General features: G+C 43.9%; 2 protein-coding genes across 3 annotated transcripts; one reads left to right on the top strand and one right to left on the bottom strand.

The window, feature by feature from the left end:
* Positions 1-4738: 4738 nt before the first annotated feature.
* On the top strand, positions 4739-53883 carry LOC143808510 (uncharacterized). 2 transcript variants are annotated; one of them, XM_077291259.1, is made up of 4 exons: positions 4739-4994; positions 41156-41220; positions 41325-41354; positions 50474-53883. In XM_077291259.1, the coding sequence occupies exons 2-4, from the start codon at positions 41218-41220 to the stop codon at positions 51230-51232; spliced, it is 792 nt and encodes a 263-aa protein (XP_077147374.1). In that variant the 5' UTR covers positions 4739-4994; positions 41156-41217; the 3' UTR covers positions 51233-53883. The 2 variants fall into 2 exon arrangements, with proteins under 2 accessions (XP_077147374.1, XP_077147373.1); XM_077291258.1 differs by lacking the exon at positions 4739-4994 and adding an exon at positions 5007-5151.
* A 38297-nt stretch (positions 53884-92180) lies between these two features.
* On the bottom strand, positions 92181-213545 carry LOC143808512 (saxiphilin-like). Its single transcript, XM_077291262.1, has 20 exons — positions 213361-213545; positions 196164-196327; positions 187513-187618; positions 186377-186592; positions 172353-172559; positions 171817-172032; positions 160412-160603; positions 148587-148722; positions 145894-145949; positions 141897-142060; positions 139063-139210; positions 138808-138959; positions 138596-138692; positions 130763-130804; positions 127645-127809; positions 116241-116391; positions 110767-110831; positions 96053-96237; positions 92766-92967; positions 92181-92322 (listed from the first exon to the last, which is right to left on the bottom strand). The coding sequence occupies exons 1-20, from the start codon at positions 213395-213397 to the stop codon at positions 92291-92293; spliced, it is 2733 nt and encodes a 910-aa protein (XP_077147377.1). The 5' UTR covers positions 213398-213545; the 3' UTR covers positions 92181-92290.
* Positions 213546-227003: the final 13458 nt, after the last annotated feature.

Genomic DNA, 227003 nt, shown 5'->3' with positions numbered 1-227003 from the left:
GTGGATATAACTGCACATTTAACTGATCTTAATCTGAAATTACAAGGTAAAAACAAACTCATCAATAATCTGTATGATGATATCAAGTGCTTCCTTGCAAAACTAAGCTTATGGAGGTCGCAGTTGTCAAATGAAAATTTAGTTCATTTTCCTACGTGCAAAGAGTTAAAAAACACAGCTAATACTGAGTCTGTACTTATCTTTGCGAAGTATGACAGTCATCTGAAGCTATTGTCAAAGGAATTCCAGGAAAGATTTTGTGATTTCTCATCTTTTGAACATCAGTTTGCATTATTCTCAGCACCATTCACCTTTGATGTTGCAAAGGCAGAAGAAAGCCTGCAGATGGAACTTTTAGGGCTCATTTCCACATGCGAGGCACACGTCCGTATCTCGCATGTGGAAACCAAGCTCTGACACCGGCACTCCAGAGCGGAGCGTGCGGCCGCATAGGAACACATGGAGCTGCACAGCTCCGCTCCAAAGTGCCGGCTCCACAGCTTGGTTTCCACATGCGAGATACGGACGTGTGCCTCGCATGTGGAAATGAGCCCTTAGAAATACAATCTGATTCTACACTCAGAGCAAAGTATCTTGAAGTGGGAATACCTGGTTTCTTTTCATACCTTCCTGAAAAGTTTAACAACTTTAAAAAGTTTGCCACAAAGATTATGGCAATGTTTGGTTCAACCTATGTTTGCGAACAGTTATTTTCTTTTATGAAACTAACAAAATCTTCTCAGAGAACAAGGCTGACTGATCACCACTTATCATCTTTGATCAAAGTAGGCACTGCGTTGTCATTTCAGCCTGATATACCAACAATTATTAGCACAAAGAGGTGTCAAGCCTCAGGACAAAACACTAATGATTGAAAAAAATGATAGCAAATAAATGTTTAGTTTTTAATTGCTGTATTTTTGTTAAATATATTAGTTGCTGTTGCGCACTGCAAATATATGTTGCTGTTACATATTACTACTTCATATCTTGTTTTCATGACTGCTGTTAAAATACTTGTGTGAAATTAGCTGCTGTGTGCGGCCCTCGCAACAACCTCTTGTTACTCATGTGGCCCTCGTGGTACCCTGAGTTTGACATGCCTGTCTTAGACCCTTGAGAAATTTTCCCAAGAAAATGTTTAACTGGATACAAAAATGTAAAGGAATTGTTCCATAAAAGACAACCCATTTACTATAATGATCCATTATTCATTGCTCCCAAGCACCCCCAGGAAACAGCTTATTTTATAAGAGGAAATAAAGAATGAGCAGTAATGTACACTTGGACTATTAGACTACTCCAGTCTGTCAATACAAGAAGCAATACTTGTTTCTCTGCTCTAGCTTACAGGTGCTGGGCAGGGGATTGTGCATTTATATTATCCATTTTTCTCATTAATAATTGTACTGATGGAGCTTCCCACACATTAAATGCTACAATGTGAATATATTGCAATATGCAGTAAACCTAAAAAATCATCTAGTACTTTCTATATTCCCCGTTGAGTCTAAAAGGACATCTGCAATGCAATCAATAAGCTAATTTAAAATTCTCATTTAGTTTATTACACATATTAAAAAAACAAACAACAGCCTTATTCAAAATTACAGTTATTATGAGAAGTTAAGCAAGTCTAAAGTTAAAGATGACACATTTCCTTTGTATGTAGGCTATATATATATATATATATATATATATATATATATATATATATATATATTCATCTTTTACATTTTAAAAATTACAAAAAGGAAAATGGGTAAATGCAAAAGTTTGGGCACCCTGCATGGTTAGTATCTAGTAGCACCAACTTTTGAAAGTATCACAGTTTGTAAACTCTTTTAGTAGCTGGCCGAGAGTCTTTCAATTCTTTTTTAAGGGATTTTCATACATTCTTCCTTGGAAAATTCTTCCAGTTATGTGAGATTCCTGGGGTGTCTTGCATGCACTGCTCTTTTGAGGTCTAACCACGGATTTCAATGATGTTCAGATCAGGGGACTGTGAGGGCCATTGTAAAACCTTCAGCTTGTGCCTTTTGAGAAAGTCTATTGTGTATTTTGATGTGTGTTTAGGATCAGTATCCATTTGTAGAAGCCATACTCTTTTCAAGTTCAGCTTTTTTACAGATGTTGCTATGTTTGCATCAAGAAATTGTTGGAATTTCATTGAATCCACTCTTACCTCTACCTGTGAAATGTTCCCTGTGCTATTGGCAGCAACACAACCCCCAAAGCATGATTGATCCACCCCCATGCTTAATGGTTGGCAAGATGCTCTTTTCCTAAAATTCTGCGCCATTTTTTCTCCACACATATTTTAACCTCATTGGTCCACAGGACCTGTTTCCAAATGCATCAGGCTTGTTTAGATATTCTTACTTATGACACTGAATTTTATGGTGAGGACGCTGGAGAGTTTTTCTTCTGATGACACTTCATTAGAAGAGACATATGAAGGCCATATTTGAGCAGGTGTCTCTGAACAGTAGAACAATGTACTACAACTCCAGAGTCTGCTAATTATTTCCAAAGGTCTTTTGCAGTCAAGCGGGGTTTCTGATTTACCTCTCTAGCAATACTGCTAGCAAGCTCTCACTAAAATTTAGCTTGGTCTTCCAGACCTTATCTTGACCTCCATTGTTCCAGTTAACTGTAATTTCTTAATTACATTTGAACTTTGGAAAATGAAACTTGAAAACGCTTTGCTATCTTCTTATAGTCTTCTCCTGCTTTGTGGGCCTCCGCCATTTTCACGTTCAGAGTGCTAGGCAGCTGCTTAGAAGAACCTATGGCTTCTGTTTTTTAGAGGACGCTGGGTTTTTACAAAGCTGGGAAATTTGCATCTGCTGGCCTTTCCTAATTATGATTGTGTACAAGCCATAACTTTAACAGGCTAATTAAGGTCTGAAACCTTGGTCAAAGATATAAAATATCTTAAATATAAGATATCTGAGCACATAAATCTCCAAGGGTGCCCAAACTTTTTTGCATCGGCCCATTTTCCTTTTTGTAGTTTTCTAAATGTAAAAAATGAAAATATATTTGTAAAGTCTGGAGGGAGATTCTCCTGCAAATTAGTGTCTAGCCCACAGCCTGGTACTGCTCATTTACATATTTGAAATGTTATTATTATTATTTCTCTGGAATAAGACGTCAGATTTCAGTTATCAAGGGATAATTTTATTCAACTTCCTATGACCTGCATACCTACAGTGGGGAAAATAATTACTTGATACACTGACAATTTTGCAAGTTTTCCCACCTACAAAGAGGAGAGGTCTGCAATTTTTACCGTAGGTACACTTCAACTGTGAGAGACAGAATCTTAAAAATAAAAACCAGGAAATCACATTGTATGTTTTTTAAATAATTAAATTGCATTTTATTGCATGAGATAAGTATTAGATCATCTACCAACCAGAAAGAATTCTGGCTCTCACAGACCTATTAGATTTTCTGTAAGAAGCCCTCCTACTCTGCACTCATTACTCATTATAAACTGCACTTGTTTGAATTTGTTACCTGTATAAAAGACACCTGTCCACACACTCAATCAATAATGCTCCAACCTCTCCACCACGGCCAAGCCCAAAGAGCTGTCTCAGGACACCAGGGACAAAATTGTAGATCTATTTCAATAAATCATACTAAACCACCTAAATAATTTAGACTTCAGTTTAAACCCTCAAAATACATCAGAGCAGACACCTCAAATCAGACCACTTAATCAACACTCCTAACCTCAAAATAAATACAGATTTCAATTTAGAGAAAACAAACTTCCCATACCACAGCTTAACTCTAAGGCCACGTTCACATGATCACTATTCTGTCAGTATTTTACCTCAGTACGTGTAAGCCAAAACTAGGAATGGAACAATCTGAGGAAAAGTATAATAGAAACACGTCACCACTTCTGTATTTATCACCCACTCCTGGTTTTGGCTTACAAATACTGAGGTAAAATACTGACCAAATACTGATCATGTGAACGTGGCCTTAGGGTACATGCACACAATGTTTTTTTTCCCCCGTGGGTCTGCTTTAAAAAAAAAAGTGCTAATAATATACTCAAAAGAATGAACATATGCATTTCAATGTAAAAAAACACAAGCGGTTTAGTGTTTTTTACATCTTTTAGATATCCAAAGATGCCAAGCAGTTAAAAGAAATCACCTCACCATTGTTCAGTTTTCAGCTTGGAAAATGCTTTTTTCTTTGGGAAGACTCAGAAAACATTCAGCAGATACGCAGGCGTCTAGTTGAGTGTTTTTTCTCTTTCAGTGTTTTCTGCTCTAAAATCCGCTTTCAATTAATTTACTGTTAATGAAGATTAAAAAAAAATTCATCCAGAAAACATATGTATAAAAGATGCACCAAAAGCACTGTAAAAATTATTTTAAAAGACTCCGGCAGCCACAAAGGTAAAACCAAAAAAAAGTCCTCTGGAAACAGCCCAAAAAAAGCGAAAAAAGTTCTTCAGCAAAAAAAAAATGCCTGAAGCGTCTTTTTGAAAAACTCATCAGGCTCGTTTGCCTGAGCACATATATATATATATATATATATATATATATATATATATATATATATGTATATATATATATACTAATTCCTTCCTCCCGACTCCTTTTTACAGGCACGATCACTAAGTCCTTACTAAGTTTTTATAAAGGTTAAGGCAAAGTCCAGATTCCAGACCCATCGGCACTCCTGTCATTTTATGATGCTCATTTTCACTGTAAACAAAGGCATGGCTTATTAGAAAAAAAAAAATCTTTCTTAGTAACTCTCTGCTGTAGATAATATCTGAGGAACCCTTTTCTTTCACATTCCCCTCAAAAAACAGGACACATATAAAATTGTAGTGGTGCACCTATGGCTGCAGCTATGTGACGGGTCCATCCGCTGAAGGATTCTGCAGGAGAAAGTGACCTGGAGGGATCAGTATGGTTGGATTGCTGACTCCAGCCCAGCGTATGGAAGAGATCACTGTACGTAATAAGTGCAAATTGCCTCTTCTGAGAAAAAGAGGACTAAGGTCATTTATATGAGGCCATAATGTACCTCACATACACAGCAGGTGGAGTTTCATTTCTTGATATCTTTTCCTTTCTCTTGCACTGTATTTCGGCTCACACTTAGACCGTGGTAAGTACCGGCACATATCTTTATGCTCTTTAAGATACTTTTATTTTAATTCACAATTTGATGTAATTTCTGCAGATTTACTGCAAGTTAGCACACATCGAAATCAAGACTATGTACTTTGCTTGTGTGAATCGTTTATCAATATGTATTCCTATAGGCTATTCATTATAAGAATAATATACTGTAAATCTCATTTCAAACTGTAATCTGTACTTTTATTGGCTGAGATTTGTGCTTTTAGGGCTCGCTCACACTAGCGTATAATACGGAGGAATGCAATACGAGAAAATATCGCATTGGACTCTAACCAATGTTATTCAATGGGTCAGTGCCCATCTGCAAGCCTTTCTTCAGCTCTAATCGGACTGAGGAAAATATCGCAGCATGCTGTGATTGGAAGCGTATATCGGACGGAACTCGTCAGTGAGTGTGCCGTCTGGTTTTTACTTGCACATCTCAAAGGAACCATGAAATGTCATCAGCCAAGTGCAGTAAATTCACAGCCCAAACTGTCAGAATAGGATAGATAGAATAGATATATAGAATAGATAGAATACCTATATGTCCAGTAGATATATAATGTCACAAGCCCTCTACATGTGATAAACTAGCACCCTTTAGTGCCTTTCATGTGGAGTTTTGCTACACCTTTTTAGGCTTGTTAATCCTAATAAATAAATAGTTTAAATAAACTATTTTGATAATCAGCAAAGCTAAAACAGACAGATGTGGACTGATATTATCAGGCTGGGAAGGTCCATGGTGATTGACCTCTTCCCAACCTAAAAGGTGCCATATCTCATGAGATGCGCCAATTCCGCCACTTTGCCTGGCTCTTCCCAATTGCTCTGGTGGAGTGGCAATGGAAATGGAAACCTGAAAGATATAAAAAGAGAGAAATAAAGACAAGACGCAATAACTATGGATTTTGCCAACCTGATAATATCAGCTCTCAGCTGTCTGCTTTACCTTTGCTGGTTATCAAAAAATAGGGGAGACCCCATGTTATTTTTTTAATTATTTGCCTATTAGATTAACCCCTTTCTGACCTCGGACGGGATAGTACGTCCGAGGTCAGAAGCCCCGCTTTGATGTGGGCTCTGGCGGTGAGCCCGCATCAAAGCCGGGACATGTCAGCTGTTTTGAACAGCTGACATGTGCCCGTAATAGGCGCGGGCAGAATCGTGATCTGCCCGTGCCTATTAACTAGTTAAATGCCGCTGTCAAACGCAGACAGCGGCATTTAACTACCGCATCCGGCCAGGCGGCCGGAGATGATGGCATCACCGACCCCGTCACATGATCGGAGGTCGGCGATGCTTCAGTATTGTAACCATAGAGGTCCTTGAGACCTCTATGGTTACTGATCCCCGGCAGCTGTGAGCGCCACCCTGTGGTCGGCGCTCACAGCACACCTCATTTTCTGCTACATAGCAGCGAACAGCAGATCGCTGCTATGCAGCAGAGGCGATTGTGCTGTGCCTGCTTCTAGCCTCCCATGGAGGCCATTGAAGCATGGCAAAAGTAAAAAAAAAAAGTTTAAAAAAATGTGAAAAAAATAAAAAAAACATAAAAGTTTAAATCAGCCCCCTTTCGCCCCAATCAAAATAAATCAATAAAAAAAAATCAAACCTACACATATTTGGTATCGCCGCGTTCAGAATCGCACGATCTATCAATAAAAAAAATCATTAACCTGATCGCTAAACGGCGTAGCGAGAAAAAAATTAAAAACGCCAGAATTAAGTTTTTTTGGTTGCCGCGACATTGCATTAAAATGCAATAACGGACGATCAAAAGAACGTATCTGCACCAAAATGCTATCATTAAAAACGTCAGCTCGGCACGCAAAAAATAAGCCCTCAACTGACCCCAGATCATGAAAAATGGAGACGCTACGAGTAGGGTTGAGCGAAACGGGTCGATCATTTTCAAAAGTCGCCGACTTTTGGCTAAGTCGGCGTCTCATGAAACCCGATCCGACCCCTGTGCTTGTCGGCCATGCGGTACGCGACTTTCGCGCCAAAGTCGCGTTTCAATGACGCGAAAAGCGCCATTTCTCAGCCAATGAAGGTGAACGCAGAGTGTGGGCAGCGTGATGACATAGATCCTGGTCCCCACCATCTTAGAGAAGGGCATTGCAGTGATTGGCTTGCTGTCTGCGGCGTCACAGGGGCTATAAAGGGGCGTTCCCGCCGACCGCCATCTTACTGCTGCTGATCTGAGCTTAGGGACAGGTTGCTGCCGCTTCGTCAGAAGCAGGGAGAGCGTTAGGCAGGGTCCACTAACCACCAAACCGCTTGTGCTGCAGCGATTTCCACTGTCCAACACCACCTTCGGTGTGCAGGGACTGTGGAAGCTATTTTTTTTTTTTTTCCCCTCAGCGCTGTAGCTCATTGGGCTGCCCTAGAAGGCTCCGTGATAGCTGTATTGCTGTGTGTACGCCACTGTGGAAACCAACTGCTTTTTTCAAAGCACATATCCTCTTGTTCCTTCCTTTCTGCACAGCTATCTTTTTTGTTTGTCCACACTTTTTATTTAATTTGTGCATCAGTCCACTCCTATTGCTGCCTGCCATACCTGGCTTAGATTACTGCAGGGAGATAGTAATTGTAGGACAGTCCCTGTTTTTTTTTTGTTTTTTTTGTGGGAGATTAAGATTGGCATTTCTGCTACAGTGCCATCCCTGTGTGTGCCATCTCTCACTGAGTGGGCCATAGAAAGCCTATTTATTTTTTCCGTGATTTGTGTTCTAAATTCTACCTCAACACAAAAACACTACATCAATCAGTGGGAGAAAAATATTGGCCTCAGTCAGGGCTTGTGTGTCACTGCTGTGTGTGCTATCTCTCATTCAGTGGGCTATAGCAAGCCTATTTATTTTATTTTTTTTTTTAATATTATTTGGTTTCTAAAGTCTCCCTGAAAAAAAAAAAAAAACCTAAAAAAACAGTGGGAGAGTAATATTGCCCTTTCAGCTTGTGTGCCAGTCTTGACTCCTGGGTGTGCCACCTCTCTCTCTCATTCAGTGGGCCATAGAAAGGCTATTTTTTTTTTTGGTTTTTTTAATATTATTTGGTTTCTAAAGTCTCCCTGAAAAAAAAAAAAAAAAACATAAAAAAACAGTGGGAGAGTAATATTGCCCTTTCAGCTTGTGTGCCAGTCTTGACTCCTGGGTGTGCCACCTCTCTCCCTCTCATTCAGTGGGCCATAGAAAGCCTATTTATTTTTTTTTTAAAATATTATTGGGTTTCTAAAGTCTCCCTTAAAAAACAAAAAATACATAAAAAAACAGTGGGAGAGTAATATTGCCCTTTCAGCTTGTGTGCCAGTCTTGACTCCTGGGTGTGCCACCTCTCTCCCTCTCATTCAGTGGGCCATAGAAAGCCTATTTTTTTTTTTTTTTAAATATTATTGGGTTTCTAAAGTCTCCCTTAAAAAACAAAAAATACATAAAAAAACAGTGGGAGAGTAATATTGCCCTTTCAGCTTGTGTGCCAGTCTTGACTCCTGGGTGTGCCACCTCTCTCTCATTCAGTGGGCCATAGAAAGCATTTTTTTTTTTCCTTGATTTGTGTTCTAAATTCTACCTCAACACAAAAACACTACATCAATCAGTGGTAGAAAAATATTGGCCTCAGTCAGGGCTTGTGTGCCACTGCTGTGTGTGCTATCTCTCATTCAGTGGGCTATAGAAAGCCTATTTATTTATTTATTTTTTTTCTTATTATTTGGTTTCTAAAGTCTCCCTGAAAAAAAAAAAAAATACATAAAAAAACAGTGGGAGAGTAATATTGCCCTTTCAGCTTGTGTGCCAGTCTTGACTCCTGGGTGTGCCACCTCTCTCCCTCTCATTCAGTGGGCCATAGAAAGCCTATTTATTTATTTTTTTAAATATTATTGGGTTTCTAAAGTCTCCCTTAAAAAACAAAAAATACATAAAAAAACAGTGGGAGAGTAATATTGCCCTTTCAGCTTGTGTGCCAGTCTTGACTCCTGGGTGTGCCACCTCTCTCTCATTCAGTGGGCCATAGAAAGCATTTTTTTTTTTCCTTGATTTGTGTTCTAAATTCTACCTCAACACAAAAACACTACATCAATCAGTGGTAGAAAAATATTGGCCTCAGTCAGGGCTTGTGTGCCACTGCTGTGTGTGCTATCTCTCATTCAGTGGGCTATAGAAAGCCTATTTATTTATTTATTTTTTTTCTTATTATTTGGTTTCTAAAGTCTCCCTGAAAAAAAAAAAAAATACATAAAAAAACAGTGGGAGAGTAATATTGCCCTTTCAGCTTGTGTGCCAGTCTTGACTCCTGGGTGTGCCACCTCTCTCTCTCTAATTGTGGGCCATAGAAAGCCTTTTTTTTTTTTTTTTTTTTTAATATTATTTGGTTTCTAAAGTCTCCCTGAGAAAAAAAAATAAATAAATTAGGTGGGAGATTAATATTGACATTAGTGCTTGAGTGACAGTCCTGCGTGTGTGTCATCTCTGTGATTTTGTGCCACAGAAAACAGAGTGTGTAACATTGTGCCTGATTTTCCTTGTGGTCTCACCAACCTGTTAAGGGATATTGAAATCATACTGAAGTTATAGCTCACCGTGTAAGTTGTTTGACAGCAACAAATAAAGTTACTTTGGTTAAGATTTTAAAACAATGAGGAAGTCTGGTGCAAGAGGTCGTCGTGGGCGTTCATTGTCAGCTGGTAATGATGGTAGTGGTAGTGGAGCATCAGGTGGTCGTGGGGATAAAAATATTCCACCTAAGTCTGGAGCTGTGGAGCCAGTTTCGTCGTCAGGCTACACAAGGCCTCGAACGCTCTCTTTTCTGGGAGTAGGAAAACCGCTTTTAAAGGCGGAGCAGCAACAGCAAGTTTTGGCTTACATTGCAGACTCAGCCTCTAGCTCTTTTGCCTCCTCTTCCGAAACTGGTAAATGTAAAAGCAGCGTGTCGCTTGTGGATGTTCACGGTCAGGGACAAGTCGCTTCCTTGTCCTCCTCAGCAAAAACTACAACAAGAGAGAAGGATGCAGCAGGCGACACAACGGGTCACTCCATGGAGCTCTTTACACATACCGTCCCTGGCTTAGAAAGTGAAACATTTAACAGGCCATGCCCATTACAAGTATATTCTGACATGGAGTGCACTGATGCACAGCCACAGCCAGAGTACTATGCTGCTCCTTTGACTCAGACCACCACATTGCCCTCTCAGGGTACAGATCCACAATCAGACCCTGATGAGACTATGTTGCCCCGCCACGAACGCTATACCACCGACCGACACAGTGACACAGACGAAGTTGCACACGAGCTCGAAGAGGAGGTAATAGATGACCCAGTTATTGACCCCGATTGGCAGCCATTGGGGGAACAGGGTGCAGGCGGCAGTAGTTCAGAAGCGGAGGTGGAGGAGGGGCCGCAGCAGGCATCAACATCGCAACAGGTTCCATCTGCCGGGCCCGTATCTGGCCCAAAACGCGTGTCAAAGCCAAAACCTGTTGGAGCACAGCGTTGCCATCCGGTTAAAGCTCAGTCTGCAATCCCTGAAAAGGGATCCGAGTCTAGGAAGAGTGCAGTCTGGCATTTTTTTAAACAACATCCAACAGATCAGCGCAAAGTCATTTGTCAAAAATGTTCAACTAGCTTAAGCAGAGGTCAGAATCTGAAAAGTCTAAATACTAGTTGCATGCATAGACACTTAACCACCATGCATTTTCAAGCCTGGACTAACTACCAAACGTCCCTCAAGGTTGTAGCACCCTCGGCCAATGAAGCTAGTCAGCAACGCAACATCCCTTCCGTCACTGTAAGGCCACCATTTTCTGCACCACCGGCAGTATCTGTGCAGGTTTCTTTGCCAGCCAAAAGCAGTCAGGGTCAGGGAACCACCAGTTTTGTAGGAGGAAATATTGCATCTAGGGCACCGGCGGAAACAATACCGTCTCCAACCGTCTCTCAGTCTGCCATGTACACCGGCACACCCGAAAGTTCCACGATCTCCAGCTCTCCAGTCCAGCTCACCCTACATGAGACTCTGGTTAGAAAAAGGAAGTACTTATCCTCGCATCCGCGTACACAGGGTTTTAACGCCCACATAGCTAGACTAATCTCGTTAGAGATGATGCCCTACCGGTTAGTTGAAAGCGAAGCTTTCAAAGCCCTGATGGAGTACGCTGAACCACGATACGAGCTACCCAGTCGACACTTTTTTTCCAGAAAAGCCATCCCAGCCCTGCACCAGCATGTTAAACAGCGCATCGTCCATGCACTCAGGCAATCTGTGAGTACAAAGGTGCACCTGACTACAGATGCATGGACCAGTAGGCATGGCCAGGGACGTTATGTGTCCATCACGGCACACTGGGTGAATGTGGTGGATGCAGGGTCCACAGGCGACATCAATTTAGGGACAGTTGTGCCTAGCCCACGGTCTAGGAAACAGTTGGCTGTAGGCGTTCGCACCCCCTCCTCCTCCTCCTCCTCGTCCTCCTGCAGAAGCTACAGCTCTTCCACAGAACGCAGTCTGCCAACCACTCCATCGGCAGATGACACTGTTGCACACCAGTTGTCCCATTATGGGCCAGCTACTGCCAAGCGTCAGCAGGCTGTATTGGCTATGAAGTGCTTGGGCGACAACAGACACACCGCGGAAGTTCTGTCCGAGTTCTTGCAACAAGAAACGCAGTCGTGGCTGGGCACAGTAGATCTTGAGGCAGGCAAAGTAGTGAGTGATAACGGAAGGAATTTCATGGCTGCCATCTCCCTTTCCCAACTGAAACACATTCCTTGCCTGGCTCACACCTTAAACCTGGTGGTGCAGTGCTTATTGAAAACTTATCCTGGGTTCTCCGACCTGCTCCTCAAAGTGCGTGCACTTTGCTCACATATCCGACGTTCGCCTGTACACGCCAGCCGTATGCAGACCTATCAGCGGTCTTTGAACCTTCCCCAGCATCGCCTAATCATAGACGTTGCAACAAGGTGGAACTCAACACTGCACATGCTTCAGAGACTGTGCGAACAGAGGCGTGCTGTTATTTATTTGTGGGAGGATACACGGGCAGGCAGTAGGATGGCAGACATGGAGTTGTCAGGTGTGCAGTGGTCTAAGATACAAGACATGTGTCAAGTCCTTCAGTGTTTTGAGGAATGCACACGGCTGGTTAGTGCAGACAACGCCGTAATAAGCATGAGCATCCCCCTAATGCGTCTGCTGATGCAAAGTTTGACGCACATAAAGGAGCAGGCGTCTGCACCAGAGGAAGAGGAAAGCCTTGATGACAGTCAGCCATTGTCTGGTCAGGGCAGTGTACAGGACGAGGTAGCGGGCGAAGAGGAGGTGGAGGACGAGGAGGATGATGGGGATGAGTATATTTTTAATGCCGAACCTTTCCCGGGGGCACAGGAAATTGGTTGCGTGTCACGGCCGGGTTCTGGTTTTTTGAGGGACACAAGTGACGTAGATTTGCCTGCAACTGCCCCTCAACCAATCACAACCGGAGATTTGACAACTGGAACTTTGGCCCACATGGCGGATTATGCCTTACGTATCCTAAAAAGGGACACACGCATTACGAAAATGATGAACGATGACGATTACTGGTTGGCCTGCCTCCTTGATCCACGCTATAAAGGCAAATTGCAAAATATTATGCCACATGAGAACTTGGAACTAATATTAGCAACCAAACAATCAACTCTTGTTGACCGTTTGCTTCAGGCATTCCCAGCACACAGCGCACGTGATCGTTCTCACACGAGCTCCAGGGGGCAGCAGACTAGGAGTGTTAGGGGTGCACACATCAGAAGTGGCGTTGGACAGAGGGGTTTTCTGACCAGGTTGTGGAGTGATTTTGCTATGACCGCAGACAGGACAGGTACTGCTGCATCAATTGAAAGTGACAGGAGACAACATTTGTCCAGTATGGTTACTAACTATTTTTCATCCCTTATCGATGTTCTCCCTCAACCGTCATTCCCATTTGATTACTGGGCCTCCAAATTAGACACCTGGCCAGAATTGGCAGAATATGCATTGCAGGAGCTTGCTTGCCCGGCAGCAAGTGTCCTATCAGAAAGAGTATTCAGTGCTGCAGGTTCAATATTAACCGAAAAAAGGACTCGTCTGGCTACCCAAAATGTTGACGATCTAACATTCATTAAAATGAACCACAACTGGATTTCGAAATCTTTTGCCCCACCTTGCCCGGCCGACACCTAGCTTTCCTATGAAAGGCTCTTGCCTGTGAATTACTTTTCTAATGTCTAATTTGCTGCAGCTGATTGTACAGCATACGACATGTTTACACCTCCCTAAATGGCCAAACTCCCCACACGGGGCCGTGGTATCGCGACTTGGCGCAAGCACCCGTGAGACTGCTGTTTGTCTGAAGAGGTGGGTGTGCTCGCTTTTGGTTGACGGCATTGCTACTGGGTCCCTCATAGTACAATGTAGTGTCTCTGGCGGTGGTGGTGCGCACCCAACGTCAGACACACCGTTGTAACATGAGGGGCCCTGGGGCGGTCCCGCCGGCCTCTAGAGAGTTCCCCCCTACCCCAGCTCAAAATGTGCTCTACCACATGCAAAATTATGTCGCACAGCTCCACCAATCTTTAGTCTATTCGCTGACATCATTCAATGTCTGGCACTGACAATACACATTTGTAGACATCTATGATGCAACTTAAAGTAGTCTGTGTCTGTGTCCTATATTGGCACCATTAAATAGTTACTGCCAAATTACTATGTCAGAAACTCAGCAGATGAGCCCACCCCTGTACCTAAGTATGCCACCTTTTTTTTTGTTTTGGTTGTTTTGCGAGACATTAACATCTATTTATATTTTGGGAGTACTGGGACAGACACTCCTTGCACTACTCCTCCACTCACCACCAAGCTGCCCGTGTATCCATGTAACCGCTGTAAAACTGCCATGAGCCTATTGTTTGTTATTTTAGGCCTTTGAAGCCTGTCTGCGGTCCCTCCTTCCACTAGTCCTCCACTGACCAGACCACTGCTGCCCGTGTACCCCTGGAACCAATTATAAAGTGCCTACAGCCAGCCCATTTTCTTATGTTAGGCCTTTGAAGCCTGTCTGCGGTCCCTACTTTAAATACTCCTCCACTCACCACCAAGCTGCCTGCCCGTCTATCCATGTAACCGCTGTAAAACTGCAATGAGCCTATTGTTTGTTATTTTAGGCCTTTGATAGCCTGTCTGCGGCCCCTACTTGCAATACTCCTCCACTGACCACAATGCTGCCTGGAGTGCCTGCCTGTGTATCCATGTAACCGATGTAAAACTGCCATGACTGCCTACTGTTTGTTATTTTAGGCCTTTGATAGCCTGTCTGCGGCCCCTACTTGCAATACTCCTCCACTGACCACAATGCTGCCTGGATTGCCTGCCTGTGTATCCATGTAACCGATGTAAAACTGCCATGACTGCCTACTGTTTGTTATTTTAGGCCTTTGATAGCCTGTCTGCGGCCCCTACTTGCAATACTCCTCCACTGACCACAATGCTGCCTGGAGTGCCTGCCTGTGTATCCATGTAACCGATGTAAAACTGCCATGAGTGCCTACTGTTTGGTATTTTAGGCCTTTGATAGCCTGTCTGCAGCCCCTACTTGCAATACTCCTCCACTGACCACACCAATGCTGCCCGTGTACCCCTGGAACCTATTTAAAAGTTCATAGAGCCTAGTTATATATTTTATTTACTATTAATAAGGCCATGATGGACTACGCTGTACCACGCTACAAGCTAACCAGTCGACACTTCTTTTGCGAGAAAAGCCATCCCAACCCTCCACCAGCATGTAGAAGACCGCATTGTCCATGCACTCTGGCAATCTGTGAGTACAAAGGTGCACCTGACAACAGACGCATGGACCTGTAGGCATGGCCACGGAAGATTACGTGTCCATTACGGTGCAATGGGTTAATGTGTTGGATGCATGGTCCACAGGGGACAGCCTACTAAGTCTGTCTGCAGTCCCTAATTCAAATTGTCCTCCACTGTCTAAATCGGAGCTTCCACCTTCTGGCTTTCGGCCTATAGTATCAGAAATTAAACTGCATTTGGCCTTCAACTTTGGTTAGGGCCTACTAACAGCTTCTGCCCCTCCCTGGTGTTGCCCTCAACTAAATAAAGCTGAGCTTCAACCTTCTGCTCCAAATTACCATTTTAAAAAATGCAATAGGCTTTTCCGGCCTACTAAAGGTGTCTGTCTGTGTGCCCCTGCCTGGTGTTGTCCTCAACTAAATAAAGCTGAGCTTCAACCTTCTGCTCCAAATTACCATTTTAAAAAATGCAATAGGCTTTTCCGGCCTACTAAAGGTGTCTGTCTGTGTGCCCCTGCCTGGTGTTGCCCTCAACTAAATAAAGCTGAGCTTCAACCTTCTGCTCCAAATTACCATTTTAAAAAATGCAATAGGCTTTTCCGGCCTACTAAAGGTGTCTGTCTGTGTGCCCCTGCCTGGTGTTGCCCTCAACTAAATAAAGCTGAGCTTCAACCTTCTGCTCCAAATTACCATTTTAAAAAATGCAATAGGCTTTTCCGGCCTACTAAAGGTGTCTGTCTGTGTGCCCCTGCCTGGTGTTGTCCTCAACTGAATAAAGCTGAGCTTCAACCTTCCGGCTCTCATTAAGTGGTTTTTAAAAAACAAAATGGTGGTTAGGGCCTACTAACGGCTTCTGCCCCTCCCTGGTGTTGCCCTCAACTAAATAAAGCTGAGCTTCAACCTTCTGCTCCAAATTACCATTTTAAAAAATGCAATAGGCTTTTCCGGCCTACTAAAGGTGTCTGTCTGTGTGCCCCTGCCTGGTGTTGTCCTCAACTAAATAAAGCTGAGCTTCAACCTTCTGCTCCAAATTACCATTTTAAAAAATGCAATAGGCTTTTCCGGCCTACTAAAGGTGTCTGTCTGTGTGCCCCTGCCTGGTGTTGTCCTCAACTGAATAAAGCTGAGCTTCAACCTTCCGGCTCTCATTAAGTGGTTTTTAAAAAACAAAATGGTGGTTAGGGCCTACTAACGGCTTCTGCCCCTCCCTGGTGTTGCCCTCAACTAAATAAAGCTGAGCTTCAACCTTCTGCTCCAAATTACCATTTTAAAAAATGCAATAGGCTTTTCCGGCCTACTAAAGGTGTCTGTCTGTGTGCCCCTGCCTGGTGTTGTCCTCAACTAAATAAAGCTGAGCTTCAACCTTCTGCTCCAAATTACCATTTTAAAAAATGCAATAGGCTTTTCCGGCCTACTAAAGGTGTCTGTCTGTGTGCCCCTGCCTGGTGTTGTCCTCAACTGAATAAAGCTGAGCTTCAACCTTCCGGCTCTCATTAAGTGGTTTTTAAAAAACAAAATGGTGGTTAGGGCCTACTAACGGCTTCTGCCCCTCCCTGGTGTTGCCCTCAACTAAATAAAGCTGAGCTTCAACCTTCTGCTCCAAATTACCATTTTAAAAAATGCAATAGGCTTTTCCGGCCTACTAAAGGTGTCTGTCTGTGTGCCCCTGCCTGGTGTTGTCCTCAACTAAATAAAGCTGAGCTTCAACCTTCTGCTCCAAATTACCATTTTAAAAAATGCAATAGGCTTTTCCGGCCTACTAAAGGTGTCTGTCTGTGTGCCCCTGCCTGGTGTTGCCCTCAACTAAATAAAGCTGAGCTTCAACCTTCTGCTCCAAATTACCATTTTAAAAAATGCAATAGGCTTTTCCGGCCTACTAAAGGTGTCTGTCTGTGTGCCCCTGCCTGGTGTTGTCCTCAACTGAATAAAGCTGAGCTTCAAACTTCCGGCTCTCATTAAGTGGTTTTTAAAAAACAAAATGGTGGTTAGGGCCTACTAACGGCTTCTGCCCCTCCCTGGTGTTGCCCTCAACTAAATAAAGCTGAGCTTCAACCTTCTGCTCCAAATTACCATTTTAAAAAATGCAATAGGCTTTTCCGGCCTACTAAAGGTGTCTGTCTGTGTGCCCCTGCCTGGTGTTGTCCTCAACTGAATAAAGCTGAGCTTCAACCTTCCGGCTCTCATTAAGTGGTTTTTAAAAAACAAAATGGTGGTTAGGGCCTACTAACGGCTTCTGCCCCTCCCTGGTGTTGCCCTCAACTAAATAAAGCTGAGCTTCAACCTTCTGCTCCAAATTACCATTTTAAAAAATGCAATAGGCTTTTCCGGCCTACTAAAGGTGTCTGTCTGTGTGCCCCTGCCTGGTGTTGTCCTCAACTAAATAAAGCTGAGCTTCAACCTTCTGCTCCAAATTACCATTTTAAAAAATGCAATAGGCTTTTCCGGCCTACTAAAGGTGTCTGTCTGTGTGCCCCTGCCTGGTGTTGTCCTCAACTGAATAAAGCTGAGCTTCAACCTTCCGGCTCTCATTAAGTGGTTTTTAAAAAACAAAATGGTGGTTAGGGCCTACTAACGGCTTCTGCCCCTCCCTGGTGTTGCCCTCAACTAAATAAAGCTGAGCTTCAACCTTCTGCTCCAAATTACCATTTTAAAAAATGCAATAGGCTTTTCCGGCCTACTAAAGGTGTCTGTCTGTGTGCCCCTGCCTGGTGTTGTCCTCAACTAAATAAAGCTGAGCTTCAACCTTCTGCTCCAAATTACCATTTTAAAAAATGCAATAGGCTTTTCCGGCCTACTAAAGGTGTCTGTCTGTGTGCCCCTCCCTGGTGTTGCCCTCAACTAAATAAAGCTGAGCTGCAACCTTCTGCTCCAAATTACCATTTTAAAAAATGCAATAGGCTTTTCCGGCCTACTAAAGGTGTCTGTCTGTGTGCCCCTGCCTGGTGTTGTCCTCAACTAAATAAAGCTGAGCTTCAACCTTCTGCTCCAAATTACCATTTTAAAAATTGCAATAGGCTTTTCCGGCCTACTAAAGGTGTCTGTCTGTGTGCCCCTGCCTGGTGTTGTCCTCAACTAAATAAAGCTGAGCTTCAACCTTCTGCTCCAAATTACCATTTTAAAAAATGCAATAGGCTTTTCCGGCCTACTAAAGGTTTCTGCCCCTCCCTGGTGTTGTCCTCAACTGAACAAAGCTGAGCTTCCACATTCTGGCTTTCGCCCTATACTATCAGATATTAAACTGCATTTGGCCTACTAGTGTGGTTAGGCCCTTGAAACAGTGTCTGCTGCTCTTGGGTTTGCTACTCCACTGAACAAAGCAATGCCGCCTGTTTAGTCCTGTTACCAATTTTGAACTGCATTTAGCCTACTTTATTCTTTGGCCCTATATCTGTTTCCTCCTCATCCTGCCCATTGCCCAGCCACTGCTAAATGAGTCTGCTGGTACATTGACCTAGACCACTACATTCCCCTTGTACTCTACACAGCCAGAATCTGACCCTGCTGAAAGTAAGGTTCCCCTTCCCGCATGTTATACCACCTTACACAGGGACAAAGAGGAAGGTGCAGATGAAAGTGCAGGTTCCTTCATCAGGTGGGGGGGCATACTCGTTGGCGACGTCACTGGCACAGGGCCCCTCAGAGTACGCAAAAGTGTCGCTGCTGGTGGGAGGCGCCCCCGCCATGCAAACACACCGCCGTACTTTGAGGGGCCCTGTGCCAGTGCCAATGCGAACGAGTGGGCCCCCCCCTGCTTGCTCAGGATCACAGCACTTGCAACGTTTAAATACTTACCTTTCCCTGCAACACCGCCGTGACGTAGTCCGCATTTCCTGGGCCCACGAAAAACTTGAGACAGCCCTACTCCCCCCACAACTTTCCCCCAATTCCCTATGCCCAACTATTATTATACAGTTAATTAAGATTGGCAAGCTTCAGAAACAAGAATGGATGTTTTTGGCATTAAAATGGGCACTGTAGGTGTTTTCCTGGCCTCCACTCACTGCCGACTATGCTTCCCCATTGACTTGCATTGGGTTTCGTGTTTCGGTCGATCCCCGACTTTTAGCGATAATCGGCCGACTGCACTCGACTCGACTCTGGACAAAATCGGGTTTCCCAAAACCCTACTCGATCTTAAAAAAATGAAAGTCGCTCAACCCTAGCTACGAGTATCAGAATATGGCACAATTTTTTTTTATTTTTTAGCAAAGTTTGGAATTTTTTTTCACCACTTAGGTAAAACATAACCTAGTCATGTTAGGTGTCTATGAACTCGTAGTGACCTGGAGAATCATAATGGCAGGTCAGTTTTCGCTTTTAATGAACCTAGCAAAAAAGCCAAACAAAAAACAAGTGTGGGACTGCACACGGAAAAACGAAAAATCCCAAGGTCATGAAGGGGTTAAATAAGGCTAAACATCCTTTAGTGTCACATGAAAGGCACTAAACAGTGCAAGTTTATTATATGTAGGGGGCTTGTGACATTAAGTAGCTACAGGACATTTAGCTATTTTATCTATTCTATATATCTTGTCTATCCCATACCTATCTATCTATTCTATCTATTTTATCTATGTACAGTATGTCTCTATCTACTATATAACTAATATCTTTCTATCATCTATCTTTATCTTCATGTAAGATTGCTTTGTTAGTTTTGTACACTAGCTTTAAATTACATTGACTATTATCGCATGTAAAAGATAATGTTAAAACTGAAAAACATACAGATATCATATGGATGCTAGGTGAGAAAAAAAATTGCAGACTTGCATTGCACTCGCATGACATAAGTTCAACTATATGGATTCCGCTTGTCCAACTTGTCTGGAGCTACATCAGAACGATTTTTATACGTGAATGTGAGCGAGCCCTTAAGGGCAGGTGCAATCTGACAAAACATCAGATCGCACTGGGACCAATATTATTCTATGGGAGGATAAAATAACTGTGTTCTCAAGTTTAACCAGATAATTGAATTGCACTCAGCCATGCAAATCAATAAGTCCATGGAAACCATCAGACTGGATGCACTTAGATGACATCTGAGTGCAGTCCAATTTCCGCAGACTCACAAGATGAAGATGGAGACATTATTTTCTCCATCTTCTCCTCATCCGAGAGAATCGGATTACACTATGCTGAGGCTCTGATCAGAGTTTGTGACGCACATATAACCCCTTAAAACTTCACTTTATTGTTACCACAATATAAAACCCCGACCCAAAAATAGAGAAAAAATAGTCACAAAATTGTAAAATAACCTATTAAGGTCCTAGATACAGCTACTGCTCAAACCTGCCTGTCTGTGGAGGTTGGCACCCTAAGAGACGATTTTTAGGCGCCCCCACTCTACGCAGACTGACCCTATCTCCCCTGTACTGTCCCTCTCAGTGCAGGTAGGAAAACAATATAGGGAAAGTGCAGTAGTGAAAAACTAAATTATGTAATATAAACCATAATCGGGACCTATTTAGGGGCAGTCTGCGTAGAGTGGGGGCGCCTAAAAATCGTCTCTTAGGGTGCCAACCTCCACAGACAGGCAGGTTTGAGCAGTAGCTGTATCTAGGACCTTAATAGGTTATTTTACAATTTTGTGACTATTTTTTCTCTATTTTTGGGTCGGGGTTTTATATTGTGGTAACAATAAAGTGAAGTTTTAAGGGGTTATATGTGCGTCACATTCATGATTTTCCCCAACAACATTCAGTTTTTGTTTAGCTACTCTGATCAGAGTTTGATCAGAGTGTAATTTGCATAATTTCAAATGAGAGAAATGACTGCTGTGTGCACCTGCCCCGATCAGCGTCCATGACTTTGTCACCATCAATTACTGAAGGACCCGATTACCTAAAATTTTCCTTATAAAACAAGTTGACATTATAAAACACACCTTCAGGTTATACATTGATGATGTTGCTGGCACTGTTGCCTTCAACTACTATAATTGTGTCTTGGAATCTGACTACAGAAAAAATCTGCATTGAGTTTGTATGACTGTACAGATCTGTAATATGAGTTTTACTGTAATGGATACACAATCGCCTCCATTATTCTAATACATTAATATGTAATATGTAAGAAACAAAAGTTTCATCTCCTGCCATAATATTCAGGTATTCTTGTCATGGAGGCACACACATTATAACAATGCACAAAGTGCCTCCAGCTCCATCTTGTCTTTCTAAGCACGCCCTGTGCACCTAGCTTTGCAGTGGGCAAGCTCATAAAATAATGATTCAGGCGTGTTCTTAGCAGAGCAGTATATAGGCTTACCTTTACCCAAGTCAAAGATTCAGCATTACAAGCCACCACCCTGCACCACCGTTCATACTCATCACCACAACTTAAGGGGGTGGTCTGATACCTAAAATGTCCATTATAAATATCTTTCTTTAACCCCTAAGCACTTCTGTCATTTGCTTTATTATAATATACAGTACCTTATACTTCTCGCTATCCTGCTAATCACTAAATGCGATTTTTTAATTTACCTCCTGTGAGGTTTCAATTAAGGGGAGTTCCATATAGGACATCGCAGGAGGCTGAGACTGTATTCCCTTCCCCATGGCTTCTGTGTTCCCTCATAGAACATGATGTCATCAGGGGGTGGTGCTGCGGTCACTTACCACATTTTCTTTCATTGCTGCCCTCTAAAGATGTCCTAAATTGATGGCGCTAATGAAAACTGTGGGAGTTGTGAGGGCAGCTTTGGCATTCTGCTTCTTACTGTGAAAAGAGATATTATCAGGGGAGGCAGTAGAAGCAGGAAAAGTGACACCAGCACTGCTATCAGCTTCTAGCACTGCCCCTTCATGACAGATAATTTCAGGGTTATGATAGATGCTGTAGGTGGTGCTGGTGTCACTTACCCTACTTCTATTGCCGCTCCCTGATGAAGTCTCGTTTCACAGTTTCCCTTTAATTAAATTTTGTCTTTTCTCCAATCATAAAATGTTAATATAATTTGCATTGGCAGAAATATATACACTGATTTGTGAATACAGTTGACTATACTGCATTGCATCCTTCAGAAGCATCCTTTTGATTTATATTTTGTGGTATACACATTAAGCATATGCCTGAATGTGATGTAAACATACTCTTACTATGTCTCTAAGTCTATGAGAGAAACTCACACGAGTCTCTCGCATCAAGTCCCAGCACTGCCGCCGGCACCCGGGACCGAAGCATCCAGCTGCATGTATTTCTATGAAGCCGCACACTCCTGTCCTGAGTGCCGGTGGCAGTGCCAGGACTTGATGCGAGAGACTCACGAGGTCGGGGTCACACTTCCGTAGAACACAGGCGGGTGCTATGTGAGAAAACAACGCATAGCACCCGGACCAGTGTTAATCTATGGGGCAGCTCACATCACCGTATTTTTTCTCAGGCATATTCGACGTGCGTGTAAAATCTCAGCATGCTGCGATTATTCGCGTATATCATCCAAGACTCGCCAATGCAGGCCTATGGGTGCGAGAAAAACTCGGACACCACACGGACCATTCATCTAGCTTGCGACAAATATGCACACAGTTTCCTCATTTCAGCCCATTGAGCCATTAAATTCAATGTGGAGAATCAGTGAGAAATGAAAAGCCATACGCATGTCACACGGATGTCATACGGATACATGGGTGGGAGAAAATCGCATCATCGCATTGCAAGCGCATTACACACGGATGGCCATACAGAGAACACTTGTGCGACTCTCAGCAGAGTCACTCGGACCGATTTTCCATACATTTAGTGTGACTCCAGCCTAAGGCTATATACTGTACACATGGCATCTTTTGGACATTGGCACACCCAGCCAAGTTTTCCCAGATGAAGCAACACCAAGAAAATTGAACGCCTGCTGTTTTGTCATCATTCTTGCTGCGTCATTTAATTTACCGTATATTTTCAAGTACAGAAACCCTGAAATGGTTAAAAAATGTGATGTAAGGCTACTTTCACACTAGCGTCGGGCTCGGCCCGTCGCTGTGCGTCGGGCCGACGTTCCCGACGCTAGCGTTGTCTCCGCTGCACAACGGGGGCAGCGGATGCATTTTTCCAGCGCATCCGCTGCCCCATTGTGAGGTGCGGGGGAAGTGCGGGGAGGTGGGGGCGGAGTTCCGGCCACGCATGCGCGGTCAGAAAAAGCGGACCGTCGGGAGCAAAAAACGTTACATGTAGCGTTTTTTGCTCCCGACAGTCCGCCACTGCACGACGCATCCGTCGCACGACGGGTGCGACGTGTGGCAATCCGTCGCAATGCGTCGCTTCATGTTAATCAATGGTGAAAAAACGCATCCTGCAAACACTTTTGCAGGATGCGTTTTTTCGGCAAAACGACGCATTGTGACGGAATGCAGTTAACGCTAGTGTGAAAGTAGCCTAAGACTAAGTGTGTGCACAGCAATATCAATTTGATATTGCTGAGCATTATATCATTTTTTTTGCTTTTGCTGCGCTTTTTCAGGCCTAATCCTCCTGAAAAAGTTGTTTTGTGCATATAGCCTCAATACAGAAGAAAGAGAGAGCTACAACCTGTTATCGTCCACATTCCTTTATCAAACTTCATCCAAGTCACCAGCAGCCTCATGCCACCATCTAACCCTAATGTTCAGCATTGTGTTAGTAATATTCTCAGAGTTTTGTTATGTTAATATTACAAAATACCATAGTCAGCTGGTCATCTTCACGAAACAATAGAGATGAGCAGATTGATCCACGGATTGAGCTCTAGTTGAATTTCTTGATATGTGCAGTTCCATACAAATTTGAACAATTTGATTTTGATTTATAAAGTTCATATTAAAAAAAAAAACTTGCTGGCCATCATTTTCCACAATACACCACAATACAGATGCATCAGAGAGCTAGATAATGAGGGTATCCGTGGCTCCGCAAGTTTTCACATAATGCCTTGCAACTACAAGGTGGGCCATTTATATGGATACACCTAAATAAAATGGGAATGGTTGGTGATATCAACTTCCTGTTTGTGGCACATTAGCATATGGGAGGTAGAAAACTTTTCAAGAAGGGTGGTGACCATGGCGGCCATTTTGAAGTCGGCCATTTTGGATCTAACTTTATTTTTTTCAAAGGGAAGAGGGCCATGTGACACATCAAACTTATTGAGAATTTCACAAGAAAAACAATGGTGTGCTTGGTTTTAACGTAACTTTATTCATTCATGAGTTATTTACAAGTTTATGACCACTTATAAAATGTGTTGAAAGTGCTGCCCATTGTGTTGGATTGTCAATGCAACTCTCTTCTCCCACTCTTGAGACAATGATAGCAACACTGCAGAAGAAATGCTAGCACAGGCTTCCAGTATCCGTTGTTTCAGATGCTGCACATCTCGTATCTTCACAGCATAGACAATTGCCTTCAGGTGACCCCAAAGATAAAAGTCTAAGGGGGGCAGATCAGGAGACCTTGGTGGCCATTCAAGTGGCCCACGACGACCTATCCACTTTTTCCAGGAAACTGGTCATGTAGGAATGCTCGGACCTGACACCAATAATGTGGTGGTGCACCATCTTGGGTATCATGTCCGAGCATTCCTACATGAACAGTTTCCTGGAAAGTAGATTGGTCATCGTGGGCCAGTTGAATGGCCATCAAGGTCTCCCGGTCACAATGCAGAATGTAGAAATATCCCATATGTGGCTGTACAGTACTGCCTAGCCATACGGTGAGACTTGGGAGGGACGGAGTGCTATTTGCCTTCTGGATCGCAGATTTTCCTAGAATAGTTTACAGACTCCATATACAGAGACCCTAAGTTATAGAAAAGCCTCAAGTGACCCCATTTTGGAAATTATACCACTTTGTGATGATTTTGACTTCACAGGTGTTTTCCAGAAACAAGCAGCAGTGGATGTTACTAAGTAAATTTCAAACTGCCATTGTAGTGATCAGTACGCTGTAGTGCCCAGTACACTGTGGTGATGAGTACATTGTGGTTCCCAGCTCATGCTTTTGTAGACACTTACCTTTAAATTAGGTGGGATGTCATGGCTACAGAAATGGCAAACATGTGGATGCTAAATGTGGATTAGGCACACTTTGATGCTCAGAAGGGAGGGGACATTTGGATTTGGGAGCGCAGAGTTCTCTGGATTTCTTTTTAGGTCCAAGCAGCCACAGCACTTTTTTAGAGCCTTTGAGCTACCAGTAACGTGGAAGACGCCCCCCCCCCCATATTTCCATTGACAGGTGACAGACCTGAGTGGGAACTTGCTATTTTTGTGGATTTATTTGAAGCTTTTATTGGGAACATTTTACATAACATTTGGGATCACATTTATCCAGTGCTCTACGCTGAGCACTTACTTTGGGGTTTCCATCTAAATCACCAAGTGACGTGATACAGATGAAAACCCAGAGGGATCAAATCACTATAATGAGACAGCAGATTTACTCTGGAATCCCTCTGGCCTCTGTTTAGTGGTTTCCTTCTTTTCAGAAATGCACAAAACTGTGGCAGACCACACTTTTAGGCACACCTAAAAAGTCAGACAGCGCCAGATCATAGGCAGCCAGACGGCATTCACAGTGCCTCCATCTGCCTCATTATAAGGAATCTTCCTCTGGGGGTTCCGCCTGAATCACATATTTCAGAGATTAACACGGAAACCCCAGTTTAAGCTCTCAGTGTAGAGCGCAGGATAAATGTGAGCCAAGCCTTCCTGCAACCTTTGGGAGGCAGAATGAAAAAATCAGCAGCAGGTGAAGAATTAGTTTTAATTATTTTTTACATCATTCCTCATGTGGTATAAGTGATTATGCGACTTTATTCTTCGAGTCTGTGCAATTACAGCGATATCAGATTCACGTCTGATTTTTATATTTGGCAGCTGTCACACAGTAGAAAACACTTTTTATTGCAAGCATCGCCATATTTGGGCGCTATAATTTTTCCATATTTAGTCCGACAGAGTCATGTGAGGGCTTATTTTATTGTGGGATGAGCTGACATTTTTATTGGTGCTGTTTTCTATCACATGACATTTTTTGATCGCTTTCTATTCTGATTTTTGGCAGACAGAATGAACAAACCCCAGCATTTCAGGAATTGTTTTGTTTTTATGCCGTTCCACATGTGATAAAATTGATAAGGCAGCTTTATTCTTCAGTTCAGTACAATTGCCGCTATACCACATTTATATTGTATTTTTTATGTTTTGGCACTTTTAGACAGTAAAAACTATTTTATAGAAAAAATAAGCACTGTATATACTCGAGTATAAGCCGAGATTTTCAGCCCAAATTTTTGGGCTGAAAGTGCCCCTCTCGGCTTATACTCGAGTCACGGTCGGCGGGTGAGGGGAAGAGAGCGCTGAGGCATACTTACCTGCTTCCGGGGCTCCTGGCGCTGTCCCTGCAGTCCCACGGTCTCCGGGTGCCGCAGCTCTTCCCCTGTTCAGCGGTCACGTGGGACCGCTCATTAGAGAAATGAATAGGCGTCTCCACCTCCCATAGGGGCGGAGCCGCCTATTCATTTCTCTAATCAGCGGTGCCGGTGACCGCTGACAGAGGAAGAGGCTGCGGCACCGAAGACCAGCTGTCCGGGGGAAGGAGCGGGACGCCGGGAGCAGGTAAGTATCGCATATTCACCTGTCCGCGATCCACACGCCGGGCGCCGCTCTGTCTTCCCAGCGTCTCTCTCTCCGCACTGACTGTACAGGTCAGAGGGCGCGATGACGCATATAGTGTGCGCGCCGCCCTCTGCCTGATCAGTCAGTGCGGAGAGACGCCGGGACGCCGAGGAGCTGCAAGCAAGAGAGGTGAGTATGTGTTTTATTAGTTTTATTGCAGCAGCACAGCTTTCTATGGAGCATCTATGGGGCAATAATGAACGGTGCAGAGCACTATATGGCACAGCTATGGGGCAATAATGAACGGTGCAGCGCACTATATGGCACAGCTATGGGGCAATAATGAACGGTGCAGAGCACTATATGGCACAGCTATGGGGCAATTATGAACGGTGCAGCGCACTATATGGCACAGCTATGGGGCAATAATGAACGGTGCAGAGCACTATATGGCACAGCTATGGGGCAATAAGGAGCGGTGCAGAGCACTATATGGCACAGCTATGGGGCAATAAGGAGCGGTGCAGAGCACTATATGGCACAGCTATGGGGCAATAAGGAGCGGTGCAGAGCACTATATGGCACAGCTATGGGGCAATAAGGAGCGGTGCAGAGCACTATATGGCACAGCTATGGGGCAATTATGAACGGTGCAGAGCACTATATGGCACAGCTATGGGGCAATTATGAACGGTGCAGAGCACTATATGGCACAGCTATGGGGCAATAATGAATAGTGCAGAGCACTATATGGCACAGCTTTCTATTGTACAGCTATGGGGCAATAATGAATGGTGCAGAGCACTATATGGCACAGCTTTCTATTGTACAGCTATGGGGCAATTATGAACAGTGCAGAGCACTATATGGCACAGCTATGGGGCAATAATGAACGGTGCAGAGCACTATATGACACAGCTTTCTATTGTACAGCTATGGGGCAATTATGAACGGTGCAGAGCACTATATGGCACAGCTATGGGGCAATAATGAACGGTGCAGAGCACTATATGGCACAGCTTTCTATTGTACAGCTATGGGGCAATTATGAACGGTGCAGAGCACTATATGGCACAGCTATGGGGCAATAATGAACGGTGCAGAGCACTATATGGCACAGCTATGGGGCAATAATGAATGGTGCAGAGCACTATATGGCACAGCTATGGGGCCATAATGAACGGTATGGTGCATTTATTTTTATTTTTTAAATTCACCGGTAGCTGCTGCATTTTCCACCCTATGCTTATACTCGAGTCAATAAGTTTTCCCAGTTTTTTGAGGCAAAATTAGGGGGGTCGGCTTATACTCGGGTCGGCTTATACTCGAGTATATACGGTATTTCTGCATCACTTCATTCCGAGAGCCCTTACTTTATTTTTCTACTGATGGAGTTTTCAGAGATACCATTTATTTACATTTCTGTTTCTGATCTTGTTTTATTACACTTTTTGTTCAGTGATATAATGAAAAATCATGTTTTTCCCTCTTTTTTTTACATGTTCACTGAAAGGGTTAACCAATGGGACAGTTTTATGGGGTGTATCATTACGGATGTGGTAATACTAGTGATGAGCAAGTATACTCGTTGCTCGGGTTTTCCCCGAGCTCGCTCGGATGGTCTCCAAGTATTTATGACTGCTCGGAGATTTACTTTTCCTTCCCTCAGCTAGATGATTTGCGGCTACTAGACAGCTTGATTACATGTGGGGATTTCCTAGCAACCAGGCAACCCCCACATGTACTCAGGCTGGCTAATAGCTGTAAATCATCCAGCTGAGGCAAGGAAAACTAAATCTCTGAGCAGTCATAAATACTCGGGACACCACCCGAGCGTGCTCGGGGAAAACCCGAGCAATGAGTATACTCGCTCATCACTAGGTAATACCAAACGTGTACTTTTTTTTTTTTACATAAAAAAAGAAATTTATCAGTACTATATATACACTGCTCAAAAAAATAAAGGGAACACTTAAACAACAGAATATAACTTCAAGTAAATCAAACTTCTGTGAAATCAAACTGTCCACTTAGGAAGCAACACTGTTTGACAATCAATTTCACATGCTGTTGTGCAAATGGAATAGACAACAGATGGAAATTATTGGCAATTATCAAAACACCCCCTATAAAGGAGTGGTTCTCCAGGTGGGGACCACAGACCACATCTCAGTACCAATGCTTTCTGGCTGGTGTTTTGGTCACTTTTGAATGTTGGTTGTGCTTTCACACTCGTGGTAGCATGAGACGGACTCTACAACCCACACAAGTGGCTCAGGTAGTGCAGCTTTTCCAGGATGGCACATCAATGCGAGCTGTGGCAAGAAGGTTTGCTGTGTCTGTCAGCCTAGTGTCCAGAGGCTGGAGGCGCTACCAGTAGACAGGCCAGTACACCAGGAGACGTGGAGGGGGTCATAGGAGGGCAACAACCCAGCAGCGGGACCTCTACCTCAGCCTTTGTGCAAGGAGGAACAGTAGGAGCACTGCCAGAGCCCTGCAAAATGACCTTCAGCAGGCCACAAATGTGTATGTGTCTGCACAAATGATTAGAGACTGACTCCATGAGGATGGTCTTAGTGCCCGACGTCCACAGATGGGGGTTTTGTTCACAGTCCAACATTGTACCGGATGCTTGGCATTTGCCACAGAACACCAGGAATAGCAAATTCGCCACTGGTGCCCTGTGCTCTTCACAGATGAAAGCAGGTTCACACTGAGCACATGTGACGGTCTGGAGATGCAGTGGAGAGCGATCTGCTGCCTGCAACATCCTTCAGCATGACGAGTTTGGCAGTGGGTCAGTAATGGTGTGGGGTGGCATTTCTTTGGAGGGCCGCACATGCAGCGCCCCAGAGTCCTGGTCGTTGCAGTACTGTGGCTCCGCCACTATGGGGAGCCATGGTGCGTCCGATGGCACTGAAGGAGTTCCCCTGATCAGGTATCACAGACACCAATACATTTCACAGCTGGGCCTCCGGGGGGAGCTAAGGGTTCTATTCATTAGGCCACTCCCCACCATAGTGGGTAAACTGGGGGTCAGGCAGGAAGTTAGACCAGAAAGCTGACTGGGTTGGAACCAGGCAACACCTTGTGGCAGAGGGTGTTGTGGGGGAAGATACAGTAGGGTCTCTGTCAGGGGTGGGATCCTGACAGAGGCTTGGCAACTTGAACGAACGTAACGGGACCGCGCCTGCTCCGGGTAGCGGCGGTGCCCAAGGAAGGACTAGAAGCGAGATAGATTGTGCTGAGTGAGAAACGAGATCAAGCAAAAGGAGAAATACCAGTAGGGGTCGTGCTGTAAGACCGGAGCAACACCCTACTGAGGCGCATTACCGGTGGCCGGAACTCCGAGGGAGTATTATAACATTCAGCTTCAAGCAATACTCTAAACAGCGGCAGGACAGTCAGTCTAAGGCGGGCTGTCTAACTAAAATCACCTATGCAGTCTTGGGGGGCAACTTGTGGAGAGGGGCGACTCTAGGGTCCCGGAAGAGCTCCGAGCCTACCCGTCAAACGGGTGCCGTCCCAACCAGAACATCAGGGAGGGACGGAGGATTAGAAGAACATCATTTAATCGAGTTGTGAGGGAACTTAAGAAACAGACACAACGGTTGTGGGGGACTTTCCGTAAGCACAGCAGGGAAGGACCACAACACATAGCGCTAGAAGGAAGGCACCGATTTCCACCTGTGAGGAGAACTCTGGAGGTGCCATTGGACCGGCCGGACTTGCGCAGCCTGGTGAACCGTATTCCGGACTGAGGACCCAGAGATCTTCAGTAAAGAGGTAAAGAGACTGCAACCTTGTGTCCTCGTTATTTACTGCACCGCACCACCACAGCCTCACCCCCCATCTACATCATCCACACCTGTTATTCACTGTGCGCCCCACGGCAGGGTCACGGACCGGGGCCTAGCCGCCGTGACAACCCCAGAGCAGAGGCTCACCCAGGCCCGGTACCGGGACCCCTCGGCCCTGCGGCGGTGGGGGCGCTACAACTTGGCGTCGCGAACAGGATCTACTTAAGCCTGAAGAATCAGGTCATGTGTGCCTTGGAACTGAGATTTGTTGTGCTAGGACTGTATTATGTTGCAAAAACTGTGCTATAACTTTCCCCGCCAAAACCGTCGCCATTATAATAATATGTGGCGCGCAGGGAACATGGGGCGTGTCATCGTGGGCGTAGCTTGGAAGAGCGGCGCGAAGATGGAGCCCACCCCTCACAGATACTACTATGTTCAGAAAATCTGCCCATCAAGGAGAAGGGCCCGCCTCCTAGTGTGGGATGGTGGAGGAGAGAAAGGCCGTCCTCCGGACGGGGGGGAGCTAGAGCCTCTGGATGCCACGAGGCAGAATCCGATTGGCAGCATGGAGCGCGGAAGTCACCCCGGAGAGGGAGAGAAGACCCGTACTAGGCTCCGCCAATGGGAGCCGACGGAGTTCGTACCAGGCTGTGCTAATCAGGAGATCCTCGGGGCAGAGGTGGAGGAGCTGTGCCGGCAGTTCCGGAGTCTCTGTCAGCGAGCAACCGTCCCTGGGGAGGAGCCGCACCTGCACCAGGCATCGATCCCACAGCCAACTACAGAGGAGACCGGCCCCGGAGATGCGGCGGAAGCAGGTAACAGCGCCGACCTGGGCGTGGCGACTGAAGAGCCCCTGCTGGTGGAGGTAGACTCGCCCCCACCATGACCACCCGGACGGGTGTGTAGCCGCATCGAGTGCGAGAGGCCCTGGGAAACCCTGCAGACAGCCGATAGCCCCCTGCGTCCCATCAAGCAGTCCCCGCAGCTCCAGGGAGAATGGGTCACCTTCAAGTGGACCCGCGCGGCCACCACCAACCTGATGGGGTTTCCAGGGAGTCCCCAGGAGGAAGGGGAGAGTATCGAGGTCATTCGCCAGAGGGAATACCGCCAGCAGCTGCACCAGCAAGAAGAGGAGTGGGCCCGCAAGAAGGAACTCCGGCGTCAGGCTGAGCGAGAGAAGGACCTCCAAATCAAAGCCCAGGTCAGGCAGGCTGCTGAGGAGAACTGGGGCCCGCAGCGCCATGGCATGATCAGCACCTTCCGGCTGCAGGGAGGTTGGGGCTTCATTAAGGAGCCCGGTCTTGCTTTGGAAGTATTTGTCAACCGGCGGGATGTAGAGGCGCACCTCGTTGAGGGACACCCAGGCCGGGATCTCTATCCGGGAGACCGAGTTCGGTACACTCGCCACTGGGGAGATAAGGGGTGGTATGCCCTGCATGTGCGCAAATACAAGCCAGAAGTGACAGTACCCCCCTCCGACGATTCACTGAGGCCCGCGGTTATCCCCCCGATCTCCTTGTGTGCTAGATGCTTGCGGACCATCACCCCAAGGAGAACCGTGAGTACCCAGACCCCAATCCGGGGTGCGGACGCCCTTTATGTGGTGGCAGGAGGAGAGCGGTGCTCACGGAAGCCACCCCCAGACTTGAAAGAGTAAACCTCGATACCACGAATATGTACATAGTTTTTAACTGTTGGTTTGTTGTTTCCTGATTTTTGCTGCTGAACCCGTTCAGGGTTAACTCTTAAGGGGATCCTTCTGTGGACCTGGGATCCCTACTGTTTTGCTTTTGTTTGATTTTTCTAAAGTTTTATTTGCACAAGTTTCTAGAACTGCTGAAATCATGAACAGTGCATGATCCGAACTTCTTGTATATAGTTTGCACCTTATTAAAGGCGCTCCCTACTGGTTTTACTTAAAGAAGGACTCTTTGTGAAGATACCACACTGGAACCTTTGCTGAGTATGGACTGGTAGCTTGAGAAGACGTGCTACCTCATAGAGACTTGGTCCCCTCTTAAAGGGGATGTTCATTTGTTATGCTTAAACTGTGATATTGCTTAAGATAGGAAGCAATAATGTATTGACCAGAGAAAGAGATGATAATGTTTACATGAGAAAGTTATATGTATTTAAATAGTTAAATGTGAAGAAATACTGATGATGTGCTCTGAGAAGAAAAAGGTGAAAGATAGAAGAAGGATGCGGTGGGCCCGTAGGGATAGATGTGGTGTCCAGCATGCATGAAAGGAAGAAAGATAATGAGAAGGCTTAATGTTCAATAGAAAATGTTTTTGATAATGCTGATAGATAGTTAGGATAGAAGGTAAACCCTGAGTCCTCATAGGAGTCATGTAGAGATGACTTAGTGCTCTTAAACTGAAAGTAATGTTATGTTCTATACTGTGTATAGTAGTTGAAAAGGCAGTAGGCCCTGGCTGAACGGGGCGGTCCTGTAACTGAAAGGAGAGGCAGTAGGTCTGGTGCCGATAGGACAGGCGGTCCTTCAGATTTAAAGAAGGAGAATGAGAAAGTTAAATTGCCTTATAATGTGATTATAGGAAGGTCTTTAGAGGATTTAGAGTGTAAGTCCTTAAAGGCAATGTTAAATTATTGTTCAACAAATTTGCACTTAGTAGAATACCCGGTTGGGTAACAGGAGTTATTTATAGCCTGTAATTTAGAATGTTAACTATGTTTGTAACGTTCAAGTGTCCTTACCTCCCATAAAGGGAAGCCTGTTCAAGTATACTTATTGTTATTACACTCAACGAAATTGTATGTCTTTTTGCTAACTTGTATTGTTGTTTTCTTCCCAGTCCCGGAGTACTGTGTTTAACCAGGGGGGAGTGCAGCTCCCCAGAGTCCTGGTCGTTGCAGTACTGTGGCTCCGCTACTATGGGGAGCCATGGTGCGTCCGATGGCACTGAAGGAGTTCCCCTGATCAGGTATCACAGACACCAATACATTTCACAGCTGGGCCTCCGGGGGGAGCTAAGGGTTCTATTCATTAGGCCACTCCCCACCATAGTGGGTAAACTGGGGGTCAGGCAGGAAGTTAGACCAGAAAGCTGACTGGGTTGGAACCAGGCAACACCTTGTGGCAGAGGGTGTTGTGGGGGAAGATACAGTAGGGTCTCTGTCAGCGGTGGGATCCTGACAGAGGCTTGGCAACTTGAACGAACGTAACGGGACCGCGCCTGCTCCGGGTAGCGGCGGTGCGCAAGGAAGGACTAGAAACGAGATAGATTGTGCTGAGTGAGAAACGAGATCAAGCAAAAGGAGAAATACCAGTAGGGGTCGTGCTGTAAGACCGGAGCAACACCCTACTGAGGCGCATTACCGGTGGCCGGAACTCCGAGGGAGTATTATAACATTCAGCTTCAAGCAATACTCTAAACAGCGGCAGGACAGTCAGTCTAAGGTGGGCTGTCTAACTAAAATCACCTATGCAGTCTTGGGGGGCAACTTGTGGAGAGGGGCGACTCTAGGGTCCCGGAAGAGCTCCGAGCCTACCCGTCAAACGGGTGCCGTCCCAACCAGAACATCAGGGAGGGACGGAGGATTAGAAGAACATCATTTAATCGAGTTGTGAGGGAACTTAAGAAACAGACACAACGGTTGTGGGGGACTTTCCGTAAGCACAGCAGGGAAGGACCACAACACATAGCGCTAGAAGGAAGGCACCGATTTCCACCTGTGAGGAGAACTCTGGAGGTGCCATTGGACCGGCCGGACTTGCGCAGCCTGGTGAACCGTATTCCGGACTGAGGACCCAGAGATCTTCAGTAAAGAGGTAAAGAGACTGCAACCTGGTGTCCTCGTTATTTACTGCACCGCACCACCACAGCCTCACCCCCCATCTACATCATCCACACCTGTTATTCACTGTGCGCCCCACGGCAGGGTCACGGACCGGGGCCTAGCCGCCGTGACAACCCCAGAGCAGAGGCTCACCCAGGCCCGGTACCGGGTACCCCTCGGCCCTGCGGCGGTGGGGGCGCTACACACAGACCTCCATGTGCTCGCCAGAGGTAGCCTGACTGACATTAGGCACCGAGATGAGATCCTCAGACCCCTTATGAGACCATATGCTGGTGTGGTTGACCCTAGGTTCCTCCTAAATCGGGACAATGCCAGATCTCATGTGGCTGGAGTGTGTCATCAGTTCCTGCAAGATGAAGACATTGAAGCTCTGGACTGGCCTGCCCGTTCCCCAGACCTGAATCCGATTGAACACATCTGAGACATCATGTCACGCTCCATACACCAATGTCACGTTGCATGTTGTGAATTCTGCTCTTGGGCTCCCTCCGGTGGTTGTAAGTGGTAGCGCTGCTGTCTCTGAATCACAGCATTTATCAGGTGTGTTCACTTTTTGCAAATCTGACTGGGCTATTTAGTCTTGCTTCACCCTTTAGTCAGTGCCAGTTGTCCATTGTTCCTGGAGGATTCACATCTCTGCCTGGTCTCTCCTGCTTTGCAGTTCTTTTCAACAAAGATAAGTTCTGGCCTTGATTTTTTGCTGTCCACATGCTGTGGCCTTATTGTTCAGTTCTTTTCCCTTTTTTTTGTCTTGTCCAGCTTGGTCTGTATAAGGATTTGTTTAGCCAAGCTGGTATCTCTGGAGATGCAGAAATACCCTCCATATCTTTAGTTAGCTGTGGAGTTTTTGTATTTTCTGTGGTGGATATTTTCTAGTGTTTTAATACTGACCGCATAGTACTCTGTCCTATCCTTTCTATTTAGCTAGAAGTGGCCTCCTTTGCTAAATTCTGATTTCAGTCTGTGTATGTTTTTTCCCTCTCCTCTCACAGTCAATATTTGTGGGGGGCTGTCTATCCTTTGGGAAATTTCTCTGAGGCAAGATAGTTTTCCCTTTTCTATCTCTAGGGGTAATTAGTCCTCCGGCTGTGTCGAGATGTCCAGGGAGTGCTAGGTACATTCCACGGCTACTTCTAGTTGCGGTGTTAAGTTAAGGGTCTGCGGTCAGTACAGGTACCACCTTCTCCAGAGTACGTCTCATACTGCTCTTAGGCCACCAGATCATAACAGTACAACTGGCCAACAATGAGTTAACCTAAAGGCCGACTTTTCAACCTGTCTGTGCCAGAACATACCGCCATGCGGAGTTATGTTAAGGAGTAATTGGAGAAGGGGCATATTCGGCCATCTTCTTCACCATTGGGAGCAGGTTTTTTTTTTGTTGCCAAAAAAGATGGCTCCTTGAGAACCTGTATTGATTATTGCCTCTTGAATAAGATCACGGTCAAATTCCAATACCCTTTGCGTTTGCTTTCTGATCTGTTTGCTAGGATTAAGGGGGCTAGTTGGTTTACTAAGATTGACCTTCGAGGGGCATATAATCTTGTTCGTATTAAGCAGGGTGACGAATGGAAAACTGCGTTTAATACGCCCGAAGGCCATTTTGAATACCTTGTGATGCCATTCGGACTCTCTAATGCTCCATCTGTGTTTCAGTCCTTCATGCATGATATATTTCGGAATTATCTTGATAAATTCATGATTGTATATTTGGATGATATTTTGATTTTTTCAGATGATTGGGAGTCTCATGTGAAACAAGTCAGGATGGTATTTCAGATCCTTCGTGGTAATGCCTTGTTTGTGAAGGGGTCTAAGTGCCTCTTTGGAGTACAGAAGATTTCTTTTTTGGGCTTCATTTTTTCTCCCTCATCTATAGAAATGGATCCGGTTAAGGTTCAGGCCATTCATGATTGGATCCAGCCCACATCCGTGAAGAGCCTTCAGAAATTTTTGGGCTTTGCTAATTTTTATCGCCGTTTCATTGCCAACTTCTCCAGTGTGGTGAAACCCCTGACCGATTTGACGAAGAAAGGCGCTGATGTGACGAATTGGTCCTCTGCGGCTGTTTCTGCCTTTCAGGAGCTTAAACGCCAATTTACTTCTGCCCCTGTGTTGCGTCAGCCGGATGTTTCTCTTCCTTTTCAGGTTGAGGTTGACGCTTCTGAGATTGGGGCAGGGGCTGTTTTGTCTCAGAGGAATTCTGATGGTTCCTTGATTAAACCGTGTGCCTTCTTTTCTCTAAAGTTTTCGCCTGCGGAATGCAATTATGATGTCGGCAATCGTGAGTTGTTGGCTATGAAGTGGGCATTTGAGGAGTGGCGACATTGGCTTGAGGGGGCCAAGCACCGTATTGTGGTCTTGACCGATCATAAGAATCTGAATTATCTCGAGTCTGCCAAACGGCTGAATCCTAGACAGGCCCGATGGTCCCTGTTTTTCTCCCGTTTTGATTTTGTGGTCTCGTATCTTCCGGGTTCTAAGAATGTAAAGGCTGATGCCCTCTCTAGGAGCTTTTTGCCTGATTCTCCTGGGGTCCTTGAGCCGGTCGGTATTCTGAAGGAAGGGGTGATTCTTTCTGCCATCTCCCCTGATTTACGACGGGTTCTTCAGGAATTTCAGGCTGATAAACCTGACCGCTGTCCAGTGGGGAAATTGTTTGTTCCTGACAGGTGGACTAGTAAAGTGATTTCGGAGGTTCATTGTTCTGTGTTAGCTGGTCATCCGGGGATTTTTGGTACCAGAGATTTGGTTGGTAGGTCCTTTTGGTGGCCTTCTTTGTCACGGGATGTGCGTTCTTTTGTGCAGTCCTGTGGGACTTGTGCACGGGCCAAGCCTTGCTGTTCCCGCGCTAGTGGGTTGCTTTTGCCTTTGCCGGTCCCTGAGAGGCCTTGGACGCATATTTCTATGGATTTTATTTCGGATCTTCCAGTTTCCCAGAGGATGTCAGTTATCTGGGTGGTTTGTGACCAGTTTTCTAAGATGGTTCATTTGGTACCTTTGCCTAAGTTGCCTTCCTCTTCTGATTTGGTTCCGTTGTTTTTTCAGCATGTGGTTCGTTTGCATGGCATTCCGGAGAATATTGTGTCCGATAGAGGTCCCCAGTTTGTTTCTAGGTTTTGGCGGGCCTTTTGTGCTAGGCTGGGCATTGATTTGTCTTTTTCTTCCGCATTTCATCCTCAGACAAATGGCCAAACCGAGCGAACTAATCAGACTTTGGAAACTTATTTGAGATGCTTTGTGTCTGCTGATCAGGATGATTGCGTGGCTTTCTTGCCATTGGCCGAGTTTGCCCTTAATAATCGGGCTAGTTCTGCTATCTTGGTTTCACCCTTCTTTTGTAATTCTGGTTTTCATCCTCGTTTTTCTTCGGGGAAGGTTGAGCCTTCTGATTGTCCTGGGGTGGACTCTGTGGTTGACAGGTTGCAGCAAATTTGGGCTCATGTTGTTGACAATTTGGTGTTGTCTCAGGAGGGGGCTCAGCGTTTTGCTAACCGTCGTCAGTGTGTTGGTTCCCGGCTTCGGGTTGGGGATTTGGTCTGGTTGTCTTCCCGTCATGTCCCTATGAAGGTTTCTTCCCCTAAGTTTAAGCCTCGGTTTATTGGCCCTTATAGGATTTCTGAGATTATCAATCCAGTGTCTTTTCGTTTGGCCCTTCCAGCCTCTTTTTCCATCCATAATGTTTTTCATAGATCTTTGTTGTGGAAATATGCAGTGCCCGTTGTTCCCTCTGTTGATCCTCCTGCCCCGGTGTTGATTGATGGGGAGTTGGAGTATGTGGTTGAGAAGATTTTGGATTCTCGTTTTTCGAGGCGGAAGCTTCAGTATCTTGTCAAATGGAAGGGTTATGGCCAGGAGGATAATTCTTGGGTTGTTGCCTCCGATGTTCATGCTGATGATTTGGTTCGTGCCTTTCATTTGGCTCGTCCGGATCGGCCTGGGGGCTCTGGTGAGGGTTCGGTGACCCCTCCTCAAGGGGGGGTACTGTTGTGAATTCTGCTCTTGGGCTCCCTCTGGTGGTTGTAAGTGGTAGCGCTGCTGTCTCTGAATCAGCATTTATCAGGTGTGTTCACTTTTTGCATGCAAATCTGACTGGGCTATTTAGTCTTGCTTCACCCTTTAGTCAGTGCCAGTTGTCCATTGTTCCTGGAGGATTCACATCTCTGCCTGGTCTCTCCTGCTTTGCAGTTCTTTTCAACAAAGATAAGTTCTGGCCTTGATTTTTTGCTGTCCACATGCTGTGGCCTTATTGTTCAGTTCTTTTCCCTTTTTTTGTCTTGTCCAGCTTGGTCTGTATAAGGATTTGTTTAGCCAAGCTGGTATCTCTGGAGATGCAGAAATACCCTCCATATCTTTAGTTAGCTGTGGAGTTTTTGTATTTTCTGTGGTGGATATTTTCTAGTGTTTTAATACTGACCGCATAGTACTCTGTCCTATCCTTTCTATTTAGCTAGAAGTGGCCTCCTTTGCTAAATTCTGATTTCAGTCTGTGTATGTTTTTTCCCTCTCCTCTCACAGTCAATATTTGTGGGGGGCTGTCTATCCTTTGGGAAATTTCTCTGAGGCAAGATAGTTTTCCCTTTTCTATCTCTAGGGGTAATTAATCCTCCGGCTGTGTCGAGATGTCCAGGGAGTGCTAGGTACATTCCATGGCTACTTCTAGTTGCGGTGTTAAGTTAAGGGTCTGCGGTCAGTACAGGTACCACCTTCTCCAGAGTACGTCTCATGCTGCTCTTAGGCCACCAGATCATAACAGTTGCACCACAGACTGTCCAGGAGTTGGTGGATGCTTTAGTCCAGGTCTGGGAGGAGATCCCTCAGGAGACCATCTGCCGCCTCATCAGGAGCATGCCCAGGCATTGTAGGGAGGTCATACAGGCACGTGGAGGCCACACACACACTACTGAGCATCATTTCCTTGTTTTGAGGCATTTCCACTGAAGTTGGATCAGCCTGTAATTTGATTTTCCACTTTGATTTTGAGTATCGTTCCAAATCCAGGCCTCCATTGGTTAATAAATTTGATCTCCATTGATGATTTTTGTGTGATTTTGTTGTCAGCACATTCAACTTTGTACAGAATAAAGTATTCAATGAGAATATTTCATTCATTCAGATCTAGGATGTGTTATTATTGAGCAGTGTATATATATATACACTTTCACTTCACTTTTGTAACCTTTTTACTTTGCCCCACTATGGGAATTCCACTTTTACCAGCCTTATTGCTGCTATAATTCATTGCAATGCATGAGCATTGCAATGGATTATGTCAGTGCTGCACTGACACAAGCCCCTGCAAATATGCTCTGCACATGGTCTGATGGACTTGCTGTAGCCTGGTCACTATGGCAATGATTGGGCCCCCGCTATGTCATCATGGTGGGGCGCCGATCGGAGTGTAGAGGGAAGCTGTGTATGCGCAAAATCGCCTGGACGTACTGAGTACATCTAGGTTTGGTAACTACCATCCGACCATGATGTACTGAGTGAGCACGTCTAAGGTCGGTAAGGGTTAAAGATTATATTGAAACAATGATTTCAGCACAACAAACAGTGATCTGAAGATGTGCGGAGGACTGGATGGGAGGGAAGCATAGGGGTCTCAGAGGTGAGCAGTAAGGTGAGCATAAGGATTTTTTATGCAAATACTAGCTGAAGAGCCCGGCGTTGCCCGGACATAGTAACTAACTGCTGTCCCGCTCTCTACCTCCGCAACCCCGCTCTCCACTCGCCTTCCCGCTCTCTCCCTCCGAAGCCCAGCTCTCCACCCGCCATCCCGCATTCTCCCTCAGCAGCCCCACTCTCCACCCACTGTCCCACTCTCTCCCTCCTCAGCCCCTGTCTCCACTGGCTGCCCTGCTCTCTCCCTAAGCAGCCCCACTTTCACTCTGCAGTCACGCTGTCTCTGTCTGCAGCACAGCTCTCCATCCACCATCATGCTCTTTCCTTCCACAGCCCCACTCTCCAATCGCTGTCCTGCATTTTCCCTCCACAGCCCCACTCTGTCTCTCAGCAGCCCCTGTCTCCACTGGTCGTCCCGGGCTCTCCCTCCGTATCCCCGCTCTCCATCTGCTGTCCCGCGCTCTCTCCCTCCGTATCCCCGCTCTCCACTCGCTGTCCTGCTCTCTCTCCCTCCGCAGCCCCTGTCTCCATTGGCTATCCCACGCTCTCCCTCAGCAGCCCAGCACTCCAGCCACGTCCCTCGCTCTCCCTTAACAGCCCCGCTCTCCACCCACCATCACACTCTCCCTCCACAGCCCCGCTCTCTCCCTCCACAGCCCCGCGCTCTCCCTCCACAGCCCCACTCTCCATGCGCCATCCCGCTCTATTCCTGTGCAGCCCCACTCTCCATCCGTCCCGCTCTCCCTCCACAGCCCCGCTCTCTCCCTCCACAGGCCCACTCTCCATGCACTGTCCCGCTCTATCCCTCCACAGCCCCACTCTCCATCTGTGTTCTGCGCTCTCCCTCACAGCGCCAATCTCTACTCATATCCAGCCCTTTCCCTCTGCAACCCCGCTCTCCAGACGCCAGTGGGTGGGGCTATGTGGAGTGGGCGTGGCTTGATACATATGCACACACACACACAAACATACATACACTCAGCTTTATATATATAGATTTTGATGGCCCTTTATGTCTCAGGAAAGTGGCAGCCAGTGCCCTCTAATTTTGCAAATGTGGATTTTTTTTTACATTAGTGCAGGATTCAATTCCACTTGAATATATCCGCTCATCTCTAATCACGTGTACTATTGATTTATATAAAAAAAAATTAAAAGAATGATTAATCTTTAAGTTCACAAAACTCAATTCACATCAAAATGTCATATTGGCACCTATAAACGTCAACTTTGTCACTAGCTACGAATTGTTAAGGCACAAAACAGATGGAACAAGTACCATATTTTCTGCTTTTGTCTTCAAGTGTAATATTGAAAAAAAGATTCAAGATTTCCATCTTAATTGAAGTAAAACTGAAGTCCTGAAATGGTAAGTAAAATAAGACTCTCTTCTGTGTTACTCCTAGAGCACTTTTCTTTATTTTTTATTTTAGCTGATTTAATTTATGTACATTTTTATTTTTCCTGTTACAGGCAGATGATCAGGATAACAATATGGATTTGGTAAGGACTCTTTTTGTCACCAAAATTCTATAATCCACTAAAACACCTACTTTCTAAGTTTCTGCAAATTAAGGCCTCATGCACATGGCATTTGTTACATGGATCATGTACAGAGGGATACATGATGGATGATGGTGGATAAAAGGATTCAACCATTGAAGTCTTAAGGGTCTATCCTTTTTCCAACAGAAAGATAAAATGTTTCTGGTAGCTGCTCTTTCATAGAGAGCATAGGAGCGATTGTGCGAGCTGAGTGTTACACAGTGTTACTGTGTAAGGGGGAGAAGGTAGAGATGGCTGTCAGATGATTGTTTAGCCAACTGCTATTTAATTGGGGCCTTGTATCTAGAACATGGAGCACAAACCAGAGGCACAACTAAAGGTTCAGCACACTTGGGAGGAACACATGTGAATGGAACCTGAATCTAGCTGACCATGTTACAACTCCAGTGGTTTAGCTTGGCTTTATTCTAAGTCATATGGCAAGGCTCATTAAAATGTCAATATTGAATTTTAGGATTGCAACTTCCAATAGTTGGCACTAGTGTTCAAGTCCTCTTTCTTTCTGAAGAGACTATTTGCATTGGCACCCCCAAATTATAGTGGGCAAAAGGAAGCCTCAGATGACTATATTGAAAAAAAATATCATTTCACAAGAACAGGATCAATATTACTGCAATACATTGCCCATATACTGGCAGATTCCAGTTCTGCAAATCATATAAGAGATTACAGTTACAGATAGTAATTTACAGGTGACATTCTTTCTGCTAGCACAATGTCCCTGTGCAGGTGGAGCGACGCTGTGACATCATTTCACCACCTCTGTCAAAGTGACCTGCGACCTACAGAACAGAGACTGGTAGAACTGGAAGACCATGACTCCCTGCTCTACTGCAGAGTTTGTGTATCAACAAGCTACACACATGCCAATACGGTTAAGAATGGCAGATGCTCTATGTGGACCCATTGCGTGATTGGGTCACAGTTGATTGCTCCCTTTTTCTTCCTTGTAGCCACACTACTGGGCCAAGCTTAACAACCAAGTGACCCAAAACCAAAAACCTAGTGTTGGCTCAAAGTCTGCTGAGTCTACAGGCAACGGGTGTCAGTGTAAAAATCCCTGATATTTTAAAGTGCCATGCACTGTATATTTATGGCATTAGGGACAGGGAGTTAAGAACAGTGCCTAAAATACACTTGTAGCACTGTTAAAGCACAGGCTCGAGAACTGAGCCCAAGCCTCTCCATTAGGAGTTGGCTTTAATGCAAAATCCATTAGCCAGGACTGAACCCTTGTCAGTCATCCCTGTGACATCTAAATGGTTTTACACTATCTTCCCCCTGAGACGTGATTGCAGGGTGCCAATGTGTTGCCATGATGACCAGATGCTTAGGGTCCTCAACCCTACCTGATGGGATACATGTTGGCATTATACAGAAAGTTAGAATACACTGCAATATAGTGAGATAAAAAAAATGTTCAACACAGTGTAAGAAAAAAAAAATTTAAAATCTAATAAATCCCTAAATGATAGTACATTAAAAAAAGATTCCTAAAGTGCTATAAATAGAAACAATTAAAAACCTGTCCATAATTGGAATCTCCATGACTGTAACAATGCAAACCATAAAGTTACTATGTTAATTAATCCATGCAATGAATCTCATAATAAAATAAAAACAATTTAAGAATTCCTTTTTTTTATTGTTCCTGCCTCGCAAAAAAAAGAAATTACCAGATTACCAAAAGCACTGAAAAAGAAGTATGTACTACCAAAATAATACCATAATTGTATCTCAAGTTGTAGATTTGCTGTTTTATCCCATCTTCATCACCCCAAATTTAAAAAAAATCCTTTTTACAAAATATTCTTCTAATAGATTATATGTATTCCAAAACTGTCAGACACAGAACAGTACTGAGGGCACAACAAGATAATGCTCAGGATCACTAGCCCCACACTTAAATACTGCACAAAAAAACAAGAAAAAGAAGTGTGTGCAAAAATGGCCAGGATCACCGGAATCTATAAGAAGTGTTTATCAAAATTTATTGTAGTACAATTATACAAGCAAAATACAAAACATACATTACAAACAATTAAAAAGCAATTAAGGCTAATATAATTAACACCTGGAGGACCCAATAGGGACCATCCAGACTCCTCCACTGTGTGCACAGGATATAGGCAAAAAGTATATGTTACGCACCAATAAAAAAACCTGGGTTACAAAAGGAACGGACAATAAGTTCAGTGTATAGTAACAAACCAAATAAAGGAATAGTATCGAACAAGAGAGATATACAAATTCTATTGTTCAAAGTTGGAGAAAAAAAAAAAAATAGAGTGGTAAATAAGTCCCAAGAAATTAATACAGGGAAAAGGGGATCAATCAAACAGCATCCTGACAATAAAGGATTCTAAGGTTCAAAACTGAAAAAATTCTCAGAGTAAATTGATACATAAATCACAAATGATGAAAAAGGGAAAAGGGGCTCAATCAAGCAACATCCTACAGAAAAAGGATATAGTACACGGGAAAGACAACCCAGGGAAAAAGAAAAGGCTGCGTAAGACCTGTGGATGGATGCGATGGTAAAAGCACCCGGTCATGACATAATAATTGGAGAGAGGAACCCCATGTGTATCGCCATATGTGATTGACACGTTCTATATCATCCACACAGTGTCCTCCAATCTCGCTCCTGAGTAGGTGGACTTCTCTTCGCCCTACTGAGAGCATAGCACATTACTGTAGTCCACATCCCCTGGCTTCTAAGTCATCGGCACTCTTTGGCCTTTTTCAAGTGCATGCGCCTTACAGTACTTTGCGCCTCCCTCAGTAGTACGCCAGCACAGAAGAGCAATGGGGGCCACTCTGTGGATGATGTAGGATGCCTGATCCATGTGAAGCAAAGGTTGTAAGAAGAGAGGAGGTGCCGAATCAAGACCAGAGACGCCCATTGGACCGGACCACACCCAGAGCCAGCGTTTGGGGCAGGCAGACGCCTAGGGCCCCCACCTACAAAGGGGACCCCCTGCGTCTGCAGCCCCTTTATGAAGTGCCCAAAGGGTGTACAGCAGTGAATAATGCTGTGCATTGCTCTGTAGTCCTGGAGCGTCTCTCGCAAACCCTCCTTGACTGTGGTCCCGGAGCTCTGTGCTGATTGCTGTAGGATCAGGTTTCACAGTCACATACAGCAGGGATCAGCATGGGCTCTGACCATAGTCACTAGATCACTGCTTGTAATCTGACAGGGCGACCTCCTGTCACTACTCTCTGGATGACACAAGACAGGAATATTGTCTGCTTAATCGGGGTATTTATTATATAGAAATAAATGAATTCCCATGTGAAATAATAAGGTTAAACCATACACATATAGTACAGGTGTGCATAGGAATCAGCGTTTTTGATGCATTTTTTTTTTTTTGCAGCCAAAGCCTGCTCTCTTAGCTGTAAAAACACTGCTTTCACAACACCCATTTTTTAGGGTATGTGCAGACAATCTGGAAATGGCAGCCCTTTGGACGCAGTGAACATGTGCTACATCCAAGTGCTGCCATCTTTTGAACACAGGTGATTCCGCATGTATTTATTGATCTGTGCGGAATCACCGCGTCCTATACATTGCACGGGTGAGATTTCTCTTGCAGAGACTCACATTTACGCAAGATAAATTGGCATGCTGGGGTCTGGAGAGACGCGTATGTCCGTCTCCACAGGTGAGGTGCGGGTGTCAGTGCACGCATAGTAGAGAAGGAATTTCTTGAAATCCCATACACTATACTGTAACATGTGGTCGCTGCAGGTTGGACGCTGTACAAGTGCACAGCAGCCGACCCGCAGCGTTTACTGATTGTGGACACACACCCATAGAGCTTTTGCTGTTTGTTTGTTTTTTTACAGAAAGCATTTTGTCTACAGTACATGTTTAATAAAGTTAGTTTTATTCACCAAAAACACAGCAAAAAACAACGTTGCGACGTTTGCAGCATTTTTTTTACTTTTTCATTGCTTTCTACAGGTTAAAAAAATTGCTGAAAGAAGTGATATGCTGCAGATTTCAAAAATCAGTCAGGAGAAAATAAAATGGTGTGCAGGAGATTTGTGAAAATCTCAGTCTTTGCTTGTGCTATAAAATGCTGTAAACTTCTTATTTGCAGAAGAAAACGCTGCAAAAATTCTGCATATGAACATGGCGAAAAGCTGCTTTTTAAAGTGCCAGCAAAACATAGGGGATTTCCGAAATCTCCTGCATGCGCTTGTTTTTTTTCTGACTGGATTTCAGAACTGTAGGTCTTTTTAAATCTGTGTTTTCACCCGTAGAAAGCAATGAAAGAATAAAAAAAGCTGCAGATATTGCAACGGCATTTTTCGCTACAATTTTTTAAGTGGTTTTGGTGAATTAAACTATTAGGTCTCGCTCACATGTTCAGTATTTCCCCTGTATTTGTAATGCAGAAACAGGAGAGGAACAATCAGAAACCCGACACCGCTTCTGTATTTCTCACCCTCCTGGTTTTGGCTTACACCTACTGATGTGAAATACTGACCAAATACTCAACGTGTGAACGTGGCCTTAATCATACTGTAGATAAAGCAAACAGCCTCACTCCAAAAACAAGCTGAAAACAGGTGTTTTGAACACATTTTTACTGCCAAAAGAAAAGGTTTTGGTTACTGAAAAAATGCTGCATGTGAACATAGTCTTACTCTGAACCGCTATGGCTATCTGTGGTGTAACATAGGACTGCAGGTGACATCTACTACATTATCTGTACTCAGGGAGTTATCAGTGCTATCTCTGGTGTTACATAGGACTGCAGGTGGCATCTACTACATTATCTGTTCTCAGGGAGTTATCACTGCTATCGCTGGTGTTACATAGGACTGCAGGTGACATCTACTACATTATCTGTACTCAGAGAGTTATCAGTGCTATCTCTGGTGTTACATAGGACTGCAGGTGACATCTACTACATTATCTGTACTCAGAGTTATCACTGTGCTATCTGCAGTGTTAAAATTTAAGAGGGGGTTGGGGGCAACTCTTTGTCTTGGGATTTGGGCCCCCAATCTTTTCTGACCCTAGCAACATCCCTGCGTACAGCTAATAGTGGCAGACCTGTTGGCCGATATAAGGCCCCTAAATATGGGGGCCACAGTGTGAGCACTGGCTCCAGGCCCCTCCACCAACTGTATCCGCATCCTGCTCATGTAATGTAACCTAAATGTTTGTTTGATTTTACAATGTGCATTGTTGCACTTTAAACTTTTGCCTAGGGCCCCACTTTGTCTAAAACCGGCCCTGACCACACCATATAGGAGTATAATGAAAGGGGTTTTTTGTGCTATGCAGAGGGAACTTGGGACTTATATACAGCATGCCAGAACACTGTAAAAGAGGCAGAAAAGGTGCTGGTCGTAGTTTATATTGGGAAAACCTGGTGACAGTTTCCTATAAACCGAAAAACTAGGAAAATAATTCTTTATTTCATTGTTTTCTAATTGTGTATGCATGTCAAGAGTTAGTGGTCGAATGTAATCTACAAGTTTTTACCTAAGCAGAAGCCGCATGTAAGGCCAGTCTCACACGTCCAGATAATTCCGGTACCAGAGAAATCGGTACCGCAGTTATCCGTGTCCGTGTGTCCGTGTGCTCACCTCCTATGGGAGGTGGAGCCGCATATTCATCCCTGTAATGAGCGGTACCACGTGACCGCTCACACAGGACATGCTGCCGGCGCTGAGAGGAGGCATCGCGGGAGCTGGGTGAGTATTTCTCTGTAAGCGGGCAGGCGCACAGGGGGTGGGGAGGGGTGGGAGACGGGAGGTGACCCCCAAACTTTATTTTTAAAGAAAAAAAAACAGAACATCATTTTTCATCTCTTCTGTTCTGCAAGTGCTGCTTTCAGCCAAGCAGGACAGAAGGGATGAATGCCGGCTTCAGCACCACACGCAGAGGACAGCGCTTGCTGTAGTGCTGTTTCTCCTGCGGGCGGTACGTGCACACGGGAGGAGAGTGCACACTGTTCTCCGTGTGCACGTGTGCAGGACGCTTTGCCGACCGTGCTGCCGGAGAAAAACGGAGATGTCTCCGTGTTTTGCACACAGACACACGGTCCATGAAAACGCGCAGGCATGTGCAAAGACCCATTCATTTGAATGGGTCTACATGTGTCAGTGTCTCCGGTACGTGAGAAAACTGTCACTACACGTACCGGAGGCACTGATGTGTGAAACTGGCCTAAGGCCGGTTTGACACGTCAGTGATTCCGGTACGTGAGGTGTCAGTTTTCTCACGTACCGGAGCCACTGACACACGTAGACACATTGAAATCAATGCATCTGTGCAGATGTCATTGATTTTTTGCGGACCGTGTCTCCGTGTGCCAAACACGGAGACATGTCAGTGTTCGTGGGAGCGCACGGATTACACGGACCCATTAAAGTCAATGGGTCCGTGTAAAACACGTACCGCACACGGACGTTGTCCGTGTGCAGTCCGTGTGCCGTGCAGGAGACAGCGCTACAGTAAGCTCTGTCCCCCCCACATGGTGCTGAAGCGGCCATTCATATCTTCTCTCTAGCAGCGTTCGCTGGAAAGAAGATATGAAAAATCCCTTTTTTTTTGTCCTCGTGTTTAAAATAAAGATCCCTGTCACCACCCCCCTCCCACCCCCTGTGTGCCCCCCCCCGCTGTTACTAAAATACTCACCCGGCTCCCTCGCAGCGTCCTGTCCTCGCCGCAGCTTCTCCTGTATGCGGTCACGTGGGGCCGCCCATTACAGTCAGGAATATGCGGCTCCACCCCTATGGGAGGTGGAGCCGCATATTCATGACTGTAATCGGCGGCCCCACGTGACCGCTCATACAGGAGAAGGTGCGGCGAGGACAGGACGCTGCGAGGGAGCCGGGTGAGTATTTTAGTAACAGCGGGGGGGCACACAGGGGGTGGGAGGGGGGTCTTAACAGGGATCTTTATTTTAAACACGAGGACAAAAAAAAAAGGGATTTTTCATATCTTCTTTCCAGCGAACGCTGCTGGAGAGAAGATATGAATGGCTGCTCCAGCACCAGATGCAGGGGACAGCGCTTATCTCTAGCGCTGTCTCCTGCACGCTCCGTGTGGTACCCAGTCGGCACACGGGCGGCACACGTGTGCCGCACGTGTGCTGCACGTGTGCCACACGGATGGCCTACGTGAGCTCACGGACACACGGACACGGATAACTCCGGTACCGATTTTTCCGGTACCGGAATTATCTGGACGTGTGGGACAGGCCTAAGGGAGTTACAGACCTGTTTCAATAATTAAGCTTATATTGTCTGCTACTGCTGATTACACTGAACTTTATGATGTTATCTGTTCAAGCAGGGACTGAAATGTTTTGTAAAGTGAGTCAACAGAACGATATTCCACACCCCTTAGTGAAATGTAAATATTACATGCGGTTGTTAAATGCGGAAGTAAACTCTGAGAATTAGGGCTCGCCTACACTCAGGTATAACACAGCCCAGTGCAATCCCATGTTTTATCACATAGAGCTCGGCCCAATGTTATCCTATGGGGCAGGGCAGACCTGCTATTATTTTCTCATGCTGATTTGATATAAGAAAACAATTGCAGCATTCTGCGGGTGCATCCGATAATACATACAAGTCTATAGGTGCATGGAAATCATTGGGCTGCAGTCTGATGTCATCCGAGTGTAGCAGGCAGGACTCAAATACAGTAGAGTAGACAAGGAGGCAGAAAAAAAACCCACCGGCTTTATTGATAGACAGGGGATGTTATGCCGGAAAAAAAGGCTAACAGTGAAACAATAACTGATAATAGCAATAATAGATACAAAGAAAGATAGCCGGAGTGTGTCACACAAGCTGCGCTCCAGCTATGGCAATGCAAAGTTCAATATAAACAATTTCTACGAACTGCTCTCGTCTAACTTTATACCTGCTTCCGATAAATGGGCCGCGCTGCTACAGCCCCCTAGCTATAGAACCCTGCTCTACATGCTAGCACAGTTGAACACCTGTTCTGATGACCAATTTTCATCACTGATAGAATCTGTCAGTGAAAAAAAAAATCGCAGCATGCTGCAATTTCACTTCGAAATCAGATACCACACACACTCAAGTCAATGAGTGCATGGGAAGCATCGTACTGCACTTGGATGACATCTGAGTGCAGTCCGATTACCGCAGACTCAGACAATGGAGAAGATGGAGACATTTTGTACTCCATCTTCAACTCACAATGTGCCCCAATTCTCTCATCAGAAAGAATCAGATCACACTACACACTATGCTGACATTCTAATCAGAGTTTGATCAGGTTATAAATTGCATAATCACCCAATTCTCAAGGATGAGAGAATCTGAGCACTGTGAGGAGAGGATGGAGAACAAAATTTCTCCACATTTCCATTCTGCGACTCCATGGTAATCCGATTGCACTTGGAAGTCCGATGTTTTCCACGCACCCATAGATTTGAATGGGCAAGTGGCATCCGATTTCAAAGTGAAATCATCACTCCATTAAATAACATCGGTCTGAGAGCTATCTGTATACCTACTCCAAAGAAGTGCATAAACCAAATAAAAAAGTATATAAAATATAGAATTTTTATTAGGTCATAATGTTAAAATGTAAGAAGCAATAAAAACATGAGTGGTGAAAATGATGTATACCAGTAGTCAGTACCCCGTGGTTCCTGTGATTCCATCGTACGTTTCGCCTAGCGGCTTTTTCAGGGAGTATGATAAAAATCGGATAGCACTCGTCCGATGTATACGCTCATGTGAGGGCGCTCTACAGGGAGCCCTAAAAATATTTGCCAACTGATCCTGCATAGCATATTCATTAAATGTCACACCCCATTTGATAAATGGTAGGCTACAAATATATCCCTCTCATCTTTGTAAGTAGGTTGTAGTCTGTTTTCTGGAAAAGATCTCAAGTAAGGAAATAAGGCTGCTGTAATATCACCATTTCCTCAGCTTTGTTCATAAAATGTCTTAATTACAAATCTATTGCTTTTTAGTCATTATTAAAAACTAAATAAAATGTTATCATACTATACTGAATCCTCCTTTTTTTTTAATAGCTGGATGTTTCTATCGAAGAACTTAGAGGAATTTTGATCAGTTTGCTGAATGGTATAGCAGATTGCTCCACAGAACTGCTAACAATCGCAGATGACCTGGATGATTTTCACAGAGGAGCCACCATTGCCAGCGTCGCGGGAAGTTCAGTTGGACTGGCTGGAGGCATCACCACCCTTGCAGGCCTCGTTTTAGCCCCGTTTACTGCAGGGGCATCTCTGGTTTTCAGTGGCATCGGGGCCGGTGTTGCGGCGGTTGGAGGACTCACAGGGGCATCAGCTTCTATTGCCGATAGTGTAAATATGAAAAATAAATGCAGCCGAGTAGAAGAGATTGTAAAGGCAGTGAATGCAGAGATGAATGAATTGGAAAAGGCTTCAAAAAAGTTGGATTCATTAGTTAGTGACATAATGTCTAAGCAAAAAATGGTAGACAGTTCTGATGCAGCCAGGGCTGGGGGGAGAGGTGTCTACGCTGCACTCGAGGTTGGCAGATTGCTTCAGCTGGGCAAGGTGTCAGCCGCTGCGGCTCGAGGGGCGCAGATAGCAGCTCGGGGGTTCCAGGTATTCAGGGTCGTTTCAGGGGTTTTTGCTGCTTTGTTTATAGTCGTCGATGCCACTTTTATTGTTAAGGGAGCAAAGGAAATACAGGACGGGTGTAAGACAGAGGAGGCCACACAAATAAGAGAATGTGCGGAGGAGATTCAAAAGTTACACAAAGATTTACAAAAGTTAGAAGAGGATTTGGTGGCCAACTATTAACTAACGTGGGTGTAAATAGCGCTCGCTCCCAGTCAAAAGAAACATGTTGGACGCAGACTTGAGTATTTGGTACAAAATACCAGTTATGGGATACAAGGGATGAAGATCTTCATTGTAGTCAGTAAGCCACTGGCTTCATGTGGATCACGTCACTGCATTGCAGATGGCTACTGCAAACACCAACATTGTATTTGTCTCTGTCACCAGAAACTCCTGTAATAGAAAACAGAGAAAAAAAACAAGGGGTTAAAGCCCATGAACCACCTGCTGCTCATGCGCATGTGTGTTGTCCTTATAACAGTATGTGAAATATCAAACACCAAACCAAAATGATGCAACTTTGTGCACGCTGCCTAAGTCAACAGTGTCTGCAAGCTCAAAACATCAGAGATTGCTAGGTCTACGCAAGTGTAAAATTTCCACTCATTAAAGGGGTTGTCCACGACTTTAACATTGATAGCATAGCATTAGGATAAGACATCAATGTCTGATTGGTGGGGGGCCGACTCCCGTCATCCCCGCCGATCAGCTTCTCCAAGAGTCAGTGGCGGCCTGGACTGCTCAGTTAGCGAGCTGCGTGGTATAGCTACCTCAATGGAATAATGGCCACGGCCGGGTACTGCACACCCACTCATGACTGATTAGGGTTGGATGTGACTGGCCACGGCCACTATACAGTCAACAGAGTTGTGCAGCTCCTAACTGAGGAGTTCAGGCCGACACCGGCAACAGTTGATCACACCCCCACCGATCAAACATTGATAACCTATCCTAAGGATAGGCCATAAATGTTAAAGTCCCAGATTACCCCTTTAAAGAATGGCCATTGACAGCCATGTCCATCAAGACTCTTTGATTCCCACTGGTGTTTAACATTCGATGTGCTGCTTTAGGTTTGATATCCTTTGTAAGTAGCAGATTGTTGAAAGTGCTTCACCACTGAATATCTCAGAAATATTTTTGGTGTTTCTGATATACTGTAAAGTACAGTCTTAGCTTTAAACCATATTGTTTAATGGTTGGATTGAAGATCTTCATCCTTTATATACCTGAGCTGCAATTTCATCTTTAATACTCAAGGCTACATTCATTATTTTTATATTAGTTTTATTACACGGAGCTTAAAACTAACCTGACAGCTGCTACATGCTGCCCGAACCATAGACAGCATGTATCGTACACTGGCTCCATCATTTCTGCAAGGAATAGTTTTGCTCTGAATCGGCGTTTCAGAAAAAAACATATATTTAGAAACCATCCGGGGAACTTACCTCTTGGGGGACTTGTCCAAAAAGCCAGTCTCCAGAGGCATATCCATGCCTTTCAGTGACATGTCTCTTCTTGTGTGTGTATAAAGAGAGGCCTGTCACTCATAGCAGGAAGAAGCTGCCAGGACCGGCCTCTGGGACTAGTCACCCTTGCGGCATTGTACCCGGCCAACTTTTACACACGTTTTCTCTGAAATGTCTCAGCATTGCAGAATAAACCATACCTGGTTAGAATTCAGAGCTACAGCAGGAATCGGGTATCAGCTGTCCGGTTCCTTTTGAGAAAATTATCTTTTTCCTAAAAATTATAAAAAATTAAACATTCTTTTATCCTGCAATATACAGTAGCTCAATGAAGATTATTGTCTTAATTTTCACACTGTATTGTTAAAAAAATACTTCATGGTATAAGAAAGCAAAAATCTATGTTTTTCTACAATTTACCGTATATAAGTAAGATTGTTTAAGTGCTAAGACAAAGGCAAAGAAGAGCTAGATCTAAACATCCTAGCAACAAGCTGGTGTGGGCTGTCTAAGTGTAAAAGTTGCCTTGGGACCCCAATGAATATTACACTTTGTCTACTACACTATTTCAAAATTTGTTTTCAATATTTCAAAGCATAAGGACTGTCAGGCTGAAAAGATATTCATTTAGCCATTTTAGGTTGTTGCAGCCCTATAAACATGCTTAAAATGGATGCTTAGAGCATTTTGGGGCATACATATTAAGCGAACACAAAGAATTAGACATTACCTTGACCTAATAATTAGAGATGAGTGGATCAACGCGCGGAAGATCGAATTCAAGTCGGATTTCCTGAAATCCACAGTTTCAATCCAGCAATCTGCAATTTGATTTGGGAGGATCAGAAAAATGAAAAAAAAAAAGCCCATCACCATTTCACACATTCTGCACACTCGGCGACTGAGCTAATGGCATCTGGCATCCAAATTCTGAATTCAATGCTTGCTTCCGTTTGTATTTTAAAGTGCAATCCTTATGTTTTCAGATTCATCATTTTTTTATGCATTTTCAATGCATTCATTTTTTTTCAGCCCCTTTTCACATGTACAACACCATGGAATCAATAGTGCTTTAAAAATCATAATAATAATGTACATTTTTTTTATTAAAGAGAAATTTAATAATTCTAAAACATTAGCAGCGTTCACCTACCACATTGCGTGCGTTGTTTATAAAATATTTTTTAATGTGAGACTCATTGCTCCAATAGTCATGGACATGATTCTACCTATTCTATGTGCACAGTTATTATGCAATTTGCAATATTGATGATTAATTTTATTATTCTATAACTACAGTGCTTTTAGTCAATCCAAAAGGGTAATAAACCTGGAACCTGAATATTTAAGAAACTAAAAGTGATGTTTTGTCTTTCTGAGGGGAATATCTATGTGTGCAGAATTACTGGACAACCATTAGTGAGCAGAATTATTATGCAACTGCGAAGAATATTGGAGATATAATTTCATGCTAATCATTTTATCCCATTTGGCCTGGGATTATAAAACCCTATTTCCTTTATCCAACAAGGACTCAGCAGGAGGCGGAATATTCTCAAATCCTCAAGGAGAAAGCTGGCACCTAGCTCAGCACTAAGGGGAGTCAAGCCTCCAAAGGCTGTGAGTGACAGATCTTATACCTTGAACAAGCTCAGAGCAGGACAAAGGCTTGCTTGCAATATAGAGTCATGCTGAAGCTGCCAAAGAACATTCTAGAAACATAATTCTTTAAGGAGTTATGGAGATACTAAATGTCCTGGCCTTACGTCATATTTCCGAGATCTCCAGAATATGGCTAATGCCTTACAGGGTCCTTTCCAGCATTCCAGGGAGGGGAAAAATACATAGAATGGCCAGTAGGAACCAGATTGCAAAGATGTTTCTAGTCTCTACCTGTAGCAGGTGCCCGGCCTGATTTGATGGTGCCAAAACCGCCTCCCTTGGACCATTCATAAAAGAGTTATGATTCATCTTAGGTTTTGGAGTTTTTAGTTGCTAGAGGCAAGGGGAAGGGATTCGTGTTCAGTCCAGAGGGCAGGAGGGGAGAGACCCAAAGTGGATAAAGGCTAGTGTAAGGCCATGTGGTCTCTGTCATGTATGCTTTCCACTTCAAAGGGGTGTCATGTTGAGTAATGTGCTGTGAAAGCTGGCAGCCCATGCCCCCATTTGCGGCCCAGTGTGCACATGGTCAAACATCAAACCGGTAATTGACATGATCTATCTGCATATATCTTTTGTCTTACGACTATCTGTACTTGCATATCTGACCATTGTATATGTATAACGATTATGTATATACTGTATTGTTTAGCGTGCCCTTAAGGTGATTAAATATATAATTTAACATTGGGCTGCTCTTTTATATTGATCCACACGTCCATTTCTTAGTTTAACTTTCCATGTTACCGGGGCTGGTTTCTGGCCCAATATAATCCCATTAACAGACCAAGCTTCTATCTAAGAACTGGTGGCAGTCCAACAGAGCTGGCAGAGCTCTGTTTAACTGGTGCTAGGGAAAGGGGCCTCCCAGCCTGTCAGGGTGGTGAGTGAGGGTGGTGCCACATCAGTGACAGCATAAGCCACATACTCTCACTCCCCGTAGTTCGGTGTGGACAGGGAGCGTCTGTGCGAAACTGTACCAAACTGACCTTACATGTTCCCAGGGGGTGCGGAACATCCCGTTGGTGAAATTGGGGAGACTGCATTTCATGATCCGTCTAATATAAGTGACGTCAGGCGGGGTGACGAGAAATGTTTTCTTGTTAGGAAGTAAAAAGGGTTGGATTCAAAGTTAATTGACAATTTTTCATTTTGCCAAGAAAATGTACAATTTGTTTAGGGGCCACATCACATTTGAAGTGACTTTGAGGGGACTATGTGACAGAGAATACCCAAAAATAACACTATTTTAAAAACTGCACCCCTCAAAGCTATAAACCACATTGAAGAAGTTTATGAACCCTTTAGGTGCATCAAAGGACATAGCAATGTGGAAGGTAAAAATGAACACTTTCATTTTTCCTACAAAAATGTTGCTTTTGACTCAAATTTTTCATTTTTGCAAGGGTAACAAGAGAAAATGGACCATAAAATGTGTCATGCAATTTCTCCTGAGTAAACTGATACCCCATATGTGGTGGAAAACTACTGTTTGGGTGCATGGCAGAGCTCGTAAGCTAAGGAGTGCCATTTTAATTTTCGGAGTGCAAAATTGGCTGGAATAGATTGAGGATTCCATGTTGCATTTACAGAGCCCCTGATGATCCTAAACAGTGGAAACCCCACACAAGTGACCACAATTTGGAAACTACACACCTCAAGGAAATTATTTAGTTATAGAGTTGTGGTGAGCACCTTGAACCCACAAGTGCTTCACAGAATTTTATAATGTTGAGCTGTGTAAAATGAAAAATACATTTTTCCCACAAAAAATATTTATTTTGCCCCAAATGTTTAATTTCCACAAAAGTAACAGAAAATATGGATGATTCAGTTTTTTGTGCAATTTCTCCTGAGTACCACAATACCCCATATGTGGTGGAAAACTACTTTTTGTGAACATGGCAGCGCTCGCACGGGTAAGGTTATATTTTTACTTTTGGAGTGCAGAATTACATACATAGTAACATAGTAACATAATTTTTAAGGTTGAAAGAAAACTTTAAGTCCATCTAGTTCAACCCATAGCCTAACCTATCATGCCATAACATGTTGATAATAATAATAATAATAATAATAATTTTATTTATATAGCGCCAACATATTCCGCAGCGCTTTACAAATTATAGAGGGGACTTGTACAGACAATAGACATTACAGCATAACAGAAATCACAGTTCAAAATAGATACCAGGAGGAATGAGGGCCCTGCTCGCAAGCTTACAAACTGTGAGGAAAAAGGGAGACACGAGAGGTGGATGGTAACAATTGCTTTAGTTATTTGGACCAGCCATAGTGTAAGGCTCGGGTGTTCATGTAAAGCTGCATGAACCAGTTAGGCTACGTTCACATTTGTGGTCAGCGCCGCAGCGTCGGGCGCCGCAGCGGCGCCGCATGCGTCATGCGCCCCTATATTTAACATGGGGGCGCATGGACATGCGTTGTGCTGCGTTTTGCGCCGCATGGCCGCAAGCGTTGGACGCAAGAAACGCATCAAGTTGAATTTTTTTTGCGTCCAACTTTCGGCCAAAAACGACGCATGCGGCGCAAAACGCAGCGTTTTAGCGTGCGTTTTGCCGCGTTTTTGTTTGCGTTGTGCGCTGCGGCGCCGACGCTGCGGCGCACAACGCAAATGTGAACGTAGCCTTAACTGCCTAAGTATGTAACAATATCAAAGAAACAGAAACCATAATGAGCCTAACCCGGGAAAGAAAAAACACAAGTGTGATAATTAATAATAACCCGGGCGCTTAATTCATTGCTCCAGCAACATTATATAGGAAGGAGAAACAGGGAGCCAAGAGTACAAATGTACAAAAATAGTTTATTATTTAAAAATAGGACAAGAAGCAAAAACAGAGTAATAGGGATATCACGACAAAACATGAGGGGAGAAGGGGACACCTCTACCTGTCAGCCCCCCCAAGCACTAAATGTGATAACTGTGAGTGGGCACAGATAAAAGATGGAAAATAATGAGTGCCAATATAGTACAAAGTGCTGGGAGGATGGGAAGCACAAAGCACATAGTATGAAAAACAATGCTGTGCGGTCATACAAGGAAGACAATCCTAGGGCCAGTGCCCTGTATATTTATGTAAAATCCCGCCATACAGCAATAACAAAGAAGGGTGCCATGCTTACCGCAGTGGAAGGAGGTAGACAGAAGAGGGTCCCACCGGTGAAAGTGCCCCAACGCACGTTTCGCAGCGCTCAAACGCCGCTTTCTCAAGGGGAAGTTCCCCTTGAGAAAGCGGCGTTTGAGCGCTGCGAAACGTGCGTTGGGGCACTTTCACCGGTGGGACCCTCTCCTGTCTACCTCCTTCCACTGCGGTAAGCATGGCACCCTTCTTTGTTATTGCTGTATGGCGGGATTTTACATAAATATACAGGGCACTGGCCCTAGGATTGTCTTCCTTGTATGACCGCACAGCAACGTTTTTCATACTATGTGCTTTGTGCTTCCCATCCTCCCAGCACTTTGTACTATATTGGCACTCATTATTTTCCATCTTTTATCTGTGCCCACTCACAGTTATCACATTTAGTGCTTGGGGGGGCTGACAGGTAGAGGTGTCCCCTTCTCCCCTCATGTTTTGTCGTGATATCCCTATTACTCTGTTTTTGCTTCTTGTCCTATTTTTAAATAATAAACTATTTTTGTACATTTGTACTCTTGGCTCTCTGTTTCTCCTTCCTATACTAAGTATGTAACAGTACAGACACAGAGGGCTATTAACTGCATAAAGTGTATGAGAACATGATACGAGGAACCTGATTATGGGGGTTTTTCTTTTTTATGATAGGCCACACAAAGATTGTTAGGTTAATGCGTTGAGGCGGTAGGCCAATCTGAACAAATGAGTTTTTAGGGCACGCTTAAAACTGTGGGGATTGTGGATTAATCGTATTAACCTAGGTATTGCATTCCAAAGAATCGGCGCAGCAGGTGTAAAGTCTTGGAGACGGGAGTGGGAGGTTCTGATTATTGAGGATGCTAACCTGAGGTCATTAGCGGAGCTGAGGGCACGGGTAGGGTGGTAGACTGAGACCAGAGAGGAGATGTAGGGTGGTGCTGAGCCATGGAGTGCTTTGTGGATGAGGGTAGTAGTTTTGTACTGGATTCTGGAGTGGATGGGTAGCCAGTGTAATGACTGGCACAAGGTAGAGGCATCTGTGTAAGGGTTGGTGAGGAATATGATCCTGGCTGCAGCATTCAGGACAGATTGGAGCGGGGAGAGTTTGGTAAGAGGGAGGCCGATTAGTAGAGAGTTACAATAGTCCAGACGAGAATGAATAAGTGAGACAGTAAGAGTTGTTGCAGAGTCGAAAGTAAGAAAAGGGCGAATTCTAGAAATGTTTTTGAGATGCAGATAAGAAGAGCGAGCCAGTGATTGGATGTGGGGGGTGAATGAAAGCTCGGAATCAAGGATGACCCCAAGGCAGCGGGCATGTTGCTTTGGAGTAATGGTGGAACCGCACACGGAGATGGCAATGTCAGGCAAACGTAGGTTAGTAGAGGAAGAGAACACGAGGAGTTCAGTTTTTGACAGGTTCAGTTTCAGATAGAGGGAGGACATGATGTTAGAGACAGCGGTAAGACAATCACTGGTGTTTTCTAAAAAGGTCGGCGTGATAGCAGGAGAAGAAGTGTATAATTGGGTGTCGTCAGCATAGAGATGGTACTGGAAACCAAATCTACTGATTGTTTGTCCAATTGGGCCAGTATACAAAGAGAAGAGGAGGGGGCCTAGGACTGATCCTTGAGGAACACCAACAGTAAGGGGAAGGTGAGAGGAGGAGGAACCAGCAAAACATACAGTGAAGGATCGGTCAGAGAGATAGGAGGAGAACCAGGAGAGAACGGTGTCCTAGAGGCCGATGGAGAGGAGCATATTGAGGAGGAGCTGTTGATCCAGAGGAAGGAAAAAAAAACCATGTGGCAAAGAGTAAGCTCCACATTGGGGAAAAAAATTCCTTCCCGACTCCACATACGGCAATCAGACTAGTTCCCTGGATCAACGCCCAATCAAGGAATCTAGTATATATAACCTGTAACATGATACTTTTAAAAAAAGGCATCCAGTCCCCTCTTAAATTTTAGTAATGAATCACTCATTACAACATCATACGGCAGAGAGTTCCATAGGCTCACTGCTCTTACAGTAAAGAATCCGCATCTGTTATTATGCTTAAACCTTCTTTCCTCCAGACGTAGAGAATGCCCCCTTGTCCCTGTCTCAGGTCTATGAGTAAAAAGATCATTAGAAAGGTCTTTGTACTATCCCCTCATGTATTTATCCATTGTAATAAGATCACCCCTTAGCCTTCACTTTTCCAAACTAAATAACCGAAAGTGTAATAACCTATCTTGGTATTGCAGACCCCCCAGTCCTCTAATAACCTTGGTCGCTCTTCTCTGCACCCGCTCTAGTTCAGCTATGTCTTTCTTATACACCGGAGACCAGAACTGTACACAGTATTCTAAGTGTGGTCGAACTAGTGTCTTGTATAGAGGTAAAATGATGTTCTCCTCATGAGCATCTATGCCTCTTTTAATGCATCCCATTATTTTATTTGCCTTTGCAGCAGATGCCTGACACTGGCCACTAAATGTGAGTTTGTCATCCACTCATACCCCAGCCCCAGGTCTTTTTACAGTGACAGTTTTGCCCAGTGTTTTACAATTAAGCACATAATTACACATCTTATTTCTTATGCCCAAGTACATGACCTTACATTTATCCCCATTAAAGCTCATTTGCCATTTATCAGCCCAAGCTTCTAGTTTACATAAATCATCCTGTAATATAAAATTGTCCTCCCCTGTATTGATTACCCTGCAGAGTTTAGTGTCATCTGCAAATATTGAAATTCTGCTCTGTATGCCCCCTACAAGGTCATTAATAAATATGTTAAAAAGAAGAGGGCCCAGATGAAGTGGCCGAGGGAAAGGTCGCCCATGTATATCCATGATCTGGCCCAGCAAAACTCCCACACTCAGATTCCATCTTAACAAACGTATCTTTACTGTTATACATTTTCCTTAACACAGCGGAACACAATAATAGACAATACAAAATATGCCTATTCACAGAGATAACGTGTAATAACAAACTGTCCCTCACTGTCCCTATCCACACGTTACCAGTTCCTTTGCTCCAGGAGGTTATCTTCCCACGTCGCAGGCCTGTCTGTCACTGCAGGGAGACGTTCCAGCCGAAGAAAAAAACAACAGGGATTAAACAAAACTCTGTCTCTCAGGTCCAGACTGTAGTCCTTGGGGTTCAGCAGGTAAGGGTGGAATGTTCGGCCTCTCAACAGAGGACCCGCTTACAGTTCATGGGCTCCAGAATCTGTGAATACGTCACCGCTGAGTGCTCCGCAGTGTGGGAGCTGGGAACAATCTGGATGTCAGCTTCCAAGAGAGAGAGATCATCCAGGCAATCCTCTATATCGCATCTACAGGAGGACGCCAGCACACACAGACCTCTCTCTGCACAGAAAAGTTTCCCGGGCTCTCTTTTTCCCTCCTCTTCCTGTTCACATGACACAACAGGGGGAAGTTTAGCCAATACAGTTTGTTTCTCTGTAATCACATTCGGCATAGGTATAACTTCTGGCCACACGGGGGCAGTGTCTGTCACAGATTCTATGTCAATGATAATAGAACAGTCACAGCCGGCCAGCTCACTACACGCCCCCCCACTCAAAGGTTGGCAGTCCCTGTCAACGACTGACTCCAGGGCGGCGATGGCTGTGGAGGTTGTAGGACCCGGCTGTGAAGAGGGCCACACATATTGGTCTCTGTAGGACTGTCCCGGGGGCACTCCTGCGGTGGTCCTCGCCGTCCGCCTAACAGGTGCTAGTCTCTCTCCCCGATCGGTCACCCCACTCTCTACCCCAGTCAGTAAGTCAGTCAGGCGAGCAGGGGTAGGGATGTCTTCCACCTCTACATCCCCGGTATCGGTGTCTCCCACAGTATTAGTGATATCTATCTCTCTAGGTATCACAGGAGGGGAGTCAGGCTGGGAACGACAGGGGCGCAACATGTTACGGTGCAGGGTGCGGAGGCTGCCGCTGTCTTCGCCTTGTACTTGGTAGACGGGGCCACCAGGGTACGGGTGTCTAACTATTCGATAGACTTCGGTCTCCCACTTGGGCCGGAGTTTTCCTTGCGGTTTCTTTATACGAACTAGGACTAATTGACCCACATTCAGTAGGTCTTCTTGTACTGGAAGTGGATCAGCGTGGACCTGGTCCTGGATCTGCTGTTCCACCAGCCGGTAGACAGTCTCCATCCTTTGGCGGTGTGCTTGTAGCCAGGAAGGATAGGTACCACAGGTGTCTTCATCAGAGTTAGACAGGTGTAGCTCATGGATGCCTTTGCCTGGGCGGCCAAAAAGGAGGGTGTAAGGCGTGTATCCGGTAACAGAATGGACTTGATTGTTATAGGCCCACAGCAGTTCTGGGAGGAATCGAGGCCAGTCGGGTTTTTTGTCTTCTGCTAAGGTTCGGATCAGTTGTAAGAGGGTCCGGTTGAAACGTTCACACGCGCCATTCCCTTGTGGATGATACGGGGTGGTCCTGGACTTCTTGATTCCATACATCTGCTGAAGTTCTTCAATAACTCGCCCTTCGAAACACGCCCCCTGATCAGAGTGTAGCCGCTCCGGACACCCGTAGACCCGAACGAAGTGTTGACAGATGGCCTGTGCAGCTGATTCGGCAGTCTGATCTTTGGTAGCAACAGCGACGGCGAATTTTGTGAAGTGGTCCACCATCACCAGACAGTACTGGTAGCCACTATTCGCCGTTCCGATCAACAGATAGTCCACCATCAACAATTCGAGGGGCCTGGATGTGCTAATAGTCTGGGTGCACGCTGCTCAGTAGACTTGTGGAGTTCACATGTACGACATCTTAGGCAGACGTTTTCAACCAGCTTACGGAGTCCTGGGCAAAAAATGAATTGCTGGGTCCACCGGAGGGTCTTGTCTATGCCGAAGTGGCCATTCCTTCTGTGGGCTTCAGCCACCATCTCATGGGCTAGCTGCACCGGGACGACAATCTGCAAACATTCTTCCAGCATATGGGATAAAAGGGCCCTGCGATACAAGACTCCATCCTTCACGATCAGCCGATCCCATTGGGCAAGTAGGGCAGAGGCCCTGGTTGATAGTCGGGCTCTTACGTCGGAGGGTGGTTTCTCTTGTGTCTTCACGTACTGTTTCAGTAAGACGTGTTCAGGGTCTCGATCTTGAAGCTTGGCCCATTCTTGTTGGGACAGGGGGGACCCCACTATGGCTTCGATCCCGCCTACAGCATACTGGCGGCCATCTTCTATTTGTTTGGATAGCCGGGCAAAGTCGGGCAGTTCATCTTCCTCCAACTCTTCATCCCGGTCCCCCACTGGCAGGGATGATGTCACTCTGGAAAGGCTGTTAGCATTCTGATTTTCCGTCCCCGCTCTGTATTTAATTTTGTATTGGAATCTAGAGAGCCTTGCCATCCAGCGCTGTTCCATTAACCCTAGTTTGGCATTTTCTAGGTGGGCAAGAGGATTGTTGTCTGTTACGACCAGCACCTCCGCCCCTGTCAGGTAGCCAGCAAATTTCTCTGTCATAGCTCAGGTCAGGGCCAGGAGTTCCAGGCGGAAAGAGCTGTAGTTGACGGGGTTCTTTTCGGTGTCACGGAGGGATCTACTGGCATAGGCTATTACGCGTTCCTTGTTATCTTGGACTTGGGAGAGGACCGCCCCGAGACCTTGAAGGCTGGCGTCGGTGTATAACTGGAACGGCAAGGTGTAGTCTGCATATGCCAGAATAGGGGGTGATGTCAGAGCAGCTTGAAGCGCCTGGAAGGATTTTTCTTGGTCGGGCCCCCAGCTGATGCGTCGTCCTCTGGGACTGTTCGCGGTCCCTCGGAGGGTCTCATGCAGTGGTTCCGCAAGCCGGGCAAAGTCCTTGACAAATCGGCGGTAATAGCCCGCTAGCCCCAGGAAAGCCTGAACTTCTTTGATGGTAGTTGTTTGTGGCCACTCTCGGACAGCTGCTATCTTCTCTGGAGAGGGTTGGACACCTTCGGCCGAGATCCGGTGTCCCAGGTAATCGATCTCCTGCTGGAATAGACGGCACTTGCTGGGCTTCAACTTCAAGCCGTGTCTCTACAAGCGCTGGAACACTTTGCCAAGCTTGTGAAGATGATCCTCAAAGGTGGCGGACTATACCACGATGTCATCAAGGTATATCAGCGTGAATTCGAAGTTGAAATCTCCCAGACAGCGTTCCATCAGTCTCCGAAAGGTCCCTGGTGCGTTACTCAAGCTGAATGGCATCCGGTCAAACTCGTACAGGCCCATGGGAAGGATGAAGGCGGTCTTTTCTCTGTCCTTCTCACTCATGGGGACCTGCCAATATCCACTGGCCAAGTCTAGAGACGAAAAATATTTGGCCTTTTTCAGGGCGGTCAGTGACTCTCCGATCCGGGGGAGTGGATAGGAGTCCCGGATCGTGCAAGCGTTCAGCCGACGGTAGTCTACGCAAAATCTCAGGGATCCATCTTTCTTTTTGACTATCACCACGGGTGCAGCCCATGGGCTCTGGCTCTCCCGCACCCCTCCGGCGTGTAGCATAGATTCTAAGAGGCTTTTCACCTCCTGGTATTGTTGAGGTGGTATTTGTCGGTACCTCTCGCGAATAGGGGCAGTATCGCCCGTGGGAATCTCGTGTTGGATACTGGTGGTGTACCCGAAGTCGGTGTCATGCTTTGCAAAGGAGTCTTGGTGTTCTCGCAGTAGTTTCTCCACTTGAGACACTTCCTGTTTGGTGTACTGGGACGGGTCCAGTTGCACTTTTTCTAGTAGTAGTTTTCGCCCAATGTCTTCATCATCTGCTTGAGCATTTATGGCTGAGACAGTTACCGTCCAGCCATCTTCTGTAGACGGGGTGAATTGTAAGGGTCCCATGGGGTTCACTTCTGTGGGTAGAGCATATACTCTGGCAAGTTGCGTGCCAGCTTCAAGGGCTACACCTACGTCTGCGGTGTTGTTCAGCCTGACAGGGACTCTTCTGTTCCTCACGATGGCTAGGGTGCGGGCGACTAGTGGGTTTAGCTTACTCCCACTTGGAGCCCTCGGCTCGATTAACACTTCAACTCCTTCAAGCTGTCGGTTGGTGTTAAGAGGCAGGGAAATGACTGTCTCTTTTTCAGCGGGCAAAGTAATCCGGGTACAGCGGGGCACTTTAATGGCTGCTAGGGGTAGTTGTTCCTTTGCCATCTGTTGAAGTCCAACGGCCCGTATTACGCGCTGGAACGCCAGACGAGTCGGTTTATGTTTGGTAACTTTCTGCCAGTACTTGGGCCCTTTTCTTGTCAACAGCATAAGATCCAGGTCTTTCAAGATATTCATTCCGATTATTACTGGGGTCTCGGAGCCGAAGCCTTCCTTGACAATGACGATTCCTCGTTTCCCTAGGTCTTGTCCGCAGGCCTTCGTATCCATCCAGGCGACTCCGGTTACTGGAATGGGTAGGTTATTAGCCGCAATTATCTTAATGGTGGTATCTGGATCACAAGCAGTTCTTGGCTTGAGGCACTTTTCATAAAACTGTTCAGAGATCGTGGTCACTTGCGACCCAGTGTCCATCAATCCTTGCACCGCAACTCCCTCCAGAATAACTTCAAGTGTAGGACTACTTGAGGCAAGAGTATTCCGCTGCTGGCTCTGTTTTTCTACACCCCATTCTCTTTCCCCCCCTGCTGCTCGAACCTCAGCTGCAGGGGTGTCTAGTTTAACGGCGGCCATTGTGGTGAGACCTGGCGTGGTGGCTCTGCTCGTGGATGTAGCTGATATTCTGTTCGTCGTGGTAACTGATGGTTTGTTCGTTGAGGACAACGATTCGCCCTATGGCGAGGGTCACCACATGACCAACACGGTCCCGCGGGACGGCTAGGTTGCATCCGCTGGTCTCTCTGTCGTTCTAGTGTTAACTGTGACACCTGTTGCTGTAAATCTTCTACCATCTGTTTCAGCTCCTCAGTGTCACTGTTGGGCTGTTTAATGTCTAATATGGATCTGCACGCAGCGCTTTGAGTCCCCACATCCATGACGGGTCCCCTAGAACGTTCTATGGCTTCCTGCTTGACTTCAGCAAAGGTGAGAGTCGGCGTCATCCGAATCAAGTCCTGTAGCGTACGGTTAAGATACTGAAACACAACCAAAATAGCTGGCGCACTACAATTATGCGTAATATACAAAGGGCGGGGGTGCAGTAGAGTGGCTAAAGTATAGCAACTAATAGAACAAGAAAAGTAGCCACCCATAGGAACTGCACACCACCAATGAGTAATGAAAAAAGGAACAGCTTTATTGGTAGACAAAAATTAAAAACAGATTAAAAACATGAAAAATACCCATGTCCACCCATGTGTCTGCTCAAAAAACATACGAAGAGTATAATTATGCATGAATAATGTACATCATAACAAACAGCCACCTGGCATGAAAAAAAGGCTGCAATACTGGCAAACAAATATATAAATATTACAGTGCAATGCTGAGTATAATAGCCAAACAGTAGCCAGATATTGCTAGGGAGAGTATATACTGCAGTGGTCCATGAACCCCTGTAGGTAATAGGTTAAGCCTAGTCTAGCAGGGCCCCGAACACCATAAACGGTGGCCCACAATGTGAGACAATGCTCACGGCAAGTAACAATACCCCAAGACCTAGGCCATAAGAGACCACACACACGTGTGGAAAATATCACCAATTCAACCTACAGGAAAATAAGGAAGCCTGAGTAGCCGGTGGCAAGAGCAGAACAACAGGGTGGAAGGACCCAACGCGTATCGCGGCTTCCAAGAGCCGCTTCGTCAGGGGAAGTGATTTACCAACCGTAGCGTTGTCCTAATATATCGGTATGCCCGGTGCCAAGTGCACACACGTGTGTGACAGAGCGATGGTGACTCACAGGACCGGAACTAGAGGAAGTTGGCCCAGCCCACGAAGCGGCGCATGCGCAAACAGCAGGGGAGAAAATGAAAGTAATGGGCAGACGTCTCTGCCCATAGTACACCACTGCGCACGCGCCGTCAAAATAGACAGCGGTCTGCAAAGGAGCAAAAAGGGAAAGCGCAGCTTGTGCATAATACACTGCAGGAGGGGTAATGGTAACAAGTAGCACAGTGGCATGAAGCAGTCCCATGGGCCGGAGTGCAAAGCCACAGAAAACAGAAAAGCTGAAGGAAAAAAGTCACGTTATAACAAGACCTGTATCACTATAAGCTACATATATGGGGGAACACAGGGAACACAGTTGACACACATCACCAAAAGGGTACAAAAATGTATAGTCCCATATTGAATAACAATAAATATGTGTCCTATTATAATGCCATAAACTAGCAAGAAGGACCATAAGAAATGCCCATGTGTTAATGAAGGCTGATTTATGCAAAAAGCAGATATGTAAAAATCACACCCCCAGATATATACATAACAAGCTACACACGGGGCCCCAATACATGGTAAAGATTATAACAACCTATGGAACATAATATATGGGCCTTGAGACAGGCCAAATAAAAAGATCATAATAAATCATTCCCCAAAGCGCCCCTCTGTGTCCATATATGAGATGGGTCACCGGAACAGGAATTACATTGTCCCAAGAAAATGTCCAGCAGGGATGCCGACTCCGCGGTAGTAAAAAGATAACCACCATTTCATGCTTCCCAAATTGTTCCAAAATAAATAGATGGTCCAGACGAACATGCCCACGGAGCCCTCCATGATGTGGTTCCTTGAAACACAGACCTAGAGGATTATATCCATGCTCATCCGGAAATCCAAGAGGTTATCTGTCCAAAACAAACAATGGGGATTATCCAGGGAAAAATCAGCCCAAAAAGCCCGTGAAAAGGAGGTCCTCACTAATTCCATGGGGTGCAATAGAGTGGTGTAAATAAATCCACCGGGATTCGGTCTGTAGTAGTCGTTTATGCAGAGGGCCCCCCCTGCCGGAGATTTTGATGTGCTCTAACCCTACTATCTTAGTCCCTGCATAGCTACCCGCATGATGTAATAGGAAATGTGCGGCGACTGTTGTCAGCACCTTACCCTTGCGACTATCCGCTGCAGCGGTATTGATGGTTGAGAAATGACCCTGTATCCTTCGACGTAGCTCCTGTGAGGTCTGACCTACGTAGATGCAAGGGCAGGGACAGATCAACGCATATATCACATGAGAAGTCTTACAGTTAATATATGCTTTTAGCTTATGCTGTATTTGATCCGTCGGGTTGAGAAAAGTATCGCGGGTAGGGCGCATGTATGGACAGATGCTACAGTCTCCGCAGGGGAAAGAGCCGCGTAAACAGAATCCACGGTTCAGTCTATAGGTAGGTCGGGTGTAATGACTATTAGTAAGTATGTCTCTGAAATTAGGCGCCCTCCTGGCTGTCATTAATGGACGGGCACTGACCACCTGGGACGTCTGGGCATCTGTTAATAAAATCCTCCAATGGTCACTCATGATCCGCCTTACCTGTTTCCATTGGGTATGATAGCCCGTGATGAACCGTGCATAATTATCTTGTCTTTTTTTGGTGGAGACCAGCAAGGTGTCCTGTGCTTGTGCATTGGCCCTCTGAAAAGTGGAAGAGATACATTTTCCTGTTCCTGAACCTCATTGTGAGGTCCCGGGCTTCCCTCCTGAAGTCAAGATCCTGGGTGCAGTTGCGCCTGGCCCTGAGAAACTGGCCGATCGGAATCCCATCTCTTGTGTGTTTAGGGTGGAAGCTGTGGTACTCCAACAAGCTGTTGACGGCTGTGGGCTTCCGGTACAGGCGGGTAGAAAGAATGCCATCCTGGCATTTCACCTCGAGATCCAGAAAATTTACTGTGACAGAAGAAAAATGGTGGGTCAAAAAAATATGAAGTGAATTATGGTTGAGGTAGTCCAGAAACTTCAGACATTCCTCCAATGAGCCAGACCAAATAAAGAATATGTCGTCTATAAAGCGCAACCAATGTCGCACCTTGTTGACAAAAAAATTCTGAAGTATAGACGACAGTAGACTCCCACCACCCTAAAAAAAGATTTGCGAAGGCCGGGGCACAACGTGCCCCCATAGCCACGTCCGATGTTTGTAAAAAAAAGGTGTTGTCAAACAGAAAAAAATTGTGTCTCAAGATGAAGTCAAGAAGGTCAATGATAAACGAATCATGTAATCTGTCCGAGTTTACCTGTTGATCCAAGAAGAACAGGATAGCCCGCATGCCGTCATTGTGGTTAATGTTCGAATACAGCGATTCTACATCGCAAGTGACCATGAATTCATTTGGAGATAACGTCACTCCCTTGTAGGTCCTGATGAAATGTGAAGAGTCCTTGATGTGGGAGGGCAATGTAATGACCATTGGCTGCAGAAAAAAGTCAATATAGGTACATGCCCTCTCACACAGGCTGCCAATGCTCGATACAATTGGGCGTCCGGGAGGTTTTTCAATATTTTTGTGGACCTTAGGTAACATGTAGAAGGTCGATATGACCGGCTGTTCCACCCAAATAAAATCCCGTTCCTTAATGTTAATGATGCCCAATTGAAAGGCCTTGTCAATGAGTGCCCTCAATTTCACAGAAAAAACCCCAGTTGGGTTAGAGGGCAGTCTACGATAGAACCGGGGATCATCAAGTTGTCTATGGGCCTCCTCTAAGTATAACTCATGAGGCCATAGAACCATGTTCCCACCTTTATCAGCCTCTCTGATCAAAAATTCCTTATTATTTTTAAGGCTAAAGAGGGCCCCTCGTTCCTGAGAAGTGAGATTGGTTATAAGGCCAGTGTTCAAAGGAAGTGCCTCTATATCATGTTTAACCATCTCAAAGAATAATAGACCACTGCAGTATATACTCTCCCTAGCAATATCTGGCTACTGTTTGGCTATTATACTCAGCATTGCACTGTAATATTTATATATTTGTTTGCCAGTATTGCAGCCTTTTTTTCATGCCAGGTGGCTGTTTGTTATGATGTACATTATTCATGCATAATTATACTCTTCGTATGTTTTTTGAGCAGACACATGGGTGGACATGGGTATTTTCCATGTTTTTAATCTGTTTTTAATTTTTGTCTACCAATAAAGCTGTTCCTTTTTTCATTACTCATTGGTGGTGTGCAGTTCCTATGGGTGGCTACTTTTCTTGTTCTATCGGTTAAGATACTGGTCTCTCAGCCCTATAACAAATTGGTCTCTCAGTACCAGGTCACGAGGAGCTATATTAGCCAGTTGTTCCCCTTTTGCACAGACTTGTTCAAGGAGTACCTGAAGGGCATTTGCATATTGGGGAATGTCCTCCCATTCAAGCTGTGTCCGTCTAAAGAACAGGTATCGCAGTGTTCCCTGGTACGTAGTAGGCCCATAGGTCTTTTCCAGTATCCGCACCAAATCCTCCAACGCACGCTGCCCCCTGACCGTCTCCAGTCTGACTGTTGTCCATGCCTCCCCCTCTAGCGTCAGTACCGCCATTTCTGCCAAGGTCTTAGGGTCAATATTATACATTTCTCCCAGTATCCGCACTTGTTCCACCCACTCTGGTATGGGGTAGTTTCGCCCGCCAAACTTCCTGACCTGGTTTACAATGGACACCGGCGGCGGTTTCTGACTGTACACTGGGCCTGGGTGGGAATCTTGCTGGGCACAGATCCTGCCGACTACGCCAGATGAAGTGGCCGAGGGAAAGGTCGCCCATGTATATCCATGATCTGGCCCAGCAAAACTCCCACACTCAGATTCCATCTTAACAAACGTATCTTTACTGTTATACATTTTCCTTAACACAGCGGAACACAATAATAATACAAAATATGCCTATTCACAGAGATAACGTGTAATAACAAACTGTCCCTCACTGTCCCTATCCACACGTTACCAGTTCCTTTGCTCCAGGAGGTTATCTTCCCACGTCGCAGGCCTGTCTGTCACTGCTGTCACTGCAGGGAGACGTTCCAGCCGAAGAGAAAAACAACAGGGATTAAACAAAGCTCTGTCTCTCAGGTCCAGACTGTAGTCCTTGGGGTTCAGCAGGTAAGGGTGGAATGTTCGGCCTCTCAACAGAGGACCCGCTTACAGTTCATGGGCTCCAGAATCTGTGAATACGTCACCGCTGAATGCTCCGCAGTGTGGAAGCTGGGAACAATCTGGATGTCAGCTTCCAAGAGAGAGAGATCCTCCAGGCAATCCTCTATATCGCATCAACAGGAGGACGCCAGCACACACAGACCTCTCTCTGCACAGAAAAGTTTCCCGGGCTCTCTTTTTCCCTCCTCTTCCTTTTCACATGACACAACAGGGGGAAGTTTAGCCAATACAGTTTGTTTCTCTGTAATCACATTCGGCATAGGTATAACTTCTGGCCACACGGGGGCAGTGTCTGTCACAGATTCTATGTCAATGATAATAGAACAGTCACAGCCGGCCAGCTCACTACACAATACTGACCCCTGTGGTACCCCCTGCTAACCATGACCCAGTCCGAGTGTGCTCCATTAATAACCACCCTTTGTTTCGTATCCCTGAATTGGCTATAATAGATAGAGGATGCTAGTTTGCAGAGCCCCTGATGTGAATAAACTGTGGAAACCCCCAACAATTGACCCCAATTTTTTAAACTACACTCCCTAAGGAATTTATTTAGAGGTGTGGTGAGCACCTTGAACCCACAAGTGCTTCACAGAATTTTAGAACGTTGAGTTGTTAAAATTAAAAAAATACATTTTTCCCACACAAATGTTGCTTTTGCCCCCCATTTTTCATTATCACAAGGATAACAGGAGAAAATGAACTATAGAATTTGTTGTGAAATTTCTACTGAGTACACCAATACCTCATATGTGATGGAAAACTACTGTTTACAAAGTCCTTGAGGTGCCAGCACAGCCAACCTCCTCATAAGTGACCCCATTTTACAAACTACATCTTTCAATGAATTCATCTAAGTGTCCAGTCATCATATTAATGCCACAGGTGTGTCACAGAATTTTATACCAATGGGCGATGAAGTAAAAATTGAATTATTTTTTCTACCAAAAATTTGTTTTAACCCCAGATTTTACATTTTCGCACTGTAAAATGGGTTAACTGGAACAAAATTTTGTCACAGAATTTCTGCAGAAGATGGCAATACCCCACATGTGGCTGTACAGTACTGCCAGTAGCCTCACGTCAAGACTCAGGAGGGTAGGTCCGCTATTTGACTCTTGGAAAACAAATTTTCCTAGAATAGTTTTTGGACTCCATGTACAGACCTCTTAAGTGCCAGCAGAGCAGAACCCCCGTCAAGTGACCACATTTTAGAAATTAAATCCCTCCGCGTTCAATGGAAGCAGAGGGAGCTGAGTAATATTGTTTTTTTTTAATGCATTGGATAACAGAACAGAGCACAGTTTACCGGAATGGGGCACAGTATACCAGGAAATGGACCATGATGGGGCACAATATGTCAGGATGGGGCACAGTATACCAGGATATGCTACAGTATTCCAGGATGGGGCATAGTATACTACTGCCTATGAACTTGACACCCTGCGGATCTCAATGCCCGCAGAGAAATCATGTTTCATTATTAATGTATAAATAGCGTGCATAATTCATGTACTCTTGTTTTATATAGCTTTTGTCATCAAGTTTTTTCTTTTGTATTTTCGTTTTTATTTTTATTCATGCATGTAGTCTTAATTAATTGAACACGGTCACGTGGTTATAATTGATCCCCCCTCCCCCTATTGGCCCCATTTTGCATAAAGCTTCCATGTGATTTTTAGTATGTAGCTTTGAGAAAGGACTCTTTTGAGTGTTTGAAACGTGTTGCCCCATATGTCTGTGAACCAAATCCTGCCATGATCTTTTAAATATTTGAATACATTTTGGACTTTTACCAGAAGCTGGAACAATCCGTTTCTTTTTCTTGATGGGTCATAGACATAGTATATCAGGAAATGAACCACGATGAGGCACAGCATACCAGGAAATGAACAAGGATGGGGCACATTTTACCTGGATGGGGCTCAGTATAACAGGAAATGTAGCAGTAAGATGCACATTATACCAGGATGGTGCACACTGTACCATGAAATGAACCAGGATTGTGCATATAATATGAGAATGGGGCACAGTATACCAGGATGGGGTGCAGTATACCAAGAAATGGACTAGGATGGAGCACATTTTACTAGGATGGGCATTGGGCACAGTATAACAGGAAATGTACCAGGAAGGTGCACATTATACCAGGATGGGGTACAGTATACCAGAAAATCAACCATGGTGGGGCGCATTATACCAGGATGGGGCACAGTATACCAGAAAATGGAAAAGGATGGGGCACAAAACCTACAATCTATATATTTAATCGTGTAAGGTCAATTTCCGTCTGTTTGTCTGTAACGGAAATCCCGCGTCGCTGATTGGTCGCGGCCGGCCGACTGCGAACAATCAGCGATATTGGGGCGGGATTTAAACACCGCTGCACTTTCAAAAAGATATAATGATAAAATTAATAATAAAATTTAAAAAATTGTGATATTCTCACCTTCCGGCATCCCCGGCAGCTTTTCCCGCTCCTCGCGATGCTTCGGTCCTAGTAATGATTTGTGGTAATGACCCCAGATGACGTAGCGGTCTCGTGAGACCGCTACATCATCACGGGTTATTGCCGCCAAGCATCACTGGGAACGGACCTGGCGGGAGCATCGCTAAAGGCCTGGGCTGGATCCTGGGGCTGCCGGTAGGTGAGTTTATAACTATTTCTTATTTTAATTCTTTTTTTAACAGGGATATGGTGCCCACACTGCTATATACTACATGGCTGTGTTATATACTACGTGGGCTGTGTTATATACTGCGTGGGCAGTGCTATATACTGCATGGGCTGTGCTATATACTACGTGGGCTGTGCTATATACTATGTGGGCTGTGTTATATACTACATGGGCTGTATTATATACTATGTGGGCTGTGTTATATACTACGTGGGCTGTGCTATATACTACGTGGCTGTGCAATATGCTACATGGCTGTGCTATATACTACGTGGCTGTGCTATATACTACATGGCTGTGTTATATACTATATGGCTGTGCTATATTCTACATGGGCTGTGTTATATGCTACGTGGGCTGTTATATACTACATGACTGTGCTATATACTACATGGCTGTGCTATATACTGCGTGGGCTGTGTTATATGCTATGTGGGCCATACAATATACTACTTGGCTGTGTTATATACTACGTGGCTGTGTTATATGCTACATGGCTGTGCTATATACTATGTGGCTGTGTTACATACTATGTGGCTGTGTTATATGCTACGTGGGCTGTGCAATGTATTACGCGGTCGTGTTATATGCTATGTGGCTGTGTTATATGCTATGTGGTTGTGCTATATGCTACGTGGGCTGTGTTATATACTACGTGGGCTGTGTTATATGCTACGTGGGCTGTGTTATATACTACATGGGCTGTGTTATATGCTACGTGGCCGTGCTATATTTCTCTGCTGTATCTGTGCATCATGAATCGTGGTATGTGTTAAAGGGGGGCCCACTGAGACTTTTTCACCCGGGGCCCTCAAAAACCTGGAGCCGACCCTGGCTTCACCCGGCCGGGCGCGACCAATCAGTGACAGGCGCAGTCCGGCCGTGAAGTGGTGCGGGATTTGAACCACGCTTCGCTGATTGGTCACACCCAGCTGGACGAATCCTGTGTATTCATTGCATTATTCTTAAATCTTCATAAATATACTACATTCATATTCTAGAATACCCGTTGAGTTAGAATCGGGCCACCATCTAGTAAAAACATAGTAAGCAAATACCCTGCAGAAAATAAATAAACAGCAATAGTGCATGAAAATAATATATGGTGTTTAGTTAATTAAATTTTGATAAAAAAATGTAAACGCCATCCCATCACATCACGGTGACCATATTCGCAAAGATCCTAACTAGAGTTGAGCGACTTTTACTTTTTTCGGATCGAGTCGAGTTTCGCGAAACCCGACTTTGTCAAAAGTCGGGTTGGGTGAAATCGGCCGATTATTGCGTAAAGTCGGGGGCAGACTGAAACAAGAAACCCAATGCAAGTCAATGGGGAATCAAAAGTCTGCAGTGAGTGGAGGACAGGAAAACACCTACAGTGCCCATTTTAATGCCAAAAACATCAATTCTTATTACTGAAGCTTGTCAATCTTAATTTTCTTTATAATAATAGTTAGGCATTGAAAACTGGGGGTCATTTGGCTAAAGTTGTGGGGGGGTAGGGCTGGCTCAAGATTTTCGTGGGCTCAGGAAACGCGGAATACGTCACGGCAGTGGAGCAGGGAGAGGTAAGTATTTCAACTTTGCAAGTGCTGTGATCCTAAGCAAGCAGTGGGGGCCTACTCATTGGCATTGGCTCTGGCACAGGGCCCCTCATAGTACGGCGGTGTGTTTGACGGCGGGTGGCGCCTCCCACCAGCAGAGACACTTTTGCGTACTATGAGGGGCCCTGTGCCAGTGATGTCGCCAAAGAGTATGCCCCCCCACCTGATGAAGGAACCTGCACTTTCATCTGCACCTTCCTCTTTGTCCCCGTGTAAGGTGGTATAGTATGCGGGAAGGGGAACCTGACTTTCAGCAGGGTCAGATTCTGGCTGTGTAGAGTGCAAGGGGAATGTAGTGGTCTGGGTCAATGTACCAGCAGACTCATCTAGCAGTGGCTGGGCAATGGGCAGGATGAGGAGGAAACACAGATACAGGCCCAAATAATAAAGTGAGCTAAATGCAGTTCAAAATTGGTAACAGGACTAACCAGGCGGCATTGCTTTGTTCAGCGGAGGACAACTGTAAGGAGAGGCTGACACAGTGAGTAGGCCCATAAGTAAGTAGGCTAAATGCAGTTCAAAATTGGTAACAGGAATAAACTGGCGGCATTGCTTTGTTCAGTGGAGGACAACTGTAAGGAGAGGCTGACACAGTGAGTAGGCCCAAATAAGTAAGTAGGCTAAATGCAGTTCAAAATTGGTAACAGGACTAAACTGGCAGCATTGCTTTGTTCAGCGGAGGACAACTGTAAGGAGTGGCTGACACAGTGAGTAGGCCCAAATAAGTAAGTAGGCTAAATGTCTGCCAAAAATTGTTTCATAAATAAACAGGTGGCATAGCTAGATACAGGGGTGGGCTCCTCTGCTGAGTAGCAGACAGTGGTAGTAGGCGCAAAGTATTAACTGGTCTAAATGGAGGCCAGAGCCCATGTATATTTTAACTATCATCTATCATTTCAACAAATTTGTATTGGCAGTGCGATTGAAGGATTTAACAGAACAGACTACACAGTGGTGGAGCAGGGAGAGGTAAGTATTGCAAGTGGTAGAGCACTGTTCGAGCTGGGGGGGAACACTCTCTCGTGGGCGGCGGTACTGGCACAGGGCCCCTCATATTACGACGGTGTGTCTGATGTTGGTTGTGCACCACCACCGTCAGAGACACTTCATTGTAGTATGAGGGACCCTGTTCCAGTGCCGTCGCCCAAGAGTGGGCACACCCACCTGTCCAGGCAAACAGCACTCGCACGGGTGCTTGCGCCAGGTGGTGACCACGGCCCTTTGGGGGGAGTCAGCCCATTTAAGGAGGTATAAAAATGGCCTATGGTGGACATTCAGCAGCTGCAAATGGAGGAATTGGAGAAGTCAGTAAGAGGAGGGCAAAAGCAAGACATTTTTCAGGCAAGCTACATGTCAGCAGGGGAAGGTGGGGCAAAATAATTTGAAATCCATGATTGGTTCATTTTAAAGAAGGTTAGATCATCAACATTTCGGGTAGCCAGATGTGTCCTTTTTTCGGTCAGTATTGAACCAGCAGCACTGAAGACTCTTTCTGATAGCACACTAGCAGCTGGGCATGCGAACTCCTGTAATGCATATTCTGCCAATTCAGGCCAGGTGTCTATTTTAGATGCCCAGTAATCAAAGGGGAATGACCTGTGAGGGAGAACATCGATAAGGGTGGAAAAGTAGTTCGTAACCATACTGGAAAAATGCTGTCTCCTGTAACTTTGAATCGATGCAGCAGTACCTGTCGTGTCAGCGGTCGTTGCGAAATCACTCCACAACCTGGTCATAAAACCCCTCTGTCCAACGCCACTTCGGATTTGTGCACCTCTAACACCTCTGCCATGTTGCCCACTACGGCTCGTGTGAGAACCATCACCGCCGCTGTGTGCTGGGAATGCCTGAACCAAACGGTCTATAAGAGTTGCTTGTTTGGTAGCCTATATTTGCTCAAGGTTCTCATGTGGCATGATATTTTGTAATTTTCCTTTAGATCGTGGATCCAGGAGGCAGGCCAACCAGTAATCGTCATTGGTCATCATTTTGATAATGCGGGGGTCCTTTTTTAGGATACGCAAGGCATACTCAGCCATGTGGGCCAATGTTCCAGGTGTCAATTCACTGCTTGTGCTAGGTTGAGGAGCACTTTCTTGCAAATCAACAACACTTGTGTCCCGCAAAAACCCTGTGCCTGACCTTGCAACGCCACCAGTTTCTATTGCCCCCTGAGAAGCATCCTCCTCCCATAAATATTCATCCCCATCATCCTCCTCCTCCTCCTCTTCATCCACCACCTCGTCCAGGAGAGTTCCCTGAGCAGACATTGGCTGACTGTCATCAAGGCTTCCCTCCTCTTCAGCTGCAGACACCTGCTCCTTAATGTGCGTCAAACTTTGCATCAGCAGACGCATTAGTGGGATGCTCATGCTTATGATGGCGTCATCTGCACTTACCAGCCGTGTGCATTCCTCAAAACACTGAAGGACTTGACAGAGGTCTTGTAGCTTCGACCACTGCACACCAGACAACTCCATGTCTGCCAACCAAGTGCCTGCCCGTGTATGTGTATCCTCCCACAAATAAATTACAGCACGCCTCTATTCGCACAGCCTCTGAAGCATGTGCAGTATGGAGTTCCACCTTGTTGCAACGTCGATTATTAGGCGGTGCTGGGGAAGATTCAGCGATCGCTGATGGTTCAGCATACGGCTGGAGTGTACGGGCGACCGGCGGATGTGCGAGCAAAGTCTTCGCACCTTCAGGAGCAGGGCTGGTAACCCCGGATAATTTTTAGGAAGCACTGCACCACCAGGTTCAAGGTGTGAGCCAGGCAAGGTATGTGTTTCAGTTCTGAAAGGGTTATGGCAGCCATAAAATTCCTTCCGTTATCACGGACTACTTTGCCTGCCTCAAGATGTACACTGCCCAGCCATGACTGAGTTTCTTGTTGTAAGTACTCGGCCAGTACTTCCGTGGTGTGTCTGTTGTCGCCCAAACACTTCATTTGTAACACAGCCTGCTGATGCTTACCAATAGCTGTTTGATAATGGGACACCTCGTGTGCAATACTGGCAGCTGCGAATGGAGTGGTCGTGCGACTGCACTCTGTGGACGAGCTTTTGCTTCTGGAGGAGGAGGAGGAGGGGTGGCGAACGCCTACAGCCAACTGTTTCCTAGACCGTGGGCTAGGCAGAACTTTCCCACTATGGCTGTCCCCAGTGGACCCTGCATCCACCACATTAATCCAGTGCGCCGTGATGGGCACATAACGTCCCTGCATTGCCTACTGGTCCATGCATCTGTTGTGAGGTGCACCTTTCCACTGACTGATTGCCTCAGTGCATGGACAATGCGGTCTTTGACATGCTGGTGGAGGGCTGGGATGGCTTTTCTCGCAAAGAAGTGCCGTCTGGGTAGGTCATAGCGTGGTACTGCGTAGGCCATCAGGTCTTTGAAAGCTTCGCTTTCAACCAACCGGTAGGGCATCATCTCTAACGAGATTAGTCTAGCAATGTGGGCGTTCAAACCCTGTGTACGCGGATGAGAGGATGAGTACTTTATTTTCCTAACGAGAGTCTCTTGTAGGGTGAGCTGGACTGGAGAGCTGCATATGGTGGAACTAGTGGTGGTGGTGGTGGACATGGCAGTTTGAGAGAGGGTTGGTGATGGTATTCTTGATGTTGGCCTACATACAGTGTTTCCTACCAATAACCTTGTGATTCCCTGACTGCTTTGGCCTTGCAATGATACCTGTTATGATCTGGTGGCCTAGGAGTAGCATTGGACGTACTCTGGAGAAGGTGGTATCTGTACAGACCGCGGACCCTGAACTTAACACCGCAACTAGAAGTAGCCGTGGGATGTACCTACTGATCCTAGACACCTCGACACAGCCGGAGGACTAACTAACCCTATAGATAGAAAAGGGAAAACTATCTCGCCTCAGAGAAAATTCCCAAAGGATAGGCAGCCCCAAAAAAATATTGACTGTGAGAGGAGAGGAAAAAACATACACAGGCTGAAAACAGGATTTAGCAAAGGAGGCCAATCTAGCTAAATAGGAAAGATAGGACAGAGAACTATGCGGTCAGTATTAAAATATTAGGAAATATCCACCACAGAAAATACAAAAAACTCCACATCTAACTAAAGACATGGAGGGTATATCTAACTCTCCAGAGATTCCAGCTTGACTGCATAAATCCTTACACAGATTAAGCTGGACAAGAAAAAAACATGAAATGCACTGAACAATTAGGCCCACAAAATGTGGGCTGCAAAACAAGCAGAACTTATCTTGGTGAAAAGACCAGAAAGCAGGAGAAACCATGAAGAGATGTGAATCCTCCAGAAACAATGGACAACTGGCACTGACTGAAGGGTGAAGCCAGACTAAATAGCCCAGTCCAGAGTGGACACACCTGATAACTGCTGTGAAGGACAGACAGCAGTGCTACCACTTATAACCACCGGAGGGAGCCCAAGAACAGAATTCACAACAGATACAGTACCTCCACATTTGCTGCTGGTGGTGTCCTAACTTATGGGCTTACAGTGAGGGAAGCAATGTAGCGTTGCTGACTACCTTCATTCTGAGCAGGTGCACCAATGGTACGTGATGTTTGGTAGTTAGTCCAGGCTTGCAAGTGCATGCTGGTTAAATGTCTACGCATGCACGTTGTATTTAAATTTTGAAGATTCTTCCCTCTGCTAAAGGTCTTTGAGCATTTCTTACAGATAACTTTTGACTGATCATTCGGATCTTGGTTAAAAAATTGCCACACTGCACTCTTCCTACTATCGAATACCTTTTCAGGCATTGCACGCTGTGCTACTTTCACCGGATGGCCACGCTGTCCTAAAAATGTTTTAGTTTTTGACACACGTTTTTGGCCTGATACAGGCCTGCCAGATGACAGCTGTTGCGATGTAGATGGCTGCTGCGGATCATCCTCCTCCGCTTCTGAGCTACTGGCAGCGGCACCCTCTTCCCCCAATGTCTGCCAATCTGGGTCAACAACTGGGTCATCTATCACCTCCTCTTCAATGTCATGTGCACCTTCCTCTGTGTCACCGTGTAAGGTGCTATAGCGTTCGGGACGGGGCATCATAGTCTCATCAGGGTCAGATTCTGGCTCAGTATACTGTGAGGGCAATGTAGTGATCTGAGTCAATGGAACAGCATAATAATCTAGCTGTGGCTGTGCATCAGTGCACTCCATGTCCGATTCATCTTGTAATGGGCAGTTAACAATTTCCCTTTCTAACCCAGGCACGGTATGTGTAAAGAGCTCCATGGAGTAACCTGTAGTGTCGCCTGATGCATCCTTCACTTTTGGTTTGGGTGAAGGACACAAGGAAATGTCTTGTTCCTGACCGGGAGCATCCACTGACGACTCGCTGCTTTTATATTTTGAACTTTCTGAAGAGGAGGCGAAAGAGCTAGAGGCTGTGTCAGCAAGGAAAGCCAAAACTTTTTCCTGCTGCTCCGGCTTGAAAAGCGGTTTTCCTACTCCAAGATAAGGGAGCCTTCGAGGCCTTCTGTAGCCAGATGATGACGCTGGCTCAACACCTCCAGCCTTGGGTGCTATTTTGCTTTTCCCACTACCACCAGATGCTCCACCACTACCACCACCATCAGTACCAGCTGGCAAAGACCGCCCACGGCCTCTTCCACCAGACTTCCTCCTTTTTGTTAAAATGTTACCAAAATAACAACCGTTATATGGTACTGTAAAACAAGGTAGAAGGTGTATATAAACTTGTTGAGAATTTAAATCTCCCTTTTTATTTTGGGGAGACTGCACCTCAACTCAGGCCCAGTGTATAACACAACACAATGTAAGTGGCAGAACGTGGCTGGCTGATATACGACAAACTAACAGGACTGACGTATATCCACTTTGTGACAATTTGAAACACCCTTTTTTGGGGGGCGAGACAGCACCACAACTCAGGCCCAGTGTATAACACAACACAATGTAAGTGGCAGAAAGTGGCTGGAAGATATCTGAAAGAATCCAAGGACTGTAGTACAATTTCAATCTCCCTACAATGATCTCAGGACAAGTATGGCAGCAACAAAAAGGACTGCTGCACACAAAAGTGTGGACAAATAAACAAGATAACTGCAGAAAGGAGCAACAGGATTTTTGCTTTTAAAAAAGCAGTTGGTTTGCAGAGGCGTACAAACAGCAATGCAGCTATCAGGGAGCCTAATAAGGCAGCCTAATAAGCTACAGAGCTGATGCACAAAAAAATAGCCTCCACTGTCCCTGCAAAAAAAGGTGGTGTTGGACAGTCGAAATCGCTAGAGCACAAGCGGTTTGGGGGTTAATCTTCCCTCCCTAACTATATCCATTCTTCTGACGAAGCTGCAGCACCCTCTCCCTATGCTCAGATCGGCAGAAGTAAGATGGCGGTCGGCGTGCGCGCCCCTTTATAGCCCCTGTGACGCCGCAGAAAGCAAGCCAATCACTGTCATGCCCTTCTCTAAGATGGTGGGGACCGAGACCTATGTCATCACGCTGCCCACACTCTGCATCCTCCTTCAATGGCTGAGAAATGGCGCTGAATGCGTCATACGAAACGCGACTTTGGTGCGAAGATAATAATAATAATAATTTCATTTCTATGGCGCCAACATATTCCACAGCACTTTAGATTTTAGAGGGGACTTGCACAGACAAGATACCAAAAGGAATGAGGGCCCTGCTCGCAAGCTTACAATCTATGAGGAAAAGGGGAGACACGAGAGGTGAATGTTAACATTTGCTTTCGTGGTTTGGTCCAGCCATAATGTAGGAATTAGGGTGTTCATTTAATGCTGCATGAACCAGTATGAGAACATGATACGAGGAACCTTGTTATGGTAAAAATTTTGAATGGGCAACACAGTCCAGTCGGAAGAAATGTGTTTTTAGTGCACACTTAAAACTGTGGGCTTTGGGGATTAATCGAATTAACCTGGGTAATGCATTCCAAAAAATTGGGGCAGCACATGAAAAGTCTTGGAGACAGGAGTGGGAGGTTCTGATTATTGAGGATGTTAACCTCAGCTCTTTAGCAGAATGGGGGTCACGGGTAGAGTGGTAGACTGAGACGAGGGAGGAGATCTAGGGTGGTCCTGAGCCATGGACTGCTTTGTGTGTGAGGGTAATAAGTTTATACTGAATTCTGGAGTGGATAGGTAACCTAACCAGTGTAATGACTGGCACAAGGTAGAGGTATCAGTGTAACGGTTGATGAGGAATATGATCCTGGCTGCAGCATTCAAGACAAATTGGAGAGGGGAGAATAATGTACAGCTCCAAAATGAATAGGAATGAGTTGGTGTGCATGTGCAGGAGAGGAGAAGTGGTACTGTGCATTTATATATACAGGACAGGACGAGTGGTACCATGCAGTGTATATATACAGGACAGAAGTGGTACTGTGCAGTGTATATACACAGGACAGGAGAAGTGGTACTGTGCAATGGATATGTACATGACCGCGTATGCCGAGTACGGTCTTTTCCTCCGTATGTAACCTAACCACCAAAAACTGCCCACTGACCCAACCTTTACTTAAATAAAACATAACCAATTATTCTTTTTTGGATATTTTGGCCACAGCGGCCAACTTTATTAATAAAATTAACATAACATAAATACAACAGTATAAATTCGAGGGGAGGGTTCTTGGAGCTAAAAAGATCTGGCAAAAACCCCACAATATAAGATCGACCACCATATTACCCTCAGCCGTGAAAACCAGCTCGAGGGCACCGTACATCCCGTTCCGGGAAGAGAAAAAACCACCAACAGCTCCCAGGGTAAAACCCCGTCCAGAGCCCATACCAAAATGCCAGATCCAACCCCACCACATTTTAAATTGCCTGCAATTATGCTCCAATTCCTTCCCCCAACCAATCAGCGTCAACTCCAAGAACCCCCACCCCCCCACCGCCACTGTGACAATAAATGAATAAAATGCAAACAATGACCAAAAACCCGCATACCAAGTGTAAACCCAAACACTTTTTTTTTTTTTTTTTTATATAACATCCCGTGCCATATCAATATATAAAAACTCTGCCCCACAATTCCCCCCCCCCCCCCCTCGTTAAACAAAAACCCCAAGCACAAGCCTACAAGGGAGGGTGGGTGGGTCTTCCTTCTTCTGGATTCAGGTAGGGAATGGCGGTTTTCCCGCACTTTCCCTACTAACTCCCCTTCTAAAACCCCTCCCCCTTTTCCCTTCTCCTATCCCCAGCCGTAGCATCATTTAAAAAAGCCCGCCGGCTCAAAGCAGTCATGGGGGGCCTCCTCCCAGCTGCGCTTTGTTCCGGCCCCCATCTTGACCGCGTATGCCGAGTACGGTCTTTTCCTCCGTATGTAACCTAACCACCAAAAACTGCCCACTGACCCAACCTTTACTTAAATAAAACATAACCAATTATTCTTTTTTGGATATTTTGGCCACAGCGGCCAACTTTATTAATAAAATTAACATAACATAAATACAACAGTATAAATTCGAGGGGAGGGTTCTTGGAGCTAAAAAGATCTGGCAAAAACCCCACAATATAAGATCGACCACCATATTACCCTCAGCCGTGAAAACCAGCTCGAGGGCACCGTACATCCCGTTCCGGGAAGAGAAAAAACCACCAACAGCTCCCAGGGTAAAACCCCGTCCAGAGCCCATACCAAAATGCCAGATCCAACCCCACCACATTTTAAATTGCCTGCAATTATGCTCCAATTCCTTCCCCCAACCAATCAGCGTCAACTCCAAGAACCCCCACCCCCCCACCACACACGAACAGCCCTGACCACCTCAGGCTCGTGAGTGCCCCAACGCCACCAACGCCCGTTCAACTCCTTCTTGCAATGCTAAAGTCCACAAATCAATCCCAATCGCGTTTAAGTGGACTCCGTCTTCCAACCAGTAGTTACCAAGCCCCGACTCCAATTCAAAATGTCTAACGCTAATCCCCCCGTTCCTGGAAACAAAACCTGCTATTGCCCTATTCAACTTGACCCTAGCCCTATTAATACCCTTCAAAGATCTAGCCCCCCTCCACCGTTTCCTAGGCACAATGTCCGACCACACAATCAACACCCCAGGAAATGATACCTGCAACCTCAACAAATCAAACCGTATGTCCCTAATCAACTCCCTGACAGGCCGCGCGCCCAAGTCGTTCCCCCCCAAATGCACAATTAAAATGTCAGGTTGCCTGTCTAAACGAACCGCCTTGGAAAATTCAGGAAGGGCCCTGCACCACACCATCCCCCTATACCCCAACCACCGAATGACAACCTGACGCCTACTAAACCCCAGTTGCCTACCGTCCGGCCTGACCTCGGCCCGCAGCGCCCCCCAATGAACGAACGAATGTCCGAAGATCCAGGCTAAGTAAAGGGACACACCTGCAACAAGAAGCATGAAGAAAAAACACTGAGGTCAAATACCAAAATCATAACCACACCACTAAATTAATGACGGATGTAACTCAAGTAACGATTGGAAGTCCACCTGCCAATCCTACAAATGTCCTCCGCGCCCAAACCCAAACTATCAGCTTCTGATGCCGCCCCGATACGAAAAGAATGCGACCGAAACAAATCTGGAGAAAGGCCCAACTCCCGCAAGCCCCTTCTTAACACTGCAATGAACTGAAAGCGTGACAAAAAGGACCCCTCTGCGTGACACAACAAAGGGCCGGATCTGCCCGACCATAACTGCCAGTACGCTTCCAGACAACCTCTAGGGCACATCAGAGACCCGTTAACCCTCCCCAGCACCACACGTTTTCCTCTCCCAAGTTGGTCGGTCTTCGAACGCCGAATCCAAAAAACGACACCCCCCGTCCATACTTCTACATCCTCCGCCAACAAACCCCCTGCTCTAACTTTGGACGTTGACACCAGCTCCCCAACGCGCATAGCCCCAAAAAATGCTAATGAAAAGGCGAGACGAAACAACGCCAACTCAAAACTCGAACCACAAATAATCTCCAAAACCCCACCCAACCGTTCTAAAAGGCTAAACGAAATGGGGCGGCGACGGTCAATCGTCTGAGTACCTCTCCTAAAACCCCTAAGTGCCTGTCTGACCAAAAAATGTTTCGTCGCGTCCACCAACCCCTGTAACTTAAAAGCAAAAGCCAATCCAGCAACAAATTTATTTACCTTCGAAATCGACCAACCTTCTTCGGCCGCCTTCCCTATCAAAAATAACACTGCCAACATTCTATCTTCGTCAGACACCAACTGGCCCCACACCGACACCCAACTTTGCCATACTCGCCAAGATGCTTCGTATGATGCCCATGTTTGACTCGTAACAGACTCCTGAATCAACCGGCCCGCTCGTCCATAATCACGCTCCAAAGATGCAAAGGGCATTCCTCTCCCGAGATTTCCGCATCCGGCGCCAATTCCCGAAAACGGTCCCACTGGAAACGAGACAATGCATCTGCTATTGAGTTCTGCACACCCGGCACATGCACTGCCGAAATACAAGCATTCAGCTCTAAGCACCGAAAAACCAACTCCCTCACCAACTTAATCACCGGGGGAGATGAGGCCGACAAACTGTTCATCACTGACACGACGCTCATGTTGTCGCAATGAAAACGAATCCTCCTGTTAGCAAACATTTCCCCCCAAATGGAAACCGCAACCACGATAGGGAACAATTCCAACAAGACCAGGTTTTTTGTAAGGCCCAACTCCCTCCACTGGCCCGGCCACCGTCCGGCACACCAACGACCACCGCAATAGGCCCCGTAACCAGCCGAACCAGCTGCATCCGTATATATCTCGCAATCAAAGTTTGTTAAGACCTCCTGCTGAATCAACGACCGCCCGTTGTAGTTACACAGGAAACGTTGCCACACTAGCAAATCGTCTTTGTGTTCCTTGCTCAGACGAATAAAATGGTGCGGCTCTTTCACACCTGCCGTCGCGACCGACAACCTGCGACAAAATATCCTGCCCATGGGTATGATCCGACATGCAAAATTCAATCTACCCAAAAGAGACTGCAACTCTTTCAAAGTCAGCTTCTTCCTCTTTCTAGCTCTATCAACCTCCTGCTGCAGCAGGGCCAGCTTATCCTCCGGCAACCGACACTCCATTCTCTCGGAGTCAATTAAAATTCCCAAAAAACTCAACACCGTAGCAGGACCTTCCGTCTTATCTGCCGCTAATGGAACTCCAAAAAGCTCTGCAACCCAAAACATAGCCGTTAACGTATTACGGCATACCGCGGAATCAGGCGGCCCGATAAACAAAAAATCATCCAAATAATGGATAACCGACTGAACTCCCGCCACGTCCCTAACCACCCACTCCAGAAAAGTACTAAACGTCTCAAACAAGGAACAAGAAATGGCGCAGCCCATTGGCAAACATCTGTCCAAATAGTAACCACCATTCCAAAAACAACCTAACAACGGAACGCTGTCCGGGTGCACCGGAAGCAAACGGAAGGCCGATTCAATATCCGTCTTTGCCAACAGGGCCCCAGGGCCATGCCTTCTCACCCACAGCACCGCTGCATCAAATGATGTATACTCAACAGAGCACAGCTCTTGGGCGATGCCATCATTTACCGACCGACCCTTTGGATACGACAAATGTTGAATCAGCCGAAATTTATTCGGCTCTTTCTTAGGCACCACCCCCAACGGGGAAACCACCAAACCCTCAATCGGCGGGTTTAAAAACGGCCCCGACATCCTTCCCAACTCCACTTCTTTCTTCAGTTTAACATCAACAACCTCGGCATGCAACATTGCCGACCGCAAATTCTTAATCGAAAAAGGAACCTCGTGACTCGGGGGAGGAATCCTAAAACCATCCGCAAAACCATCAAAAATAATACCCGCCTTCAACTGATCGGGGTACCTATTTAGAAAGGGGGCCATCTCGTGAAGCCTCACCGGGCTCTCCCCCTTGACCGGCACCCAAAGCTGGCTTTCCTTTTCCCTTCCTGAAACACTTGGAAGCCCCGTGTGAACTTCCATTACAGTGGGAACACACATGCTTAAATTTACAGGTGTTACCGTATTTACACTGCCCGTCGTTAAACTGCCAGCAGGTTCCAGACTTCTCCTTTGCTCCCTGTGCACCCTGACTACTGCTTCCGTGTCCCGACTGCTGGCTGCCACCACCCCCGGACCCATGAAAGGACTGCCCATGTCTGGCTGGGGCCATAACCTTCAGCCAAAGGCCTATATCCTTCTGGTCCCACCTAATTTCCGGCCTTACCGCCTTACGCTGCCTGAACTGCTCATCATACCGCAGCCACGTCTGACCGCCATATGTACGATGCGCCTCCCCAATCGAGTCTAAATAGCAAAACAAACCCGAGCAATTCTCAGGCGCCTTCTCCCCCACTACACTCGCCAATATTGCAAATGCCTGCAACCAGTTCAAAAACGTCTGCGGAATTAACCGCCACCTCCGCTTTTCTTCTTCCTCCTTTTTGCTATCGTCTTTTTTTCCTTTATCCAAGTTAAACTTTTCCAAAGGAAGCAGGGAAAAAATTTCCACATACTCGTCTCTCCAAATCTTCTCCTTCACCTCCTTTTTTAAATGCGCTCCCAACGGCCCTTCAAAGCACACATAAACTTCCCCTCTGGCTCTGTCATCTAATTTGACCGTATCGCCTTTATCCTTCTCCGTCTGAACCGAAACTGATACACCTGACGATGCAACCTCCACTGCCTGACCAGGGCTTAACAAACCACAACTTGCCTGGGGTTCCACCCCTCGACCAGACAACCACGCCTCAACCGGCGATGCGGCAACCCCAGCCGCCGACCCTCCCTCTAATCTACGCAAAATCTGCGACATACCCTGCAATAAGTCCTGCATACCTGGCACCTCAGCCACAATCGGCCCACTCCTCTGCCGTTCCTCACACACCGCCACCCGACCGCTCCTACTTTCCTGCAACCCGGCCCCTGCGGGCGACAAACCAGACATAGAGGCATACTCACAAGGCTGCGCGGGTGCTGTGTCCCCGCCAGCCGGACCTCCGGATCCCTGGCGCTCCGACCTCACGCGACTATCACCGCTGGACTCCAACCTCTCGTCGCCGCGTTGATGCCCCAGGCCCGCGCCCCTGGCCTCCTCGTCACCAGGGGGGACCCGAGCGTGCTGGAACTGCTGCGCCGTTAGCCCTCTCTGCCCCAGGCCCGCGCCCCTGGCCTCCTCGTCACCAGGGGGGACCCGAGCGTACTGGAACTGCTGCGCCGTTAGCCCTCTCTGCCCCAGGCCCGCGCCCCTGGCCTCCTCGTCACCAGGGGGGACCCGAGCGTGCTGTAGCTGCTGTATCGATCCACTCCTCCGTCCGCCGACAGTATCCCCCGCCACCTCACCGCCCGATGGGTAACGGGTAAACGCTGCTCTATGTTCCTGAGATCTCCTGGGCGACCGTGACCGATCCCCGCGTTCCAACCCGGGCGAGCCCGCCCGATCGAGTAACGATCTTTGCTCCCTCGCAGGCAGCTCGACACTGCTGCCTGCAACTCTCCCTCCGCTGCGCCGTTGCATATAGGCGGGACGCAGAAGATCTCCTGACCGTTGACCGTCCGCCGCCTGCGCACTCCTTGTGGACATCCCAGCAGGCACCCTGAGAGGTGATGGACTGTGGGTGCCTGCCGCAGGTAAAGGGGCCGAATTCCTGACTGTTCCTGCCGCTGCTCGTCCCGGCCGTGCTGCTCCTCCTGGACTTGTTGTTCCTCCTGCTGCTCCTCCTGGCTGCGTCGCTCTGCCTGGCTGGGCTGCTCTTCCTGTCCGCGCTGCTCTCCCTCTCCTTGCCGCCGCTCGCCCCCTGGGCCCTGTGGATCTGGTGGGGGCAGGTGAAGCGGGGGCAGGGGAAGCGCCGGCCGCCCTGCCCCTGTACGCTGGGACACCGGATGTAGCTGGAGGACCGGCGGCCGCACGCCCGCTGTTATCTGGGGACCTGCCAGGAGCGGAGGAAGCTGCGGCTGCGCTCTGCCTGGATCGCGCAGGCCGCACTTCCGGTCCGGCGCTCCCAGCAGCAGCGGCGGTGTCCTGAGTCCGACGCCCGGCGCGTGCAGGCCGGGTGCTGGGATTCCTGCCGGTGCGGGAGCGGCCGGGGGAGGCAGCGCCGCTGGACTCACCGCCCGCAGGGTCCCTGGAGGGGCTCCGGAGCCTGCGCCTGCCACGCGCCGGGAGATCCGGAGATAGTCTCTCTGGGGGCCTGGTCCTCCTGCCCCGTAAACTCTGCCTGGATCCTCCTGCGGAACCAATGATGGAGGACAGCTGGGCCTCAAGCCAGCCCCCTCTTCTCGATCTGGCCATCTCCCGGAGCTGGGCCAGCATGGACTCCGCCGACGCCATCCTGGACTTCTTCCTTCTTCTGGATTCAGGTAGGGAATGGCGGTTTTCCCGCACTTTCCCTACTAACTCCCCTTCTAAAACCCCTCCCCCTTTTCCCTTCTCCTATCCCCAGCCGTAGCATCATTTAAAAAAGCCCGCCGGCTCAAAGCAGTCATGGGGGGCCTCCTCCCAGCTGCGCTTTGTTCCGGCCCCCATCTGGACAGGAGGAGTGGTATTGCGCAGAGCATACAGATCTGGCAAAAATTAAGAGACCACCACATCAATCTCCAGACCTGAACCCCATTGAAAACCTCTGGATTGTAATAAAGAGGATGATGGATAGTCACAAGCCATCAAACAAAGAAGAACTGCTTACATTTTTGCACCAGAAGCAGTGTGAAAGACTGGTGGAAAGCATGCCAAGACGCATGAAAGCTGTGATTAAAAATCATGGTTATTCCACAAAATATTGATTTCTGAACTCTTCCTGAGTTAAAACATTAGTATTGTTGTTTCTAAATGATTATGAACTTGTTTGTTTTTTGCATTATTTGAGGTCTGAAAGCACTGTTTTTTTTAAATTTGGACCATTTTTCCTTTTCAGAAAAAAACCCAAAATTTATTGCTTGGAAATTCGGACACATGTTGTCAGAAGTTTATAGAATAAAAGAACAATTTACATTTTACTCAAAAATATACCTATAAAGAGAAAAATCAGACAAACTGAACACTTTGCAGTGGTCTCTTAATTTTTGCCAGAGCTGTATATACAGATTCTTAGATTTACACCACACAGGCAATACAGTTGTGGCCAAAAATATTGACACCCCTGCAATTCTGTCAGATAATACTCAGTTTCTTCCTGAAAATGATTGCAAACACAAATTATTTGTTCTTATTATCTTCATTTAATTTGTCTTAAATGAAAAAACACAAAAAGAATTGTCTGAAAGCCAAATTGGATATAATTCCACACCAAACATAAAAAAGGGGGTGGACAAAAGTATTGGCACTGTTCGAAAAATCATGTGATGCTTCTCTAATTTGTATAATTAACAGCACCTGTAACTTACCTGTGGCACCTAACAGGTGTTGGCAATAACTAAATCACACTTGCAGCCAGTTGACATGAATTAAAGTTGACTCAACCTCTGTCCTGTGTCCTTGTGTGTACCACATTGAGCATGGAGAAAAGAAAGAAGACCAAAGAACTGTCTGAGGACTTGAGAAACCAAATTGTGAGGAAGCATGAGCAATCTCAAGGCTACAAGTCCATCTCCAAAGACCTGAATGTTCCTGTGTCTACTGTGCGCAGTGTCATCAAGAAGTTTAAAGCCCATATCACTGTGGCTAACCTCCCTAGATGTGGACGGAAAAGAAAAATTGACAAGAGATTTCAACGCAAGATTGTGTGGATGTTGGATAAAGAACCTCGACTAACATCCAAACAAGTTCAAGCTGCCCTGCAGTCCGAGGGTACAACAGTGTCAACCCGTACTATCCATCAGCGTCTGAATGAAAAGGGACTGTATGGTAGGAGACCCAGGAAGACCCCACTTCTTACCCCGAGACATAAAAAAGCCAGGCTGGAGTTTGCCAAAACTTACCTGAAAAAGCCTAAAACGTTTGTTTTGGAAGAATGTTCTCTGGTCAGATGAGACAAAAGTAGAGCTTTTTGGGCAAAGGCATCAACATGGAGTTTACAGGAGAAAAAAAAGAGGCATTCAAAGAAAAGAACACGGTCCCTACAGTCAAACATGGCGGAGGTTCCCTGATGTTTTGGGGTTGCTTTGCGGCCTCTGGCACTGGACTGCTTGACCGTGTGCATGGCATTATGAAGTCTGAAGACTACCAACAAATTTTGCAGCATAATGAAGGGCCCAGTGTGAAAAAGCTGGGTCTCCCTCAGAGGTCATGGGTCTTCCAGCAGGACAATGACCCAAAACACACTTCAAAAAGCACTAGAAAGTGGTTTGAGAGAAAGCACTGGAGACTTCTAAGGTGGCCAGCAATGAGTCCAGACCTGAATCCCATAGAACACCTGTTGAGAGATCTAAAAATGGCAGTTTGGAGAAGGCACCCTTCAAATATCAGGGACCTGGAGCAGTTTGCCAAAGAAGAATGGTCTAAAATTCCAGCAGAGCATTGTAAGAAACTCATTGATGGTTACCGGAAGCGGGTGGTCGCAGTTATTTTGGCTAAAGGTTGTGCAACCAAGTATTAGGCTGAGGGTGACAATACTTTTGTCTGCCCATTTTTGGAGTTTTGTGTGAAATGACCAATGTTTTGCTTTTTGCTTCATTCTCTTTTGTGTTTTTTTTCATTTAAGACAAATTAAATGAAGATAATAATACCAAAGAATTTGTGATTGCAATCATTTTCAGGAAGAAACTGAGTATTATCTGAGAGAATTGCAGGTGTCAATACTTTTGGCCACAACTGTATGTGTGTGAGTCTTTATGTGAGTATGTATGTGTGTATCTGTGTAACTATGTAACTATGTATGTATATGTGTGTGTGTGAGTATGTGTGCGAGTATGCATGTGTGTGAGTATGTATGTGTGTCAGTATGTATGTACTGTATATGTGTGTGTGGGCATGTGTGTGTGAGTATGTATGTATGCATGTGTGTGTTAGAGAATGCATGTGTGTGAGCGTGTGTATGTGTGCAAGTGAGCTGCCCTTTCCACCACCTCTATCATTGCTCTCTCCCCCACCACTCCCATAATTGCCCTTTCCACCTCTATCATTGCTTTCTCCCCACCACCCCATCATTGCCCATTTCACCATCTCTATCATTGCCTCCTCCCCCACCACCCCATCATTGCCCTTTCCACCACCCCATCATTGCCTTCTCCACCACCTCTATCATTGCTTATTAGTGACTGAAGGCCGAAAAGATGCACTAACTTTAGGCAATAACTTCAGCTTAAAGCGTGCACACCAGTAATGAATCTGGTGCATTTTTATACTTAATTAATCCGTACCCTATTATAAAGACATATTTGCCTAGTGAGGGTATGCATCCTATTTTTTTTCACTAATTCATATCAATTTGGTGACTGTACGTTGAACTGACCCAAAAAAAGGCCCAACTTATGCCAGAATTCTTTTGCAGCACCAATAGTAAATATGGCCTGTTGTTTTTTTTTTCTTTTTCCAGTAAGCAAATTTAATGGATTTAATATGAAAAATATTGTTTTGTAGCAAGTCACCCTTATCAATGTGTTCATAAGAATTATGTGCTCTATAAAGAAATAAAAACACTTGGTAGATTCAAATTCTTTATTTGAAACACTGGAATTTGTAACATAAGGCAATAAAAACAACTTATAGTTGTAGAATGGTGGCAGGACGATGACCAAATGTCCTGTATCTTCTCACTGGTGGAACGAGCAAGCAGAGGCCAACGCTGTAGATACAAAAAGAGGGAAAATTATTTTATATTAAACATTCACATCTGCTCTAATAGAAACATGAGACCTTCCATTTGTGTCCAGTGTCTTCGCAGTACTGATGATTTATGGGTTCTGACTGATCCTGATGGATCTTACTGACCCGTCGCTCCATTAGCCCTTTCAACTGCCCATATAAATTATATATACCACAAAGATTATTGGAACAGTGAGGTCCCCAGTTGTTTCCATTTTTTACCAAGAAGTGTAAATTCATCATGTCCCAAAATGGCAGTTCAGATCTTATAATCGTATATTTGTAGAAATACATATTGACCAAATTTTGTACATTCTATCATGGCATTTGAGAAAATATTTGACAAATAATAAAGCAAATGATTTATCAAATTTTCAAAGACTACATTTTGTAATTGAAAAGATGATTAATCACAATATGTACCTGAGTTGGGTAAGCAGTTGTTATCTTTGTACAAAAGTTTGTAAAAGGGTTTGCTGAGTACATCATCCATAATATCTCTATCCAGCATCCGGTCAAACTCAACCAAGCATTGTGTGCGATCACTGAAGAGGAGGTTTTGGCCGTGACTTGAAGAAAACAACTGAAATATGTCCTTCTGAAATCCTTTCCGTCCATAGAGAGACTAAATAGAAGAAAATGTTGAGATTTGAAGGATATAAGAATATTACCACATTTAACTAATGCATCAATAGGAAAGTAAAAATGCAACAACAGGCACCTACACTGGATATATTATGTAGGAAGATGGACCGGGTTTGTGGTCCCTCTTGTGTATCCAGGTCGGAACTGCTGGGGCTGTCACCATTGTTGCCGGGGGAAAGACTTCCTGACTGGAACAGACCTGTACACCTGACTGATGGGGGCGGATCAGATATAAAGGGACTGAGAGCTGGAAGACTGAGCTTTTAGCGGGTACTCAGCTTGAGCAAAAAGAGAAGGTTGACCCCCTCTACACTGACCAACGCCAATTGACAAATCAGGACAAATCAGTACGCCTGCGCAGGAGCTGCAACAGAAGTAAGGAAGAGGACGTCATCGCATGAAGATGGGAGATGCCGGACCCGGACCTGTGACGCCCATCGGGACTGAACCGGGACCGCCCCTGGGTGAGTATAATCTAACTTGTTTTTCTTATCTTTCAGGTTACATCGGGGGCTTATCTACACCATTACAGAATGCTGTAGATAAGCCCCTAATTGCGGTGGCCGCAGTTTATAGCGGCAAAATGAGGTGACAGATTCCTTTTAATATTTGGTACAGAAATCTTTGCAATTACAGAGGTCAGATGTTTCCTGTATCTCTTGGCCAAGTTTGCTCACACTGAAGCAGGGATTTTAGTTAATACCCCATAGAGATTTTCTCCAGATCTTTCAGGCTTCGGGGCTGTCACTGGGCAACATTGAGTTTCAGCTCCTTCCAAAGATTTTCTATTGTGTTCAGGTCTACCATTCCCCCTCTGGATCATCCACATGGTCATTTGCAAACTTCAAACGGGCCTGGAGACATGCTGGCCTGAGCAGGAAGACCTTGAGTGCCCTGCTGGATTTTAATCCATAATGACGTAGTGTGTTACTAATGGTTATCTTTGAGACTGTGGTCACAGCTCTCTTCAGGTCATTGACAAGGTCTTCACATGTAGTTCAGGGCTGACTACTGACCTTTCCCAGTATCAACCTTAGTCCTCGAGGTGAGACCTTGTATGGAGCCCCAGACCGAGGAAGATGGACAGTCATCTTGTGTTTATTCCATTTTCTAATAATTGTGCCAACAGTTGTTGCCTTTTCACCAAGCTGTGAGCCAAGCTACCATCTCACCAAGCTGCCTTCTCACTATACTGCACATTTTTCCTTGAAGGTAACCATGACTAACATAAACAGTGATTTCAAGCACAAGCCTCCTTTTAAAGCAACCAGTCTGTTCTTATAATTCAGTTTACAAGACAGAGTAATATCAGCTGCCTTGTCCTTGTTAGCACTTTGGCCTTAGCTAATGAGAAGATCAGTGAAATGATATGAGCAGGACATTTTGTCGAAGAGCTGAAATTCTGTAGAAAAGGGTTATTTGTGATTAAGTTATTTTAAATGGAAAAAAATGACTGCAATTCATCTGATCACTTTTCATAACAAGCTAGAGTTAATACAAATTGCAATTATAAAATCTAAAGCAGCAAACTTTGTGAAAGCCAACATTTATGTCATGATCCATTCCAGGATTTAGTCTGCTCTTTTTCCGGGCGGATCATGTCAAGGGGTTAACTTTGCTTTGCCTCATTCTGGGCTCAGGTTTGCTATTTAGCTCCCAGGCATCCTGCTGGTGGTGTCAGCTGTAGCTCTGCCTTCGGCGTGTGAACCTGACTCTTGTAACTCTTGATTTGTGTCTGCTTGTGATACCTGTGCCCATGATAAGAGCTCCCATAACCGGCCGGCCGGGGAATTGGTGCCATTGCCAATTCCGGATAGACCTTTGACTCATTTGTCCATAGATTTTATCACTGACCTCCCTCCTTCTATTGGCAAAACTGTAATCTGTGTAGTTGTTGACAGATTCAGTAAACAATTTTGTACCTCTGGCGGGATTGCCTGATGCTGAAACATTATCTAAGCTGTTTGTTGAGCATGTCGTACGGCTGCATCGTGTGCCTTTGAATGTTGTTTCTGATAGAGGGGTACAATTTGTGTCCAAATTTTGGAGGACATTTTGTAAAAGATTGGGTGTTTGCTTGACCTTCTCCTCTGCTTACCATCCTGAGACCAACGGTCAGACAGAGAGGACCAATCAGTCACTTGAACAGATTTTGAGGTGTCTTGCTACATCTCAGCAGGATGATTGGTGTTCTTCGTTGCCCGTGGCTGAGTTTGCATTTAACAATCGGATTAACCAGTCCACGGGCACATCTCCATACTTCTGTAACTATGGTTTTCACCCCCACTTTGGTGAATGTTCTAGGCTGGATTCAGGATGTCCAGGGGCTGATACGGCGGTGCAAGGAGGTGTGGCGGGAGGTCCAGAAGAACATTGGGGAGGCTCAGGGCAAACAAACTTTTTGCGGATAAGCGACGGTCTGTAGGACCAATATTTCTGGTAGGTAGATAAAGTGTGGTTGTCTACCAGGAACATTCGTCTTAAGGTTCCTTCTGCTAAGCTAGGTCCCAGGTTTATTGGTCCTTACGACTCAAAGCTTCTGTCCTTGACTGTATATAATAATAATGTATAATTGTGATATTAGAGTACAATAAAAATGCAGAATATTGTAATATCTAAGTAATCGACAACCCCTTTAATATACACATCACACTTTAACATCATCATAATACAGAACAATCTATACAGCTGTATAAGCATAGAGGGTGTAGAGGTTGCAGTCACATCTAGGTCAAGGTGCCAGAGGTGAACTAAAGACCCTCTGCTACATAAGTAGACATTAGTATTCTCAGTGGCACATGGTAAGTTGGGTCCCTGTTACAAATTTGCACTGATTCAAAGGGGCTTCTGATTTATAACTACACAATCTATTGTACCAACAGAGCACAGCCTATAAAACTGAAATATTAATATAAATATATTATATAATGCTACAATGTATATTCTATAGAAAAACTCATGTGTATAACAAAGTACAAAATACACAACTTTTCACTGACTGAGATGAAATGCATTTTTGCATTTATTGGCTCAGCAACTTGTCTAGTGTGGTATCAGACACTTACTTGCTGATTGAGTGTAATTCGTACAACATCTCTGAGACTCTCCGGCCTGGTAAAAATAGATTGAGGAGAGATTCCTAAAAGGTGGCATTTTTTGTAGTCACTAACAGGAGCACGAGATCCATCAGGACATAACAACTCAAAATCTGTGGATTTTAAATCCTTTGCCCAAAGTTCTGGATTTTTACCTGGAGAACAAATAACATCATTTGTAAACATTATCCAGTAATTCACAGAAATAATCACCCATATTAGTCATATTCAGTCTTAGGGTACATGCCCACTTTCAGGAACATCAGAGTTTTGGAAGTGCGCTGTGTCCAAATCGCTGTGTACTACAATACAAACAGAGTGGATGGGATTTATAGAAATCCCACGCCCACTGTGCTTCTATTTGACGCAGCGTAAACTCACCCAAGGTGCAAGTTCACAAACCGCAGCTCGTTAATTTCTGTTGCGGAGATGCTAGTCTCAGCATCAGAAATTTCCACAATTGAATGTGTTGGATGCGGTAAATTCCGCATTGTTCCCTGAAAACATGTGGATTTACCTGTGTGATTAGAACGCTGCGCTTTGGATGCTTTCTAAAGCGCAGCTATTTCCTGATCATGGAAACGTAGCTTAAATTAAATGTTTGAAAAAAATGTAACTTCTTGTTCAGATGCTTTCTTCATGTATCATTCAAAAATATAAGTGCAAGTAATAAAACCTGTAGAAACCACTGTTAGAGCAACATGTGGTTATGCTGTTACGGGGCACGTAACTGCACTGGTAAGGAGTAACTAAACATTTTAAACTTTTTAAATATATCCTACTGTGTCTTAAGAACACAGTGAGTGACAGCTCTGCCACCGAAGAGATGGCAGAGGTGTGCAGGGCTGTCAGTATTGCGTATGGGATTGCCCAGCCTCCCAATCAAGGACTGAGGAGTGTTGACTATCCACATGCTAATTTAGGAGTGCCAAGCAACCCAATCAGGCCATGTCTGTTGGGCTTCCTCTAGGTGTCACCTTTCTGGGTGATTGCCTGGCTATCTAGCTGGTTGGTAATGGTCAGACCATTGCCAGTCATTGCTTTGCTTTGTGGTGTGCGTGCTTTGTGCTTGTCTGTTCTGCTATTCTGATCTTTTGCTGCATGACCTTAGACCTTGCCTTTTGACTATTTGTTTGCCAATCCCTTTGTTTTGTTCCACTACCAGTTTGGACTTCTGACCTCGGACTGTGACCTGTTTTCTCTATTATCTTGCCACTGTGTCTTGACATACTCTCATGGTATTTGACCCCAGATTTCTTGACTCCTCTGCCTCATGACTTGTCCGTGAGAAATGACGATAGCCTGCATCACATTACAACTGGCGTTATACAGTTTTTCACCAGTATGAATTCTATTCATATGCTTTGTGATCAGGTGGCGAATCTGACCCAAATGATTCTGGATCATTAAAAAGAATTGAAGTCTAGAATCGCCGCAGTCCCAGTTGAAGGGTCAGCTGACTAACTTGATGAATGTACCCCCCAACTCGTGGCTAATGGCAGTGGCTGCGATGTCTGTACCTGCAGGCGTGCAGTTTGTCTCTCCCAAACCTGTAGCGACTCTTCCAGATACATTTTCAGGAGACAGAAAACAGTTTTAGGGAGAGCTGTAAGGTATTTTTTTATTCTGCGATCCCGGTCAGGGGATGAGTTCCTAGGACCTGGTAGTTTTCTTTGTCCACACAAGCCCCAAAATGGTCTTATGTAAACGCCTTCCTTGATGTGTCAGGTTTAATTTATGACGAGTCAGACAGAATTCAGGTTGCTGAGGCAAAGATCATGAACCTGATACAGGACAGTCACACTGCTAAGGACTATAGTACTGAGTTCCAGCAATGGTTCTCTGAAGTTCAGTGGAATAATGCGGCATTCAGATGCCAATTCCATATAGGCTTTTCCGAAGATCTCAAGGATGCTCTGGTTCTTCATGATCCTCTTTGTTATTTGGAGGAGGCCATGATCCAGGCCATAAGGAAGGATTGCAGAATTTGTGAGAGGCGTTGTGAGCAGCAGGATGCTTTTTATATTCCTTGTGAGCATGTCCATTCTCCTGACGTGGAGCCAATGGAAGTTGGAGATGGCTGTTCTCATGCTGTAGAGAAGAAATGTTGATGTAATCATGGACCTTGTTTCTACTGTGGTCTCGCTGGACATTTTTTTAATGAACTGTCCAACCTGCCCTCAAGCAAGCCATCAGGAATTTGGGTGATTGTCGAGGGAATAACCCAGACTTCCAGGTAAGTTTTTACTCCTCTGAAATGTACTGCTTAATGTGCTTTTATTTTTCAAGCACCAGGTGTTATCTGCATTGACTTTCATTGACTGTGGGTCTGCAGCAAATTTTATTGATTCAAAACTGACTCTGAAAGTAGGATTAGGTACAGTTAGTTTGGAAAGACCCATTAAAATTTTCTCGATTGACAAGACACCGTTACTTCAGAATCTTGGTAAACTGGTTAATGGTGGAGTTCACTCTCCATGTAGGAACACTTCACTCAAAATCCATATCCGGTTTTGTTTTGGATAATATACCTGCTGGGCTGGAACTGGGGCTTCCATGGCTGCTTATTCACAGTCCTGTTATTGATTGTTGTAAGAAGGATATTGTTGAAGGGTTGTCCGCTCTAAATTGATAATTTTGCACTCACTCTGTGTGACTGCAAACTTTAGAAATCCACCGAGCGCACGCACTCTGCGCTGTGAGGATTCACCAGTTTCTGAGCTGGGACCGGCGGGTACGTATGCGTTATGCATACTCCTGGCCAGAGCCCATCTAGTGGACGTGGCCTTGTTCCATACACTTGTATTGAGTGAGGCCATGTCCACTTGATGGTCACCCCCACTGGACTGGACTGAAGCGTCAATAGAGGGGACATGGCCTCTCTCTCTCTATACAAGCGTATGGAGTGAGATTGTACCCACTAGAAGGGTTCTGGCCAGGAGTATGCATATCGCATGTGTACCTGCCATACCTGGCTCAGAAACCGGCTAATCCTCGCTGCGCACAGCACATGACCTTGGTTGATTCATAAGTCTGCAGTCACACAGAGTAACTGCAAACTTATCATTTTAGACTGGGCAACACCTTTAAGTCAAGCCTCAATTGTCATGGCTCTGTAATGGTTCAAGAAATGTCTTGGTTCTGTATAAACATGCTCTGCTAGTCTGGAGAGTCTGTTGGGGTACCTGAAAGACTTGGGAGAAGTGATTTTGGAAAAAAGGGAGACGATCCTACCTCTCTATCGTCCCTATGATTGTGCTATTAATCTTGTCCTTAATGCCAAATTACCTAAATTTGCCATTACAATTTGTCTGTACTTCATGCCATGAAAAACTATGTGAATAAACGTTTACAGGAAGGTCATATCCGTCCTTCTTCCTCCCCGCTAGCTGCAGCGTTTTTCTTTGTAAAAAAAGAAATATGGTGGTCTGTGTGCTTGTCTCGATTTATGAGAACTGAAGAAAATCAAGATTAAGAATTCTTACCCACTGCCACTCACCCCTGACCTATATAATCAGCTTATGGGGAATAAGTGGTTTTCTTAACTTGATCTTAAAGGACCATCAATGCACCATTATTTCAAAACTTTATGAATTATATTTTTTAGATTGCATTGGCAGATACTTTATTGTTTAACTTGATATTTAAATTTATTTGCCTGACCTGGATTCTTACCATGAACATGTCCGTCTTGTACTACGAAAATTAAGAGAGAATTATTTGTTTGCTAAATTAGAGAAACAAATTTCATTCTTGGGGTTTATTGTATTGGCTGAAGGGTTTAACATGGTTCCTGCAAAGGTGCAAGCCATAATTGTTTGGATTCAACCAACTACAAACTAGATACTTTATTGGGGGGGGTTCTTAGATTGTTAAGCCTCTTACTGACTTCACGTGTAAAGAGATGAATATTAAGGTTTGGTCATTAGATACTATTGGGGCATTTAAGAAAAGAAGAGTGCTTCATGTGTGCTCCAGTCCTAATCCAACCCGATCTCCAAGAACTGTTCATTGTGAAGGCTTATGCTTTGGAGGTCAGGGTATGGGGTTTGTTATCTCAGGGTTCCAAAACTCTGACCAATTTTTGGCCATGTGCATTTTTCTCTAGAAAATTTTCATCTGCTGAAAGAAATGATAGTAACATAGATAGCAAGGTCAAAAAAAGACATTTGTCCATCCAGTTCAGCCTATATTCCGTCAGAATAAATCCCCAGATCTACGTCCTTCTAAAGAACCTAATAACTGTAAGATACAATATTGTTATGCTCCAGGACGACATCCAGGCCTCTCTTGAACCCCTCAACTGAGTTCGCCATCACCACCTCCTCAGGCAAGAAATTCCAGATTCTCACTGCCCTAACAGTAAAGAATTCACTTCTATGTTGGTGGAAAAACCTTCTCTCCTCCAGACGCAGAGAATGCCCCTTGTGACCATCACAGTCCTTGGTATAAACAGATCCTCGGAGAGATATTTATATTGCCCCCTTATATGGTTATTAGATTTCTCCTCAGTCGTCTTTTTTCTAGACTAAATAATCCTAATTATGCTAATCTCTCTGGGTATTGTAGTTCCCCCATCTTATTTATTTTTTTTGCCCTCCTTTGTACTCGCTCTAGTTCCATTATATCCTTCCTGAGCACCGGTGCCCAATACTGGACACAGTACTCCATGTGCGGTCTAACTAGGGATTTGGACAGAGGCAGTATAATGCTCTCATTAAGTGTATCCAGACCTCTTTTAATGCACCCCATGATCCTGTTTGCCTTGGCAGCCACTGCCTGGCACTGGCTGCTCCAGGTAAGTTTATCATTAACTAGAATCCCCAAGTCCTTCTCCATGTCAGATTTACCCAGTGGTTTCCCGTTCAGTGTGTAATGGTAATATTGATTCCTTCTTCCCATGTGTATAACCTTACATTTATCGTTTTTAAACCGCCACCTCTCGGCCCAAGTTTCCAACTTATCCAGATCTATCTGTAGCAGAATACTCTCTTCTCTTGTATTGACTGCTTTACATAGTTTTGTATTATCTGCAGATATTGATATTTTACTGTGTAAACCTTCTACCAGATGGTTAATAAATATGTTGAAGAGAATAGGTCCCAACACCGAACCGACCCCTGCGGTACCACACTGGTCACAGCGACCCAGTTAGAGACTATACCATTTATAACCACCCTCTGCTTTCTATCACTAAACCAGTTACTTACCCATTTACACACATTTTCCCCCAGACCCAGCACTCTCATTTTGTGTACCAACCTCTTGTGCGGCACGGTATCAAACGCTTTGGAAAGTCAAGATATACCACATCCAATGATGCACCTTGGTCCAGTCTATAGCTTACCTCTATACAAAAACTGAATAGATTGGTTTGATAGGAGCAATTCCTCATAAACCCATGCTGATATGGAGTTATACAGTTGTTCTCATTGAGATAATTCAGAATAACATCCCTCATAAACCCTTCAAATATTTTACCACCAATAGAGGTTAGACATTCTGGCCTATAATTTCCAGGTTCACTTTTAGAGCCCTTTTTGAATATTGGTACCACATTTGCTATGCGCCAGTCCTATGAAACAGACCCTCGTCGCTATAGAGTCACTAAATATAAGAAATAATGGCTTGTCTATTACATTACTTAGTTCTCTTAGTACTCGTGGGTGTATGCTATCCGGACCCGGAGATTTATCTATTTTAATCTTATTTAGCTGGTTTTGCACCTCTTCTTGGGTTAGATTGATGATGACCCTTAATATAGGGTTTTCTTTGTATCTCGGCATTTCACCTAGCATTTTATTTTCCACAGTGAATACCATAGAGAAGAAGGTGTTTAATATATTTGCTTTTTCCTCGTCATCTACAACCATTCTTTCCTCACAATTTTTTAAGGGGCCTACAATTTTACTTATGATTCTTTTACTATTGATATAGTTGAAGAACAGTTTGGGATTAGTTTTACTCTCCTTAATAATGTGCTTCTCTGTTTCCTTTTTGGCAGTTTTTTTAAACAATTCTTTCTTCAACATTTTTTTTAAAGTTAACAATAAACATTTAAACAGATAACGGTTATAATATAGTACCGAAGAAGCAACATGTCGAACACAAATGATAATGTCGATTCAAGGTATTTGCGTTACGTCAAACGTCGACAAAAAAAAACCAAATTAGATAGTATAAACAGTGTAATCACAACAGGCGTTGGTAGCGAAAATAACTAGGCTAGAGAATTTTGCAGAGTCAAAAATCTGATCATATGAGAAGGCAAAACGGCAGGACCATCAAAGCTAGTAGTATGTAACATAGAAGATTGTATCTATAGGCCTTGTATATAGACAGGAAAAATTAAATCACAACATTGGGTGACAGAATGGGAAGCAGGAGCTACAAGGATGTAAGAGAGACGATGGGAAAGGCATAGTATAAAGGGCGTCAGGCTCGGCCACTGCAGCAGGAAATATGAAAAAATTACAGATAACAGGCAGTGAAAGGGAAGTTCTCAGCCTCTGGGAATTTTTAGTCCAAGGTTGCCAGATTTTGAGGAATTGGGAGTGTATATGAGTTTCCCAGCTAGATAACTCTTCTAGTTTCTGGATATCGTTAACTTTATTAACCCATTCATTCAGAGTTGGAAGGGAGGGTTGCTTTCAGTGCAGTGTTCAGGGCTGGACTGGCCATCGGGCACTTCTGGCAAATGCCAGAAGGGCCGGTGCCAGGAGTGGGCCGCTGCCGCTATCAGCGGCGCCAGGGCCGACTCCTCCCGCCAGCGCCGACTCACACACCCCCCTACCCCCCCGATCGCCCCCCCTGCATTCAACTATACCTGCATTACATTCTATGCAGCACAGCCCCCATAGAATGTAATACAGCACAGCCCCCATAGAATGTAATACAGCCAGCCCCCATAGAATGTAATGCAGCACAGCCCCCATAGAATGTAATGCAGCCAGCCCCCATAGAATGTAATGCAGCCAGCCCCCATAGAATGTAATACAGCACAGCCCCCATAGAATGTAATGCAGCACAGCCCCCATAGAATGTAATGCAGTACAGCCCCCATAGAATGTAATGCAGCACAGCCGCCATAGAATGTAATGCAGCCAGCCCCATAGAATGTAATTACATTCTATGGGGGCTGTGCTGCATTACATTCTATGGGAGCTGTGCTGTATTGCATTCTATGGGGTCAGGCTGTATTACATTCTATGGGGGCTGGCTGTATTACATTCTATGGGGCTGGCTGCATTACATTCTATGGGGGCTGGCTGCATTACATTCTATGGGGCTGGCTGCATTACATTCTATGGGGGCTGTGCTGTATTACATTCTATGGGGTCAGGCTGCATTACATCCAATGGGGGCTGTGCTGCATTACAGTCTATGGGGGCTGTGCTGTATTACATTCTATGGGGCTGTGCTGTATTACATTCTATGGGGGCTGTGCTGTATTACATTCTATGGGGGCTGGCTGCATTACATTCGATGGGGGTAGGCTGCATTACATTCGATGGGGGCTGGCTCCATTACATTCTATGGGGGCTGGCTGTATTACATTCTATGGGGGTTGTGCTGCATTACATTCTATGGGGGCTGTGCTGCATTACATTATATGGGGGCTGTGCTATACTACATTCTATGGGGGCTGTGCTGTATTACATTCTATGGGGTCAGGCTGTATTACATTCTATGGGGGCTGGCTGCATTATATTCTATGGGGGCTACATTATATTTTATGGGGGGCTGTATTATATTCTATGAGGGGTGATTGCATCATACTCTATGAGGGGGCTACATTATATTCTATGGGGAGCTGCATTATACTATATGAGGAGGGCTGCATTGTATCCTATGGAGGGGCTACATTATATTCTATGGGGGGCTGCATTATGCTCTATGAGGGGGCTACCATATATATGCAGGGGCTGCATTATACTATATGAGGGGGCTGCATTATATTCTCTGAGGGGTTACATTATACTCAGGGGCCTACAATATATTCTGTGGAGTGGCATCATTATACTATATGTGGGCTGCATTATAGTGTATCGAGGACTATGGGGAATACATTATACTATATGATGAACTATGGGGTGCATTATACTATGGGAAGTGAATTGTACTACATGGATGACAATGGCAGTGCTTTATACTATATGGTGCACTCTGGGGAGTGTATTATACTATTTGGAGGACTGTGGCAGTACATTATACTATATGGAGGACTGAGGAGTGTATTTTAATATATGGAGGACTATGAGGAGTATATTATACTATATGGAGGACTGAGGAGTGTATTATACTATATGGATGACTGAGGAGTGCATTATACTATATGGAGGACTGAGGAGTGTATTATACTATATGGAGGACTGAGGAGTGTATTATACTATATGGAGGACTGAGGAGTATATTATACTATATGGAGGACTGAGGAGTGCATTATACTATATGGAGGACTGAGGTGCACATTATAATATATGGAGGACTATGGGGTGTATTATACTAAACAAGCAAAATGCTGCCTATTCATCGAGTGATTGGATTGTTTATGTGGGAACAGAAATCCTTGTTGTCAGCAGCACATCGCCAGTGTAAACTGTAGATGTGCTGCTGATAACATGATACTGTATGGGGACAGATTGATCTAATTGCGATTGTTCTGTTCCCTTCATTCTTTCTCAGTTGGTGTAAAGAGGCCGAGAAACAAGCGAACGACTTCAGTATTGCCGATCACACTCATTTAGTGGCCTGAGATCAGCGCATGTAAATACAGCAGAAATGCTTCGCAGGGAGACCAGGCAAGGATGATGACAGTTGTAGTTAGCACCCGGCGCCTGGGAATAGCGCTAACTCTACTGCTTTTCCCAGCCACCAGAGCATTTAATTCTGGTATGTGTAATGATTTTTAGGGTTGATGTCAGCTGCGTAATATCAGCTTCTATCAATCCCTGGTGTAAGTAATGGAGAGGTGTCTATCAGACATCCCCATTACTAGCCCAGACCTGGCGAGACCCAGCGACTCTGAAGAGCGGTGACGGTAGTAACAGTACCGCTCTTCACAGTCGCCGAGCTCAGCGCAAGACCCAGAATATCTGAAGAGCGGTGACGATACTGATGTCAGCGCTCTTCAGAGTCACTGGGTCTCGTGCTGCGCAGCGGAGCCAAAAGTGGCTGTAGGCAAAGTTTATGGAGCATCAGAATGAGGTTCCACAATCCCTTCATTATCTACGAGATCCAGTTATGTAGGTAAAGTAGTGGCTTTTCTTGGTACTGCAACTAAAAGCAATAAATAGGACCGAGTTGTAATGCTGCATACAGCTGTAATTATATGTTATATAGTCCTGTTACACTCCCCTCACTTCTTGTAACCTACAAGTGTACAAAGATATTATACAGTCACCATGTGACAAGTGGGCCTGTGTAACTTCAAATGCCAGGGCTGAATTTGAGTCCCAGTCCGGCACTGGCAGTGGTATCAAAAGCTTAGCCACTCCCAGTAGTAGCAGAACTAAGTTATGTTTTTTGAGGGTGTAGTCTTTAGATGGAAGAGAGAGTAAACTTTCTGCTGCTGACATATTTCTATTTATCAGCTCTAAGATTTGAAGGGTTTTGTTAATGCTCTTCCAATAGCTCTCTATTGCAGGGCATGACCAAAAGATATGTATTAGACTGCCTTTAAAGTTTTGGCATCTCCAGCACTACCTTTTTGGCAGTTTTCATTAGTTTTTTAGATAAAGTTTTTTTCTCCCTTTAGTTTTTTAGAGCTTCAATGGTGCCATCCTGCTTTAGTAGCTTAAATGCTTTCTTTTTACTGTTAATTGCCCCTCTTACTTCTTTGTTTAGCCACATTGGGTTTTTCGTATTTCTTGCCCTTTCATTCCCACAAGGTATAAACCGCTTACAGTTCCAATTTAGGATGTTTTTAAACATTTCCCATTTATTATCTGTATTCTTATTTCTGAGGACATTGTCCCAGTCAACCAGATTAAGAGCATCTCTAAGGCTACTTTCACACATCAGGTTTTTTTGTTTCAGGCACAATCCGGCAATTTTTGAAAAAAAAACGAGCCGTTTTTTTTTTACGCTGGATCTGTTTTTTCCCATAGAGTTGTATTAGCGCCGGACTGTGCCTGATGTTTTTTTCTGGATCCGTTCAAAAAGTCTACCACTGCAACGTTTTTTTGTCCGGCGGAAAAAAACACACAGTGACGGAATCGGCCAAAAACAGATGAAACGGAGGTTTGAAACAATGATCCAGCGTCCGGATTAGGTTTTCACAGTATTTCCATGCAAATCATGGTGTCTCTCTCCCTAACCCCCCAGTCCCCCCGGAGCCAGGAAGTAAAAAAAAAACAAAACATGCGCATTAAAGAAGCCCGGATCCAGCTAAAAAACGGATCCGGCGCATCAGTTTTTCGCAATTTACGTCGGATCCGTTTTTGAAATCTTAGCCGGATTTAGCCTGAAACAAAAAGCCTGATGTGTGAAGGTAGCCTAAGCAGGTTAAACTTTGCCTTCCTAAAGTTCAGTGTTTTTGTGACTCCCTGACAAGTCCCCCTAGCGAAAGACGAGCGAAACTGTACAATATTGTTGTCGCTATTTCCTAGATGCCCGATGACCTGCAGATTTGTTATTCTGTCAGGTCTATTAGATAGTATTAGGTCTAAAAGTGCTGCTCCTCTGGTTGGATTCTGCACCAATTGTGAAAGATAATTTTTCTTGGTTATTAGCAGAAACCTGTTGCCTTTATGGGTTTCGCAGGTCTCTGTTTCCCAGTTAAGATCCAGGTAGTTAAAGTCCCCCATAACCAGGACCTCATTATGGGTTGCAGCTTCATCTATCTGCCTTAGTAGTAGACTTTCCATGATTTCTGTTATATTTGGTGGTTTGTAACAGGCTCCAATGAGAATTTTGTTACTATTTTTCCCTTCATGTATTTCGACCCATATGGACTCGACATCCTCATTCCCTTCGCTAATATCCTCCCTTAAAGTGGACTTTAGACAAGACATTACATAAAGACAAACCCCTCCTCCTCTCTGATTTTTACGATCCTTTCTAAACAGACTGTAACCCTGTAAGTTAACTGCCCAGTCATAGCTTTCATCTAACCATGTCTCGGTTATTCCCACTATGTCATAGTTACCTGTAGATATTTCTGCTTCTAGTTCTTCCATCTTGTTTGTCAGGCTTCTGGCGTTTGCGAGCATGCAGCTTAGAGGATTTTGTTTTTGTTCCAATCTCCTCCCTGTGGATTGTTTTAGTAATTTTCTTACCTCACTTCTGAGTATGTTGTCTTTGGTCTTTTTTGCCGCTCCTTATTTCCTTCGTCAATATATTTTCTGGCTTCATGTTGAGTCTAATGTTTTTATTCCGCTCTTCTTCTAGTTTAACGCCCTCCTGATGAATGTAGCGAGTGTTCTGATTATGATGTTGGGAATTGCGAGTTACTCGCTGTGTAATTAGCCTTTAAAGAATGCAGGCATTTTTTGGGGGAGGACGGTTCATCAAGTAACTGTGGTCACTGATCATAAGAATTTAACTTATATTGAATCAGCTAAACAGTTAATTACAAGACAGTCCAGATGGTATTTATTTTTCTCCAGATTCTATTTCTTTATCACATTCAGGCTGAACCTCCATACTCCATAAAATGGAGATCCATAAAGTCCAGTCTTTGGCCCCTTCTGCAGCTTAAGAGTCCAAATTATTTTTGCCTGTTTACTTAAGATTGCATCTGTTACAAAAGTTTCATGATTTTGTCTTGAGTGATCATCATGGGGTCAAAGCTAAGCAGAAAGCCATTGCTAGGCTGTTTTGGTGGCTATTCATGCATAATGATATTAGAGACTTTGTATCTGCTTGTGAAGTTTGCACACATGCTAAAGTTTTCCATAACTGTCTGGTTGGGGAATTGGCTTCATTGCCAATTCCAGAAAGAACGTGGATTCATCTGTACTTGGATTTCATCATGGGTTTGCCTCTGTTTGGGGGCAAAACTGTTATTTGGGTGGTGGTAGACCTATTCAGCAAATAAGCTCATTTTGTTCCTTTATTGGGGTTACCTAATGTAGAAATACTGTCTAGGTTGTTTATCAGTCATGTTGTGAGATTGCATGAAATTTCAATTAACATCATGTCTGATAGAAGGGTCCAATTTTTCCAAATTCTGGAAAGCTTTTTGTAGTAGACTGGGGATTGACTTCTCATTTTCCTCTGCCTACCACCTGAAACCAAAGATCAGACGAAAAGGGCAAATCAATCTTTGGAACAAATTTTAAAAAATAAATAAAAAATTGGAACAAATTTTAAGGTGTTTCATGGTGGCTCAACAGGCTAGAAAGGGTTTTGTGGATAGTCTCCGCGCTGCCGACAGGATTTCAAACATATATCCCAGTGTAGTAAAATGATTGGTTTATTTCGACATGTTTTGAAGTACAAGTCTACTTCTTCTTTAGGAAAACCACATTTAAAAGGATACAAGTGGTTTTCCTGAAGAAAAAGTAGACTTGTACTTTGAAATGCATCAAAATAAACCAATCATTTTACTACACTGGGATATATGTTTGAAATCCTGTCGACAGCACAGAGACTATCCACAAACCCCTTCTAACCGATTGATGTCTGATGGTCACTGGCTGACCCATGGATATGCTGCAGCCATTGTTGCACTATATGCTGTTTTTTCGGATTAAACAGGTGAGTTTAATCTGAGCGTAAAGCTCACTATATTTCTTGGATAAGACTGATCTCTTCTACAGTTTTACATGGTGGCTCAACAGGAAGACTGGTCATCATTTTTACCTCTTGCTGTATTTGTTTTTAACAGTCGAGTCAATTAGTCTACAGGTACCTCACATTTTTTGTAATTATGGTTTTCATCCCCATTTTGATGAATTCTCTAGTAGAAGTTTTGAGTCTACCTGGGTGGAGGTCGCCATACAGAAACTGGGGAATGACTTGAGAGAGGTTCAAAAGAATATTGGGGTTGCTCATATTCATTAAAAATGGAAAGCCAATAGAAAATGTTCAGTGGATCTTGTCTTTAAAATAGGTAATAAGGTTTGATTGTCATCCAAAAATATTAAACTTAAAGTACCAACAGTGAAGTTGGATCCTAAGTTCATTGGCCCTCATAAAATTCTAGAGGAAGTCCATCCGGTGACTCTTAGATTGAAATTTCCTCCATCTTTTCGTATTCCTAATGTTTACTATTGATCCCTATGTAACAGCGTGTCCCTTCCCCGGCCTGTGTTCCTGGACTGTAATGTAATCAGGTCTAGGTCCACCTTGCGTGTACTACATCTAGTGGGGGATTCTGTCTTTATTCTTCTCATCATGGGATTCATCCAATACACAAACCTGTAAGACAGAACGGAGCCGGTAGCTTTTGGAAACTTCTCAATGTAGCCACATGTTAAAAGTTGGTGTGAACCTCCCCCATCGATGAGCTGAACCCAGACCACAGGAAAATAGACTCATGTTTTGGCTAGTCAGTTGGTGGTGACCTGTGAAGGGCTAGGATCTTATGCTGAGGCGAGATCCCGGTGACTGTGCGCATTGTTAGATGCTGCCACATGGGACTGTGTTGTATCCCTCATCTGGTGTATCCATTGAACTCATACAAAGACTATTTCCATATTTCCCTGGTGTTGGTTTACTGGGTGGTGTCCCAGGGTAGGCTCCCTTTGCGTGGACTCATTGTGGACCCATTGTGGACTCATTATGGATGTTGTAGCATTACCCTGATTTGTGCAGCCCAGCTCCGTGCTCCAAAAAAATTTTGCTGGATTTTTTTTATCAGCCTGGTGTCTCTTCCTGCTCTGTCGCATACCTCGTCACACCCTATTAAAGGAGTTTGTCCCTTCTGTATTATCTCCATCGTTCCTGCCTTCTCTGGTTTCAGTCAATAGTGGTTTAGACTATTAGAAGGAATAGTCCATTCTTGGAAGGTCGAAAATTCATTCCAGTATCTTATTCATTGGAGGGGATATGGACTCGAGTAGAAACATTGGGTCCCAGCTCGATCTGTGAAGGCCGATCATCTGGTCAGGGGCCTTCCATATAAGATTTCCTGTGATATCCGGAGGTTCGGTGACCTCCCCTAGAAGAGTGGATATGGTCATGAATCCACCACTCAGTGTCCTAGGAATGCAGTGAGTGACAGTTCTGCTGCCTAATAAATGGCAGGGGTGTGGTGGGCTGTCACTGTTGTGTATAGGATAGTTCTGCCACACAACCAGGGGCTGGGGCATGCTGACCATCCCCATGCTAATATAGGAGTGCCAAGCAGCCCAATCAGGCATGCTCTGCTAAGCTTCCTCCAGGTGTCACCTTAATGGGTGATTGCCTGGCTATTTACCTGACTGGCAATAGTCAGACCATTGCCAGTCATAGCTTTGCTTGGTAGTGTGCGTCCCTTGTTCTTTTGTGTTCTGCTTTCCTGATCTTTTGCTGCCTGATCTCGGACCTTGCCTTTTAACTATTCGTTTACCTAGCCCCTTTGTCTCGATCTGCTACAACTTTGGACTTCTGAGCTCAGACTGTGACCTATTTTCTCTTTTGTCTTGTCCCCCTGCCTTTGACAAACACTCTTGGTATTTTACCCCGGACTTCTCGACTCGCCTGCCTCATGGCTTGTCTGTGAGAAGTGATGATAGCCACAGTCACAGGTTTCTTACCGTCTGTATTTTCAAATACAGCAGTGTGCAGTACGAACGCCACATCTCCCTTCTCCACCAAACACCTAAAATCAAAGGGAAAAGTTTAACTGAGCTAAAGTAAGAAAGATGTAAGTCACAAGGTGAGACAAATAGAACAGTTTCCCCTTGTGTGGTTTGTACAGTGACACAAATAATAGCAGAATAGTGAACTTGTCTACTAATTAAAAAAAAGAAAATAAATCAGCTCACCACAAAGTCGAGGTAAATTTAAATGTAATTCAAAAAGATGATGCTGGGATATATTTTCTTATGTTTCATGGACTTATCCAGTACAGGAGATGCTGGAAGTGGTTCCCACCAGCTACTCTGCAAAGTTGTGCTCCTCTTACCCTGCTTGGGAATGTCTTCTCCAGCGCCTCATGTTACATATTCTGGATGTCAATTTCAATTTGCTGTTTTAGTTTGGGAACTGTATAGGGATTAGTTTTACAACCGCTATACTATAGTGTGACAAAGTCACTAGTGAATTACTGGAGAGGAGATATATGTCACTGTGCTTAAAGTTGTCCAGACAATTAAAAAAACATTGCCCATTGCGAAATACAAAGGCATGTGGTTGTGATGGAATCTCAAGCTAGTAATGATCTAAGGCTACGTTCACATTTGCGGTCAGCGCCGCAGCGTCGCCGCATGCGTCATGCGCCCCTATATTTAACATGGGGGCGCATGGACATGCGTTGTGCTGCGTTTTGCGCCGCATGGCCGCAAGCGTTGGACGCAAGAAACGCTTCAAGTTGCAATTTTTTTGCGTCCAACTTTCGGCCAAAAAGGACGCATGCGGCGCAAAACGCAGCGTTTTAGCGTGCGTTTTGCCGCGTTTTTGTTTGCGTTGTGCGCTGCGGCGCCAACGCTGCGGCGCACAACGCAAATGTGAACGTAGCCTAAGAGAGCTCCTGTGAGCATAGCAAGGAGTATACCATGGTGAGTAGCTGCCCCCAGTGCCAAGGGAATGAGGATAGACCCATGTATTTAGATCTATGGCTTGGTATTTATTCTGTTTACACCACTCTTTGCCCGGACATCATGTGTTATATCTTTTTGCTCACTCTTCCACATAGAGACACATGCATAAACTGGAGCTTTTTTTTATTATTCTTATGCACATGCCTGCCAGGTCATCTGACATCTTGATTATACGTATATTATGGGGATGCCCATATACCATTATCGATAAATCAAGCACTGACATCTATAGATTGATCAGACAGATTACTTTTGCTACTTGTGGGTATGATAGTGATGAGCGAATATACTCGTTACTCGAGATTTCTCGAGCATGCTTGGGGGTCATCCGAGTATTTTTTAGTGCTCGGAGATTTAGGTTGTTTTGCTGAATGATTTACATCTATTAGCCAGCATAAGTACATGTGGGGATTCTCTAGCAACCAGGCAGTATATTCCCTCATCACAAGTGTATGACACTGCACCAATCTTAATAGGTTTAACTTTTTTAATTATGCTACTATTAATTGTGTGGATATACATATATACATTTTTACATATACATACCTGTGACCATATTGTTTTGGTATTTTGCAATCTGGTGGTTTATTTATTACATTCATTATTTAGTGTCTCTCATTGACGCTTATTTACCTTTTAATTATTTTTTAGATTACAAGCATGTACTGACTTCCATCACCCATAGACTACTATGTTTAGAAAATGTATACCGCACTGCATGCTTTTTTTTTTTTTTTAACATCTCAAGACTGCTGTATTATTCAATGCAATAAAAGGTATGCTGACATATATTGGCCCAAGGGAGGCACAAGAAAACTCTTTTGACCTTTATTTGGTTCATGAGAACCTATGGACTTTTTTGTCATATATACTAGGAACCTACCTAGAGCATATGGCAAATATACATTCAAAACTCTGTGTTAGAGCACACAAATCTACAGGAAAACCCAGACAGATTACTAAATAGTCACTTAAAGGAAAACTGTCAACTGATTTACGCTCCCCAAACCACGGGCACCATGAATCATAGATAAGCTTCATCATTGGAGACTGTTGATTTTAGCTTGAGATGCTGCGACTGACGATACGACAACCATGGAATAGGTGACTCGGAGCAGATCTATACACCTGCCGGTATCATAGTTACATAGTTACATAGTTACATAGTTATTAAGGTTGAAGGAAGACTGTCAGATACTCCAGTATAGTATCCCTTAGAATGCCCTCCAGGATTTTACCCACAGTAGAGGTTAAGCTTACTGGCCTATAATTACCGAGTTCAGTTTTTGCCCCTTTTTTGAATATTGGCACCACATTTGCTATACGCCAGTCCTGTGGTACAGACCCTGTTATTATGGAGTCTTTAAAGATTAAAAATAATGGTCTATCAATGACTGTACTTAATTCCTGCAGTACTCGGGGGTGTATCCCATCCGGGCCCGGAGATTTGTCAATTTTAGTTATTTTTAGCCGCCGCTGTACTTCCTGCTGGGTTAAGCAGGTGACATTTAATGGGGAATTTTTATCACTAGTCATTTTGTCTGCCATGGGATTTTCTTTTGTAAATACTGATGAAAAAAAGTCATTTAGCATATTGGCTTTTTCCTCATCCTCATCCACCATTTCACCCAGACTATTTTTAAGGGGGCCAACACTATGATTTTTTAGTTTCTTACTATTTATGTAGTTAAAGAATATTTTGGGATTATTTTTACTCTCTCTGGCAATGAGTCTCTCTGTCTCAATCTTTGCTGCCTTGATTTGCTTTTTACAGAATTTATTTAATTTTCTGTATTTATTTAATGCCTCCTCACTACCTACTTCCTTTAATTCTCTAAATGCTTTCTTTTTGTCCCTTATTGCGCCCCTTACAGCTCTATTTAGCCATATTGGTTTCCTCCTATTTCTAGTATGTTTATTCCCATACGGTATATACTGTGCACAGGTCCTATCCAGGATGCTAATAAACGTCTCCCATTTTCTTTGTGTATTTTTGTGTCTCAGGATATCGTCCCAGTTAATTGCACCAAGATCCTCTCTCATCCATTGGAAATTTGCCCTCCTGAAGTTTAGTGTCCTTTTCACCCCTCTACTACACATCTTATTAAAGGTTACATGAAAACTTATTATTTTGTGATCACTATTCCCCAAGTGACCCCCAACCCTTATATTTGATATGCGGTCTGGCCTGTTGGTTATTATTAGGCCTAGCAGTGCCCCCCTCCTTGTTGGGTCCTGAACCAGTTGTGAAAGGTAATTGTCTCTCATAGTTGTCAAAAACCGATTACCTTTGCTGGAACTGCAGGTTTCTGTTCCCCAATCTATTTCAGGGTAGTTGAAGTCCCACATAATAATGACTTCTCCTTGAGTCGCAGCTTCATCTATTTGCTTTACGAGGCTATTCTCCATTGCTTCCATTAGTTTTGGAGATTTATAACAAACCCCTATCAGTAATTTATTATTTTTTCCCCCTCCCCTTATCTCCACCCACAGAGACTCTACATTTTCATTAGATTCACCTATATTATCACGCAGGATGGGTTTTAAGGTCGATTTTACATACAGACACACCCACCCCCTCGCTTATCTGTACGGTCATTTCTGAAAAGGCTATAGCCCTGCAAGTTAACAGCCCAGTCATGGCTCTCATCCAGCCACGTCTCAGATATCCCCACCATGTCATAATTATGCTCCAACAACATTAGTTCTAATTCATCCATTTTGTTGGCGAGGCTTCTGGCATTAGTATACATGCACTTGATGTTACTCTCTGTACCTCTATTCTTTCTTAAATTACTAACTGTTCTAACCCCACCCCCCATGCCACCGCCACCCCCAACTTCCTTATTTCTGCCCAGGTCTCTATCTGCACTATCTTCCCCTCCTATAAAATGAATACCCTCCCCCCCAATCCCTAGTTTAAACACTCCTCCAACCTTCTAACCATTTTCTCCCCCAGCACAGCTGCACCTTCCCCATTGAGGTGCAGCCCGTCCCTAGCATAGAGCCTGTAGCCAACTGAGAAGTCGGCCCAGTTCTGCAGGAACCCAAACCCCTCCTTCCTACACCAATTCTTGAGCCACTTATTAACCTCCCTAATCTCCCGTTGCCTCTCTGGCGTGGCACGTGGTACAGGCAGTATTTCGGAAAATACCACGTTGGAGGTCCTTGCTTTCAGCTTGCAGCCTAATTCCCTGAAATCATCTTTAAGGACCTTCCACCTACCTCTAACTTTGTCATTTGTGCCAATGTGCACCATGACCGCTGGGTCCTCACCAGCCCCTCCCAGTAATCTGTCCACCCGATCAGCGATGTGTCGGACTCGAGCGCCAGGTAGGCAGCACACCGTCCGACGATCCCTGTCTTTGTGACAGATTGCCCTATCTGTTCCCCTAATAATTGAGTCCCCCACTACCAGCACCTGTCTGGCCTGCCCTGCTCTCCTTTTTCCCTCCTTACTGGAGCAGTCACTCCTCCGGCTTTCAGAGGACATGCCTGGCTGCAGCAGTGCTACCCCTGTACTGGCACCCCCCTCATCTGTCAACTTAGCAAACTTATTGGGGTGTGCCAGATCAGGACTAGCCTCCCTGGCACTCTTCCCTCTACCCCGCCTTCTATCTGTCACCCAGCTAACTGCCACACTGTCCTGCAGCTCCATCCTACCATCCCCCTCCTCATCTATCCCATTGAGCGTCTGCTCTGTGAGCAGAAGACTCCTCTCCATATTGTCTATGGATCTCAGTGTTGCCAGCTGCACATTTAGATCCAGTATCTGGGTTTCCAAATGCACAATGTGCTCACATCTCGCACAGCAGTATGCACCCTCGACCGGCTGGTCAAGGACTGCATACATGTGGCAAGATGTACACTGGATGGCATTAACAATAGTGGAGCACATTTCCTAATGGGGATTGCACCACACAGAAACGTTAATTAAAAATAAATACAAAGTATTAATTAAACAAACAAAAAAAAAAAAAAAACAGAAGCAATTCCTCCCTTGGAAACTCCCTGATTCCAAAGTCACTGAATCACAAGTCACACACTTACCGCCGTTCACACTTACGCTCAGGTCACACTCAGCTCGTTCAAACTCGCTGTGCTGAAGATTTATAGATTTTTTTTTTTTTTCTCTATCTCCCCTCAACAGCAATCCACCTTGCTGTTCAGATGCACTTCCAAAAAAAATCTCCCTGTCCCACTCGCCTATACGGACAGGTCTCTCCCGATATAGGCATGCTTAGGTGGGTGATGTGGGGAAGAGCTGTTTCTTATTAAAGCTACTCATGGTTCAGGTTTTATGAATCAGTTCACAGGTTCCATTAAAAGAGTACCAAAAATCCGAACAGAGATTACACAGATATTGGGAAAATACATACTGTAAGACATCTGCCATAGCCAGTACTTATGCATATATTGCAAATATTGTACAAATGATGTGGATACGACTGGTCTCATTGTTATTTTACCTGACGGCCCCTTTATTGCCGTAATACGCCTCTTTGTCGCTTAGAGAACATGTTGTATTTGCCTTAGTGTTTTGTGGATCACCAATACACAGTTTGCAGAGATTGGAATCAATGGGGGATCCTGGAGCGCAGCTCTGACTGAAGTAGGACCCTATTGGGGACAGAAACTTATCAACATGATCATTTATGTACTTGGCAAGGTTATTAGTATGAACCATTAATTTACAGATACCTCAGAAAAATAGAGAACTGCTGTAATGTTCAGTTTAAAAGGCTGATGCGTTCATGGCTATTTTGGGGCTAGATAAGCTTGTACATGTTAATTTGAGAATATAAATACACTTTCGATTGCATGTTGCGAAAAAATATATATTTTGTTCCTAAATGCAAAAATAAATCAGGGAAACACATGGAAAAAACATCACCCTGTGTACCATTGGTGTATTTTCCCATTGAGTCAACAGAAACCTTATCCAAAAAGTTCTTGAAGCGGTTTTGATGTGGATTATGGAGCAGAATCATTTTCCAAATCCACATAAAAAATACTTGTGAACATTGGCTAAAGATTCCATGCACATAAATATAGATTGGGCTCATAACATGCAATGTACGGACCAGCTTAACAGGAATTTCTAATATGATCATGCGCATGAGCTCTGAAAAAATTGTATGAAAAATTGAAAAGATAAAAAAATACATATTTCATAGAATTGGAAAAAAAAGTAAAGGATGCCTACAATTTTTAACCCCTTCACTCAGAAGACTGTTTTCACCTTCCTGAACAGGCCAATTTTTTTCTTCATTTCTGACCACTGTCACTTTATGAGGTAATAACTCCTAATAACACTTCAACAGATCCCACTGATTCTGAGACTATTTTTCGTGACATATGGTACTTCATGATAGTGGTAAAATTTGTTCAATACGACTTGCGTTTATTTGTGACAATGTCAGAAATTTGGTGAAAATTTTGAAAATTTTGCAATTTTCAAACTTTTCATTTTTATGCCCTTAAATAAGTACATTAGTGCTATGTCACACAGAATATGTGATAAATAAAATTTCCCACATGTCTACTTCACATCAGCACAATTTTTAAACATACATTTTTTTTGTTAGGAAGTTATATGGGTTAAACGTTGATCAACGACCTCTATTTTTTTACAACAAAATTTACAAAACCTTTATTTTTCGGGACCACATCTCATTTGAAGTGACCTTAAGTATCATAGTTATTAAGGTTGAAGGAAGACTTTAAGTCCATCTAGTTCAACCCATAGCCTAACCTAACATGCCCTAACAAGTGGTGGTCTATATGACATAAAATACCCAAAAATGACACCATTCTTAAAACTGCACCAATCAAGGTGCTCAAAACACATTCAAGAAGTTTATTAACCCTTCTGGTCCTTCACAGGAACTGAAATAATGTGGGTAGAAAAATTGAACATTTACTTTTATTTCTCCAAATTTTACTTTAGGCCCATTTTTTTTTAGTTTCACAAGGGTAGCAGGAGAAAATGGACCCAAAAAAAAAATTGTTGTGCAATTTCTCCTGAGCACACCAACTACTGTTTGGGCGTATGGCAGGACTCAGAAGGGATGGAGTGACGTTTTGGAACTCAGATTTTAATGTAATGTTCTGCAAATCTGATGTCGTGTTCGGAGAGACTCTTATGTGCCTACACAGTAGAAACTCACCACAAGTGACCCTGTTTTGGAAACTAGACCCCTCAAGGAATTTATGTAGATGTTTGGTAAACACCGTGAACCCACAGGTGCATAACAGAGATTTACAATGTTCATCTGTAAAAACGAAAACAATATATTTTTCCTACAAAAAGGTTGTTTTCATTTTTACAAGGATAGTAGGAGAAAATGGACTCCATACTTTGTTGTGTAATTACTCCTGAGTATGCCGATACCCCATATGTGGGGGAATACTACTTTTGAGGCACCTTGCAAAGCTCAGAAGGGAAGTAGTGCCATATTGGAGTTCAAATTTTGCTGGACTGGTTTGAGGGTACCATGTCACATTGATAGAGTCCCTGAGGTAAGAGAACAGCAGAACACCCCATGAGTGACCCCATTTTACAAACTACGCCTCTCAATGAATTCATCAAGGGGTGCAGTGATCCTATTGACACCACAGGTGTGTCACAGAATTTTATACCATTGGGCAGTGAAGAAAAAGAAATTAGATTTTTTTCGACCAAAATTTTGTTGTAGCCCCAGATTTTATATTTTCACACTAGAAAATGAGTAAAAATGGCACCAAAAGTTGTCACACAATTTCTGTTGAATGTAGAAATACCCTATGTGTGGATGTACAGTACTGCTTAGCCACATGGCGAGACTCGGGAGGTACGGAGTGCTATTTTTTCTAGAATAGCTTGCAGAGTCCATATACATATGCTAGAAGAACAGAATCCCCACTTAAGTGGCCCCATTTTGGAAATTATACCCCTTTGGGAATTTATTTATAGGTGTAGTGACGATTTTTACTCCATGGGTGTTTTCCAGAAACAAGCAGTAGTGGATGTTCCTTAGTGAAAATTGCAAACTGCTGTTATAGTGCCCAACAAGTTGTAGTGCCCAGTACATTATGCCCAGCTCGTGCTTCTGGAGGCATGCACCTGTAAAATAGGAGTGCTGTCATCACCACAGACATGTGGATGCTAAATGTGGTTCAGGTAAACTGTGGAGGGCATTTGGATTTGGGAGCGGAGAATTTGCTGAATTTCTTTTGGTGGGTGAGAAGCAATAGCACTTTTCCAGAGCCTTTGTACTACCAGTAACATGGAAGCCTCCTATATTTCCATTAACAGATTACGAACCTAAGTGGGGATTAGCTTTTTATGCGGATTGAGTGGAAGATTTTTTGGGGAACATTTTACATAATGTTTGGGATCACATTTATCCGGCGCTCTACACTAAGCACTTAAATCGGGGTTTCCATCTAAATCTCTGATTCAGAAAAAAAAAAACCCGAGGAAGCCACTCACTATAATGAGGCAGCAGAGTTACTCTGGACTCCGTCTGGCCTCTGTTCAGGGTTGTCCTTCACTTTAGAAGTGCATAAAACTGTGGCAGAACACACTTTTATGCACACCTAAAAATACAGACACTGCCGGATCACAGTCCAGACAGAGTCCACAGTGCATTCATTTACCTCATTATAGGGAATCTTCTTCTCGCGATTCTATCTGAATCACGTATTTTAGAGATTTATACGGAAATCCCGATGTAAGCGCTCAGCGCAGGATAAATGTGCGCCAAGCTTTACTTCGATCTTTGGTAGGCAGGATGAACAAATCAACAGCAGGTGAAGAATTTGTTTTATTTTTTTACATGTTTCCTCATGCAGTATAAGTGATTAGGTGACTTTATTCCTTGGGTCGGTGCGATTACAGCAATACCAGATTATATATTTTTTATGTTTGACTGCTGTCACACACTAGAAAAATGCTTTTTAATGCGCATACCCATATTTAGATAGTTATCATATTTCCGTATTTTGGCTGACAGAGTGATGTGATGGCTTGTTTTTTTGTGGGACGAGTTGACGTTTTTATTGCTACCATTTTTGGCCACATGAGTTTTTTTATTGATTTCTATTCCGATTTTTGTGAGGCAAAATGAATAAAGACCAGCAATTCAAGAATTGAGGGGTTTTTTTTGCATCGCTTTATTCTGAGAGCTATAACTTTTGTTACTTTTCCACTGACTGAGCTCTATGGTGGCTCTTTTATTGCAGGACAAGATGACGTTTTCGGAGACCCCATTTTTATTTACATTTGTTTTTTATCGCATTATATTCCACTTTTTGTTCGGTGGTATGATGAGAAAGCATAGTTTGTGGCCTAATTTTTTATTTATTTTTTATGGTGCACACTGAAGGGTTTAACTAGGTGGGTCGTTGCGGATGCGGCAATGCCAACTATGTGTACTTTTTTTGTTTTTACATACAGTACAGACCAAAAGTTTGGACTCACCTTCTCATTTAACCCTTTTCTGTCATTGGACTTACTATTCCGTCCATGTGGGGTGGGCCCTACTTCCCAAGGATGGAATAGTACGTCCAGCACGATCGGCCGCTCTCACGGGGGGAGCGCGGCCGATCGCGGCCGGGTGTCAGCTGACTATCGCAGCTGACATCCGGCACTATGTGCCAGGAGCGGTCACGGACCTCCCCCGGCACATTAACCCCCGGCACACTGCAATCAAACATGATCGCAGTGTTCCGGCGGTACAGGGAAGCATCGCGAAGGGAGGGGGCTCCCTGCGTGCTTCCCTGAGACGATCGGTACAAGGCGATGTGCTCACCTTGTACCGAGCGTCTCCTCCCTGCAAGCCCCTGATCCAAAATGGCTGCAGGGCTGCATCGGGGTCCTGCAGAGAGGTGGCTTCACAGCGCCTGCTCAGAGCAGGCGCCGGGAAGCCTCCCTGCTGTGCTGTGTGATCGCCAATCTGACACAGTGCACAGCAAAGTGTCAGATTGGCGATCTGTCACTTTACTGTGCTGTCCCCCCCTGGGGCAAAGTAAAAATATATATAAAAAAAAAAATTACATGTGTAAAAAAAAAAAAAAAATCCTAAATAAATAATAATAAAAAAAAAAAAATTGTTCCAATAAATACATTCCTTTAGCTAAATAAAAATAAAAAAAACAATAAAAGTACACATATTTAGTATTGCCGCGTCCGTAACGACCTGACCTATAAAACTGTCCCACTACTTAACCCCTTCAGTGAACACCGTAAAAAAAAAAATAAAACGAGGCACAAAACAACGCTTTATTATCATACAGCCGAACAAAAAGTGGAATAACATGCAATAAAAAAGACGGATATAAATAATCATGGTACCGCTGAAATTGACATCTTGTCCCGCAAAAAACGAGCTGCCATACAGCATCATCAGCAAAAAAATAAAAAAGTTATAGTCCTCAGAATAAAGCGATGCAAAAATAATTATTTTTTCTATAAAAGAGTTTTTATCGTATAAAGGCGCCAAAACATAAAAAAATGATATAAATGAGGTATCGCTGTAATCGTACTGACCCAAAGAATAAACTGCTTTATCCATTTTGCCAAAGCGGTGCGGTATAAGCGCCCCCCCCCCAAAAGAAATTCATGAATAGCTGGTTTTTGGTCATTCTGCCTCACAAAAATCAGAATAAAAAGCGATCAAAAAATGTGACGTGCCCAAAAATGTTACCAATAAAAACATCAACTCGTTCCGCAAAAAACAAGACCTCACATGACTCTGTGGACCAAAATATGGAAACATTATAGCACTCAAAATGTGGTAACGCAAAAAACATTTTTTGCAATAAAAAGCGTCTTTTAGTCTGTGACGGCTGCCAATCATAAAAATCCGCTAGAAAACCCGCTATAAATAGTAAATCGAACCCCTCCCTTCATCACCCCCTTAGTTACGAAAAATAAAAAAATTAAAAAAAATGTATTTATTTCCATTTTCCCATTAGGGTTAGGGTTAGCGCTAGGGTTAGGGATAGTGTTAGGGTTAGGGCTAGAGTTAGGGCTAGGGTTACGGTTGGGGCTAGGGTTAGGGCTACAGTTAGGGTTAGGGTTAGGGCTAAAGTTAGGGTTGGGGCTAAAGTTAGGGTTAGGATTACATTTACAGTTGGGAATAGGGTTGGGATTAGGGTTAGGGGTGTGTCAGGGTTAGGGGTGTGGTTAGGGTTACAGTTGAGATTAGGGTTAGGGGTGTGTTTGGATTAGGGTTTCAGTTATAATTAAGGGTTTCCACTGTTTAGGCACATCAGGGGCTCTCCAAATGCGACATTGCGTCCGATCTCAATTCCAGCCAATTCTGCGTTGAAAAAGTAAAACAGTGCTCCTTCCCTTCCGAGCTCTCCCGTGCGCACAAACAGTGGTTTACCCCAACATATGGGGTATCAGCGTACTCAGGACACATTGGACAACAACTGTTGGGGTCCAATTTCTCCTGTTACTCTTGGGAAAATACAAAACTGGGGGCTAAAAAATAATTTTTGTGTAAAAAAAATATTTTTTATTTTCACAGCTCTGCGTTATAAACTGTAGTGAAACACTTGGGGGTTCAAAGTTCTCACAACACATCTAGATAAGTTCCTTGGGGGGTCTAGTTTCCAAAATGGGGTCACTTGTAGGGGGTTTCTATGGTTTAGGTACATTAGGGGCTCTGCAAATGCAACGTGACGCCTGCAGACCATTCCATCTAAGTCTGCATTCCAAATGACGCTCCTTCCCTTCCGAGCTCTGCCATGCGCCCAAACGGTGGTTCCCCCCACATATGGAATATCAGCGTACTGAGGACAAATTGGACAACAACTTTTGGGATCCAATTTCTCCTGTTACCCTTGGGAAAATACAAAACTTGGGGCGAAAAAATGATTTTTGTGAGGAAAAAAAATAATTTTTATTTTCACGGCTCTGAAATATAAACTGTAGTGAAACACTTGGGGGTTCAAAGCTCTCACAACACATCTAGATGAGTTCCTTAGGGGGTCTACTTTCCAAAATGGTGCCACTTTTGGGGGGTTTCAATGTTTAGGCACATCAGTGGCTCTCCAAACGCAACATGGCGTCCCCTCTCAATTCCAGTCAATTTTGCATTGAAAAGTCAAATGGCGCTCCTTCCCTTCCGAGCTCTGCCATGCGCCCAAACAGCGCTTTACTCCCACATATGAGGTATCAGCGTACTCAGGACAAAGTGGACAACAACTTTCGTGGTCCAATTTTTTCTCTTACCCTTGGGAAAATAAAAAATTGGGGGCGAAAAAATAATTTTTGAGAAAAAATATGATTTTTTTATTTTTACGGCTTTGCATTATAAGCTTCTGTGAATCACTTAATGGGTCAAAGTGCTCACCACACATCTAGATGAGTTCCTTAGGGGGTCTACTTTCCAAAATGGTGTCACTTGTGGGGGGTTTCAATGTTTAGTCACATCAGGGGCTCTCCAAACGCAACATGGGGTCCCATCTGAATTCCAGTCAATTTTGCATTGAAAAGTCAAATGGCGCTCCTTCCCTTCCGAGCTCTGCCATGCGCCCAAACAGTGGTTTACCCCCACATATGGGGGGGCAAATTGTACAACAACTTTTGGGGTCCATTTTCTCCTGTTACCCTTTGTAAAATAGAACAAATTGGAGCTGAAGTAAATTTTTTGTGTAAAAAAGTTAAATCTTCATTTTTATTTAAACATTCCAAAAATTCCTGTGAAACACCTGAAGGGTTAATAAACTTCTTGAATGTGGTTTTGAGCACCTTGAGGGGTGCAGTTTTTAGAATGGTGTCACACTTGGGTATTTTCCATCATATACACCCCTCAAAATGACTTCAAATGAGATGTGGTCCCTAAAAAAAAAATGGTGTTGTAAAAATGAGAAATTGCTGGTCAACTTTTAACCCTTATAACTCCCTAATAAAAAAAAATTTTGGTTACAAAACTGTGCTGATGTAAAGTAGATATGTGGGAAATGTTACTTATTAAGTATTTTGTGTGACATATCTCTGTGATTTAATTGTATAAAAATTCAAAGTTGGAAAATTGCGAAATTTTCTAAATTTTCACCAAATTTCCATTTTTTTCACAAATAAACGCAGGTAATATCAAAGAAATGTTACCACTATAATGAAGTACAATATTTCACGAGAAAACAGTGTCAGAATTAGCAGGATCCATTTAAGCGTTCCAGAGTTATAACCTTATAAAGGGACAGTGGTCAGAATTGTAAAAATTGGCCCGGTCATTAACGTGCAAACAACCCTTGGGGTAAAGGGGTTAAAGATTTTTCTGTATTTTCATGAAAATTGTACATTCACACTGAAGGCATCAAAACTATGAATTAACACATGTGGAATTGTATACTTAGCAAAAAAGTGTGAAACAACTGAAATTATGTCTTATATTCTAGTTTCTTCAAAGTAGCCACCTTTTGCTTTGATGACTGCTTTGCACACTCTTGGCATTCTCTTTAGTCATGAAAATACAGAAAAATCTTTAATTGAGAAGGTGTGTCCAAACTTTTGGTCTGTACTGTAAAATGTATTTATTGGATTAATATTTTTTCACTTTTTTGTTCTTTATTTTGTGATTTTTTTTATATTTTTACAATTTTTTTTAACATTTTATTTTATTTTTTACCTTGTCCCAGGATGGGACTTCAACTTTCCCTGCCCTGATCACTGATGTAATACTCTGCAATGCTTTAACACAGGTGGGGAGGAGGCGTGTCAGCTCCTGCTTCGAGTAGGAGTTTACAGGCCACTGTCTCTGGGTGACCCCGCAGCCATCTTTCAGCCCGGGGTCACCATGGAGACTATCGGCACAACATGATCGCAATTGCGTTATGCCGAAGGGAGCAGAGATGGAGCTCCCTCCCTCTGTGATGCCCATCAATGTCGCTGTCACTACTGACAGCGGCATCAGAGGGGTCAAACGAACGTGATCAGTGCTAGCACTGATTGTGGGCGTTGTTGTAGGATGTCAGCTCTCGTATAGAGCTGGCAACCACATTTGATCTCAGCGGTGCTCAACGTGAGCCCGCAAGATTGTCACGCAATACATATGCTGCCAGGGTCAGACGCAGACAGCTTGGGGCCTTTGTGCAGGAAATATGTCTGGGTCTTCCTCCTTTTAAGGCAATAAAGCTACATATACATACATACATATATACATATATATATATATATATATATATATATATATATATATATATACACTAAGGGACTGTGCTATGCATAAGTGAGGGCACTTTATACTAAGAGACTGTGTTAGACATAATAATCGATAATAACGTCTTCCTCCACCTCCCCCTGCTCCTAAATCCATTATAAATCCTCCTTCCTCCATCCCAATCCCCCACACACCTCATTGTCCTCCTCCCCCCGCATCCCATTATTGCCCTCTCCCCCACCCCCATGATTGCCCTCTTCACCACCTCCATCATTGCTTTCCCCACCACCCCATTATTGCCCATTCCACCACCTCCATCATTGCCTCATCCCCCCACCTCCTTCAGTGTCCTTTCCACCACCATCATCATTGTCTTCTCCCCCACCACACCATCATTGCCTTCTCCCCACCACCCCATCATTACGTATTCCACCACCTCCATCATTTCCTCCTCCCCCACCACCCCATCATCGTCCTTTCCACCGCCATTATTATTGTCTTCTCCCCCACCACCCCATCATTACCCATTCCACGACCTCCATAATTTCCTCCTCCCCACCACCCCATCATTACCCTTTCCACCACCTTCATCATTGCCTCCTCCCCACCACACCCATCATTGTCTTTTCCACTGCCATCCTCATCGTCTTCTCCCCCATCATTATTCCATGACCTCCATCATTTCCTCCATCTCCCCCACCATTGCCCTTTCCATCACCATCATTGTCTTTTCCCCACCACCCCCATCATTGCCCATTACACTGCCTCCATCATTTCCTCTTCCCCATCACCTTCATTATTTCCCATTCACCACCTCCATCATTTCCTCCACCACCCCCATCATTGCCCTCTCCATCAACCCAATCATTGCCTTCCGTCCCATCACTCCCATCATTGCCCTCTCTGTCAACCCAATCATTGCCTTCTGCCCCATCACCCCCATCATTGCCCTCTCTGTCACCACAATCATTGCCTTCTGCCCCATCACCCTCATCATTGCCATCTCTGTCAACCCAATCAATGCCTTCTGCCCCATCACCCCATCATTGTCCTCTCCTACACCTACACACACACAGCACCATTCATCTCTCTGCACACACACAGCAATATTCACCTCTCTGTACACACATACACACACACAGACACACACAGCACCATTCACCTCTCTGCACACACAGATACACACAGCACCATTCACCTCTCTGCACACACATACACACACCTCACCTCACCTCAGCGCACGGTATCCTGAAGCCACACCATCGCCGGCAGCTTTCTGTCTCGCACTGCCACGGCGCTGATTGATGATGTAATTCAGCTGCTGCTGTGTGAGACAGAAAGTGTGGGCAGGAAGCAGGACGGATCCATTCCCTGCAGCTCCGCTCCACTGCCATTTTCTCTTGCAGGCAGCGGAGCTGCAGGGATTGCTCCCTGCCTGCCTCACATTATGGCAATCTGGCTAGGGGCCCCCTGAAGCCTCGGGGCCGGATAACCTGGCCAGATTGCCCTCATTATTAGCCGCCCTGCGGGAGCCCCCCAGAGCCTTTAGGCCCCAGTGCAGGTGCACCGGTTGAACCGGCAGTATGTCCGCCCATGTATGCTGCCGTTTGCAGGAACGCAGCCCCCGCAGCTGCGTATATATACGGCACATGTCTTGAAGGTGTTAAAGACTTTTGACATATTAAAAGTTAAATCTGGTGGAATCTTAGCATTTCTATGGATTTTTACACTCTTTGCTCAGCTCTCCCTGAGGAAAGCTGAATATAAAAAATAAGAAGTGAAAGGAGATAGAGCTGTAGTCAGAGCTCCCTTCTTTTAAACCAAGATGTGTTAAAATTGTTTTAAAACGAAATATGTCAGCAGGTTTTTGCTATGTAATTTGAGGACAGCATGAAGCAGGGGTTAAAACACAGATTTCAATGATGTGCACATGTCAGGCTGTGTGCTGTTTACTTACAATGAAGGTTTTATCACCTGGTGATTATCATTGCCTGAGCTAAAGCAGCATGTGCATGCTAGTCTGAGTCCGCACCCTCCTGTGATAAGCAGCTCATTGAAAATAGTCAATGTACATACAGAGCCTGGTGTGGGTGTGGTTAGCTTTCTCAGCTTTGCTGCATTGCTAAATCTAAGAATTCTGCTTTTGTCAGCACTGCTGCACGCAGTAAACTAAGTGATATTTTATTGGATTAAAGGTTTCTTTGTCTACATCATTCTGCTCTCAGATGAGGTAGCAATAACCTGGTGACAGACTCCCTTAAAAATAATAGATATCTATTAAACTCCCATTATTCCAGTGAAAATCAGTGAGCTCAGTGGGAAGTGATTTGACAGGTGACTTATTTTTTGTCCCATAATACCACTTTTAACAAGACAATCCCTTTAATGATTGCTATCCAGATCTTAGAATTTTTTGCAATAGTCTAGAAACTGAATCTTTAAGTATTTCTCCAGAACAGTTAAATTGTTTTTACAAGATTTGTAATAATTTTCAAAGGGTAAGACCCATGTGAAATGTTTTCACCTTTTTTCCCTCTTCTAATTGTCCCCTTTGCCTACATATTGGTACAAATCTCATCTTAGGACATATTTTATTCCTTACAAAAGTATAATCAAGTTTCCACATATAAACATTTGCCTTATTTTATTGTTAATGAATTGTACTGGAGATCCAGCAGATGTGCAGTATTTACAGCTATAATTGAAACCTACTCACCAATGTCGCAGTTCTTGGACTTCTTATGAATCAGGCTAATAGGAATATGCCATCCAGCCATGTGACCAACACCGGTGTGACAGGACTTTTTACCTTCAAGATTGTTCCATGTTATTTCTTTATCTTCTTTCTTTACTAAGGCTACAACTCTGAATGTGCCAAACTCTGCACCACAAAAATATTATTCAGTAAGTTTAGGTCACCAGTGAAATAACTTAATCACAAGTTGGATATTTGAAGACAGTTTCAATAATACTGCTCTGTACAATAATACTGCTCTGTACAATAATACTGCTCTGTACAATAATTCTGCTCTGTACAATAATTCTGCTCTGTACAATTACAGTACTCTGTACAATAATACCGCTCTGTACAATAATACTGCTCTGTACAATAATACTGCTCTGTACAATAATACCGCTCTGTACAATAATACCGCTCTGTACAATAATACTGCTCTGTACAATTACACTGCTCTGTACAATGATACTGCTCTGTACAATAATACTGCTCTGTACAATAATACTGCTCTGTACAAGGATACTGCTCTGTACAATAACACTGCTCTGTACAATAATACTGCTCTGTACAATTACTCTGCTCTGTACAATAACACTGCTCTGTACAATAATACTGCTCTGTACAATTACACTGCTTTGTACAATGATACTGCTCTGTACAATGGCCCTGCTCTGTACAATAATACTGCTCTGTACAATAATACTGCTCTGTACAATTACACTGCTCTGTACAATAATACTGCTCTGTACAAGGATACTGCTCTGTACAATAACACTGCTCTGTACAATAATACTGCTCTGTACAATTACACTGCTCTGTACAATAATACTGCTCTGTACAATTACTCTGCTCTGTACAATTACACTGCTCTGTACAATAATACTGCTCTGTACAATGGCCCTGCTCTGTACAATAATACTGCTCTGTACAATAATTCTGCTCTGTACAATTACACTGCTCTGTACAATAATACTGCTCTGTACAATTACTCTGCTCTGTACAATAATACTGCTCTGTACAATTACACGGCTATGTACAATGATACTGCTGAGTACATTGATACTGCTCTGTACAAAGCTAATGTTCTGTAAAATGGCCCTGTTCTGTACAAAGGTACTGCTCTGTAGAATGATACTGCTCTCTACAATGATTCTGTTCGAAACCTATAGACAAGGCCTACACCCACCAAAAAGTGTGATGGCGGACAATAAAGTCAACTAGATTCAGTGCTAAGTAACCATAGAAATCATAAAGAGAAAGCACCATCAAGAATTAAATAACATAAAAATATCAAAGCTTTATTTATGAACAGCCCGGAAGAAGGCTGAGCGCCGAAACGCACTATGGGGACGAGTGGAACCAGACTCCAGGCACCTTCAGGTAATTGTTATAACTTCACTTAGACGTCTTTCGTGGTTTCTTTCAGATGTGGCACACAGCCCTCTTGGAGATTTTCTGATCTGGTTTAATTCTGATAAGGATCCATACTATTCATATGCCTCACTGCATGCATTGGTGTATATACTGTACCTTAGAGCTATTCATTTATTTCCTATATGCCTATTGGTGCCTGTTTTTTTCTGTGGTTCCACTTAGTTTGGCTTACCCCTGTCACATCCCTATATATTCCTGTGTTTATGATTTTACATTGTTCATATATAAAGCGTTGATATTTTTATATTATTTGATTCTTGATGGTGATTTCTCTTTATGATTTCAATGATTCTGTTTGGTACAGTGGCCCTGCTCTGTAGAACGGTACGTACAGTCAGTAATAAGTAGGTTTTCTATTCTGGGGCCACATTTGGCAGTGGCAAATTCACTGCAAATTTCACTTCCAAACCATGGCAAATATTACATGTAGAATTGTGGATGAAATCTGAAATGAATTCTATACAAAGATACAAAGCTTGCAAACATATTTTTTTTTCCTGGTTAACCAATAAAGGTATCACTCTAAGAATACTTTTGTCATCATTGGGCATAAAAGTATTTACATACAAAGATTAGATATGTTACGGATTTCATTGTATTTTAAAGCAGTTGTCCTATTTTGGGATGAAACTCTGTAGTCACTATGTGACTTCAGACTTCTGAATCCTCACAGCGCACCCAATGCACACTGTCAGGATTCTCTGGTGCCAATGGCTATTTGCCTTTGTGCGGTCATGTGCCAACTAAATGTGCTCGGCCTCCTTCAATTCACTTATATTGAGTGAGACCCTGAATGTCTAGTAGGAGTGTATCCAGAATTATGCAATCACATACTTTAGGTGATGTGACCGCCCGTTCTCACTGCCAGCTCCGTAAAATCCTATCAGTGTGCAGAGCAAAGGTTGTGAGGATTCAGAAGTCTGCAGTCATAGAGTGACTGCAGAATTTTGTCAAAAACCTGGACAACCCCTTTCATTTCTGTATCGAACAGCATGTAGTGATACAGTAGTTTCCACAGCAAGTACTTATTGTGGGCATTTAACCTATAGAGAAGCTCTGTTCCTCCTAGGAATTACAAAACCTAACTTAACTCAAAAGTTGAAAACTCGGGTGTGACTGTAGTCGATCATGATGCAGCCACAGGGGTCCATTTCTGAGATAGGAGGATTTATTGGAGTACTGATGGTGGAAGACTGACTATCGCTAGAGGATTGGAAGGTATGAGATATTAAAGTACATTATTTAGCATATTAAGCTTTATGGTGAGAGATATGATATGAAAATCACAGCAGATCACCACCAAAGTGCAAACACCTCATTATGTGTCAGCTTCCTTGACTCCTGGAGAATAACATCGGATATGGTGTCTGACTCTACTCAGTTCAAGGTTTTTGCTTTTGAGAGGCGATAGGATTAATGTAAGACTTTCCTAACCAGACCTGCACAAGACACCGTACATCTAGTTAACAAATTATGTAAAATCTACAAAAATCAAGAACAAAAATCTAAAAAATGTTAAATATTTTTCTTCATCTAAATTATCTTCGTCAAGCTAACAGCTTCTATTGTTTAGTATTAAATATACTATATATATATTAATCATTATGGATTCTGCATTCCCTAGAGCCTGTACTGTACCTATATTATGTATACTGCATGTTACCTGAATATTCTGACCAAGGTATCTGGCACGGGATCAAGTCATCTACCGAAAAAAAAAAAAGAAGAGACAAGAGGTAATTTTAAAGATTTGTGGGCACTCCAAAAATTACAAATTGAATTTAGGGCCAACCGAAGGATAGATTTTTGACAATATTGCACACATTCCACTGCACTGCAGTCTGTTTGATGATGCATGAAAATAGTTGTCTGGTTTCAAAAACCTATTCTCAAATAACCTTTTTGGTGTTAATATATAATATAAGACTATTCTCAAGTTAGATATTCAAAACGGCATTGTCAATAAAATATCATAAATGTCTGATAGTTGTTGAATCCATCACTGAGCCACAATAAATATCCACTGCTGCTGGCCACTGCATTTAAAGGGACTCAGTCAGCAGGTTTTTACTCCCTTATCTGAGAGCAGCATAATGTGGGAAAAGAGATCCTGATTCCAGCAATGTGTCACTTAGTTTACTGGGTGACGCAGTTGTGACACAGAGTTTTTAGATGCAGCAAGAAGCAGAGCTCAGAAAGCTGATCCCGCCCACACCACTGCTAACCCTGCCGACACCACTGCTAACCCCACCCACACAAAGCTGCCCCCGCCTACAACACAGCTTTCTGTGTACATTATCTGTTGATAGTGAGCAGCTAATCAGCACTGGTGGGTGTGGTCAGACCAGGAGACATGCAGGCAGCTAGTCCAGCAGTAATAATCTCATATAGCACTCATTGTATTGAAACAATAGCACACAGCCTAAGAAGTGACACATCGCTGAAATCAATGTCTTAGCCCTCACCACATGCTGCCCTTAAAGATTTATATATCACAATACAAAGACAGATATTACATATTTACAGCTCACACAATATAAACTTAAAATAGTACAATGAACATAATTACCTAAACTCTATACCGCATCAGTGTGACCCCTTAATGCGCGTTTCAGCTATTCTTCCTCAGAAGGGGTGAGCTGGCATTATGTAATATCTGTCCTTGTACTGTGATTTGCTTTATAAAATAGTAATCTCTTCATAGCATCTGAGCAAGAACTAGACATCCTTGATTGTCCTCATACATCTTTGTTGGTCCCAATTGTTGTTGTCCTAAGTCTGTTAGCAGTTGTCTTAACCATAAAACTTCTTGACTGGCATGTGCTGTGGTGACATATTCTGCTTATGTAGACCACAGTGTTACTATAGATTGTTTCTTACTAGTCCGACTAATTGGTCCGCCTGAGAGCAAGAAAAGATAGCCACTAGTAGATTTCCTGTGAATTGGATCTCCAGCCCAGTCTGCATCAACATATCTGATTAAAATGCATTTCTCACTTGCAGGTAGTTTCAGTTTAACACTGCTAGTCTCTTTCAAATAATAGATTACTCTCTTCACTGCATTCCAATCCATTTTGTTTGGCTTTGACACCTTCCTGCTCAAAATTCTCACTGCTGCTGCAATGTCTGGCCTTGTAACAGTCGCAAGATATAATAATTTTCCCCTTGCCTTTCTGTATTGATCATTATTCGGTAACAGATTCTATTCACTATTGATTTACTTCAGCTAGTTGGTTTCCATTGGAGACGTTACTGGTTTTGCATCTTTCAATCCAAATGTTTTGATTATGTCTTGAATCATGTGATTTTGATTAAGAAGGGAACTCCCTTCTCCTTCTCATTCTATCTGTATTCTTAGGTACTGTTTCACATTTCTCAGATCTTTGATCTCGAAGTGTTGATCCAAAGTTTTCACTATCTCCGCTTAATCCCTTTCTTTTCAAAAGAAACTAAAATATAATTCACATATATTGACTCTTATAGTTGTGGTCTACCTATGATTAGTGATGAGCGAATATACTCGTTACTCGAGAGTTCTTGAGCACGCTCGAGGGTCCTCCGAGTATTTTTTAGTGCTCGGAGATTTAGTTTTTCTTGCCGCAGCTGAATGATTTACATCTGTTAGCCAGCATAAGTACATGTGGGGGTTGACTGGTTGCTAGGGAATCCCCACATGTACTTATGCTGGCTAACAGATGTAAATCATTCAGCTGCAGTGCTAAAAACTAAAAAACTCCGAGCACTAAAAAATACTCGGAGGACCCCCGAGCATGCTCGAGAAATCTTGAGTAATGAGTATATTCGCTCATCACTACCTATGATGTCAATTATAGGCCTCTCATCTTTTTAAGTGGGAGAACTTGCACAATAAGTGGCTGACTAAATACTTTTTTTTCCCACTGTAGATCCATTTGTCTGTCAGTATCTTTTTATATGCTGTAGACAAGGTATCCGTTTTGCTTCTTTGAAAATGATCATTTATGAGTATTTCTGTGATTTTATAATTCCATGCTTTAGCAGCTCGTTTTAAACCATATATACTTTTCCGTAGATCACAAACCATGTTTGGTTTCCTTTTATCCTTGAATCCTGCGTGTTGTTCCATGTAAATGTCTTCTGTTAAGTCTCCATTCAGAAATGCTGCCTTTACATCCAGATGTTTCATCTGCATTTGTTTCGGTGCTGCAACTGCAAACAAAGTTCTGATTGTGGTGTATTTGATAACTAGAGCAAATGTCTCATCATAGTCTTCTCCATATTTCTGAGAATAGCCTTTAGCTACGAGTCTTGCTCAGTATCGATCAGCTGTGCCATCTGCTTGGTGTTTTACTTTAAAAACCCATTTACATCCTATAGCCTTTTTTTCTTTTGGTAGTTCGGTCAGTGTCCATGTCTTTAAATAATGCAAGGATTTTATTTCTGTTTCTGCAGCCTTTATCCATTTGTTGGCCTCTTCTTCTGAAAGTTGAGATATGTCCTCCCACGATGTAGGTTCATAAACTTTATTTGTACTTGCCTTGTTTGAAAGACGTTGAGGTGGCCTTCCCTTGTTTTCTCTTATTGAGCGTCTTGGTTCTGTGTCTGTATGGAGATGTATCTCTTGACTGTCAGTTTTTTGATTTTCATTGATTTCCACTTCTTTCTCATCAGATGTTCCTGCAGTTATATCACTGTCGTTTCTCTCATTTTTCATCTCCAGTGATGTCATTATGTCATCATTTAGATCTTCAATGAATATTACACTGTTACTCACTGTGATTCTGTCTGTTTTGGGATCTAGGATTCTGTATCCATTGCAATTGTCACTATATCAGACAAATATTCCTTCAGTGGCTCTTTTTTCAAGTTTGGAGCATTTTTCTTCTGGAATAAACACAAAAAACACTTTGCAACCAAAAACTCTTAAATGATTCACACTTGGTTTCTTACCTTGCCACAGTTCATATGAGTTTTTTTTACAGTTTTCTTGAAAAAAGTCTGTTTTGCAGATAAGTAGCTGTCATTGCTTTGTCACCCCAGTATTTCTCTGGTAGTTTGGAGTCTGTTAGCATGCATCTTATCATTTCAGTCAGAGTTCTGCTTTTCCTTTCTGCTACCCCGTTCTGTTCAGGTGTGTATGGAACAGTCTTTTGATGCTCTATTCCGTTCTGTCTTGATTAAGTAGTTTTCTATTTGGTGTCTTGTAAATTCACCTCCATTATCATTTCTGATGATGATTGGTTTCCTCTGAAACTCGTTATTTGACTTTGTCACATAGTCTTCTAATTTTTCAAAAATGTCACTTTTGTTCTTTATCAAGTATTTGACTGTGTAACTTGAGTAGTCATCTATGAAGGTCAGCATATATCTATTACCTCCTGATGTGGTCGCTTTCATAGGTCCACATACATCAGTGTGTATCAAGTCATGTGGTTTGTGCTTTTTGTCTCAATTTCTTTAGGTATAGATACTCTTGTAGCTTTAGATTTTATACAACATTCACATTTTACGGTAATTGAGAAATAAGATATCAATAGGTCTTTTGTGAAATTCTTCCTTTGTAACACCATTATACTCTCAGGATGTCTGTGTCCTAGGCGTCTATGCCACATGTGAATACAATTCTTGTGATCATGTGTACATAACTTCATCTGTTCCTTTAATGTGTCTAGATGATATAATTGTTCACCTGCTTTGACCCTAATTATTACCTTATCTCCCGCTAGGATTGTACAATTATCATCATTGAATTTTACAGTAAGTTATTTGGCTGGCAGACGCTTTATGGAAAACAATCCTCCTAGTCCTGGAACATATAACACATCCTTTACTAGTAATTTTGAATTAGGAACACAAGATATAACCACTGGATCAAACGCAATATATCTTTAACTAACTTTGAGGCGGCAGGCTGGGGTTTCAGGTCTCTCACCGCATGTAGGTATTTTGCCCTTATAATCCAACCATTTTTGCACTGCATATGCACTTTAGCTCTATTATGCTGCTTGCACCTTAATTCTTTTAATTCTTTTCTTTGCTTGGCACTCCTTGCACTTTGCAAATTATTATATGTATATTCTCAATAGACATAATTGGTATGCTTTTAGCATTGGTATATAATAGGGATTCATATATATGCAGCCTCTTTTTGGTGTATAGCACTTATTAGCTTTGAATTGCTAGCCCGTATTGATATTGTATTATAGTGCCATATAGTGCATTCTAATTATTCAATTTTCATGTGGTCAACTTGTATTCTCCAGTCTAGCTTGGTTAGTGTTTACTCTGCTATGGATTACCAGATTTTATATTTAACAAATACTATTTTCTGAAATATACTCCTTTGGGTCTCTGACTCTGTGTATTTAGAGTTTCCCTTGGTTGTGCTATTAATTTTGAATTATGCCCAAATCCTTGTCCAATACCCTCTGCGGTTATTTTACTCCCATCTGCAAGATAAATTGCTTCCTTCTTATTTTCATCAAGTTTCTTCTATGATATTCATCTATAAATCTGGTCTTTACAAACTCTAGTGTAACGTCTGCTGCAGGTCTTGTCTCTAATGCATTTATCAGAGCAGTGTATGAATCTGGTAAACTTCACAATAATGTTGCTGCTATATGACTTTCCTTAATGTCTTCACTTACTGATCTCAGCTGTGTTACCACCTCCATCATGGAATTTATATGCTCCTGCATGTCTTTCCTTGCACTTAATATCATCTTCTAAAGTTTTCTTAGCAGGAATAGTTTGTCATTTAAGCTGGATCTTTCATGTAGCTTTCTCAATGCTTCCCACATTCCCTTTGCTGTATTCTCATTCCTTATGTGGATTAACTGATCATCCTCCACTAGTAAGCTGATAGTAGCTCTTGCTTGTCTGTTTTTCTTATCCCATGCCTGATTATTATCATTAGGTCTGTCTGTAAGGCTGAGCCACACATAACGATATCGTTAACGATATCGTTGCAACGTCACGCTTTTGGTGACGTAGCAACGATCACACTAACGATCTCGTTATGTGTGACAGCGACCAACGATCAGGCCCCTGCTGGGAGATCGTTGGTCGATGGGAATGATCAGGACTAGTGTTGAGCGATACCGTCCGATACTTGAAAGTATCGGTATCGGAAAGTATCGGCCGATACCGGCAAAGTATCGGATCTAATCCGATACCGATACCCGATACCAATACAAGTCAATGGGACTCATGTATCGGACGGTATTCCTGATGGTTCCCAGGGTCTGAAGGAGAGGAAACTCTCCTTCAGGCCCTGGGAACCATATTAATGTGTAAAATAAAGAATTAAAATAAAAAATATTGCTATACTCACCTCTCCGACGCAGCCTGGACTTCAGCGAGGGAACCGGCAGCGTTGTTTGCTTAAAATTCGCGCTTTAACTTCCTTACTTGAAGTCCCGGCTTGCGATTGGTCGCGCGCCGCCCATGTGACCGCGACGCGACCAATCACAGCAAGCCGTGACGTAATTTTAGGTCCTTCAGGATTTTAAAATTACGTTCCGGCGTTGTGATTGGTTGCGTCGCGGTCACATGGGCGACGCGACCAATCACAAGCCGTGACGTCACGGGAGGCAGGACACGCGCGCATTTTAAAATGCGCGCGTCTCCTGCCTCCCGTGACGTCACGGCTTGTGATTGGTCGCGTCGCCCATGTGACCGCGACGCAACCAATCACAACGCCGGAACGTAATTTTAAAATCCTGAAGGACCTAAAATTACGTCACGGCTTGCTGTGATTGGTCGCGTCGCGGTCACATGGGCGGCGCGCGACCAATCACAAGCCGGGACTTCAAGTAAGGAAGTTAAAGCGCGAATTTTAAGCAAACAACGCTGCCGGTTCCCTCGCTGAAGTCCAGGCTGCGTCGGAGAGGTGAGTATAGCAATATTTTTTATTTTAATTCTTTATTTTACACATTAATGTTGTTTCGATACCGATACCCGATACCACAAAAGTATCGGATCTCGGTATCGGAATTCCGATACAGCAAATATCGGCCGATACCCGATACTTGCGGTATCGGAATGCTCAACACTAATCAGGACCTTTTTTTGGTCGCTGATCACCCGCTGTCATCGCTGGATTGGCGTGTGTGACGCTGATCCAGGGATGTGTTCACTTGTAACCAGGGTAAATATCGGGTTACTAAGCGCAGGTCCGCGCTTAGTAACCCGATATTTACCCTGGTTACCATTGTAAAAGTTAAAAAAAACAGTACATACTCACATTCTGATGTCTGTCACGTCCCCCGGCGTCCACAGGGTTAAAACTGCTTTCGGCAAGAGCGCTGCTAATATGCACACCCTCCGGCCGAGAGCTTCCCTGCACTGACTGTGTCAGCGCCGGCCGTAAAGCAGAGCACAGCGGTGACGTCACCGCTGTTACTGCCGGCGCTGACACATTCAGTGCAGGGAAGCTCTCGGCAGCAGCGCGTGCATATTAGCAGCGCTCTTGCCGAAAGCAGTTTTAACCCTGTGGACGCCAGCGGGGGACGTGACAGACATCAGAATGTGAGTATGTAGTGTTTTTTTTTTTTTTTACCTTTACTATGGTAACCAGGGTAAATATCGGGTTACTAAGCGCGGCCCTGCACTTAGTAACCCGATGTTTACCCTGGTTACCCGGGTGCTGCAGGGGGACTTTGGCATCGCTGAAGACAGTTTCAACGATGCCGAAGTCGTTCCCCTGATCGTTGGTCGCTGGAGAGAGCTGTCTGTGTGACAGCTCCCCAGCGACCACACAACGACTTACCAACGATCACGGCCAGGTCGTATCGCTGGTCGTGATCGTTGGTAAATCGTTTAGTGTAATGGTACTTTTAGTGATTACCTCCCATAAATCATCTTTAGACAATAACATCTCCACTTTGAATTTCCATAACTGATAGTTCTCATTGTTCAACTTAGCTACTGTGAGCCTCAGCTCTGAACTGCTGCTTATCTTTAACTTATTTGTCTGTTTGAAGAGAATTGCTCTGAAGTATTCTTTTGCATTCACCAAGTCCTTTTTGTCTTCTATGCTGGGCCCATAACCTGTTGCATGGTTTGATCACAGAAGAAACTTGTGAGAGTAGATTATATGGGGTAATTCAACTTTTTCTGTCAGAAAAGTGTAAACTCCTCCTGCACTCAAATAAGTCTGTATCTGTTGCATATCTGCCAACATACCCAACAATATTGGGCCTCATATTGGGCAAAAGTAAGAGGCACATGATAGATCAAACTGAAAATGAATTACAGATAAAACATTTTGGGCGCAATGCAACAAAACTTTTATGTCAGAATTCTGACTTAAAAGCTTAAAAAATTGCGAAATTAGGCACAACTTGAAGTTGCACCAAAATATAGCTACTTTTGGCTTTTTCACACTTGTTTCTCCACCCATTTTGCCAAAGCAGGGGCTGCAGGGATACGTTGCAACCTCCGCTCGTCAAATCCATAAGGAGCCATGGTGTGAATAACTTGATGATTTGGGCCCTTTGAGTGTAATTGAAGTTACCTTTATTGTAGTACTCAACAACTGATAGGACCAGTCCACATTTCAGTGCCGTGTGCATGTTTTCTATATCGATAGCTACTGCCTCAGCTTTATTTCTCTGTATATCGTGAAAGAAAGTCATGTTACTGATGTCTGCAGCACTCCCCAAATCTGCTCACTATCTCTAGGCCATCACATATGGTTTTTATTCTTTGCTAATAAACATCACCTACCAGAATCATTTCGATGCACCCCAGTGCAGATGATGGCTCTGTGCATTTAATGGCTCCACCACTAACTGAGGACCAGTCATCACATTTTTTCTTCTCATTCTTGCTCTGCGGACACCAGCGTATTTCCTGGAGAACTCGAGGAGGATGAGCTCCTAGTGTGAAATGTAATTGCCATCATAAGAATATTACAACAAATACATTAGAGCTTGCTAAACTTCTGTAATATCAGAGTTACTCCACACATATGTCTCGTACCCTCGAGTGTTTTCATGCCATTAAACAATCCTTGTCCTAAAAAGAGATAAGTGTCCATTGCTGATGGAAGAGCAATGAGAGCGGTGGTGGTGTCTTCAAACAGCAAGTCCTTCCCATGAGTGGAGCTGAATAGTTTGCACTCTTTTTTCTAAGATTAGATAACAGTGACAACAAAAAAAGAACAAAAAAATACCATAAACTACAAGTCACTAATAACTACAAAGCTTTATTACAAAAGTGACTTAAGGTACCTTCACACTGAGCGACTTTACAACGAGAACGACAGCGATCCGTGACGTTGCAGCGTCCTGGATAGCGATCTCGTTGTGTTTGACACGCAGCAGCGATCTGGATCCTGCTGTGATATCGCTGGTCGGAGCTAGAAGTCCAGAACTTTATTTGGTCGTCAGATCGGTGTGTATCGTTGTGTTTGACAGCAAAAGCAACGATGCCAGCACTGTTTTACAATGGTAACCAGGGTAAATATCGGGTTACTAAGTGTAGGGCCACGCTTAGTAACCCGATATTTACCCTGGTTACCATTGTAAAAGTAAAAAAAAAAACACTACATACTCACCTTCTGATGTCTGTCACGTCCCCCGGCGTCCACAGGGTTAAACTGCTTTCGGCAGGTGCGCTGCTAAATGCACGCGTTGCTGCCGAGAGCTTCCCTGCACTGACTGTCAATGCCGGCCGTAAAGCAGAGCACAGCGGTGACGTCACCGCTGTTACTGCCGGGTGCCGGCGCTGACACATTCAGTGCAGGAAGCTCTCGGCAGCAGAGCGTGCATTTAGCAGCGCACCTGCCGAAAGCAGTTTAACCCTGTGGACTCCGGGGGACGTGACAGACATCAGAAGGTGAGTATGTAGTGGTTTTTTTTTACTTTTACCCTGGTTACCCGGGTGCTGCAGGGGGACTTCGGCATCGTTGAAGACAGTTTCAACGATGCCGAAGTCGTTCCCCTGATCATTGGTCGCTGGAGAGAGCTGTCTGTGTGACAGCTCCCCAGCGACCTAAACAGCGACGCTGCAGCGATCGGCTCGTTGTCTATATCGCTGCAGCGTCGCTGAGTGTGACGGTACCTTTATGAAAAGCTTAATCTTGAAACATATGTAGTTGTTAATGGATGAAGGTCTTTCAACCTGGTAACTGTTTTTAAAGGCTTTTTCCAAGATGAAATTGATAACCTATCTCTAGGGAGACAAACTACATGACTCAGTATCAGCCGCTAAACTAAGTATAGAGCTGCAGTGTTCTGTTCTGTACAGCTCTGGCATAAAATAAGAGACCACTGCAAAATGTTCAGTTTGTCTGATTTTTCTCTTTATAGGTATATTTTTTAGTAAAATGTAAATTGTTCATTTACTCTATAAACTTCTGACAACATGTCTCCGATTTTCCAAGCAATACATTTTGCATTTTTTTCTAAAAAAGAGAAATGGTCAAAATTAAAAAATAAACAGTGCTTTCAGACCTCAAATAATGCAATGAAAACAAGTTCGTAATCATTTAGAAACAATAATACAAATTTTTTAACGCAGGAAGAGTTCAGAAATCAATATTTTGTGGAATAACCATGATTTTTAATCACAGCTTTCATGCGTCTTGGCATGCTTCCCACCAGTCTTTCACACTGCTTCTGGTGCAAAAATTTAAGCAGTTTTTCTTTAATACAAATACCACTGATGCATATCAATCAAGACCTATCACAGGGATAACCCTTATAATGGCCATAGAAAAATATAGGGCAAAAACTCCAATACTAATCATATCCTACAAAGAACCACAGGAGTACACAAAAGCCCAAAGGCATCATTCACTAAAAAAGGTAACAAATTTTATTATAAATAATAAATACATGTAAATACAGACTTGACATACAAGGTACACGTATAACTCATGTACGGCGGACAAAAACCACTGAAAATAACACCCAAGGTAAAGAGAAGGCAAAAAGCTTATGGCCGTTAGGGACATGTAAACTAACAAATGGTATAAAATATACCATGAAAGTGCATAGTGCAATTCAATGACACATGTGCCTAGTCAGGCCAGATAGGTAACTACTTTTCACACCCAGATAGGCTAAAACAGGGTTAAAGCTATGCCAATCTTACCCAGAAAGAATCGGTGCCAGTGTCTGTCCGGTGGCCCCAGATTTTCTTTGTTTGATGGCTTGTGACTATCCATCATCCTCTTGATTACATTCCAGAGGTTTTCAATGGGGTTCAGGTCTGGAGTTTGGGCTGCCAATGACACGGTTTTGATGTGATGGTCTCTTAATTTTTGCCAGAGCTGTATATTTCTTATTGTGGCCACTGCTGGAGCAGATGTCAGCTTATTGATGGGAGTGCCTAGTATCAGACCCTCACCAATCTAATATTAATGGCCTATCCTAAGCAGGGGCGGACATTTCATTGGTGTAACCTGTACAGCAGCACAGGGGCCCAAAAGGTAATGGGGCCCACTTTCATCTCCAAAACATGTGTAATTGTGCATTATAACGAGCTATAGGACTGCAAAGGGCCCATATAATGTTCTTACATAGGGGCACTTTTCTGTGTCCGTAATTGATTCTAAGTATAGGTCGTCAATATGTTAGTCATGGAAAATGACTATAATGTTGGTGTACTAACCTTAATATATGTTTACATGTGTTGCATTTGACATAGATTTCAGATTTGACCATGACTGGTGTTGTTAGGCTAGGTTAGTCTCCCACAAGACACTACTCCTTTTGTTCTACCACTAGAAAAATGCATGCAAGTTGACCACCTGCATACCCGTTAATCACACTTGTCTTTTATGACTATAATCATACTTATAATGTTACCTGAGCCTGAAGAAGATACTCGGTGATATCCTTTATCTTGTCTCCGGTGCTTCTGGTCACCACAGCATGTCTGGGGATTCTTCCAAAGTTACAGATTTTGTATTGGCTTAGTGGTCTTCTAGTATTGTCTGGACACAACAGCTCAAAATTGTCCGAGTATTGCCCTGAAGAACAATACATGGAATTAATATGAGTAACAGATATATTAAAGGGCAGCTGTCACCAGGTCAAAAGTGACAAGTTTTTGTTCCCATCTTATTTACGCTGGCGTGGCGTGATCTTCTGAAGGCACTGATGTCTGCTATATAAAATCTACACTGAAGCCCAAGTCATATCTAGGCTTCATAGGAGATTGTCTATTTTCCATTAGACAGCAAAACTATTGTATTGCAGTGTAAATACTGAAGTATTGCAGTGTACTGCATCACCAATCAAGAGTTCGTAGATTCAAATCCCATAAAACGACTAATGAAAAAGAAAAGACATTGTACATACATTCATGGCCCCCTTGTTGGCACCCTTGAAATTGTTCCAGAAAATGAAGTATTTCTCCCAGAACATTATTGCAATTACACATGTTTTTTTATACACATGCTTATTTCCTTTGTGTGTAATTTAACAACACAAAAAAAACAGAAAAAAATGCAAATTGTATGTAATTTCACACAAATCCCCCAAAATGGCCCCTACAGTTAAATATGGGGGAGATTCAAAGATGTTTTGGGGTTTTGCTGCCTCAAGCACTGGGTGCCTTGACTAAGTGCAAGGCATCATGAAATCTGAAGATTACCAAAGGATTTTGGGTCGCAATGTAGTGCCCAGTGTGAGAAAGCTGGGTTAGTGTCCTAGGTCTTGGGTCTTCCAGCAGGACAATGACCCCAAACACATTTCAAGAAGCCCTCAGAAATGGATGGAAACAAAGCGGTGAATTGTTCTGAAGTGGCCAGCAATGAGTCTGGATCTAAATCCCTTTGAACACCTGTGGAGAGATCTTCAAATTACTGTTTGGAGAGGGCACCCTTCCAATATGAGAGACCTGGAGCACTTTGCAAAAGAAGAGTCGTCCAAAATTCCAGTTGAGATATAAGAAGCTTGTTGATGGTTATAGAAGCGATTGATTGCAGTTAATTATTCCAAAGGGTGTGCAACCAAATATTAAGTTGATGGTGCCAAAAATTTGTACCATATGTAAATGCAATAATTTTCCAGGAACAATTTCAAGGGTGCCAACACTCTCAGCCATGATTGTATATATATATATATATATATATATATATATATATATATATATATATATATATATATATATATATATATATATATATATACAGTTAGGTCCATATATATTTGGCCAGAGACAACATTTTTCTAATTTTGGTTATGGACATTACCACAATGAATTTTAAACAAAACAGTTCAGATGCAGTTGAAGTTCAGACTTTCAGCTTTCATTTGAGGGTATCCACATTAAAATTGGATGAAGGGTTAAGGAGTTTCAGCTACTTAACATGTGCCACCCTGTTTTTAAAGGGACCAAAAGTAATTGGACAATTGACTCCAAGGCTATTTCATGGACAGGTGTGGGCAATCCCTTCGTTATGTCATTCTTAATTAAGCAGATAAAAGGCCTGGAGGTGATTTGAGGTGTGGTGCTTGCATTTGGAAGGTTTTGCTGTGAAGTAAACATGCGGTCAAAGGAGCTCTCCGTGCAGGTGAAACAAACCATCCTTAAGCTGCGAAAACAGAAAAAACCCATCCAAGAAATTGCTACAATATTAGGAGTGGCAAAATCTACAGTTTGGTACATCCTGAGAAAGAAAGAAAGCACTGGTGAACTCATCAATGCAAAAAGACCTGGGCGCCCACGGAAGACAACAGTGGTGGATGATCTCAGAATAATCTCCATGGTGAAGAGAAACCCCTTCACAACAGCCAACCAAGTGACCAACACTCTCCCGGAGGTCGGCGCATCAATATCCAAATCTACCATAAAGAGAAGACTGCATGAAAGTAAATACAGAGGGTTCACTGCACGGTGCAAGCCACTCATAAGCATCAAGAATAAAAAGGCTAGACTGGACTTTGCTAAAAAAACATCTAAAAAAGCCAGCACAGTTCTGGAATAACATTCTTTGGACAGATGAAACAAAGATCAACCTCTACCAGAATGATGGCAAGAGAAAAGTATGGCGAAGGCGTGGTACAGCTCATGATCCAAAGCATACCACATCATCTGTAAAACATGGTGGAAGCAGTGTGATGGCTTGGGCATGCATGGCTGCCAGTGGCACTGGGTCACTAGTGTTTATTGATGATGTGACACAGGACAGAAGCAGCCGAATGAATTCTGAGGTATTCAGAGCCATACTGTGTGCTCAGATCCAGCCAAATGCAGCCAAACTGATTGGTCGTCGTTTCATACTACAGATGGACAATGACCCAAAACATAAAGCCAAAGCAACCCAGGAGTTAATTAAAGCAAAGAAGTGGAATATTCTTGAATGGCCAAGTCAGTCACCTGATCTCAACCCAATTGAGCATGCATTTCACTTGTTAAAGACTAAACTTCACACAGAAAGGCCCACAAACAAACAGCAACTGAAAACCACCGCAGTGAAGGCCCGGCAGAGCATCAAAAAGGAGGAAACACAGCGTCTGGTGATGTCCATGAGTTCAAGACTTCAGGCAGTCATTGCCAACAAAGGGTTTTCAACCAAGTATTAAAAATGAACATTTCATTTAAAATTATTTAATCTGTCCAATTACTTTTGGTCCCTTTAAAAACAGGGTGGCACATGTTAAGTAGCTGAAACTCCTTAACCCTTCATCCAATTTTAATGTGGATACCCTCAAATGAAAGCTGAAAGTCTGAACTTCAACTGCATCTAAATTGTTTTGGTTAAAATTCATTGTGGTAATGTCTATAACCAAAATAAGAAAAATGTTGTCTCTGTCCAAATATATATGGACCTAACTGTATATATATATATATGTACGGTGAATGCTGAAACAGGAAAAAAAGGCAAGAATTTTCTTTTCTTCTATAACAATAACTCCCTACTTATATATGGTAAAAAAGCAATTAAAGCATTGTATCTAAATCAACCCACCGCGAAAAAATGCCGTCTTTCAGTTCCATTTACAAGAAAATTAAAATCTCAGAAAATGGTGACACAAACCAATTTTTTTTTTTTACAAGCATCAAAAAAAAAATTTCACTACTTAAATAAGTAAGTAAGTATTACTGTATTTTTACTTTCTGGGAGAATGATGTTGCCAGGTACCGTATATACTCGAGTATAAGCCGAGAATTTCAGCCCATTTTTTTAGGCTGAAATTGCCCCTCTCGGCTTATACTCGAGTCATACCCAGGGGTCGGCAGGGGAGGGGGAGCAGCAGCTGTCAATTTGTACAATACAATTAACGCCGTAAAAACAACATCCAAAAAACAACTGCATTTTTTGTAATCAATTGATCCCATTTTTCAGTATATTGTATGGTAAAATGAATGGTGTCAATGAAAGCTATAACATATCTCGCAAAAAAAAACAAGTCCACATGCAGATATGACGATAGAAAAATGAAAAAGTTTAAAATCTTGGAAGAAAGGGAGGAAAAAAAACAAAGGTGTGAAAGAAAAAATCCTATACCTATTAAGTGGTTAAAAGAACCTGTAGCCACTCCTGGAGTGACTGGCTCAGTAAATAAATGTGTTTCCTATGAAATCACTACAATAAATATTTTTTTCTTAGAACTCCGCACTTTTCCAAACCTCAGTTTTTGCTTGCAGAAATGTATAAATAAATTGACAATAGGACATTACCAGTTGTGGCGGTGTCATTGGACCTGTCACTGACCGGCACACAAAACACCGCAGGTCTACACCTGTACGCTGTACAATCACAACAGACTCTCCCTGAAGACATTTTATATTGGAAATTCATTCATTGGCAAATTCAAAGAGTGAAGAGTTTATATCCCTGAATAACCACATTACCTGATAATACCGTGTCTGCCACAAAAGCCACATCTCCTTTATCATCTCTCAAACACCTGACCAAAAAAAGGATAATTTAGCCATAAGTCATTATTTTATACAACCGTTCAACAAAATAAAAAAGTTCAACAAAAAATGCCTGAGATAGCTCCAGCCAGGGCCATATTCAACCAGAGGCCCAGTTGGTTGGTGCCTATTAGTGATGAACGAATGTGCTTGAATAAGGTGTTATCCGAGTATACTCATGTGCTAACCAAGTGTCTTCGGTGTACTCGAATAGTTTCATAGAGTCATAGAATATTAGAGTTGGAAGGAACCTCCAGGGTCATCGTGTCCAACCCCCTGCTCAATGCAAGATTCACGAAACCATCTCAGACAGATGTCTGTCCAGTCTCTGTTTGAAGACTTCCATTGAAGGAGAACTCACCACTTCTCGTGGCAGCCTGTTCCACTCATTGATTCCCCTCACTATCAAAAACGTTTTTCTAATATCTAATCGATATCTTCTCCCTTTCTAACAAACAGGCAATCCCTGCATGTGTTGTAGCTGTTGAACAGCCCCACAGGATAGAGATACATGATGCAGAATCATGGGGCAGGATGGAGACAAATGATGCAGGAACATGAGAAGGATGGATACAAATGGTGCAGGATCATGGGGCAAGATGGAGACAGATGGGGCAGGAACATGGGGCAGGATGGAGACAGATGGGACAGGATAGAGATACAGATGGGGGCAGGATCATGGGGTAGGATGGAGATGGTGGAGACACATGGGGCAGGATCATGGGACACATGGGGCAGGATCATGGGAAAATTGAGTCAGAATCATGGAACAGATGGGGCAAGACCAATGAGACAGATGGATCAGGATCATGGGACAGATGGGGCTGGATCATGGGACACATGGGGCCAGATTATGGGACACATGGGGCCATATGGAGCACGATGGGACATCACATGGGGGCAGAATGGAGACACATGATGGCAGAATAGGAGAACACAAGTCTGGAGCCATGAATGAAACACAAGGGGGCTAGGGTGGATGATATTATTATGGAAAGGGCTAATTAAGGGATATTATTACTGCAGTGATGTATTTTATTTTTGAGGATACTATTTTCAACGGTGGAGGTGCTGGTATTGTGCAGAGAGACACAATGTCACCTTTTTAAATCATCTGGTATAGTGTGTAATGTTACTGGTGATCACTGTATTACCTGTACACTGACACTATATACAGAGCTCGTGTGCATAATGTTACTAGTGATCACTGTATTACCTGTACACCGACATTATATACAGAGCTCCTGTGCATAATGTTACTAGTGATCACTGTATTACCTGTACACTGACACTATATACAGAGCTCCTGTGTATAATGTCAATGGTGATCACTGTATTACCTGTACAGTGACAATGTATACTATGTACAGAGCTTCTGTGTATAATAGCACTTATGGGAATATTAGTATGGTGGTTTTTTTTTTTATTAATGTAGTATTTGGTCACTACATGGTGGTATTATGTGGTCTGGTCATGGTGTAACAGTATTTGTTCCTTGAATGTGGCATTATTCAGTCGCTATGTGTTGGTAATATATGGTCTGGTCATGGTGTGATGGTATTTGTCCCTTGTATGTGGTATTATTCAGTCACTATGTGGTGGTAATATGTTGTCTGGTCATGGTGTGATCGTGTTTGTCCCCTGTATGTGGTATTATTCAGTCAATGTGTGGTGGTAATATGTGGTCTGGTCATGGTTTGGTTGTATTTGTTCCTTGTATGTGGTATTATTCAGTCACTATATGGTGGTAATCTGTCCATGGTGTGGTATAATATTATTGGTCATTTTAAAAATTGAAAAATAAATAAAAATATATCTAAAGAGTGTTGGATATTTTAACAAATAACAAAAGAGTCTACCTTGTCATGGTGGCGGATTAAAAACCTTTTGAACAAACAAAAGCTGATGGCTATGTATGCGATCTGGTGATGGGAACTGTTAATGTGTGATTGGTGAGGACGTGGTGCAGAAGTGGAGTTTTTCCAAGAGTGGGCGGTGGGACTGTGGAAGGTTCGAGGAGTGGAAGTGGTGCTGGTGTGGAGCCTGGGCGGAGTCTCAAGAGGGCCAAAAATTTTGCCAGTATGGGGTCCTGAAGTTTCTGGTGGCGGTACTGTGCAGATTAACTTTGTATCTGCAGATTAATATCATTTAGGGACATAATATGTTCACTCTAAGGTATAGCCTACTAATTAGGTAAAATTTAAGGTACCAGCCAATCTGTGCCTACAAACTCCACAAATGTAATTCTGACACTGTCTCCTGCTGAAAATAAACTGATGAGGCCGGACTGATGATATCGGATCAGTTTTATCCCTTTGGGATGAAAAAACTAAATGTAGGGGGAAATTAATTTTAGACATTCTGATACAATATATTATATTAGATATGTTTGGGGTTTTTTTGTTGAACAGTAGCAATTAATTTGTTTTACTTAGATCTTATTGCAATTTAAATACTGATGTATAAAAACATCGCTACAAAAAGAATTACATTCAAAAGTGACATTAACATGAAAAAGGAAAAGAGTACATTAACATTTATACATCAGCACCAATTTTTATCTGTAGGATGATATCAGTTATCTGAGGTTCTATCTAAAAAGACTAACCAGTTGCATTATAACTCACCTAAAGGCGCCTTCATCCCCATAGTACGGCTCTCCAGGACCACGTGTGCACTTATCTTCCTGACCTGCACACTGCTCACACAGGTTCACCTCTTGGGCTCCTGGGGCACAGCTCGCTGAGAAGATCTCTGAAGCAACTATGGTGGAAACACAGCGGAATACGTCACCAATACACAGAAGAGCACTGACTATGATTAACTAGTAAAAAAAAAATGTTTGTACAGTTGCAAATTAGTCTAATAGTTATTTCCAATCTGCACAACTATAGAAACGTATCTTATTAACATGTAATAAAATATTACATATCTGTCGTAGGTAGGTCCTAGCAGGCAGTGACATACCACCAATGGCAGCAGACCACGCTGCCGCTATGAGGTACAAGAGTTGGGGGGCCGCATTCTATATGGAGGACTATGTAGGACCCAATATACTGCATGGAGGACTATGTGGAGCCTATTATATTGTATGTAAGACAATATGGGGCCCATTATACTGTTTGTAAGATGATGTGGGGCCCATTATACTGTATAGAGGACAATATTGGACCCGTTATACTCTCTATGGAGGACTATGTACGGCCCATTATGCTATATAGAGCACTATGTGGGGCACATTATACCGTATGGAGGACCATTTGGGGCCCATTATACCGTATGGAGGTATATGTGGGGCCCATTATACCATAAGGAGAACTATATGGTACCTATTAAATCATATGGAGGACTACATGGGACCCAACATACCATATGGAGGGCTATGTGGGCCCCATTATACTAATGAAGAAGCTACATGCTTCGAAACGCGTTGACAAATAAACCACTTACTATTAAATTGCCATCCATTATTCTTCTTCCTACGGCAGTGCAGAACTAACCCATTTGTGTTTTCCTTTAATTATGGTAGCAGAAGAGATGAGACATATAATTGATGTAGCCTGTCCAGACAGAAGGCCCAAAGGTATGGGGGCTTGCTAATACCTCACATAGCTTCAGTCATGTAGGTACTAGTACGATCTAGTTGTACGTAGCACCTCCTAGAATTTTCATTAGGAATTAGTGCAGAATGACCGGTGGCCTGCACAAGTCAATTTCTAGTAAAAATGAATTATGGAAAGTAATAACAGGAATTTGAAGTATATCACGAATATTTATTTCATAATATTGTTGATTTTTAAGTGGTGCAGTAAAGGTTAAATCCTAGCTCCACAGGATCTGATCAAATCACCAGGCTAACCCTGCATATAACCAGGCGAGCTGTTCTCCTTAGTCAGTCAGCTGAGAGAAGCTGACCAGACTGGATGCGTCTTGGAGGGAGACAGTCCAGAATCCAGGGGTTCCTATGGACAATAGCTGTTTTGTTTGACTGAGCTGGGGTATGAGTAGCCAGTGTCTATTCTGTTAGTTAGTGTCTGGACAAGGCAAGGGATTTATGTTGATGAGTTTGTTTTGGTCCTGTGCAACCTGTGGAAAACAATTAAAACTGCAAATGTTTGGACCAAAACTCCATTGCCTGTGTGAACACTACTTAAGGCCTAATGGTTACCAGAGCGAATGAATCCCTACAATTGATAGAGAATGCGGGCATGAAGTCCCAGAGAGCACAGGCAAATGTCCTTGGAAAAGGCAGCTACAGCATTGATAACATAGAATGGAAGAGTTTGTTTAGCAATCAGTCCAAGCCAATCTGCAGTTGCAGCAGAAGCAGCCCCACAAACATCTGATCCAGCAGTTTTAGCAGGAGTTGGGGCAGCAGTTGCAACAGCAGCATAAGCAGCAGTTAAAGCATGTTCAGCAGCAGATGGCTCTCCTGGCAGAAAATGTTCGGGCCAGGAAGATGGCAGACAGAGAGAAACTGCCCCAGAGCAATGGACAGAGGTCCTACAACCTTGCCCTGCAGGATGCCAAGGAGCAGGACAGGCTGAAGGCGGAGATTATGGCATGTCTGGGCAGGGCTGCCACTAGGAATTTCGGGGCCCCATACTAGCAAAAGTTTTGGGGCCCCCTTGAGACTCTGCCCAGGCTCCACCCAAGCCCCATCTCCACCCCTTGAACTGTCCACAGTCAAAAGATTTTTTTAGCCACCACAACGACAAGGTAGACTCTATTGGCCAGGACATACTCTACACTAACCTGTTAAACATTTGCTAAAATATCCATTACTATTTAGGTATATTTTTATTTATTTTTACATTTTTAAAATCACCAATAATATCACATACAGGGGACAAATACCACCGCACCATACCACTACAAAGTGACTTATAATACCACTTACAAGGAACAAGTACCACCACACCATGTCCAGACCACATACAGTACAGACCAAAAGTTTGGACACACCTTCTCATTTACAGATTTTTCTGTATTTTCATGACTATGAAAATTGTACATTCACACTGAAGGCATCAAAACTATGAATTAACACATGTGGAATTATATACTTAACAAAAAAGTGTGAAACAACTGAAAATATGTCTTATATTTTAGGTTCTTCAAAGTAGCCACCTTTTGCTTTTGCTCCATTCTGCCCCGTCTCCATTCTGCCACTGTGTCTCCAATCCTGCCCCATATCTCCATTCTGCCCCTTGTCTCCCATCCTGCCTCTATCCTGTCCCCGTGTCTCCATTCTGCCCCGTCTTTATTCTGCCTCGTGTCTCCAATCCTGCCCCATGGCTATATTCTGCCCCCGTGTCTCCGATCCAGCCCCCATGTCTCCATCCTGCCGCGTGTCTCCATCCTGCCCTTGTGTCTCCCATTCTGCCCCCTGTCTCCATTCTGCCCCGTGTCTCCAATCCTGTCCCCGTGTCTTCATCCTGCCCCCCTGTCTCCATCCTGCCCCCATGTCTCCATCCTGCCCCATGTCTCCATTCTGCTCCATCTCCATCCTGCCCCCTTGCCGCCAATCCTGCCCTCTGTCTCCATTCTGCCCCTTGTCTCCATTCTGCCCCTTGTCTCCCATTTTTACCCGTGTCTCCCATCCTGCCCCCTTGTCTCCATTCTGCCCCGGACCGCTTCCAATAAAAATAAAAAAAAATCTTACTTCTTGCCTTGCTCCTGTGGCGAAGTTCCCTCCAGGCATTTCAAGTGCATACTCGCCGGCATATGACAGTGACTTCATACGCCGGTGACGTGCATGCTGACGTCAGCTACCAGCCTCCGATTGGCTGGCGGCTTTAACTATTGCCGTGCGGGCCCGGATCCGCATGGCAATAGTAACTGAACCTGTGTCAGTAACTGAACCTGTGTCAGAAGCAGGTTCAGTTACTGCACTGACAGAAGCCTGCCACTGGGCACGATCAGCAGAAGAGACGGGGCCCAATGCGGGCCCCCTCTGCTGATAGGGCCCCATACACCAGTCAGGGCAGTAATGTCCTGATGATGGTCCTACAACTGGGCACCACCCTGGCAGTCTGGGCACAATAGGGGCACCTCTGGTGCTACCAAACTACAAACCTCCACAGTCCCAGATGTTTGACCTGTTACACCTGGTGCAAGACTTGCTGCAGCCCAACACCTGCTCTTCAGCACAGATGGTGAAATGAGTGGTAATGGACTGATTAATTCACTCACTACCAAAAGCCGTGCTAAGCTGGGTTGACCAAGGAGAACCCCTGAATTCAGATGAGCTTGTCAGCCTCGTGGAAAGATACATGACCATGGAGAACTCTCTGAGAAAACAAGGAAGTCTGAAGTCACATTTCTGGGAGACCCAAAAGAAAGGGCCCAAGGTCACATCAGAGGAGCGCACAAAGACCCAGGAGGAGTGCAGAGTTCAAGGGGTCTCGTAACATTGCCTGTAGGAGGTGTCGTTCCCTGGGTCATATATCAGGCATATGTAATTTGAGCTAGCAGCCGATAGACTGCAGAGTAGGTGGGCACTACTCCTACTTTGCCTACCCTGCCTGCAGTGCTGTTCCTCATCCTGGAGAGGGGCCTTAGGAATGCCAAGTGACTGTGATCAGTGTCCATGTGACGGGACTTCTGGAATCAGGGAGTTTGGTAATCCTGGCAAGGGCCACACTTCCGCATGTGTTAGTCCCTGAAATAAAACTAGAAAGGGGCGCACCAATATATAATGTCAAAATCACCATCAAGGGGTGCAATACTTAGTCTACAAATGAAACATGGACACATGAGAAGAAGAAAGAGTAGACTAAAAATAGTATGCACGACCCAAAAATGTAAAGACCATAATTAATTCCAATAAGCAAAAACACCTTTATTCAACACCTCAGAAAATATGTTAAAAACATTTAAAAACAAATGTACAAATACCTATGCCCACCATATCCCATAGTAAATAGCAGTCCCATGAGTCGGGAAACAATAATATCCTACCCTGGATGCACCAGGTGACATGTACTATCCTGAAAAAATGTGCCTGTATAGGCCACGAAGGGCTCAACCACACTATGTCAATATGAGCTGCTGATGACCAAAGAGTGAAAAAATGAAGACATATATGCAATGCATGGTCCTAAAATAAAGATATACTAACATGCAATGTAACAGCTGTCAATACAACCTGTCCTACGTCGGTTCTAGTATATATAAATGCAGCAGTCCAAGGGCACAAAGCACCACAGGAGTAAAATACACATAGAATCAGGGAACGTGGCAGTCCCAAAAATGGCCCCAAGATAGGAAGAAGGGATAAGGTGGGAGCGCACCCCACGCGTATCGCTGCCTCTGCAGCTTCGTCAGGGGAAGTGATGCTAAAGGCGCCATAATGTATGCTTAAATAGTAAGTCTAATAAAGTAAATTGCATACCGGTGTAAAAGAGCGAGAGAAAGATGAGCGCCGGAAGACGCCGGCGACGCCATGATGACGGGAGCACAATCAAAATAGACGGCAATCCTAGAGCGTCCAGAAAGGTCACATGCGCATGCGCAAACCGCGGTATCCGATAGGACCACGTTGCGCACGCGCCGTACCAGCCGGCTGGATGGACACATAGTAGGGCACGGAGCCCAAGATGGAATAAAGACAGGAAGCCGGACTGAAAAGGCAAAACCAGCCAAATGGACACATAAAGGGGACACAGAAAAGAGGGGATAAAATGAGGAACTAAAAATCATGATCCTATCGGATACCGCGGTTTGCGCATGCGCATGTGACCTTTCTGGACGCTCTAGGATTGCCGTCTATTTTGATTGTGCTCCCGTCATCATGGCGTCGCCGGCGTCTTCCGGCGCTCATCTTTCTCTCGCTCTTTTACACCGGTATGCAATTTACTTTATTAGACTTACTATTTAAGCATACATTATGGCGCCTTTAGCATCACTTCCCCTGACGAAGCTGCAGAGGCAGCGATACGCGTGGGGTGCGCTCCCACCTTATCCCTTCTTCCTATCTTGGGGCCATTTTTGGGACTGCCACGTTCCCTGATTCTATGTGTATTTTACTCCTGTGGTGCTTTGTGCCCTTGGACATTGCTGCATTTCTATATACTAGAACCGACGTAGGACAGGTTGTATTGACAGCTGTTACATTGCATGTTACTATATCTTTATTTTAGGACCATGCATTGCATATATGTCTTCATTTTTTCACTCTTTGGTCATCAGCAGCTCATATTGACATAGTGTGGTTGAGCCCTTCGTGGCCTATACAGGCACATTTTTTCAGGATAGTACATGTCACCTGGTGCATCCAGGGTAGGATATTATTGTTTCCCGACTCATGGGACTGCTATTTACTATGGGATATGGTGGGCATAGGTATTTGTACATTTGTTTTTAAATGTTTTTAACATATTTTCTGAGGTGTTGAATAAAGGTGTTTTTGCTTATTGGAATTAATTATGGTCTTTACATTTTTGGGTCGTGCATACTATTTTTAGTCTACTCTTTCTTCTTCTCATGTGTCCATGTGTTAGTCCCTAGGAAAGGGGTGGGGGTAAGGTGTAACCGTATAAATGTCAAGAGCTATCCTATAGACCAGGTCAAAATACGTCCAGACTGTGGTTCCGTGTCACACCAAGTGGGAGTGGTCAAAAGTCTTGTTGTATCCTATTGTTATCGGTCGAGATTTTCTTTGTTCTGGGACTTATGGGCTAATGCTGTGGCACCCAGTAGTCCAATATATCACCAGGAGTTGGCTATAGTAACAAAGGTGCATGATGTAAACTGTGAATTTCCCTTCACTGTAGCGGCTAGAAAGGAGGATGAGGAAGCATCCCCTGAAGCCAATATACCTGACCTGGAGGAGTCCTAGAACAACTTTGGGACTGCCCAACCTAGAGACTTAACAGTAAAAGGTACTCTGGAAAATGTAAATGGGGCTCCCCAGGAGACAGGACTCGTTAGTCGGTTTCCACTAGGGACCAGGCATAATGATGAGCGCATCCTTAAGGCCAAAGAGGAACAATCCAGGAGGTATCATCGGTCAGCTGGAGAGAGACAATTTAAGAGTAAGGATCAGGTACTTGTCTTCGGGCCTACAGGGGAGAGCAAGATCTTTGCCCAGTGACAGGGACTCAATAGGGTCGTGGAAAAGGTGAGAGAAATTAACTATAATGTATACCAACAAGGGAAAAGAAAGCCTGATCTTATATATTATGACAACCAATTAAAACCCTGGAAGGGTAGGGATCCACTTGAAACCCCTTGCTGGTTGGCCTGATAAGAAGCCAAACTTGTGAGTGTCAAAGTGCCAGGAATTTTGCTGCCTTCCAAAAATCAGCACAGCCGAAAATCAGTACTCCAAAATAGGGGCAGGTTCTTGGAGTTACTAGGTCACCCTCGTGCCATCAAGCATGAGCCTCACATTCGAGTCAATTTAAAGTCCTGCAGGCTCGGTATGTTGGCAGATGGTGCCCAGGCCAAAGCTTTGGGCAGATTGAGTAGGGGATACGCAGCAAAGAAAGGTACCGTAATCTAGGGTTAAATTCTAGCTCTACAGGTTTTGATTAGATCACTGGGCTAGCACTGCATATAACCAGGCAAGCTGTTCACCTTAGTCAGTCAGTTATCAGAGTATGCTCGTGTGCTAACCAAGTGTCTTCAGTGTGCTCGAATAGTATCATAGAATCATAGAATGTTAGAGTTGTAAGGTACCTCCAGGATCGTAGTGTCAAACCCTCTGCTCAATGCAAGATTCACTAAACCATCTCAGACAGATGTCTGTCCAGCCTCTGTTTGAAGACTTCCATTGAAGGAGAACTCACCACCTCTTGTGGCTACCTGTTCCACTTATTGATCACCCTAACTATCGAAAACTTATTTCTAATATCTAATCGGCATCTTCTCCCTTTCTAACAAACAGGTTGTGGCTGTTGAACAGCCACGAGACATGTGAGTCGCCCGACAGGGCCATGGGGTACCCGGTACCGGGTCCGGTGTACACAGGGGGATTTCACGGTGGTGATCCGGTCCGTGGCCCTGGGCGCCCATGTAAAAGGGGAATTTGAATAAAGTTTATGTTCGTGACGCCACCTGTGGTATTCGGTCAGTGGGGACCGACGCTGCTTTAAGGGGTCCTCTGGGGTGATGTTATGGCAGCTAGATGGTGTAACTTCCCATAGATGAATTATGTACCCAAGGCTCCCAGTGTGTAAATGGAAGATGGTGAATGGTGCAGTAAAGAACGAGGACACAGGTTTGCAGTCTCTTTACCTGGTTTACTGAAGACTTCAGACAGCCACAGTCCAGGGTACCAGATCACAGGGCAGGTAGGGTCCGGCCGGCTTGGAAGCGAATCCAGAGTCCCATTTACCAGGTGGAGTTAAAAGCCTTCCTCTAGCGCGGTGGTGTTGTAGTCCATTACATCCTATGGCTTCAGATAAGGTCCTTACAGTTCTTCTCTCTGTCCCTCATTTAGGATAGGACAATACCTGCATAACAGGTAATTCAAGCCTTTTTACAGGGACTCTAGCACGCCCCGGGCTCTATCTGTTACTGTGTCTTAGGTGTGTGTGGCGAACAGGTAACTTGCAGTTCAGCTGTCCTGCCAGTTTCTGATGTAAGTCTTAGAGTCCCTTACAACCTCGGTGGTCCGGCTACCGATTATCTGTGCTTTGCCAGGGAGACAGTCTGCTCACTGCTGTCCTCCCCCTGGTGTCTCCTCTCCTGTGCTTTTGGTCTCCTGCATGCTCACTGAGCATTGTTTGGCTTTCTGTATGTCCCTTTCTCCAGGAGCTGTAGTACTTCAGACTACACGGCCCCTTCAGACATTCTGACACTCTGTGTCCGTCTGCTCTCTCCTGTCTCTCTGTCAATCTGACTGAAACTCCCTTTCCCTCCAAACCACAATATATATATAGGGGAGTCACCTAGAAAAAGGATCAAAAGCTCCCCCTTGTGGCCTGGAGTGTAAACATGTGTGTATGGTGATTACCTGATAAAAGATATCCTTCATCGCTTCCAAACGTAACATCACTCTCCCCGTGAGGAAAGCAATGCTACTGTGATGACCAGGACCCTGGGGCGCCACACATGCAGCCGCGGGAACTCAAACATATTTTTCGAGCACACAGAATACACTCGGTTAGCACACAAGCATGGTCGGATGACACCTTGTCCGAACACATTCGGTCATTCGCTGATCACTTGTGCCTATGGGTAGCCCCATTGGAGGGGCATCTCCTATAGATACATTGACCAGTGAATGTGTACTTCTATGTCAAGGGATGGCAATGCTGTAGAAATGAGAGGAGGGCATATAGACGAGGCAAAGAAAGTCTGCAAAAGGTGCAAACTATTGTGAGAAGCCCCCCCCCCCAATGTTTTACTTTATTATTTAAGATCAATTTATGACTTAAAGGGAACATCTATTGTCCTCAAATGCTATTGACTTGCAAATATACGGTTAATCCGCAAATTAATAGGGTTACAATACTGTCCGTCGCTGTACTGAAAAAAGCAGTTACCAGCAGGAAATAAACTTTGTTACTCCGGGGAGCCGCTAGCTTTTAGTCATAGAGGCGTGCCTGCAGAAGCAACAGTCTCTGCTCACTGTACAGTGAGCAGCGTCTGTAAGCACACTCCAGTACTGTGATTGACAGCTTTTTTTTGCAGTTCATCTGTGCTGGAGTGTGTGCTTACAGCCGCCAGTCACAATGCTGTGAGCGGTGACTGTAGCCATTCCGACACTCCTTTATCACTGAAAGCCAGTGGCTCCCAGGAGGAACATTTCCTCCCAAAAGCCACATTTTCAGTAAGGCACTGGACATCAATGTAACTCTATTAACCTGCAGATTTAGGGCCGCCATCAGGGTATTACTGCCCTTATTGGCATATGGGGTCCGGTGAGTAGAGGGGGCCTGGACTGGGCCCCTTCTGCTCCATTGGCCCCAGAGGCAGGAGGATCCTTCCGGTGCACTTGCTGAACATGCGTCCTCAATTAAAATATGCCAGCCAATCACAGGATGGCAGCTGACGTCAGCGCACACGTTACCAGTGTATGACATCACGGTCATACACCAGTGAGTCCGTGCTTCAAATGGATGGAGGAGACAACACTGCTGGACCACAGCCAGGTAAGGAGAAAGTGTATTTTATTGACACCAGGATGGAGAAACATTATGCAGGATCATGGGGCAGGAATATGGGGCAGGGCGGACAGATGGGGCAGGATGCAGACACATGCTGCAGGATCATGGGGCAGGATGGAGGCAGATGGGGCAGGGACATGGGGCAGGATGGAGACATGCTGCAGGATCATGGGGCAGGAATATGGGGCAGGATGAAGACACATGGTGCAGGATGGAGGTAGATGGGGCAGGAACATGGGGCAGGATGAAGACACATGGTGCAGGATCATGGGGCTGGAACGTGGGGCAGGATTGAGACACATAGTGCCGGATTATGGGGCAGGAACATGGTACAGGATCATGGGGCAGGATGGAGACAGATGGGGCAGGGACGTAGGGCAGGATGGAGACACATGGTGTATGATCATGGGGCAGGAATATGGGGCAGAATGGAGACACATGGTTTAGGATCATGGGGCAGGGTGAGAAAGATGGGGCAGGAACATGGGGCAGGATGGAGACAGATGGGACAGGATAGAGATACATGGTGCAGGATCATGGGGCAGGAACATGAGGAGGATAGATACACATGCTGCAGGATCATGGTGCAGGAACATGGGGCAGGATGTAGACACATGGTGCAGGATCATGGTGCAGGAACATGGGGCAGGATGTAGACACATGGTGTAGGATCATGGGGCAAGATGGAGACAGATGGGGCAGGAACATGGGGCAAGATGGAGACAGATGGGGCAGGAACATGGGGCAGGATGGAGATACACGGTGAGAGATCATGGGGCAGGATGGAGACAGGTGGAGCAGGATCATGGGGCAGGATGGAGACTTATGCGGCAGGATGGAGATGATGGAGACACATGGGGCATGCTCATGAGACACATGAGGCAGGATCATGGGAAAGATGATGCAGAATCATGGAACAGATGGGGCAGGACCATGAGACCGATGGATCAGGATCATGGGACAGATGGGGTAGGATCATAGGACAGTTGATGCAGGATCATGGGCCAGATGAGGCAGGATCATGGGACAGATGACGCAGGATCATGGGACAGATGACGCAGGATCGTGGAACAGATGGAGCAGGATCATGGGACAGATGGGGCAGGATCATGAGACAGATGGGGCAGGATCATGTGACAGAAGGGGCCAGATTATGTGACACATGGGGACAGATGGAGATCATATGGGACAGGATGGGACATCATATGGGGGCAGAATGGAGACACATGAGGGCAGAATGTGAGAACACATGGCTGGAGCCACGAATGAAACACAAGGGGGCTAGGATGGGTGATATTACGGTAGGGGCTAATTAAGGGATAATATTACTGCAGTGATGCATTTTATTTTTGAGGATACTATTTTCAATGGTGTAGGTGCTGGTACTGGGCTAGCACTGCATATAACCAGGCAAACTGTTCACCTTAGTCAGTCAGCTGTGGGAAGCTGACCAGACTGGATGTGTTTTGGATCTGAAGAGAATTACTGGCCAGAATTCCTCTCTGAGAAGAGTCTGCACATGCTGTGCACAGAGAACCGCAAATACAAATGCTTCTCACTAAATTAGAATATCATTAAACATTTAATTTATTTTAGTTCTTCAATGCAAAAAGTTTAAATTATATATTATATAGAGTCATTACAAACAGAGTGATCTATTTTAAGTGTTTATTTCTGTTAATGTTGATGATTATGGCTTACAGCCAATGAAAACCCAAGTCATTATCTCAGTAAATTAGAATAATTAACAAAAGCACCTGCAAAGGCTTCCTAAGCATTTAAAAGGGTCCCTTAGTGTTTTTCAGCAAGCTGAAAATAAATTAACTTATTGATGATATTCTAATTTAGTGAGAAGCTCCTGTATCAGTGGTTGTATGGACAACAGCTGTTTTGCTTGACTGAGCTGGGGATAACTCAGCCATGTACTGTATGTGTAGCCAGGGCCTGTTCTGTTTAGTGCCTGGCCAAAGCCAGGGATTTTAGTTTATGAGTTTGTTTTGGTGCTGTGCAACCTGTGGAAAGTAATAAAAACTGCATGTATTTGGACCAAAACTGTATTGCATGTGTGATTACTACCTAATAATGTCTACCAGGGCGAATGAATTCATACTGTGGGAATATAGTCATTTCTAGGTGGCACTCAGTGAACTTCACTGATCACAAGGCCTTATATGCACACAACATGATGTGCACAGATCTGTACTTAGGATATTCAGAGTGCATTAGGATCCATATGGTACCATACACTATATTTTCTCCAGGAGACACATGGGGGCAGTCGAGTCTTATACAATTTTTGGGATGAAACTAATTGATTAGTGCATCACTTTTACCTTTTTCAATAGTTTTTAGTTCACGTCCTTCCCACGACAGTAAATTCTTTTTAAGGAGTACGTCCAAAGGAGCGACCCAACCTGCTGCATCTCCCACGGCAGAATGACAAGATCTCTTGCCTTTTAGTTGATCAAGTTGGAAGCTACTTGAATTTTTCACCACAGCGACAGCATAGTGCAGCGTCACAGGAGCTGAAATACATAATTATGTGGAAGACTGTAATAACATTTAATACTTTTTTCGTTCCCTGCGGGCTTCACTGAGACCCTCGGAGCAACGCGATGTGATCGCGTTGCTACGAGGGTCTCCTACCTTCTTCTCCCTGCAGGCCCCGGATCCAAAATGGCCGCAGGGCTGCATCCGGGTCCTGTAGGGAGGTGGCTTACCAATTATTATTCCCATAAATACATTTCTTTATCTAAATAAAAAAACAATAAAAGTACACATATTTAGTATCGCCGCGTCTGTAACGACCCGACCAATAAAACTGACCCACTAGTTGACCCCTTTATTGAACACCGTAAAAAAAAAAAAAAAGAGGCAAAAAACAACGCTTTATTATCATACTGCCGAACAAAAAGTGAAATAGCACGCGATCCAAAAGACGAATATAAATAACCATGGTACCGCCGAAAACGACATCTTGTCCCGCAAAAAACGAGCCACCATACAGCATCATCAGCGAAAAAATAAAAAACTTATAGTCCTCAGAATAAAGCGATGCAAAAATAATTATTTTTTCTATAAAATAGTTTTTATCGTATAAAAGCGTCAAAACTGCTTTATCCATTTTACCAAATGCGGAACGGTATAAACGCCCCCCCCCCCCAAAAGAAATTCATGAATAGCCGTTTTTTTGTCATACTGCCTCACAAAAATCGGAATAAAACCCAATGAAAAAAGTCATGTGCCAGAAAATGTTACCAATAAAAAAGTCAACTCGTCCCGCAAAAAATCAAGACCTCACATGACTCTGTCGACCAAAATATGGAAAAATTATAGCTCTCAAAATGTGGTAACGCAAAAAAATATTTTTTGCAATAAAAAGTATCTTTTAGTGTGTGATGGCTGCCAGTCATAAAAATCAGCTAAAAACCTGCTATAAAAATAAATCAACCCCCCCTTCATCACCCCCTTAGTAAGGGAAAAATAAAAAAAAAAAAAAATGTATTTATTTCCATTTTTTCATTAGGGTTAGGGCTAGGGTTAGGGCTAGGGTTAGGGCTAGGGTTAGAGCTAGGGCTACAGATAGGGCTAGGGTTAGGGTTGGGGCTAGGGTTAGGGTTTGGATTACATTTAAGGTTGGGATTAGGGTTAGGGGCGTGTCAGGGTTAGGGGTGTGGTTAGGGTTATGGTTGGGATTAGGATTAGGGGTGTGTTGAAGTTGGGGTTAGGGGTGTGGTTGGGATTAGGGTTAGGAGTGTGTTTGGGTTAGGGTTTCAGTTAGAATTGGGGGTTTCCACTGTTTAGGCACATCAGGGCTCTCCAAACGTGACATGGCATCCGATCTCAATTCCAGCCAATACTGCGTTGAAAAAGTAAAACAGTGCTCCTTCCCTTCCGAGCTCTCCCGTGTGCCCAAACAGGGGTTTACCCCAACATATGGGGTATGAGCGTACTCAGGACAAATTGGACAACAACTTCTGGGGTCCAATTTCTCCTGTTACCCTTGGGAAAATAAAAATTTGGGGGGCTAAAAAAACATTTTTGTGGGAAAAAAATGATTTTTTATTTTCACGGCTCTGTGTTATAAACTGTAGTGAAATACTTGGGGGTTCAAAGTTCTCACAACACATCTAGATAAGTTCCTTGGGGGGGTCTAGGTTCCAATAAGGGGTCACTTGTGGGGGGTTTCTACTGTTTAGGTACATCAGGGGCTCTGCAAATGCAACGTGATGCTTGCAGACCAATCCATCTAAGTCTGCATTCCAAATGGCGCTCCTTCCCTTCCGAGCTCTGCCATGCGCCCAAACGGTGGTTCCCCCCCACATATGGGGTATCAGCATACTCAGGACAAATTGGACAACAACTTCTGGGGTCCAATTTCTTTTATTACCCTTGGGAAAATAAAAATTTGGGGGGCTAAAAAACCATTTTTGTAGGAAAAAAATGATTTTTTATTTTGACGGCTCTGCGTTATAAACTGTAGTGAAATACTTGGGGGTTCAAAGTTCTCACAACACATCTAGATAAGTTCCTTGGGGGGTCTAGGTTCCAATATGGGTCACTTATGGGGGGTTTCTACTGGTTAGGTACATTAGGGGCTCTGCAAACGCAATGTGACGCCTGCAGACCAATCCATCTAAGTCTGCATTCCAAATGGCGCTCCTTCCCTTCCAAGCTCTGCCATGCGCCCAAACGGTGGTTCCCCCCAACATATGGGGTATCAGCGTACTCAGGACAAATTGCACAACAACCTTTGGGGTACAATTTCTTCTGGTACCCTTGGGAAAATAAAATATTGAGGGCAAAAAGTTCATTTTTGTGAAAAAATATTATTTTTTATTCTTACGGCTCTACATTATAAACTTCTGTGAAGCACTTGGTGGGTCAAAGTGCTCACCACACATCTAGATAACTTCCTTAGGGGGTCTACTTTCCAAAATCATGTCACTTGTGGGGAATTTCAATGTTTAGACACATTAGTGGCTCTCCAAACGCAATATGGCGTCCCATCTAAATTCCAGCCAATTTTGCATTGAAAAGTCAAATGGCGCTCCTTCCCTTCCGAGCTCTGCCATGCGCCCAAACAGTGGTTTACTCCCACATATCGGGTATCGGGGTACTCAGGACAAATTGTACAACAACTTTTGGTGTCCATTTTCTCCTCTTACCCTTGGTAAAATAAAACAAAATGGAGCTGAAGTAAATTTTTTGTGAAACAAAATTAAATGTTCATTTTTTTTAAACATTCCAAAAATTCCTGTGAAGCACCAGAAGGGTTAATAAACTTCTTGAATATGGTTTTGAGCACCTTGAGGGTTGCAATTTTTAGAATGGTGTCACACTTGTTATTTTCTATCATATAGACCCCTCAAAATGACTTCAAGTGTGATGTGGTCCCTAAAAACAAATGGTGTTGTTAAAATGAGAAATTGCTGGTCAACTTTTAACCCTTATAACTCCCTAACAAAAAAAATTGTGTTTCCAAAAATGTGCTGATATAAAGTAGACATGTGGGAAATGTTACTTATTAAGTATTTTGTGTGACATATCTCTGTGATTTAAGGGCATAAAAATTCAAAGTTGGAAAATTGCGAAATTTTCAAAATTTTTGCCAAATTTCCATTTTTTTCACAAATAAACGCAGGTCATATCAAAGAAATTTTACCACTATCATGAAGTACAATATGTCTCGAGAAAACAATGTCAGAATCACCGGGATCCGTTGAAGCATTCCAGAGTTATAACCTCATAAAGGGACAGTGGTCAGAATTGTAATAATTGGCCCGGTCATTAACGTGCAAACCACCCTCGGGGCTTAAGGGGTTAATATTTTCCTTTTCTTAGCCAGTCTCTGATATGGCTTTTTCTTTGCCACTCTGCTCTGAAGACCAGCATCCCGGAGTCACCTCTTCACTGACACTGGTGTTTTGCGTGTACTATTTAATGAAGCTGCCAGTTGAGGACCTGTGAGGCATCAATTTCTCGAACTACAGACTCTAATGTACTTGTCTTGTTCCTCAGTTGTGCAGCGGGGTCTCCCACTTCTCTTTCTACTCTGGTTAGAGCCTGTTTGTGCTCTCCTCTGAAGGGAGTAGGACACACCGTTGTAGGAAATCTTCAGTTTCTTGGCAATTTCTCACATTGAATACCTTAATTTCTAAGAACAAGAATAGTCTGTCGAGTTTCACATGAAAGTTCTTTTTTTCTGGCAATTTTGAGAGTTTAATGGAACCAACAAATGTAATGCTTCAGATTCTCAACTAGCTCAAAGGAAGGTCAGGTTTATAGGTTCTCTAACCAGCCAAACTGATAAATACTTGCACAAGAGTTTTCAAGGGTATTTTAACCATCCATTAGCCTTCTTACACGGTTAGCAAACACAAAGTACCATAAGAACACTGGAGTGATGGTTGTTGGAAATGGGCCTCTATACACCTATGAAGATATTGCATTACAAACCAGACATTTGCAGCTAAAATAGTCATTTACCACATTAACAATGCATAGAGTGTATTTCTGAATCATTTAATGTTAGGTCCATTGGAAAAAACTGTGCTTTTCTTTCAAAAATAAGGACATTTCTAAGTGACCCTAAATTTTTGAACGGTAGTGTATATATAGCTTTGTCACCATAAAAGGAAGGGGGCCCAGACACGTTTCTTGCACAGGGGCCCCAAACTTTCAGTGTGCGCTCCTGGCACACTGCAGCATTATAGAATACTGTATATCAGCCCTGAAAGTCGGTGGCCGTAACTTGTATCAGCCAAACCCGGTGACAGGTTCCCTTTAATGGCTTAAATAAAGTGATATGCTGACTGCCGGTTATATACCAGGTTACTATCTTAATTCACATAGTCTTTCAGTTATATTACTACCAAGGATGGGCCTACACAGTTTGGTTCACTGTGGAAATAGTGTTCACTGGTTACTCTGTTGGCAGATATGCAACAGCTACAGACCTTTTTGTGTGTAGGAGGAGTTTACAGTTTTCTGACAGTAGATGGCGATGTTGTTACTGTTATATGCTTAGTTGAATGTAATGCATATACTTGTACTTTGGTTTCACTTTCTCTCTGGTAAAAGGTCCTTCAGACTTCCTGTTATGCTGTATTAAGAAGCTGATGCATGTACCTCATGTTCTGAGTAGATAAAAGTTGAATTACCCCATATAATCTACTCTCACAAGTTTCTTCTGTGACCAAACTATGCAATGAATACAAAGTTCTCTCTATATTACACCTCATTTTGTCTTTGCTCTAATTGTAAAAATGATTATAGAGGACTGCATGGCTGCAGGATTACTAGTTGTCTAGTGATAATCTGCTGATAAAATTATGATTTTATCAAAATTGCACTAAGCAGCCCAGTAAGAGACACATTGCTGGAATCAGGATCTCTGTCTACATTTTGCTGCTCTCAGATTAAGTAGCCAAAGCTATGTCACAAACACCCTTTCCACGCATTTTCCAGCACTATTTTTTTGTTTTAGTACATATTGTTATAAAATAACAAAGGCAAGTATATTCTCCTTTTGTCAGGCCCATAGATCCAGAACAGAAATCTGAGGTGGACAGGAATCCAGAAGCAATAAATGCACCATCTGGATGTCAAAAGACACTCACAGGACAACCAATCATAGTCTTTAACGGTGTTATGACATCAGTTTAACCCCTTCATGACCCAGCCTATTTTGACCTTAATGACCTGGCCGTTTTTTGCAATTCTGACCAGTGTTCCTTTATGAGGTAATAACTCAGGAACGCTTCAACGGATCCTAGCGGTTCTGAGATTGTTTTTTCGTGACATATTGAGCTTCATGTTAGTGGTAAATTTAGGCCGATAGTTTTTGCATTTATTTGTGAAAAAAATGAAAATTTGGCGAAAATTTCGCAATTTTCAAATTTTGAATTTTTATTCTGTTAAACGCAAATTGTCTCTTCAGAGAGGAAGAGGACTAGAACTCTAGTGCCACCTATTGGAAGTAGCAATCCTAACAGCCAATGTCGACCCTTTAACGAGCCTTGTCACATGACTCAGGATAATAGCCAAACCAGAATCTCAATTTGCAGACACTGTGTTTCGCGGTACTGCCCCTCATCAGTGCAAAGTGGAGATCTGGTTTGGCTGATTGAGAGGCATCTGACCAGGATCCAAGAAGTATCGTTGCTCCTTGCGGAGAGTCTGAATTGTCTGAAGAGACAATTTGCATATTTCCCAGAGGAGCATTGCGGCTTTAAGTCTCCACACCTCGACATGCTTATCATGTCACTCTCAGCAAGGAGCAACGATACTTCTTGGATCCCTATTCTGTTAAACGAGAGAGTTATGTGACCCAAAACAGTTAATAAATAACATTGCCCACATGTCTACTTTACATCAGCACAATTTTGGAAACAAAATTTTTTTTTGCTAGGAAGTTATAAGGGTTAAAATTTGACCAGTGATTTCTAATTTTTACAACGAAATTGACAAAATCATTTTTTTTAGGGACCACCTCATATTTGAAGTCAGTTTGAGGGGTCTATATGGCTGAAAATATCCCAAAGTGACACCATTCTAAAAACTGCACCCCTCAAGGTGCTCAAAACCACATTCAAGAAGTTTATTAACCCTTCAGGTGCTTCATAGCAGCAGAAGCAACATGGAAGGAAAAAATGAACATTTAACTTTTTAGTCACAAAAATGATCTTTTAGCAACAATTTTTTAATTTTCCCAAGGGTAAAAGGAGAAACTGGACCCCAAAAGTAAAAGCTATTGTACAATTTGTCCTGAGTACGCCGATACCCCATATGTGGGGGAACCACTGTTTGGGCGCATGACAGGGCTCGGAAGGGAAAGAGCGCCATTTGAATTTTTCAATGGAAAATTGGCTCCAATCTTTAGCGGACACCATGTCCCGTTTGGAGAGCCCCTGTGTGCCTAAACATTGGAGCTCCCCCACAAGTGACCCCATTTTGGAAACTAAACCCCCCAAGGAGCTTATGTAGATGCATAGTGAGCACTTTGAACCCCCAGGTGCTTCACAAATTGATCCGTAAAAATGAAAAGTACTTTTTTTCACAAAAAATTTCTTTTAGCCTCAATTTTTTCATTTTCACATGGGCAACAGGATAAAATGGATCCTAAAATGTGTTGGGCAATTTTTCCTGAGTACACCGATACCTCATATGTGGTCATAAACCACTGTTTGTGCACACGGCAAGGCTCGGAAGGGAAGGAGCGCCATTTGACTTTTGAATGAAAAATTAGCTCCAATAATTAGCGGACACCATGTCGCTTTTGGAGAACCCCTGTGTGCCTAAACCATGGAGATCCCTCACAAGTGACCCCATTTTAGAAACCAGACCCCCCAAGAAACTTATCTAGATGCATAGTGAGCACTTTGAACCCCCAGGTGCTTCACAAATTGATCCGAAAAAATGAAAAAGTACTATTTTTTTTTAACAAAAAATTTCTTTTAGCCTCAATTTGTTCATTTCCACATGGGCAACAGGATAAAAGGGATCTTAAAATTTCTCCTGAGTACAATGATACCTCACATGTGGGGGTAAACCACTGTTTGGGTACACGGCAGGGCTCGGAAGGGAAGTAGTGACGTTTTGAAATGCAGACTTTGATGGAATGGTCTGCGGGCGTCACGTTGCGTTTGCAGAGCCCCTAATGTGCCTAAACAGTAGAAACCCCCCACAAGTGACCCCATTTTGGAAACTAGACCCCCCAAGGAACTTATTAGATATGTGGTGAGCACTTTGAACCCCCAAGTGCTTCACAGAAGTTTACAACGCAGAGCCGTGAAAATAAAAAATCATTTTTCTTTCCTCAAAAATTATGTTTTAGCAGGCAATTTTTTATTTTCACATGGGTAACAGGAGAAATTGGACCCCAATATTTGTTGCCCAGTTTGTCCTGAGTACGCTGATACCCCATATGTGGGGGTAAACTACTGTTTGGGCACACGTCAGGGCTCGGAAGGGAAGTAGTGACGTTTTGAAATGCAGACTTTGATGGAATGGTCTGTGGGCGTCACGTTGCGTTTGCAGAACCCCTGATGTGCCTAAACAGTAGAAACCCCCCACAAGTGACCCCAGTTTGGAAACTAGACCCCCCAAGGAACTTATCTAGATATGTGGTGAGCGCTTTGAACCCCCAAGTGCTTCACAGAAGTTTACAACGCAGAGCCGTGAAAATAAAAAATCATTTTTCTTTCCTCAAAAATTATGTTTTAGCAAGCAATTTTTTATTTTCGCAAGGGTAACAGAAGAAATTGGACCCGAATAGTTGTTGCCCAGTTTATCCTGAGTATGCTGGTACCTCATATGTGGGGGTAAACCACTGTTTGGGTGCAGGTCGGGGCTTGGAAGGGAGGGAGCACCATTTGACTTTTTGAGCGCAAGATTGACTGGAATCAATGGTGGTGCCATGTTGCGTTTGGAGACCCCTGATGTGCCCAAACAGTGGAAACCCCTCAATTTTAACTCCAACACTAACCCCAACACACCCATAACCCTAATCCCAACTCTAGCCATAACCTTAATCACAACCCTAACCCCAACACACCCCTAACCACAACCCTAAACCCAACACACCTCTAACCCTAATCCCAACCCTAACCCTAATCCTAACCCTAACCGTAATCCCAACCCTAACCACAACCCTAACCCCAACACACCCCTAACTCTAACCATAACCCTAACCACAATCCTAATCTTAACCCCATTTCCAACCCTAGCCCTAATTCCAACTCTAATTCCAACCCTAACCCTAAGGCTATGTGCCCACGTTGCCGATTCGTGTTTTGATTTTTCCACACCATTTTTGAAAAATCCACAGGTAAAAGGCACTGTGTTTTACCTGCGGATTTTCCGTGGATTTCCAGTGTTTTTTGTGCAGATTTCACCTGCGGATTCCTATTGAGGAACAGGTGTAAAACGCTGCGGAATCCGCACAAAGAATTGACATGCTGTGGAAAATACAACACAGCGTTTCCGCACGGTATTTTCCGCACCATGGGCACAGCGGATTTGGTTTTCCATAGGTTAACATGGTACTGTAAACCTGATGGAAAACTGCTACAAATCCGCTGCGGATCCACAGCCTTATCCGCACCATGTGCACATAGCATAATTCTAAGGCTACTTTCACACTTGCGTCGGTACGGGTCCGTCGCTATGCATCGGGCCGACGTACCGACGCATGTTGTGAAATTTGTGCACGATGTGGGCAGCGGATGCAGTTTTTCAATGCATCCGTTGCCCAGTCTAAAGTCCGGGGATGAGGGGGCGGAGTTTCGGCTGCGCATGCGCGGTCAAAAATGGCGGACGCGACGGTCAAAAAAAGTTCACTTGAACATTTTTTGTGCCGACCGTCCGCCAAAACATGACGGATCCGTTGCACGATGGATGCGACGTGTGGCCATCCGTCGCAATCTGTCGCTAATACAAATCTATGGGCAAAAAACGGATCCTGCGGGCACATTTGCAGGGTCCATTTTTTTCCCAAAACGATGGATTGCGACAGATGTCAAATGACGCAAGTGTGAAAGAGGCCTAACCCTAGTTCTAACCCTAATTCTAACGCTAACCCTAACCCTAACTCTAACCCTAGTGGAAAAATAAAATTAAATATATTTTCTTTATTTTATTATTGTCCCTACCTATGGAGGTGATAAAGGGGGGGTTCATTTACTATTTTTTTTATTTTGTTTGCTCTGATAGGTTTTATCACAGTGATCAAAATGTACCTGGAATGAATATGGAAGATGGCGGCGCCCGTGGACAAGACGGATGGACACCGGGAGGCTCGGTATGAGGGGGTGGGATCGGAGCATGGGGGGTGGATCGGAGCACATGGGGAGCGGACAGGAGGATGGAGGGAGCGGACAGGAGCGGACCACAGTACGGGACAGAACAGAGGACTGGGGAGGAGATCGGTGGCTATGGTGGGGGGCAGATCAGGGTTTCCAGCCATGGCCGATGATATTGCAGCATTGGCCATGGCTGGATTGTAATATTTCACCACTTTTTATAGGTGAAATATTGCAAATTGCTCTGATTGGCTGTTTCACTTTCAACAGCCAATCAGAGCGGTCGTAGCCATGGGGGGGCGAAGCCACCCCCCTTGGGCTGAAGTACCACTCCTCCTGTCCCTGTAGGTTGGGTGAAATTGGAGTTAACCCTTTCACCCGACCTGCAGGGACACGATCATTCTGTGACACAGAATATGCGTCACAGGTCAGATTGGCCCCGGACTTTCATGACGCATACGCTGTGTCACAGGTCGGGAAGGGGTTAATTAATAGATGACTGAATGACAGTGAATCCATTCCAATTCAAGGTAATAGTCAAACGGGCTCAAAGGAGGACGGACCTGTGATCAATAAAGTGTTGTGACCTTCATAACCCAGATCCCCCATGGGTCACATTAGGACGTGACCCACTCGTGACACTATCAACCATGAGTTACACCCATTTGTCAATTTGGTTATGCATTGTAAGAAGGAATGATAAAGGAACAGTACAACATAAAGTTCAGAGACATGTCAGGAGAGCTGAACGGTTCTCTATAATTGAATTGCACATGATGACAAGCTGATTCTAAGATGACGTGTAGTTGGCACTCTTATTGATAAGTTTTAACAGTTCAGTTCACATAAGGTAAATTGTAGAGGAAAAGAAGCATCAACTTGTAATCACTGAATATAATAGGCTGTCCATATAAAGCACAGATGAATCAGAGCTTCCAGTGAACTTGTTGCAGCCTTCCTAACCTGCCTACTAGACAAATGTCCCGAACAATTCCTCTTCACAAACTCTTTAAAGTGAATCTGTCAGTAGGATCAACCTTCCTGGGCCGTCTATATGGGCATGTAGGTAATAGGAAGCTGAACAAAATGATACCTTGATATATGCCATCTGATTTTTTATTCCAGAGAATTCCACATTATTTTTTATATGTAAATGAGATTCTCAGAACTATGTACAGGACACAGATTTCCCGGAGAGTCTGTCTCTGGAATTTTCTGTAAATAAAGGGGTTACCAGTGTGAGATATGGCTTCTCTCTGCTCTCCTGAACTCGCTGCAGAGCTGTGTGTGATTTTACCTGACACATTTGCAGGATTCTATCAGTGCTTCAGCTTCCTTCTCACGGGCAGACCGGGCTGTAATACAGCAGAGCTGTGAGAGCTACAGCAATTGTGTTTGTTATTAGATAAACTTCAGTTCTACTGTTCTGTGTTAGCTCCATGTCTCACAGTGGTAATTCCCCCTCTCATATACAATATGCTCTGGAGACATGTTCTCATGCAGATCAATGTTCGGCCCTCAGATCTTAAAAGCTCATTTAAGTATAAGTAATTGTGTATTTCTCTAGAATAAGACATTGGATGGCAAATATCAAGGTATCATTATATTCGGATTCCTATGACCTACATACCCATATAGACAGTTTAGGAGGGTTGATCCTACTGACAGATTCCCTTTAAATAAAAGTTTAAAAGTTTCAACATGAAAAAGTGGAGTCTCTCCATCATCCCTCCTCTTCACAGTTTAAAAACAGATTTATTAGGTTCACTTAGCTTCTATTGTCTAAATATTTTAAGGGAATACTTCAGAAATGCATTGTTGAGTGCTGACCCGGCTGGTGGCAGATGCACTGTACTTAATGTTAGCTAGTTCATCAGAATCACATGGTAGATTGGAGGCTCAGCTAATGCCTGACATACTTTGTAGTTCCTCACCTGGGACCTCACACGTAGGGGGTGTCTGCCCCGGTCCAGTCCTTGTACCCTTTATCTCGTCACCATTCTTGGTAACACACCAACTGTATCCGGTGCTGCCGTGGAACTGCAATGGACTAAAGTAGCCTTTTTCATCACAGTCCGGTACAAAGGCTCCCAGTAAAGGTTCTGTTGCGCTGAGCACTTTATTACGTTCTTTTATACAGAGCGTTTCACCTGATAAGACAAATACAGAATAATTGGTGTTATTATCTGTATATTCCTGACTATATTGTAGGATGACCTTCATACCATACTTTCATCAAATATTTCTAAGCCCATCAGAGCTGATGTAGGCCGAGCTTAGATCCATCTTCTTCTCTATCACTTCAGCATACAATGACAAGGAGCCCAACAATGATTTTACACAATTATAGAGTCACAATGTATCAGTGATAAATCATTATAGTGACTCCGTGTAGTGTTATATCTGTAATCACTGCCTGTAATAACATCGATGCACAGGGAGAGGATGGAAGAATAAAGTAGATCCTTACCAGAAGCTTCACATGGTTTTGGCGGTTTTCCAGGGAAAGTTCTGGAACAAAAAACCTCTTCCCCATATTCATCCACACACCAGGAGTAGACATGGGACTGCTGAGGTTGATAGTTGCCCTTTTCATCACATTCCGGCACAAAAACTGCCGGTGAAGGTTTAGCACTGAGCAGTTTCTGACGTTTCTTCAAGCAGGGAGGTTTGTTTGCTAAAAATGGATATATGATAACAAAGGTTTGATGAAGACTGAATTATACAAACACATTACTAGTATTGTACATCTTCATATTTATTGATAAATATATGGTATCCTGTAATTATTACTTTAGGGAAGGAAGATCCTCAAATAATGCAAATTAAAAAAAAAAAAATCAGATTATCGATAAGGTTGTAATTTCATTTTTGATGGGATTATTTTGCACAATGTAAAATTTAATACAGACCTGTTGTGTGCTCTGCTGCTCTATTGTACTCTTTGTGCATGCAGGAGCAATGCTTTATATGAAACCCAATGGGAAACCTCAAAGACAAAGAAAGGTACAGTGGAGCAGTTTAAGGCTTCTTTCACACTTCTGTCTTCCAAATCTGCACAGGATCCGTCAAGACGTTGAAATGACGGATCCTGTGCAGATTGTGGAAAACGTGTGCACTGGGCCCGTCTTTCTGACGGACCAGTTGAGGCTATGTGCACCTGTTGTGTATGCGTCTTCGCAGTGGTTTTCTGCTGCGAAAAAAACGCATACACAACACAAACCATGTAAAAAAAATAAAAAATCGCAGTATTCTCACCTACCGGCATTCCCGCGCAGCGATGTTCCCAGCAGCTAGCGTTCCTAGTAATACATTACGACTTCTCGCGAGATTTCGCAATGTATTACTAGGAAGTAACGCTAGCTGCTGGGAACATCGGTGACGCTGCGCGGGACGCCGGTAGGTGATAATATTGCGATTTTAAATTTTTTTTATAATTTTTAACATTATATCTTGTTACTATTGATGCTGCATAGGCAGCATCAATAGGAAAAAGAGAAAGAGAGCGAGTGAGAGAGAATTTCCCTGACGGGAAATTCTTCCACGCATGCTCTCTTTGAAAAGGCGGGACCCGTCGCTGGATTCCTGCTTTTCACAGTCAGCGATGCATCCTGCGCCCATAGGCCACTATTGTAGCCAGTGACGGGCAGAGCAGGATTCGTCGCTGAGTGATTTTCCGTCGTGCAGAAAAAACGTTCCTCTGAACATTTTCTCTGCCCGACGGACCTTTTTTTATGCAGGATCCAGTGAAAGACGGATGAAACAGATGGCCATCCGTCACAATCCGTCGCTAATACAAGTCTATGGGAAAATGCAGGATCCTGCATTCTCAAAAAAACAACGGATTGTGACGGGAGCTGAAAGACGGAAGTGTGAAAGAGGCTAAATGTGAATTTCCTTTAAAATGGTTACACTCAATGATTGTTGTACAGTGAAGAGTTAAGGAAAGTGAGATTTTGATGCTGGCAAGGGATAACAAGGAACAGTCTCCATGTCATCTCAGATTTGATACTCCTCTTCAAACTCAGGAATCGGCATTCAGACTCCTTCAGTTGTGCCAACTACTTGCCCTTGCAAGAAGTCTAATTTTTGATCCAACAGTGAATTCACTTTTCACTCACAGAAATAAGCCTCTTTGCTCTCCCCCGGATGGTGCAAAACCTCACCTTCTCTGTAACAGCAGTACTCTCATAAAGGTGAGCTTATTTTCTTTACTTGGAGCAAAATACAATAACTGAAGCTCTGGGTGACACTTTTTGCATACTTTCCTGTGTCCATCTCTAACGCCCTCTCATCCCTACCTACTAGCTATCTATGATGCAGTAATTTTTCTTCTGTGCTGCACAGCTTTCTTCTTTCTGCAAGTCTGTGCCATTTGCATGTGTCTCACCTTTCTTGGTAGGACAAGTAACATTGCATGCCATTTTTATGACAGAAGTGCGAAACTTAAAAAATACAATTTGTAACACAAAAGTGGAGTATGCTAAAAATAAAAACAAGTTTTACTCTAGAAAATTGAAGTACAGGCTTTGATAGCTTCCCCCTAATGTTTTCCACCAAATAGTGAAATTGTGTCACTATAAGGAAATAATAGTAAATGTTATAGGTACTGAAGATGGGTCATACATAGGGGCTTATGCTTTGGAGGAGTATGCTTTATCCTAAACTCCTGCTCGTATTGTTTTTCACCTTTGTCTGGATCATTACAGAATAATAAGGAGATTATATTACTATACTGTCTATTTTTTATGTATATATACAGTATATATACAGTCATGTCGAAAAGTCTTAACACCTTGAAATTGTTCCAAGAAAACCCATGATCTATGGCGCAAACCCAGCTGTCTGACCCTGGTCATTACATTGCGACCCAAAATCCTTTGGTTTGGTTATCTTCAGATTCCTGATGACTTGCACATAGTCAAGGCAGCAAGTGCCAGAGACAACAAAACACCTACAAAACATCTTTCAACTTCAATTTGACTGTAGGTACTGTGTTATTTTCTTTGTTCTTTTTTTGTAAGCCTCATTCCAGTAGAATGAGGTGGTTTACCCAAAAGCTCTATCTTAGGCTCATCTGTCCACAAGACCCTTTCCCAGAAGGATTTTGGCTTAATCACGTACATTTTGGTAAACTTCAGTCCAGCTTTTTTATGTCTTTTTGTCAGCAGTGGGGTATTTCTGGGTCTCCTGTTAAAGGGTTTGATTTCATTCAAATGTCAACGGATAGTTTGCGCTGATGCATCCTGAGAGTGCAGAACAGCTTGAATTTCTTTGGAACTTGATTGGTGCTGCTTAACCAACAACTGTACTATCCCATGTTGAATCTGTCATCGATTTTTCTCTGCCATCAACGTCCAGGGAGATTATCTACAATGCCACGGGTTGTAAACTTCTTGATTATGTTGTGCACGGTGGACAAAGGAACACCAAGATCTCTGGAGATGGACTTGTAACCTTGAGATTGTTGATATTTTTCAAAATTTTGGGTTCTCAAGTCCTCACACAGTTCTCTTCTCCTCTTTCTGTTCTCTATGCTTAGTGTGGCACACACAGATACTCAATGCAAAGATTGAGTAAACTTCTCCCCTTTTTATCTGGTTTAATGTGTGATTTTCATATTGCTCACACCTGTTACTTGCCACATGTGAGTTTGAACTAGCATCACATGCTTGAAACAAACAATTTTAGAAAGGTGCCAACACTTTTGTCTGGCCCATTTTTGGAGTTTTGTGTGAAATGTTGTCCAACTTGCCTCCTTTTCTCTGTTTTTGTGTGTTGTTCCAATACACAAAAGGAAAAAACATGTCCATAACAAGACATGTACTGTAGCTGCAATAATTTTCTGGGAGAAATACTGTACATTAATTTCTGGAACAGTTTCAAGGTTGCCACTGCCCACACTACCAGCCATGACTTTGTGTATGTATATATGTGTGTGTATATATATATATATATATATATATATACTGTATATATATATATATATATATATACCGTATATACTCGAGTATAAGGCGACCCGAGTATAAGCCGACCCCCCTAATTTTGCCACAAAAAACTGGGAAAACTTATTGACTCGAGCCCAGGGTAGGAAATGCAGCAGCTACCGGTGAATTTCAAAAATAAAAATAGATGCTCCATACCGTTGATTATTGCCCCATAGATGCTCCATATAAAGCTGTGCCATGTATAATGCTCTGCACCATTCATTATGGCCCCATAGATGCTCCATATAAAGCTGTGCCATATATAATGCTCTGCACCGTTCATTATGGCCCCATAGATGCTCCATATAAAGCTGTGCCATATATAATGCTCTGCACCGTTCATTATGGCCCCATAGATGCTCCATATAAAGCTGTGCCATATATAATGCTCTGCACCATTCATTATGGCCCCATAGATGCTCCATAGAAAGCTGTGCCATATATAATGCTCTGCACCGTTGATTATTGCCCCATAGATACTCCATATAAAGCTGTGCCATGTATAATGCTCTGCACCGTTCATTATGGCCCCATAGATGCTCCATATAAAGCTGTGCCATATATAATGCTCTGCACCGTTCATTATGGCCCCATAGATGCTCCATATAAAGCTGTGCCATATATAATGCTCTGCACCGTTCATTATGGCCCCATAGATGCTCCATATAAAGCTGTGCCATATATAATGCTCTGCACCATTCATTATGGCCCCATAGATGCTCCATAGAAAGCTGTGCCATATATAATGCTCTGCACCGTTGATTATTGCCCCATAGATACTCCATATAAAGCTGTGCAATATATAATGCTGCTGCTGCTGCAATAAAAAAAAAAAATCACATACTCACCTCTCTTCGCTCAGGACCCCCGGCACTTTCAATATTCACCGGTCCTCGTTCCGGTGCGGCTCCGTCTCCAGCACTGACGCTCAGCAGAGGGCGCGCACTGACTATGTCACCGCTCCCTCTGACCTGAGCGTCATAGCCAGAGGACGCTGATGACTGAGCCGCACCGGAACGAGGAGCGGTAAATATCGCGCAGCGCTCCCCTCCCCGTATACTTACCTGCTCCTGGCGTGGTCGCTGCTTCTTCCACCGCTGCATCTTCTTCCTGTATTGAGCGGTCACCGTTGCCGCCCATTGCAGTCATGAATATGCGGCTCCACCCCTATGGGAGGTGGAGCCGCATATTCATGACTGTAATGAGAGGGACCATGTGACCGCTCAGTACAGGAAGAAGATGCAGCGCTGGAAGAAGCAGGGACTGCAGGGACCGCGCCGGGAGTAGGTGAGTATAACTAGACAGCCCCCGCTCCCCCTCCCCTGCCGACCCCCGGGTATGACTCGAGTATAAGCCGAGAGGGGGACTTTAAGCCCCCAAAAATGAGCTGAAAATCTCGGCTTATACTCGCGTATATACGGTATATATACACTGTGTTCCAAATTTTTATGCAAATTGGATTTAAGTGTCGTAAAGATTTAATTGTTTTGTTTTTCAAATAAACTTGTGGATGGTATTGTGTCTCAGGGCTCAATGGATCACTGAAATCAACCTGAAACACATGTGATAATTAGTTTTCCAGGTGATTCTAATTAAAGGAAAACTACTTAAAAATGATGTTCCACATTATTAAGCAGGCCACAGGTTTCAAGCAATATGGAAAATAAAAAGGATCTCTCTGTTGCTGAAAAGCATCAAATAGTGCAATTCCTTGGTCAAGGGATGAAAACAATAGATATTTCCCGAAAACTTAAGCGTGATCATCATACTGTGAAGAGATTTGTGGCTGAATCTGAGCACAGACGTGTTCGTGCTGATAAAGGCAGAATGAGGAAGGTTTTTGCCAGTCAAGTTCTTCGGATTAAGAGAGCAGCTGTTAAAAAGCCATTACAAACCAGCAAACAGTTATTTGAAGCTGCTGGTGCCTCTGGAGTCCCTCGAACTTCAAGGTGTAGGATCCTTCAAAGGCTTGCTGTGGTGCATAAACCTACTATTCGGCCACCCCTAAACAGTGTTCACAAGCAGAAACAGTTGCAGTGGGCCCAGACATACATGAAGACTAATTTTCTAACAGTCTTGTTTACTGATAAGTGTCGAGCAACTGTGGATGGTCCAGATGGATGGAGTAGTGGATGGCCACCATGTCCCAACAAGGCTGCGATGTCAGCAAGGAGTGGAGGAGTCATGTTTTGGGCCGGAATCATGGGGAAACAGCTGGTAGGGCCCTTTAACCCCTTCGCGACATGCGCTGTACTAGTACTGCGCTGCCGGCACTGCATTTGTGCCAGCCGCAGTACTAGTACGGCGGCTCGATCACCGCGGTCTCGTGCTGAGCGCCGCGGTGATCGGGTGCGGGTGTCAGCTGTATATGACAGCTGACACCCCGCAGCAATGCCCACGATCAGCGCTATCGTCGATCACGGGCATTTAACCCCTCTGATGTCGCTGTCAATAGTGACAGCGGCATAGAGAGGGATCGTGCAGGGACGGGGGCTCCCTGTGCTCTCCCACTGGAGCAACGCGACGAGATCGCGCTGCTCCGGTGACCTGGAAGGAGTCCCCGGATCCAAGATGGCCGCGGGACTCCTTCCGGGTCATTTACTGACCTGGCTTGCAGGCGCCTGCTGAGAGCTGCTGAGTGCAGGCGCCGGCAAGCTATGCACACTGTCAGATCAACGATCTGATGTAAAACAGTAATGTCCCACCCTGGGACAATGGTAAAAAGTAAAAAAAAAAATACAATGTATAAAAATAAAATAAAAAAATCCCCAAATAAAGAAAAAAAAAACATTTCCCAATAAATCCATTTATTTATGTAAATAAAAAAAAACAATAAAAGTACACATATTTGGTATCGCCGCGTCCATAACGACCCGCTCTATAAAACTATCCTACTAGTTAACTCCTTCAGTGAACACCGCAAAAAATAAAAATAAAAAACAAGGCAAAAAACGCCACTTTATTATCATACAGGCGAACAAAAAGTGGAATAACATGCGATCAAAAAGGCGGATATAAATAACCATGGTACCGTTGAAAACGTCATCTTGTCCCGCAAAAAAAAGCCACCATACAGCATCATCAACAGAAAAATAAAAAAGTTATAGCTCTCAGAATAAAGCGATGCAAAAACAATTATTTTTTTATATAAAATAGTTTTTATTGTGTAAAAGCGCCAAAACACAAAAAAATTACATAAATGAGGTATCGCTGTAATCGTAATGACCTGAAGAATAAAGCTGCTTTATCAATTTTAACCACAGGTGGAACGGTATAAACGCCCCCCCTAAAAGAATTTCAGGAATTGCTGATTTTTGTTCATTCCGCCTCCCAAAAATCAGAATAAAAAGCGATCAAAAAATGTCATGTGCCCGAAAATGGTACCAATAAAAACGTCAACTCGTCCCGCAAAAAACAAGATCTCACATGACTCTGTGGGCCAAAATATGGATAAATTATAGCTCTCAAAATGCAGTGATGCAAAAACTATTTTTTGTAATAAAAAGCGTCTTTTAGTGTGTGATGGCTGCCAACCATAAAAATCCACCAAAAAAACGCTATAAAAGTAAATCAAACCCCCCTTCATCACCCCCTTAGTTAGGGAAAAATAATAAAATTTTAAAAAATGTATGTATTTCCATTTTCCCATTAGCGTTAGGGTTAGGGCTACGGTTAGGGCTAGAGTTAGGGCTAGGGTTAGGGTTAGGCTTGGGGTTGGGGTTAGGGCTAGGGTTAGGGCTGGGGTTAAGGTTGGGGTTACGATTTCAGTTAGAATTGGGGGTTTCCACTGTTTAGGCACATCAGGGGCTCTCCAAACGCGACATGGTGTCCGATCTCAATTCCAGCCAATTCTGCTTTGAAAAACTAAAACAGTGCTCCTTCCCTTCCGAGTTCTCCTGTGCGCCCAAACAGTGGTCCCCCCCAACATATGGGGTATCAGCGTTCTCAGAACAAGTTGCAGAACAACTTTTGGGGTCCAATTTGTCCTGTGGGAAAATAAAGACGTGGGGGCTAAAATATCATTTTCGTGGAAAAAAAAGGATTTTTTATTTTCACGGCTCTGCGTTATAAACTGTAGTGAAACACTTGTTGGTTCAAAGTTCTCAAAACACATCTAGATAAGTTCCTTGGGGGGTCTAGTTTCCAATATGGGGTCACTTTTGGGGGGTTTCTACTGTTTAGGTACATCAGGGGCTCTGCAAATGCAACATGACGCCTGCAGATCAATCCATCTAAGTCTGCATTTCAAACGGCGCTCTTTCCCTTCCGAGCTCTGCCGTGTGCCCAAACGGTGGTTCCCCCCCATATATGGGGTATCAGCGTACTCAGGACAAATTGGACAACAACTTTTGTGGTCCAATTTCTCCTGATTCCCTTGGGAAAATAAAAACATAGGGGCTAAAATATCATTTTAGTGGAAAAAAAAATATTTTTTATTTTCACGGCTCTGCGTTATAAACTGTAGTGAAACACTTGTTGGTTCAAAGTTCTCACCACACATCTAGATAAGTTCCTCGGGGGGTCTAGTTTTCAATATGGGGTCACTTCTGGGGGGTTTCTACTGTTTAGGTACATCAGGGGCTCTGCAAATGCAACATGACGCCTGCAGACCAATCCATCTAAGTCTGCATTTCAAACGGTGCTCCTTCCCTTCCGAGCTCTGCCGTGCGCCCAAACAGTGGTTCCTCCCCATATATGGGATATCAGCATACTCAGGACAAATGGGACAACAACTTTTGTGGTCCAATTTCTCCTGATACCCTTGGGAAAATAAAAACATAGGGGCTAAAATATCATTTTAGTGGAAAAAAAAATATTTTTTATTTTCACGGCTCTGCGTTATAAACTGTAGTGAAACACTTGTTGGTTCAAAGTTCTCACCACACATCTTGATAAGTTCCTCGGGGGGTCTAGTTTTCAATATGGGGGTTTCTACTGTTTAGGTACATCAGGGGCTCTGCAAATGCAACATGACGCCTGCAGACCAATCCATCTAAGTCTGCATTTCAAACGGCGCTCCTTCCCTTCCGAGCTCTGCCGTGCGCCCAAACAGTGGTTCCTCCCCATATATGGGATATCAGCGTACTCAGGACAAATTGGACAATAAAATTTGTGGTCCAATTTCTCCTGTTACCCTTGGGAAAAAAAATTGTGGGCTGAAACATCATTTTGTGGAAAGAAAAAATGATTTTTTTAATTTTCACAGCGCTACATTGTAAACTTTAGTGAAAGAATTGGGGGTTAAAAGTGCTCACCACACATCTAGATAAATTCATTAGGGGGTCTTCTTTCCAAAATGGGGTCCATTAAGGGGGGTTTCCACTGTTTAGGCATGTCAGGGGCTCTCCAAAGGCGACATGGGTTCCGATCTCAATTCCAGCCAATTTTGCATTGAAAAGTCAAACGACGCTCCTTCCCTTCTGAGCTCTGCCATGTGCTCAATCAGTGGTTTATCCCCATATATGATGTATCAGCGTACTCAGGACAAATTGCACAACAACTTTTGGGGTCCCATTTATCCTGTTACCCTTGGGAAAATAAAAAATTTGGTGCAAAAAGATCATTTTTTGTGAAAATTAATATGAATTTTTTTTTACGGCTCTACATTCTAAACTTCTGTGAAGCACTTGGAGGTTCAAAGTGCTCACCACACATCTAGATTAGTTCCTTAGAGGGTCTACTTTCCAAAATGGTGTCACTTGTGGGGGTTTCCACTGTTTAGGCACGTCAGGGGCTCTCCAATCGAGCCATGGGTTCCGATCTCAATTCCAGCAAATCTTGCATTGAAAAGTCAAATGGCACTCCTTCCCTTCCGAGCTCTGCCATGTGCCCAATCAATGGTTTACCCCAACATGTGGGGTATCGACGTACTCAGGACAAATTGTACAACGACGTTTTTGGTCCAATTTCTCCTGTTACCCTTGGTAAAATAAAACAAATTAGATCTGAAGTAAAAATTTTGTGAAAAAAAAGTTAAATGTTCAATTTTTTTTAAACATTCCAAAAATTCATGTGAAGCACCTGAGGGGTTAATAAACTTTTTGAATGTGGTTTTGAGTACCTTGAGGGGTGCAGTTTTTAGAATGGTGTCACTTTTGGGCATTTTCTGTCATATAGACCCCTCAAAGTCACTTCAAGTGTGAGGTGGTCCGTAAAAAAAATGGTTTTGCAAATTTTGTTGCAAAAATGAGAAATCGCTGGACAACTTTTAACCCTTATAACTCCCTAACAAAAAAAAATAATGTTTCCAAAATTGTGCTGATGTAAAGCAGACATGTGGGAAATGTTGTTTATTAACTATATTATGTGATATAAATCTCTAATTTAAGGGCATAAAAACAAAAAATTTGAAAATTGCAAAATTTTCATAATTTTCAACAAATTTCAGTTTTTTTCACAAATAAATGCAAGTCATATCGAAGAAGTTTTACCACTATCATAAAGTACAATATGCCACGAGAAAACACTCTCAGAATCACCAGGATCCGTTGAAGCGTTTCAGAGTTATGACCTCATAAAGTGACAGTGGTCAGAATTGTAAAAATTGGCCGTGTCACTTAGGTGAAAACAGGCTTTGGGGTGAAGGGGTTAAGGTTCCTAAAGGTGTGAAAATGACCTCTGCAAAGTACATAAAGTTTCTGACTGACAACTTTCTTCCATGGTATAAAAAGGAGAAACGTGCCTTCAGGAGAAAAATCTTCTTCATGCATGACAACGCACCATCTGATGCTGCAAAGAATACCTCTGAGTCATTGGCTGCTATGGGCATAAAAGGAGATAAACTCATGGTGTGGCCACCATCTCCCCCTGACCTCAACCCTATAGAGAACCTTTGGAGTATCATCAAGCAAAAGATCTATGCGGGTGGGAGGCCGTTCACATCAAACCAGCAGCTCTGGGAGGCAATTCTGACTTCACGCAAAGAAATACAAGCAGAATCTCTCCAAAAACTCACAAGTTCAATGGATGCAAGAATTGTGAAGGTGATATCAATGAAGGGTTCCTATGTTAATATGTAACTTGGCCTGTTAGGATGTTTTGGAGTTAAATAGCTTTTTCGTTCAGTGAATGTGACCTCCTAATGCTGCAAATTCCACAAATGAGCATTTTCAGTTCTTTAAAACATATCAAATGTTTAGAAATTCTACTGTGCCTAATAATTTGGAACAGTGCATTTTGAGTTTTTATTCATTTTGGAGATTATGCTGTTATCATTGGGAGGTTTCTCAATAAAATTTGATGTATACACTAACGGGTGATGACTTTTATTAGACTGACTGTCATTTGCCCCAACCTTTTAGGAAAATCTGAGAAAAATGTAATTTGCATAATAATTTGGAACATAGTGTATATATATATATAAACTGCTCAAAAAAATAAAGGGAACACTAATTACAAACAGAGCAATCTATGTCAAGCGTTTATTTCTGTTAATGTTTATTATGGCTTACAGCCAATGAAAACCCAAAAGTCATCATTATCTCAGTAAATTAAAATAATTAACAAAAAACACCTGCAAAGGCTTCCAAAGCATTTAAAAAGGTCCCTTAGTCTGTTTCAGTAGGCTCCACAATCATGGGGAAGACTGCTGACTTGACATATGTCCAGAAGGCAGTCATTGACACACTCCACAAGAAGGATAAGTCACAAAAGGTCATTGCTAAAAGAAGCTGGCTGTTCACAGAGTGCTTTATCCAAGCATATTAATGGAAGGTGTAGTGGAAGAAAAAAGTGTGGTTGAAAAGGTGCACGAGCAACCGGATAACCACAGCCTTGAAAGGATTGTTAAGAAAAGGCCATTAAAACAATTGGAGGAGATTCACAAGGAGTGGACTGCTGCTGGAGTCCTTGCTTCAAGAGCCACCACACACAGCGGTATCCAGGACATGGGCTGCAAGTGTGGCATTCCTTGTGTGAAGCCACTCATGACCAATAGACAACGCCAGAAGCGTCTTACCTGGGCCATGGAGAAAAAGAACTGGACTGTTGCTCAGTGGTCCAAGTTGTTGTTTTCAGATGAAATTAAATTTTGCATTTCATTTGGAAATCTAGGTCCCAGAGTCTGGAGGAAGAGTGGAGAGGCCACAATCCAAGTTGCTTGAGGTCTAGTGTGAAGTTTCCACAATCAGTGATGGTTTGGGGAGCCATGTCATCTGCTGGTGTAGGTCCACTGTGTTTTATCAAGATCAAAGATAGCGCAGCCGTCTACCAGGAAACTTTAGAGCACTTCATGCTTCCCTCTGCCGACAAGCTTTTTGGAGATGGAAATTTCATTCTCCAGCAGGACTTGGCACCTGTCCACACTGCCAAAAGTACCAATACCTGGTTTAAAAACAACAGTATCCCTGTGCTTGATTGGCCAGCAAACTCACCTGACCTTAACCCCATAGAGAATCTATGGGGTATTGTCAAGAGGAAGATGAGAGACACCAGACTCAATTCAGACGAGCTGAAGGCTACTATGAAAGAAACCTGGGCTTCCATAAGACCTTAGCAGTGACACAGGCTGATCGCCTCCATGTCATGCCACATTGATGCAGTAATTGATGCAAAAGGAGCCCGACCAAGTATTGAGTGCATTTACTGAACAAACATTTCAGTAGGCCAACATCTCGGATTTTAAAATTATTTTTCAAGCTGGTGTTATAAAATATTATAATTTACTGAGATAATGACTTTTGCGTTTTAATTGGCTGCAAGCCATAATCATCAACATTAACAGAAATAAACACTTGAAATAGATCACTCTGTTTGTAAATACTGCATATAATATATGAGTTATATATATACACACACACACACACACACACACATCTATAACAGTATACACTGAGTAATAAAAGTACTTAGTCAGCAACCAATTGTGCAAGTTCTCCCACTTAAAAAGATGAGTGACATTATGGGTAAACCACAACTATGAGAGTCAAAATGAGAAAACAAATCCAGAAAATCACTTTGTCTGATTTGGCAAGATTTATTTTGCAAATTATTGTGGAAAATAAGTATTTGGTCACCTAAAAACATGCAAGATTTCTGGTTTCCACAGACCTGTAATTTCTTCTTTAAGAGGTTCCTTTGTCCTCCACTTATTACCTGTAGTAATGACACCTGTTTGAACTTGTTATCAGTATAACAGACACCTGTCCATAACCTAAAACAGTCTGACTCCAAACTGCACCATGGTGAAGACCAAAGAGCTGTCGAAGGACACCAGAAACAAAATTGTAGCCCTGTACCAGGCTGGAAATACTGAATATGCAATAGACAAGCAGCTTGGTGTGATGAAATCAACATTGGGAACAATAATAAGAAAATGGAAGGCTTGCAAGACCATTGATAATCTCCCTTGATCTGGGGCTCCACGCAAGATCTTACCCCATGGGATCAGAATGATCACAAGAACGGTGAGCAAAAATCCAGTAACCACACAGTGGGACCTAGTGAATGACATGCATAGATCTGGGACCACCGTAACAAAGACTACCATCAGTAACACTCTACGCCGCCAGGGATTCAGATCCTGCAGTGCCAGACTTGTCCCCCTGCTTAAGTCAGTACACATCTGGGCCCGTCTGAAGTTTGCTAGAGAGCCTTTGGATTAACCAGAAGAGTATTGGGAGAATGTCGTATGGTGTAATAAAACCAAAGTAGAACTGTTTGGTAGAAACAAAACTCATCGTGTTTGGAGGAGACAGAATGCTTAGTTGTATCCAAAGAACACCATACCTACTGTGAAGCATGGGGGTGGCAACATCATGCTTCTGGGCTGTTTCTCTGCAAAGGGACCAAGACGACTGATCTGTTTACATGAAATAATGAATGGGGCCATGTATTGTGAGATTTTGAGTGCAAACATCCTTCCATCAGCAAGGGCATTGAAGATGAAACGTGGATGGGTTTTTCAGCATGATAATGATTCCAAGCACATTGCCAGGGCAACAATGGAGTGGCTTTGTAAGAAGCAAATGAAGGTCCTGGAGTGGCCTAGTCAGTCTCCAGATCTCAACCCCATAGAAAACCTTCGGAAGGAGTTGAAAGTCTGTGTTGCCCAGCGACAGGCCCAAAACATCACTACTCTAGAGGAGATCTGCATGGAGGAGTGGGACAACATACCACCAACAGTGTGTGCCAACCTTGTGAAGACTTACAGAAACGTTTGACCACTGTCATTTCCAACAAAGGATATATAACAAAATATTGAGATTAACTTTTATTAATGACCAAATACTTATTTTCCACCATAATTTACAAAATAAATCTTGCCAAATCAGACAAGGTGATTTTCGGGATTTGTTTTCTCATTTTGACTCTCATAGTTGTGGTCTACCTATGATGTCAATTACAGGCCTCTCTCATCTTTTTAAGTGGAAGAACTTGCACAATTGGTCGCTGACTAAATACTTTTTTCCCTGCTGTATATGATGACTGAGAAGTATTTCTGCTTCACATAACTAACCTAATGTAGACATTTTGTTCACCACGCACTTAATGTGCAGACTAATACCTGTATCTTCACATGTTAGCTGCTTAGTGCCTGGTGGAGTTCTTGTACCCCCGATCTCTTCACCATTTTCGTTAAGACACCAACAATAACCGCTGCTGCCATGACACTGCTTTGGAACGTAGTTTCCCTTTTCATCACATTTTGGTACAAATGCCCCTATTTTCATTTTTTTTCCTCCGAGCACATTCTGGCGATGCCTCATACAAGGGGTATGTTCTATGCAAATAAAACAAATTGATCAGAGAAGAAAGACTATTCACATAATAGAGATTATTATGTTTACTGGTGGAGTGCATTTAGCTTGAGCTCTAGTCTCTACACAATCTCTGTATTCTCTTCCTACAGTTATCAGCCTACTATGTCCTCCTGATGTGGTATTCTTGATTGGTACTACAAGCCCTCTATAACATATATTTGAATAGGAGAGAGCCGCATTATCATTCAAGCTACTAAACAATCAAAAGAGTGCTGAGAGGAACGTTTGCTGAATCCAAGCTTGCAAACATACGGTAGTTTTATGTCTGTCAGAGGCCACAGGCTCAAAAAAACAACCTCGGACAGACTAGGCACAAGCCTCTCCATCTGGCAGATTGCAGATGTGTGCTTACAAGGAGGTCCACTGAATTCCTTCCATTGGAAGGACTGCTACCCAAAGGAGCAAACCAGACCAAGAGGGGTTGTCACACTGGGTTAATACCGGGAAGTCACATCAGGACAAAATCAGGAGGCTGGCCGTAAGAGCGAGACAGAGCAGGAGGGGTTGTCACATTTTGTGAAAACAGGGAAGTCACATCAGGATAATTCAGGAGGCAAAATACAGGCAGAGGTCAGAGAACAGGATACAGAAAATCACACAGGAACAAGATGCCAGAGACCAGGTCTAACCGGAAACTAATAACTGGCAGTCTGTTTATGTAGAAGGGAGCCCAGCAGAGGGCTAATTACCTACCAGCTCACTGCGGCTAACAGAAAATTTTTGTGTAGCCCCAACATAAAGATAGGTCATCAAAATAGAAAACCTCCTTGTCGTGTTATCAATTTGATTTTATCAATTCTCTATCAATGAAAAGAGAGTTTTAACAACTTTGGTTCTTTCCCAGCATTAATAAGAGGTTACTACTAATGTTAGCGCTCACCTCTCTCAGAATAAGCTTCAGTCATGATGGGCTTTAAATTAAATGGATGTAATGAAGCTTTGTAAACGTCTTTACTATCCAGAGAAATAGCATCTGCTTCTCCATTCTGAAAAACAATAGGGTCATGACTCATCAGTGATAATGATTTTTTATATTCCTTTTTATTAAACAATCCCTTTTTTTGCTTGACCGTTACTAAACAATAACCATCATTTTAATTTTTATTTAATAAATCAATAGCACACATGAAAATAAGCAACTTTGTAATATATCTTATCAGAGGCATTTGCATCTTTCTCCTCCTGTCAAATCTTGGGTAAAATGTATATTCAGTGAAGACAGATTTTCCCATTACTGAGATAGGAGATGACAATTGGTGCTTTTAAAATTCTATGATCTCACCACCAACAGACATCACACACCGCCCTCCCCTACTCTTCCATGTAATTGCAACACAACATGACACGTCACAGCCACAATACAAGCCCATTCATCCGTCTGACCGGGTGCAGACGTCCACGCGTATGCGGAGTCCCTTACTCTGTGGTCACAGGACACGATGACACAGAGCGGTCATGTGATACTATGACGTGACCCATGACCCGGTGGACTCCCAGCATGTCCACACTTCCGGGATCTATGCCTTATAACCCTGGCCAATATACAATGGCCGACAACGCTTGCCTCTGCGACGCTATTTGCTATTCCTTGCACCTATACTCCAGGTTCCTCCTTCACAGGCATACAGGTACGGCCATTATACATCTCTTGCATGTTATCTGCACTGTACAAGGCTTTTTATATATATATATATATACATGCTCTCCTGTCTGTACTTTTGACTATATACAGTATTTTATAATATTTAACCCTTCTCTCACTCTCACAGGTACAAAGTGACCACCTGTTAAATATTAATTACTTGATGGTGGCCCGATTCTAACGCATCAGGTATTCTAGAATATGTATGTATGTATATAGCAGCCACATAGTATATAGCACAGGCCACGTAGTATATAGGAGCCATGTAGTATATAGCAGACACGCAGTATATAACACAGCCACGTAGTATATAACACAGTCCATGTAATATATAGCACAGCCCACGCAGTATATAACACAGCCCACATAATATATAGCACAGCCCACGCAGTATATAACAGCCCATGCAGTATATAACACATCCCACACAGTATACAACACAGGCCACGCAGTATATAACACAGGCCATGCAGTATATAATACAGGCCATGCAGTATATAACAGTGGCCACGCAGTATATAACACAGCCCATGCAGTATATAACATATCCCATGTAGTATATAACACTGCCCATATAGTATATAGCAGCCACGCAGTATATAACACAGCCCACATAATATATAGCACAGCCCATGCAGTATATAACACAGCCCATGTAGTATAAAGCACAGCCCACGCAGTATATAACACAGCCCACGTAATATATAGCAGCCACGCAGTATATAAGACAGCCCATGTAATATATAGCAGCCACGCAGTATACAACACAGCCCACGCAGTATATTACACAGCCACATAGTATATTACACAGCCCACGCAGTATATAACACAGCCCACCCAGTATATAACACTGCTCACGTAGTATATAGCAGCCACGCAGTATATAACACAGCCCACATAATATATAGCACAGCCCACGCAGTATAAAACACAGCCAACGTAGTATATAGCACAGCCCACACAGTATATAACACAGCCCACGTAATATATAGCAGCCATGCAGTACATAACACAGCCCACGTAATATATAGCAGCCATCAGCCATGCAGTATATAACACAGCCCACGTAATATATAGCAGCCGCGCAGTATATAACACAGCCCACACAGTATATTTCACAGCCCAAGTAGTATATTACACAGCCCACGCAGTATATAACACAGCCCACGCAGTATATAACACTGCCCAAGTAGTATATAGCAGCCACGCAGTATATAACACTGCCCACGTAGTATATAGCAGCCACGCAGCACATAACACTGCCCACGTAGTATATAGCAGCCACGCAGTATATAACACAGCCCACGTAGTATATAGCAGTGTGGGCACCACATCCCTGTTAAAAAAATAATTTTAAAAAAATCTACTATATAACTGTCTAAGGGTCACTTCCATCTTTCTGTCTGTCCTTCTGTCTTTCTTTCTTTCTGTCACGGAAATCCCACGTTGCTGATTGGTCGCGGCAAAACGGCCACGCCCAATCAGCGACGGGCACAGTCCGGCGGCAAAATGGCCGCTCCCTACTCCCCTGCTGTCAGTGCCCGCTCCATACTCCCCCCCAGTTAGCGCTCAGACAGGGTTAATAGCTGCATTACACCGCGTTATGCCGCTCCGGTGACCGGTCCGTGCATTGTGGTCTCGCGAGATGATGACGTAGTGGTCTCGCGAGACCGCTACATCATCATCTCGCGAGACCGCAATGCACTCTTGGGACCGGAGCGACGCGAGGAGCATCAGTAAATGCCTCGGCTGGATCCGGGGGGCCAACGGAGGGTGAGTATATCACTATTTTTTATTTTAATTCTTTTTTTAACAGGGATATGGTGCCCACATTGCTATATACAACGTGGGCTGTGTTAGATACTGTGTGGGCTGTGTTATATACTACATCTCTGTGCTATATACTATGTGGCTGTGGTATATATTATGTGGCTGGGCAATATACTATAACGCTGTGCTCTATACTACGTGGCCTGTGTTATATACTGCATGGGCAGTGATATATACTACGTGGCTGGGCAATATACTACATGGCTGTAAACTACATACATATTCTAGAATACCAGATGCATTAGAATGGGGACACAATCTAGTAGTTATATACTCACCCTCCGTCGTCCAGCGAAGCTGTCCCGATGCGCGTGCTGCTGCCGCCAGCTTCCGTTCCCAGAGATGCATTACGAAATTACACAGATGACTTAGCGGTCTCGCGAGACCTCTAAGTCTTCTGGGTAATTTCGCAATGCATCTCTGGGAACAGAAGCTGGCAGCAGCCGCGCGCGCATCTGCGGACGACGGAAGGTGAGAATAGCAGGTTTTTTTTTTTTATTATTTTTAACATTAGATCTTTTTACTATTGATGCTGCATAGGCAGCATCAATAGTAAAAAGTTGGTCACACAGGGTTAATAGGAGCGTTAACGGACTGCGTTACCCGCGGCATAACACGGTCCGTTAACACTGCCATTAACCCTGTGTCAGCGCTGACTGGATGGGAGTATGGAGCGGGCGCCGGGCACTGACTGGACGGAATTAGGGAGGCACTAATTCTCGGCCAGACTGTGCCCGTCGCTGATTGGTCGCGGCCTGATATATGATATAGTAGATTGATTATTATTATATTATTATTGATTATTGACTTATTCTTATTCTCGAGTCTGTACTGAGCACACTGCCTTTCGCTGACACTACATATGTTATTTCTGACTCATAGTAAATGTCAACCACATATGTAGAGACCACGTGCTCTGTGGGATGTATATATAACATGGCCACAGGAAGAAGGGGGTTCTTCTTCACTCTCTACGAACACACTCCAGGGACATTTTACTCTGACACTAGATTGGATGGACAGCTGGTATGTAAGTTAATCACCATGTGTTGCTTCCTGAGACGCTTATGACAGAGACAGACTTCATTCAATTGAGGAAGCCATATCCCAATGGATCTCCCAGACCAATTTATAACCAACTTCAAGGACCCCCCAACCGCCACAACGAGAGCCTTTGACCACCTCAAATGCCCGAGACCCCCCTACACCGAAATGATACCCTCCTGCAAACCAACTGACCAGAGGTCACTACCTACCGCATTCAAATGGACCCCCATCTGCAACCAGAAATCATCCTCCCTTTTTCCAACTCAAAGTGCTGAACCGACACCCCCATTACTACAAATAAAGCTAGACACCGCCCTGTTCACCTTTATTCTGGCCTTATTGATCTTCTCCACCGACCTCGCATTCCGCCAACATTTACATGGAACTATTTCTGACCACACCATGTGATCCCCAAAAATGACATCCAAAGCCATAGCAAATCATGCTTTATGTCCTTAACCAACTCTCTAAAAGGCCGAACCCCAAGATAATTACCCCCGACATGTAATACCAGAATATTAGGAGCCCCATCCCACCAAGCACTATTGTGTACCTCCTGTAACACCTTGTTCAAACCATTCCCCTTAAACCAAGCCACCTGATCACCGCCGTGCTCCTGGGAAACCCGAGCTGTCTACCCTCCTTCCTCACATTAGCTCGTAACGCTCCCCAATGGACATATGAATGGCCCAGAATCCAAATCAACAGCAGGTTGGAACCTAAAACAAAAACACAAGGCATTAAACACCATCCTAATTACAATAAAGCGACTTCCCCGCAATTCACCTCAGCTCTGAAATTCCACACCTAGCCCCTGAGTCCTAATGTAACAGCAATAATGCCTAGACCCCCACCTTCCGATCTGCTGCCCTGCTTCTCACCTATCCCACAAACCGCTGCCTTTGTTGCAGCTCCTATACGAAACAAGTGTGGTGCAAAGCAGGATGCATCCATACCCAACAACTGCAAACCCTTCCTAATCACCGTGGTAAATTGGTATTTAGACAGGAAAGACCCATCCGTGTGACACACCAAGGCCCTTAGCAACGGGGCTGAAAAACATTGAAACACTGGAAACACCTTACTGGACATATCAAAGAATCCTTCATTGCTCCTAAAAATACCTGCATACCCTTGCCCTCCTGATCAGTTTTGGACTTTCTGATCCAAAACTGTAAACCAGTCGATATAACCACAACATTCCTAGCTAGTAGCCCTCCGATTTACTTTTGCTAGGCGATACCACTTTTCCAACTCTCAACGCCCCAAAGAAAGCAGGGTAAAATGCTAACCGAAAAAGACAAACTTCAAACTCCGAACTACAGGCTGCCTACAATCTGCAAGACTATTTCCCCTCCGAAAACCAGTTACCGCCTGCTTCACCAAAAACATTTTAGTCAAGTCCTGCTGACCCCATAACTGAAAACCAAACGCCAAAGCCGCGATAATCTGCGAGACCTTTGCTGCCGACCAGCCCTTCGCTGCCCCACAACTTAACCACAAAAGCAACACTCCTAACTGATCTTCAATAGTCGATGGATCCACACTTGCTGCCAAAAAACCCTCCCATAAATACCATATCGACTTGTAGGCCACCTAATTGCTGGGAACCAAAGAGGACCTAATCAAGGACTCTGCGGCCCAGAGACCACACTCCAAAAAGCACCACTGGGCACTCTAACCCCTCATCCTCCGCCTCCAGGGCCAATGACCGAAAACAATCCCACTGTAAAGAAAAAAGTGAATCAGCAATGGAATTCTGTACCCCTGGCATGTGAGACGCTGTAACATACGCATTTGTAGACAAACAAGTCAGGACCAACTGCCGAAGTACACGAATTACTGGAGGTGACGATGCAGTGAGACTGGGTGAGTAACTCTCTGATATTTACCAGAATATTTCTAACCCCGTCACTAGCCAAATCTGACTGAACACCGACCCTGTGACCTACACCTGCCAGCTCAACTACCTGGCTCCCACCCAACCTGGGAGACATTAAAATCAGAGAAAACATACATGACATAGAGTAATACTCACAAAGCTGCGAGGGAGCTGTGATCCCTCCAGCCGGAAATCCAGAATCCCAATGTCCGACCACTACGCTGATCCATCCCACTGAACCCTCAGGTGCCTTAGGTCCAAAGCCAGGTGACACCGCAGATGCCATTACCATAGCCCTGGGATGCCACACCACGCTAGGAAGGGCCGATCTGGATTATTCTCCTGGACCAGCAGGATGTGTCTGCGATGGGGACCCTCCAGCACACAGCCCAATGTCCGATCCATTCATGAGCAGCAGAGGAGGGGTGGCCACCTAGCGCAATCCTATGGTGACAGGTGGAGCTACCACCAGGGGGGAGCTGACAGGACCGATAACACTGAAAGCAGCGACATACCACCCGACAGGAACATCGCCACGGTGACCCGTTGTGACATCACTCCTCCCATGATGACCGATGCGTGCAGGCCCTGCCCCCGATGCAGGCAGAGGAGGAGGCCTGCTAACCGCCGCTGGACCAAGCCTGGCAGATGGATTCCTCCCAGACCGGGGCCTGCTGGAGCCCTTCTACCCAGTGCCCAGCCTGGAGGGTCCTGTGCCTGCGCTGGGTCTGGAGAGCAAAGTCAGGGGATAGCCGCATCAGAGGCCCCTGTGAGCGGGAACTGAGGGGGTCCCACACCTGACCTGAACATATAAATGACCCCCACACAGTACCATCCCACTAATTTGATGCCCCCATCCAACATATTGTAATGCCAACCCCGCTCACGCTGTCAGGGGGCGGCTCTGCTCCGGCCTTTACTTTCTCAATTGCTATATTCCCCTTTTAAAATAACACCCTGTACTCACCTCCAGTGCTGATCCAGTGATGATGGCATTGGGTCTCCCAGGGCTTGCATGTAATTACAGTATGTCATGGGAGCCCTGCAACTAATCAACCACTGCTTCACTCTCACGTCTTTCAGGAGTATCTGACACCTGAGAGACATGAGATCACTTTGTGATCAGATTGGTGTTCAAGAACCCCTTTAAGGCCGGAGACACACTGGTGCGAGATACGGCCGAGTCTTGCTGGTTAAAAGCAAGCTGTGGCACCTGCACTCCGGAGCGGAGCGTGCAGCTTCATAGCAATACATGGAGCTGCACGCTCTGCTCCGGAGTGCAGGTGCCACAGCTTGCTTTTAACCAGCGAGACTCGGCCGTATCTCGCACCAGTGTGTCTCCGGCCTAACAGGCAAAGTAGACATTTTCTTGCAAGTCATCTTGTACGCCATCATTTATACTGTATACTATGAGCTTCAGCGACCATATCCACATGGACACTCTGCAGCTTAGAAATGTCTCAGGGGCATTAATGTGGTGATACTGGGATAGTTTCTATACTGTGTGGGTGCTCCTACTGCTCCACCCCACAAAGGTATTCATCCATAGTGGAGGTATATGCGAGCTTGTGTGGTACTTTACATCAGGGCCGGACTGGGACTAAAATTCAGCCCTGGCATTTTAAGTCACACAGGCCCACATGTCGCCTGGTGACTGTATAATATCTTTGTACACTTGTAGGTTACAAGAAGTGAGGGGAGTGTAACACGACTATATAACATATAATTACAGCTGTATCCAGCATTACAGCACAGCCCCCATAGAATGTAATACAGCCAGCCCCCATAGAATGTAATGCAGCCAGCCCCCATAGAATGTATTGCAGCCCAGCCCCATAGAATCATGTAATGCAGCACTGCCCCATAGAATGTAATGCAGCCAGCGCCCCCACCCCACCCCACCCCAATAGCTCTACGATCCAGTTATCACTCATTGATATGTAATAATAAAAAAAACAAACACTCTACTCACCTTTCCTCTTGCCCCGTGCTGCTCCTGGCTCCGGTCTCAGCAGCTGCAGTCTGCCCGCCAAGTCACACAGCAGGTGCGCGATGATATGACGTCATCGCGCACCCGCAGTGTCAGCGGCAGGCAGAGCGGGGAATGATGGGAGAGGGAGCGTCAGCGGACGCTCTCTCCTCCATCATTGCATTCAACTGTAGCGGTGTCTATGACGCCGGTATAGTTGAATGCGGGGCCGGAAGTGTGCCGACAACGGGGGGAGTGTGCTGACAGCGGCACACTCGAGCGGCCCACTACTGCCACCGGCCCTTCTGGCATTTGCCAGAACTGCCCGATGGCCAGTCCGGCCCTGCTTTACATGGTAACATTAGGTTGCACTTTGTGAATTTGGTGAGTTTTTTACCTCAGTATTTGTAAGCCAAAACCAGGAGTGGAACAATCAGAGGAAAAGTATAATAGAAACACATCACCACTTCTGTATTTATCATCCACTCCTGGTTTTGGCTTAAAAATACTGAGGTAGAAAACTCACCAAATACTGAATGTGTGCACATGGCCTTATGGTTGTTTAGCTGCGTAGATTAATACTACCTTTTATTTTGTTATTTACAGAAAGGTAGCGGCAAGAACAAAACTGCCGCCAACCACATATATTTCAGATAGCACCAGTGTATTTTTGCTTAGTAATCATATATTCTAGGGTTGAGCGAAACGGATCGTTCATTTTCATAAGTCGCCGACTTTTGGTAAAGTCGGCGTCTCATGAAACCCGACCCGATCCCTGTGTGGGGTCGGCCATGCGGTACGCGATCTTGGCGCCAAAGTCGCGTTTCGTATGACGCGTTTAGCGCCATTTTTTCAGCCAATGAAGGAGCGTGGGCAGAGTGATGACATAGGGGTTAGGGGCATGCACGCCTATCACCATTTTATCGCTTGTGCGCAGTAGCGATTTGGAATGAGAGAGAGAGAGAGAGAGAAAAAAACAACCCATTGACGTGCATAGGGTTTCGTGTTCCGGCCGATCCTCGACTTTGCGCAGTAATCGGCCGATTTCGCCCGGCTCGACTTTTCCAAAAGTCGGGTTTCACGAAACATGCCTCGACCCTAAAAAAGTCAAGGTCGCTCAACCCTAATATATTCCATAGATTTCAATGATGATGTACTCACACTGATCGCTCTCACACAGTCCTCAGTGCTGGATTTTTTCACACATGTGAGTAGAATCTCCTCCACATGACAAGATGTCACCAGATCATTGCACTTTTGTTCTTCAGTATCTGAGGTCACACACCAACGTACATTTCTTGTATTCGGAGCAGCAGAGCTCAGAACTGAAAAATAGATACGGTAATTAAAATAACACAAAAACCATGAAAATAACATGTTGTTAATACAAAAATATGTTTGTAATAAATCTGATTTTAGTGTTTTTTTGTATGGAAAAAAAATGTACATTTCATATATGAGTGCCATCCACTGATGTTATAAAGGAGATACCTCATTGTCATTTATAATAATAGGTGACAAAAAGGTGTTGATATGAATAAAGTCTATGTGACTTGTATGTCCCCACAGCAGGTGGTCATGTGACCAGAAGTATGCAATTGCATACTTTCGGTTGCATTTCGACTAGACGTGTCCGGCCTGGATCAATTCACTTGCATTGAATATTACACACGTCTAGTCAGCATGTGACCGCATGTGCTTCTCCATGCTGCTGCACCGGAAAGTTCTCACAGTTCTCATTGTGCATGCTGTCAGGATTTCCAAGTCTGCAGTCACGTAGAAGGCCAAGGACCCCTGTTAAAATGTTTTTTTGGTTTGGAAAATCTTTGTTCCCCTGCTGCAATTTGTTTGAAAAAAACAAAACTGTTCTTTACTCACGCTCCCCGGGTCACTGAGTCTCAAACACTGTATACGTTGTGTGTTATTGTCTGCAGCACTGACGTCACATCGACAGCACGACAGCTAATCAGTGCGCCGATCAGTGGTGAAAAGCTTGTGCCGTTAACTCAGAGTTGCTGAGTATACACTAATTTGCTGAAACATTTTCAAAGTGACGTCAGAGCTGTAGACCATAACAGAAAGCTTGAGAGGTGGACAATAAGGCCTGCACCCGAAAAGGGTAATTAAAGCACAGTTTGTTTGTTTTAACTCTTTAGTGACACAGCCATTTTTGTGATTATTTACCAAGACTCATTTTTCAAATCTGACATGTCACTTTTTGTGGTAATAATGCTGGAGCTTCTATGTATCACAGTGATTCTGAGTTTTTTTTTTCGTGACATATTGTACTTTATGTTAGCGGTAAACGTAAGACGATACATTTTCTTCTAAAAAAATATCTGAATTTTTATGAAAATTTAGAAAAATTTGCAATTTTCATACTTTGATTGCTTATATCATTAAACCAGAGAGTCAAGGCATGCAAAATAGTAAAAATACAACATCTCCCATATCTCTACTTTATGTCCTATTATTTTGTTAGGACGGTTAAAATTTAGCAGCATTTCTTTGTTTTTTTGTTTTTTTCAAAACAATTTACAAATCATATTTTTTACAGACCAAATACGTTTTGAAGTGACTTTGTAGGCCCCATGTATTAGAAAATCCCAGAAGTGATACCATATTAAAAACGGCAGCACTCAAATTATTGTAAACTGCTGTTAGGAAAGTCAAATGAAAAACATGAAAAATTACATTTTTTCACTAAAATATCGCTTTAGCTGCAAATTTTTCATTTTAAAAATGGTAACAGAAGAAAATAGACCCTAAAATATATTATTCAATTTCTCCCAAATGTAGCAATACCCCCTATATAGTCAAAAGCTGGGTACATGGCCGGGCTCAGAATGGAAGAAGTGCAATTTGGTAATTGGAGCATAAATTTGTCTGGGACAGATTACATACACTGTGTCACGTTTGCAGAGCCCACGAGGTACCAAAATAGCAGAAACCTTGCACAAGTGTCCCCATTTTAGAAACTAAACCCCTTAATGAATTAATCTAGGAGAGTGTTGAGCATTTTGAACCCATAGGTGCTTCACAGAACTTTATAACATTTGGATGTGATTATGAAAAATTAAGTATTTTCCAGTAAAATTTTGTTTTTTAGCCCCATGTTTGTAATGTAAGGGGTAATAATAGAAAATGGACACTATAATTTGTTATGACATTTCTTCTCAATGTAGTAATATCCCCTATGTGGTTAAAAACTGCTGTTTGGACTCATGGCAGGGTCCAGAATGGGAAAGGTACTACTTAATTTTTGGAGTGGAAATTTTCACCATATCACCATTGCAGAGTCCTTGACATGCCAAAACGGCAGAAACCCCCAACAAGTGGCTCTATTTTGGAAACCTGACCCCACAAGAAATTTATTTTGGGGTGGGTTGAGCATTTTGAATCCACATGTGATACGCAGAACTGTATAAAATCTGGATGTGAAAACGAAAAGTATGCTTTTTCTGCTTAGATGTTGTTTTAGCCTCAACTTTGTAATTTTCACAAGAGTACTGGGATAAAATGGATCCCATAATTTGTTACGCAATTTCTTCCAAACACAATGATACCCCATGTGGTCAAAAACTGTTGTGTTGGCAAATGGCAGGGCTCGGAAAAGAAAGATTACTATTTGATTTTTGGACAGTAAATTTGGCTGAAATAGATTGTATATACCATGTAGCATTCGCAGAGCCCCTGATTAGGGCTCTGAAAATGCGACATGTAAAAAAATAGTATAATATAAAAAAAATGAGCTTTGCTATTTGCATCTCCTCCCTCATTTCTGTCTATCGGCCTAGCCGACCGCTGCGCTCTGCAAACGACTTTCGACTAACCTCTGCACTAATCCGTACCTCCCACTCCCGACTCCAAGACTTCTCCCGCGCTGCGCCAATCCTCTGGAATGCTCTACCCCAAGATATTAGGACCATCCACAACTTGCATAGCTTTAGGCGCTCACTCAAAACTCATTTGTTCAGAGCGGCCTATCACGTTCCCTAATCAGTCATTTTATGTTTGTGTGTAGCCCATTCACTATCTCATCTACCCCCCACCCCCTGAGGATGGCTGGACCATCATTGTAAATACATCATTGTAAATACACACCTGTACTTTGTATCTCCCCACCTCATTGTAGATTGTAAGCTCTCACGAGCAGGGTCGTCTTATTTTGCTTTATTGCTGTATTGTTAACACTGTTACCTATGACTGTTGTGTTTGAAACTGTTAAACTGTAAAGCGCTGCGGAATATGTTGGCGCTATATAAACAAAGATTATTATTATTATTATTATTATTAATGTTGTCACAGCTTGTCGGTTCTCGTCCATGCCGATTAGGTTCTCCTTAAATAAAGCTGCTTTTTTAGACCATTTGATATTTGGCTTTGACAAAACTTTATTGATGCAGTCAAGTGCGGATTACATGAATTTTTTAAAAATTTCCGCAATGGAAATGCTCTAAAAATACATATGCGTATTTTCCTGTGGATTTTCTGCATTTAATGCAATTCTATGGGAAAAATCTGCACATAAAACTCAGCCTACTCCGTAGAGAAACCGAAATGTTGAGGATTTTAAAAATGTACCGCAAGTCAGTTTACGCTGAGTAAATAAAAAGCCTAAATGGCATGTGAGTGCTGTGTGATTTTTACACATCGATCACATTTGACAAGTCATTAATTCATATGCGGGTACAGTAAAATCACACTGACAGATTAGAATAGAATAGATATATACACATCGAATGTGACACACACATATATATATGTATTTATAGATAGTGTCACGCTGCTGCTATGCAGGTAGAAGCAGCTCCACTAGATGGCAATAGAGTGTAGGGAGGAGTGCACACAGCAGGAGCAGACCTGCAGCCCAGCAGCGAGGCCACCACCAGGTGGCAGCGGAATAGTAAAACAAGCCAGGTCGATATTAGTCTGTAGCGCAGTACAAAAGGTATAACCAAGCACAGAGTCAGAAACAAGCCAAATGGGTCAGTATCGGTCAGGAGCAGATACGCCTAAAATGAGAAACGAAACCGCAGGTCAGAGTCCAAGCCAAGTCAGGTATCAGGGAATCCAAACACTAGAGGGGAACACAGAGATGGGACAGGAAGAGTAGAATAAACAGACACGGGTTCTGTCAGCAAAAGCAGCAGGATGAATCAGGGTACACGGAGTCAGCTACATACGCCGTAGGCAGAAACTATAACTGACACCACCTGCAGGATACAGCGGAGATAAATAGCAAACCTGAACCCAGAATGAGGCAGAGCAATGTTAACCGATGACAAGATCAGCCTGGGAAAAGGGCAGACAGGACTCAAAACCTGGACTGGATCATGATAGATAGATACATAGATAGATAGATAGATAGATAGATAGATAGATAGATAGATAGATAGATAGATAGATAGATAGATAGAAAAAAAAGGAACAGCACAACACTTTCCACTTATCTCTGGGTGCAAAGCCTCCAGGAAGCCCATCCACCGGCTATCCAAAGTCCATAGATTTAAACAAAAAGCAGGCAGCACTTCATTGTTTCTTGGTCAACTGTGCAAAGTTTAATCAGACCCACATGTCTGTACGACGTGTCGGCTCTAAATGAGCCTTTCTCAAGCAGTGGGTACACCATTTTAGTGCATATATATAGTTTTAAAACCATAGCAATCCTTAATGACAGCCATTTGTGATTCATATAGTGCATGTGTTTCAATATATAAATACATGTCAAAAGTAATCATATACATTATAAAGTGCTTCTGTGCATCATTATATACATCATTGTGTATTTGTGCTTCCAAGTGTCAAACTCTTTATCACATTATCTTAGTTGTTTATTAATTCTTACCCCCGGAGCTGTTTGCTACTAATGGAGGACATCCTCATGAGGTTCGGCGTTTCCAAAGATCTACTGCGCATGTCCGCTACGTCACATCACTGTGCTAGACCGTGGACCAATCACAGGCATCGGCGCATGTGCAGAGGCACTAAGGATCGCCATCTTTGTAGTGGCACTTACTGTATCATCGGACTATTATGGAAGGTCAAACTTCCTTACAGGAGTCTGCGCTTGCGCACACGGCGCTAGGTGGCACCATATAAGCACCTATTACTAACCATAGTACCTCAGCCGAATCAAGCAGCAATATGGTTAACCGTGGCAATCTCTTTTTATACTATGTTCCAATACAGCTCGATTCTCATATCTCCACATCATGCAGTTCTTATTGCTGCATATATACCTCTTCTATTTATATTATGCCCTATGGACATTTTTGGTGCATAACTACACCCTGACACTCCGGGCTCAGCCTACTACAAGCCATATCGATTAGATGAGTCATATAGCGCAGGATTACACCATGGCCAAGAGGGAACTAATGTCCCTCTTCCATCAACAATATCACCATAATCATTATTTTGAATGAGAGTACTCCCTGATAGATCCAACACAACAAAACAATGGAGTAAACATAGAATCTCAGAAATCATTATAAAAATACTCAATTTATTACACAAATATCAAAAAACAATTCAATCATATGAATAGAATGTACAAAGTGCACAAAATTCAGGGACAATCCAAGAAACAAACTAGTGGTATAGCAGAAAGTTCGCAGGAGCACAAACAACCACAGTATTAGACCATGGTACGAGCCCAATATGTATACCCATATGCACCATATAGGAGGCACAGCGTGTCATCAAAGTAAATCTTTACATAATGTTGGTTACACTGCCGCCGCCCACAAGGTGCATTGGTGTGATTATACGCGCTTACCCATGGAAGATGGTTGGTCCCACGGACTCCCTGACACCCCTGACGCGCGTTTCGCGGTCCAGCTTTTTCGAAGGGGAGACACACATAAGCAGGTCTCGTGAGTTTATAAAGGGAGAAAACCGGAAGTGTCTGAAGACAGCGGCGCACATGATCCGGACTACATTACCCACATTACATTATAATGATTTCTGAGATTCTATGTTTACTCCATTGTTTTGTTGTGTTGGCTACTACAAGCCATAGTCCGGAGGTCACACAGTTTTATAACTGGTTGCGACTTAACCCTCTCAGGCCAAGCCACCCCCAGTTTCAACTGTTACAGGTGGTAGCACTTATGTCCCGGCATTTTATTTCTATTGACATTTAGGTGGAGTAAAAACAATAAGATGTAGTATTTTTGCTGCTTTTATTGATCAAACCACGGTCCAACACAGTAAGGTATCATAAGAGAAAATATTAAAGTTCATTTTATATAACTTTTTCAAAGGGATATATTCCACTTCATGTCCTCCATGTTCGCAAATTCTGGCGGTATTCTACTCTTATTAGAGCACCAGATATCATCTAAACAAAGATACACATAAAATTAGAAAAATACATTTTCACAATCGTAACATAGTATTTCCTAAATTAAAAACAAAAAATCACATTACTATATCTTAGGAACCTATAATGTTATACTTCTGAATTCTTGGATATTATCAAATAATTGTATGCATTTTGAAATCAGCATTAAGACCCCTCGGTTTTAGGGTATTCAATTCATATATCCACATTAGTTCTCTTTTTTTGAGGATCAATTCCCTATCACCTCCTCTTCACTGTACCGGGACAGCATCAATTTCATGTTTGGTGATGCGTTTTACACGCAAAAACAGGGTACAGCTATGGGGGCCAATATGGCCCCTTCATATGCTAACCTGGTTATGGAAGTCCTGAAGGAGGACCTCGTCTATGTGTCCCACCACTTCCGGCATGCTCTGGTGTGGTGGCGATACATAGATGATGTCTTCCTCCTTTGGACAGGTACAGAAAAGGAATTAAATGAGTTCCATGCATATCTCAACACAATAGACCAAACAATTAAATTCACTTTTGTAAAATCTTGGACTGAAATTCAGTTTTTGGATGTGCTTGTAGAACTTACAAATGGTCAACTCACAACCACACTTTTTGTAAAAAATACTGATAGGAACAATTTGCTCCTATATGACAGGCAACACCCGAGATCAATGAAAAGATCTATTCCCCTGAGCCAGCTACTCAGAGTTAGACGGATAGTCAGAGAAGAGGATACAGCTGACATGATAATAGACCAGCTAATTAAAAAATTTCTAGATAGAGGATACCTGTTGTGATCCTAATGGCAGGGGATCTCAGGGTCTTCAGCAAAGTCTGCAAACCATAAAAACTAGCTCTTAGGGAGGTGGTAACTGAGCTGACCACATACCTGATCCTAGCCCACAACTAATAGCAGCCGGGGAACGTACCTACGTTGGTTCTAGACGTCTCGCGCCAGTCGGAGATCTAACTAACCCTTTCAGAGAAAATACAGACCTCACTTGCCTCCAGAGAAAGGTACCCCAAAGAAGATACAGGCCCCCAACAAATAATAACGGTGAGGTAAGAGGAAAGGACAAACGTAAGTATGAACTAGATTCAGCAAAGAGAGGCCCACTAAATAATAGCAGAAATATAGAAAGCGGACTTATGTGGTCAGCGAAAAACCCTACAAAAATATCCACGCTGAATATCCAAGAACCCCCGTACCGACTAACGGTATGGGGGGAGAATATCAGCCCCCTTAGAGCTTCCAGCAAAATCAGGAATCACATTATGAACAAGCTGGACAAAAAACAGAATAATACAAATAACAAAAAAAACAAGAAAGCAGGACTTAGCTTATGTTGCAAAAATCAGGACCAGTAGACAAGAGCAACCAGACAAGGACTGATTACATGGATGCCAGGCAATGGACTAAGACTCCAGGAAGTTTAAATAGAAACACCCAGAGTGTTAACGAACCAGGTGACTACCAACCTGGGGAAAGAGTATACCAGAGCCATACCGCGAGTGACCACAAAAGGGAGCCCAAAAGTATAGTTCATAACAGTACCCCCCCTTTAAGGAGGGGTCACCGAACCCTCACTACGACCACCAGGGCGATCAGGATGGGCAGCGTGAAAGGCACGAACCAAATCGGCCGCATGAACATCAGAGGCGACCACCCAGGAATTATCCTCCTGACCATAGCCCTTCCATTTGACCAGATACTGAAGCCTCCGTCTAGAGAGACGAGAATCTAAGATCTTCTAAACCACATACTCCAACTCGCCCTCAACCAAGACTGGAGCAGGAGGGTCAACAGCAGGAACCACAGGCACAATGTACCGCCGCAACAAAGACCTATGGAACACATTGTGAATGGCAAACGACACAGGAAGATCCAAAAGAAAAGACACCGGATTAAGGACCTCCAAAATTCTATAAGGACCAATAAAGCGAGGCTTAAACTTAGGAGAGGAAACCTTCAGAGGGACAAACCGAGAAGACAACCAAACCAAATCCCCAACACGAAGTCGGGGACCCACACCGCGGCGGCGGTTGGAAAAACGCTGAGCCTTCTCCTGTGACAACTTCAAGTTGTCCACCACATGATTCCAAGTCCGCTGCAACCTATCAACCACGGAATCCACCCCAGGACAGTCAGAAGGCTCAACATGACCCGAGGAGAAACGAGGATGAAAACCAGAGTTGCAGAAAAATGGCGAAACCAAAGTAGCAGAACTAGCCCGATTATTGAGGGCAAACTCAGCCAATGGCAAGAAGGTCACCCAATCATCCTGATCCGCAGAAACAAAACATCTCAAATAAGCCTCCAGCGTCTGATTAGTTCGCTCCGTTTGGCCATTAGTCTGAGGATGAAAGGCAGACAAGAACGACAGATCAATGCCCATCTTAGCACAAAAAGATCGCCAGAATCTGGACACAAACTGGGATCCTCTGTCAGACACGATATTCTCAGGAATGCCGTGTAAACGAACCACATTCTGAAAAAACAAAGAAACCAGATCGGAAGAGGAAGGCAACTTAGGCAAGGGCACCAAATGGACCATCTTGGAAAAACGATCACACACCACCCAGATGACAGACATTCCCTGAGACACCGGAAGATCTGAAATGAAATCCATGGAAATGTGTGTCCAAGGCCTCTTCGGGACGGGCAAGGGCAAAAGCAACCCGCTGGCACGAGAACAGCAAGGCTTAGCCCGAGCACAAGTCCCACAGGACTGCACAAAAGCACGCACATCCCGTGACAAGGAAGGCCACCAAAAGGACCTAGCCACCAAATCTCTGGTACCAAAAATCCCAGGATGCCCTGCCAACACCGAGGAATGAACCTCGGAAATAACTCTGCTGGTCCATTTATCAGGAACAAACAGTCTATCAGGTGGACAAGAGTCAGGTCTACCAGCCTGAAATCTCTGCAACACACGTCGCCAATCAGGAGAAATGGCCGACAAAATCACTCCCTCTTTAAGAATACCAGCCGGCTCTGAGACTCCAGGAGAGTCAGGCACAAAGCTCCTAGAGAGAGCATCAGCCTTCACATTTTTCGAACCAGGCAGGTATGAGACCACAAAGTCAAAACGGGAGAAAAACAATGACCAACGAGCCTGTCTAGGATTCAGGCGTTTAGCAGACTCGAGATACATCAGATTTTTGTGATCAGTCAAGACCACCACATGATGCTTAGCTCCCTCGAGCCAATGACGCCACTCCTCAAGTGCCCACTTCATGGCCAACAACTCCCGATTACCAACATCATAGTTCCGCTCAGCCGGCGAAAACTTCCTGGAAAAGAAAGCACATGGTTTCATCACAGAGCAACCAGAGCCTCTCTGTGACAAAACAGCTCCTGCACCGATCTCAGAAGCATCCACTTCAACCTGAAAGGGAAGTGAGACATCAGGCTGGCACAAAACAGGCGCCGAAGTAAACCGGCGCTTCAGCTCCCGGAAGGCCTCAATGGCCGCAGGAGCCCAATTAGCGACATCAGAACCTTTCTTGGTAATATCCGTCAGAGGTTTAACAATGCTAGAAAAGTTAGCAATAAAACGACGGTAGAAATTAGCAAAACCCAAAAATTTCTGAAGACTCTTAACAGACGTGGGTTGAGTCCAATCATGAATAGCTCGGACCTTGACTGGGTCCATCTCCACAGCAGAAGGGGAAAAAATAAAACCCAAAAAGGAAACCTTCTGCACTCCAAAGAGACACTTTGAGCCCTTCACAAACAAAGCATTATCACGCAAAACCTGAAACACCATCCTGACCTGCTTTACATGAGAATCCCAATCATCAGAAAAAACTAAAATGTCATCCAGATAAACAATCACAAATTTATCTAGATACTTCCAGAAGATGTCATGCATAAAGGATTGAAACACTGAAGGAGCATTAGAGAGCCCAAAAGGCATCACCAAGTACTCAAAATGACCTTCGGGCGTATTAAATGCAGTTTTACATTCATCTCCCTGCCTAATGCGCACAAGGTTGTACGCACCACGAAGATCTATCTTGGTGAACCAACAGGCACCCTTAATCCGAGCAAACAAGTCCGACAATAGTGGCAGAGGGTATTGAAATTTAACCGTGATTTTATTCAGAAGCCGATAGTCTATACAAGGTCTCAAAGATCCGTCTTTCTTGGCCACAAAAAAAAATCCCGCACCAAGAGGGGAAGAGGATGGACGAATATGTCCTTTCTCCAAAGACTCATTTATATAAGAACGCATCGCGGCATGCTCAGGTACCGACAGATTAAATAATCGTCCCTTAGGAAACTTACTACCAGGAATCAAATCTATAGCGCAGTCACAGTCCCTATGAGGAGGAAGAGCACTGGACCTGGACTCACTGAACACATCCTGATAGTCAAGCAAATACTCAGGAACTTCTGAAGGAGTGGAGGAAGCAATAGACACCGACGGGGAATCGCAATGAATTCCCTGACAACCCCAACTTGACACAGACATAGCCCTCCAATCCAGAACAGGATTATGAGCCTGTAACCATTGCAGACCCAAAACGACCAAATCATGCATCTTATGCAGAACAAGAAAACGAATCACCTCCCGATGTTCAGGAGTCATGCACATGGTCACTTGTGTCCAATACTGCGGTTTATTCTCCGCCAATGGCGTAGCATCAATTCCTCTAAGAGGAATAGGATTTTCTAAAGGCTCCAGGACAAAACCACAGCGCCTGGCAAACGACAAGTCCATAAGACTCAGGGCAGCGCCTGAGTCCACAAACGCCATAACAGGGTAGGAAGACAATGAGCAAATTAAAGTCACAGACAAAATAAATTTAGGCTGCAAGTTACCAACGGCGACAGGACTAACAAACTTTGTTAGGCGTTTAGAGCATGCTGATATAACATGTGTAGTATCCCCACAGTAAAAACACAACCCATTCTGACATCTATGATTTTGCCGTTCAGTTCTAGTCTGAATTCTATCACATTGCATTAAATCAGGCGTCTGTTCAGACAACACCGCCAAAGGATTAGCGGATTTGCGCTCCCGCAAACGCCGATCAATCTGAATGGCCAGCGTCATAGAATCATTCAGACTTGTAGGAATGGGAAAGCCCACCATCACATTCTTAATGGTTTCAGAAAGGCCATTTCTGAAATTTGCGGCCAGAGCACACTCATTCCACTGAGTAAGCACGGACCATTTCCGAAATTTTTGGCAATACACTTCGGCTTCATCCTGGCCCTGAGAAATAGCCACTAAAGCCTTCTCTGCCTGAATTTCAAGATTGGGCTCCTCATAAAGCAATCCGAGCGCCAGAAAAAACGCATCAATATTCGCCAATGCCGGATCTCCTGGCGCCAATGAGAAAGCCCAGTCCTGAGGGTCGCCCCGCAAGAAGGAGATAACAATTTTAACTTGTTGAGCTGAGTCTCCAGACAAACGAGGTCTCAAAGATAGAAACAATTTACAATTATTCCTAAAATTCCTAAATTTAAATCGATCTCCAGAGAACAGCTCAGGAATAGGAATCTTAGGTTCTGACATAGGACTGCTAGTAACAAAATCCTGAATGCCCTGCACACGAGCAGCAAGCTGATCCACACTAGTAATCAGAGTTTGCACATTCATGTCTGCAGCAGAGTTTCAAGCCATTCAGAGATAAAGGGGAAGGAAGAAAAAAAAACAAAAAAAAAACTCAGAACTTCTTTTCTTTTAATCCCACTTCTGCAATGCATTAACTATTCACTGGCCTGGCATACTGTTGTGATCCTAATGGCAGAGGATCTCAGGGTCTTCAGCAAAGTCTGCAAACCATAAAAACTAGCTCTTAGGGAGGTGGTAACTGAGCTGACCACATACCTGATCCTAGCCCACAACTAATAGCAGCCGGGGAACGTACCTACGTTGGTTCTAGACGTCTCGCGCCAGCCGGAGATCTAACTAACCCTTTCAGAGAAAATACAGACCTCACTTGCCTCCAGAGAAAGGTACCCCAAAGAAGATACAGGCCCCCAACAAATAATAACGGTGAGGTAAGAGGAAAGGACAAACGTAAGTATGAACTAGATTCAGCAAAGAGAGGCCCACTAAATAATAGCAGAAATATAGAAAGCGGACTTATGTGGTCAGCGAAAAACCCTACAAAAATATCCACGCTGAATATCCAAGAACCCCCGTACCGACTAACGGTATGGGGGGAGAATATCAGCCCCCTTAGAGCTTCCAGCAAAATCAGGAATCACATTATGAACAAGCTGGACAAAAAACAGAATAATACAAATAACAAAAAAAACAAGAAAGCAGGACTTAGCTTATGTTGCAAAAATCAGGACCAGTAGACAAGAGCAACCAGACAAGGACTGATTACATGGATGCCAGGCAATGGACTAAGACTCCAGGAAGTTTAAATAGAAACACCCAGAGTGTTAACGAACCAGGTGACTACCAACCTGGGGAAAGAGTATACCAGAGCCATACCGCGAGTGACCACAAGAGGGAGCCCAAAAGTATAGTTCATAACAGATACCCGAGGGGACTATTAGAAAAAACAAAAAGCGAGGTGATGGAAAAAGACAGATTACAACTAATTAATAGGGAATCACATGGAAAAACGTAAAAAAACTCAGAATAGGGTCCCCTTTGTCTCTACATACACTGAAGAGAGTGGAGAAATAGCGAGCATTATTAATAAACATTGGACTATGTTAGGGAGATGTCTACCTAATGTTCAAGAATTTAAAATGCCACCATTGTACTCATACAAGAGAAGTAGAAATATTAAAGACATGGTAATAAAATCTGATATTGGCCCTAAAAGAAAAGGTAGCCAGAGGTTTCTAACAGGTACCAAAAGAAATGGCTGTTTCCCCTGTCTAAATTGCATTAATTGTACGTATATGGTCAAAGGACCTACATTCCAACATCCAACGACGGGAAAAGTATATGAAATCAAACAGTTCCTAACTTGTAACTCAGACCACGTTATCTATGTGCTCATGTGTCCGTGTAATCTTTGGTACGTTGGGGAAACGACCTGTGAGTTCAAGACAAGAATGAACCAACATAGATACAGTATAAGAAAAAATAGAGCTGATCTTCCTGTTCCTAAACATTTTGTTGACTGCAAGCATACTGAGAAGGACCTAAAATGCAGGATTATTGATGCTGTCCCGGTGCAGAGAAGAGGAGGTGATAGGGAGTTGATCCTCAAAAAAAGAGAACTAATGTGGATATATGAACTTAACACCCCCTCAGACCTAGGGGACTTAATGCTGATTTCAAAATGCATACAATTATTTGATAATATCCAAGAATCCAGAAGTATAACATTATAGGTTCCTAAGATATAGTAATGTGATTTTTTGTTTTTAATTTAGGAAATACTATGTTACGACTGTGAAAATTAATTTTATGTGTATCTTTGTTTAGATGATATCTGGTGCTCTAATAAGAGTAGAATACCGCCGGAGAGGAATTTGCGAACATGGAGGACATGAAGTGGAATATATCCCTTTGAAAAAGTTATATAAAATGAACTTTAATATTTTTTCTTATGATACCTTACTGTGTTGGACCGTGGTTTGATCAATAAAAGCAGCAAAAATACTACATCTTATTGTTTTTACTCCACCTAAATGTCAATAGAAATAAAATGCCGGGACATAAGTGCTACCACCTGTAACAGTTGAAACTGGGGGCGGCTTGGCCTGAGAGGGTTAAGTCGCAACCAGTTATAAAACTGTGTGACCTCCGGACTATGGCTTGTAGTAGGCTGAGCCCGGAGTGTCAGGGTGTAGTTATGCACCAAAAATGTCCATAGGGCATAATATAAATAGAAGAGGTATATATGCAGCAATAAGAACTGCATGATGTGGAGATATGAGAATCGAGCTGTATTGGAACATAGTATAAAGAGAGATTGCCACGGTTAACCATATTGCTGCTTGATTCGGCTGAGGTACTATGGTTAGTAATAGGTGCTTATATGGTGCCACCTAGCGCCGTGTGCGCAAGCGCAGACTCCTGTAAGGAAGTTTGACCTTCCATAATAGTCCGATGATACAGTAAGTGCCACTACAAAGATGGCGATCCTTAGTGCCTCTGCGCATGCGCCGATGCCTGTGATTGGTCCACGGTCTAGCACAGTGATGTGACGTAGCGGACATGCGCAGTAGATCTTTGGAAACGCCGAACCTCATGAGGATGTCCTCCATTAGTAGCAAACAGCTCCGGGGGTAAGAATTAATAAACAACTAAGATAATGTGATAAAGAGTTTGACACTTGGAAGCACAAATACACAATGATGTATATAATGATGCACAGAAGCACTTTATAATGTATATGATTACTTTTGACATGTATTTATATATTGAAACACATGCACTATATGAATCACAAACCGCTGTCATTAAGGATTGCTATGGTTTTAAAACTATATATATGCACTAAAATGGTGTACCCACTGCTTGAGAAAGGCTCATTTAGAGCCGAAACGTCGTACAGACATGTGGGTCTGATTAAACTTTGCACAGTTGACCAAGAAACAATGAAGTGCTGCCTGCTTTTTGTTTGAATAGATAGATAGATAGATAGATAGATAGATAGATAGATAGATAGATAGCCAGTAATTCAGCACTCGCGGTAGTGTAAAATCACTGCAGGAGCTGACAGGATAGAAGAGATGGATTACATACAGAAAATACATATAGAATAGGTAGATATATTGATGTATGTGACAAATACAATTAGTACAGTGTGTGTGTAAATTACTGTACATGTATTTAATTAATTAAAGTTTTTTTTGGGGGGAAAAATGGTGTGGGCTCCTGTACAATTTGGAAAACCAGCACAGGGAAAGCCAGCGACTGGGGCAGATGTTTATAGCCTGGGAAGAAGGTAATACCCATGGAGCTTCCCAGGCTATTAATATCAGCTCACAACTATATATTTAGCCTTTACTGGCTATTAAAATGTGGAACCCCTCAAAAAAATTACGTGGGGTCCCCCCATAAATAATAACCAGCAATGGCTATGCAGAAAGCTGCGGGCTGATATTAATAGCCTAGGAAGGGCCCATGGATACTGCCCCCTCCCCACCAGGCTAAAATCATCAACTCTCAGACGCTCCAAAAAAGACGCATCTCTAAGATGCGTCAATTCTGGCACTTAGCATCGCTCTTAAGGTACCTTCACACTAAGCGACTTTGCAACGATAACGATAGCGATCCGTGACGTTGCAGCGTCCTGGATAGCGATATCGTTGTGTTTGACACGCAGCAACGATCATGATCCTGCTGTGATATCGCTGGTCATTGCTGAAAGTTCAGAACTTTATTTGGTCGTCAGATCGGCGTGTATCGTCGTATTTGACACCAAAAGCAACGATGCCAGCAATGTTTTACAAAGGTAACCAGGGTAAATATTGGGTTACTAAGTGCAGGGCCGCGCTTAGTAACCCGATATTTACCCTGGTTACCATTGTAAAAGTAAAAAAAACAAACAGTACATACTCACCTTCTGCTGTCTGTCACACATCCCCCGCCATCCGCTTCCCACACTGACTGTGAGTGCCGGCCGTAAAATAAAAGCAGAGCACAGTGGTGACGTCACCACTGTGCTGTGCCTTACGGCCGGCACTCACTGTCAGTGCGGGAAGCAGACGGCGAGGGACCCGACGGACACCGGAATGTGAGTATGTACTGTTTGTTTTTTTTAACATTTACACTGGTAACCAGGGTAAACATCGGGTTACTAAGCACGGCCCTGCGCTTAGTAACCCGATGTTTACCCTGGTTACCCGGGGACTTCGGCATAGTTGGTCGCTGGAGAGCTGTCTGTGTGACAGCTCTCCAGCGACCACACAGCGACGCTGCAGCGATCGGCATCGTTGTCGATATCGCTGCAGCGTCGCTTAGTGTGAAGGTACCTTTAGACACTTGCCCTGTAGCAGTGGAAAGTGGGGTAATCCATTACTAATCCTATATTTGTATGGTAAATAAAGACACAGCCAGAATAAAGTCCTTTATTTGAAAGAAACGCACAGACTCCTTTATTATTCTTGATTAAACCATACTTACGACCTCGCTTAATTCCTGCGAAGCCCTCAATCTCCTGTAATAAAAGTAAAATAAAAAAGCAACAATATACCATACCTGTCCATCATTGTGTCCCACGCTGTAATCCATGTTTGGGGGATAATTAGCTTTCAACCAGGACGGTGTCAAGACCGTCCCAGCTGAAAACCACTGGTGAATGAGTTGCTGGGAGCTCAGCTTCAGTGATGTCACTGATGCTACGCTCCCAGCTGTGCTGAACTGGGATGACCTCTGGACCGAGGGAAAATGCCAGTGATTAACTCACCACAGTTCAAGCACAGTAGCTTCAAAGTAGATCACTGTGAAAAATTCTCACAGCTTTTCTTCTATCTATCTATCTATCTATCTATCTATCTATCTATCTATCTATCTATCTATCTATCTATCTATCTATCTATCTTTTGAAGAATATTTCCTTTGAAAATGATGTGTAAATGACTTAGAGAATTTCTCTATGTAAATTCTCATGTTATAATCTCATTGCAGTCCGATAGCAATCATACTGCATTCGGATGTAAATCGGATGCTAGGTGTGAAAATCAAATTGCACTTGCATAAAAAAACGCATGACACTTGCAAGATACTTGTATTACACTCGTCCAACTCTCCTGCATCAAATTTGGACCAATTTTAAAATCGCTAGTGTGTCTCCAGCCTTAGTTGGTTAGCTATTAGTAGTCATAACCATGGATACATAAGCTACTGCAATGCCCTGCAAATGGGGTAAGCAAAAGGCAAATCAGAAGAACTATACTACATTCCTAATTGGATGTATTTGCTAATATTATTATTATACCTACTACATAGGATCTTGGAGATGGAAATACCCCTTTAACTCGAAAAGGGTAACCTGAATCTGAAAACCTCTTTCAAGAAATACAATTTTATATATGAAATGTATATCTAATATCATGAGCTTGTATGGACACGTACTTACCCCACAGGCAGAGACATAGCAGCACTCGGAGAGTCATCCTCGTTTCTTACTAGGCAGCATGCGAAGAGCGTCTCATCCAGCTGCTGTTTACCTGTTATAATATTGTCTTCTATTGATAAGGGGGCGGCTGAGTGAGCAGATCAGATGTCCTTGTGTTATTTACACAAAAGTTTCTCAACAAGACCCGTTCACCTCTGTCACATTTTTGTTTATAGTTTGGTATATTTATTTTATTTGACTTTTTTATTTGACATCAACATTTCCTGCCAATTGGAAAGTTTAGCTGGCAAAATTGTATCTGGAGAACAAAGGCTGATAGTTCATCACAGGGCAAAACAATATGGAGTTGGACGTCAAGCACCAGAGAACAACCCCTCAGGTGCATCTTAAAGGGGTTATCCGGGGCTTTTGATTTTTTCCATGCGTCTCTAAGATGCCAGAACAGGACACCCTGGCACTTTACAGGAAGATTGTGTCCCAGGCCCAGTGTGCTGTCTTGTGTCAGGTGCGTCACACTCGCTGCCTTCAGTTCTTCATATTCATTTACCTGCACTTTCTGCTTTAGTGGAGAACATGCTGCCGCTTCACGGTTTCCAAATTCTAAGGCTACATTCCCATGATGAGCTTTTGGTGAGTTTTTGATGTTACAGATTTTCTGCACCATTTTTGTACCCATTAAGTAAAATAGGTAGCTTGCATTAAAAAAAAAAAAAATATGCAGAGTAAAAAACTCACCAAAAACTTATCATTGGAGCGTAGCGTAAAGTGACAAAAGTCAAAACGGTTACAAAAAATAACAAACAACTGAACCTATGCGCATCAATGTTGTTTCGCAGTGCTTTTTCAAGTGGATACCGAGCGGACTCTGCCTGAGACAGGTATGGTAAGCACATAGCCAAAAGCCAAAATCACATTCATTCACACATCCATGCTTCACATACATATTGTATCTGATTTTTGTGAATACAACATATACCCACTGCAGTCTATGAGCAGGTTCATTTTTTGATCTGATGGATCAGTCCCCTATACACGAGAATGGCTCTGTGATAAAAGTGGTTTTCACTTGGATGCCATCTGTGAGTGCTGTTTCTTACTTTATAATGGGTAACAGAAGCTTGGAAATAGATTGTTTGGGATTGTGGTGGTAGAAATAATTGCCATAACAATACCGTTCCTGAAGTGCAGTATTTGAGGGCACTGTGCAGGAACGGAGGTTGCTGAAGATCGGAGGAGTTATATCGGGGTTGCAAACCATGAACTCATATGAACTGTAGCATGGGAAATATTCACAAACTTTCCCATGCTACATATGAGTTCATGCCGCTAGGGGCGGAGCTTCGGTGACATCACCGCTAGTCACCGCAGCTCCGCCCCCTGCATTTCATTCATTCCCCCATATTTTACAGTGGGGAGCGGCAGCATTAGCAGCGCTCCCGGTTGTAACTGTATTTAACCCCTTGAGATGGATTTACAGCGTATTTACAGAGTGGGACTTGACTGTACGGTGGACAAGTATGGGATATGTTTTTAGCCAGGGGGTCCTAAAACCATGGTCCCTTAATATCTGCCCTCAGTCACTGGCTTTCCCTCTCTGGCGGAGAAAATTGCGTGGGAGCCCACGCCAGTTTTTTCTGCGAGTTAACCCTTTTATTTAACACCTAGAGCTCCCAAATTTTGCACACACACACTACTAACATTGTTAGTGAGGGATATTTAAAAATATAACGGATATGCAATGGTTTACTGTATGGATTTAGCAAAAGCCGACAATTGAATTACCGGTTTTTCAGCTATCTAGCTCTGTATGAAATATAAATATACATATATATATATATGTGTGTCACTAATATATATATATATATATATATATATATATATATAGAGAGAGAGACTGTATATATGTGTTCACGAATATTTGAGCCCATGGTTCCATTCTATGTCCATTTTGCAAGCCGGCGAGAAAATCTCGCTGTACGGATACCATATGGATGTCATACGGATGTCATACGGATGCTTTTTGAAGAAAAAAATCGCATCTTCGCATTGAATACGGATGACACACGGATCACTGTTCATGAACATTTCTGCGTATCTCGGCTGTGTAAAACGGACCGATTTTTTTATACTTGTGTGTGACTCCAGCCTTATACTGCAAAAAAAAAAGTAAGAAAGCAGTGCTAAATCCAACTTAAAAAATGCATTAAATAATGGGAAAATATATAAAAAGGCCCCTTCAAAAAAAACATTACACAGATTTCAAATGCATATTTTGGTGCAGAGACCTACAGAAAAACTGAGATGAAAAAATGCTGAGTTTTGCGGGTAGGAACATGGCCTCCTCATGGCTCTCTGATGAGATGGAAAAGAAGGGAAAACTGAACAATTACAATCAGAGAGAACGTCACCTGTAAGTCAAGTTTTACTACTCATTAACAGCGTGGTCATGTCCTGAGGCGCTTATAACCTCTATGATGAAAGGTGGGGCTTAGAACACTGACTATTTCTCCCAGCTTAGAATGGTCATGGACCAGTATTTGTAAGCCAAAATCAGGAGCGGAACAGTCATAGAAAATTACAATGTGTGCTCCCTCTGGTATATACAGATGCACCTTATAGATCAAAGTTCCTTAAAGCGCTTGTCACTTTATTTTATATGAGTCACACCACTTGGTTTATTATGCTTCTTTTAGTGACCATTAGTAATAATACCATTCCTTTGTGATATATTTTTACCAGATCGAGCACACTAGGTCTCTCACAGAAACTGTTAATATTCTTTTACCTTTTGATGTTGACCTAAGCTTCCGTGACACACTGGGGTGTAAGCAATATCTGGATACATCTATTGTTGGCAGGGCCGGACTGGCCTTTGGGCACTTCTGGCAAATGCCAGAAGGGCCGGTGCCAGGAGTGGGCCACTGCTGCTATCAGCGGCGCCAGGGCCGACTCCTCCTGCCAGCGCGCCCCGCATTCAACTATACCGGCGTCTATGACGCAGGTACAGTTGAATGCAGTGATGGAGCAGAGAGCGTCCGCTGTCGCTCCCTCTCCCATCATTCCCCGCTCTACCTCGCTCTGACACTGCAGGTGCGGAATGACGTCATATCATCGCGCACCTGTTGTGTGGCCGGGCAGACTGCAGCTGCTGAGACCGGAGCCGGGAGCAGCGCGGGGTGCGAGGAGAGGAGAGTGTTTTTTTTTTAATATATCAATGGGTGATAACTGGATTGTGGGGCAATTGGGGGGGCTGTATTACATTCCATGGGGGCTGTGCTGCTATACATTCTATGGGGGCTGTGCTGTATTACATTCTATGGGGGCTGTGCTGCTATACATTCTATGGGGGCTGTGCTGCATTACATTCTATGGGGGCTGTGCTGCTATACATTCTATTGGGGCTGTGCTGTATTACATTCTATGAGGGCTGGCTGTATTACATTCTATGGGGGCTGTGCTGCATTACATTCTATGGGGGCTGTGCTGTATTTCATTCTATGGAGGCTGGCTGCATTACATTCTATGGGGGCTGTGCTGTATTACATTCTATTGGGGGGCTTTATTACATTCTATGGGGCTGGCTGCATTACATTCTATGGGGTGGCTGTATTACATTCTATAGGGGCTGTGGTGTATTACATTCTAAGGGGGCTGTGCTGTATTACATTCTATGGGGGGCTTTATTACATTCTATGGGGGGCTGTATTATATTCTATGAGGGGTGATTGCATCATACTCTATGAGGGGGCTACATTATATTCTATGGGGGGCTGTGTTATATTCTATGAGGGGTGATTGCATCATACTCTATGAGGGGGCTACATTATATTCTATGGGAAGCTGCATTATACTATATGAGGAGGGCTGCATTGTATTCTATGGAGGGGTTACATATTATTCTATGGGGGGCTGCATTATGCTCTAAGAGAGGGCTACATTATATTCTCTGGGGGGATACATTATACTCAGGGGGGTACAATATATTCTGTGGGGTGGCATCATTATACTATATGTGGGCTGCATTATACTGTATCGAGGACTATGGGGAATACATTATACTATATGAAGAACTATGGGATGCATTATACTATGGGAAGTGAATTGTACTACATGAATGACAATGTGGTGTATTATACTATATGGAGCACTATGAGGAGTGTATTATACTATTTGGAGGACTGTGGCAGTACATTATACTATATGGAGGACTGAGGAGTGTATTATGCTATATGGAGGACTGAGCAGTGTATTTTAATATATGGAGGACTATGAGGAGTGTATTATACTATGTGGAGGACTGAGGAGTGTATAATACTATGTGGAGTACTGAGGAGTGTATTATACTTTATGGAGGACTGAGAAGTGTATTATACTATATGGAGAACTGAGGAGTGTATTATACTATATGGAGGACTGAGGAGTGTATTATACTATATGGAGGACTGAGGTGCACATTATAATATATAGAGGACTATGGGGTGTATTATACTAAACAAGCAAAATGCTGCCTATTCATCGAGTGATTGGATTGTTTATGTGGGAACAGAAATCCTTGTTCTCAGCAGCCCATCGCCAGTGTAAACTGTAGATGTGTTACTGATAACATGATACTGTATGGGGACAGATTGATCTAATTGTGACTGTTCTGTTCCCTTCATTCTTTCTCAGTTGGTGTAAAGAGGCCGGGAAACAAGCGAACGACTTCAGTATTGTTGATCACACTCGTTTAGCGGCCTGAGATCAGCGCATGTAAATACAGCAGAAATGCTTCACAGGGAGATGAGGCAAGGATGATGACAGCTGTAGTTAGCACCCGGTGCCTGGGAATAGTGCTAACTCTACTGCTTTTCCCAGCCGCCAGAGCATTTAATTCTGGTATGTGTAATGATTTTTAGGGTTGATGTCAGCTGCATAATGTCAGCTGCTATCAATCCCTGGTGTAAGTAATGGAGAAGTGTCTATCAGACACCCCCACTACTAGCCCAGACCTGGCGAGACCCAGCGACTCTGAAGTGCGGTGAAGGTAGTAACAATACCGCTCATCACAGTCGCCGAGCTCAGCGCAAGACCCGGTATATCTGAAGAGCGGTGACGATACTGATGTCACCGCTCTTCAGAGTCACCGGGTCTCGTGCTGTGCAGCGGAACCAAAAGTGGCTGTATGCAACGTTTATGGAGCATCAGAATGAGGTTGCATAGACTTTGGTCGTCTCAATCCATTCATTATCTACGAGATCCAGTTATGTAGGTAAAGTAGCAGCTTTTCTTGATACTGCAACTAAAAGCAATAAATAGGACTGTGCTGTAATGCTGGATGCACCTGGGATTTTATGTTATACTAGACTGTGGCCCGATTCTAACGCATCGGGTATTCTAGAATATGCATGTCCCCGTAGTATATGGACAATGATGATTCCAGAATTCGCGGCAGACTGTGCCCGTCGCTGATTGGTCGAGGCAACCTTTATGATATCATCGTCGCCATGGCAACCATTATGACATCTACGTCGATACTGTGCCCGTCTCTGATTGGTCGAGACCGCCAGGACATTTCCAGGACAGACAGACAGACAGAAAAACCCTTAGACAATTATATATATAGACTAGACTGTGGCCCGATTCTAATGCATCGGGTATTCTAGAATATGCATGTCCCCGTAGTATATGGACAATGATGATTCCAGAATTCGCGGCAGACTGTGCCCGTCGCTGATTGGTCGAGGCAACCTTTATGACATCATCATCACCATGGCAACCATTATGACATCTACGTCGATACTGTGCCCGTCGCTGATTGGTCGAGGCGAATTCGCGGCAGACTGTGCCCGTCGCTGATTGGTCGAGGCAACCTTTATGACATCATCGTCACCATGCTGTGCCCGTCTCTGATTGGTCGAGGCCTGGCGGCCTCGACCAATCAGAGACGCGGGATTTCCAGGACAGACAGACAGACAAACGGAAAAACCCTTAGACAATTATATATATAGATAGTCGTGTTACACTCCCCTCACTTCTTGTAACCTATAAGTGTACAAAGATATTATACAGTCACCATGTGACAAGTGGGCCTGTGTAACTTCAAATGCCAGGGCTGAATTTTAGTCCCAGTCCGGACCTGACTGTTGGACTTACAGTACCTTGCGAAAGTATTTGGCTCCCTGGAACTTTTCAACCTTTTCCCACATATCATGCTTCAAACATAAAGATACCAAATGTAAATTTTTGGTGAAGAATGAACAACAAGTGGAACACAATTGTGAAGTTGAACGAAATTTATTGGTTATTTTAAATTTTTGTTGAAATTCAAAAACTGAAAAGTGGGGCGTGCAATATTATTCGGCCCCTTTACTTTCAGAGCAGCAAACTCACTCCAGAAGTTCATTGTGGATCTCTGAATGATCCAATGTTGTCCTAAATGCCTAATGATGATGATTACACACAGGTGGATTATATTTAAGTCTCCGTATAAATGCTCCTGCTCTGTGATAGTCTAAGGGTTCTGTTTGTAGCACAGAGAGCATCATGAAGACCAAGGAACACAACAGTCAGGTCCGTGATACTGTTGTGGAGAAGTTTGAAGCCAGATTTGGATACAAAATTATTTCCAAAACTTTAAACATCCCAAGGAGCACTGTGCAAGCGATCATATTGAAATGGAAGGAGTATCATACCACTGCAAATCTACCAAGGCCCGGCCGTCCCTCTAAACTTTCATCTCAAACAAGGAGAAGACTGATCAGAGAGGCCCTCTTACAACGAGGATTACCTCAGGTGACAGGCTTTAAATCATTTCCAATGATGTCATACAGGAGGGGTAGAAATATAGGCGAGAAACTGGTTAGATCCGATTTTGGTACTTCCAAAATAATAGGCCAAAGAACATTAAGTGCACCGAGATATGGGAATTTCCCGTGCTTCGGTTGCACATGTTGCAACAACATGCTTAAGGGAGAGTTTTTTTGCCATCCCCATACTGGGAAGAAGTTTTTCTTAAAAGAAAGATATACCTGTACATCAAGTTATGTCATCTATATGATCACCTGTCCATGTGGACTCGCTTATATAGGTGAGACCACTATGGAGGTGAAGGCCCGCATCACTAAACATAAAAGTACGGGGGCGTGGCCGAGCAGGAGATGTGAGCGGACGTGTGCTGGACCTCTCCTAATGCCCGAAAGGTGATCCTGCAATATTAGTGGCGCCGCCGAACGCCAAGTACCCGGAGAAGGAGCTTCTGAGTGTCTGGGGTGCGGAGGGAGCCGGCCGCGCTGTGAGGAAAACAATAAGATGATGCGCAGACGGCAGAAAGAGCTTGGGATGGCGGGCAGCACGCGCTCCCAAGATGGCGCCGACAGCGCTGCAGAAGAGGCGGCAAAGGCAGATGCTGCCTTTCAGAGGAGACTCGAGGTGATTGCCCGGCTGGAGCAATTTGCTAGGTCGGAAAACTCGGAGCGGCTAATGCAAGGAACCGGTGGAGAGGTAACAGGAGAAGAGAGAGACTCAGGGGAGCGGATGGATGTGAGGGTCTGGGGCACAGGCAGAGGAGATAGTGAGCGGTTCCCCCATAACATCTAGTATGGTACCAGTCATGAGGTCTGATCCTTTGAATGTAACAGCTGAGCGGACCCAGGATTATGCTGCACAAATGGGGTCTGTTAGCGGTGATGGGGCCGGGGAGCCGACCCTGAAAGATATATTTTCTGCTGTGTTGTTTTGCAAGTCCACTTTAACAACCTTAACTGTCCAGGTAGATGAGCTGAAGGGGGAAGTTGCCTCTTTTCGCTCAGCTATGCACAAGATGGAGGGGAGAGTTGAAATGCTGGAGGAACGTGTGGGAGGTGCAGAAGATCAGATAGCTGAAATGGCAAAAAGAGAGAAAAAATATGTCCAGCGCATTGCGGAGTTGGAGTTTAAAACTGATGATTTGGAGAATCGTTCGCACAGGAACAATTTGAGAATTATTGGTGTGCCTGAAAATGCAGAAGGAAATAACCCCACCAACTTTATTGAGACATGGCTAAAAACTAAGGTTGGAGGGGACAGTCTTACTAAACTTTTTGCGGTCGAAAGAGCCCACCGGGTGCCGACCAGACCTCTGCCCCCTGGTTCCGCCCCACGGACCTTTCTAGCCAAAATCCTAAATTACAGAGACCGGGATATGCTCCTAAGAAAAGCCAGGAATATGGAGGAATTAACTATTGACGGCAACTGAATATCTATATACCCTGACTATTCCACAGTTGTACAGAAGCTCAGGATGAAGTTCGGAGAGGCTAAAAGACGCTTGCGTGAACTGGGTCTGGCCTATTCTATGCTGTATCCAGCTAAACTACGTGTGGTGGCCATGGAAAAGGTCCACTTTTTTCAAAATCCTGAGGAGGTGTCTCATTGGCTGGATTTAAATGCAAAACGTATTGGAGCAGAAAAGACCCGCTGAGGAGGATCAGATGTGGACTTCTGGTTATAGCGATGGTTTTGGGAGGAGAAGAAAATTGAACTATTGGTTGATTCTGAAATATTACTAGAGGAATCTGTTGTGTGGTTCCTGTGTGTTAAAGTTGTGTTCGGCGGCGCAACTGTTTTTATATTTTGTTTCTATAGGGCGGGGGGAGGAACGACTGAAGGAGAGTGTTTAACCTATTTGGGGTTGGTGTCGGCTTTTGAGCCACTGTTGAGACTGCGACAGCGCGTTCCCCTTTCTCATACAGAGAGGGAATAGGAGACTATAAGTTTATTGTTATAAAGTTCTGGGGGCAGAAAGTTATTGAGGGAAGGGAAGGGTAAGGGTAGGGTTTATTTTGTAATGATGAAGGTTTGGGGGGGAATTCTGGGTAGGGGGGACCAGGTTAGAGGGATAAGGGAGACCAATGGAGGGAAGAGGGGGAATTTTACTATTCTGCAAAATGATGGGAGATAGAGTTAAAATTTTGAGCTGGAACATTAGGGGTCTTTCGAGTGATACAAGACGTAAGGCTATTTTGCAATATATTTTGAAACAGAGACCCTCGCTGGTGTGCCTTCAAGAAACTCATTTAGTTAAAGAAAAAAACGGTATATTGAATAAAAGATGGGTAAGGAAGGCATACCATGCGACATTCTCGGCCTACGCTAGGGGAGTGTCAATCCTTGTGCATACAAGCGTACCATTCGAGGAGATAGAGGTGGTAATAGATAATGATGGACAGTATGTATTCCTTGTGTGTAAGGTGTTTGCTAGACTGATATGTGTCGTGTCAGTGTATATTCCTCCACCGTACTCAGGGAAAAAACTACAGGAAATCCTAAATATATCTGGTAGGTGGGGAGGAGTCCCATTGCTCATAATTGGAGATGTTAACAATATTATTGATGATCACTGGGATAGGGGGCAGCACGCTATGTTGAAGAAGGAGGGGAATTTAACAGCGTTCGGTAGTTATTTGAGAGAAGTGGCATGGAAAGACTTGTGGAGAGTGCGTAATACTGATACATATTGTTTCTCCTGTTATTCGGCGACATATGGCACTTTATCCCGTATTGATATGGCCCTGGGTAATGAAGCAATGGATAGGCTGGTACAGGAGGTGGATTATATGCCCAGAGTAGTGTCCGATCACAGCCCATTGGTAGTATCATTGCAATTTGAAGGCCTTGGGGAGATGGCTAAATTGGGGTGGAAGATTAATCCTTTCTGGTTACAAATTCTTGATATGGGAAAGATTGGGGAAGAAATAAAGGAATTCTTTAAATTTAATGATGGTAGTGCAGCGGAACATGTGGTTTGGGACACCATGAAAGCTTATTTGAGGGGAATATTATCCAAAGAGATATCTAGGCATAAAACAAAAACAAGGAACGCTGACAAAGTGATATTGGAGGAATTGAGGGCGGCGGAGGCTGCACTGAGTAATTTGAGTACACAGGACAACATGAACCGTATGAGGGCGGCTCAGGAGGAGGTAAACAAATTGTACTTACGCAGGGCAGAGAGGACGAGAGCTTTCCAAAAAGAGGCCTTTTACGCGGAAGGAGAGAAGGTGGGCCACCTGTTGTCAGTGGTGACATCTGCACAGAGGGATTTGACACACGTATATGCCTTAGAATTAGAGAGTGGTAAAATTGTAACACAGGGGGCCCAAATCCTGGAAGGTTTTAAGGGATTCTATAGCAGACTGTATACATCACAAACGGGGCACAGAAAGGGAGAAATTGACAGATTTCTAGAAGAGGCAAATTTACCTAGCCTAGAAGTTGAGGATAGGGATTGGTTAGATATGCTGCTTACGGTGGAAGAGCTGGAGGGTGCCTTGGGGTCCATGGCGGGGGGGAAGGTTCCGGGGGCCGACGGCATCCCTGTTGAGATCTATAGAACTTTTTCTGAGGAGCTGCTGCCTAGATTGCTGGGGGTATTTGAGGAGTCACTGGAGAGGGGAATATTGCCTACTTCCATGAGGGAGGCCATTGTTGTGGTCATTCCTAAGCCCGAAAAAACCCACGGTTGCCGGAGTCATATAGACCGATATCACTCCTAACAACTGATGTTAAGATTTTGGCTAAGGCCCTGGCGAACAGACTGACCAGGGTAATAGAAAAGGTGGTTCATTCGGACCAATCGGGCTTTATGCCTAATAAATCTACTGCCATCAACTTGAGAAGGCTATTTCTTAATATGCAGATCCCGGCGGAGAATGATGGTAGGAGGGTAGTGGTTTCCCTCGATGCACATAAGGCCTTCGATAGTATAGAATGGCAATACCTGTGGTCAGTGCTGAGTCGCTGTGGGTTTGGACCTGTTTTTATCTCGTGGGTGAGACTTCTATATTCCTCTCCAGTGGCTAAAATCAGGGTGAATAATGCAATTTCTGAAAGCTTTCAACTGTTTCGAGGTACGCGGCAGGGGTGTCCGTTGTCCCCGTTGCTGTTTGCTCTGGCGGTGGAGCCTCTGGCAGCGGCTATTAGAAGATCACAGACAGTAAAGGGGTTTGTATTTGGGAAGAGGGAGGAAAAAATTGCTCTGTATGCCGAAGACATTTTGCTTTTTCTAGAGGGGCCTGGGGAGCCTTTAAAAAATGTAATTTCAATAATTGAAGGATTCGGACAAATTTCAGGATTGGTTATCAACTGGGATAAATCAAGTGTTTTGCAGGTAGATAGAGAAGTGGATTGTACGAGAGAGGTGGAGGAAAGTACAAAATTAAGGGTGGTTTCGCAATTTAAATATTTAGGAATCCAGGTGTCCCTTCCCTTGACAAGATTTGAGGAGCTTAATCTTGAGCCAATAATGGCCAAGCTACGAGCCAAAGTCTCGGCTTGGAATAAGTTGCATTTGTCAGTAGTGGGTAGAGTTAATCTCCTTAAGGCTACGTTCACACTAGCGTTGTGCGCCGTTGCGTCAGCGACGCAACGCACAACGCACGCAAAAACGCGTCAAAACGCACACAAAAACGCTGCGTTTTGCGACGCATGCGTCGGTTTTTGCCGAAAATCGGACGCAAGAAAAATGCAACTTGTTGCGTTTTCTTGGTCCGACGCTTGCGGCAAAAAAGACGCATGTGTTGCACAACGCAACAAAAAAAACGCATGCGTCCCCCATGTTAAGTATAGGGGCGCATGACGCATGCGTCGCCGCTGCGTCGCCGACGCAAACCCGACGCACATTAGCTTAACGCTAATGTGAACGTAGCCTAAGATGGTTGTGAGGCCACAGGTTCTGTATATTTTGCATAATTCTCCGGTATGGATCCCACTGACCAGATTCCATAGACTAAGAACATTATTTGGAGAGCTGGTATGGGGCGGGAGGAGTCCGAGAATTAGGCAGGAGATACTACAGAGACCGAAAGATGAGGGGGGACTTGCCCTGCCTAATCCCTGGTTATATTTTTTGTCTGCGCAGAGCCAACATCTTAGGGGATGGGGGACAGGGCTTGAGAAAGGTCAAAGTCATAGCAGTCTGGAATACATTATTGGCGTTTGGCCCTTATCCCAAGGTCTAAAAGCAGGATTGTTTAGGAAATCTGGAACTTGTCTTCACACCATAAATTTAATTTATAAGGTTTGGCAGACGCTTAAACGAATAAGGGGAGTTACGAAATTCACAGAGTTTTCACCTATTTGGGATAACCCTTCTTTTCAAGAATTCAATCATATGGAAGGAATGGGAGAGTGGAGGGAGAAAGGTATTTGGTTGATAGGTCAGTTGATTCATAACGGGAATCTTAAATCTTATGATATGCTGCAGCAGGAATTTCAGTTACCAGGGTCAAAGTTATATCAATATAGACGGGTTCAACATGCTTTTCAGGCGCAAAAAAGGAGAGGACCTATAAAGATTCAGATAGATTTAATGCTAGATTTTATATTAAATAACAACGGTACAAAGGGGGCAATATCCGGAATATATGGTGATTTACTACACACCTTTCTAACAGATTACCCTATTAAGGCCAGAGAGAAATGGGAGGCCGAATTGGGGCAAATAAACGACGATAGGTGGGAATCTATATTGGAATACATACCCAGGCTGTCGATGAGTGAACCTGGGAGATTGTCGCAACTGTATGTGGTAAATAGGGCCTATAGGACACCTGATATGCTGTTTAAAGCCGGGTTGAGAGGTGATTCTGGGTGCCCTAGGTGCTCACAGACTCAGACAGGTATACTGCACATGCTGTGGCTTTGTCCCAGACTGTTTGCATACTGGGTTGTGGTGCTGAACCAGATCGAGGTGATTTATGGGTGCTCGATTCCCAAGGATCCGGTGGTTTGTGTACTTGGGTATGTGGAGGAAATCATGACCGATGAAACTACTAAAATGGCAATTGCTAGATTATTATTCATTGCACGGAAGGTGATTGCAAGGTATTGGATAAGGGAGGAACCTCCTACTAGACGAGAATTTATTGCACAGGCGAATCATATTGTCCATCTCGAAAAAAGCATATATAATAAGAGGAATAGGATGGGTTTTTTTCAAAAGTTATGGCAGCCATGGCTAGATGGGAACGACTGAGAGATTGTGGTAAAATGATGCTAATAGTGGAATATGTATATGTTATTTATTCCCTTCTTTTCAAATGTATTGTATGGTTGGAGTTGGTCTTCCAGAGGGGTGGGGGGGGGGGAGGGGTTGTTTCTTTTAAATCAAAAACACAAATGTACCCTGTTATTTGAATGGATTTAGTTGTCTTTCTTATGCATAATAACAATAAAAATATTTGGTCTAAAAAACATAAAAGTACAATCAGAACAAGGCTTATGGAGTTACCGGTGCCAAAACATTTTGTAGAGAGAAAACATTCAGTGAACCAACTTAGGTTCAGAGTCATTGATAGTGTCCCTGTTTTGAGAAGGGGAGGGGATAGACTGCAGATGCTTAAAACAAAAGAAATGAAGTGGATTTATACCCTGGGTTCATTACATCCAGGGGGTTTAAATCTAGATTTCAATCTGCAGATATGCACCCATTGAATTCACTACCCCCGACTATACGTTTGCATTCGTCATGTGTTTTTACTGTTTTAGACATAGTTGACATTTTTATTGATTTTCTGTATGTTTTATTAGATCAGCCACACTGGAGACAGTCGGTGGATGGATACGGTTGAAGATATTAAAATGAGCTTAAATATGGATTATTTATGTCGATAAAGTGTTCTTTATCT

This window comes from Ranitomeya variabilis, chromosome 2 (assembly GCF_051348905.1).
Source record: "Ranitomeya variabilis isolate aRanVar5 chromosome 2, aRanVar5.hap1, whole genome shotgun sequence".
Taxonomy (NCBI): domain Eukaryota; kingdom Metazoa; phylum Chordata; class Amphibia; order Anura; family Dendrobatidae; genus Ranitomeya; species Ranitomeya variabilis.
The sequence above is the reverse complement of the archived record's forward strand: the minus strand, read 5'-3'. Positions and strand labels throughout refer to the sequence as shown.

Excerpts from the sequence above, each read along its gene's own strand:
- LOC143808510 (XM_077291259.1), top strand. Across the intron at positions 41,355-50,473 it reads AGGATAACAATATGGATTTG|CTGGATGTTTCTATCGAAGA; the intron begins GTAAGGACTCTT and ends TTTTTTTAATAG.
- LOC143808512 (XM_077291262.1), bottom strand. The coding sequence starts at position 213,397 with ATGACTCTCCGAGTGCTGCTATGTCTCTGCCTGTGGG. Across the intron at positions 187,619-196,163 it reads ACTGTGTGAGAGCGATCAGT|AATGGAGAAGCAGATGCTAT; the intron begins GTGAGTACATCA and ends ATTGTTTTTCAG. Across the intron at positions 138,693-138,807 it reads GGTGCATCGAAATGATTCTG|AGAAATAAAGCTGAGGCAGT; the intron begins GTAGGTGATGTT and ends CACGATATACAG.